At 45.4% G+C, this 254,057-nt stretch overlaps 2 protein-coding genes across 2 annotated transcripts; both read right to left on the bottom strand.

The window, feature by feature from the left end:
• Nucleotides 1–42,324: 42,324 nt before the first annotated feature.
• Nucleotides 42,325–71,398, bottom strand: LOC138670893 (thiol S-methyltransferase TMT1A-like). Its single transcript, XM_069758648.1, has 2 exons — nucleotides 70,822–71,398; nucleotides 42,325–42,962 (listed from the first exon to the last, which is right to left on the bottom strand). The coding sequence occupies exons 1-2, from the start codon at nucleotides 71,317–71,319 to the stop codon at nucleotides 42,723–42,725; spliced, it is 738 nt and encodes a 245-aa protein (XP_069614749.1). The 5' UTR covers nucleotides 71,320–71,398; the 3' UTR covers nucleotides 42,325–42,722.
• A 55,629-nt stretch (nucleotides 71,399–127,027) lies between these two features.
• Nucleotides 127,028–253,436, bottom strand: LOC138670892 (thiol S-methyltransferase TMT1A-like). Its single transcript, XM_069758646.1, has 2 exons — nucleotides 252,867–253,436; nucleotides 127,028–127,286 (listed from the first exon to the last, which is right to left on the bottom strand). Exons 1-2 carry the CDS (start codon nucleotides 253,362–253,364, stop codon nucleotides 127,047–127,049), a joined length of 738 nt encoding a protein of 245 aa, XP_069614747.1. The 5' UTR covers nucleotides 253,365–253,436; the 3' UTR covers nucleotides 127,028–127,046.
• Nucleotides 253,437–254,057: the final 621 nt, after the last annotated feature.

Genomic DNA, 254,057 nt, shown 5'->3' with positions numbered 1-254,057 from the left:
AGACACCTCAGGTGGTGCTTTATCCTTGTAAAGGCTCATTGACACATCAGTATTTGATATCAGTGTTTGTATGCCAAAACCAGGAGTGGAATTTAGGCAACATTCACACATTGTGTATTTGGTGGGCTTTTTACCTCAGAATTTGAAAGCCAAAACCAGGAGTGCAACAGTCAGAGGAAAAGTAGAATAGAAACACGTCACCACTATTTTTTTTTTTACCACTCCCGGCTTTGGCTTACAAATACTGAGGTAAAAAGAGACATCAAATACTTAACGTGTGAACATGGCCTTGAGCTTCTCCTACCCATTACAATATTAATCACCTACAGTATAGGGATCGTACACTGATGCATCCATGTGGTGTCTCGGATTTTCACTGTCCCATTGACTTGTATGAGTGATTTTGATCTGTCACTCAGGTCAATCATGTAGTATAGCGTGGCACAGCTGTGGTGGTGCTCAATTAGGTTCCCAAACCAGTGATATAGTGAACAATAGAAATTGGCACTCAACTCGTATGGATGAAGGAAGAAAACGTAAATTTATTGCGGTCCAACATAATCGTTTCGGTTAAAACATGATCTTCCCCAGTATACTGCATAACATAGTATAAGAACAAAAAAAAACAATACAATCGTGATCACAATGAAGATAATATAACAATATAGCTCATAGTATTGTGATTAGTGAGGAGGAAGGAACAAAGGAAAGGGAAGAGTACGTACCAGACTGCTTAAATATACAGTAGTCAGTAACAGGCAAAAATGCCTGAAGGAGTAGAAAAAGAGTGAAAGTTAGTTGTCTAGCGATGATATAATGAAAATAATGTAACTGTGGGCAAACTAGGTCTAAACTTACTAGTGATGCGACATCATTTAACAACCATGGGGTAATCCAGCCCCTGTTGTGGAGTAAGTACCTATGTGCCATAAACATAGGTGGAGTAGATTAGATAAATAATGAAGGGGAGAATAAAACCTTTTAGGTGTCATATTGTTGCCAAAAACTAAAGGTACCGTCACACTAAGCGACGCTGCAGCGATACCGACAACGATCCGGATCGCTGCAGCGTCGCTGTTTGGTCGCTGGAGAGCTGTCACACAGACAGCTCTCCAGCGACCAACGATGCCGGTAACCAGGGTAAACATCGGGTTACTAAGCGCAGGGCCGCGCTTAGTAACCCGATGTTTACCCTGGTTACCATCGTTAAAGTAAAAAAAACAACCATTACATACTTACCTACCGCTGTCTGTCCTCGGCGCTCTGCTTCTCTGCTCTGGCTGTGAGCACAGCAGCCGGAAAGCACAGCGGTGACGTCACCGCTCTGCTTTCCGGCCACTGTGCTCACAGCCAGAGCAGAGAAGCACAGCGCCGGGGACAGACAGCGGAAGGTAAGTATGCAGTGTTTGTTTTTTTTTACTTTAACGATGGTAACCAGGGTAAACATCGGGTTACTAAGCGCGACCCTGCGCTTAGTAACCCGATGTTTACCCTGGTTACCAGCGAAGACATCTGCAAAGACTTTGAAGAGTTGGGGAAGAAAGTAAAGGAACTGGATGCACAGGTAGTTTTTTCTTCTATCCTTCCAGTAGACGGGCATGGCACCAGGAGATGGAACAGGATCCTTGATGCAAACAACTGGCTAAGACGATGGTGCAGACAACAAGGATTCGGATTCCTGGACCACGGTGTGAATTACTGGTACGATGGACTCCTCGCCAGAGATGGACTACACCTCAACAAACCTGGGAAACACACATTTGCCAGAAGACTCGCTACACTCATCAGGAGGGCGTTAAACTAGAAGAAGAGGGGACGGGAAGAAAAACATTAGACTTGAACAAAGTAGACCCAGGAAAACATACTCAGATGGGAGGTAAGAACATTTCTAAAGCAATCCACAGCGAGGAGATTGGAACAAAACAAAATCCTCTAAACTGCATGCTCGCAAACGCCAGAAGCCTGACAAACAAGATGGAAGAACTAGAAGCAGAAATATCTACAGGTAACTTTGACATACTGGGAATAACCGAGACATGGTTAGATGAAAGCTATGACTGGGCAGTTAACTTACAGGGTTACAGTCTGTTTAGAAAGGATCGTAAAAATCGGAGAGGAGGAGGGGTTTGTCTCTATGTAAAGTCTTGTCTAAAGTCCACTTTAAGGGAGGATATTAGCGAAGGAAATGAGGATGTCGAGTCCATATGGGTCGAAATTCATGGAGGGAAAAATGGTAACAAAATTCTCATTGGGGTCTGTTACAAACCCCCAAATATAACAGAAACCATGGAAAGTCTACTTCTAAAGCAGATAGATGAAGCTGCAACCCATAATGAGGTCCTGGTTATGGGGGACTTTAACTACCCGGATATTAACTGGGAAACAGAAACCTGTGAAACCCATAAAGGCAACAGGTTTCTGCTAATAACCAAGAAAAATTATCTTTCACAATTGGTGCAGAATCCAACCAGAGGAGCAGCACTTTTAGACCTAATACTATCTAATAGACCTGACAGAATAACAAATCTGCAGGTGGTTGGGCATCTAGGAAATGGCGACCACAATATTGTACAGTTTCACCTGTCTTTCACTAGGGGGACTTGTCAGGGAGTCACAAAAACACTGAACTTTAGGAAGGCAAAGTTTGACCAGCTTAGAGATGCCCTTAATCTGGTAGACTGGGACAATATCCTCAGAAATAAGAATACAGATAATAAATGGGAAATGTTTAAGAACATCCTAAATAGGCAGTGTAAGCGGTTTATACCTTGTGGGAATAAAAGGACTAGAAATAGGAAAAACCCAATGTGGCTAAACAAAGAAGTAAGACAGGCAATTAACAGTAAAAAGAAAGCATTTGCACTACTAAAGCAGGATGGCACCATTGAAGCTCTAAAAAACTATAGGGAGAAAAATACTTTATCTAAAAAACTAATTAAAGCTGCCAAAAAGGAAACAGAGAAGCACATTGCTAAGGAGAGTAAAACTAATCCCAAACTGTTCTTCAACTATATCAATAGTAAAAGAATAAAAACTGAAAATGTAGGCCCCTTAAAAAATAGTGAGGAAAGAATGGTTGTAGATGACGAGGAAAAAGCTAACATATTAAACACCTTCTTCTCCACGGTATTCACGGTGGAAAATGAAATGCTAGGTGAAATCCCAAGAAACAATGAAAACCCTATATTAAGGGTCCCCAATCTAACCCAAGAAGAGGTGCGAAATCAGCTAAATAAGATTAAAATAGATAAATCTCCGGGTCCGGATGGCATACACCCACGAGTACTAAGGGAACTAAGTAATGTAATAGATAAACCATTATTTCTTATTTTTAGGGACTCTATAGCGACAGGATCTGTTCCGCAGGACTGGCGCATAGCAAATGTGGTGCCAATATTCAAAAAGGGCTCTAAAAGTGAACCTGGAAATTATAGGCCAGTAAGTCTAACCTCTATTGTTGGTAAAATATTTGAAGGGTTTCTGAGGGATGTTATTCTGGATTATCTCAATGAGAATAACTGTTTAACTCCATATCAGCATGGGTTTATGAGAAATCGCTCCTGTCAAACCAATCTAATCAGTTTTTATGAAGAGGTAAGCTATAGGCTGGACCACGGTGAGTCATTGGACGCGGTATATCTCGATTTTTCCAAAGCGTTTGATACCGTGCCGCACAAGAGGTTGGTACACAAAATGAGAATGCTTGGTCTGGGGGAAAATGTGTGTAAATGGGTTAGTAACTGGCTTAGTGATAGAAAGCAGAGGGTGGTTATAAATGGTATAGTCTCTAACTGGGTCGCTGTGACCAGTGGGGTACCGCAGGGGTCAGTATTGGGACCTGTTCTCTTCAACATATTCATTAATGATCTGGTAGAAGGTTTACACAGTAAAATATCGATATTTGCAGATGATACAAAAATATGTAAAGCAGTTAATACAAGAGAAGATAGTATTCTGCTACAGATGGATCTGGATAAGTTGGAAACTTGGGCTGAAAGGTGGCAGATGAAGTTTAACAATGATAAATGTAATGTTATACACATGGGAAGAAGGAATCAATATCACCATTACACACTGAATGGGAAACCACTGGGTAAATCTGACAGGGAGAAGGACTTGGGGATCCTAGTTAATGATAAACTTACCTGGAGCAGCCAGTGCCAGGCAGCAGCTGCCAAGGCAAACAGGATCATGGGGTGCATTAAAAGAGGTCTGGATACACATGATGAGAGCATTATACTGCCTCTGTACAAATCCCTAGTTAGACCGCACATGGAGTACTGTGTCCAGTTTTGGGCACCGGTGCTCAGGAAGGATATAATGGAACTAGAGAGAGTACAAAGGAGGGCAACAAAATTAATAAAGGGGATGGGAGAACTACAATACCCAGATAGATTAGCGAAATTAGGATTATTTAGTCTAGAAAAAAGACGACTGAGGGGCGATCTAATAACCATGTATAAGTATATAAGGGGACAATACAAATATCTCGCTGAGGATCTGTTTATACCAAGGAAGGTGACAGGCACAAGGGGGCATTCTTTGCGTCTGGAGGAGAGAAGGTTTTTCCACCAACATAGAAGAGGATTCTTTACTGTTAGGGCAGTGAGTGAGAATCTGGAATTGCTTGCCTGAGGAGGTGGTGATGGCGAACTCAGTCGAGGGGTTCAAGAGAGGCCTGGATGTCTTCCTGGAGCAGAACAATATTGTATCATACAATTATTAGGTTCTGTAGAAGGACGTAGATCTGGGGATTTATTATGATGGAATATAGGCTGAACTGGATGGACAAATGTCTTTTTTCGGCCTTACTAACTATGTTACTATGTTACTATGAATCGGCATCACACACGCCGATTCAGCGATGTCAGCGGGAGATCCAGCGATGAAACAGAGTTCTGGACTTTCTTCCCCGACCAGCGACATCACAGCAGGGGCCTGATCGCTGCTGCCTGTCACACTGGACGATATCGCTAGCCAGGACGCTGCAACGTCACGGATCGCTAGCGATATCGTCTAGTGTGACGGTACCTTAACCTGTGTCACTGATAATAGAGGTATGCGACTTATAGTCCGGTTCAGCTGGATCCAGTGGTCTGTAAATAAGTGATATCATATGAAGGCCACAAATTCAATAAAGTGATTATGCATACTGGTAGAGAATGTCTTACCAGTGATTTGCATATTAATATGTAGGGCTCTGTATGTTCCTATCTGCAACACACCATAGTATAAGTCAGTATGCTTGAATTAGGGATAAAAGATAAACATCCCGTATAGACGGTGGCTTACCGGTGATGGATAGTGGCGTTAAGGCAGCTCATCTAACGCGGTGTCCGCCGCTGGTTAGATAGAGACAATCACCCCCGTGTGTCTGGTTATAAGTGGGGGGCGGGACTAATCGCTGTGCCGTGACTGGAAGTGCGCAACAGGAAATGTGTGCTCCACCGGTAACAGTGCATGAGTTCCCCCGCTATGGAAACTAAGGGATCCTGTTACCTGGTCTGTGGTGTATGTAGTTAGGCAAGGATGTGCGGCGGTGCAGTGTACTACTGAGGGAGCTGTGGTACGAGATAGAAAAAATCACTAGTGAGTGCAGTTGGACAGGAGGGACAGGAGGAATTAGGAGAGTCCAAGGGGGAGGGAGATCAGAGGCAGTGACTTGCAGTGGTGGTCAATATAGACGGCTCTCTAAAGAGAGATCAATATATTAACGTACTGTCTGGAATCACAGATTTGTTACACATCAAGTGGATATAAATATATAGACATATACTAATGGCACAATTAAACCCTAAGTACAAACACAAGATACATAGCATGAAAAAGTTATATTAAGAAAAAATGACTTAAAACCATGTACAATGTCATCTGAGACTGCCGTCTAGGGGGAGATAAGTGTTAGATAAATGACAAAAGTTCATATTCTCTTTTTAAGCCTTTTGGTGTTAAGGTCTGTAGTTCATCTATCCAATAGGATTCTATTCTTTTGAGAATATGAATGTGATCACCTCCCTGTCTAGGTGTGGGACTGTGCTCTATGACTTGGAATTTAAGTTGGGCTATGTTATGTCCCTGAGATATGAAGTGATATGGAAGTGGTAGTAACATATTCCTACATCTAATAGTGGACTTACGTTTAGAAATGCGATCTTTGATGGATTGAGTTGTTTCTCCAATATAGAGGAGACCACAAGGACACTTGATAAGATAGACGACAAAAGAGGTGTTGCAGGCAGTGAAATCCTTAATTTTATACTTCTTGCCCGAATGTGGGTGAAAAAATGTATCCCCTTTAAGAACATTATTGCATTGATTACAATGTAGACAGGGATAAGTACCAGTTTTAGGTTTCTGCAGAAACTTTTGAATGGTGCCACGGTTCATGGGGCCTAAGTCTGCTTTAATCAAAGAATCTCGTAAATTAGGGAGACGTTTATACTATGGTAGAAAATGCTGTCTGAACTCAGGTATATCTGGATGTGCTGTCTGTAAAAGATTCCAATGTCGTCTGATGGTACGATGTAAAATATGTACATAGGGGTGGTACGTATGTACAAAAGGTATTCTCATCAATTGGTTGACGTGGTCATGTGGATGAGTTGGTGGCGTCCGCCAACACACTCGGGGGATAACAGCGTTCTCTGAATTTCTTGTATACTTCATCTGTTCTAGTTTTACTACGAACGGGGTCAGTAACGATCCTTTGAACTCTTTTGAATTGTGACCTGGGGATCGACCTCTTGGTGGACATGGGATGTAAACTCTGGCAGTGAAGAGGGCTATTTTTGTCAGTCGGTTTTGTATTTTTAGTCAGTGCTTAAGGCCTCAGCTTTGTATTTAATGACTATTGTGTCTAAAAAGTTCACCTGTTATTGGCTACTAGTTAAGGTAAAGGTGAGGCCTGGCCATGCTGTATTGAGATTGTTGAAAAAAAGGCCAAGGGTCTGTTATGTACCGGTCCAAACACAGAACACGTCATCGATATAGCGTTTCCATATAGGACAGTATGATTGAAAGAAGGGGTCTGGGGGGCGTGGCCTAGGACTGCTACGGAGGAGACGTGCGGCTCCTGAGCTCCTGTGGGAATCCACATTCATCTCCCCAAAAAACGTTCCCATTACTTAGCTCTAGGCAGCTTTCTATCCGAGACCCCATCAGGATCAGTTTGATCCCAAAATTGACCCACTTTTGGGCCCCGGACTACAAAACTTGCCCCCTGAAGATTTGGGCCCACAGGCCGCATGGCGGAGGCCTTCCCGCCTTTACATTACAGCCCTGAAGGCTAACCGTCGCAGCCTTCTCTGCAGGCCCTTGGACTACCCCAACTCAGGCTGAGGCACACCTCGAACCCGGAGCCGGACTCACCTCTGCCGGAGGAGCGACACCGGGGACCATCAAAAGCCAGGAGTCTTCCCTGAACACTGAGCAGCAGGGGGCACGATCGCCAGAGGTCTGCGCTGAGGAGCGAGACGCCCGCCCAGCGATCCTTCCCCTGCCTGGGTCGTGGGAGTCTGGCTGCAGCGTCGGAGCCGCCTGGCTCTCTGCAGAGGACCCTGCTTCGGCGCACCGCTGCACCGCCGCGGAGAGGACCGGGGGTCGGCGGTGACCGCCTCGGTGCCCTCTCTGTGCCACTACCGGGGCCACCGCTGTGGCTGGCGGTGGCGACGCCTGGAGCAGCGGCTGAGGAGGCGGCGCACCTGGAAGCGGCGGAGCCGGTGCTTATCCTGCACATGGTCCCACCGGCTGGAGGGACCCCAGGGCGGAGGAGCACTGATCGGCGCCCACAGTTACCAGAAAATGAGACGCTGCTGCCGCCTCGCTGCGGGTCCCTGGAGGAGGTCAGAGCACAGAGGAGATCGGGCCCACACCTCAGGTACCGGGACGCGAGGCAGGGAGGGAGACCGCGGCACAGCACAGTAGGCCCGGGTGTTTGTGGGAGTGTCGGGGGCGCGGGAGGTAGACGCTGACTACGGCGGTGCCCATCCTGCTGCCGTCAGCCACCAGCTCTAGGCACAGTCTGCCCTCTGGTCACCCCTGCTGCCCGTCTCTACCGTGCCCTCGCGATTCCACTGTCTCACTGGACTGGAGTGGAGGGCTTAGAGTGGGGCCATTTCAGGACTTGGGTGGCTTCCACCTCCCCCCATTATTGGCACCAAACACAGGGTCCACATAAGAGATTAGCCTCCTAACCACAATCAGGTCTCTCTTCACTGACCCGCTCACAGGCCACAACACCTCAGGCCTAACCCCCCATTGAACTCAGGATTGCTATAGGGGAGAGGAACCTGCTGTTGAGAGGTCTGCCTGTCTAATGTAGTCACACATGCCCTCCAGATCCCCCCGCAACCACCTATTAGCAATTAAAAGCTTGCGGGTGCGTATGGGCAAGACCAAAAAGCGTACTGGACTGCCTCCAGAATATGACCCTCTCCCTGACAACATGGATCGTTTTCTTAATACAAATGGCCAACACAGGAACACAAGATCCAAATCCTCCACCAAGTCCTCAGGGGATAGCTCTAACACACATGACCCAAAAGCCCACCAGGGCTCCCCCGACAGAATGACCAATGAAGGGGATGATAATAACGAACTCCCAGATGATGTGTCTGTTAACGAGCTTAGCAAATTCATCAGATCTCTCCCTACTAAATCAGACTTGGAGGCTTTCGCCTGCCGTATTGAAAACTCATACAAAAAAGAGCTACACGCTCTCAAATCAGAATTCACAACTCGGGTGGAAGAGGTTGAGAAGTCCCAGGACATTATTCTACAAGAATTACAAACCCACAGGGAGGTTATAGCTAGCCACGCTCAAAGACTGGAGGAGTTTGCGACAGGAATGGAAGACTTAGAAAAGCGCAACAGACGTAATAATATTAGAATCCGTGGCCTTCCTGAATCAGTAAACCTCCTGACGTAGACTCTACTGTTCAAAAAAATTTTTCTTGACCTTCTAGATGGTGAGGAAGGCGGTTCAATCAAGTTCGACCGTATACACAGATCCCTGGGACCCAAACCGACATCAGAATCGAGACCTAGGGACGTCATCTGTAGAGTTCATTACTATAGAACCAAGGAGGCCATCATGCTAGCTGCCAGACGGAGGGGCACCATAGACTACTGTGGAACTCAAATTCTACTACTGTCCGATCTATCTAGGCGCATGCTACAGCTTAGGAGAGCATTACGCCCCTTACTGTCTCTCCTCAAGGACAGAGACATTACTTATAGATGGGGATTCCCATTCCAGCTGATTGTCTTCAAGGGTGGGAAGACGGCCATTTTCCGCAACCTGGGTGACCTGGCCAACTTGCTAGGAACCTTTGAGCTACCAATGACTGACCTCCCTGACTGGCCGCGCTCGCCCCAACTTCCAGACATTCCCCCAAGATGGCTAAAAGCACAGCATTCTAAGCAGCGTAAGAAGACTAGTCCCCCCCCGGACCCAACTTGAGAGGAGCCTTCGCCAAACGCTGTCTTCTCCTGTGATGTTCTCTTTTACACCTTAATAGTTTGTTATAAGTTCCACTGATTTATGCACCGATTTGGTTTTGACCTGTACGCACCTCGTCGTGCACAACTTCTTAATAGTTCATAGACCTAGCTACTGGAATCTGAGATAGTGTTAGTGAATTGTTGGTTTATCTATTAATCTTCCCCCCTTTTTCTTCCCACCCTCCCCTCCCCTCCTCCTCCCCTCCCTCCCCCCCTTCTTTTCCCCCTCCCCCCTTCCCCTTCCTCTACCCCCTCCCTCCTCCACCCCCCCTCTACCCCTTCCCCCTCCCCCCCTCCACCCCCTTCCACCTCCACCCCCCCTCTGACCACGCACCCATATACTTCTCAATATGGCTGGATCCATCCACAAGATCTAGCTTTTCCTGGCGACTAAACGAAGGTCTACTACAGGACCCGATCTGTGTGTCGGCGGTGAAGGGTGCAATCACAGATTTTGTGGCAAACCATACAGGGGATTCAACGTCCCCCTCAATGCAATGGGAGGCCCTTAAGAGTGTCCTGCGGTGTACACTCATCTCTCAGGGAGCCCGTCTTATAAAAGAACGCCTGGCCAACATAGCTGACCTCTCCTCACAGATCCACAAACTAGAGATGCAACACAAGCAGGACCTGTCCCCGCTTACTCTGACGAGTCTGTCCACAGCTAGACAGAAACTACTAACAATCCTGGACCAGAGGTCACGTTGTTTTAGAGAACGAATTAGAAGTAGATTCTACCTTCTGGGTAACAAGAGCGGTAAATACTTAGCGAGAGCTTTACATCCACGGGGCCCACAAACATATATACCACACATTAAAGACGCCAAGGGTAAAACAGTCCACAGCCCCAAAGAAATCCTTTCTAGCTTTTCTGATTACTACAGCTCTCTATATAACATAAAGGGCCGTTTCAAAGACCTTCCCACCCACTCATTCCAAGAGAAAATTAATACATACATCAAACTCAACAAATTACCCACAATTCCTATAGAGTGACTGGATGATCTGGAAAGAGATTTTTGTGGTTCTGGCTGAGCACCTGCACACGGGTCTGGGGTAATAGAGGGGGCAGCATGACCTCCAGTTAGGTGCAGTCAGGGGAGGGCTGGTGAGGCAGCTGAAGAGAGGGGTCTCATTTTTATCATTACTATATGGCTACATTTCCTTCCCAGTGTCACCCCGGACTGTGCCTGTCGCCTCGCTTTCACACATTGCCAGGACAGGATCTGAGGAGTGGAATGGGGTCTTTGCATGCAAAGTCTGGATCAGATCAGGCCATCAATCCGCAGAAATGTTTCCTGGATTTCTGTGGAGCAGACAAGCAGTCGGCCCATCCATGTGTATAAAAGACAGCGCTCTATGTACAAACCCTGGCTGCCAGTGGCGTAACTACAAAGTGAGGGGCCCCGATGCGAACTTTCAAATGGGGCCCCCCGCGCCAAAATATTTCCCACCGAAATTCACATTTTCCCTATTCATTTCGCACACTATAGTTGTGTTGCAATGTTGTATAGTCTGACCTAATACTGCCCTGTACTCGCTGAGAAAAATGATTTTATAACTAACATGTCCCTACAGTAATATGTCCTCCCTCGCTCTAATTCCAAGCGCACTCCCGGCGTTTGAAATCTGTGTGCTGTTCAGAGGCGTAGCTAGAGCTTTTGCCGCCCGGGGCTGTTCCCGAGTTTGGCGCCCTCCCCCCTCCCCCGGCTCAATACACACAAAGGTTACCAAAAATGGTTTTCCTGTTTTGTAGAACTTAAACTGGGCCTAATGGTGTCACCCCCACATGCCAAACCTGTGACGTAATACCACCACACCATGACCAGACCACATAGTGACCGAATAATACTACATACAAGGGACAAATACCACAACACCATTTCCAGACCACATATTACCACCACATAGTGACTGAATACTACAATACTGATCAGTAATAAAAAAAAAAAAACACAATACTATCACCATAAGTGCCAGTATTCACAGGAGATCTGTACTTAGTATGCAGTGTCTGTGTAGAGGTAATACAGAGATCACTGGTGATATTATACACAGGAGCTCTGTATATAATGTATAGATAATACAGTGATCACTGGTGACATTGTACACAGGACCTCTGTATATAGTATACAGTGTATAGTGTCAGTGTATAGGTAACACTGACTCACCAGTGACGTCTCTAGGTGAAGTCCTTCATCTTTCATCCAGCATAGACCGCCATCATTCCTTCCAGCCAGGACTCGTTTCTGCAGGAAATAACACAGTTATCTCGAGCTCCGCTTGCAGAACACATTACTTAACTTTTCACAACTTCTACATTACATCACATGAAGAAAAAAAGGCGATATAGTGTCATTCTGCATAGTAACAGGACCGCCCCCCCATTTAAAACAGTATACTCAAAAAATAAAATAAATACATCACTGCAGTAATAATATCCCTTAATTAGCCCCTATGGTAATAATATTCCCCACCCTGGCCCCGTGTGTCTCATTCCTGGCTCCAGCCATATGTTCTCGCATCCTGCCCTCATGAGTATCCATTCTACCCCATATGATCTCCACATCCTGCCCCATATGTCTCCATCGTATCCATCCTGCCCCATGATCCAATCCTGCCCCGTGTCTCCAATCATGCCCCGTATCTACATTCTGCCCATGCCTCAAGTCCTGCCCCCAGTGTGTCCAGCAATCTGCCCCAGTGTGTCCAGCATATTACCCCCAGTGTGTCCAGCAATCTGCCCCAGTATGTCCAGCACTGCCCCCAGTGTGTCCAGCAATCTGCCCCAGTGTTCAGCATTGCCCCAGTGTGTCCAGCAGTCTGCCCCAGTGTGTCCAGCATATTACCCCCAGTGTGTCCAGCATATTACCCCCAGTGTCCAGCATTGCCCCAGTGTGTCCAGCATATTACCCCCAGTGTCCAGCATTGCCCCAGTGTGTCCAGCAGTCTGCCCCAGTGTGTCCAGCATATTACCCCCAGTGTGTCCAGCATATTACCCCCAGTGTCCAGCATTGCCCCAGTGTGTCCAGCATATTACCCCCAGTGTGTCCAGCATATTACCCCCAGTGTCCCCAGCATATTACCCCCAGTGTCCCCAGCATATTACCCCCAGTGTCCAGCATTGCCCCAGTGTGTCCAGCATATTACCCCCAGTGTGTCCAGCAATCTGCCCCAGTGTCCAGCATTGCCCCAGTGTGTCCAGAAATCTGCCCCAGGGTCTCCAGCATTGCCTCAATGTGTCCAAAAATCTGCCCCAGTGTCCAGCATTGCCCCAGTGTGTCCAGAAGTCTGCCCCAGGGTCTCCAGCATTGCCCCAGTATGTCCAGAAATCTGCCCCAGTGTGTCCAGAAATCTGCCCCAGGGTCTCCAGTATTGCCCCAGTGTCCAGCAATCTGCCCCATGGTCAAAGGTATTGCCCCAGTGTGTCCAGCATTCTGCCCCATGGTCTCCAGTATTGCCCCAGTGTGTCCAGCAATCTGCCCCATGGTCTCCAGCATTGCCCCCAGACAGAGTCAGAGATAAAGAAAAAAAAAAAAAGTAAAATCCTCACCTCTCCCGTTCCTAGCGCAGGTCCGGAGGGAAGGTCCAGGGAAGGAGCAGGTAGTGCCAGGGAAGGTGCAGGGAAGGTGCCAGGGAAGGAGCAGGGAAGGTGCCAGGGAAGGAGCAGGGAAGGTGCCAGGGAAGGAGCAGGTAGTGCCAGGGAAGGAACAGGGAAGGTCCCAGGGAAGAAGCAGGGAAGGTGCCAGGGAAGAAGCAGGGAAGGTCCCAGGGAAGGTGCAGGGAAGGTGCCAGGGAAGGTGAAGGGAAGAAGCAGGGAACGTGCCAGGGAAGGTCACAGGGAAGGTGCCAGGGAGGGTGCAGGGAAGAAGCAGGGAAGGTGCAGGGAAGGTGCCAGGGAAGGTGAAGGGAAGGTGCCATGGAGGGTGCAGGGAAGGTGCCAGGCTGTAATGCCAGCACATATAGTGGCAGCACCAGGAATACGGGGTATTAACTCTGTCAGCACCAGAGGGAGGCAGGAACCTCCACCAGCTCCAGAACATGGCAGGTGCCAGGCTGAAGCCAACACTTTACATGAGCGGCACCAACAATAAGGATGAACCTGGGAATTCCCGGGACTCTGCACTCAGAGGGCAGTGATGGAGGAAGGAAATCCACCGACTCCAGAGGTCCCTGCTCCCTACAGAGGAGAGGATTGCCAGCATGGAGCTGAGCTTTGTAGTTCCACAGCCGCAGGAGATCTGTAGCAGCCGCCAGCCCTGGAGGCCTCTGCAGCAGGGAATATGGGACATGTAGCAGAGCCGGCTGTGTGCTTTATCATCTCACAGCTCTGCTATTCTGCGTCTGCGAATAAACCTCAGCTCTGCTGATCCGCTACATCATACACACTCAGCTCTGCTACATTTCTCTGCATAAGTCAGGCTCTGCTGTGCCACGTCTAAGAAAACACAGAACTATTTTAGCTCTGCTACATCTCCACAAACTCAGCTACATCTGGACAAAGTCATCCGGACACGTGTGGATAAAACACTGCAGCCCTGCTACAAATAACAAACATGGCACTGCTACATCTTACACTGCTGCTGACCACTCTCTACACCATGACAACTCCCTGCAAACACCGAGCCCCTCAGCACTGCTACATCTGACCGACTCACTCCCAAACATGGAGACAATCTCAGCTCGGTTCCATATCTGCCAGCACAGCAGAGCTGATGAGAACAGGAACTTTTCCGATTGTAATGAAGTTCTGCAGCGGCTGCCACTTACAGGGGAGATGAGGCTGAGGAGCAGGGAGAGCAGCAGGCAGGGGGCCAGTCCTGACTCCTTTCCTTTGGTGCGACTCACTGAAGGACCTGTGTGGACACGCCTCTCCAGGTCACATGGTTGGATCATGTGACTGCATTGACTCCATCCATCTTCCCCCATGTAATTGGAGGACCTGCGGTGACGGCTCCCTGCTGCGGGTCACTCACAAATGGTTTGGTCGGTGAGTCATTCATTCTCCTTCGCTATTGTCCATGGACGGAAGGGCGGGGGCGGGTCCGGGCCCTTAGGAAGTCCGGGCCCCGTCGCAATTGCGACCTCTGCGACCGCTATAGTTACGCCCCTGCTGGCTGCTTCGCACACCAAACAGGGTGCCCCCCATAGACCAGCACACTGCTCTCCTGAAATACTCTGTGCCGCTGTCACCCTGCTCCCTCCATCATATATCTCCCAGAATCCTTGCTGCCTGCCATCCTCGGTGACTGTCTACTTGTCAGTATCACTTTGCAGTCACTAACAAAATGGCTGCTCACTGTGTTCCTGAATCCTCTCATCCCTTAGCAAACACCCAGAAGGGGAGGAGAGGAGACATCACACAGGTCAGCAGACTCCGCCCATAATTACTGCAGTGCAGTAATGTGAGCTAGTTGTACACTAGGTTTTTGTCAAATTTCAGTAGCTGCTCCCCCTAGTGTTTAAAAGTGGAAATGCCAAATCTTTTAATATTATTTTTCATATTTTACTAAATTATAAACAAATGATAATATTTTTTAAGAAAATTTAAACATTAATTCTTTACATTTTTTCAATCGCTGTAAAAAAAATTTTTTTGATGGCACCTTCCCTTTACTCCTCTTCCTGCTCTCAATAGCTCGGCTATGTTGGTCAGTAACCGTCTTTATTCTTGCTTTCAAAGAGTCTACTTCCTCTGAAGTGCCCGTTGAGGCTAGTTGTGTCTCGATATTCTTAATAGTATCTTTAGAAGAGGAAATGGCTCCTTGCAAGTGTTCAACTGTCAAAGTCATTAACAAAACAATAATCATAAAGCATACCATAAAACCAGGGCCGAGAGTTAACAATTGTCACCCCCCAATTTTACTGCCTGAATTTATTGGACTAACAGGACAACTCCAAAGAGCACAACAAACAAGAAAACGGAGTAAAGCAGTCCCACAAAGCATAATAATATTTAGAAAAGATTAATATTTTATTAATGCATTAATAGCCAGTAAATCAATTCAATAACGTGCTATCATAGCACAAACAGAAAGGAAATACGGAGGAGACATACAGGTACACTGGGTGTGTATGGGAGAAACGAATACATCCAGAGTAAGCTGCATAGGGACGGAAATCAGATATAACGAGATACATGAGAATAATTATCCATATATTAATCCTGGTCAGAACGTATTTCCCACATGCTTACCCATATGTGAGTGGATGGTTCCCCAAAACACCCCGCGGCCCCTGGGTTTGTTGTCAAAGTCATTAAGTCGAAAGAGCATTTATTTCAAATCTGTTCATATTTCTGGCAAAACTCTTCACTGAATAGTGTGGGGCGTAATGGAACCTCTATTATCAGTGACACAGGTTAGTTTTTGGCAACAATATGACACCTAAAAGGTTTTATTCTCCCCTTCATTATTTATCTAATCTACTCCACCTATGTTTATAGCACATAGGTACTTACTCCACAACAGGGGCTGGATTACCCCATGGTTGTTAAATGATGTCTCATCACTAGTAAGTTTAGACCTAGTTTGCCCACCGTTACATTATTTTCATTATATCATCGCTAGACATTTAAATTTCACTCTTTTTCTACTCCTTCAGGCATTTTTGCCTGTTACAGACTACATTTAAGTAGTCGGGTAGGTGCTATTCCGTATCCTCTGTTCCTACCTCCTCACTATTCACAATACTATGAGCTATATTGTTATATTATCTTCATTGTGATCACAATTGTAATTAATTTTTTTTTTTTTTTGTTCTTATACTATGTTATGCAGTATTCTTCATTCATCCATACGAGTTGTTCTGTCCAGCCATATAATTGCTGTCTAGAAAGTTTAGTCATTTTTTTATGCCTCCGTTATTACAGACATTGTATTTTTGTGTGTAGTAATTCTTCCTATATTTCATATTCCAAGGTAACAGCACCACCTGCTGGCCGTTTAATGCATAGATTCTAGTTTAATTTGCAATGTCTTGTGGGAAGTTCCTAGGGCATTGTGGGATTGTTCTTGTTGCATTATGGTCTTATTATGACACTGTGAAGGGAATAGCAGCCATTATTCCTCCATGCGTCTTAGGCTACTTTCACACTGGCGTTTTTTGCCAGACGTCGCAATGCGTCGTTTATTGCAAAAAACGCATCCTGCAAAGTTGTTTGCAGGATGCGTTTTTTGCCCCATAGATTAACATTGGCGACGCATTGCGACACGTCGCAACCGTCGTGCGACGGTTGCGCCGTGTTGTGGCGGACCGCCAGGAGCAAAAAACGTTAAATGTAACATTTTTTGCTCCTGACGGACCGCTTTTTCCGACCGCGCATGCGCGGCCGGAACTCCGCCCCCACCTCCTCGCACCTCACAATGGGGCAGCGGATGCGCCGGAGAAATGCATCCGCTGCACCCGTTGTGCAGTGCGTCAAACGCTAGCGTCGGAATCTCTGCCCGACGCATTGCGACGGGGAGATTCCGACGCTAGTGTGAAAGTAGCCTTAGGAGAAACTGCACCATTCGTGTTCTTCATGCTCCTTAAACAGCCTGCTCTAAGCATAGTTGGTAAGCACTATCTATGTGTTATCATCCAGTGTTTATCAATACATTTGCTGTACTAAGTAGGTAATCATCAGTTTTTGTTACCTGTGTATTACCTCGTGTTACCTGTGCATTGCAGTGTTATATATTCTGAAATGCTCCTGTTATTGCATCCTATAGTTTCACCCTTTCCTGTCACATCTGCAATCAATAAAAGGTTACAATTTTACAGCCTCTTTTCTTAACCCCTCTGTGACCTTAGACGTACTATCCCGTCGAGGTGCCCTGGGCCTATCTGACCCTGGACGGGATAGTACGTCATAGCGATCGGCAGCGCTCACGGGGGGAGCGCCGCCGATCGCGGCCGGGTGTCAGCTGCTTATCGCAGCTGACATCCGGCACTATGTGCCAGGAGCGGTCACGGACCGCTCCCGGCACATTAACCCCCGGCACACCGCGATCAAACATGATCGCGGTGTGCCGGCGGTGCAGGGAAGCACCGCGCAGGGAGGGGGCTCCTTGCGGGCTTCCCTGAGCCCCCAGCAGCAACGCGATGTGATCGCGTTGCTGCGAGGGTCTTACCTCCCTCCCTCCCTGCTCCAGGCCCGGATCCAAGATGGCCGCGGATCCGGGTCCTGCAGGGAGGTAGGTGGCTTCACAGAGCCTGCTCAGAGCAGGCACTGTGAAGCCTGCACTGCTCTAAGTGAGATCAGTGATCTGACAGAGTGCTGTGCAAACTGTCAGATCACTGATCTGTGATGTCCCCCCCTGGGACAAAGTAAAAAAGTTTAAAAAAAATTTCCAAATGTGTAAAAAAAAATAAAAAAAAATATTCCTAAATAATGAAAAAAAAAAAATTATTATTCCCATAAATACATTTCTTCATCTAAATAAAAAAAACAAAACAATAAAAGTACACATATTTAGTATCGCCGCGTCCGTAACGACCCGACCTATAAAACTGGCCCACTAGTTAACCCCTTCAGTAAACACCGTAAGAAAAAAAAAAAAAAAACGAGGCAAAAAACAACGCTTTATTATCATACCGCCGAGCAAAAAGTGGAATAACACGCGATCAAAAAGACAGATATAAATAACCATGGTACAGCTGAAAACGTCATCTTGTCCCGCAAAAAACGAACTGCCATACAGCATCATCAGCAAAAAAATTTAAAAGTTATAGTCCTGAGAATAAAGCGATGCAAAAATAATTATTTTTTCTGTAAAATAGTTTTTATCGTGTAAAAGCGCCAAAACATAAAAAAATGATATAAATGAGGTGTCGCTGTAATCGTACTGACCCGAAGAATAAAACTGCTTCATCAATTTTACCAAACGCAGAACGGTATAAACGCCTCCCCCAAAAGAAATTCATGAATAGCTGGTTTTTGGTCATTCTTCCTCACAAAAATCGGAATAAAAAGCGATCAAAAAATGTCACGTGCCCGAAAATGTTACCAATAAAAACGTCAACTCGTCCCGCAAAAAACAAGACCTCACTCTGTGGACCAAAATATGGAAAAATTATAGCTCTCAAAATTTGGTAACGCAAAAAATATTTTTTGCAATAAAAAGCGTCTTTCAGTGTGTGACGACTGCCAATCATAAAAATCCGCTAAAAAACTCGTTATAAAAGTAAATCAAACCCCCCTTCATCACCCCCTTAGTTAGAGAAAAATAAAAAAAATGTATTTATTTCCATTTTCCCGTTAGGGCTAGGGTTAGGATTAGGGTTAGGATTAGGGCTAGGGTTAGGGCTAGGGTTAGGGCTAGGATTAGGGCTAGGGTTAGGGCTAGGGTTAGGGCTAGGATTAGGGCTAGGGTTAGGGCTAGGGTTAGGGCTAGGGTTAGGTAGGGCTAGGGTTAGGATTAGGGTTAGGGTTAGGATTAGGGCTAGGGTTAGGGCTAGGGTTAGGGCTAGGGTTAGGATTAGGGCTAGGGTTAGGGCTAGGGTTAGGGCTAGGGTTAGGGCTAGAGTTAGGGCTAGGATTAGGGTTAGGGCTAGGGTTAGGGCTAGGGTTAGGGCTAGGGTTAGGGTTAGGGCTAGGGTTAGGGTTGGGGCTACAGTTAGGGTTGGGGCTAAAGTTAGGGTTAGGGTTTAGATTACATTTACAGTTGGGAATAGGGTTGGGATTAGGGTTAGGGGTGTGTCAGGGTTAGAGGTGTGGTTAGGGTTACCGTTGGGATTAGGGTTAGGGGTGTGTTTGGATTAGGGTTTCAGTGATAATTGGGGGTTTTCCACTGTTTAGGCACATCAGGGGCTCTCCAAACACGACATGGCGTCCGATCTCAATTCCAGCCAATTCTGCATTGAAAAAGTAAAACAGTGCTCCTTCCCTTCCGAGCTCTCCTGTGTGCCCAAACAGGGGTTTACCCCAACGGTAGCAGCGTACTCAGGACAAATAGGACAACAACTTTTGGGGTCCAATTTCTCCTGTTACCCTTGGGAAAATACAAAACTGGGGGCTAAAAAATAATTTTTGTGGGAAAACAAAAAGATTTTTTATTTTCACGGCTCTGCGTTATAAACTGTAGTGAAACACTTGGGGGTTCAAAGTTCTCACAACACATCTAGATAAGTTCATTGAGGGGTCTAGTTTCCAATATGGGGTCACTTGTGGGGGGTTTCTACTGTTTAGGTGCATTAGGGGCTCTGCAAACGCAATGTGACGCCTGCAGACCAATCCATCTAAGTCTGCATTCCAAATGATGCTCCTTCCCTTCCGAGCCCTCCCATGCGCCCAAACGGTGGTTCCCCCCACATATCGGGTATCAGCGTACTCAGGACAAATTGGACAACCACATTTAGGGTCCAATTTCTCCTGCTACCCTTGGAAAAATACAAAACTGGGGGCTAAAATATAATTTTTGTAGAAAAAAAATATTTTTTATTTGCACGGCTCTGCGTTATAAACTGTAGTGAAATACTTGGGGGTTCAAAGCTCTCACAACACATCTAGATGAGTTCCTTAGGGGGTCTACTTTCCAAAATGGTGTCACTTGTGGGGGGTTTCTACTGTTTAGGTACATTAGGGGCTCTGCAAACGCAATGTGACGCCTGCAGACCATTCCATCTAAGTCTGCATTCCAAATGGCGCTCTTTCCCTTCCGAGCCCTCCCATGCGCCCAAACGGTGGTTCCCCCCCACATATGGGGTATCAGCGTACTCAGGACAAATTGGACAACAACTTTTGGGGTCCAATTTCTCCTGTTACCCTAGGGAAAATACAAAACTGGGGGCTAAAAAATAATTTTTGTGGGAAAAAAATTTTGTTTTATTTTTATGGCTCTGCATTATAAACTTCTGTGAAGCCCTTGGTGGGTCAAAGTGCTCACCACACATCCAGATAAGTTCCTTAGGGGGTCTACTTTCCAAAATGGTGTCACTTGTGCGGGGTTTCAATATTTAGGCACATCAGTGGCTCCCCAAATGCAACATGGCGTCCCATCTCAATTCCTGTCAATTTTGGCATGAAAAGTCAAACGGTGCTCCTTCCCTTCCGAGCTCTACCATGTGCCCAAACAGTGGTTTACCCCCACATATGGGGTATCAACGTACTCAGGACAAATTGTACAACAACTTTTAAGGTCCAATTTCTTCTCTTAACCTTGGAAAAATAAAAAATTGGAGGCAAAAATATAATTTTTGTGAAAAAATATGATTTTTTATTTTTACGGTTCTGCATTATAAACTTCTGTGAAGCACTTGGTGGGTCAAAGTGCTCACCACACCTCTAGATAAGTTCCTTATGGGGTCTACTTTCCAAAATGGTGTCACTTGTGGGGGGTTTCAATGTTTAGGCACATCAGTGGCTCTCCAAACGCAACATGGCGTCCCATCTCAATTCCTGTCAATTTTGCATTGAAAAGTCAAATTGCCCTCCTTTGCTTCCAAGCTCTGTCATGCGCCCAAACAGTGGTTTACCCCCACATATGGGGTATCGGCGTACTCAGCACAAATTGTACAACAACTTTTAGGGTCCATTTTCTCCTGTTACCCTTGGTAAAATAAAACAAATTGGAGCTGAAGTAAATTTTTTGTGAAAAAAAGTTAAATGTTCATTTTTATTTAAACATTCCAAAAATTCCAATTAAACACCTGAAGGGTTAATAAACTTCTTGAATGTGGTTTTGAGCACCTTGAGGCGTTCAGTTTTTAGAATGGTGTCACACTTGGGTATTTTCTATCATATAGACCCCTCAAAATGACTTCAAATGAGATGTGGTCCCTAAAATAAAATGGTGTTGTAAAAATGAGAAATTGCTGGTCAACTTTTAACCCTTATAACTCCCTAACAAAAAAAAATTTTGGTTCCAAAATTATGCTAATGTAAAGTAGACATGTGGGAAATGTTACTTATTAAGTATTTTGTGTGACATATCTCTGTGATTTAATTGCATAAAAATTTAAAGTTTGAAAATTGCGAAATTTTCAAAATTTTCGCCAAATTTCCGTTTTTTTCACAAATAAACGCAGGTACTATCAAAGAAATTTTACCACTATCATGAAGTACAATATGTCACGAGAAAACAATGTCAGAATCACCAGGATCCGTTGAAGCGTTCCAGAGTTATAACCTCATAAAGGGACAGTGGTCAGAATTGTAAAAAGTGGCCCGGTCATTAACGTGCAAACCACCCTTGGGGGTAAAGGGGTTAAAGAAGACAAAGGTTTAGCTACATGTCTCATTGCACACCCTGCTAACGTGTATGAGGACAGCATGCGAGTTGAGTGGCAATTTCTATCTTTCACTCAGGTCAAACAAAGATATGTCTTCATGATTGTTTTGCAGGCTAAAAAACATGTATGTGAACAGTAATACAGACTATAACGGTTTCGTGTTCTTTCTGTGAAAAACATGGCCATTTTTCACGTACGTGTTTTACCATCTGAAGGAGGCCTTAACCCCTTAATGACCAATGATGGATATATCTGACAACGGAAACCTCCCCCTGTTTGGTGCGGGCTTCACCTCTGATCAGCTGTCATGTGTCCCTAACAGCCGCAGGTAGAATTGCAATCCACCTGCGGCTGTTAACGTGTTAAATGCCGCTGTCAAACTCTGACTGCGACATTTAACATGCAAGCACAGGAAGCGCATTATTAACCCTGTCACATGACCATGGGTTGCCATGACAACCCAGGGTCTGCAGGAGACCCCTGTGGTTGTCATTGCCGGATCGCTATGAGCGCAACCCAGCGGTTGACACTCATAGCACGTGAGAATTTCTGCTACATAAAGCAGGGCTGTAGCACAAGCGATCGGATGGTCGCAGCTTCTAGTCTCCCATAGAGACTATTGGAAGCAAGTAAAAAAAAATATTTTTGAAAATATAAAAAAATATAAAAGTTCAAATCACCTCCCATTCGCCCCATTCATTATAAAACAATTTTAAAAAAAATACACGTTTGGTATCGCTGCATTTGAAATCACCCGATCAATCAATATAAAAAAAAAAGAATTAATCCGATCGGTAAACGTTGTAGCGAGAACAAAAATCAAAACGCCAGGATGATGTTTTTTTGGTCGCTGCAACATTGCAATAAAATGCAATAACAGGCGATCAAAAGATCATATCTGCACAAAACTTGTATCAATAAAAGCGTCAGATTGGTGCGCAAAAAATAAGCCCTCTCCCAGCCCCAGATTCCAAAAAATGGAGACACTGCGGGTATCGGAAAATGGCGAAATTTGTTTGTTTGTTTTTTTACAAACTTTAGAATTTTTTTTCACCACTTAAATAAAAAAGAACCTATACATGTCTGGTATCTACAAACTCGTAATGACCTGGAGAATCATAATAGCAGATCAGTTTTAGCATTCATTGAACATTCTAAAAAAAAAAGAAAAACAATTGTGGGATTGCACTTTTTTTTCCAATTTCACTGCACTTTTAATATTTTTGCCCATTTTCCAGTACACGATATGGTAAAATCAATGGTGCTGTTCACAAGTACAACTCGTCCCACATAAAACCAACCCTCGCATGGTCATATTGATGGCAAAATAGGAAAATTATGACTCTGGGAAGAAGGGGAGCAAAAAATGGAAACACAAAAATAGAAATACCCCTGGTCTTTAAGGGGTTAAAGAGATTTAAGGAATGTTACAACATGAACACTGCATGTGAAAAAACCTAAAGAACTGCAAAAACTTGGAAAAAGAAAGTTCTATACTGACTGGGAAAATGTAAAGTCATGGTGAGAGGGGGATTTGGAACATGTGACGTTTAATCTTCCTGCCAAGTGCAGCTGCTCTGTTACATCACTATAGTGCTGACATTGACATTCTGAAGGGTTTTTAAGCATGAAAAGACTGATAAGATTTTTCACAAAGTGTATTAGAAAATGCTTGGAGCACAATTTGCAAAAAAAAGAAAACCTTTGTACAGACCGTTTTTATTTATGTATTTATTTTCTTAACGAAAGAAGTTGCAGTTTTAGTGCAAGTTTTTCTTTCAAAATGGAACTAATGCTGACAAAAGAAATATTAAATGCAATGCAAGATATTGCTTATTTTGCAGCTTTTTTTGCTTCTGAATGTGGTTTCACTTTTAGTGATTGTGTTTTTTTGTATCAAAATCTCAGCAGGCTATTTAATTCTTGAAAAAAACTCATGGCTTATTATAACGAACTAGAAGGTGGCCCGATTCTAACGCATCGGGTATTCTAGAATATGTATGTATGTATGTATGTATGTACGTCGCGCTCTGAGTGGGGGTTAAATTCCGCACCAATACCGCTGATTGGTCGCGCCCGACTGGCCGATCAGCGAAGCGTGGTTCAAATCTGGCGCCAATTCGCCTGTTGCTGATTGGTCGCGGCCAGCCGGGCACGACCAATTACCGAAGCGGTGTTTAAATACCATGCCAATATCACTGGTTGCGGCCGGCCGTGAGCTACCAATCACTGAAGCGGTGTTTAAATCCTGTGCCAATATCGCTGATTGGTCGCACCCGGCCAGCCGCGACCAATCAGCGAAGTGTGGTTTATATCCCGCGTCAAATCGCGGCTGGACTGCGTATGTCACTGGTCGCAGGATGTCAGGGGTTCGGGGTGCAGGATGTAGTACAGCCACGTAGTATATAGCACAGCCACGTAGTATATATAGCAGCCACATAGTATATAGCAGTCATATAGGATATAGCACAGCCACGTAGTATATAGCACAGCCACGTAGTATATAGCACAGCCACGTAGTATATAGCACAGCCATGTAGTATGTAGCAGCCACATAGTATATAGCACAGCCACGTGGTATATAGCAGCCACGTAGTATATAGCACCGACATAGTGACACAGCCCACGCAGTAAATAACACTGCCCACGTAGTATATATCAGTCACGCAGTATATAACGTAGCCTACGTAGTATACAGCAGTGTGGGCACCATATCTCCGTTAAAAAAAAAAAAAAAAAAAAATAGTTATATACTCACTCTCCAGCGTCCACCGATGCGCGCGAGCCGCGAGGCTGCCGCCAGCTTCCTTCCCAGAGATGCATTGTGAAATTACCCAGATGACTTGGCGGTCTCGCGAGACCGCTAAGTCATCTGGGTAATTTCACAATGCATCTCTGGGAACGGAAGCTGGCGGCAGCCTCGCCGCTCGCGCGCATCGGTAGACGCCGAAGGGTGAGAATAGCACCATTTTTTTTTTATTATTATTTTTAACATATCTTTTTACTATTGATGCTGCATAGGCAGCATCAATAGTAAAAAGTTTGTCACACAGTGTTAATGGCAGCGTTAACAGACTGCGTTACACCGCGTTATGCAACGGTGTAACGCAGTCTGTTTAACAGACTGCGAAAACACTATGTGGGCGGCGGGCGCTGACTGGAAGGGGAAGAAGGAGCGGGCACTGACTGCAGGGGAGTAGGGAACGGCCATTTCGCGGCTGGACTGTGCCCGTCGCTAATTGGTCGCGGCCGCTGGCCGCAACCAATCAGCGACTTGGGATTTCCGTGACAGACAGACAGACAAACAGACGGAAGTACCCCTTAGACGATTATATATATAAATGTGGTAATTCAGGTCTTATTACCATCCCCAGTATTGGTTGACCAATAAAGATCACTTCAAGAAGAAGATGTATAATAGTTATATGTTCACAAAGGAACTCAAGAAACCCTTTAAGGCCATGTTCACACAGTGCGTTTTTTACTGCGGAACCGCCGCGATTTTGCCGCTGCGGCTCCGCAGCTGTTTTCCATGCAGGGTACAGTACACTGTACCCTACGGAAAACAGGAACCACTGTGCACATGATGCGGGAATTAACTAAAAAAGCCGCGCTGAATAGCTGCGGTAAAAAAGAAGTACCATGTCACTTCTTTTTGCGGAACTGCAGCGGTTCTGCACCCATAGACCTCCATTGTGAGGTCAAACCCGCAGTAAAACCCGTAGATGAAAAAAATATCTGCGGGTTTTCTGCGGTTTGTGGCGCAGAACCGCTGCAGTGTGGCTGCCCCCCCGTGCCCCAATCCCACCCCCCATGCGCCGATGCCACCCCCCCATGCTCCGACGCCCCCCCGTGCCCTCATCTCCCCCCCTTATACTTACCCGGCCTCCCGGTGTCCGTCCGTCCGTCTTCTACCTGGGCGCCGCCATCTTCCAAAATGGCGGGCGCATGCGCAGTGCGCCCGCCGAATCTGCTGGCCGACAGATTCGTTCCAAAGTGCATTTTGAGCACTGAGATATAACCTATCTCAGTGATCAAAATAAAAAAAATAGTAAATGACCCCCCCCCCCTTTGTCACCCCCATAGGTAGGGACAATAAAAAAATAAAGAAATTTTTTTTTTCAACTAAGGTTAGAATAGGGGTAGGGTTAGGGGTAGGGTTAGGGGTAGGATTAGGGTTAGGGTTAGGGGTAGGGTTAGGGGTAGGGTTAGGGGTAGGGGTAGGGTTAGGGGAGGGGTAGGGTTAGGGGTAGGGTTAGGGTATTTTCAGCCATTTTAACCCTAAAAAACTTCCTAGAAAACACACAGACTCTGCATAGAAAACTGCATTAAAAAACGCACTAAAAAACGCATCAAAAAACGCACCAAAAAGCACCAAAAAAAGGACCTGCGTTTTCTGCCAAGAGCTGCGGTTTTTCTTTGGGGATTTTCTCTGAGGCAAGATAGCTTTCCTGTTTCTATCTTTAGGGGTAGTTAGTTCTCAGGCTGTGACGAGGTGTCTAGGGAGTGACAGGAACATCCCATGGCTGCTTCTAGTGTGGTGTTGAGCTTAGGAACTGCGGTCAGTACAGGTACCACCTCCTTCAGAGCTTGTCCCATGTTGCTCCTAAACCACCAGTTCATAACAGTACAAGTGGCCAAAAATGAATTAAATGCATCTCAAAAGAAGGAAAAAGAAATTCTGAGCCATTTTTTTTTTGCACTCTGTTTTGTCTTTTTTTTCCTCTTGATTTCTGGGTGGTTCAGGATTTTGGCGCTGGCATGGATGTTCAGGGTTTGTTTTCTCGTGTGGATCAACTTGCTGCAAGAGTACAGAGTATCCAAGATTATGTTGTCCAGACTCCGGCTTTGGAGCCTAGAATTCCTACTCCTGATTTGTTTTTTGGGGACAGATCCAAGTTTTTGAACTTTAAAAATAACTACAAATTGTTTTTTGCTTTGAAACCCCGTTCTTCTGGTGATCCCATTCAGCAAGTTAAAATCATCATATCCTTGCTGCGTGGTGACCCTCAGGACTGGGCATTTTCCCTTGAATCAGGGGATCCGGCATTGCTGAATGTAGACGCATTTTTTCAAGCACTCGGATTATTGTATGACGAACCTAATTCTGTGGATCATGCAGAAAATACCCTGTTGGCCCTGTGTCAAGGTCAGGAAGCGGCAGAATTATACTGCCAGAAATTTAGAAAATGGTCTGTGCTCACTAAATGGAATGAAGATGCTCTGGCTGCAATTTTCAGAAAAGGTCTTTCTGAAGCCCTTAAAGATGTTATGGTGGGCTTCCCTACGCATGCTGGTTTGAGCGAATCTATGTCTCTAGCCATTCAGATTGATCGGCGTCTGCGCGAGCGCAAAGCTGTGCACCATATGGCAGTGTCCTCTGAGCAGAGTCCTGAGCCTATGCAATGTGATAGGATTTTGACTAGAACGGAACGGCAGGAATTCAGACGTTAGAATAGGCTGTGTTTTTACTGTGGTGATTCTGCTCATGTTATTTCTGATTGCCTTAAGCGTACTAAGAGGGTCGATAGGTCTGTTACCATCAGTACTGTACAGCCTAAATTTCTCTTATCTGTGACCCTGATTTGCTCATTATCGTCCTTTTCTGTCATGGCATTTGTGGATTCAGGCGCTGCCCTGAACTTAATGGACTTAGAATTCGCCAGGCGCTGTGGCTTTTCCTTGCAGCCTTTGCAGAGCCCTATTCCTTTGAGGGGCATTGATGCTACACCATTGGCCAAGAATAAACCTCAGTACTGGACGCAGATGACCATGTACATGGCTCCAGCACATCAGGAAGATTGCCGTTTTCTGGTGTTGCATAACCTGCATGATGTTGTTGTACTGGGTTTTCCGTGGTTACAGGAACATAATCCGGTGATGGATTGGAAAACTATGTCTGTGACTAGTTGGGGTTGTCAAGGGGTGCATAGTGACGTTCCTTTGATGTCAATTTCCTCTTCCCCCTCTTCTGAGGTCCCTGAGTTTTTGTCGGATTTCCAGGATGTATTTGATGAGCCTAAGTCCAGTTCCCTTCCACCGCACAGGGACTGTGATTGTGCTATTGACTTGATTCCTGGCTGCAAGTTCCCTAAGGGCCGACTTTTCAATCTGTCTGTGCCAGAGCATGCCGCCATGCGGAGTTATGTTAAGGAGTCTTTGGAGAAGGGGCATATTTGGCCCTCTTCGTCACCATTGGGAGCGGGTTTCTTTTTTGTTGCTAAGAAGGATGGCTCCTTGAGACCCTGTATAGATTATCGTCTTCTTAATAAGATCACTGTCAAATTCCAATACCCCTTGCCTTTGCTTTCTGATTTGTTTGCTCGGATTAAGGGGGCTAGTTGGTTTACTAATATTGACCTTTGAGGGGCATATAATCTTGTTCGTATTAAATAGGTTGACGAATGGAAAACTGCATTTAATACGCCCGAAGGTCATTTTGAATACCTTGTGATGCCATTCGGGCTCTCTAATGCTCCATCTGTGTTCCAATCCTTCATGCATGATATTTTCCGCAATTATCTTGATAAATTCATGGTTGTATATTTGGATGATATTTTGATTTTTTCCGATGATTGGGAGTCTCATGTGAAGCAGGTCAGGATGGTATTCCAGATCCTTCGTGATAATGCTTTGTTTGTGAAGGGGTCTAAATGCCTATTCGGAGTTCAGAAGGTCTCTTTTTTGGGTTTTATTTTTTCCCCCTCGTCTATGGAAATGGATCCTGTTAAGGTCCAAGCCATTCATGACTGGATTCAACCCACATCTGTGAAGAGCCTTCAGAAATTTTTGGGCTTTGCTAATTTCTATCGCCGTTTCATTGCCAACTTTTCCAGTGTGGTTAAGCCCCTTACTGATTTGACGAAGAAAGGCGCTGATGTGACGAATTGGTCCTCTGCGGCTGTTGAGGCCTTTCAGGAGCTTAAACACCGATTTACTTCTGCCCCTGTGTTGCGTCAGCCGGATGTTTCTCTTCCTTTTCAGGTTGAGGTTGCCGCTTCTGAGATTGGGGCAGGGGCCGTTTTGTCTCAGAGGAATTCTGATGGTTCTTTGATGAAACCGTGTGCTTTTTTTTCCAGAAAGTTTTCGCCTGCGGAGCGCAATTATGACGTCGGCAATCGTGAGTTGTTGGCTATGAAGTGGGCATTTGAGGAGTGGCGACATTGGCTTGAGGGAGCCAAGCACCGCGTTGTGGTCTTGACTGATCATAAGAATCTGATTTACCTCGAGTCGGCCAAGCGGCTGAACCCTAGACAGGCTCGATGGTTCCTGTTTTTCTCCCGTTTTGATTTTGTGGTCTCGTATCTTCCGGGATCTAAGAATGTTAAGGCTGATGCCCTCTCTAGGAGTTTTTTGCCTGACTCTCCTGGAGTCCTTGAGCCGGTTGGCATTCTTAAGGAAGGGGTGATTCTTTCTGCCATCTCCCCTGATTTGCGGCGGGTGCTTCAGGAATTTCAGGCTGATAAACCTGACGCTGTCCTGTGGGGAAGCTGTTTGTTCCTGGATGGACAAGTAAGGTAATTTCTGAGGTTCATTGTTCAGTGTTGGCCGGTCATCCTGGGATTTTTGGTACCAGAGATTTGGTTGCTAGGTCCTTTTGGTGGCCTTCCTTGTCACGGGATGTGCGTACTTTTGTGCAGTCCTGTGGGACTTGCGCCCGGGCCAAGCCTTGCTGTTCCCGCACTAGTGGGTTGCTTTTGCCTTTGCCGGTCCCTGAGAGGCCCTGGACGCATATTTCCATGGATTTTATTTCGGATCTTCCTGTTTCCCAGAAGATGTCTGTTATCTGGGTGGTTTGTGACCGGTTCTCTAAAATGGTCCATCTGGTACCTTTGCCCAAGTTGCCTTCCTCCTCAGATTTGGTTCCATTGTTTTTTCAGCATTGTAAGACTCATGCTGGTGTGGTAGATGGAGGCAGGTATATCTCGCCCAGGTGTTTGTCCTATGTGAATTAGGCCACTCAGTATCTTCAGGGTGCTAATGGGTTAATGATTGCAGGAATAAAAGATGACCAGCTGGGTGTTTCCAGTGTCTGCCTGGGGCACACAGATTGCCTGCCTGTGTGAGACAAACGTGAGTGAAGAGCTCTGCTCAAGATCTGTATGATGTTAGCTGGGTGGGGGAAGCCCCCCCAGTTGTTGAGATAGCAACGTATTTGTTTAGTTAGTGCCGGACAGGCTAGGGTTTATTTTTATGATTTGTTTTTTGTGTTGCTTTCACGTTAATAAATCTGACCTGAGGTCAGCCTGCTCAGAAACCTGCTGTACGCCTCAGATTCAATGCACAAACCACGTGTCCTTTGACCCCAGCAAAGGCGATCCCAGAGTGTTTTGTCACATTGTGGTGGAGAACGCGGGCATACCGTGGCACAGGCGACAGCATGGAAGACGTGGTGAAAGCCTTAGTACAGTCCACTGCTGTACAGCAGCAGGCCACTGCCGCACAGCACGAAGCTAATCGCTTGATGGCCGCACAGCTGAAGGAGTTACTGGACATGACAGTTGCAGACCGCCAACTTCTCCAACAGGTGGCGCAGCGCCTGGTGAGCATGCCTGACGCTGACCCGGAAGCAGAGTCCAGAAGGATCCATGTGAGTCGATACTGGCAAAAGCTGACTGCAGAAGATGACGTCGAGGCATATCTGACAACTTTTGAGCGGACGGCATTGAGAGAGAAGTGGCCGAAGGCACGATGGGCCGATTTGATTGCCCCGTTTCTCTCCGGCGAGGCCCAAAAAGCTTACCATGATTTGGACCCGGAGGTCGCTCAGGACTTTGAGAAGCTGAAAGCTGAGATCCTGGCCCGGCTGGGTGTGACGACGGCTGTCCGTGCACAGAGGGTACATCAGTGGACATACCAGCAAGATAAACCAGCGCGGTCTCAGATGTTCGACCTAATCTACTTGACAAAGAAATGGCTGCAACCCGAGGTACTGACAATACCCGAAATAATCCAGCGGGTTGTCCTGGACAAGTACCTGAGAGTACTACCCCCAGCGCTGAAAAGGTGGGTAAGCCAAGGAAATCCCACGACAGCGGATCAACTTGTGGAGTTGGTCGAGCGTTATTCCGTGGCAGAAGGACTTCCTGACGACACCGCCAAACCCCGGACTGTGCCTCCTCCTCGTGGAACCGGTAAGACTGTTCCAGGGACCACGGGTGAAGGAAAATCGCTTAAAACTGTGGGGGAGGAGTCCGGGACTGCTCGCACTCCGAGACCAAGAGTATTGGACGGTGGTCTCAGTAGGGGACCTGTTAGGTGTTTCCGCTGCCATGAGAAGGGTCATGTTTCTGCGAACTGTCCTGTTACCGCTGAACCCATGCAGTGCGACGTTATAGACTCTAGAAAACGCATGTCTTTGGTTACACAGCTAGTGAGTGTAAATGCGGGTCAAAATGATACAGTGAAACACCTGTGTGAATTATCTGTTGATGGGAAAAATGTTGTGGCATTACTAGACTCTGGAAGTGTGGTGACTCTGGTGAAAGCTAGTCTGGTGGCACTTCCGTCTGGTCCGTCTGACAAGTTTTCTGTGACGTGTGTGCATGGTGACACCCGCTCGTACTTAACAGCGGTCATATGGATTTCTACTCCCTATGGGTCAGTGCAGCACAAAGTGGGACTCGTTCCCGCATTGTTACATGATGTAATCCTGGGCAGGGATTTTCCCTATTTCTGGCAGTTGTGGGAGAATCAGTTACTCCTTCACGGTAGCTGTACCCGTGAATCTTCTCCCATGCCATCTGGAGGTCCCGAGTCCCTAGAGGAGACCCCACAGGAAGATGTTGCTGGGGTGGTTAGTGAATCTAACCTTCAGTACCCCTTCTCCGTCATGGCGGGGGAAACAGAGGAAACTGAGGAACCTCAGCGAGAGGCGGAGGCAGACAGCCATCCGGCACCCTGCCTGCCAGATTTGGGAGTCCAGGTGGATGACTTCCACAGCGAGCAAATGAAAGATCCTACCCTGACTCCGGCTAGGAAAAATGTAAAAATGATAGATGGGGTACCCGTAGAACCTGACACTAGGCTAGCGTACCCGTATATGGTTCTTGAAAATGATTTGCTCTACCAGGTAGAAAAAAAAGGGGAAGACACAGTGCAACGGTTAGTGGTACCCAAACCTTATCGGCGGAAGGTACTGGATTTGGCCCACGGACATATAATGGGGGGACATCTGGGGGTACAGAAAACCACAGAAAGGATATTGCATTGTTTTGTGTGGCCTGGAATACATTGTGATGTGCGTAACTATTGTGAGTCCTGTCCAGAGTGCCAAATCGCGGCCCCTAAATCTCAGTTCCGTAGCCCTTTGGTACCCCTTCCTATCATCGGGGTCCCTTTTGAGAGAATTGGGATGGATTTGGTTGGGCCCCTTCCCCGATCCGCACGTGGGCACCAACATATCCTCGTCATCGTGGACTATGCCACTCGTTACCCGGAAGCCGTCCCTTTGCGTAACACAGCTACCAAGACGATCGCCAAGGAATTGGTACAAGTGTTTAGTCGGGTGGGAATTCCAAAACAGATACTCACCGACCAGGGGACTCCCTTTATGTCGAGGGTAATGAAGGAGCTCTGCAGGCTCTTACAAATAGACCCGTTGCGTACATCTGTCTATCACCCTCAAACAGATGGCCTGGTTGAGCGCTTCAACAAAACCTTAAAACAGATGCTCCGGAAGGCGATAGACAAAGATGGGAAGAACTGGGATTACTTGTTACCCTATTTGCTGTTTGCCATTAGGGAAGTTCCCCAGTCTTCCACAGGATTTTCGCCTTTCGAACTGTTGTACGCCCGTCGTCCCCGGGGACTGCTGGACGTCGCAAAAGAAACCTGGGAAGGTCAAGTCACTCCCTTTAAAACGGTGATCGACCATGTAACACAAATGCAGGATCGTATTGCCGCTGTCATGCCCATTGTTAGGGACCATATGTTACAGGCCCAGGGAGCCCAGAGGCAAAGTTATGATAGAGGCGCTAAGGTCCGTACATTTGCACCCGGCGATAGGGTGTTGGTCCTAATCCCTACGGTGGATAGTAAATTCCTGGCGAAATGGCAGGGCCCATTTGAGGTCCGAGAAAGAGTTGGTGAAGTGAACTATAAAGTGTACCAGCCGGGTAAGAGAAAACCGGAACAGATTTATCATGTGAATCTGATAAAATCCTGGAAAGACCGCTCTGCCCTAACGGCGGATCTGCCCCGTCCGGTTTGTTCACCTACTGTACCAGAGGTGCAGGTTGCTGAGACTCTCTCAGAACGACAAAAATCTGAGGTTAAGCAATTTTTGTTACAGAACCGACAGTTTTTCTCCGAAAAACCTGGCCGGACGAAGTTGGTGAAACATGAGATTGTCACAGAGCCTGGCGTCACTGTTCATGTGAAGCCCTACCGGATTCCGGAAGCCCGCCGTGAAGCCGTCTCCCGGGAAGTGATGGCAATGTTGGACTTAGGAGTCATTGAGGAGTCACACAGCGCCTGGTCCAGTCCAATTGTGTTGATACCTAAACCGGATGGCTCCATCCGGTTTTGTAATGACTTTAGGAAACTGAATGCAGTTTCTAAATTTGATGCGTACCCTATGCCCCGGGTCGATGAGTTGATCGACCGGCTTGGTAAAGCCCGATACATTACGACCCTGGATTTAACAAAGGGGTACTGGCAGATTCCTCTGGCCGAGGCGGCCAGAGAGAAGACGGCATTTGCTACACCGGAAGGTCTGTTCCAGTATGTCTATATGCCGTTTGGACTTCACGGAGCTCCCGCAACGTTCCAGAGATTGATGGATCGAGTCTTGAGGCCTCACAGACAGTACGCTTCTGCCTACCTGGATGACATCGTAATTTACAGCATGGACTGGGAAACTCATCTCCAGAAGGTACAAGCCGTGATTGATGACCTGCGAGATGCAGGTTTAACGGCAAACCCCAAGAAATGCCACATCGGGCTTGAAGAAGCCCGATACTTGGGCTACGTGATTGGCCGAGGAGTGGTTAAACCCCAGATCGACAAAATACAGGCAATTCAGGGCTGGCCACAACCAGTGAACAAGAAACAAGTGCAGGCTTTCCTGGGGATTGCCGGCTATTATCGCCGGTTCATACCCAATTTTGCAGCCATGGCTACTCCCTTGACGGATCTTACCAAGGGGAAGGGTTCCGTCATGGTAAAATGGACCTCAGCTGCTGAAGAGGCCTTCCACAGCCTGAAACGGGCTTTGTGCTCTCAGCCCGTACTAGTGACTCCTGATTTCAGCAGCGAGTTTGTGGTACAAACTGATGCCTCTGATACTGGTGTCGGAGCTGTACTTTCCCAGGTGAGGGACGGAGTCGAACACCCGGTCCTCTATCTCAGTCGGAAACTGAATGTACATGAGCAGAGGTATGCCGTGGTTAAAAAAGAGTGCCTAGCCATTAAATGGGCTCTCGACTCCCTCAAGTATTACCTGGCTGGTAGGAAGTTTAGGCTGGTCACAGACCATGCCCCTCTCAAGTGGATGCACCTCCACAAGGACCGTAATAGTCGGGTAACCAGGTGGTTCCTTGCCCTGCAGGCTTACTCTTTTATGGTGGAGCACCGACCTGGGGTGCAGATGGGGAACGCCGATGCCCTATCCCGAGTGCACTGTTTCAAAAGTGTTCTTGCTCGACCGGAGTGGTCTGAGCAAGGGGGGGGGATATGTAAGACTCATGCTGGTGTGGTAGATGGAGGCAGGTATATCTCGCCCAGGTGTTTGTCCTATGTAAATTAGGCCACTCAGTATCTTCAGGGTGCTAATGGGTTAATGATTGCAGGAATAAAAGATGACCAGCTGGGTGTTTCCAGTGTCTGCCTGGGGCACACAGATTGCCTGCCTGTGTGAGACAAACGTGAGTGAAGAGCTCTGCTCAAGATCTGTATGATGTTAGCTGGGTGGGGGAAGCCCCCCCAGTTGTTGAGATAGAAACGTATTTGTTTAGTTAGTGCCGGACAGGCTAGGGTTTATTTTTATGTTTTGTTTTTTGTGTTGCTTTCACGTTAATAAATCTGACCTGAGGTCAGCCTGCTCAGAAACCTGCTGTACGCCTCAGATTCAATGCACAAACCACGTGTCCTTTGACCCCAGCAAAGGCGATCCCAGAGTGTTTTGTCACAGCATGTAGTTCGTTTGCATGGCATTCCGGAGAATATTGTGTCTGACAGAGGTTCTCAGTTTGTTTCTAGGTTTTGGCGGGCCTTTTGTGCTAGGATGGGCATTGATTTGTCTTTTTCTTCGGCGTTTCATCCTCAGACTAATGGCCAAACTGAGCGAACTAATCAGACCGTGGAAACCTATTTGAGATGCTTTGTGTCTGCTGATCAGGATGATTGGGTGGCTTTCTTGCCGTTGGCCGAGTTTGCCCTTAATAATAGGGCTAGTTCGGCTACTTTGGTTTCACCTTTCTTTTGTAATTTTGGTTTTCATCCTCGTTTTTCTTCGGGGCAGGTTGAGCCTTCTGATTGTCCTGGTGTGGATTCTGTGGTTGACAGGCTGCAGCAGATTTGGACTCATGTGGTGGACAATTTGACGTTGTCTCAGGAAAAGGCTCAACGTTTTGCTAACCGCCGTCGGTGTGTTGGTCCCTGGCTTCGTGTGGGGGATTTGGTTTGGTTGTCTTCTCGTCTCGTCATGTTCCTATGAAGGTTTCTTCCCCTAAGTTTAAGCCTCGGTTTATTGGTCCTTATAAGATTTCTGAAATTATCAATCCGGTGTCTTCGTTTGGCTCTTCCAGCCTCTTTTGCCATTCATAATGTTTTCCATAGATCTTTGTTATGGAGATATGTGGTGCCCGTTGTTCCCTCGGTTGATCCTCCTGCCCCAGTGTTGGTTGAGGGAGAGTTGGAATATGAGGTTGAGAAAATTTTGGATTCTCGTTTTTCGAGGCGGAGGCTTCAGTATCTTGTCAAGTGGAAGGGTTATGGCCAGGAGGATAATTCTTGGGTTGTTGCCTCCGATGTCCATGCCGCCGATTTGGTTTGTGCTTTTCACTTGGCTCGTCCTGATCGGCCTGGGGGCTCTGGTGAGGGTTCGGTGACCCCTCCTCAAGGGGGGGTACTGTTGTGAATTCCGCTCTTGGGCTCCCTCTGGTGGTTTTAAGTGGAATGGCTGCTCCTTGGATTTAGCAGTCAGCAGCTGCTTCCACTAATTGTTTATTCTGCTCGGCTATTTAGCCTGGCTCTTCCCTTCAGCTTGTGCCACTTGTCAATGGTTCCTGGTTGGATTCACATCTCTGCTTGGATTTCCCTGATATCCTGACCAGTTCAGCAAAGATAAGTCCTTGCTTTGCTCTTTTCTGTCCACATGTTGTGGACTTCATTGTTCGGTACATTCTATGTTTTTGTCCAGCTTGTCAGTATGGATTAAGGAAGCTCTGGGAAGCAGATTTACCCTCCACACCTTTAGTCAGGTGTGGAGATTTTTGTAAACTCTGTGGTGGATTTTTCTAGTTTTTCATACTGACCGCACAGTATTCCGTCCTGTCCTATCTATCTAGCTAGACTGGCCTCCTGTGCTACATCCTGGTTTCATTCTATGTATGTCTTTTCCCTCTCCACTCACAGTCATTATTTGTGGGGGGCTATCTATTCTTTGGGGATTTTCTCTGAGGCAAGATAGCTTTCCTGTTTCTATCTTTAGGGGTAGTTAGTTCTCAGGCTGTGACGAGGTGTCTAGGGAGTGACAGGAACATCCCACGGCTGCTTCTAGTGTGGTGTTGAGCTTAGGAACTGCGGTCAGTACAGGTACCACCTCCTTCAGAGCTTGTCCCATGTTGCTCCTAAACCACCAGTTCATAACAGTTCCCACTGCCTGTGTGTTATGCTCTGCTTGCACCTCGCTAATACTGGTTTGTTTCCTCAGACTATCTACTGAGCTTTCCCACGCCTTCCGGACCTACGCCTGCTCCACCTGCCTTTCTCCGTGCCAGCTGTCATCTGCTACCTGCTTGGGCCGCTTATCTCCTTTCTGGTTCTCCGCTTCTCGCAGTACTTGCCTGCCTGCCAGTCCGGCTGACTCAGCTACCACGTTCCCAGGGTCTAATTGGAGCTAGCACCTTGCATCCCCCGAACTTCCATTCCAGCCCTGTTTGAGGGGTCTTACTAAGGGGATCCGGGGTTCGCTTATTCATACCTAGGGTTGAGCGACCTTTACTTTTATAGGATCGGGTCGGGTTTCACGAAACCCGACTTTTTCAAAAGTCGGGTCGAGTGAAATCGGCCGATCCTATAAAAAAGTCGGGGTCGGCCGAAACTCGAAACCCAATGCAATGCATTGGGTTTCCATGGTTCCCAGGGTCTGAAGGAGCGGAAACTCTCCTTCAGGCCCTGCGATCCATATTTTAGTGTAAAATAAAGAATTAAAATAAAAAATATCGCAATACTTACCCTCTGACGCGCCCTGGTGCTAACCGGGAACCTTCCTTCCTTAGAATCAGCCTTCGAGGACCTTGCGGTATTAGGTATATACTCACCCTCGGACGCGCCCTGCTTCTTTCCGGCAGCCTTCCTTCCTAAGAATCAGTCCCTTCCAGGACCTTCGGTGACGTCGCGGTGACGTCGCGGCTTGTGATTGGTCGCGCGAGCGGTCACATGGGCGGCCGCGCGGCCAATCACAAGCCACGACGTCACCGCGACGTCACCGCAAGGTCCTGGAAGGCTGATTCTAAGGAAGGAAGGTTCCCGGTTAGTACCAGGGCGCGTCAGAGGGTAAGTATTGCGATATTTTTTATTTTAATTCTTTATTTTACACTTAAATCTGAATTCCAATACCAATTCCCGATATAAACATATCGGGAATCGGTATCGGAATTCCGATTCTAGATTCAAAAGATCGCCGACTTCATGGCCGACCCCACACAGGGGTCGGGTCGGGTTTCATGACACCCGACCTTGCCAAAAGTCGGCGACTTTTGAAAAATTTCGACCCGTTTCGCTCAACCCTATTCACACCCCCCTCAGAGCCCCCTGGGCAATGGTCTGGTGGTTTCACGAAAATTTCAATAAACGGATGTGCACTTCACCATCTGTGCCTCCGTTTCCATTTTTTACACTCCTTATCCCAATCCTTTAATGCATGGCTCCTCATCCCTATTCTTGTATGCATGGCTCTTCATCCCTATCCTTGTATGCATGGCTCCTCATCCCTATCCTTGTATGATTGGCCCCCATAAAAAAAAAACCATCCTACTTACCTTCCCTGCACTCCCTCCCAGCGTCTTGTTCCGGTGCCAGCAGCTGCTTTATGCTTGTAAGCAGCACATGGCAGGGAAGTCATGTGCTGCTTACAAGCAGAGTACAGCTGTCGGAATACTCACCGCTCCCCACTCCGGGACTATGCACGTGGAGGGCAGTGAGTATTCATTGCTATTAAGTAGCGCGCATAGTGTCAGCCGCCAGGCGGTCCTGTATGCCCGCTACTTAAGAGAAATGAATATCCACTTCTCTCCACTACCATGGGAGTGGAGAGAGGTGAATATTCATTTCTAAGTAGCGGAACACATGATCGCCCGATCGCTGCAGGAAGCCAGCGGCTGCAGCTGATGCTGTGTGCGCTATTACAGACCTGCTGCTCTGCTGCTGCTGCTCCCCCTCCATGATCTGGAACCTCATTCAAGCATACGCCAAGGGGGTGTTTTCAGCACAAAAAATATAATTGAGTATATACAGTAAATTCTTCTCTTACATTAGCTAATGTTTATAGTGTAAAGTGCTGCAGAGTGGTTGTCGCAACCGAGCTGCTGTCCGATTTTGCTTTGGCACTTTACAGACAATGGCTGTCCCAGTGTGCTGTAGTGCGTGGGGTGCATCACACTTACTTGTAGGCGACAAGTCTCTGCTGCCTCCAGGCTTTCATCCTCAGAAGCTGCCGCACACAATGCATGGGACACCAGGTTCTTTGCAACAGTCAAACTTTTACTTAACAGTCCAAGTTCATCAGGTGGGGTAGGGAACAGCAATTCAGACTTCCTTCCTCTTTAGTAGAGCTCCTCTTCTGTTCTGCCACACCTTCATTCTGGAATACCTACAAGCCTGCTAATACCATCAGCCTCAGGAATTCATTGTCCACTTCGGCAGTGCACCAGGGACCAGCCACTTGCCCTCCAAGAAACTCCATGACCACTGACTTTGTGATGTCGGAAGACCAGACCCACTTTATGGTTCCTGGCCCAAGCCCTACGCACCAGACATTGTTGGTATGTCCATTAGAAAACTTAATTTGGCCACCCACTGCCCTGAATGTTTGGCCCATTTTTCTCTTAGCAAATCACCCCACCTGAACTGATCTATCCTCCACACTTCACTGATACTGAACTACTGTTAACCAAGACATGCCCCCTTCCTTATCAGCACTAGTGCCCCACCACTGGGCTAACCCTAATCTGAACCATTTCCTACCTTACCTATTTTCCTAATGCTAGATAATATGCTGTAACATCTGTAATATTATTATTATTATTATTATTATTATTATTATTATCGTAAGACGATAAAGACGACTGAGGGGCGATCTAATAACCATGTATAAGTATATAAGGGGACAATACAAATATCTCACTGAGGATCTGTTTATACCAAGGAAGGTGACGGGCACAAGGGGGCATTCTTTGCGTCTGGAGGAGAGAAGGTTTTTCCACCAACATAGAAGAGGATTCTTTACTGTTAGGGCAGTGAGAATCTGGAATTGCTTGCCTGAGGAGGTGGTGATGGTGAACTCAGTCGAGGGGTTCAAGAGAGGCCTGGATGTCTTCCTGGAGCAGAACAATATTGTATCATACAATTATTAGGTTCTGTAGAAGGATGTAGATCTGGGGATTTATTATGATGGAATATAGGCTGAACTGGATGGACAAATGTCTTTTTTCGGCCTTACTAACTATGTTACTATGTTACTATGTTACTATGTAAGCTTATCCTTATGCTGTACATCCCCATAATACATTGCATTGCATTACATTAGACGCACGTTACTTTCACATATAAAACCGCACAGCAGTATTCACATAGTGTGCCTGTTATCTTCAGGGGCAGGAACAGAGTAACACAGTCCCTATCCTAACAAAAGGGTGGTCCAATACTTATAATCTATCTTTATGCCATAACCACTTTTGTTTGTTGCATTATAAAATTCCCTGCCATTCTCATATGTTTTTTTTCTTATTTCCTTTGATGTTTCGTTTGAGAGAAGTTTCAAACTGGATATCACAGGAAGAAAGCCCTGCAGTCCCTTCCCTCAGCTTCTATCACCCCCCTGAAGCAAGACATCATCCAAGGGCGGCACTGCCATCAGTTACCACAAGTTCTGGCACTGCCGTCTTCTGATGATGTTCTGCTTCAAGGAGGAGCGATGGAAGCGCAACAAATGCCTTAGTGGCCACACTTCTTCCCTGCCTGCATCTTCAGTGGCCACCGCCACAGTCTTTGCTTCTATCAGAAATAGAAGTAGGGTGAGTGACAGCAACTCTGCCCTATAGCTTCTATAATTGCCCTCAAGTTGTCATCAGTAGGCAATGCTGGTGTAATTCACCTTGCTTCTATCACCACCCTAATGACTATTTGTTTGCGGGCAGTCACAAAAGATGTAGGGCGGTGCTGGTGTCACTCACCCTGCTTCTATCACCGTTCCCTGATGATGCCTCATTTCAGGGAAAGGGATGGCAGTGATATGAACAGCGACTGTGGTGGCCATTGAGGAAGCGGGTGGCAGAGACAGAAATATGGCGCTCACTGAACATGCGAGTGGCGGACACAGGTGAAGTGTGGCAGCGGCCTTTGAAGATATGGTGACTTCTCTATATTCCTCCCAGGAACAAAACATCATTGTGAAAGAGGTATTGTAAGTGACTGCAGCAGCACCCTCTGCTTACATCCTGTTTCATGGGAGGATGATTACATCTGTAGAGGAGTAACTTCCCTCAAATGAAACGTCATAAAAAGTATAGAAAAGAAGCACATTAAAGAAATAGCTATATATGGGGAATGGTATGGAATTTTATAATAAAGCTAATTATCAAAGTAGTTAGGTCTTAAATATTGATATTTATAAAGGGCATTATAGGTATCCAACCATCTTTATAATGCTCATGTGTCTCAATCAGGAGGACACACTGGTCTCCAAAAAGATCATTGCAGCCTAGTTGAAATTTTGTGCACCTATCCACACTGTGGGCTCATACTGGAGGTCTGCTAGGTTGTGTGTCGTTAACTAAGCACACATTAGGACGGCTCCCTACCTTCGGCTGGCTCTTTCTCCAATTACTCCGGTTGTTCTTCTCAATCTACCCTCATTTGGATTCGATTACCTACATTTACAGTATTTCCTATGATATAATTGTTTATAAAACAATATAAAGAGGTACCTCTGCAGGTGTGATGCCACCCCCAGAAGAAGGTTACTTGCCATAACTGTAAGGTAATTTTGGCATTGTCCATAGAAAAGTAGCTAACAAGCATATATGCGCATGCACTTTATTAATCTTCTAGGATATCCATAATACAATTCCACCTATATCATGCTTTATACTTGCCAGTGTCCTATACCATTGATACACACAGTTCTTGGCAATTTTTATTCAATGATCTAGGCATCATGCTCTTTCAAATTACTTTCATGCACATATACACTGTATTAATTTTCTAATCTCTGTGGATAATTTCATATGATTACATAGTGTTATCTACCTATCACTTGATATTGACTTTATAATCATATTTTGCATACCTTTGGTGACCTATAATTTAAATGATATATTGCTTTTACCATTATTGTGTATATACTTTTCAGCATTTGTGATTGTCTCTTGGGTCTGCGTTCTCTCTTTCACTTGGTTGTTTTTCCCACTTGTACCAAATTTTATCCTTTTTTCGTGATCAATAAAATTATATTGTTTATTCATTATGACCTCTTATACTCATTTTTTTTTTTCCTTTTTTTGAATACTGATACTTTTACCAATGAGCCTTCACTCATTGTCCTATGTACACGTGGTGGTGATCGCAAAATTTCTTGCACCCGTAATCACCTCATTGTTGATTATTACTTATTTTCTGCATGTGTCTTTTCACTTTTGAGGCTCTCTATTACTCATTTTTGTGTAAAGATCCTGATATAATTATTATTATAATTCTTTTCTACCAGCTGTGTTGCCTTATTTAGTTAGAGATCATGAAATCATCACCATACTTGCCTCCTGCCAACTATAGTTGTGGTGCAATCCACTGGCCTCCCACTTGTTTTTTTATCATTTAATAACGTGTATGTTGTAATGTTCTAGTAAAGATGATAAATTAGATTTATCTTTTTTTACCATGGTTCGTCCAGTACATAATTTTATCTTGGATTCTATAAAAGAGTGGAGTAGCATTTCTGGGGAAAAAACAGTAATTCTTGCAGAATTTGATGGGTGGTCATAGTCACGTCCCATGCCAGGTCCTTTCTAACTCCACCCATTTAGGTGGAACTGCTTCAAACTGGCATAAAAATGCCAAGAGTTGCAAAATGTTTGTGCAAAAATTTTTACATTTTTCAAAACATTTTATAACTGTTTTCTGCAGTTAAAGCTTTGATGAATCACCGCCGAAATGTATTACTTGTAAGAAAAACCTTAAACTGCTTTATTTGAGCACAAATGTATTTGTTATAATAAATTTGCACCCTATCTGTAATACTTATGCTTTATTACATCAGTATACAAAATGTTATAAAAATTCAGTAAGTGCCAAAGATTACAATAGAAGCAAAAGATAGAAAATAAAACCATTCACCTTCCAAAAAATATCAATCATTACTAATCATAATCAATATAGCAATTATTTGGGTTAAAATAATCAATAGAACAATACTATAATATTTAGAATACAATAAAATCTGTCAATCATAACATTTAATGAAGCACAAGACATGCAATGAATTACACTAATTTATTTGTAACAACGGTGTCAATGGAAAAATTGTGGAAATGAATAAAAGCTTATCCAGAGTAATCTTATTCATGTATTTATTTCACAGCATAGCCAATAATATGAGGCTTAACAAGAGTCAGAGATACGGGGGCTGTTATGTGACGCAGGTTCAACTCTGAGAATTTAGCATTCTCCAGGTCTTTCCATGTGGTCTTTCTTACGCTACATCCATCAAAAATCAATTTCCAGGATGGATTCAACACTTTCTGAAAAAAACTAATCCAAGTGGATTCATCTATGTCGGCCACGTGCTCAATGAAGTAGAAAACTCCACCCTACAATGTAAGAAAAAAAAGAAGTATATTTTTATTTATATGAGTTTATATGACATTAAAACAAAAACCCACCATACTTGTATAGACATATAATGATATCATTTGTGTGGAAACAGGACTGAGCTCCTTTTAAAACCATTATAGACTGTAATTTCATCATACACCATTTTTTTTTTTACCATCTATGGATATAATTATCTCCACCAATCATTAAAACCTATTAGATGAGTCAATATAATCTAAGACTGAGTGTTGATAGGATGTCTATCTAAACAGGCTGGCAATCACCAGATGAACAAGTAAAACACTCGTTCATCAGGTGGATGACTTTTAAGCAGGCATACAAATCACCGTTATCGGCAGCACCTCTTCCTGTGTAAACAGGTGATGTTTTGTCATTGACTGGTATTCTATAGACACAGATTGATCATATTAAATGGATTGGCTGGTCTTAAGTTATGTGACTCTATGTGACTGCTGACTTGGGAATTAATATATCACATGAACTGGAGTCTCTGGTGCCGGGAGCAGGCACAAATGTGATTTGCATACTTCTGGCCACATTCTGACTAGACTATCCAGCCTTGCTCATGACACTTGCACTGAGAAAGTTTGTGCCCATCTAGTCGGTATTTAACTCCCGGCACCAGAGAATTCTCAAAGCACGTGGGGTACGTGATGTGAGAATTCATAAGCCTGCAGTCACATAGAGTGAACATCTACCTTAAAAAGAGTGATATTGTATAAAGACTATGAATATTACATAACAGGCCTGTTTAGAATTCTTGGGGAGTCCTACACTTTAACACCAGCCAAAATCATTGCATACAACTCACCTCTGAAACATCAACTTACAAGTGTCACTTTTTACCATGTTTCACAATTGTATACATTCCAAAAAGACAATTTAACTATTTTTAAAAAAAATGTGCAATTATATTGAGGATTGGTTTTTTTTTTACAACAAAAGTAATAATATAATAAAATGTGGAAATGATGCACAAGGACAATCAGGCCAAAACATAGACCTAATAAAATAGAAAAGTAGTAAACTGCTTAAACAGTGCAAAAGGATTACGCGGCGAGCAGCAAAGTAGTAGCTGAAGCAATTTATTAGTACAGATTTACTTCCAAGGTGACTTGCAATTAATGCTAAGCTTACCTACCCATCACTCAATAAAAGGAAATCCATGGGGGAAAGAAAGCAAGGTAGTATGAAGACAACTTACAAGATCAGGTAACAACAGCTCAAAGCTGTGGCATAAGAAGAGAATTTTCTTGTTTGACTTTCTGGCTGTCTAATAAAGAACTTCATAGGAAAAAGGAACGAAAAAGGAAATTAAAGAAAGTGAAGGGGATACAAGAGAAAGGAGAGACAGGGAGCCCATCAGCTCTAAACCTGAATAGTCAACCTATCAAAGTAACAACTGTTCTCAGAATGAAGACAGAAAGTATGCCAGGTGTGGCATATCGACTGGTCATGTAGTTAAAGGGCGGTATGTATCTCAGAGGTGGGTGGCCCTGTGATGGAAGCCTAGGTATCTTTAGCTCAGCAGATCTACTGCTGAGTGATTTATTTTACATTGGGAAGGCTTCCAGGTGATTGGAGAGATGGGTGGGTACAAAATACAGCGCAAGTGGAAATAAAACGTAACTTTTACTAGAACAAGATAAAAGTACAAAAAAAGTCACCTGATATAAAAACACATGGGGTAAGGTCTCAACAAAGAGACACAGCAAAAAGACCCTTAAAAGGATTCAAAAGACTCCGCCTGCAGAGGCACTTGCGGATGAAAAGCAGACCAACATATGATTCACGCACTAGCTACCAGAAACAAATACATATGAATCATAAAGCAATATTTCATATAGTTGGTTGCATGTAAATAAACAATTATCGCGGAATGGCAAAAAACATGGCACCTATACCACGGAAAACCTCTTGTTCAAGGAACGATCCGGAATTTGATGAAGGGAACTGACAATGCCCTGTCATTCCCTATGGGGCTAACAGTAGTCTATCCCCAAAACTCCTGCCCTTACAAGGGCAGTCCACAGTTACCCCTGCACAAACATGCCCTGCACTCTCCCTGTGGTCAGTCCCAACGTGTTTCCTCCAAGCTAATCATCAGAGGACCTGCTTGATTAAAGAGATAAGTGCTCAAAAGGGAGACATAAGTTGCTGCCACCCCCTATGCTATCCTGCAGAGGGTGGACAAAGTGTGGGGCTAGTTCTTAAATAGGAAGTGGCCAAAAAAAAAAAAGTAATTAACCATTTAGTGTGGGACAAATGAGTAACCTGTGTGATTGTTGGGGGTGACTAGTAATGTGCCTGTTAATTGGCTTATACAAAACGCCAACCAAAACACCAGTATAGTCATCTGGTGCGCAAGACACAGTCAGCGTAATAGGCGGTGACAGTTAGACTAACCTCTGTGATGGCGTCACATGCCATGAACCACGAGGGAACCAGACGCCAGAGTGAGTGCGGTACAGGTCGGCAGCAGCCGACATGCGCAGAAAGAACCGGAAGCTCACCGGCTCACAAGGCGGCGACTATTGACATGCGCACAGCGTACGTGTGGTCACCAAGCAATGAGGACGCCGAAGTAAGTGCAGAAGGAACCAGCGACCGTCGACATGCGCAGAAGGAGCCGGAAGTTATGGCTCCCCAGCGCGTCAGACGGCGATCGCTGCCACACGTATACAAAGCGGGCAGGTGTGGTTGCCAAGCGCCCACAGACGCGCACCTGCCCGCAACATATGAACCCTCAGCGCCTGAATGAATAAAAAGGGGGGGCCCCATGCTAACATACGCCGGACCCTCCAATAATAAACAGCTGAAAACTCAACACTCCACAGTACTGTGACTAAAACACACAAGAGGAGGGGTACATGCCGCACAGATAGCCTGTAGAATAAACCCCACATATGGCACCACTATGGAAATATGTCACGCATATATTATCACAAAGACCGAAAAAAAGGTCTACAATACAGCGCGTGTCAGCGCAAAATACCATAAATAGATCACTCATTGTGCGATACACATAGGGTAATGAAGAGAAAGGAGGGTGATGTTAACCCTCCAACGACCTAAGAGTTACCAAGCACTAAAACAAAAACCAAAAACAACCACACAGACGACAGTCCCATGTTATATAGATGACAATATGCAATCTACATGCAAATCCCAAAAAGGATGGGTGACCAAAAATGATTTAGGCAAAAACAGATATTAAATGACTGCGTAATGGTCAAAAAAGGCTACAAAAAGAAGAGCATAAGAGATAAATTCAAATAAAACAACTGTAATTGATTTGGTCATTAAGACCATTGGGGGTCACGGTATTGAGATAAAAGATCCATTTGGCCTCTCTCTGAAGAAGCAACCGATCCCAGTCGCCTCCTCGTATGGGTTTAGTGACCTTCTCAATGGCCACAAATTTAAGGTTTTTGGGTTGACCGTCATGCATCTGATTCATGTGATGGGAAATGGGGGTGTCTCTCCCGTGTTCCACATCACCCAGATGTTCACCAATTCTTTTCTTAAACTCCCTAATAGTTTTACCGATGTACTCAATACTGCAAGAGCATGATGCCCTATAGATGACTCCTTTAGTACTACAATTCATGAATTGCTTGATCTCATATTTCCTACCGGTAACATTACTCACAAAGCTGTTACCCACATTGACATATTGGCAGAACGTACAGTGTCCACATTCGTGACAGCCCGTAATGTTACTTCTAAGCCAGGTCTCATTTGAAGGGCCCGAGAAGTGGCTATGGACCAATCTGTCATTAAGTGAACGTGCTTTCCTGTACGTAATAGCCGGGGTGTCACCCAAATACCGAGAGATGTCCGAATCCATCTGTAAAATGGACCAATATTTTTTAAAAATGTCCCTTACAGGGGTGGCACCATTGTCAAATGTGGTAATAAAACGCACCGCTTCATCATTCTGTGTACCACGAGTAGAGTTCAATAAGGTAGTTCTATCTCTACTTTTAGCATCGTGATACGCTTTTTTGAGGACTCTAGATGGATAGCCCCTATCCTGAAAGTTCCTTCTCAATTCCTTGGCTTGGGATTCAAAGGTATCCTCATTAGAGCAATTTCTCCGGATTCTAAGGTATTGCCCCTTAGGAATCCCTCTTTTGAGATGCTCAGGGTGGTGGCTACCCCAATGGAGAAGGGCGTTGGTAGCTGTGGGTTTTTTAAAATTAGATGTAACCAACTCGCTATCCGAACCTTTGGAGATGAGGATATCTAAGAAGGGTAATGACGTAAACTCAATTACAGATGTAAAGAACAACCCAATGGAGTTGTTATTGAGCCTGTCCACAAAGTCCTCAAAATCATCTCTAGAGCCCGTCCAAATCAAAAAAACATCATCTATGTAACGTGTCCACATTTCTGTGACACGATACATAGAACACTCCCCTTCTTCAGGATCACCATTCCAAACCACAGTCTCCTCCCACCAGCCAAGGGAGAGGTTGGCATAGGCCGGGGCACAGGGACTGCCCATGGCCGTCCCCCTCAGCTGTGGTAGACGTGGCGGTTAAATGTGAAGTAGTTGTGAGTTAGACAGAAACGGAGGAGTTTGAGAATAAAGTGGTTATGTTCTTGCAAATGCTGTCCTCTCGTTTGGAGAAAAAATGATACGGCCTCCAAACCCTTTTCATGGGGAATCGAGGAATAAAGGGCCTCCACATCAATACTTGCAAGATATGCCTCAGGACCAACAGTAAGGCCATCAAGCCGACGAAGCAAGTCAGGAGTGTCCTTTACAAACGATTGCAGAGAGGATACAAATGGGGACAAAACACGGTCAAGGTAGATACCTGCATTCTGGCACAAACTACCTACCCCAGATACAATGGGCCTGCCTTTGAGAGGGTTCAGGCCCTTATGTACCTTGGGGAAGCAGTAAAAGGTAGCTGTTACAGGGTGCCGAGGGAAGATGAAGTCAAATTCTGTTTTATCAATAACACCTCCCTCCAAGCCTTCCTGTAGAATCTGTCCCAACTCCTCACAGTATTCCTTGGTCGGATTACATGCCAGGATTTCATAGGAGTCTCTATCGGCGAGTATGGAATCTCAAATCTGCTGATACTGCATGACGTCAAGGATGACAACATTGCCGCCCTTTTCCGAGGACTTGATTACAATGGTGTCATCACGTTCTAGGCGATTGATTGCCTCTATCTCCTTCCTAGAACAATTATATTTGCATGGTATGCGGGAGTGAGACAACTCAATGAGTTCAGACGTCACCAGATTAGAAAAAATGTCTATAGCTGACAGATCACCAGTAGGTGGTGGCATTCTATGACTTTTTTCTTTCAGTTGCGTGAAAGGACCCCTACCTCGTTGATTGGGATCCGTCTCCCCAATGCTGTGTAACAGTCTAACGTCAGGCAACATGTCTACTGGGATACCCAGATCAGCACATGTACGAGAATCCTGTTTGTAAAAAAACTTTTTCCATCTGATTTTACGCAGGAAGAGGTTAAGATCTTTCACAGTTCTGAAGAGGTCAAAGTCACCATTAGGGACGAAGGAGAGACCCTTTTTCAATACGGACATTTCGTCACAGTCAATATTCCTAGCGGAGAGATTAATAATTTGAATGCTTTGTTCAGTTACAGACTCAGGGGAATGATTGGGTAGTCCCTCTCTCGAGCATTCCTCTCCTATCACTTCCTCGCTGGTAACGGTCTGTTGCGCAAAGCGTATACCTGGTCCAAAAAACCCCTCCCTGAACCATGATCTGGTCTTTCAGAGGGTCCCCGTGCAACTTTCCCCCTTCCTCTGCCTCGGTTACGCCCCCTAGAGGGTCGGGCTCTATTCTCAGATTCTGAAAAGTCAGTATCAGTTGAAGATAACTCTGTATCCCTATCTAGAGGGGTAGGTCTAGGAGTAAGTACCAGGTAGGCTTTATTGTCCTTAAAATCCTGTATATCACGCATATACTGACGATGTTTCCTTTCCTTTAGATGGTACTGGAAACATTCAATATGTGTCTGCAACAAATTCTGTTTCAGCAGAGAATTTTTTTGTAATTTCAATTTGTTCCCTCAACTTATCATTCAAAATGGCCAGGGAGGCTCTTTCCTCCTCAAGCAATAACTGCATGAAGCGGAGAGAACTCTCCGTCGCCTCCCTCTCCCACTTTTGTATGAAAGTTGGGTTCCTATGTCTGTTACCTGCCGTCAGATTTATTCTCAAACCTCGTGGGACTATTTTAGCCTTCAGATAATTCTCAAGGCTTTGAACCTCCCACCAGGAGGTAATCTGATCACGGTAAACCTGTTGGAGCTCCTTAAAGGCCACATTAAAAGTAGGGAGATATTTCTTTTGAGTAAATGTCTGATCCGAAAAAACCTCCTTAGCCTTGGAGGAAACGCGTCGGGACTGACCACAGGGAGAGTGCAGGGCATGTTTGTGCAAGGGTAGCTGTGGACTGCCCTTGTAAGGGCAGGAGTTTTGGGGATAGACTACTGTTAGCCCCATAGGGAATGACAGGGCATTGTCAGTTCCCTTCATCAAATTCCGGATCGTTCCTTGAACAAGAGGTTTTCCGGTTCTCCTGCCTATTCATCCTGGAGTTGGTGAGAATGTTCCATTTTTTACTCTGACTCTTATTAGTGACACCGTGGTATAGGTGCCATGTTTTTTGCCATTCCGCGATAATTGTTTATTTACATGCAACCAACTATATGAAATATTGCTTTATGATTCATATGTATTTGTTTCTGGTAGCTAGTGCGTGAATCATATGTTGGTCTGCTTTTCATCCGCAAGTGCCTCTGCAGGCGGAGTCTTTTGAATCCTTTTAGGGGTCTTTTTGCTGTGTCTCTTTGTTGAGACCTTACCCCATGTGTTTTTATATCACTTTTGGGTGACTTTTTTTGCACTTTTATCTTGTTCTAGTAAAAGTTGCGTTTTATTTCCACTTGCACTGTATTTAGTATTTATTTTTCTAGTGGGGACATCTGTGTAGTTCACTTACATACAGATTTTTGCTATTTTTGAGAGATGGGTGGTTCCAGTCACCTACAAACCCACCCAAAGGGATGTGTCTGAATACCCAAGATGAAGCCTGTTTATGATTGGGTGTTTGAGGACCTGTGGTGATGTCATGATCACCTGACTAGCCATGTGATACATAGCTGGGTGTGGTTACACCTATGTAATGGAGGTGTGTTTGGCACATGGGAGCGAGTGCTGGCTAGTCTGAGCTAGAGCAAGGAGGCCTATGAGATACCTCCATAGTGGACGGTCTGATAACTGTGAGTGATACTGACCAGGGTCAGTGAGAGACGTCTGTGGGATACCTCTGAGGATAAGAGGTATCCGGGAACCTGTGTGACACCAACAGGTAACAGAAAGGGATCTGTGTTATACTGACCGGGGTCAGAGACAGACTGTGTTTACTCTATGGGATACCTCTGAGGATAAGAGGCATCCGGGAACCTGTGTGATGGTCGCTAACAGGTAACGGACTGTAATCCGTGTTATGCTGACCGGGGTCAGTGAGGGACTGTGGTTCCACTGTAAAGGTGAATATGTACAGACGGTGTTCAGGCTGTTGCAAACTACCAAGTTCCTGAGGTTGCAGTTTATGCTGATGTGGAAATAAACCTAAGATACTGTTTTTGTAAGAAAATCGTGCCTGTGTGCGTTTATCCCATTGCCAAGCGAGTGTTCCCCAAGACACGCAGTAAGCGTTATCTTACACAGGTTAAAGAAGTATTTCTACTATGGTTGGACCAAGGGGACCAAATTGACTGGGACCTATCCAACGTATCAAAATATAGCAGTCAATTAATTGATCATATAGCAAGACATCATTTTGGAGACATTAAGAGACATTTTGTTTTTCCACGTTGCTGCAATGATCTGTTTTGTGAATAGGAAGACAAAGGAAGTGAGTGCATGGGAACAGTTGGAAATGTTTGTAATTTTTTGTTAAGGTGACTCCTTCAAGTGTTTTTTATTAGATTGTGACCAGTGTGACAACCACAGGGTTCATGGTCATATACCTGGGCACCTGACACACTCATAAAAGAGTAAAGTATTCAGCAATCTGTATTCTTGTACCTCTTAAAATAGTAAAATATCATGACGACCCGAACCTTGATTGCAAGCATCAATGTGCTTAGCAGCCCTCCAATACTGCTAGACCTTTTTTGTACCGCTCAGCTTCTGATAATTCCCAGCCTCCCATTCATGGACATATGCATTTGACTGCTGGGTTAGACTTGGGGGAAAAACAGTAACCAAAAGGACGGGGCAAATATTATGAGCTCCACCATATAAAAACTACAAAAACCCAAAAGAAAAAGGATACTAGAGCAAGTAAAATATAAGGAAATTTTATTGAAATATTCAAAATTATTCAAACTACAATGACAATTAAATAATTAATTACATTAGGACGCAATTAAAAAAGGAATGGATGACAACATAGTGCCACATACAGGCCAGAAAAAAGGTTGCAGGATTTCATAAATAAATTACCGTATATAGTCGAGTATAAGCCGACCCGAGTATAAGCCGACCCCCCTAATTTTGCCACAAAAAAATGGGAAAACTTATTGACTCGAGTATAAGCCTAGGGTAGGAAATGCAGCAGCTACAGGTGAATTTCAAAAATAAAAATAGATACCAATAAAAGTAAAATTATATATAATGCTCTGCACCGTTCATTATTGCCCCATAGATAGCTGTGCCCCATATTGAATGCTCTGCACCGTTCATTATTGCCCCATAGATGTGCCATAGAAAGCTGTGCCCCATATACAATGCTCTGCAGCGTTCATTTTTGTCCCATAGCTGTGCCATATAGTGCTCTGCACCGTTCATTATTTCCCCATAGCTGTGCCATATAGTGCTCTGCACCGTTCATTCTTGCCCCATAGCTGTGCTATATAGTGCTCTGCACCGTTCATTCTTGCCCCATAGCTGTGCCATATAGTGCTCTGCACCGTTCATTATTTCCCCATAGCTGTGCCATATAGTGCTCTGCACTGTTCATTATTTCCCCATAGCTGTGCCATATAGTGCTCTGCACCGTTCATTATTTCCCCATAGCTGTGCCATATAGTGCTCTGCACCGTTCATTATTTCCCCATAGATGCTCCACATAAATCTGTGCCATTGCTGCTGCTGCTGCAATAAAAAAAAAAAAAACACATACTCACCTCTCTTGCTTGCAGCTCACAGCGTCCGGTCCCGGCTTCTCTCCGCACTGACTGATCAGGCAGAGGGCGCCACGCACACTATATGCGTCATCGCGCCCTCTGACCTGCACAGTCAGTGCAGATAGACGCCGGGAAGATGGAGCCGCGCCCGGCGGCTGGAACGCGGACAGGTGAATATGCGATACTTACCTGGTCCTGGCGTCCGGCTCCTTCTCCCGCACAGCTGGTCTTCGGTGCCGCAGCTTCTTCCTCTATCAGCGGTTACCGTTACCGCTGATTAGAGAAATGAATATGTGGCTCCACCCCTATGGGAGGTGGAGCCGCATATTCATTTCTCTAATCAGCGGTCCCACGTGACCGCTGAACAGGGGAAGAACTGCAGCACCGAAGACCGTGGAACGGCAGGGGGAGCACCAGGATCGCCGGAAGCATGTAAGTATGCCTCAGCGCCCTCTCCCCCTCACCCGCCGACCCTGCCACCCACCTTGACTCGAGTATAAGCCGAGAGGGGCACTTTCAGCCCAAAAATTTGGGCTGAAAATCTAGGCTTATACTCGAGTATATACGGTACTACGTATATATCATGTAGGCTGCACACATTAATCAATTGATAATCTCAATCTCTCAATGGTGTGAACATAGATAACAATAATTGCATAGAGTCAAATAATTCAAAATAGTACAGTGGTTCAACATCAAATAAGTAGATATCACAATAAAGTGCCAATAGTGCAAAATACAAAATAAGCATCACACTAACAGCCATACATATTAAAGTGCCAATAGTGCACCGCATAAATCCATCGTGGGTATAGTAGTAATTACAAGAAACCAAATGGTTAAGAATAATTAAACAGATCTATATTCTACATCAAATAGTTCAGACAAGTGTGGAAAGTGCCAATAGTGCAATATATACAGTAAGCACCAAACTAGCAGCTACAAATAATAAAGTGCTAATAGTGCACTACAAAACCCCACAATAGGTGTCACAAAGCCAGCTGGATTAGATCAATACCTCACTTAAGGCACATGTTAAAAATTATATATTCTGTATACTGATTTAAAATAATAGATCCTATTGCTGTAATTGTCCTCCTCTAATAGTTAACAATAGATCCAAATACCTCAATATGAAATATATAACCCGGGTTGTGAGGTATAAGGAGGCCACAATGGAAAAAATTACGACCAAGCATAAAGGGAGAAGGACCAAGCAATGGAGAAGAACCGATGTAGATAATAGGACCGACGTGCTCCTGGATGTGGCGTGAAAGTCTTACCAGGCACTGGTATGGGTCATGACAGAGAAATTTGCCGAATACCTATCCGTGTCTGAGGTTCTGGTGCGCACTGACAACAACCCACTGGCTCACCTGGAGAACGCGAAGTTAGGGGCCATGGAACAGTGCTGTGTGGCTAGAATGGTCAAATACCGGTACAAAATAGTCTACAAACGGGGGGCTGAAAATACTCATGCAGATGCATTATCCAGGGTTCCACATAAGTAGCCCGTCCCTAACCGAGATGAAGAGCTGGAGGCTGATGAAGTTCCTAAGTTCTAAGGATCTGACAGGACATTGGCAGATGTGTGGGAACAGGCTCAGACAGAACCTCAGGAAGGTATGCTGGGGCAGCCCTGTGATGAGTGGGTACGGATTCAAGAAGATGGAGAGCTCACCCGAATTCGGCAGTGGGTGGCCCTCAAACAACTGCCCAGCCGGGAGGAGAGAGAGACCCTGTCCCCCGGGATGAAACAAATTCTACGTCAATGGGAGAGGCTCCACATGAGAGATGGATTGCTGTATAGAAAGGTCCAGCTGAAACGGGCCCTGTCTGTTACTTGGCAAGTAGTGATTCCTGAGATGCTGTTACATCAAGTGACCACAGAGCCACATAAAAAAGGGGCCCACTTCGGTCAGGAAAAGACCTTTCAGTGGTTGCAGAAACCCTGTCCCCCGGGACAAAAGAAATTCTACATCAATGGGAGAGGCTCGACCTGAGAGATGGATTGCTGTATAGAAAGGTGCAGCTGCAATGGGCCCTGTCTGTTACTTGGCAAGTAGTGATTCCTGAGATGCTGTTACATCAAGTGACCACAGAGGCACATAAAAAAGGGGCCCACTTTGGTCAGGAAAAGACCTTTCAGTGGTTGCAGAAACCCTGTCCCCCGGGACGAAAGAAATTCTACATCAATGGGAGAGGCTCGACCTGAGAGATGGATTGCTGTATAGAAAGGTGCAGCTGCAATGGGCCCTGTCTGTTACTTGGCAAGTAGCGATTCCTGAGATGCTGTTACATCAAGTGACCACAGAGGCACATGAAAAAGGGGCCCACTTTGGTCAGGAAAAGACCTTTCAGTGGTTGCAGGGACTGGTGTACCATCCATTGCTAAAAACGGTGGTGGAAGAAGTGTGTCAGCTCTGTAGGAACTGCAAGCTGTCCAAATCTCCAGAACAGAGGGCCCCCAGACAAACTATCGCGACCTCTGCCCCACTAGAAGTATTGATGATTGACTTTCTGACAATAGGCCCAGCCTATCAAGGGTTCGAACATTGTTTAGTCATGGTGGATCACTTCACTAAATTCGCTGTCGTGACCCCAACTCAGGACCAAACTGCTGAATCTCATGCTATCTGTAAAAATTTCATCCAGGTGTATGGTTGCTCGAAGAGAATTCACTCAGACCAAGGTACCTGCTTCTTGGGACGAGTCATAGAAGAGCTACACCGTTTGTATGTAATTGAGAAATCTCGTACGACGCCTTACCACCCTCAGGGTAATGGAGCATGTGAACAATTCAATTGAACCCTTATCCAAATGTTGAGGACATTGGAAGAGGACCATAAGGCACGTTGGCCGGAATTTGTAACAGAGCTGGTGTGGGTGTACAACAATCGGGTACATTGAACCACAGGATACACTCCTTATAGTCTACTTTTCGGCAGGCCAGGAAAAGAGATTACTGAGCTGAACCCAGAGGAGGACTACCTACAGACGGGGGTGTCCACCTGGGTCCGAGAGCACCGTCATCGGTTTCAGACACTACATCGTCTGGTGCAGACCCGGTTCCAAGAGTGGGAGCATCCAGAGACTGCTCCTCTACAAGGGACAGCTCTACAGGCTGGAGACCGGGTATTGGTCAGAGAGAAAAGTCCTTGAGACAAGTTAGATCATTGATGGGAAAAAACACCGTATCGTGTGTGGCGATGAGTCAATTCTGAAGGGCCCATCTATGAAGTTCAGCCCGAAGGGGTCGAAGATGCTCCCACTCGTGTTGTGCACCGAAATATGTTACACCCCTGTGTGTCTAGAGACCCTGCTCGAACTGAGAAAGAAGAACACGATGCCCCTGAGCATCTTCCATCAGTCACTAGTGATAGTGAAGAGGAGGAATGCCCTGAACCACCACAGGCAGGACCAGAAGAACAGAAACCCGAGGCCCTGGGACTCCTGCAACTACTGAAATGGCTGTTTTTCCAGAGTTGAGCATGTCTCCGCCTTCGTTGATCCAGCCTGATTCAACTACTCAAGTAGAACCAACTGATATTCCCAGTTTACGACGTTCTGAACGTTCGACAGCAGCAAAAAACCCCAACCGATTTGATCAGGATCGTTTTGTTTGGCAGCAAGTTGTTCTAAACTTAGAAGAATGTCAGCGCATACTACAAGAACTCTCACCCGTGCAATGGTGAGCACAAAGAGAGGGGGAATGTAAGGAGAAGAGCGCAGCTAGGTGTGCTTCCTCTGTGACGGGTCCGGAACCGTTGGGGCTGTCACCTATGTTGCAGAGGGGAAAGCTTAAGGCCCTGGACTGTTCCTGGCAGTTGAGAAAAGGGGGCGTGTCTAAGCTGAGGGAATTGCAGTGTACGAGTAATCTTACAGTTACGGCGGGTACGTGCAGTGCGCAAGAGGTCAGTGTAGGTGCTCCTAACGCAGAGTATTGTGAGAGAGCAGGCCAAAGACTTGAAGGCCAGAGGGTCGATAAACAGAGACTGTCGTCAGAGCCATGTACTGATATCGCTCACACTGCTGACACCGTGACTTTGGATTCAGGGAGTTTCCAAGGGAGTAATTACTGAATTGCTGTCTGTGTGTTATTGATACTTTGCATTTATTTTTTATTTAACGTTTCTGTGTGGTGCAATCCCCATTAGGAAATGTGCTCCACTATTGCTAATGCCATCCAGTGCACATCTTGCCACATGTATGCAGTCCTTGATCAGCCGGTCGAGGGTGCATACTGCTGTGCGAGATGTGAGCACATTGTGCACTTGGAAACCCAGATTCTGAATCTAGATGTGCAGCTGGCAACACTGAGATCCATTGACAATATGGAAATGAGTCTTCTGCTCACTGAACAGACGCTCAATGGGATAGATGAGGCGGGGGATGGTAGGATGGAGCTGCAGGACAGTGAAGCAGCAAGCTGGGTGACAGTTAGAAGGCCGGGTAGAGGGAAGAGTGCCAGGGAGGCTAGTCCTGATCTGGAACACCCCAATAAGTTTGCTAAGTTGGCAGATGAGGGTGGTGCCAGTACAGGGGTAGCACTGCTGCAGCCAGGCATGTCCTCTGAAAGCCGGAGGAGTGACTGCTACAGTAAGGAGGGAAATAGGAGAGCAGGGCAGGCCAGACAGGTGCTGGTAGTGGGGGACTCAATTATTAGGGGAACAGATATGGCAATCTGTCACAATGTCAGGGATCGTCGAACGGTGTGCTGCCTACCTGGCACTCATGTCCGACACATCGCTGATCGGGTGGACAGATTACTGGGAGGGGCTGGTGAAGACCCAGCGGTCATGGTGCACATTGGCACAAATGACAAAGTTAGAGGTAGGTGGAAGGTCCTTAAAAACGATTTCAAGGAATAAGGCTGCAAGCTGAAAGCAAGGACCTCTAACGTGGTATTTTCCGAAATACTGCCTGTACCATGTGCCATGCCAGAGAGGCAATGGGAGATTGAGGAGGTTAATAAGTGGCTCAAGAATTGGTGTAGGAAGGAGAGGTTTGGGTTAAGCAGAACTGGGCCGACTTCTCAGTTGGCTACAGGTTCTACACTAGGGACGGGCTGCACCTCAATGGGGAAGGCGCAGCTGTGCTGGGGAAGAAAATGGCTAGAAGGTTGGAGGAGTGTTTAAACTAGGGAATGGGGGGAGGGTATTCAATTTATAGGCGGGGAAGATAGTGCAGATAGAGACCTGGGCACAAATAAGGAAGTTGGGGGTGGCGGTGGCATGGGGGATGGAGTTAGATCAATTAATAATTTAAGAAAGAATAGAGGTGCAGAGAGATACATAAAATGTATGTATACTAATGCCAGAAGACTTGCCAACAAAATGGACGAATTAGAATTAATGGTGTTGGAGCATAATTATGACATGGTGGGGATATCTGAAACATGGCTGGATGAGAGCCATGAGTGGGCTGTTAACTTGCAGGGTTATAGTCTGTTCAGAAATGACCGAATGGATAAGCGAGGAGGTGTGTGTCTATATGTAAAATCATCCTTAAAACCCATCCTGCGTGATAATATAGGTGAATCTAATGAAAATGTAGAGTCCCTGTGGGTGGAGATAAGAGGAGGGGGAAAAAATAATAAATTACTGATAGGGGTTTGTTATAAGTCTCCAAAAATAATGGAAGCAACGGAGACTATCCTCATAAAGCAAATACATGAAGCTGCGACTCAAGGAGAAGTCATTATTATGGGGGACTTCAACTACCCTGAAATAGATTGGGGAACGGAAATCTGCAGTTCCAGCAAAGGTAATCAGTTTTTGACAACTATGAGAGACAATTACCTTTCACAATTGGTTCACGACCCAACAAGAAAGGGGGCACTGCTAGACCTAATATTAACCAACAGGCCAGACCGCATATCAAATATAAGGGTTGGGGGTCACTTGGGGAATAGTGATCACAAAATAATAAGTTTTGATGCATCCTTTAATAAGATGTGTAGTAGAGGGGTTACAAGGACACTAAACTTCATGAGGGCAAATTTCCAATGGATGAGAGATGATCTTAGTGCAATTAACTGGGACGATATCCTGAGACATAAAAATACACAAAGAAAATGGGAGACGTTTATTAGCATCCTGGATAGGACCTATGCACAGTATATATAACGTATGGGAATAAACATACTAGAAATAGGAGGAAACCAATATAGCTAAATAGAGCTGTAAGGGGCGCAATAAGTGACCAAAAGAAAGCATTTACAGAATTAAAGGAAGTAGGTAGTGATGAGGCATTAAATAAATATAGAAAATTAAATAAATTCTGTAAAAAGCAAATCAAGGCAGCAAAGATTGAGACAGAGAGAGTAAAAATAATCCCAAAATATTCTTTAACTACGTAAATAGTAAGAAACTAAAAAAAGATAGTGTTGGCCCACTCAAAAATAGTCTGGGTGAAATGGTGGATGAGGATGAGGAAAAGGCTAATATGCTAAATGACTTTTTTTTATCAGTATTTACACAAGAAAATTCTATGGCAGACAATATGATCAGTGATAACAAAAATTCCCCATGGACCAATGGAACCCAGTGGACGTAGTGTACATGGACTTTTCAAAAGCTTTTGATACGGTGCCAAACAAAAGGTTGATACATAAAATGAGAATAATGGGGATAGGGCAAAACATGTGTAAGTGGGTTAAGAGCTGGCTCAGGGATAGGAAAGAAAGGGTGGTTATTAATGGAGCACACTCGGACTGGGTCGCGGTTAGCAGTGGGGTACCACATGGGTCAGTATTGGGTCCTCTTCTGTTTAACATATTTATTAATGATCTTGTAGGGGGCATTCAGAGCAGAATTTCAATATTTGCAGATGACACTAAACTCTGCAGGGTAATCAATACAGAGGAAGACCATTTTATATTACAGGATGATTTATGTAAACTAGATGCTTGGGCTGATAAATGGCAAATGAGCTTTAATGGGGATAAATGTAAGGTCATACACTTGGGTAGAAGTAATAAGATGTATAACTATTTGCTTAATTCTAAAACTCTGGGCAAAACCATCAATGAAAAAGACCTGGGAGTATGGGTGGATGACAAACTCACATTTAGTGGCCAATGTCAGGCAGCTGCTACAAAGGCAAATAAAATAATGGTATGCATTAAAAGAGGCATAGATGCTCATGAGGAGAACATAATTTTACCTCTATAAAAGTCACTAGTTCGTCCACACTTAGAATACTGTGTACAGTTCTGGTCTCTGGTGTATAAGAAAGACATAGCTGAACTGCAGCGGGTGCAAAGAAGAGCGACCAAGGTTATTAGAGGACTGGGGGGTCTGCAATACCAAGATACGTTTATTACACTTGGGGCTATTTAGTCTGGAAAAATGAAGGCTAAGGGATGATCTTATGTTAATGTATAAATATATGAGGGGACAGTACAAAGACCTTTCTGATGATCTTTTTAATCATAAACCTGAGACAGGGACAAGGGGGCATCCTCTACGTCTAGAGGAAAGAAGGTTTAAGCATAATAACAGACGCGGATTCTTTACTGTAAGAGCAGTGAGACTATGGAACTCTCTGCCGTATGATGTTGTAATGAGTGATTCATTACTTAAATTTAAGAGGGGACTGGATGCCTTTCTTGAAAAGTATAATGTTACAGGGAATATATACTAGATTCCTTGTTAGGGTGTTGATCCAGGGAACTAGTCTGATTGCCGTATGTGGAGTCGGGAAGGAATTTTTTTCCCCAATGTGGAGCTTACTCTTTGCCACATGTTTTTTTTTGCCTTCCTCTGGATCAACATGTTAGGGCATGTTAGGTTAGGCTATGGGTTGTACTTAAAGTCTTCCTTCAACATTAAAAACTATGTTACTATGTTACTATGACACCGCTGACAGTGAGACAAAGGGCCCTTGTATGGGACATAGCCTCGCGCCCATGCAGACCGTTGAGTCGTACCACCCATTGTGAACTTTATCCTGTTAAGCTTCTATACAGACCCCACATAGGGGAAACAGCTGTGCAGGACAGAGACATTGCCTTGTGTATTCCTTCTCCTTCCGGAGCCAAAGCCGGCATCAGGACCACAAGGAAACATCACCCACAACAAGACCCAAGACGCCATCCTCTCCAGGACAATGCCGAATTTCCACAGCGCCATTGTCTTAGCGCCACCATTTGCACCCAGGGAATACACTGAGGACTGCATGGGATTGAGAAGTCTATTTCCTCTGAACGTATTGTCTCAGTTACTTGTTTTACTACCGTGTTCCAAGTTGCAGTAATTTGTATTCAGAAAATTTCCCTCTACTTCTCCCTGCCTGGAGTATTCACTGTAGAATTAAATCCCCTGATAACCTTTGCTCTCACTACGTTCCGTTACTGCATCCTACGTGTCTGCTGTCTCCTTACAGCCACAAGATCTCAATGTAAGTCTATGAGAGTCAGTACAAGGCTGCCATAGACTTACATTGGAAACACTGGAGCAATCCGACTGGTCACAACCTGCTGAAGACCAACCATAGCAGTGCGGATAGAAGGTGAATATGATGGCGGTTAAGTATATGACTAGGCTCAGGGAATTCAGATTAGAGGCACCACTCCAGTGCTGCAATAGAAAAAAAAACATGGAGTGGTGCTTTAACCCCTTCATGACCTTGGGATTTTTTGTTTTTCCGTGTTCGTTTTTCGCTCCCCTCCTTCCCAGAGCCATAACTTTTTTATTTTTCCGTCAATTTGGCCATGTGAGGGCTTATTTTTTGCGGGACGAATTGTACTTTTGAACGACATCATTGGTTTTAGCATGTCTTGTACTAGAAAACGGGAAAAAAATTCCAAGTGCGGTGAAATTGCAAAAAAAGTGCACTCCCACACTTGTTTTTTGTTTGACTTTTTTGCTAGGTTCACTAAATGCTAAAATTGACCTGACATTATGATTCTCCAGGTCAGTACGAGTTCATAGACACCTAACATCACTAGGTTATTTTTTATCTAAGTGGTGAAAAAAAATTCCAAACTTTGCAAAAAAAAAAAAAAAAAAATTGCGCCATTTTCCGATACTCGTAGCGTCTCCATTTTTCATGATCTGGAGTCGGTTGAGGGCTTATTTTTTGCGTGCCAAGATGACGTTTTTAATGCAGATACGTTCTTTTGATCGCCCGTTATTGCATTTTAATGCAATGTCGCTGCGACCAAAAAAATGTAATTCTGGCATTTCGAATTTTTTTCCCGCTACGCTGTTTAGCGATCAGATTAATGCTTTTTTTTTAATTGATAGATTGGGCGATTCTGAGCGCGGCGATACCAAATATATGTAGATTTGATATTTTTTTATGGATTTATTTTGATTGGGGCGAAAGGGGGGTGATTTAAACTTTTATATTTTTATTTTTTTTAACATTTTTTTCAATTTTTTTTTTTTACTTTTGCCATGCTTCAATAGCCTCCATGGGAGGCTAGAAGCAGGCACAACTTGATCGCCTCTGCTACATAGCAGTGATCTGCTGTTCGCTGCTATGTAGCAGAAATGCAGGTGTGCTGTGAGCGCCGACCACAGGGTGGCGCTCACAGCCACCAGCGATCAGTAACCATAGAGGTCTCAAGGACCTCTATGGTTACAATGGAGACGCATCGCCGACCCCCGATCATGTGACGGGGGTCGGCGATGATGTCATTTCCGGCCGCCCGGCCGGAAGCGCTAGTAAATGCCGCTGTCTGCGTTTGACAGCGGCATTTAACTAGTTAATAGGTGCGGGCAGATCGCGATTCTGCCCGCGCCTATTACGGGCACATGTCAGCTGTTCAAAACAGCTGACATGTCCCGGCTTTGATGCAGGCTCACCGCGGAGCCCTGCATCAAAGCAGGGGATCTGACCTCGGACGTACTATCCCGTCCGAGGTCAGAAAGGGGTTAAAAGATTATAGAAACTATACACTCAATCCTCTCTTGTCCACAGCAGTGACTATAGTACTTCAGTTTCCATGACATATTGTTATAGTCAGTGATGCCTGTGATAACAGACCGTAAAAGACAAAATCATACTTAGTTCTTTTAAAATGCATAACATTGTTTTAAGTGACCTAAAAAATGAAATCGATACCAAAAATATATCTTCCTTTACCTGGGAAAGTGACTTCATTAATTACTTAAGAGTTGTTTTAGGCAAATCGCACAAAGACACAATTGACCATAACATTAAAAATCTTACTTGGACTGTTCAAGACGATTTTAAAATAATTTTCAAAAATTGAATTTTCCTGGTTGGGTAAGCTTACCATTTTTAAAATGTGTGTTCTCCCTAAAGTACTATATATTTTTAGGCCAATTTCTTTGCTCTTCTCATTAAAACATATTCAAAACCTCCAGGATTTATTGAACAAGTTCATCTGGAATAGTAAAGCAAGAGTTTCAAAAACAACCTTAATGAAAGCATATTCTCAGGGGGTTTGGACTCCCTAATTTTTCCCTAATTTGACACGTCTGTGTCTCGCATGTGAAAACCAAGCTCTGGCGCCGACACTTGGGAGCAGAGCGTGCAGCTCCATGTCTTGCTATGCAGCCGCATGCTCCGCTCCCAAGTGACGGCGCCAGAGCTTGGTTTTCACATGCGAGACACGGACGTTTATCTCGCAAGTGGAAAGGAGCCCTAATCTTGTGAAACAAAGTCAGGCCAGGTTTAAAAAAGACTGCTCTTCCACCTAGGTAGATAACAAATCTTCGTTAAGTGAAAAGTCTCTACTTCATTCCACATCTGTACTGGACTCTGAAACTATTTTTGCCTCCTTCTCAGCTTGGAATAAGTTTGCTATCCCAAATGTTGTGAATTCTGTTGTCGAACTCCCTCCTGTGGTTGTGAATGGTACGTCGGCGAGTTCTGTCTATGGGCTCCCTCTGGTGGCTATGAGTGAAGCTGCTGCTTCTGAGGTTCCTTACACAGGTGACGTGGTTTATCCTTTGGTTGGCTGCTCTATTTAACTCCTCTCTGATCGTTACTCCATGCCAGCTGTCAATGTTTTTGCATTGGTTCTGTTCGCTCCTGGATCTCTCTAGTGACCTGCCTTCTCCTGCAGAAGCTAAGTTCCTGATAGTCATTATTTGTTCACTGTTTTCTTGTCCAGCTGGTTATCATGATTTTGTCTTGCTAGCTGGAAGCTCTGGGATGCAGAGTGGCCCCTCCGCACCGTGAGTCGGTACGGAGGTCTTTTTTGCACACTCTGCGTGGTCTTTTGTAGGTTTTTGTGCTGATCGCAAAGTTACCTTTCCTATCCTCTGTCTATTTACTAAGTCTGGCCTCCCTTTGCTGAAACCTGTTTCATCTCTGCGTTTGTGACTTCCATCTTTACTCACAGTTAATATATGTGGGGGGCTTCCTTTACCTTTGGGGAATTTCTCTGAGGCAAGGTAGGCTTTGTTTTCTATCTCTAGGGCTAGATAGTTCTTAGGCTGTGACGAGGCGCCTAGGTCTGGTCAGGAGAGCTCCACGGCTATTTTTAGTGTGTGTGATAGGATTAGGGCTTGCGGTCAGCAGAGCTCCCACATCCCAGAGCTCGTCCTGTATGAGGTTTAACTATCAGGTCATTCCGGGTGCTCCTAACCACCAGGTCATAACACCCAACAACGACACTTTGTGGAAAACCAAAAAGATCTATAGAAATCATTTTCTATTGAAAGCTGGAAAAAAGCTATTTCCTTGTCATACTCATCTAATCTCTGTGCCTCAATCATGAAACATTTTTTAACCCCTTCATGACCCGGGGTATTTTCATTTTCATTTTTTGCTCCCTTCCTTCCCAGAGCCATAACTTTTTTATTTTTCCATCAATATGGCCATGTGAGGGCTTATTTTTTTGCGGGACGAGTTGTACTTTTGAAAGACATCATTGGTTTTAGCATGTCATGCACTAGAAAACTGGAAAAAAATTCCAAGTGCGATGACTTGGGATCCTAATTGGGCCCACGTGTGTATAATCTAAAAGTGTGTATGCAATTTCTGTATGCCTGAGCACACTGTTCCTAAGTAAACATTGTCAGGTACATGCAGTATCTTACCCTGACTTTTATCATCAGAAAAATCTATAACTACAGTAAAGACTGTCAGGTCTAATTTGGTATCCTACCCTGACCTCACCATCAGACTAATCTCACTCTAGAAATTCATAACCAATAGAACATCACATGCCAATCTGGCCTTCTGTTTCTACTCTTGCGTCCTGATAGGGGCAGAATAGGAGCTTAGGGAGAGCCATTGGACAAGCGGGGGGCGCTATTTCTCGTTATCTTAGGCTACTTTCACACTAGCGTTAACTGCATTCCGTCACAATGCGTCATTTTGCAGAAAAAACGCATCCTGCAAAAGTGCTTGCAGGATGCGTTTTTTCCCCATAGACTTGTCTTGACGACGTATTGCGACGGATTGCCACACGTCGCATCCGTCGTGCGACGGATGCGTCGTGCTTTGGCGGACCGTCGGGAGCAAAAAACGCTACATGTAACGTTTTTTGCTCCTGATGGACCGCTTTTTCCGACCGCGCATGCGTGGCCGGAACTCCGCCCCCACCTCCCCGCACCTTACAATGGGGCAGCGGATGCGCCGGAGAAATGCATCCGCTGCCTCCGTTGTGCAGTGCGTTAAACGCTAGCATCGGAATCTCTGCCCGACGCATTGCGACGGGGAGATTCCGACGCTAGTGTGAAAGTAGCCTTAGGGTGCCAACCTCCGCAAACAGGTAGGATACCAGATACATACCTAAATAGGGACAATGCACCTATAATGCACCTATATTAGCACTTCGTGTGTTTGTGCGTGGAATATGTTTGAGCACAATCACTTTACACAGGCATATAGTTACGCTATCAGTTTAGATTAATCAAATTTACTGATAAATGCCATTCTCTTAGAGACTGTGCAAATATTAAATTGAAGGAGTGGTTGCTATAGGACTCTTGATTAGTCCATATTGGGGCTTTATATTACCTGAAGTGAGTTATTATTGATCTTAGGGATTGAACAGTGTAAACAGAGCAGTGTATTCGCTTCCCACTGTTTTGATATATACCGCTCAGGTCTCTCTAACTTTTACATGCATAAATGCACCTTCACTGGTGGTAGGGTATTTTACCCATAAATAAAAGTTAAATTTTAAAGGTTTTTTAGTTAGCCAGTTTGAATTCACCCTTTTTTCATTTATTTATTTTTGTAAGACTAAGTGTGGTGAAATTGCAAAAAAGTGAAATCCCACACTGGTTTTTTGTTTGGCTTTTTTGCTAGGTTCACTAAATGCTAAAACTGACCTGCTATTTTAATTCTCCAGGTCATTATGAGTTTCATATACAATAAACATGAATAGGTTCTTTTAACCACTTAAGCCCCGAGGGTGGTTTGCACGTTAATGACCTGTCCAATTTTTACAATTCTGACCACTGTCCCTTTATGAGGTTATAACTCTGGAACGCTTCAACGGATCTTGGCGATTCTGACAATGTTTTCTCGTGACATATTGCACTTCATGATAGTGGTAAAATTTCTTCGATATAACTTGCGTTTATTTGTGAAAAAAATGGAAATTTGGGCGAAAATTTTGAAAATTTAGCAATTTTCCAACTTTGAATTTGTATGCCCTTAAATCACAGAGATATATCATGTAAAATAATTAATAAGTTACATTTCCCACATGTCTACTTTACATCAGCACAATTTTGGAACCCCCAATTTTTTTTGTTAGTGAGATATAAGGGTTAAAATTTGACCAGCAATTTCTCATTTTTACAACACCAATAATTTTTAGGGACCACATCACATTTGAAGTCATTTTGAGGGGTCTATGTGATAGAAAATAACCAAGTGTGACACCATTCTAAAAACTGCACCCCTCAAGGTGCTCAAAATCACATTCAAGAAGTTTATTAACCCTTCAGGTGTTTTACAGTAATTTTTTGAATGTAAAAAATTAACATTTAACTTTTTTTCACAAAAAATTTAGTTCAGCTCCAATTTGTTTTATTTTCCCAACGGTAAGAGAAGAAATTGGACCCCAAAAGTTGTTGTGCCATTTGTTCTGAGTACGCCGATACACCACTGTTTGGGCGCATGGCAGAGCTCGGAAGGGAAGGAGCGCCGTTTGACTTTTCAATGCAAAATTGACTGGAATTGAGATGGGACGCCATGTTGCGTTTGGAGAGCCCCTGATGTGCCTAAACATTGAAACCCCCCACAAGTGACACCATTTTGGAACGTAGACCCCCTAAGGAACTTATCTAGATGTGCAGTGAGCACTTTAACCCACCAAGTGCTTCACAGAAGTTTATAATGCAGAGCTGTAAAAATAAAAAAAAACATATTTTTTCACAAATATGATCTTTTCACCCCCAATTTTTTATTTTCCCAAGGCTAAGAGAAGAAATTGGACCCAAAATTTGTTGTGCCCTTTGTTCTGAGTACGCTGATACTCCACATGTTGGGGTAAACCACTGTTTGGGTGCATAGCAGAGCTCAGAAGAGAAGGATCGCTGTTTGACTTTTCAATGCAAAATTGACTGGAATTGAGATGGGACACCATGTCACGTTTGGAGAGCCCCTGATGGGCCTAAACATTGAAACCCCCCACAAGTGACACCATTTTGGAAAGTAGAGCCCCTAAGGAACTTATCTAGCTGTGTTCTGACAGCTTTCATCCCCCAAGTGTTTCACTACAGTTTATAATGCAGAGCTGTGAAAATAAAAATTATTTTTTTTTCACAAAAATTATTTTTTTAGCCCCCAGTTTTGTATTTTCCCAAGGGTAACAGGAGAAATTCGACCCCAAAAGTGGTTATCCAATTTGTCCTGAGTACGCTGATACCCCATATGTGGGGGGCACCACCGTATGTGCGCATGGCAGAGCTCGGAATGGAAGGAGCGCCATTTGGAATGCAGACTTAGATGGATTGGTCTGCAGGCGTCACATTGCATTTGCAGAGCCCCTGATGCACCTAAACAGTAGAAACCCCCCACAAGTGACACCATTTTGAAAACTAGACCCCCTAAGGAACTTATCTAGATGTGTTTTGACAGCTTTGAACCCCCAAGTGTTTCACTACAGTTTATAACGCAGTCGTGAAAATAAAAATTAATTTTTTTCCCACAAAAATGTTTTTTTAGCCCCCCAAATTTTTATTTTCTCAAGGGTAAACAAAGAAATTGGACCCCAATAGTTGTTGTCCAATTTGTCCTGAGTATGCTGATACCCCATATGCTGGGGTAAACCCCTGTTTGGGCACACGGGAGAGCTCGGAAGGGAAGAAGCACTGTTTTACTTTTTCAGCGCAGAATTGGCTGGAATTGAGATCGGACGCCATGTGGCGTTTGGAGAGCCCTGATGTGCCTAAACAGTGGAAACCCCCAATTCTAACTGAAACCCTATCCCAAACACACCCCTAACCCTAATCCCAACCATAGCCCTAACCACACCCCTAACCCTGACACACCCCTAACCCTAATCCCAACCGTAAATGTAATCGAAACCCTAACCCTAACTTTAGCCTCAACCCTAACTTTAGTCCCAACCCTAACTTTAGCTCCAATCCTAACTTTAACTTTAGCCTCAACCCTAACTTTAGCCCCAACCCTAACTTTAGCCCCAACCCTAACTCTAACTTTAGCCCCAACCCTAACCATAACTTTAGCCCCAACCCTAACCCTAGCCTCAACCCTAACCCTAGCCCCAACCCAAGCCATAACCCTAGCCCCAACCTTAGCACCAACCCTAGGCCTAACCCCAACCCTAGCCCCAACCCTAGCCCCAACCCTAACCCTAGCCCTAACCCTAGCCCTATCCCTAGCCCTAACCCTAGCCCTAACCCTAGCCCTAACCCTAACCCTTGCCCTAACCCTAATAGGAAAATGGAAATAAATACATTTAAAAAAAAATAAATTTATGTTTCCCTAACTAAGGCGGTGATGAAGGGAGGTTTCATTTACTTTTATAGCGGGTTTTCTAGCGGATTTTTATGATTGGCAGCCGTCACACACTAAAAGACGCTTTTTATTGCAAAAAATATTTTTTGCATTACCACATTTCGAGACCTATAATTTTTCCATATTTTAGTCCACAGAGTCATGTGAGGTCTTGTTTTTTGGGGGACGAGCTGCTGTTTTTATTGGTAACATTTTCGGGCACGTGACATTTTTTTTATCACTTTTTATTCCGATTTTTGTGAGGCAGAATGACCAAAGACCAGCTATTCATGAATTTCTTTGGGGGGGGGGGGGTTTATACTGTTCCGCATTTGGTAAAATTGATAAAGCAGTTTTATTCTTTGGGTCAGTATGATTACAGCGATACCTCATTTATATCTTTTTTTATGTTTTGGCGCTTTTTATACGATAAAAACTATTTTATAGAAAAAATAATTATTTTTGCATCGCTTTATTCTGAGGACTGTAACTTTTTTATTTTTTCGCTGATGATGCTGTATTGCAGCTCGTTTTTTGCGGGACAAGATGACGTTTTCAGCGGTACCATGGTTACTTATATCCTTCTTTTTGATCGCGTGTTATTCCACTTTTTGTTCGGCAGTATGATAATAAAGCGTTGTTTTTTGCCTCGTTTTTTTTTTTCACTAAAGGGGTTAACTAGTGGGACAGTTTTATAGGTGGGGTCGTTACGGACGTGGTGATACTAAATATGTGTACTTTTATTGTTTTTTTTATTTAGATAAAGAAATGTATTTACGGGAACAATATATATTTTTTTCTTCATTTAGTATTTTTTTTTTTTACACATCTAAAAAATTTTTTTTTTACTTTGTCCCAGGGGGGACATCACTGTATAGTGACAGATCACTGATCTGACACTTTGCAGAGCACTGTGTCAGATCAGCGATCTGGCATGCCCTGCTCCTTGGTTACCAGTGCCTGCTCTGGACCCGGAAGTAGTCCCTGCAGGACCCGGAAGTAGCCCTGTGGCCATTTTGGATCCGGGGCCTGCAGGGAGAAGATGCTCGGTACAAGGTGAGCACATCGCCTTGTACCGATCGGCTTCCCTATGCCCCCGAAACACTGCGATCATGTTTGATCGCGGTGTGCCGGGGGTTAATGTGTCGGTAGCGGTCCGTGACCGCTCCTGGCACATAGTGCCGGATGTCAGCTGCGATAGTCAGCTGACACCCGGCAGCGATCGGCTGCGCTCCCCCCGTGAGCGCGGCCGATCGCATATGACGTACTATCCCGTCACTGGGAATTAAGTCCCAGGTCACCTTGACGGGACAGTACGTCATATGGGATTAAGGGGTTAACATAAGTGGCAAAAAAAAATTCCGAACTTTGCTAAAAAAAAAAAAAAATTGTGTAATTTTCCGATACCCATAGCGTCTCCATTTTTCGTGATCTCGGGTCGGTTGGGGCTTATATTTTGCGTGCCGAGCTGATTCCACCTGCCGCTATTGCGGGCACATGTCAACTGTACAAAACAGCTGGCATGCTCCGGTTTTGATGCGGGCTCACCGCCCACATCAAAGCAGGAGATCTGACCTCGGACGTACTATCCCGTCCGAGGTTAGAAAGGGGTTAAGGTGTTTCCAATGTGGTATTTAACCCCCAATAGGTTGGCTAAAGCCTTTATGAATCTTACCCCTCTTTGCTGGAGAGGATGCGGAAATAAAGGAGACTTGATCCATATTTTCAAGTATTGCTCTAAAATCCAGAGTTTTTGGAGTGACATTTCCACTTTAATAAAAAAAGTTACTGTTAGCAACATTATAATTACCCCACAATTAGCTCTTCTTTCTCTAGAAATAGAGCATATCAACTCAGAGTATAGATTTATTTGAATACACATTTTCTCAGTGGCTAAAAATGCTATAGCTTTAAATTGGAAAAGAGCTACCATTCCTACACTTCAAGATATAATAGAGACGAGCATAGATTAGCAATTGTTAATAACACTTGGGAAAAATACTTATTTAAATGGAAACCATGGCTTACCTTTTTGGAAAAATTCTCGGGCTAACAACTTACTAGTCCAGCTTTTTTCTGTGTTCTGCAGTTTTTGCAGTGCCGATGTTGCTGTAAGTTATTTCATAACAACTGTATCTTCTTTTTTTCTTTAAGATTTTATTTACCTTTTTCCTTTGTCCCTCCTTTTCTCCCCTTTCCTTTCTTTACTTTTCCCTCCCCAGTATCCTTAAGGATATCAAGATCTGTACATTAATAGTAATCCCTGACTTACCCTAATTTCTCCTTTTTGTAAATATTAAAATTTGTTAATAAAAATGTATTTTTAAAAAATATATGAAAGTGATGAAATTGTCCATTCTGGTGGACTTGTCTTCAAAGTATTGCCAGCAGTAGACACGGGAGCTCTGGGTGGCCAGGGTTCGGAGATGTTTGTTCCTAGACTGTAATATGGAAATCTATGTACGTTTTTAGTACATTTTAGATTTTTCTTTTAATAGAGTCCTATAGATTTAGAACTACGTGGTGGCTTCTGATTTGCACAAGTTCCTAAACATTTATATGGTTGAAGCATTGCTGATGGGATGTGTTTTAGATGTAAGATCTGTATCTCACTGCTATTAACACTTACGCTGCCAAAACTTAGGTTTCTGTGCAGAAGTAAAAATTCTAATAAATAAATCACATTTCTGTAGCAACTTTAGAAGACAAATACCATGATAAATATTACACAACTCACCGTCCTGAGAACCCTCTTGACCTCTTTCACTACGGCTGGAATATTTGGCACGGAACAAGCCAGCAAGGTGCACACAACGACATCCATAGAACCATCTACAATAGACGTCATGTTGTCAGCAGAAGCTACCACAAAGCGCTCATATATAAGATGGTCATTTTTTGCTTGGTTTTTGCTTAGGAACTTTTCGAAATTTGGGTTGATATCCAGACAGGTCACTTTGCAGCCGCTGGGATAATACTTGAAGTTGGCACCTGAGCCACAACCAACCTCTAGGAGCCGGAGCTCTTTGGAGGGACCCGAAAAGTCGGAGATATTGCTAAAAAGTTTTCTTTTCTGATCATCCATCGTTCTGTTGTATGATTCGCAGAACCTACTTATAAAATGAGGAAAGTATTTCTTCATAACCGAGTCCCAAATGCCAAGATAATTAAGGATGTGCAGAGGCAGCATGATGACAGCCGCTATAAACTGCAATACAAGTATGATCACAGACATGTTGGAGGGAAATCCTGCATGCAGCCAGCAGAGACTGAAATTCCGAGTGAGGCCCTCTTGTATTTCTAGATATTTGCCATTCCTAGATCCTCCCTAAAAGTGGGAGGAGGGCTGCACAATACTGGGTCTGTGGAAAGTTCAACCGAGCACAGCGTGCACTATTCACCACCTAGGTACACATTCTATGGACTTTTTATTAACTAGCAGTGACACTATAGACATACTCAGATGTGATAAGAGCAGGAATCAAGAGAATGTGGGTTATTTTCAGCTTTGATAACAGACACAATTAAGAAATACTCTGATACCAACATTAGAGATGGTTTTAATTCAACTATTTAAACCAAAATAATAATAAACAAAGACATCTTAAAAAAATTCTCAATGGAATAGTGTCACTTTAGTTATATCAGGAAAGAAAAAAGTTGTATACCAGATGTACATGATGGAGGAAATGTAAAGTCATGGTGAATGGAGGATTTGATTAAGTGCCTTTCTAACCTACATGGTAACATGATACCGCAGCTTTGTATCGTGTTACATTACTTCAGTGCTGACATTAATATTTTGCAGGATTTTATGCATGGAAACACTGATATAATTTTTTCTCATATATATATTCTCAAGTATGTTAAAAAAAATCTTCCTAAAGCTATATTCCCTAGATGTGCAAAGTTCTAGCAAAGTGAATTGGATTTATAGAAATATCGGTGGTATGACTCGAGTATATGCCAAGAGGGGTACTTTCAGCTTAAAAAAATACTCGAGTATGTACGGTAGATATATAGATGTCTGTGATAAATACGATTAGTACAGTGTCTGTGCAGCTTACTGTACATGTATTTAATTAATAAAAGATTATTTTTCTGAAAAAAATGGCGTGGGCTCCCTTTCAATTTTCGTAACCAGCAGAGGAGAAAGCCGAAGGCTGGGGGCCCACGCCATTTTTTTCCAAAAATCTTTTATTAATATATACATGTACAGTAAGCTGCACGCACACTGCACTAATTGTATTTGTCACAGACATCCATAAACAGTGGGTATGGAAAGTATTCAGACCCCTTTAAATTTTTCACTCTTTGTTTCATTGCAGCCACTTAGTAAATTCACAAAAGTTAATTTTTTTCTCATTAATGTACACACTGAACCCCATCTTGACTGAAAAAAATAACAAAAATGTAGAAATTTTTGCAAATTTATTAAGAAAGAGAAACTGAAAGAGCACATGGTCATAAGTATTCAGACCCTTTGCTCAGTATTGAGTAGAAGCACCTTTTTGAGCTAGAACAGCCATGAGTCTTCTTGGGAATGATGCAACAAGTTTTTCACACCTGGATTTGGGGATCCTCTGCCATTCTTCCTTGCAGATCATCTCCAGTTCTGTCAGGTTGGATGGTGAATAGTGATGAGCTAATATAATCGTTACTCGAGATTTCTCAAGTACGCTCGGGGGTCCTCCAAGTATTCTTTAGTGCTCGGAGTTTTAGTTTTTCTTGCCGCAGCTGAATGATTTACATCTCTTAGCCAGCTTAAGTACATCTGGGGATTCCCTAGCAACCAGGCAACCCCACATGTACTTATGCTGGCTATCAGATGTAAATCATTCAGCTGCGGCAAGAAAAACTAAAACTCCGAGCACTAAAAAATACTCGGAGGACCCCCAAGCATGCTCTAGAAATCTCGAGTAACTAGTATATTAGCTCATCACTATTCACCATCCAACCTGACAGAACTGGAGACGATCTGCAATTTTGTGGATTAACCAGGATTTGTAATCACATCTTTCATGCGTCTTGGCATGCTTTCCACCAGTCTTTCACATTGCTTTTGGAGCAAAATGTAAGCAGTTCTTCTTTGTTTGATGGCTTGTGACTATCCATCATCCTCTTGATTACATGCCAGAGGTTCTCAATGGGGTTCAGGTCTGGAGATTGGGCTGCCCATGACAGGGTTTTGATGTGGTGGTCTCTTCATTTTTGCCAGAGCTGTACGTATTCTATGTGTATATATAATCTATTCTACTCTAACCTGTCACGCTGTGATTATACTGTATGCGACACATGAATTACTTGTGTCTATCTATCTATGCAATATAAATACATACAGTATATATATATATATATATGTGTGTGTGTCACTGACATCTCTATATATGTGTTTGTGTGTATCTATCTATCCTATCTATTCTATTCTAACCTGTCAGTGTGCATCACAGAAGCAAAGCGTCACGAAGATAAGTGTCGTGATACAGCAGTTATTCCATGGCACAGAACTAAAATCCATCTTCTCTCTTCACACAGGTAAAAATTCCCTCTGCTTGCTGTCTCCTGCAATATATTCAAATGGTACAACTTCCCACCTCTGATTGCTGTCTCATCTCCTGCAATAGACTCTTATGGTAAAAATTCCCTCTGCTTGCTGTCTCCTGCAATATATTCAAATGGTACAACTTCCCACCTCGGCTTGCTGTCTCATCTGCTGCAATAGACTCTTATGGTATAACTTCCCACCTCTGCTTGCTGTCTGCTCTGTCATCTGCTGCTTTACCATCTAGAAACATATTTTAATGTGTCTGCTAATTCATTGTTATAAATCATTTGGTGCATTGTACTTAAAACTCACTGTTGCATATCCATGACTGGGATCAGTGTAGATCTTATCTGGTGGAGGTGTTAAAATAGATGTTGCCAGGCTGAATGTCTTTGATCATCTAAAAAAAAAAACCCCAGGTGTGCTTACCCCAGCTGCCAAATTATCCTCAACCAGTTCCCACAATCCAGATCTTCTGACACAGCAGTCTGGACTATAAATTTAGAACCATCCTTAGGGGTGCACGCATGTGGGGGTGCACGCATCACAGAAACAAAGCGTCGTGATACAGCAGTTACTCCATGGCAGATAGTCAGGGCAGGAGTCAGGTAACCCACACTCTGCACTCCATTCTATCCATGTGCTTTATTCCTATCCTCCTATGCTCTCTTGCAATCCACTTTCACCGACCAATCCCCCCTCCATCACGACTCATATACATCAGCTCCTCTCTCTTTCCTTCTCCCACGTACAGCTCCCATGCACTTCTCACCTTCTTGAAGCCCATCTTGCCCAAACACACTGCACAAAAAATCTTCATACAATTCCAAAAACTACTTGCTTTTTATCTTCCTACTCCTACTGATTTCAGGGGACATCTCCCCCAACCCCGGTCCACCATAACCCAACCTCAACCCCTACCCAACCTCACATCAAAACCTTAATAATCTTACTAATATTATTTGCACTCCTTCATCTCCTTCTTTTAAATGTGCCCTTTGGAATCCACGGTCTGTATGCAACAAGCTTCCTTTCCTACACAATTACTGTCTGAAAAACTCTCTGAATCTGTTGGCCCTCATGGAAACCTGTATTCAGGATTCTGACACTGTCTCTCCTGCTGCCATCTCCCATGGTGTCTTACAATTCTCCCATTCCCCGAGACCGACAAACAGACCTGGTGGTGGATTCGGCATACTCCTGTCCCCACAATGCACTTTCCAGGTCATCCCCCCAGTTCCATCACTCTCATTCCCTTCTTTTGAAGTCCACACCATCAGGCTCTTTTGTCCCCTCTCCCTCAGAGTAGCGGTCATATACCAGCCCCCAGGCTCACCCACCCACTTCCTGGACCATTTCTCTGCCTGGCTGCCGCACTTCATGTCCTCAGAACTACCAACCCTTATCCTGGGAGACTTCAACATCCCGATTAACAGCCCCCCTTCCACATCTGCATCCCAGCTTCTATCACTAACCACTTCTCTAGGCCTCTCACAGCTCTCAACCTCTGAAACACACAAAGACAGTAACATCCTGGACCTGGTTTTCGTCCGGCTCTGCTCAATCTCCTACCTAGATAACTCACTGCTTCCCCTCTCTGACCACAACATTCTCTCCTTCACACTCACAATTTCTCGCCCACCCCAGCACCCTCCTACCTACCATTCAGTCAGAAATCTACAGTCCATAAACCCTCATACACTTTCAGACTCCCTACACTCATCATTGTCCCCAATCTCTTCTTTTTCCTGTCCTAATCTGGCTGTACATCACTTCAATGACACTCTTAGAAGCACCCTTGACAGAGTGAAACAGCCCTGGCTCACATCGCAAACCCGATTTCTCCAGTGATGCTCTTGACGTGCTGAACGCTTATGGAGGAAAACACGCACACCAGAAGACTTCATACACTTCAAATTTATGTTAAGGACCTATAACTCTGCCTTTCACCTCGCCAAACAGACCTACTTCACCACCCTGATCTCCTCACTATCCAACAACCCCAAGAAACTTTTTGACACCTTTCACTCCCTCCTCAGGCCAAAAGCACAAGCTCCTATCACAGACATTTGTGCTGATGACCTGGCCTCCTACTTTATAGAGAAATTAGACAGTATCCGTCAGGAAATCCGCTCCCAATCACCAAGTTCAGTGACTCCCATCCCTCCCTGCATTTCTCCTGACTCACTCTCCACATTCGATCCCATCACAGAAGAAAAATTCTCCAGGTTCCTCTCCTCTTCTCGTCCGACTACATGCACCACCGACCCCATTCCCTCACATCTCCTCCAGTCACTCTCTCCAGTTGTCACAACTCACCTAACTACAATCTTTAATCTCTCTCTCTCCTCTGGCATTTTTCCCTCCTCCTTCAAACACTCTATCATTACTCCATTACTAAAGAAACCCACCCTCGACCCATCCTGCACAAACAACTACAGACCAGTCTCCAATCTCCCCTTCATCTCTAAACTCTTGGAGTGCCTGATATACTCCCTCTTTACCCGTTACCTCTCCACTCACTCCCTCCTAGACCCTTCACAGTCCGGTTTCCGCCCCCTACATTTGACAGAAACTGCACTCATCAAAGTGACCTTCTGACAGCAAAACCAGTCTCTGCTCATTCTTCTCGACCTTTCGACACTGTTGACCACCCTCTCCTACTCTCTAGGCTCCAGTCACTTAGCATTAAGGACACTGCTCTCTCCTGGTTCTCCTATCTTTCTGACCGCTCCTTCAGTGTTCTGTTCTCTGGCTCCACTTCATCTCCTCTTCCTCTCACTGTCGGGGTACCTCAGGGCTCAGTCCTTGGCCCCCTTCTCTTCTCTCTCTACACGGCCCCAATTAGACAGACCATCAGCAGATTTGGCTTTCAGTACCATCTTTATGCTGATGACACACACAACTATACACATCATCCCCTGACCTTACCCCCGCTGTACTACAAAACGCCACTGACCGTCTGTCTGCAGTCTCCAACATCATGTCTGCTCTCTATCTGAAACTCAAACTCTCCAAAACTGAACTTCTTCTGCTCCCGCCATCTACTAACCTCCCTAAATCTGACATTTCCCTCTCCGTGGGGAGCACCATAATAACACCCCAACAGCAGTCGCGCTGTCTAGGTGTTATGTTTGACTCCGATCTCTCTTTCACATCCCATATACAATCTCTTGCCCGCTTGTGCCGCTTACACCTAAAAAACATCTCTAGAATCCGCCCTTTTCTCACCATGGAAACAACAAAAACCCTCACTGTCGCCCTGATCCACTCCCGCCTGGACTACTGTAACGCTCTATTAATTGGCCTCCCCCTCACTCGACTTTCCCCTCTCCAGTCTATCCTTAATGCAGCAGCCAGGGTTGTCCATCTGGCTAATCGTTACTCGGACACGTCCGCTCTTCGCCAGTCGTTACACTGGCTGCCCATTCATTACAGGATACAATTCAAAGTACTTGTTCTCACCCACAAAGCTTTCCACAGTGCAGCACTCCCATACATCTCCTCCCTCATTTCTGTCTATCGGCCTAACCGACCGCAGCGGCCTAACCGACCGCAGCTCTGCAAATGACTTTCGACTAACCTCTACCCTGATCCGTACCTCCCACTCCCGACTCCAAGACTTCTCCAATGCTGCGCCAATCCTCTGGATTGCTCTACCCCAAGATATTCGGACCATTCACAATTTGCATAGTTTTAGGCGCTCGCTCAAAACACATTTGTTCAGAGCGGCCTATCACATTCAGTAATCAAAGTGATTTTATGTTTGTGTGTGTGTAGCCCATTCACTATCTCCATCTATCCCCCACCCCCTGAAGATGGCTGGACCATCATTGTAAATACATCATTGTAAATACAAACCTGTGCTTTATATCTCCCCCACCTCATTTTAGATTGTAAGCTCTCACGAGCAGGGTCGTCTTATTTCGCTGTAATTATTGTATTGTTAACGTTGTTACTTATGACTGTTGTGTTTGAAACTGTTCAACTTTAAAGTGCTGCGGAATATGTTGGCGCTATATAAATAAAGATTATTATTATTATTATATTATTATGTACCCGCATATGAATTGCCGGCTTTTCAAATGCGATCTGTGTGTAAGAATTGGACAGCATTCGCATGGTCCAAGTGCTGTGTGATTTTTTTTTCTTGCACCCATTGACTTCTATTGCGGGATGCGATCCAATTTCCTATTACAATCGCAGCATGCTGCAAGTTTTTTCCAATCCGATCGTGATCCGATCCGAGCTGGAAAAAAACGCAGATGGACACACGATCATAGAATAACATTGGTCCGAATTCAATCAGATTTTTTATCGGATTGCATTTGTCCAATTTCATCAAAAGTGGGAATGAGCCCAAAGACTTATATTAGAGGAAGAATATCCACAGCAAAAAAAAACCACATACGTTTTTTAGTGTGTTTCCGCCTCAAAAACGCATGTAATCTGCACCTAAGTATAGCAATAAAGTTTTATCAAACAAAAAAAAAGGAAGTATAAAAAACAAAGCTTTATTTAAAGAATAACACACCAAACAGAGGCAAAAAAACGCACCAATAAAAAAAATGTTAAAAAACGCACAGAAAAACTCAAGGAATAATTGCATTCCCTCAATTAACTTTTATTGTGGTTTTTAACATTGTGTTCTCCCTGCTTAAAAAATGCAGCGTCTTACAGTTCCAGCAAAGTGGATGGGATTTCTAGAAATCTCCTTCCCACTGTGCTTCTTGTTTATGCTGCGTAAGCTGACCTGGTGTTTTTTTAAAAATCTGCAGCATGTCAATTTCTTTTGCGAGCACGCTGAGTTTTCTGTGCAGATTTTCCCCATAGACTTACATTGGATGCTGAAAATCCCCAGGTAAAATACGCACATGCGTTTTTAATGAATTTCGATGGCGGAAACGCATCAAAAACATTGGTAATCCACACCTAAGTATGCCAATAAAGTTCAGTGAAATGAAAATGCCAGAAAGTTTCAAAAACAAGGCAGCTTTTTTAAGGAATGACACACCAGAGACAATAGCGGCCAAAGAACTTCAGGATTGGACACAAGACTAATAGAGGTGCTGAACCTGTCAATCTGGAAAGGCCAGTTAATTAGAACAGCTACTGTCAAAAGTAGAGAAACAAGTCAGGAGCAGCTATTGTTTTGTAGCAGGAGAAGAATGAGAGAACCGACCAAGGACTGGACTCGTCCCTACCTCAAGGCACCATGCATGGACATTTTGTAAGAGAAGTAGTTCTGTGTGACGGAAAGGAGCCTGACTAAACGTTATGAATCATTATGATCAATCTCTGACAGGATCACTGTATATTGCTGCGTGCTTGAAAATGGTTACATCACGTAACGGGGCAAGATGCTTGTTAATGGAAGCCATGATTGAAATCCCTTAACCCCTTTACCCCCAAGGGTGGTTTGCACGTTATGGACCGGGCCAATTTTTACAATTCTGACCACTGTCCCTTTATGAGGTTATAACTCTCGAACGCTTCAACAGATCCCGGTGATTCTGACATTGTTTTCTTGTGACATATTGTACTTCATGATAGTGGTAAAATTTCTTTGATATTACCTGCGTTTATTTGTGAAACAAACGGAAATATGGCGAAAATTTTGAAAATTTTGCAATTTTCCAACTTTGAATTTTTATGCAATTAAATCACAGAGATATGTCACACAAAATACTTAATAAGTAACATTTCCCACATGTCTACTTTACATCAGCACAATTTTGGAACCAAAATTTTTTTTTGTTAGGGAGTTATAAGGGTTAAAAGTTGACCAGCAATTTCTCATTTTTACAACACCATTTTATTTTAGGGACCACATCTCATTTCAAGTCATTTTGAGGGGTCTATATGATAGAAAATACCCAAGTGTGACACCATTCTAAAAACTGCACCCCTCAAGGTTCTCAAAACCACATTCAAGAAGTTTATTAACCCTTCAGGTGTTTCACAGGAATTTTTGGAATGTTTAAATAAAAATTAACATTTAACTTTTTTTCACAAAAAATTTACTTCAGCTCCAATTTCTTTTATTTTACCAAGGGTTACAGGAGACAATGGACCCCAAACCTTGTTGTACAATTTGTCCTGAGTACGCCGATACCCAATAAGTGGAGGTAAACCACTGTTTGGGCGCATGACAGAGCTTGGAAGCGAAGGAGCGCCATTTGACTTCTCAATGCAAAATTGACTAGAATTGAGATGGGACGCCATGTTGCGTTTGGAGAGCCACTGATGTGCCTAAACATTGAATCCCCCCCACAAGTGACACTATTTTGGAAAGTAGACCCCCTAAGGAACTTATCTAGAGGTGTGGTGAGCACTTTGACCCACCAAGTGCTTCACAGAAGTTTATAATGCAGAACCGTAAAAATAAAAAATAATTTTTTTTTCACAAAAATTATCTTTTCGCCCCCAATTTTTTATTTTCCCCATGGTAAGAGAAGAAATTGGAACCAAAAAGTTGTTGCACAATTTGTCCTGAGTACTCTGATACCCCATATGTGGGGGTAAACCACTGTTTGGGCGCATGGGAGAGCTCGGAAGGGAAGGAGCGCCGTTTGACCTTTCAATGCAAAATTGACAGGAATTGAGATGAGACGCCATGTTGCGTTTGAAGAGCCACTGATGTGCCTAAACATTGAAACCCCCCAAGTGACACCATTTTGGAAAGTAGACCCCCTAAGGAACTTATCTAGAGGTGTGGTGAGCACTTTGACCCACCAAGTGCTTCACAGAAGTATATAATGCAGAACCGTAAAAATAAAAAATCATTTTTTTTCACAAAAATTTTCTTTTCGCCCCCAATTTTTTAATTTCTCAATGGTAAGAGAAGAAATTGGAACCAAAAATTGTTGTACAATTTGTCCTGAGTACGCTGATACCCCATATGTGGGGGTAAACCACTGTTTGGGCGCATGGGAGAGCTCGGAAGGGAAGGAGCGCCGTTTGACTTTTCAATGCAAAATTCACAGGAATTGAGATGAGACGCCATGTTGCGTTTGGAGAGCCACTGATGTGCCTAAACATTGAAACCCCCCACAAGTGACACCATTTTGGAAAGTAGACCCCCTAAAGAACTTATCTAGATGTGTGGTGAGCACTTTGACCCACCAAGAGCTTCACAGAAGTTTATAATGCAGAGCCGTAAAAATAAAACAAAAATTTTTTCCCACAAAAATTATTTTTTAGTCCCCAGTTTTGTATTTTCCCGAGGGTAACAGGAGAAATTGGACCCCAAAAGTTGTTATGCAATTTGTCCTGAGTGCGCTGATACCCCATATGTGGGGGGGAACCACCTTTTGGGCGCATGGGAGGGCTCGGAAGGGAAGGAGCGCCATTTGGAATACAGACTTAGATGGAATGGTCTGCAGGCGTCACATTGCGTTTGCAGAGCCCCTAATGTACCTAAACAGTAGAAACCCCCCACAAGTGACCCCATATTGGAAACTAGACCCCCCAAGGAACTTATCTAGATGTGTTGTGAGAACTTTGAGCCCCCAAATGTTTCACTACAGTTTCTAACGCAGAGTCGTGAAAATAAAAATAAAAATTCCCCCAAAAATTATTTTTTAGCCCCCAGTTTTGTATTTTCTCGAGGGTAACAGGAAAAATTGGACCCCAAAAGTTGTTGTCCAATTTGTCCTGAGTACGCTGATGCCCCATATGTGGGGGGGAACCACCGTTTGGGCGCATGGGAGGGCTCGGAAGGGAAGGAGCGCCATTTGGAATGCAGACTTAGATGGAATGGTCTGCAGGCGTCACATTGCGTTTGCAGAGCCCCTAATGTACCTAAACAGTAGAAACCCCCCACAAGTGACCCCATATTGGAAACTAGACCCCCCCACGAACTTATCTGGATGTGTTGTGAGAACTTTGAGCCCCCAAGTGTTTCACTACAGTTTATAACGCAGAGCCGTGAAAATAAAAAATCTTTTTTTTTCCCACAAAAATTATTTTTTAGCCCCCAGTTTTGTATTTTCCCAAAGGTAACAGGAGAAATTGGACCCCAATAGTTGTTGTCCAATTTGTCCTGAGTACGCTGATATCCCATATGTTGGGGTAAACTCCTGTTTGGACAGACGGGAGAGCTCGGAAGGCAAGGAGCACTGTTTTACTTTTTCAACGCAGAATTGGCTGGAATTGAGATCGGACGCCATGTCGCGTTTGGAGAGCCCCTGATGTGTCTAAACAGTGGAAACCCCCCAATTATAACTGAAACCCTAATCCAAACACACCCCTAACCCTAATCCAAATGGTAACCCTCTCAATACCTCTAACCCAGACACACCCCTAACCCTAATCCCAACCCTATTCCCAACCACAAATGTAATCCAAACCCTACCCCTAACTTTAGCCCCAACCCTAACTGTAGCCTTAACCCTAGCCCTAACCCTAACCATAGCCCTAACCCTAGCCCTAACCCTAGCCCTAACCCTAACCCTAGCCCTAGCCCTAACCCTAACCCTAGCCCTCACCCTAACCCTAGCCCTAACCCTAACCCTAGCCCTAACCCTAGCCCTAACCCTAACCCTAGCCCTAACCCTAGCCCTAACCCTAGCCCTAACCCTAGCCCTAACCCTAACCCTAACCCTAACCCTAGCCCTAATCCTAGCCCTAACCCTAGCCCTAACCCTAACCCTAGCCCTAACCCTAATGGGAAAATGGAAATAAATACATTTTTTTAATTTTTTTTATTTTTCTCTAACTAAGGGGGTGATGAAGGGGGGTTTGATTTACTTTTATAGCGGGTTTTTTAGCGGATTTTTATGATTGGCAGCCGTCACACACTGAAAGACGCTTTTTATTGCAAAAAATATTTTTTGCGTTACCACATTTTGAGAGCTATAATTTTTCCATATTTGAGTCCACAGAGTCATGTGAGGTCTTGTTTTTTGCGGGACGAGTTGACGTTTTTACTGGTAACATTTTCGGGCACGTGACATTTTTTGATCGCTTTTTATTCCGATTTTTGTGAGGCAGAATGACCAAAAACCAGCTATTCATGAATTTCTTTTGGGGAAGGCGTTTATACCGTTCCGCGTTTGGTAAAATTGATAAAGCAGTTTTATTCTTCGGGTCAGTACGATTACAGCGATACCTCATTTATATCATTTTTTTTATGTTTTGGCGCTTTTATACGATAAAAACTATTTTATAGAAAATAAAATAATTATTTTTGCATCGCTTTATTCTGAGGACTATAACTTTCTTATTTTTTTGCTGACGTTGCTGTATGGCAGCTCATTTTTTGCGGGACAAGATGATGTTTTCAGCGGTACTATGGTTATTTATATCCGTCTTTTTGATCGCGTGTTATTGCACTTTTTGTTCGGCGGTATGATAATAAAGCGTTGATTTTTGTCTCGTTTTTTTTTTTTTTTTCTTACGGTGTTTACTGAAGGGGTTAACTAGTGGGACAGCTTTATAGGTCGGGTCGTTACGGACGCGGCGATACTAAATATGTGTACTTTTTTTTTTTTTTTTTTTATTTAGATAAAGAAATGTATTTATGGGAATAATATTTTTTTTTTTTTTCATTATTTAGGATTTTTTTTTTTATTTTTTTTTTTTACACATTTGTAAAAAATTTTTTTTAACTTTTTTACTTTATCCCAGGGGGGACAATACAGATCGGTGATCTGCCAGTTTGCACAGCACTCTGACAGATCACCGATCTGTCTCAGAGCGCTGCAGCGTTACCAAGTGCCTGCTCTGAGCAGGCACTTGGTAAGCCACCTCCCTCCCTGCAGGACCCGGATCCGCGGCCATTTTGGATCCGGGACTTGCTGCAGGAAGGAGGTAGGAGACCCCCGGAGCAACGCGAGCACATCGCGTTGCTGCGGGGGTCTCAGGGAAGCCCGCAGGGAGCACCCTCCCTGCGCGATGCTTCCCTGCACCGTCGGCACTTCGCGATCATGTTTGATCGCGGTGTGCCGGGGGTTAATGTGCCGGGGGCGGTCCGTGACCGCTCCTGGCACATAGTGCCGGATGTCAGCTGCGATAAGCAGCTGACACCCGGCCGCGATCGGCCGCGCTCCCCCCGTGAGCGCGGCCGATCGCCTATGACGTACTATTCCGTCCTTGGGAAGTAAAGCCCACCCCACATGGACGGAATAGTACGTCTAATGGCAGAAAGGGGTTAAAGATTCCGAAGAACTCATGTTTACTTTGCCCTGCCTCCCTACAGTGAACAGCGGACATAACAACAAGATACACTGCAATGCTGTAAGATGGTAAACTGTAAATGGTCCTTTAAAAGATTAATAGCTGCTAAGTGGATGACATGGAAGACAAGTGAGAAAAAAAATTGTCCCACTCTCCTGGATGAGAATGCGACCAATTTTTTTGTACGTTCATGTGACCCCAGCTTTTGAGTCTTGCTGGCATACCCGGAGCAATTACATTCACCGCTCACAGCACTGAGAGAGGCAGCTGTAAGCTTCGCTCCATCACTGACTGACCGCTCACTCTGTACTGATGCACTGCAGAGCCGACTGTCAATCGGTGTCAATCAGTGCTAGGGTTGCATCGGTACGCCTGTATGAGCGAAAGCTGGTGGTTTCTGGGAGAAATAGAGTGGATTTTTTCCTTCTTTCTGTAGAGCGGCCAGGCACCTTTATAACACTATTAACCCCTTAGCGACCGTCGATACGCCTTTTAACGGCGGCCGCTAAGGGTACTTAAACCACAGCGCCGTTAATTAACGGCGCTGTGGAAAAAGTAAATAGCGCCCCCCAGAGTCGGATTTTCTCCGGGGTCTCAGCTCCCGAGGGTAGCCGAGACCCCAGAGAACATGATTCGGGGTTTTTTTTAACCCACCCCGCATTTGCGATCGCCGGTAATTAACCGTTTACCGGCGATCGCAAAAAAAACAAACCGCGATCTCTTTTTAATTTCTCTGTCCTCCGATGTTATCGCACATCGGAGGACAGAGAAAAGGGGTCCCAGGTGGCCCCCCAATACTCACCTATCTCCCCCGATGCTCCTCGTGTCTCCCGGTGGGCGCCACCATCTTCAAAATGGCGGGCGCATGCGCAGTGCGCCCGCCGGCCCCGCGAGAATCTTTGGGGTCTCGGCTGCCGGGGGTAGCCGAGACCCCAAAGAGCATGATCGGGGTCGGTTTTAGCGACCCCTGTTTTGCGATCGCCGGTAATTAACTGTTTACCGGCGACCGCAAAAAAAAAAATTCAAAGTGTAATTCTCTGTCCTCTGATGTGATCGCACATCAGAGGACAGAGAAATATGGGGATTCGGGGACCCTGCCATACTCACCTGTGTCCCTGGGTCCTCCTGCTGCTCCTCCTGGCCGCCGGCTTCTTCCTCCGGTAAGAAAATGGCGGGCCCATGCGCAGTGCGCCCGCCATCTGTCTCCATCTGCCGGCCGGCAGGAGGAGAGCAGTTGGGGCTAAAATTAGGGTTAGGGTTAGGGCTAGGGGTAGGGTTAGGGTTAGGGCTAGGGGTAGGGTTAGGGGTAGGGGTTAGGGGTAGGGTTAGGGTTAGGGGTAGGGTTAGGGGTAGGGTTAGGGTTAGGGTTAGGGCTAGGGTTAGGGGTAGGGTTAGGGGTAGGGTTAGGGTTAGGGGTAGGGTTAGGGGTAGGGTTGGGGTTAGGGGTAGGGTTAGGGCTAGGGGTAGGGTTAGGGCTAGGGGTAGGGTTAGGGCTAGGGGTAGGGCTAGGGGTAGGGTTAGGGCTAGGGTTAGGGCTAGGGGTAAGGTTAGGGCTAGGATTAGGGTTAGGGTTAGGGCTAAATTTAGGGTTAGGGTTGGGGCTAAATTTAGAGTTAGGGTTGGCGCTAAATTTAGGGTTAGGCTTCTTTCACACTTACGTCAGTACGGGGCCGTCGCAATGCATCGGCCCGACATACCGATGCACGTTGTGAAAATTGTGCACAACGTGGGCAGCGGATGAAGTTTTTCAACGCATCCGCTGCCCAATCTATGTCCTGGGGAGGAGGGGGCGGAGTTACAGCCACGCATGTGTGGTCAGAAATGGCGGATGCGACGTACAAAAAAACGTTACATTGAACGTTTTTTTGTGCTGACGGTCCGCCAAAACACTGATCCAGTGCACGACGGACGCGACGTGTGGCCATCTGTCACGATCCGTCGGCATTACAAGTCTATGGGCAAAAAACGCATCCTGCGGGCACATTTGCAGGATCCGTTTCTTGTCAAAAACGACGGATTGCAACAGATGCCAAACAACGCAAGTGTGAAAGTAGCCTTAGGGCTAGGGTTAGGGTTGGGGCTAAAGTTAGGGCTAGGGTTGGGGCTAAAGTTAGGGTTAGAGTTGGGATTAGGGTTAGGGTTTGGATTAGGGTTGGTATTAGGGTTAGGGTTGGCATTAGGGTTACGCTTGGGATTAGGGTTAGGTTTGGGATTAGGGTTAAGTTAGGGTTGTGATTAGGGGTGTATTGGGATTAGGGTTAGGTTTGAGGTTAGGGTTGAGATTAGGATTAGGGGTGTGTTGGATTTAGGGTTTTGATTAGGGTTATGGTTAGGGTTGACATTAGGGTTGTTTTGGGGTAAGGGTTGTGATTATGGTTAGGGTTAGTGATTAGGATTATGGATCAGGTTGGGATTAGGGTTAGGGGTGTGTTGGGGTTAGGGTTGGAGCTAGAATTGGGGGATTTCCACTGTTTACGTACATCAGGTGGTCTCAAAACACGACAGCCAATTTTGCGCTCAAAAAGTCAAATGGTGCTCCCTCCCTTCTGAGCTCTGCCGTGCGCCCAAACAGTGGGTTACCCCCACATATGGGGCATCAGCATACTCGGGATAAATTGGACAACAACTTCTGGGGTCCAATTTCTCTTGTTACTCTTGTGAAAATAAAAACTTGGGGGCTACAAAATCCTTTTTGTGGAAAAATATATATATATATATATTTTTTTATGACTCTGCATTATAAACTTCTGTGAAGCACTTGGGCATTCAAAGTTCTCACCACACATCTATATAAGTTCCTTGGTGGGTCTAGTTTCCAAAACGGGGTCACTTCTGGGGGGTTACTACTGTTTAGGTACATCAGGGGCTCTGCAAACGCAACATAACACCCACAGACCATTCTATCTAAGTCTGCATTCCAAAACGGCGCTCCTTCCCTTCCGAGCTCTGCCGTGCGCCCAATAAGTGGTTTACCCCCACATATGGTGCATCAGCGTACTCGGGATAAATTGGACAACTATTGCAGTCCAATTTCTCCTGTTACCCTTGTGAAAATAAAAATTTGGGGGCTACAATATCTTTTTTGTGGAAAAAAAAATATTTTTTATTTTCACGACTCTGCATTCTAAACTTCTGTGAAGCACTTGGGCATTCAAAGTTCTCACAACACATCTAGATAAGTTCCTTGGGGGGTCTAGTTTCCAAAATGGGGTCACTCGTGGAGGGTTTCTACTGGTTAGGTACATCAGGGGCTCTGCAAACGCAACATAATGCCCGCAGACCATTCTATCAAAGTCTGCATTCCAAAACGGCGCTCCTTCCTTCCGAGCTCTGCTGGGCGCCCAAACAGTGGTTTACCCCCACATATGGGGTACCAGCATACTCAGGACAAATTGGACAACAACTTTTGGGGTCCAATTTCTCTTGTTACCCTTGTGAAAATAAAAACTTGGGGGCTAAAAAATCTCTTTTGTGGAAAAAAAAAATATTTTTTATTTTCACGACTCTGCATTATAAACTTCTGTGAAGCACTTGGGCATTCAAAGTTCTCACCACACATCATTTTTGTAGAAAAAATGCGATTTTTTTTTTCACGGCTCTACGTTATAATCTTCTGTGAAGCACATGGGGGTTCAAAGTGCTCACCACACATCTAGATAAGTTCCTTAAGGGGTCTAGTTTCCAATATGGTGTCACTTGTGGGGGGTTTCCACTGTTAAGGCACATCAGGGGCTCTCCAAACGCGACATGGCGTCCAATCTCAATTCCAGCCAATTCTACATTGAAAAAGTAAAACGGCACTCCTTCTCTTCCAAGCTCTGCGGTGCGCCCTAATAGTGGTTTACCCCCACATATTGGGTATCGACGTACTCAGGAGAAATTGCACAACAACTTTTGTGGTCTAATTTCTCCTGTTACCCTTGTGAAAATAAAAATTTGTGGGCAAAAAGATCATTTTTGTAGAAAAAAAGCGATTTTTTTTTTTCACAGCTCTACATTATCAACTTCTGTGAAGCACATGGGGGTTCAAAGTGCTCACCACAAATCTAGATAAGTTCCTTAAGGGGTCTAGTTTCCAAAATGGGGTCATTTGTGGGGGGTTTCTACTGTTTAGGCACATCAGGGTCTCTCCAAACGCGACATGGCGTCCAATCTCAATTCCAGCCAATTCTACATTGAAAAAGTAAAACGGCGCTCCTTCACTTCCAAGCTCTGCGGTGCGCCCAAACAGTGGTTTACCCTCACATATGGGGTATCAACGTATTCAGGAGAAATCGCAGAACAACTTTTGTGGTCTAATTTCTCCTGTTACCCTTGTGAAAATAAGAATTTGTGGGCGAAAAGATCATTTTTGTGTAAACAAAAGCGATTTTTTATTTTCACGGCTCTACGTTATAAACTTCTGTGAAGCACTTGGGGGTTCAAAGTGCTCACCACACATCTAGATAAGTTCCTTAAGGGGTCTAGTTTCCAAAATGGTGTCACTTGTGGGGAGTTTCCACTGTTTAGGCACATCAGGGGCTCTCTAAACGTGACATGGCGTCCAATCTCAATTCCAGCCAATTCTGCATTGAAAAAGTCAAACGGCGCTCCTTCACTTCTAAGTTCTGCCGTGCGCCCAAAAAGTGGTTTACCCCCACATATGGGGTATTGGCGTATTCAGGGGAAATTGCATAACAAAATTTATGGTTACATTTCTGTTTTTACACTTGTGAAAATAAAAAAAAAAGGTTCTGAATTAGGATGTTTGCAAAAAAAAGTTAAATGTTCATTTTTTCCTTCCACATTGTTTCAGTTCCTGTGAAGCACGTAAAGGGTTAATAAATTTCTTGAATGTGGTTTTGAGAACCTTGAGGGGTGTAGTTTTTAGAATGGTGTCACACTTCATTATTTTCTATCATATAGACCCCTCAAAATGACTTCAAATGTGATGTGGTCCCTAAAAAAAATGGTGTTGTAAAAATGAGAAATTGCTGGTCAACTTTTAACCCTTATAACTCCCTAACAAAAAAAAATTTTGTTTCCAAAATTGTGCTGATGTAAAGTAGACATGTGGGAAATGTTATTTATTAACTATTTTTCATGACATGTCTCTCTGATTTAAGGGCATAAAAATACAAATTTTGAAAATTGCAAAATTTTAAAAATTTTCGCCATATTTCCGTTTTTTTCATAAATAATCGCAAGTAATATCGAAGAAATGTTACCACTAACATGAAGTACAATATGTCACGAAAAAACAATCTCAGAATCAGCGGGATCCGTTGAAGCATTCCAGAGTTATAACCTCATAAAGTGACAGTGGTCAGAAATGCAAAAATTGGCTCGGTCATTAAGTACCAAATTGGCTCTGTCACTAAGGGGTTAATCTGCAGCTTAACCCCATGTCTGCAAGGTAATAGTGTTATCAGACCTCACAGGTCCCGTTTAACATACAGCATTTCTTTTCTGTTTTGGATTTGTTTTAATCTGTTTAGTGGAGTTTTTGCTATGAGGTAAAAAAGGAAATGATGTTGTCTAAAGAGACATATTAAACAAAATACATACACTGTTTACATTTTGGTTTCTTTCCCTTTCTTTTTGTGATTGTGTGAAATATGATGCATTCTGAAGTATTAGACACAATCAGACATAATTTTTACTACTTCACTATCCAAAATTTTATTAAACCTCAGAAGATAGAAAAGATTACAATAGTAGTGAAAAATAGTAAGACATAAATTTTACTACTTCACTATCCCAAATGTTATTATACCAAAGTAGATAGAAAAGATTGCAATAGTAGTGAAAAATAGGAGCTAAAAGAAAAGTAAAAACAAACATTACTAACTAATATAGCAAATGTACAGCTTACAATAATCAATAGAAAAATACTGTAATCTTCCTTATCTTACGTATCTAATTCATCAAGTGATGTCAATTTTATGTTTATAGTGTTTTACAAACAACATAATAAATTATGCCAACTATATCTAAAAGCACACGAGACATACATTGAATAACACAAATTTATTTGTAACAACAATGTCAATGGGAAAATGTTGTAAATGAATAAAAGCGTAACCAAAGTGACGTTATAAATATATGTTTATTTCACAGCATATCCAACAATATGAGGCTTAGCAAGATTCATAGATATGGGGGCAATTATGTGACGCAGGTTTAACTCTGAGAATTTAGCATTCTCCAGGTCTTTCCATGTGGTCTTTCTTATGCTACATCCATCAAACATCAATTTCCAGGACGGATTCAGCACTTTCTGAAAAAAACTAATCCAGCTGGATTCATCTATGTCGGCCACGTGCTCAATGAAGTAAAAAGCTCCACCCTACAATTAAGGAAAATATGAAAACATTTATTATAGGCCTTTATGGCATTAAATCTAAAACCTAATATAGCTGTCTGGTGACAATTATGATAATGTATGGTAATAGTCTGTATTTTCATCCTACATTCAATGGTTATGACGACTAGTTAACTGTTGAGGTTTGAAAAGGTTATAAATACTTTAAAAAAAAATAAAGATTTTACCTGCCAGCTATGATTATAATTTTACTTATCTCCACCAATCCTAAAGACCCATTAAAGATGAGATGATAAACAAGGAATGAGAGTTTCTAGGATGCCCATCTAAACAGGCCGGCGATCGACACCCGAACAAGCAAAATTAGGATTTAGTCCTACCGGTAATTGTATTTCCCAGAGTCCATCATAACAGCACATCAGGAGTTAGTCCTAATAATCCTCTAGGGACAGGAAACACTCAAGCGGTAACTTAAAAGCCTTCCCCCCTCCACCTCACCCTCAGTGTCTTTACCAATCACCACACCAGGATGGATGCAACTCTATTTTATTGAATTCTTACATAAAAATAATAACTTCACATAGGTTCTAAGAATAAGAAATCATGGGAGGGAATGTAATGCTACTGTCATGATGGACTCCTGGAAATACAGTTACTGATAGGACTAATTCCTAATTTCCCAGGATGTTCCTCATGACAGATTGTCAGCAGAAATACCAAATCAATGGCATCTCAGGGTGGGACTACTGCCTGAAGGACTTTTCGTCTGTAAGTTAGCTGTTGACCTGATATTATATCTAGCTTGTCGTGTCTACAAAATGTTATGTTAGACCAGGTTGTGGCCCTGGAAATTTGGTCTATGGAAGCTCCTGCTCTCTCAACCCAGGATGCTGAAATTGCTCTTGTAGAGTGTGCCTTAATGTTAATTGGGGTTTCTTTCTTTTCGGATTCATAAGCCTGAGAAATGGTTGAAGTAATCCATCTGGCTAGGGTTACCTTTGAGGCTTTCTTGCCTTTATTCTTCCCTGCATGCTGTACAAACAGGTTTGAGTCTGTTCTCCAAGCATTTGTAGCTTCCACGTAATGCATTACTGATCTTATGTCCAGTGTATGGAAAAGTCTTTCCTTGTCATTACTTGGATGTTGACAAGGATAGCAGGACAATCTCCTGGTTCAAGTTTGCCTTTGATACTACTTTTACCCAGAAAGAAGAGTGAAGCCTAAAGCTTTAGGCACACTAAACGACTTACCAACGATCACGACCAGCGATACGACCTGGCCGTGATCGTTGGTAAGTCATTCTGTGGTCACTGGGGAGCTGTCACACAGACAGCTCTCTCCAGCGACCAACGATCAGGGGAACGACTTCGGCATCGTTGAAACTGTCTTCAACGATGCCGAAGTCCCCCTGCAGCACTCGGGTAACCAGGGTAAACATCGGGTTACTAAGTGCAGGGCCGCGCTTAGTAACCCGATATTTACCCTGGTTACCATTGTAAAAGTAAAAAAAAAAAACACTACATACTCACATTCTGATGTCTGTCACGTCCCCCGCCGGCGTCCACAGGGTTAAAACTGCTTTCGGCAAGAACGCTGCTTATGCACGCGCTGCTGCCGAGAGCTTCCCTGCACTGACTGTGTCAGCGCCGGTAGTAACAGCGTGTGCTCTGCTTTACGGCCGGCGCTGACAGAGTCAGTGCAGGGAAGCTCTCGGCCAGAGCGCGTGCATTAGCAGCGCTCCTGCCGAAAGCAGTTTTAACCCTGTGGACGCCGAGGGACGTGACAGACATCAGAATGTGAGTATGTAGTGTTTTTTTTCTTTAAGTTTTACAATTGTAACCAGGGTAAATATCGGGTTACTAAGTGCGGCCCTGCGCTTAGTAACACGATATTTACCCTGTTTACAAGTGAACACATCGCTGGATCGGCGTCACACACGCCGATCCAGCGATGACAGCGGGTGATCAGCGACCAAAAAATGGTCCTGATCATTCCCCAACGACCAACGATCTCCCAGCAGGGGCCTGATCGTTGGTCGCTGTCACACATAACGAGATCGTTAGCGGGATCGTTGCTACATCAACAAAAGCGTGACATTGCAACGATATCATTATGTGTGACGGTACCTTAAATATTAGTTGGTCCTCCGGGATCTGCAGATAAGAATCACTTACTGATAATGCTTGGATCTCCCCTTACCGCTTCGCAGAGGTGACTGCCACCAAGAACACAGTGTTCATGGACAGAAAGCAAAAGTTAGCATTTTCCTGGGTTTCAAAGGGTGATTTACATAAGACACCCAGCAATAGATTCAGGTCTCATGGTGGAACAGTTTTCCTGATTGTGAGTCTTAACCTGGTAACGGCTCTAATAAATCTGGTAACCCATGGGTGGTCTGTTAGAGAGAAGTGTAGGAATGAGCTAAAGGACAAGATCTGAACCTTTAACATCCTGGGTTTTAATCCCATCTCAAATCCTATCTGAAGGAACTCTAGGATCTTCGGAATATTTGGACGGGAAGATTCTGTAATGGATTCCCCCATATACAAGCAGAGTTTCTTCCATATTTTGGAATAGATGGCCAAAGTTACCGATTTTCTGCTTGCTTGCATAGTTGCTATTACCTTGTCTGATAGTCCTTTGGAACTTAGGATCTGCCTCTCAGGATCCAGCCTGCTAGGTGTAGGAAGCGTACATCCTGATGTGGAAGGGGTCCCTGAGTCAGCAGGTCATATCTGACCGGAAGGGGAACTGGATCTTCCAGGGCCATGTGACATAACATCGGGACCCAACTTCTCTTGGACCAGAAGGGGACCACCAATATCAACGTGGCTTGGTATTCTTGGATTTTTCTCAGGACTTTTGGTATAAGAGGAATTGGGGCATCTACCCCTTCTGGATTTTCTCTTGGGTCCATGGAAAAAGATCTTGCTAATTTCACATTTTTCATGTTATAAATAGTATATATATAATATGTGTGGAACCCCCCATGTCTGGGTTAGCTGGTGAAACACCTCCTGATTTAGCTCCCATTCGGAGGACCAGAGTTTTTCCCTCCTGAGAAACTCTGCCACTTTGTTATCAGAGCCCTTGAGATAAACTGCTGAGATGGAAAGAGCACTCCTGTCTGCCCACTGAAATATCTGACTTGCCAAGGGCTGTAGAAGTTGGCCTTTCGGGCCACACTGGCATCGCAGGAAGGAAACCGTCATGAAATTGTCTGAAAAGATCTTCACATGACTATTTCTGACAGTGTCCTGGCATTGTTGCAGAGCTTCCCATACTGCCTTTAACTCCTTGCAATAGGACGATCTTTCTTGATCTTCCGAGAACCATGTACCCTGAAGTTACTGACCTTCCATTTCAGCTCCCCAGCCTGTCTGTCTGGCGTTGGTGGTAATACTAATGAAGGTTAACAGTATCCATGGCACTCCTTCTTGAAGTCTTCTCCGTCATGTCCACTATGACAGGAAATCCTTCAGGTTTGCCAGATCTTTATCATTCTATTTAAAAGATATCATATCATTTTATTATATCATAGAAAAGGATTTGCACCTCTTTTCCCATAAATTGATCCTGAGAAAACTTCACAGCAAAAAATGGACATCAGAGACCATGAGTGAGGTGGAAATGAACACCCTTCGTGATCTGGAGGATCTTCTCGGGGAACAAGACAGTCCATGTGTAAGTAGGTTTCCCCCGTCCATCATGCCTGGGTCCACTAGGTTCCCCCCCTTGTCTCTGAGTTCAAATTTTTACAAAATTGGTTAGTGACGATTTTAAGAAACTTTCGTCAAGGCGCAGATTTGACAACCTAACATTCAAGCAGTGTCAAGCTATTACAGAACTACAATCTTTTAAGGATGTTGTTTTCAAGCCAGCAGAAAAGGGGGGAACATAGTTGTTTGGCCTTGTGAGAATTATGAGCGAGAGGCCTTTTGACAGTTAAGAGATTCTACAACATATTGTAAATTGTCGTTTAACCCTATGACCTCCTATGCTCGTGAACCCCAGGCAATTTTGGTTAAAGCCCTTGAGACTAATATCACTAAAAGAGTGTTTGATGGGTTAATGGCTAGGCCTCCAAAGGTACCCACGTTCTATTTGTTACCCAAAATCCACAAGGATGCCCTCGACCCCCCGCGGCGTCCTATCGTGTCCGGAATAGGGGGCATTTGTGACTTTGTATGTCAGTTCATAGATTTTTACCTGATACCCCTTGTGGAATTATTGCCCTCCTATATCCGCGACACGACGGACGCCCTGAAGCGGGTTGATAGCATCCTTGTGGATAATAGTACCCTCCTCATCACTATTGACATCGAGAGTTTATATACTTGCATTGACCATACCCAGGGCCTGGAGGCTGTTCATCTCTTCCTGGGGACCTCTAGTTAAGTAAATAAGGCAGCACACTGCAGCGCTAGAACATACAAACTTGAAAAACGAAATTTGAACTGCATTACTGCACTAGAAATATGAAAAATGAGAGCGTTTAGCGCATAAAAATGGCCAATTTTATGTGTACCTGGTAGCCCCTTTACGGCATCTCTCTTATACCAGGTCCTACACTTGCCTTACCTGGCTGAGAATAAACGTCTCCATCTGAATGGGTACTTGTGAAACCTCTTCCTAGACCAAAATTCTCTCTCTCTTTGGAGGGGTACTGGACCTGCTGTAATTAAAACACCTGTGGCTAGGAGGCGGAGTGCATGATCAGAAGGCTAGAGAATACATTTCAAAAACCTGACCGGCACATCCAAACATAGACTCAGTGTGAACAGGTGCTGAACCTAGAGTCGCCAACTCATATATAGTTAAGTAAATAAGGCAGCACACTGCAGCGCTAGAACATACAAACTTGAAAAACGAAATTTGAACTGCATTACTGCACTAGAAATATGAAGAATGAGAGCGTTTAGCGCATAAAAATGGCCAATTTTATGTGTACCTGGTAGCCCCTTTACGGCATCTCTCTTATACCAGGTCCTACACTTGCCTTACCTGTTGTGAATTCTGTGGCAGAGCTCCCTCCTGTGGTCACGGGTGGTACTTCGGCTGATTCTGTCTGTGAGCTTCCGTTGGTGGAGGAGAGTGGTACTGCGGCTTCTGAGTTTCCCTCCTCAGGTGATGTGGTGAAGTCGTTAGGTGCTTCTCTATTTAACTCCACCTAGTGCTTTGATCCTGGCCTCCAGTCAATGTTCTAGTATAGGACTTGCTTCCTCCTGGATCGTTCCTGTGGCCTGCTGCTCTGCATAGCTAAGTTCCACTTTTGTTATTTTGTTTGCTGTTTTTTCCTGTCCAGCTTGCGTATTTGTTTTTTCTTGCTTGCTGGTAGCTCTGGGACGCAGAGGGTGTACCTCTGTGCCGTTAGTTCGGTACGGAGGGTCTTTTTGCCCCTTTGCGTGGTTGTTTGTAGGGTTTTGTGTTGACCGCAAAGTTACCTTTCCTATCCTCGTTCTGTTCAGAAAGTCGGGCCTCACTTTGCTAAATCTATTTCATCTCTACGTTTGTATTTTCATCTTACTCACAGTCATTATATGTGGGGGCTGCCTTTTCCTTTGGGGTATTTCCTTGAGGCAAGGTAGGCTTATTTTCTATCTTCAGGCTAGCTAGTTTCTCAGGCTGTGCCGAGTTGCATAGGGAGCGTTAGGCGCAATCCACGGCTGCCTCTAGTGTGTGTTTGTGAGGATTAGGGATTGCGGTCAGCAGAGTTTCCACGTCTCAGAGCTCGTTCTATGTTTTTGGGTTGTTGTCGGGTCACTGTGTGTGCTCTGGCTTCTATGTCCATTGTGGTACTGAATTGCCTTTCATAACAGTACTGGAGGCCCAAAGTACTAATGATTCTCAATAGAGGGAAAAAAGAAGTTCTGAGACCATTTTTTTTTCTCTGCACTGTGTTTTGCCTTTTTTTTCCCCTAGACATTTGGGTGGTTCAGGACACAGGTGTAGCGATGGACATTAAAGGTCTGTCTACATGTGTGGATCAGCTCACGGCAAGAGTACAAAATATTCAAGACTTTGTGGTTCAGAATTCTATGTTGGAACCAAGAATTCCTATTCCTGATTTGTTTTTTGGAGATAGAACTAAGTTTGTGAATTTCAAAAATAATTGTAAACTATTTCTGGCTTTGAAACCTCGCTCCTCTGGTGACCCAGTTCAACAAGTGAGAATTATTATTTCTTTTTTGCGTGGCGACCCTCAAGACTGGGCATTTTCCCATGCGCCAGGAGATCCTGCATTAAGTAATATTGATGCGTTTTTCCTGGCAGTCGGATTGATGTACGATTAACCTAATTCGGTGGATCAGGCAGAGAAAAATTTGCTGGCTCTGTGTCAGGGTCAGGATGAGATAGAGGTATATTGTCAGAAATTTAGAAAGTGGTCCGTGCTCACTCAATGGAATGAAGGTGCGCTCGCAGCTATTTTCAGAAAAGGTCTCTCTGAAGCCCTTAAGGATGTCATGGTGGGATTTCCTATGCCTGCGGGCCTAAATGAGTCTATGTCTCTGGCCATTCAGATCGGTCGACGCTTGCGTGAGCGTAAATCTGTGCACCATTTGGCAGTATTATCTGAGCATAAACCTGAGCCTATGCAGTGCGATAGGACTTTAACCAGAGCTGAACGGCAAGAACACAGACGTCAGAATGGGCTGTGTTTCTACTGTGGTGATTCCACTCATGCTATCTCTGATTGTCCTAAGCGCACTAAGCGGTTCGCTTGGTCTGCCACCATTGGTACGGTACAGTCTAAATTTCTTTTGTCCGTTACTTTGATCTGCTCTTTGTCATCCTATTCTGTCATGGCATTTGTGGATTCAGGCGCTGCCCTGAATTTGATGGACTTGGAGTATGCCAGGCGTTGTGGGTTTTTCTTGGAGCCCTTGCAGTGTCCTATTCCACTGAGAGGAATTGATGCTACGCCTTTGGCCAAGAATAAGCCTCAGTATTGGACCCAGCTGACCATGTTCATGGCTCCTGCACATCAGGAGGATATTCGCTTTCTGGTGTTGCATAATCTGCATGATGTGGTCGTGTTGGGGTTGCCATGGCTACAGGTCCATAATCCAGTATTAGATTGGAAATCCATGTCTGTGTCCAGCTGGGGTTGTCAGGGGGTACATGGTGATGTTCCATTCCTGTCTATTTCATCATCCACCCCTTCTGAGGTCCCAGAGTTCTTGTCTGATTACCGGGATGTATTTGATGAGCCCAAGTCCGATGCCCTACCTCCGCATAGGGATTGTGATTGTGCTATCGATTTGATTCCTGGTAGTAAATTTCCAAAAGGGCGACTGTTTAATTTACCTGTACCTGAGCACGCCGCTATGCGGAGTTACGTGAAGGAGTCCTTGGAGAAGGGGCACATTCGCCCGTCATCGTCACCATTGGGAGCGGGGTTCTTTTTTGTGGCCAAGAAGGATGGTTCGCTAAGACCTTGTATTGATTACCGCCTTCTAAATAAGATCACGGTCAAATTTCAGTACCCCTTGCCGCTATTATCTGATTTGTTTGCTCGGATTAAGGGGGCTAGTTGGTTCACCAAGATAGATCTTCGTGGTGCATATAATCTTGTGCGTATAAAGCGAGGCGATGAATGGAAAACTGCATTTAATACGCCCGAGGGCCATTTTGAATACCTAGTTATGCCATTCGGACTTGCCAATGCTCCATCAGTGTTTCAGTCCTTTATGCATGACATCTTCCGAGAGTACCTGGATAAATTCCTGATTGTGTACTTGGATGATATTTTGGTCTTCTCGGATGGTTGGGAGTCTCATGTGAAGCAGGTCAGAACGGTGTTTCAGGTCCTGCGTGCTAATTCTTTGTTCGTGAAGGGATCAAAGTGTCTCTTTGGTGTTCAGAAGGTTTCATTTTTGGGGTTCATTTTTTCCCCTTCTACTATCGAGATGGATCCTGTTAAGGTCCAGGCCATCCATGATTGGACTCAGCCGACTTCTCTGAAGAGTCTGCAAAAGTTCCTGGGCTTTGCTAATTTTTATCGTCGCTTCATCTGCAATTTTTCTAGTATTGCTAAACCATTGACCGATTTGACCAAGAAGGGTGCTGATGTGGTCAATTAGTCTTCTGCTGCTGTGGAAGCTTTTCAAGAGTTGAAGCGTCGTTTTTCTTCTGCCCCTGTGTTATGTCAGCCAGATGTTTCGCTTCCGTTCCAGGTCGAGGTTGATGCTTCTGAAATTGGAGCGGGGGCTGTTTTGTCGCAGAGAAGTTCTGATTGCTCGGTGATGAAACCATGCGCCTTCTTTTCCAGGAAGTTTTCGCCTGCTGAGCGAAATTATGATGTTGGCAATCGAGAGTTGCTGGCCATGAAGTGGGCATTCGAGGAGTGGCGTCATTGGCTTGAAGGAGCTAAGCATCGCGTGGTGGTCTTGACTGATCATAAGAACTTGACATATCTCGAGTCTGCCAAACGGTTGAATCCTAGACAGGCTCGCTGGTCGCTGTTTTTCTCCCGTTTCGACTTTGTGGTTTCGTACCTACCGGGCTCTAAAAATGTGAAGGCGGATGCCCTGTCTAGGAGTTTTGTGCCCGACTCTCCGGGTTTATCTGAGCCGGCAGGTATTCTAAAAGAGGGAGTAATTGTGTCTGCCATCTCCCCTGATTTGCGGCGGGTGCTGCAAAAATTTCAGGCTAATAAACCTGATCGTTGCCCAGCGGAGAAACTGTTTGTCCCTGATAGGTGGACGAATAGAGTTATCTCTGAGGTCCATTGTTCGGTGTTGGCTGGTCATCCTGGAATCTTTGGTACCAGAGAGTTAGTGGCTAGATCCTTTTGGTGGCCATCTCTGTCACGGGATGTGCATTCTTTTGTGCAGTCCTGTGGGATTTGTGCTCGGGCTAAGCCCTGCTGTTCTCGTGCCAGTGGGTTGCTTTTGCCCTTGCCGGTCCCGAAGAGGCCTTGGACACATATCTCTATGGATTTTATTTCAGATCTTCCCGTCTCTCAAAAAATGTCAGTCATTTGGGTGGTTTGTGATCGTTTCTCTAAGATGGTCCATTTGGTACCCTTGTCTAAATTACCTTCCTCCTCTGATTTGGTGCCATTGTTCTTCCAGCATGTGGTTCGTTTACATGGCATTCCGGAGAATATCGTTTCTGACAGAGGTTCCCAGTTTGTTTCAAGGTTTTGGCGAGCTTTTTGTGCTAGGATGGGCATTGACTTGTCTTTTTCCTCAGCGTTCCATCCTCAGACTAATGGCCAGACCGAATGAACCAATCAGACTTTGGAAACATATCTGAGATGCTTTGTTTCTGCTGATCAGGATGACTGGGTGTCCTTTTTGCCTTTGGCTGAGTTTGCCCTTAATAATTGGGCTAGCTCGGCTACCTTGGTTTCGCCGTTTTTCTGCAACTCTGGGTTCCATCCTCGTTTCTCTTCAGGGCAGGTTGAGTCTTCGGACTGTCCTGGTGTGGATACTGTGGTGGACAGGTTGCAGCAGATCTGGACTCATGTAGTGGACAATTTGACCTTGTCCCAGGAGAAGGCTCAACGTTTTGCTAATCGCAGACGCTGTGTGGGTCCCCGACTTCGTGTTGGGGATTTGGTTTGGTTATCTTCTCGTCATATTCCTATGAAGGTTTCCTCTCCTAATTTTAAGCCTCGTTTCATTGGTCCGTATAGGATTTCTGAGGTTCTTAATCCTGTGTCTTTTCGTTTGACCCTTCCAGACTCTTTTTCCATCCATAACGTTTTCCATAGGTCATTGTTGCGGAGATACGTGGCACCTATGGTTCCATCTGTTGATCCTCCTGCCCCGGTTTTGGTGGAGGGGGAGTTGGAGTATATTGTGGAGAAGATTTTGGATTCTCGTGTTTCGAGACGGAAACTCCAGTATCTGGTTAAGTGGAAGGGTTATGCTCAGGAAGATAATTCCTGGGTCTTTGCCTCTGATGTCCATGCTCCCGATATTGTTCGTGCCTTTCATATGGCTCATCCTGGTCGTCCTGGGGGCTCTGGTGAGGGTTCGGTGACCCCTCCTCAAGGGGGGGTACTGTTGTGAATTCTGTGGCAGAGCTCCCTCCTGTGGTCACGGGTGGTACTTCGGCTGATTCTGTCTGTGAGCTTCCGTTGGTGGAGGAGAGTGGTACTGCGGCTTCTGAGTTTCCCTCCTCAGGTGATGTGGTGAAGTCGTTAGGTGCTTCTCTATTTAACTCCACCTAGTGCTTTGATCCTGGCCTCCAGTCAATGTTCTAGTATAGGACTTGCTTCCTCCTGGATCGTTCCTGTGGCCTGCTGCTCTGCATAGCTAAGTTCCACTTTTGTTATTTTGTTTGCTGTTTTTTCCTGTCCAGCTTGCGTATTTGTTTTTTCTTGCTTGCTGGTAGCTCTGGGACGCAGAGGGTGTACCTCCGTGCCATTAGTTCGGTACAGAGGGTCTTTTTGCCCCCTTTGCGTGGTTGTTTGTAGGGTTTTGTGTTGACCGCAAAGTTACCTTTCCTATCCTCGCTCTGTTCAGAAAGTCGGGCCTCACTTTGCTAAATCTATTTCATCTCTACGTTTGTATTTTCATCTTACTCACAGTCATTATATGTGGGGGCTGCCTTTTCCTTTGGGGTATTTCCTTGAGGCAAGGTAGGCTTATTTTCTATCTTCAGGCTAGCTAGTTTCTCAGGCTGTGCCGAGTTGCATAGGGAGCGTTAGGCGCAATCCACGGCTGCCTCTAGTGTGTGTTTGTGAGGATTAGGGATTGCGGTCAGCAGAGTTTCCACGTCTCAGAGCTCGTTCTATGTTTTTGGGTTGTTGTCGGGTCACTGTGTGTGCTCTGGCTTCTATGTCCATTGTGGTACTGAATTGCCTTTCATAACACTTACCTCACTGAGAATAAACGTCTCCATCTGAATGGGTACATGTGAAACCTCTTCCTAGACCAAAATTCTCTCTCTCTGTGGAGGGGTACTGGACCTGCTGTAATTAAAACACCTGTGGCTAGGAGGCGGAGTGCACAATCAGAAGGCTAGAGAATACATTTCAAAAACCTGACCGGCACATCCAAACATAGACTCAGTGTGAACAGGTGCTGAACCTAGAGTCACCAACTATTATATAATTAAGTAAATAAGGCAGCACACTGCAGCGCTAGAACATACAAACTTGAAAAACGAAATTTGAACTGCATTACTGCAATAGAAATATGAAAAATGAGAGCGTTTAGCGCATAAAAATGGCCAATTTTATGTGTACCTGGTAGCCCCTTTACGGCATCTCTCTTATACCAGGTCCTACACTTGCCTTACCTAGCTGAGAATAAATGTCTCCATCTGAATGGGTACATGTGAAACCTCTTCCTAGACCAAAATTCTCTCTCTCTGTGGAGGGGTACTGGACCTGCTGTAATTAAAACACCTGTGGCTAGGAGGCGGAGTGCAGGTACACATAAAATTGTCCATTTTTATGCGCTAAACGCTCTCATTTTTCATATTTCTAGTGCAGTAATGCAGTTCAAATTTCGTTTTTCAAGTTTGTATGTTCTAGCGCTGCAGTGTGCTGCCTTATTTACTTAACTATATACGAGTTGGCGACTCTAGGTTCAGCACCTGTTCACACTGAGTCTATGTTTGGATGTGCCGGTCAGGTTTTTGAAATGTATTCTCTAGCCTTCTGATCGTGCACTCCGCCTCCTAGCCACAGGTGTTTTAATTACAGCAGGTCCAGTACCCCTCCACAGAGAGAGAGAATTTTGGTCTAGGAAGAGGTTTCACATGTACCCATTCAGATGGAGACGCTTATTCTCAGCGAGGTAAGGCAAGTGTAGGACCTGGTATAAGAGAGATGCCGTAAAGGGGCTACCAGGTACACATAAAATTGGCCATTTTTATGCGCTAAACGCTCTCATTTTTCATATTTCTAGTGCAGTAATGCAGTTCAAATTTCGTTTTTCAAGTTTGTATGTTCTAGCGCTGCAGTGTGCTGCCTTATTTACTTAACTATATACGAGTTGGCGACTCTAGGTTCAGCACCTGTTCACACTGAGTCTATGTTTGGATGTGCCGGTCAGGTTTTTGAAATGTATTCTCTAGCCTTCTGATCGTGCACTCCGCCTCCTAGCCACAGGTGTTTTAATTACAGCAGGTCCAGTACCCCTCCATAGAGAGAGAGAATTTTGGTCTAGGAAGAGGTTTCACATGTACCCATTCAGATGGAGACGTTTATTCTCAGCCAGGTAAGGCAAGTGTAGGACCTGGTATAAGAGAGATGCCGTAAAGGGGCTACCAGGTACACATAAAATTGGCCATTTTTATGCGCTAAACGCTCTCATTTTTTATATTTCTAGTGCAGTAATGCAGTTCAAATTTCGTTTTTCAAGTTTGTATGTTCTAGCGCTGCAGTGTGCTGCCTTATTTACTTAACTATATACGAGTTGGCGACTCTAGGTTCAGCACCAGTTCACACTGAGTCTATGTTTGGATGTGCCGGTCAGGTTTTTGAAATGTATTCTCTAGCCTTCTGATCGTGCACTCCGCCTCCTAGCCACAGGTGTTTTAATTACAGCAGGTCCAGTACCCCTCCACAGAGAGAGAGAATTTTGGTCTAGGAAGAGGTTTCACATGTACCCATTCAGATGGAGACGTTTATTCTCAGCCAGGTAAGGCAAGTGTAGGACCTGGTATAAGAGAGATGCCGTAAAGGGGCTACCAGGTACACATAAAATTGGCCATTTTTATGCGCTAAACGCTCTCATTTTTCATATTTCTAGTGCAGTAATGCAGTTCAAATTTCGTTTTTCAAGTTTGTATGTTCTAGCGCTGCAGTGTGCTGCCTTATTTACTTAACTATATACGAGTTGGCGACTCTAGGTTCAGCACCTGTTCACACTGAGTCTATGTTTGGATGTGCCGGTCAGGTTTTTGAAATGTATTCTCTAGCCTTCTGATCGTGCACTCCATCTCCTAGCCACAGGTGTTTTAATTACAGCAGGTCCAGTACCCCTCCACAGAGAGAGAGAATTTTGGTCTAGGAAGAGGTTTCACATGTACCCATTCAGATGGAGACGTTTATTCTCAGCCAGGTAAGGCAAGTGTAGGACCTGGTATAAGAGAGATGCCGTAAAGGGGCTACCAGGTACACATAAAATTGGCCATTTTTATGCGCTAAACGCTCTCATTTTTCATATTTCTAGTGCAGTAATGCAGTTCAAATTTCGTTTTTCAAGTTTGTATGTTCTAGCGCTGCAGTGTGCTGCCTTATTTACTTAACTATATACGAGTTGGCGACTCTAGGTTCAGCACCTGTTCACACTGAGTCTATGTTTGGATGTGCCGGTCAGGTTTTTGAAATGTATTCCTGGGGACCTCTGACCTGGACAGCTCTCTATGTGGTTTAATCCCCGAGCTACTGGGCTATGTCCTATCCCACAACTTTTTTGTCTTTAAAGACAATTTCTATTTACAGAAGCGGGGCACAGCCATGGGGGCGGCCTGTGCGCCCTCGTATGGAAAGCTCTTCCTGGGCGCCTGGGAGAGATGCATATTTGGCGACGGGGGCCCACCGGCCGCCTTCCATGTGCTGTGCTGGTACCGCTATATTGATGACATCATCATGTTGTGGGATGGGTTGGCCTGCCAGCTCAAGGATTTTATGAGGATATTGAATGACAACATCTTCAATATTCGACTTACATATGTCTTTGATGAGAGGAGGGTTGACTTCCTGGACGTCCGCCTTGAGGTCGATAGTGAGAGGTGCATCCAGATGGACGTATTCAGGAAGCCTACCTCTGTCAATTCTCTATTACATGTGCCTTCAGCTCATCATTCGTCCACTGTTAGAGCCGTCCCTGTCGGACAGTTCCTTAGGATGCGGCGAATCTGCTCTACTGACTCTAAATTTGAGGCACAGGCTTCAGACCTTAAACAACGCTTTTTAGCTCGAGGCTATAGCCGTAGATGTATCAAAACTGGGTATGATTGTGCAAGGAAACCTCACATACTAGTTTGCTACATCCAGTGAAGAGATGCAAAAGTGTAGGTAGGGATGGACCTATTCGGTTTATCTCTACCTACAATCACGAATGGCACAATATGCGTGCCATTCTAAACAAACATTGGCCCGTTTTGGGAGGGCCTCCCTGGGTTCCTTTCCTTTGAGGACCCCTAAAAAATCCAAACATCTCGTGACTTGCTGGTTAGGAGCCATTATGTTCCGGCTCCCAGCAATCCCTTTGGAACTAGTGGTCCTCAGTTTGGATCCATCTCATGCGGGCACTGTCTTGCCTGCGCCAATGTCCTACGCTGTTCTACCTTTGCCTCATCAGATGGGTCAAGGGAATTTAAAATCAGACAACGTATCTCTTGTGGCACTTCTAATGTTATATACTATGCCACCTGTTCATGCCCCAAAATATATGTGGCCCTTACCACAAGAGAATTAAGAATACGGGTACGTGAACATGTGCGGGGCATTGGCGCAGCCAATACAGTGTCCGATACTTCGGAATTGGATACTATTCCTCATCATTTCAAGTAACATCACAATGGTGACGCCAGTATTTTGAAAGTGAGGGGGATTGATGCCCTCCATCTTGGTATAAGAGGGGGCGACAATTAAAAACTTCTTGCACAAATCGAGACAAGGTGGATCGTCCAATTAGATACCATGATACCGAAAAGCCTCAACGAATATTTAAGCTTTGCCTCTTTTTTGTAGTCCTCCTGATATTTGGTTTCCTAGACTCCTGTTCCCACATGCCCCCATGTTTATCAAGCCCGTGGATGTGTTTTTAACTTTTTTAATTTTATTTTTATTTAGTGTTTGTGACACTGCTGATTTATTGCACCTCCGTATTTTCTCCTACTGGGCCCCCTTTTGGACTGAAAATAACCCCGGACTTCATCTCATTACATGGGAAAATTACAGCCATCTCAGCGACTTTGGATGATTTCAACTTTTGTAATTTGTAATTTGTATACGCATTTTGTGATGTTATAGTTATATGCAGCTATGTTTTTTTTTTCATCCAGTCAATTGTTCTCATACATGCTCTCATGGCTGTGCGCATTGCACTGCGACCTATTGTTTGATGTCTGCGGGTGGGCGTCTTTACGGTGTGTGCACCGCTTGGTGGGCTCTCCCCTGGTGTGTGTGCACTTTCCGTGACGCCCTATCTGCAGTTCAGGACCTGACGGCCGCAGTGCACATGTGCCGACTCTAGCCATTCTGATTGACCGTTTCAGACCATGTGACTAAGTTCATGAGGTTATTAGAAGGTCCTGCAGGGACCTGAGACACACTCCCTTGAGAAAGCGGCCTCTAGCTGCCGCGAAACGCGCGTCAAAAAGGGACCCTCCATCCACCCCCCTCCTTGTTTCCACTCATCTGTTGGTAAGCGCTACATTTCTTGCTATGCACTATTGCACTTTAGATGTTAGATAGACGGGTGTAACTTTATTCCCGATCATCTGGTTCATGCATGCTGCTTTCCTGACGTCCATGTTTGGACGCACTGTCTTTTCCTTGAGTTACGGTCTTTGGTCTTTGGAAAAACGCAGATGGACACACGATCATCGAATAACATTGGTCCGAATTAAATCAGATTTTTTATCGGATTGCATTTGTCCAATTTCATCAAAAGTGGGAATGAGCCCAAAGACTTATATTAGAGGCAGAATATCCACAGCAAAAAAAACACATACGTTTTTTAGTGTGTTTCCACTTCAAAAACACATGTAATCTGCACCTAAGTGTAGCAATAAAGTTTTATCAAACAAAAAAAAAGAAGTATAAAAAACAAAGCTTTATTTAAAGAATAACACACCAAACAGAGGCAAAAAAACGCAGCAATAAAAAAAATGTTAAAAAACGCACAGAAAAACTCAAGGAATAATTGCATTCCCTCAATTAACTTTTATTTTGGTTTTTAACATTGTTTTCCCTGCTTAAAAAAATGCAGCGTTTCACAGTTCCAGCAAAGTGGATGGGATTTCTAGAAATCTCCTTCCCACTGTGCTTCTTGTTTATGCTGCGTAAGCTGACCTGGTGTTTTTTTAAAAATCTGCAGCATGTCAATTTCTTTTGCGAGCACGCTGAGTTTTCTGTGCAGATTTTCCCCATAGACTTACATTAGATGCTGAAAATCCCCAGGTAAAATACGCACATGCGTTTTTAATGAATTTCGATGGCGGAAACGCATCAAAAACATTGGTAATCCACACCTAAGTATGCCAATAAAGTTCAGTGAAATGAAAATGCCAGAAAGTTTCAAAAACAAGGCAGCTTTTTTAAGGAATGACACACCAGAGACAATAGCGGCCAAAGAACTTCAGGACTGGACACAAGACTAATAGAGGTGCTGAACCTGTCAAGCTGGAAAGGCCAGTTAATTAGAACAGCTACTGTCAAAAGTAGAGAAACAAGTCAGGAGCAGCTATTGTTTTGTAGCAGGAGAAGAATGAGAGAACCGACCAAGGACTGGACTCGCCCCTACCTCAAGGCACCATGCATGGACATTTTGTAAGAGAAGTAGTTCTGTGTGACGGAAAGGAGCCTGACTAAACGTTATGAATCATTATGATCAATCTCTGACAGGATCACTGTATATTGCTGCGTGCTTGAAAACGGTTACATCACGTAACGGGGCAAGATGCTTGTTAATGGAAGCCATGATTGAAATCCCTTAAAGATTCCGAAGAACTCATGTTTACTTTGCCCTGCCTCCCTACAGTGAACGGCGGACATAACAACAAGATACACTGCAATGCTGTAAGATGGGAAACTGTAAATGGTCCTTTAAAAGATAAATAGCTGCTAAGTGGATGACATGGAAGACAAGTGAGAAAAAAAATTGTCCCACTCTCCTGGATGAGAATGCAACCAATTTTTTTGTACGTTCATGTGACCCCAGCCTTTGAGTCTTTCTGGCATACCCGGAGCAATTACATTCACCGCTCACAGCACTGAGAGAGGCAGCTGTAAGCTTCGCTCCAGCACTGACTGACAGCTCACTCTGTACTGATGCACCGCAGAGCCGGCTGTCAGTCGGTGTCAATCAGTGCTGGGGTTGCATCGGTACGCCTGCATGAGCGAAAGCTGGTGGTTTCCGGGAGAAATAGAGCAGATTTTTTTCTTCTTTCTGTAGAGCGGCCAGGCACCTTTATAACACTATTAATCTGCAGCTTAACCCCATGTCTGCAAGGTAATAGTGTTATCAGACCTCACAGGTCCCGTTTAACATACAGCATTTCTTTTCTGTTTTGGATTTGTTTTAATCTGTTTAGTGGAGTTTTTGTTATGAGGCCAAAAAGGAAATGATGTTGTCTAAAGAGACATATTAAACAAAATACATACACTGTTTACATTTTGGTTTCTTTCCCTTTCTTTTTGTGATTGTGTGAAATATGATGCATTCTGAAGTATTAGAAACAATCAGACATAATTTTTACTACTTCACTATCCCAAATGTTATTATACCAAAGTAGGTAGAAAAGATTACAATAGTAGTGAAAAATAGGAGCTAAAAGAAAAGTACAAACAAACATTACTAACTAATATAGCAAATGTACAGCTTACAATAATCAATAGAAAAATACTGTAATCTTCCTTATCTTACGTATCTAATTCATCAAGTGATGTCAATTTTATGTTTATAGTGTTTTACAAACAGAACATAATAAATTATGCCAACTATATCTAAAGCACACAAGACATACATTGAATAACACAAATTTATTTGTAACAACAATGTCAATGGGAAAATGTTGTAAATGAATAAAAGCGTAACCAAAGTGACGTTATAAATATATGTTTATTTCACAGCATATCCAACAATATGAGGCTTAGCAAGAGTCATAGATATGGGGGCAATTATGTGACGCAGGTTTAACTCTGAGAATTTAGCATTCTCCAGGTCTTTCCATGTGGTCTTTCTTATGCTACATCCATCAAACATCAATTTCCAGGACGGATTCAGCGTTTTCTGAAAAAAACTAATCCAGCTGGATTCATCTATGTCGGCCACGTGCTCAATGAAGTAAAAAGCTCCACCTTACAATTAAGGAAAATATGAAAACATTTATTATAGGCCTTTATGGCATTAAATCCCAAACCTAATATAGCTGTCTGGCGACAATTATGATAATGTATGGTAATAGTCTGTATTTTCATCCTACATTCAATGGTTATGACGACTAGTTAACTGTTGAGGTTTGAAAAGGTTATAAAAAATTAAAAAAAATAAAGATTTTACCTGCCAGCTATGATTATAATTTTACTGATCTCCACCAATCCTAAAGACCCATTAAAGATGAGATGATAAACAAGGAATGAGAGTTTCTAGGATGCCCATCTAAACAGGCCGGCGATCGACACCCGAACAAGCAAAATTAGGATTTAGTCCTACCGGTAATTGTATTTCCCAGAGTCCATCATAACAGCACATCAGGAGTTAGTCCTAATCATCCTCTAGGGACCTGAAACACTCAAGCGGTAACTTAAAAGCCTTCCCCCCTCCACCTCACCCTCATTGTCTTTACCAATCACCACACCAGGATGGATGCAACTCTATTTTATTGAATTCTTACACAAAAATAATAACTTCACATAGGTTCTAAGAATAAGAAATCATGGGAGGGAATGCAATGCTACTGTCATGATGGACTCCTGGAAATACAGTTACTGATAGGACTAATTCCTAATTTCCCAGGATGTTCCTCATGACAGATTGTCAGCAGAAATACCAAATCAATGGCATCTCAGGGTGGGACTACTGCCTGAAGGACTTTTCGTCTGTAAGTTAGCTGTTGACCTGATATTATATCTAGCTTGTCGTGTCTACAAAATGTTATGTTAGACCAGGTTGTGGCCACGGAAATTTGGTCTATGGAAGCTCCTGCACTCTCAACCCAGGATGCTGAAATTGCTCTTGTAGAGTGTGCCTTAATGTTAATTGGGGTTTCTTTCTTTTCGGATTCATAAGCCTGAGAAATGGTTGAAGTAATCCATCTGGCTAGGGTTACCTTTGAGGCTTTCTTGCCTTTATTCTTCCCTGCATGCTGTACAAACAGGTTTGAGTCTGTTCTCCAAGCATTTGTAGCTTCCACGTAATGCATTACTGATCTTATGTCCAGTGTATGGAAAAGTCTTTCCTTGTCATTACTTGGATGTTGACAAGGATAGCAGGACAATCTTCTGGTTCAAGTTTGCCTTTGATACTACTTTTGCCCAGAAAGAAGAGTGAAGCCTAAAGCTTTAGTCACACTAAACGACTTACCAACGATCACGACCAGCGATACGACCTGGCCGTGATCGTTGGTAAGTCGTTGTGTGGTCGCTGGGGAGCTGTCAGACAGCTCTCTCCAGCGACCAACGATCAGGGGAACAACTTCGGCATCGTTGAAACTGTCTTCAACGATGCCGAAGTCCCCCTGCAGCACTCGGGTAACCAGGGTAAACATCGGGTTACTAAGTGCAGGGCCACGCTTAGTAACCCGATATTTACCCCGGTTACCATTGTAAAAGTAAAAAAAAAAAACAAACCACTACATACTCACATTCTGATGTCTGTCACGTCCCCCGTCAGCGTCCACAGGGTTAAAACTGCTTTCGGCAAGAGCGCTGCTAATGCACGCGCTGCTGTCGAGAGCTTCCCTGCACTGACTGTGTCAGCGCCGGTAGTAACAGCGTGTGCTCTGCTTTATGGCCGGCGCTGACACAGTCAGTGCAGGGAAGCTCTCGGCCGGAGCGCATGCATTAGCAGCGCTCCTGCCGAAAGCAGTTTTAACCCTGTGGACGCCGAGGGACGTGACAGACATCAGAATGTGAGTATGCAGTGTTTTTTTTTCTTTAACTTTTACAATGGTAACCAGGGTAAATATCGGGTTACTAAGTGCGGCCCTGCGCTTAGTAACACGATATTTACCCTGGTTACAAGTGAACACATCGCTGGATCGGCGTCACACACGCCGATCCAGCGATGACAGCGGGTAATCAGCGACCAAAAAATGGTCCTGATCATTCCCCAACGACCAACGATCTCCCAGCAGGGGCCTGATCGTTGGTCGCTGTCACACATAACGAGATCGTTAGCGGGATCGTTGCTACATCACCAAAAGCGTGACGTTGCAACGATATCGTTATGTGTGATGGTACCTTAAATATTAGTTGGTCCTCCAGGATCTGCAGATAAGTATCACTTACTGATAATGCTTAGATCTCCCCTAACCGCTTCGCAGAGGTGACTGCCACCAAGAACACAGTGTTCATGGACAGAAAGCAAAAGTTAGCATTTTCCTGGGTTTCAAAGGGTGATTTACATAAGACACCCAGCAATAGATTCAGGTCTCATGATGGAACAGTTTTCCTAATTGTGAGTGTTAACCTGGTAACGGCTATAATAAATCTGGTAACCTATGGGTGGTCTGTTAGAGAGAAGTCTAGGAATGAACTAAAGGACAAGATCTGAACATTTAACATCCTGGGTTTTAATCCCATCTCAAATCCTATCTGAAGGAAATCTAGGATCTTGGGAATATTTGGACGGGAAGATTCTGTAATGGATTCCCCCATATACAAGCAGAGTTTCTTCCATATTTTGGAATAGATGGCCAAAGTTACCAATTTTCTGCTTGCTTGCATAGTTGCTATTACCTTGTCTGATAGTCCTTTGGAACTTAGGATCTGCCTCTCAGGATCCAGCCTGCTAGGTGTAGGAAGCGTACATCCTGATGTGGAAGGGGTCCCTGAGTCAGCAGGTCATATCTGACCGGAAGGGGAACTGGATCTTCCAAGGCCATGTGACATAACATCGGGAACCAACTTCTCTTGGACCAGAAGGGGACCACCAATAGCAACGTGGCTTGGTATTCTTGGATTTTTCTCAGGACTCTTGGTATAAGAGGAATTGGGGCATCTACCCCTTCTGGATTTTCTCTTGGGTCCATGGAAAAAGATCTTGCTAATTTCACATTTTTCATGTTATAAATAGTATATATATAATATGTGTGGAACCCCCCATGTCTGGGTTAGCTGGTGAAACACCTCCTGATTTAGCTCCCATTCGGAGGACCAGAGTTTTTCCCTCCTGAGAAACTCTGCCACTTTGTTATCAGAGCCCTTGAGATAAACTGCTGAGACGGAAAGAGCACTCCTGTCTGCCCACTGAAATATCTGACTTGCCAAGGGCTGTAGGAGTTGGCCTTTCGGGCCACACTGGCATCGCAGGGAGGAAACCGTCATGAAATTGTCTGAAAAGATCTTCACATGACTATTTCTGACAGTGTCCTGGCGCTGTTGCAGCGCTTCCCATACTGCCTTTAACTCCTTGCAATAGGACGATCTTTCTTGATCTTCCGAGAACCATGTGTTAGGACTGGCGGAACGCACCAAGAGAGATGATATAGATGCGTTCGCAGTCCGGGGTCCACCGTGCAGGTGAAACCTGCTGCTAGGAAATGACAGACAATATGGCGGTATTCAAAAGTATACACGCGTGGGTTAAACCTCACCCAGCGTGAAGAAAGCGATCCTGTTGCATCACAGGACCGCGGTACCGCACATAGAGCGCGAGCAAGTGGTCAGCGAACTAAACCCCAACAAGGATTGTAGTCCGATTAGACCCTTGCTGGCACTACACCACAACTGGGTGTGAAAGGAATTATATAATTTAGGCACCGAAGTGCGAACTGTGCCGTGCTGGCAGGCACCACTAAGCACCCAGACGTGGGTCAGGAAGCGTACACTGGCGCGTTGCACCGCACTGGCGGTCACAGCAGTAGACGCTGACACGTGTGTGACACGTTGAGTGATAAGTCGGGCGCTAGATAGCAGCCATACTCCATACGCGAACAATCATACAATAGGGTAGGGGTATTTAAAGAACGACTTGCACTCACAACAAACACACGTATTAAATTGTACACTAGCGCATGGCCGTGCGGTCATGCGCAGTTTATATAGTTGCAGGACAGGAAGCGGCCACAGAAACTTTGCCCTTCCAAGACCTGCCAAGAGGACCAATAGAATGCGCTGCAGAGTCTGAGCACATGACCCTCGATCTCCAACGGGAGATCTTGCCCTGGGCATGCTCAGTGTGCGCAGACAAGGACTTAGTCCCAGAGAAGTCCACTCGCTGCTGACCAGTATAGGCTTTACAGGCAGAAGCTGGAGAAGCAGCAGTAACTCTTCTCACAGAGTCAGACTGAGCGAGACGCTGGGATCGACGTCCCTGCTGAGCAGGCTCCACTGCGGCTGGAGGAGAATAGGAGACCGCAGCGGAGATGGATCGAGATTCCCCCTGTGCAGCAGAGGAAACTCGACTCCTAACATTACCCCCCTCCTAGGGCCCCCCCCTCCTTGGGCCTCGCTACGCTCGAAGGCAGCAATGAGCTGTGGGGCCCGAATGTTTTCAGCAGGCTCCCATGACCTGTTCTCTGGACCATAACCCTTCCAATCCACCAGATAGAACTTTTTGCCGCGTACCACCTAACACCCCAAAATAGCGTTCACCTCGTAATCGTCCGTAGACGAACCCGATGTCCCGGCAGATGACTCGGAAAACCGGGACATGTATACGGGTTTCAAGAGGGACACATGAAAGTTGTCGGTGATACCCAAGCGTGGAGGAAGAGCCAGGCGGTAGACCACAGGATTAACCTGTTCGAGAACCTTGAAGGGACCCAAGTAGCGAGGCGCAAACTTAGTGGACTCAACTCGCAGCCTGATGTTACGGGCGGAGAGCCACACCAAGTCGCCAGGAGCAAAGGTCGGAGCGGGGCGCCGATGAACATCGGCGGAGGACCTCATTCTCTCCTTGGAAGCCCGAATGGCATCCTGAGTGCGATCCCAAATGTCCCGTGCCTCCACAGCCCAGTCTGCCACCCTGGAATCGGCGGAAGACACGGGCATGGGCACAGGTACCCGCGGATGCTGACCATAGTTAAGGAGAAATGGGGTCTGTCCAGTGGAGTCAGCTACAGCATTGTTAAGAGCAAACTCCGCCCACGGTAGCAAAGATGCCCAGTCATCTTGTTTAGCAGAGACAAAATGTCGCAGATATGTGACCAAGGTCTGGTTAGCTCTCTCCACCAACCCATTCGTCTCGGGATGATATGCCGAAGAGAGATTCAACTCGATACTGAGAAGGCGACAAAGCTCTCTCCAGAACCGAGACGCAAACTGGGGACCCCGGTCACTGACAATTTTGTCTGGCATACCATGAAGACGGAAGATGTGTTTAACAAACAATGCTGCCAAGGCCCGTGCAGAAGGTAGCCGGGGAAGCGGCACCAAATGCACCATTTTAGAAAAATGGTCGGTGATAACCCAAATGACAGTACAGCCACGTGACTTGGGCAAACCCACCACAAAGTCCATCCCGACCATCTCCCAGGGCCTGTCTGCCACCGGCAGAGGGTATAACAACCCAGCTGGCCGTTGACGAAGAGACTTATTTTTGGCACAAGAGACACATGCCCGAACGTAGTCTCCAACGTCACGAACCATATGTGGCCACCAATACATTCTCGCCAACAACTCAGATGTCCTCTTTGCCCCAAAGTGTCCACCCACCCTAGACGAATGAGCCCACGAGAGAACCTCCGGACGCAAATTGATGGGGACAAAAGTCTTGCCCGGAGGCACAGACTCAAGTGAAACCGGAGCTACGGTTCTCAGACTCTCTGAAGGGACAATGAGCCGAGGCTCGTCCTCCTCCTCCACAGTTGACACCAGGGAGCGAGAGAGAGCGTCAGCACGAATGTTCTTCTCCCCGGCGAGATAATGTAGAGTGAAGTGGAACCGGGAGAAAAACAAGGACCATCTGGCCTGACGAGAATTCAGCCGCTGGGCTGTCTGTAAATAGACCAAATTCTTGTGGTCCGTGTAGACTTGGAATGGGAACCGAGCACCCTCCAAGAGATGTCTCCATTCCGAAAAGGCCAACTTCATTGCCAGCAACTCCCTATCCCCGATGGAGTAATTTCTCTCCGCTGGTGAGAAGGTTTTTGAGAAGAAGAAGCATGGATGCTTCCGACCTTGAGCATCCTTTTGATAGAGGACTGCTCCTGCACCAACGGAAGAGGCATCCACCTCCATTAGGAATGGCTTATCCACCTCGGGACGATGTAAGATGGGAGCGCTAGCAAAGTGGGACTTAATAGAAGTGAAGGCCTTGGAGACCTCTTCGGACCACGATTTAGGATTCGCTCCCTTCTTGGTGAGGGATACCAAGGGAGCTACCAGGGTTGAGAAGTGGGGGATGAACTGACGATAGTAATTTATGAACCCCATAAAGCGCTGCACCGCTTTCAGAGAATGGGGTTCCTGCCAGTCCATCACTGCCTGTAGTTTGGCAGGATCCATAGCCAATCCCTGGGCCGAGATGATGTAGCCCAGGAAAGGTAAAGACTCCTGCTCAAACATACACTTCTCCAATTTGGCATAGAGGGAGTTTGCCCGTAGGAGGTCGAAGACTTTGCAAACATCTCTCCGGTGGGAGTCAATATCTGGAGAGTAGATAAGAATATCATCCAGATAGACTACGACCGAGGTGGAAAGCATATCCCGGAAGATATCGTTCACAAAGTCCTGGAAAACGGCTGGGGCATTACAGAGCCCGAAGGGCATCACCAGATACTCATAGTGCCCATCCCTGGTGTTAAAGGCCGTCTTCCATTCGTCCCCCTCACGGATGCGAATCAGGTTGTAAGCACCCCGCAAATCTAATTTAGTAAATACCCTTGCTCCCCGAAGTCTATCGAATAACTCAGATATCAAGGGCAAAGGATACTTATTCTTAACGGTGATGGCGTTAAGACCCCTGTAGTCTATGCATGGGCGCAATTCCCCATTCTTCTTCTGCACGAAGAAGAACCCTGCCCCAGCAGGTGACACTGACTTCCTAATGAATCCTCTTGCCAGATTTTCCTGGATGTACTGTGACATTGCCTCCGTCTCCGGGAGAGATAGCGGATAAACTCGACCCCGGGGAGGCTCAGCACCAGGCAAGAGATCAATAGGACAGTCATAGGGGCGATGAGGCGGAAGGACCTCCGCCGCCTTTTTGGAGAACACGTCTGCATAAGACCAATACTGCTTGGGGAGAGAGGATAGATCTGCGGGTACCTCTGTAGTAGCAACCTGAACGCACTCCCTCTGACACCTACCCCCACAAGATTCACCCCAACCCAGAATTCTGCCTGAGGACCACTCGATATGAGGAGAGTGGTACCGTAGCCAAGGTATTCCCAACAGGACCTCATCAATTCCTTCCGGAATGACGAGCAGAGAAATTATCTCCTGATGAGATGGCGACATGGACAGAGTAAAAGGGATGGTCTGGTGTGTTATCTGTGAGGGCAATGTCGACCCATTCACCACTCGCACCGTTACTGGTTGAGGAAGCATAACCAGGGGTATTGCGTGACGTTGGGCAAAGGCAGAAGACATAAAATTGCCCTCCGCCCCAGAATCCACGCAGAGCTCTACCGAGTGGGAGAATGAGCCAATAGTAATTGTCCCCTTAAAGGACAACTTAGAGGCAAACGTCGCCGTGTCTAGTGTACCTCCACCTACTACCACTAGACGCTGACGTTTCCTCAACCGCTGAGGACATCTGGAGGCTAGATGTCCTGACTGCTGGCAAACATGACAGACCCTGAGTGCACAAGCGGTCCGGGACTTAGATCCTGCTTGTGACACTTCCCTGGCCTCATGTGACTCAGGAACCAGGACCGGAAATTCCAGAGGTTTGGCGAAAGTAGGAGCCAGCCGAAACCTCTGCCTACACTGGGCTCGCTCTAACCTCCGCTCGTTAAAACGGAGGTCAATTCGAGTGGAGACAGTTATTAACTCCTCCAGTGTGGCAGGAATCTCCCTAGTGGCCAGAGCGTCCTTTACGTGGTCAGCCAAGCCCCTCCAAAATATGGGGATAAGAGCTTTATCCGACCAATCCAGCTCAGATGCTAAGGTGCGGAATTGGATGGCAAAATGACTGACCAAGGACTCACCCTGAGTTAATGCCAGCAATTGGAGCGCAGTATCATGGGTGACTTGAGGTCCTAAAAAGACCTGTTTCAGAGCGCTCAGAAACAGCGGAGCACTCTGCACCACATGATCGCCACGCTCCCACAGCGGCGTGGCCCATTCCAACGCCCTGTCCGACAATAGAGACAGAATAAATCCCACCTTAGCCCGCTCTGTGGGAAAACGTGTAGCCAGGAGCTCGAGGTGAATAGAGCACTGACTCACAAATCCCCTACAAAACTTGCTATCACCAGAAAATTTTTCTGGCAGCGGGAGGCGAGATAATGTCGGAACAGGGGTGGCAATGGACATAGTAGCTGCAGCCACGCTGGCAGCCTGTACAGCTACTGCAGTAACATCCACAGCTGAGGTCGCGCTCTCGAGAGCCGCCAATCTACACTCCAGCTGCTGGATATGCCGCAGAGATTGCTGTTTGTCTGTCATCACTAGCCAGACCCTGGCGCTAGTGTAATGTTAGGACTGGCGGAACGCACCAAGAGAGATGATATAGATGCGTTCGCAGTCCGGGGTCCATCGTGCATGTGAAACCTGCTGCTAGGAAATGACAGACAATATGGCGGTATTCAAAAGTATACACGCGTGGGTTAAACCTCACCCAGCGTGAAGAATGCGATCCTGTTGCGTCACAGGACCGCGGTACCGCACATAGAGCGCGAGCAAGTGGTCAGCGAACTAAACCCCAACAAGGATTGTAGTCCGATTAGATTCTTGCTGGCACTACACCGCAACTGGGTGTGAAAGGAATTATATAATTTAGGCACCGAAGTGCGAACTGTGCCGTGCTGGCAGGCACCACTAAGCACCCAGACGTGGGTCAGGAAGCGCACACTGGCGCGTGGCACCGCACTGGCGGTCACAGCAGTAGACGCTGACACGTGTGTGACACGTTGAGTGATAAGTCGGGCGCTAGATAGCAGCCATACTCCATACGCGAACAATCATACAATAGGGTAGGGGTATTTAAAGAACGACTTGCACTCACAACAAACACACGTATTAAATTGTACACTAGCGCATGGCCGTGCGGTCATGCGCAGTTTATATAGTTGCAGGACAGGAAGCGGCCACAGAAACTTTGCCCTTCCAAGACCTGCCAAGAGGACCAATAGAATGCGCTGCAGAGTCTGAGCACATGACCCTCGATCTCCAACGGGAGATCTTGCCCTGGGCATGCTCAGTGTGCGCAGACAAGGACTTAGTCCCAGAGAAGTCCACTCGCTGCTGACCAGTATAGGCTTTACAGGCAGAAGCTGGAGAAGCAGCAGTAACTCTTCTCACAGAGTCAGACTGAGCGAGACGCTGGGATCGACGTCCCTGCTGAGCAGGCTCCACTGCGGCTGGAGGAGAATGGGAGACCGCAGCGGAGACGGATCGAGATTCCCCCTGTGCAGCAGAGGAAACTCGACTCCTAACACCATGTACCCTGAAGTTACTGACCTTCCATTTCAGCTCCCCAGCCTGTCTGGCGTTGGTGGTAATACTAATGAAGGTTAACAGTATCCATGGCACTCCTTCTTGAAGTCTTCTCCGTGATGTCCACTATGACAGGAAATCCTTCAGGTTTGCCAGATCTTTATCATTCTATCTAAAAGATATCATATCATTTTATTATATCAGAAAAGGTAAAATGTCACAACAATATATAGAACACCAAAAACAACGCAGACTGTTATGAACCCCACCCACACCTATCCCCACCCCATATACACACTTCAATCCCTGGAAAAATAAATAAATAAAGGTCCAAAGACCATAACTCAGGGAAAAGACAGTGCGTCCAAACATGGACGTCAGGGAAGCAGCATGCATGAACCAGATGATCGGGAATAAAGTTACACCCGTCTATCTAACATCTAAAGTGCAATAGTGCATAGCAAGAAATGCAGCGCTTACCAACAGATGAGTGGAAACAAGGAGGGGGGTGGATGGAGGGATACACAATCTGGTGGTACCTTGACTAATGAGCCAACTAATCAAAGGATTGCTACCAGACAATTCACCAAAACCAAAAACTCTGGGGGCAGGGCGCCCCAGGCTGGCCCTCAGGGTGGCCTACAGGTATTGAACCTTTCATCTCATTCACTGACTGTGGCACAACTAGAGGTTTTAAGTAAGGGCCTAACCTTCTCTCCCACTAATCCTTTCAATTACTTTGTAGCGTTAAAGGATTTGCACCTCTTTTCCCATAAATTGATCCTGAGAAAACTTCACAGCAAAAAATGGACATCAGAGACCATGAGTGAGGTGGAAATGAACACCCTTCGTGATCTGGAGGATCTTCTCGGGGAACAAGACAGTCCATGTGCAAGTAGGTTTCCCCGGTCCATCATGCCTGGGTCCACTAGGTTCCCCCCCATGTCTCTGAGTTCAAATGTTCAAATTTTTACAAAATTGGTTAGTGACGATTTTAAGAAACTTTCGTCAAGGCGCAGATTTGACAACCTAACATTCAAGCACAAGAGGTTGGTACACAAAATGAGAATGCTTGGTCTGGGGGAAATTGTGTGTAAATGGGTTAGTAACTGGCTTAGTGATAGAAAGCAGAGGGTGGTTATAAATGGTATAGTCTCTAACTGGGTCGCTGTGACCAGTGGGGTACCGCAGAGGTCAGTATTGGGACCTGTTCTCTTCAACATATTCATTAATGATCTGGTAGAAGGTTTACACAGTAAAATATCGATATTTGCAGATGATACAAAACTATGTAAAGCAGTTAATACAAGAGAAGATAGTATTCTGCTACAGATGGATCTGGATAAGTTGGAAACTTGGGCTGAAAGGTGGCAGATGAGGTTTAACAATGATAAATGTAAGGTTATACACATGGGAAGAAGGAATCAATGTCACCATTACACACTGAACGGGAAACCACTGGGTAAATCTGACAGGGAGAAGGACTTGGGGATCCTAGTTAATGATAAACTTACCTGGAGCAGCCAGTGCCAGGCAGCAGCTGCCAAGGCAAACAGGATCATGGGGTGCATTAAAAGAGGTCTGGATACACATGATGAGAGCATTATACTGCCTCTGTACAAATCCCTAGTTAGACCGCACATGGAGTACTGTGTCCAGTTTTGGGCACCGGTGCTCAGGAAGGATATAATGGAACTAGAGAGAGTACAAAGGAGGGCAACAAAATTAATAAAGGGGATGGGAGAACTACAATACCCAGATAGATTAGCGAAATTAGGATTATTTAGTCTAGAAAAAAGACGACTGAGGGGCGATCTAATAACCATGTATAAGTATATAAGGGGACAATACAAATATCTCGCTGAGGATCTGTTTATACCAAGGAAGGTGACGGGCACAAGGGGGCATTCTTTGCGTCTGGAGGAGAGAAGGTTTTTCCACCAACATAGAAGAGGATTCTTTACTGTTAGGGCAGTGAGAATCTGGAATTGCTTGCCTGAGGAGGTGGTGATGGCGAACTCAGTCGAGGGGTTCAAGAGAGGCCTGGATGTCTTCCTGGAGCAGAACAATATTGTATCATACAATTAGGTTCTGTAGAAGGACGTAGATCTGGGGATTTATTATGATGGAATATAGGCTGAACTGGATGGACAAATGTCTTTTTTCGGCCTTACTAACTATGTTACTATGTAGTTGTTTAGCCTTGTGAGAAGTATGAGCAAGAGGCCTTTCGACAGTTAAGAGATTCTACAACATATTGTAAATTGTCGTTTAACCCTATGACCTCCTATGCTCGTGAACTCCAGGCAATTTTGGTTAAAGCCCTTGAGACTAATATTATCACTAAAAGAGTGTTTGATGGGTTAATGGCTAGGCCGCCAAAGGTACCCACGTTCTATTTGTTACCCAAAATCCACAAGGATGCCCTCGACCCCCCGGGGCATCCTATCGTGTCCGGAATAGGGGGCATTTGTGACTTTGTATGTCAGTTCATAGATTTTTACCTGATACCCCTTGTGGAATTATTGCCCTCCTATATCCGCGACACGACGGACGCCCTGAAGCGGGTTGACGGCATCCTTGTGGATAATAGTACCCTCCTCGTCACTATTGACATCGAGAGTTTATATACTTGCATTGACCATACCCAGGGCCTGGAGGCTGTTCGTCTCTTCCTGGGGACCTCTGACCTGGACAGCTCTCTATGTGGTTTAATCCCCGAGCTACTGGGCTATGTCCTATCCCACAACTTTTTTGTCTTTAAAGACAATTTCTATTTACAGAAGCGGGGCACAGCCATGGGGGCGGCCTGTGTGCCCTCGTATGGAAAACTCTTCCTGGGCGCCTGGGAGAGATGCATATTTGGCGACGGGGGCCCACCGGCCGCCTTCCATGTGCTGTGCTGGTACCGCTATATTGATGACATCATCATGTTGTGGGATGGGTTGGCCTGCCAGCTCAAGGATTTTATGAGGATATTGAATGACAACATCTTCAATATTCGACTTACATATGTCTTTGATGAGAGGAGGGTTGACTTCCTGGACGTCCGCCTTGAGGTCAATAGTGAGAGGTGCATCCAGATGGACGTATTCAGGAAGCCTACCTCTGTCAATTCTCTATTACATGCATCTTCAGCTCATCATTCGTCCACTGTTAGAGCCGTCCCTGTCGGACAGTTCCTTAGGATGCGGCAAATCTGCTCTACTGACTCTAAATTTGAGGCACAGGCCTCAGACCTTAAACAACGCTTTTTAGCTCGAGGCTATAGCCGTAGATGTATCAAAACTGGGTATGATCGTGCAAGGAAACCTCACGTACTAGTTTGCGACATCCAGTGAAGAGATGCAAAACTCGGTTTATCTCTACCTACAATCACGAATGGCACAATATGCGTGCCATTCTAAACAAACATTGGCCCGTTTTGGGAGTTGATCCCGCCCTGAGGGCCTCCCTGGGTACCTTTCCTTTGAGGACCCCTAAAAAATCCAAAAATCTCGTGACTTGCTGGTTAGGAGCCATTATGTTCCGGCTCTCAGCAATCCCTTTGGAACTAGTGGTCCTCAGTTTGGATCCTTCTCATGCGGGCACTGTCTTGCCTGCGCCAATGTCCTACGCTGTTCTACCTTTGCCTCATCAGATGGGTCAAGGGAATTTAAAATCAGACAACGTATCTCTTGTGGCACTTCTAATGTTATATACTATGCCACCTGTTCATGCCCCAAAATATATGTGGCCCTTACCACAAGAGAATTAAGAATACGGGTACGTGAATATGTGCGGGGCATTGGCGCAGCCAAGACAGTGTCCAATACTTCGGAATTGGATACTATTCCTCGTCATTTCAAATTACATCACAATTGTGACGCCAGTATTTTGAAAGTGAGGGGGATTGATGCCCTCCATCTTGGTATAAGAGGGGGCGACAATAAAATACTTCTTGCACAAATCAAGACAAGGTGGATCGTCCAATTAGATACCATGATACCGAAAAGCCTCAACGAATATTTAAGCTTTGCCCCTTTTTTGTAGTCCTCCTGATATTTGGTTTCCTAGACTCCTGTTCCCACATGCCCCCATGTTTATCAAGCCCGTGGATGTGTTTTTAACTTTTTTAATTTTATTTTTATTTAGTGTTTGTGACTCTGCTGATTTATTGCGCCTCCGTATTTTCTCCTACTGGGCCCCCTTTCGGACTGAAAATGACCCCGGACTTCATCTCATTACATGGGAATATTACAGCCATCTCAGCGACTTTGGATGATTTCAACTTTTGTAATTTGTAATTTGTATACGCATTTTGTGATGTTATAGTTATATGCAGCTATGTTTTTTTTTTCATCCAGTCAATTGTCCTCATACATGCTCTCATGGCTGTGCGCATTGCACTGCGATCTATTGTTTCATGTCTGCGGGTGGGCGTCTTAACGGTGTGTGCTGTTGTGAATTCCGCTCTTGGGCTCCCTCCGGTGGTTGTAAGTGGCACTTTTGTGAGTTCTGCTCTTGGGCTCCCTCTTGTGGTTTCAATTGGTATGGCTGCTCCTTGGAGTTAGCTGTCTTCAGCTGCTTCCACTGATCGTCTTTTCTGCTCGGCTATTTATGCCTGCTCTGTCCTTCAGCCAGTGCCACTTGTAAATGGTTCCTGGTTGGATTCACATCTCTTTGGATTTCCCTGTTATCCTGACCAGTTCAGCAAAGCTAAGTTTTTGCTTGCTCTTTTCTGTTCACAGATTGTGGACTTATCCGTTCTGTGCATTCTATGTTTGTCCAGTGTTATCAGTATGAATTAATTCTGTCTTGCTGGAAGCTCTGGGAAGCAGATTTACCCTCCACACCTTTAGTCAGGTGTGGAGATTTTTAGTAAACTCTGCGTGGATTTTTGTAGTGTTTTATACTGACCGCACAGTGTTATGATCTGGTGATTAAGGAGCGACATGCGTCTAGCTCTGAGCAGGTGGCAACTTTACTGACCGCAGTCCCTAAGCTCAACACAACACTAGAAGCAGCCGTGGAATGCTCCTAACTCTACCTAGGCATCTTGTCACAGCCTAAGAGCTAACTACCCCTAAAGATAGAAGCAGGAAAACTATCTTGCCTCAGAGAAAATCCCCAAAGGATAGATTAGCCCCCCACAAATAATGACTGTGAGAGGAGAAGGAAATGACATACGTAGTATGAAACAAGATTAGCACAGGAGGCCACTTCTAGCTAGATAGAAAATAGTACAGGACAGAACGCTGTGCGGTCAGTAATAAAAACTAGAAAAAGTCCACCGCAGCGAAATGCAAAAATCTCCACACCTGACTAAAGGTGTGGAGGGTAAACTCTGCTGCCCAGAGCTTCCAGCTTAGCTGAATAGATCCATACTGAAAAGCTGGACAAATGAACAAAAACAAAGAAAGTGCTGAACAACAAGTCCACAACAAGAGAACTGCAAAAGGACAAGCAAGGACTTAGCTTTGATGAACTGGTCAGAGTGTTAGGAAAGTCCTAAGAGTAATGACTCCAGGCAGGAACAATTGACAACTGGCATTGAATGAGGGATAAGGCCAGACTAATATAGACGATCAGTGAAAACAGCTGCTGAAGCTAAATCCAAGAAGCAGCCATACCACTCAAAACCACAGGAGGGAGCCAAAGAGCAGAACTCACAAAAATGCCACTAACAACCACCGGAGGGAGCCCAAGAGCGGAATTCACAACAGCACAGTATTCCATCCTGTCCTTTCTATCAAGTTAGACTGGCCTCCTGTGCTCATCCTGGTTTCATTCTGTGTATGTCTTTTCCCTCTCCACTCACAGTCATTATTTGTGGGGGGCTAATCTATCCTTTGGGGATTTTCTCTGAGGCAAGATAGTTTTTCTGCTTCTATCTTTAGGGGTAGTTAGCTCTTAGGCGGTGACGAGGTGCCTAGGGAGAGTTAGGAGCATCCCACGGCTACTTCTAGTGTTGTGTTGAGCTTAGGGACTGCGGTCCGTACAGTTACCACTTCCTTCAGAGCTCGTTCCATGTTGCTCCTAAACCACCGCATCATAACAGTGTGCACCGCTTGGTGGGCTCTCCCCTGGTGTGTGTGCACTTTCCGTGATGCCCTATCTGCAGTTCAGGACCTGACGGCCGCAGTGCACATGTGCCGACTCTAGCTGTTCTGATTGACCGTTTCAGGCCATGTGACTAAGTTCATGGGGTTATTAGAAGGTCCTGCAGGGACCTGAGACACACTCCCTTGAGAAAGCGGCCTCTAACTGCCGCGAAACGCGCGTCAAAAAGGGACCCTCCATCCACCCCCTCCTTGTTTCCACTCATCTGTTGGTAAGCGCTGCATTTCTTGCTATGCACTATTGCACTTTAGATGTTAGATAGACGGGTGTAACTTTATTCCCGATCATCTGGTTCATGCATGCTGCTTCCCTGACGTCCATGTTTGGACGCACTGTCTTTTCCCTGAGTTTGGAAAAACACAGGTGGACACACGATCATAGAATAACATTGCTCCGAATTCAATCAGATTTTTTATCGGATTGCATTTGTCCAATTTCATCAAAAGTGGGAATGAGCCCAAAGACTTGTATTAGAGGCAGAATATCCACAGCAAAAAAAAACACATACTTTTTTTTAGTGTGTTTCCGCCTCAAAAACACATGTAATCTGCACCTAAGTATAGCAATAAAGTTTTATCAAACAATAAAAAAAGAAGTATAAAAAACAAAGCTTTATTTAAAGAATAACACACCAAACAGAGGCAAAAAAACGCAGCAATAAAAAAAATGTTAAAAAACGCACAGAAAAACCCAAGGAATAATTGCATTCCCTCAATTAACTTTTATTGTGGTTTTTAACATTGTGTTTTCACTGCTTAAAAAATGCAGCGTCTTACAGTTCCAGCAAAGTGGATAGGATTTCTAGAAATCTCCTTCCCACTGTGCTTCTTGTTTATGCTGCGTAAGCTGACCTGGTGTCTTTTAAAAAATCTGCAGCATGTCAATTTCTTTTGCGAGCACGCTGAGTTTTCTGTGCAGATTTCCCCATAGACTTAGATTACATGCTGAAAATCCCCAGGTAAAATATGCACATGCGTTTTTAAAGACTTTCGATGGCGGAAACGCATCAAAAACATTGGTAATCCACACCTAAGTATGCCAATAAAGTTCAGTGAAATGAAAATGCCAGAAAGTTTCAAAAACAAGGCAGCTTTTTTAAGGAATGACACACCAGAGACAATAGCGGCCAAAGAACTTCAGGACTGGACACAAGACTAATAGAGGTGCTGAACCTGTCAATCTGGAAAGGCCAGTTAATTAGAACAGCTACTGTCAAAAGTAGAGAAACAAGTCAGGAGCAGCTATTGTTTTGTAGCAGGAGAAGAATGAGAGAACCGACCAAGGACTGGACTCGCCCCTTCCTCAAGGCACCATGCATGGACATTTTGTAAGAGAAGTAGTTCTGTGTGACGGAAAGGAGCCTGACTAAACGTTATGAATCATTATGATCAATCTCTGACACGATCACTGTATATTGCTGCGTGCTTGAAAATGGTTACATCACGTAACGGGGCAAGATGCTTGTTAATGGAAGCCATGATTGAAATCCCTTAAAGATTCCGAAGAACTCATGTTTACTTTGCCCTGCCTCCCTACAGTGAACGGCGGACATAACAACAAGATACACTGCAATGCTGTAAGATGGGAAACTGTAAATGGTCCTTTAAAAGATTAATAGCTGCTAAGTGGATGACATGGAAGACAAGTGAGAAAAAAATTGTCCCACTCTCCTGGATGAGAATGCGACCAATTTTTTTGTACTTTCATGTGACCCCAGCCTTTGAGTCTTTCTGGCATACCCGGAGCAATTACATTCACCGCTCACAGCACTGAGAGAGGCAGCTGTAAAGGTACCTTCACACAAAACGATATCGCTAGCGATCCGTGACGTTGCAGCGTCCTGGCTAGCGATATCGTTCAGTTTAACACGCAGCAGCGATCAGAATCCTGCTGTGATATCGTTGGTCGGGGCTAGAAGGCCAGAACTTTATTTGGTCGCTGGCTCTCCCACTGACATCGCTGAATCGGCGTGTGTGACACCGATTCAGCGATGTCTTCGCTGGTAACCAGGGTAAACATCGGGTTACTAAGCGCAGGGCCGCGCTTAGTAACCCGATGTTTACCCTGGTTATCAGCGTAAAAGTTAAAAAAAACAAACACTACATACTTACCTTCGCTGTCTGTCCCCGGCGCTCTGCTTCTCTGCACTGACTGTGAGCGCCGGCCAGCCAGCCGGAAAGCACAGCAGTGACGTCACCGCTCTGCTTTCCGGCCTCTGTGCTCACAGCCAGTACAGAGAAGCACAGCGCCGGGGACAGACAGCGGAAGGTAAGTATGAAGCGTTTGTTTTTTTTTACTTTTAGGATGGTAACCAGGGTAAACATCCGGTTACTAAGCGCGGCCCTGCGCTTAGTAACCCGATGTTTACCCTGGTTACCGGGGACCTCGGGATCGTTGGTCGCTGGAGAGCTGTCTGTGTGACAGCTCTCCAGCGACCAAACAGCGATGCTGCAGCGATCCGGATCGTTGTCTGGATCACTGCAGCGTCGTTTAGTGTGAAGGTACCTTAAACTTCGCTCCAGCACTGACTGACAGCTCACTCTGTACTGATGCACTGCAGAGCCGACTGTCAATCGGTGTCAATCAGTGCTGGGGTTGCATCGGTACGCCTGTATGAGCGAAAGCGGGTGGTTTCCGGGAGAAATAGAATAGATTTTTTCCTTCTTTCTGTAGAGCGGCGAGGCACCTTTATAACACTATTAATCTGCAGCTTAACCCCATGTCTGCAAGGTAATAGTGTTATCAGACCTCACAGGTCCCGTTTAACATACAGCATTTCTTTTCTGTTTTAGATTTGTTTTAATCTGTTTAGTGGAGTTTTTGTTATGAGGCCAAAAAGGAAATGATGTTGTCTAAAGAGACATATTAAACAAAATACATACACTGTTTCCATTTTGGTTTCTTTCTCTTTCTTTTTGTGATTGTGTGAAATATGATGCATTCTGAAGTATTAGAAACAATCAGACATAATTTTTACTACTTCACTATCCAAAATTTTATTAAACCTCAGAAGATAGAAAAGATTACAATAAGTAGTGAAAAATAGTAAGACATAATTTTTACTACTTCACTATCCCATATTTTATTATACCAAAGTAGATAGAAAAGATTACAATAGTAGTGAAAAATAGGAGCTAAAAGAAAAGTACAAACAAACATTACTAACTAATATAGCAAATGTACAGCTTACAATAATCAATAGAAAAATACTGTAATCTTCCTTTTCTTACGTATCTAACTCATCAAGTGATGTCAATTTTATGTTTATAGTGTTTTACAAACAGAACATAATAAATTATGCCAACTATATCTAAAAGCACACAAGACATACATTGAATAACACAAATTTATTTGTAACAACAATGTCAATGGGAAAATGTTGTAAATGAATAAAAGCGTAACCAAAGTGACGTTATAAATATATGTTTATTTCACAGCATATCCAACAATATGAGGCTTAGCAAGAGTCATAGATATGGGGGCAATTATGTGACGCAGGTTTAACTCTGAGAATTTAGCATTCTCCAGGTCTTTCCATGTGGTCTTTCTTATGCTACATCCATCAAACATCAATTTCCAGGACGGATTCAGCGCTTTCTGAAAAAAACTAATCCAGCTGGATTCATCTATGTCGGCCACGTGCTCAATGAAGTAAAAAGCTCCACCCTACAATAAAGGAAAATATGAAAACATTTATTATAGGCCTTTATGGCATTAAATCCAAAACCTAATATAGCTGTCTGGTGACAATTATGATAATGTATGGTAATAGTCTGTATTTTCATCCTACATTCAATGGTTATGACGACTAGTTAACTGTTGAGGTTTGAAAAGGTTATAAATACTTTAAAAAAATAAAGATTTTACCTGCAAGCTATGATTATAATTTTACTTATCTCCACCTATCCTAAAGACCCATTAAAGATGAGATGATAAACAAGGAATGAGAGTTTCTAGGATGCCCATCTAAACAGGCCGGCGATCGACACCTGAACAAGCAAAATTAGGATTTAGTCCTACCGGTAATTGTATTTCCCAGAGTCCATCATAACAGCACATCAGGAGTTAGTCCTAATCATCCTCTAGGGACAGGAAACTGTTGTGACCTGGTGGTAAGGACAATAATGGACCTGGTGGTTAAGAGCACACGGAATGACCTGATAGTTACAAATAATATAGGACGAGCTCTGAGACGTGGGAACTCTGCTGACCGCAATCCCTAATCCTATCACACACACTAGAAATAGCCGTGGATTGCTCCTAACGCTCCCTATGCAACTCGACACAGCCTAAGGAACTAGCTAGCCCTGAAGATAGAAAAATAAGCCTACCTTGCCTCAGAGAAATTCCCCAAAGGAAAAGGCAGCCCCCCACATATAATGACTGTGAGTAAAGATGAAAATGCAAACACAGAGATGAAATAGATTTAGCAAAGTGAGGCCCGACTTACTGAACAGACTGAGGATAGGAAAGGTAACTTTGCGGTCAGCACAAAAAACTACAAAAAGACCACGCAGAGGGCGCAAAAGACCCTCCGCACCGACTCACGGTGCGGAGGCGCTCCCTCTGCGTCCCAGAGCTTCCAGCAAGCAAGACAAAAATCAAAATAGCAAGCTGGACAGAAGAATAGCAAACTAAAGAAAAACAAGCAGGAACTTAGCTTCTGCTGGGAAGACAGGTCACAAGAACGATCCAGGAGTGAACTAGACCAATACTGGAACATTAACAGGTGGCATGGAGCAGTGATCTAAGTGGAGTTAAATAGAGCAGCCAGCTAACGAATTAACCTCGTCACCTGTGGAAGGAACCTCAGAAGCAGCAGCTTCACTCACAACCAACAGAGGCAGCCCATGGACAGAACCAGCCGAAGTACCATTCATGACCACAGGAGGGAGCTTGACAACAGAATTCACAACAGTACCCCCCTTTGAGGAGGGGTCACCGAACCCTCACCAGAGCCCCCAGGCTGACCAGGACGAGCCAAATGAAAGGCACGAACCAGATCGGCAGCATGAACATCGGAGGCAAAGACCCAGGAATTATCTTCCTGACCATAACCATATTCCAGGTGCCTTCTGGGAAAAGCAAGGAGTCTCCCTAAGCTAGAAGATCGTTGGGTACAGCCGGGACCAGCTGCTTGGAAAGCATCACCAAACCAGGGATTCAAACTTGAGGAGGCTAATTTGCATATTCCAGGTGCCTTCTGGGAAAAGCAAGGAGTCTCCCTAAGCTAGAAGATCGTTGGGTACAGCCGGGACCAGCTGCTTGGAAAGCATCACCAAACCAGGGATTCAAGCTTGAGGAGGCTAATTTGCATATACCAGGTGCCTTCTGGGAAAAGCAAGGAGTCTCCCTAAGCTAGAAGATCGTTGGGTACAGCCGGGACCAGCTGCTTGGAAAGCATCACCAAACCAGGGATTCAAACTTGAGGAGGCTAATTTGCATATTCCAGGTGCCTTCTGGGAAAAGCAAGGAGTCTCCCTAAGCTAGAAGATCGTTGGGTACAGCCGGGACCAGCTGCTTGGAAAGCATCACCAAACCAGGGATTCAAACTTGAGGAGGCTAATTTGCATATTCCAGGTGCCTTCTGGGAAAAGCAAGGAGTCTCCCTAAGCTAGAAGATCGTTGGGTACAGCCGGGACCAGCTGCTTGGAAAGCATCACCAAACCAGGGATTCAAACTTGAGGAGGCTAATTTGCATATTCCAGGTGCCTTCTGGGAAAAGCAAGGAGTCTCCCTAAGCTAGAAGATCGTTGGGTACAGCCGGGACCAGCTGCTTGGAAAGCATCACCAAACCAGGGATTCAAACTTGAGGAGGCTAATTTGCATATTCCAGGTGCCTTCTGGGAAAAGCAAGGAGTCTCCCTAAGCTAGAAGATCGTTGGGTACAGCCGGGACCAGCTGCTTGGAAAGCATCACCAAACCAGGGATTCAAGCTTGAGGAGGCTAATTTGCATATACCAGGTGCCTTCTGGGAAAAGCAAGGAGTCTCCCTAAGCTAGAAGATCGTTGGGTACAGCCGGGACCAGCTGCTTGGAAAGCATCACCAAACCAGGGATTCAAACTTGAGGAGGCTAATTTGCATATTCCAGGTGCCTTCTGGGAAAAGCAAGGAGTCTCCCTAAGCTAGAAGATCGTTGGGTACAGCCGGGACCAGCTGCTTGGAAAGCATCACCAAACCAGGGATTCAAGCTTGAGGAAGCTAATCTGCATATACCAGGTGCCTTCTGGGAAAAGCAAGGAGTCTCCCTAAGCTAGAAGATCGTTGGGTACAGCCGGGACCAGCTGCTTGGAAAGCATCACCAAACCAGGGATTCAAACTTGAGGATGCTAATTTGCATATTCCAGGTGCCTTCTGGGAAAAGCAAGGAGTCTCCCTAAGCTAGAAGATCGTTGGGTACAGCCGGGACCAGCTGCTTGGAAAGCATCACCAAACCACGGATTCAAGCTTGAGGAGGCTAATTTGCATATACCAGGTGCCTTCTGGGAAAAGCAAGGAGTCTCCCTAAGCTAGAATATCGTTGGGTACAGCCGGGACCAGCTGCTTGGAAAGCATCACCAAACTAGGGATTCAAGCTTCAGGAGGCTAATTTGCATATTCCAGGTGCCTTCTGGGAAAAGCAAGGAGTCTCCCTAAGCTAGAAGATCGTTGGGTACAGCCGGGACCAGCTGCTTGGAAAGCATCACCAAACCAGGGATTCAAGCTTGAGGAGGCTAATTTGCATATACCAGGTGCCTTCTGGGAAAAGCAAGGAGTCTCCCTAAGCTAGAAGATCGTTGGGTACAGCCGGGACCAGCTGCTTGGAAAGCATGACCAAACCAGGGATTCAAACTTGAGGAGGCTAATTTGCATATTCCAGGTGCCTTCTGGGAAAAGCAAGGAGTCTCCCTAAGCTAGAAGATCGTTGGGTACAGCCGGGACCAGCTGCTTGGAAAGCATCACCAAACCAGGGATTCAAACTTGAGGAGGCTAATTTGCATATTCCAGGTGCCTTCTGGGAAAAGCAAGGAGTCTCCCTAAGCTAGAAGATCGTTGGGTACAGCCGGGACCAGCTGCTTGGAAAGCATCACCAAACCAGGGATTCAAGCTTGAGGAGGCTAATTTGCATATACCAGGTGCCTTCTGGGAAAAGCAAGGAGTCTCCCTAAGCTAGAAGATCGTTGGGTACAGCCTGGAATTTTTGCCTGTAGGACATTTTTGCAAGAGAGCTTGGCTGAGTAGATTACACAAGAAGGAAAGCACACAGCAAGTCACCAGGATCTAGGAGCAACATGGCAGATGTGACAACCTACATGGTCAGCTGCAGCATGTGCTACATGTTCACAGATCGACCAGAAGAAGAATCAAATTTCACCTGTCAGAAGTGTAGTCTAGTGGCCCTTTTAGAAGAAAAGGTGCGGGGTCTGGAAGAAAGAATAGCAACTTTGAAACTCATCAAAGAGAATGAAGACTTTCTAGACAGAACAGAAGCATCTCTACTGGTCACAGAAGGTGAAAAAAGTGTCAGAGAACCACCAAAAGCAGATGAGTGGAAGCATGTGACCAAAAGAAGCAAGAAGACCATGGAGAAATTACCAACCACACAACTGAAGAACCGATATCAAATCTTTGTAGAGGATGAAGATGGCACACCTAAGGATGAAGCAATACCAGCAAGCAAAAAAGAAAAGGGCACACAGCAACATGTGACAGCAAAAAGTACAGCCAAGAAGCAACGAAGAGTGGTGGTGGTGGGAGACTCACTACTGAGAGGCACAGAAGCAGCCATCTGCAGACCGGACATAACTGCAAGAGAAGTATGCTGCCTTCCAGGTGCGATGATCAAGGATGTGACCGATAGGATACCAAAGCTCTTCAGCTCCAAGGACGTCCACCCATTTCTTCTGATACATGTTGGCACCAATGACACGGCAAGGAAGGACCTACCGACAATCTGCAAGGACTTTGAAGAGTTGGGGAAGAAAGTAAAGGAACTGGATGCACAGGTAGTTTTTTCTTCTATCCTTCCAGTAGACGGACATGGCACCAGGAGATGGAACAGGATCCTTGATGCGAACAACTGGCTAAGACGATGGTGCAGACAACAAGGATTCGGATTCCTGGACCATGGTGTGAATTACTTGTACGATGGACTCCTCGCCAGAGACGGACTACACCTCAACAAACCTGGGAAGCACACATTCGCCAGAAGACTCGCTACACTCATCAGGAGGGAGTTAAACTAGAAGAAGAGGGGACGGGAAGAAAAACATTAGACTTGAACAAAGAAGACCCAGGAAAACATACTCAGATGGGAGGTAAGAACATTTCTAAAACAATCCACAGCGAGGAGATTGGAACAAAACAAAATCCTCTAAACTGCATGCTCGCAAACGCCAGAAGCCTGACAAACAAGATGGAAGAACTAGAAGCAGAAATATCTACAGGTAACTTTGACATACTGGGAATAACCGAGACATGGTTAGATGAAAGCTATGACTGGGCAGTTAACTTACAGGGTTACAGTCTGTTTAGAAAGGATCGTAAAAATCGGAGAGGAGGAGGGGTTTGTCTCTATGTAAAGTCTTGTCTAAAGTCCACTTCAAGGGAGGATATTAGCGAAGGGAATGAGGATGTCGAGTCCATATGGGTCGAAATTCATGGAGGGAAAAATGGTAACAAAATTCTCATTGGGGTCTGTTACAAACCCCCAAATATAACAGAAACCATGGAAAGTCTACTTCTAAAGCAGATAGATGAAGCTGCAACCCATAATGAGGTCCTGGTTATGGGGGACTTTAACTACCCAGATATTAACTGGGAAACAGAAACCTGTGAAACCCATAAAGGCAACAGGTTTCTGCTAATAATCAAGAAAAATTATCTTTCACAATTGGTGCAGAATCCAACCAGAGGAGCAGCACTTTTAGACCTAATACTATCTAATAGACCTGACAGAATAACAAATCTGCAGGTGGTTGGGCATCTAGGAAATAGCGACCACAATATTGTACAGTTTCACCTGTCTTTCACTAGGGGGACTTGTCAGGGAGCCACAAAAACACTGAACTTTAGGAAGGCAATGTTTGACCAGCTTAGAGATGCCCTTAATCTGGTAGACTGGGACAATATCCTCAGAAATAAGAATACAGATAATAAATGGGAAATGTTTAAGAACATCCTAAATAGGCACTGTAAGCGGTTTATACCTTGTGGGAATAAAAGGACTAGAAATAGGAAAAACCCAATGTGGCTAAACAAAGAAGTAAGACAGGCAATTAACAGTAAAAAGAAAGCATTTGCACTACTAAAGCAGGATGGCACCACTGAAGCTCTAAAAAACTATAGGGAGAAAAATACTTTATCTAAAAAACTAATTAAAGCTGCCAAAAAGGAAACAGAGAAGCACATTGCTAAGGAGAGTAAAACTAATCCCAAACTGTTCTTCAACTATATCAATAGTAAAAGAATAAAAACTGAAAATGTAGGCCCCTTAAAAAATAGTGAGGAAAGAATGGTTGTAGATGACGAGGAAAAAGCTAACATATTAAACACCTTCTTCTCCACGGTATTCACGGTGGAAAATGAAATGCTAGGTGAAATCCCAAGAAACAATGAAAACCCTATATTAAGGGTCACCAATCTAACCCAAGAAGAGGTGCGGAACCAGCTAAATAAGATTAAAATAGATAAATCTCCGGGTCCGGATGGCATACACCCACGAGTACTAAGAGAACTAAGTAATGTAATAGATAAACCATTATTTCTTATTTTTAGGGACTCTATAGCGACAGGGTCTGTTCCGAAGGACTGGCGCATAGCAAATGTGGTGCCAATATTTAAAAAGGGCTCTAAAAGTCAACCTGGAAATTATAGGCCAGTAAGTCTAACCTCTATTGTTGGTAAAATATTTGAAGGGTTTCTGAGGGATGTTATTCTGGATTATCTCAATGAGAATAACTGTTTAACTCCATATCAGCATGGGTTTATGAGAATTTGCTCCTGTCAAACCAATCTAATCAGTTTTTATGAAGAGGTAAGCTATAGGCTGGACCACGGTGAGTCATTGGACGTGGTATATCTCGATTTTTCCAAAGCGTTTGATACCGTGCCGCACAAGAGGTTGGTACACAAAATGAGAATGCTTGGTCTGGGGGAAAATGTGTGTAAATGGGTTAGTAACTGGCTTAGTGATAGAAAGCAGAGGGTGGTTATAAATGGTATAGTCTCTAACTGGGTCGCTGTCACCAGTGGGGTACCGCAGGGGTCAGTATTGGGACCTGTTCTCTTCAACATATTCATTAATGATCTGGTAGAAGGTTTACACAGTAAAATATCGATATTTGCAGATGATACAAAACTATGTAAAGCAGTTAATACAAGAGAAGATAGTATTCTGCTACAGATGGATCTGGATAAGTTGGAAACTTGGGCTGAAAGGTGGCAGATGAGGTTTAACAATGATAAATGTAAGGTTATACACATGGGAAGAAGGAATCAATATCACCATTACACACTGAATGGGAAACCACTGGGTAAATCTGACAGGGAGAAGGACTTGGGGATCCTAGTTAATGATAAACTTACCTGGAGCAGCCAGTGCCAGGCAGCAGCTGCCAAGGCAAACAGGATCATGGGGTGCATTAAAAGAGGTCTGGATACACATGATGAGAGCATTATACTGCCTCTGTACAAATCCCTAGTTAGACCGCACATGGAGTACTGTGTCCAGTTTTGGGCACCGGTGCTCAGGAAGGATATAATGGAACTAGAGAGAGTACAAAGGAGGGCAACAAAATTAATAAAGGGGATGGGAGGGCTACAATACCCAGATAGATTAGCGAAATTACGATTATTTAGTCTAGATAAAAGACGACTGAGGGGCGATCTAATAACCATGTATAAGTATATAAGGGGACGATACAAATATCTCACTGAGGATCTGTTTATACCAAGGAAGGTGACGGGCACAAGGGGGCATTCTTTGCGTCTGGAGGAGAGAAGGTTTTTCCACCAACATAGAAGAGGATTCTTTACTGTTAGGGCAGTGAGAATCTGGAATTGCTTGCCTGAGGAGGTGGTGATGGCGAACTCAGTCGAGGGGTTCAAGAGAGGCCTGGATGTCTTCCTGGAGCAGAACAATATTGTATCATACAATTATTAGGTTCTGTAGAAGGACGTAGATCTGGGGATTTATTATGATGGAATATAGGCTGAAATGGATGGACAAATGTCTTTTTTCGGCCTTACTAACTATGTTACTATGTTACTATGTAACCCTTCCACTTGACCAGGTACTGGAGTTTCCGTCTCGAAATACGAGAATCCAAAATCTTCACCACATACTCCAACTCCCCCTCAACCAACACTGGGGCAGGAGGATCAACGGATGGAACCACAGGCGACACGTATCTCCGCAACAACGACCTATGGAATACATTATGGATTACAAAAGAAGTTGGAGGGGTCAAACGAAATGACACAGGATTGAAAACCTCAGAAATCTTATACGGACCAATGAAACGAGGCTTAAACTTAGGAGAGGAAACCTTCATAGGAACATAACGAGACGACAACCAAAGCAAATCCCCAACACGAAGTCGGGGACCCACACAGCGCCGGTTAGCGAAACGTTGAGCCTTCTCCTGGGACAATGTTAAATTGTCCACCACATGAGTCCAAATCTGCAGCAACCTATCCACCACAGTATCCACACCAGGACAGTCCGAAGACTCAACCTGCCCTGAAGAGAAACGAGAATGGAAACCAGAATTGCAGAAAAACGGCGAAACCAAAGTAGCCGAGCTGGCCCGATTATTAACCCCTTTACCCCCAAGGGTGGTTTGCACGTTAATGACCAGGCCAATTTTTACAATTCTGACCACTGTCCCTTTATGAGGTTATAACTCCGAAACGCTTCAACGGATCCTGGTGATTCTGACATTGTTTTCTCGTGACATATTGTACTTCATGATAGTGGTAAAATTTCTTTGATAGTACCTGCGTTTATTTGTGAAAAAAACGGAAATTTGGCGAAAATTTTGAAAATTTCGCAATTTTCAAACTTTGAATTTTTATGCAATTAAATCACAGAGATATGTCACACAAAATACTTAATAAGTAACATTTCCCACATGTCTCCTTTACATCAGCATAATTTTGGAACCAATTTTTTTTTTTGTTAGGGAGTTATAAGGGTTAAAAGTTGACCAGCAATTTCTCATTTTTACAACACCATTTTTTTTTAGGGACCACGTCTCATTTGAAGTCATTTTGAGGGGTCTATATGATAGAAAATGCCCAAGTGTGACACCATTCTAAAAACTGCACCCCTCAAGGTGCTCAAAACCACATTCAAGAAGTTTATTAACCCTTCAGGTGTTTAATAGGAATTTTTGGAATGTTTAAATAAAAATGAACATTTAACTTTTCTACACAAAAAATTTACTTCAGCTCCAATTTGTTTTATTTTACCAAGGGTAACAGGAGAAATTGGACCCAAAAAGTTGTTGTCCAATTTGTCCTGAGTACGCTGATACCCCATATGTGGCAGTAAACCACTGTTTGGGCGCATGGGAGAGCTCGGAAGGGAAGGAGCGCTATTTGACTTTTCAATGCAAAATTGACAGGAATTGAGATGGGACGCCATGTTGCGTTTGGAGAGCCACTGATGTGCCTAAACATTGAAACCCCCCACAAGTGACACCATTGTGGAAAGTAGACCCCCTAAGGAACTTATCTAGAGGTGTGGTGAGCACTTTGACCCACCAAGTGCTTCACAGAAGTTTATAATGCAGAACCGTAAAAATAAAAAATCATATTTTTTCACAAAAATAATATTTTTGCCCCCAATTTTTTATTTTTTCAAGGGTAAGAGAAGAAATTGGACCTCAAATGTTGTTGTCCAATTTGTCCCGAGTACGCTGATACCCCATATGTGGCAGTAAACCACTGTTTGGGCGCATGGGAGAGCTCGGAAGGGAAGGAGCGCCGTTTGACTTTTCAATGCAAAATTGACAGGAATTGAGATGGGACGCCATGTTGCGTTTGGAGAGCCACTGATGTGCCTAAACATTGAAACCCCCCACAAGTGACACCATTTTGGAAAGTAGACCCCCTAAGGAACTTATCTGGATGTGTGGTGAGCACTTTGACCCACCAAGGGCTTCACAGAAGTTTATAATGCAGAGCCATAAAAATAAAACAAAATTTTTTTCCCACAAAAATTATTTTTTAGCCCCCAGTTTTGTATTTTCCCTAGGGTAACAGGAGAAATTGGACCCCAAAAGTTGTTGTCCAATTTGTCCTGAGTACGCTGATACCCCATATGTGGGGGGGAACCACCGTTTGGGCGCATGGGAGGGTTCGGAAGGGAAGGAGCGCCATTTGGAATGCAGACTTAGATGGAATGGTCTGCAGGCGTCACATTGCGTTTGCAGAGCCCCTAATGTACCTAAACAGTAGAAACCCCCCACAAGTGACACCATTTTGGAAAGTAGACCCCCTAAGGAACTCATCTTGATGTGTTGTGAGAGCTTTGAACCCCCAAGTATTTCACTACAGTTTATAACGCAGAGCCATGCAAATAAAAAATATTTTTGTTTTCCCACAAAAATTATATTTTAGCCCCCAGTTTTGTATTTTTCCAAGGTTAGCAGGAGAAATTGGACCCTAAATGTTGTTGTCCAATTTGTCCTGAGTACGCTGATACCCGATATGTGGGGGGGAACCACCGTTTGGGCGCATGGGAGGGCTCGGAAGGGAAGGAGCATCATTTGGAATGCAGACTTAGATGGAATGGTCTGCAGGCGTCACATTGCGTTTGCAGAGCCCCTAATGTACCTAAACAGTAGAAACCCCCCACAAGTGACACCATTTTGGAAAGTAGACCCCCTAAGGAACTCATCTTGATGTGTTGTGAGAGCTTTGAACCCCCAAGTATTTCACTACAGTTTATAACGCAGAGCCATGCAAATAAAAAATATTTTTTTTTCCACAAAAATTATATTTTAGCCCCCAGTTTTGTATTTTTCCAAGGTTAGCAGGAGAAATTGGACCCTAAATGTTGTTGTCCAATTTGTCCTGAGTACGCTGATACCCGATATGTGGGGGGGAACCACCGTTTGGGCGCATGGGAGGGCTCGGAAGGGAAGGAGCATCATTTGGAATGCAGACTTAGATGGATTGGTCTGCAGGCGTCACATTGCGTTTGCAGAGCCCCTAATGTACCTAAACAGTAGAAACCCCCCACAAGTGACCCCATATTGGAAACTAGACCCCTCAATGAACTTATCTAGATGTGTTGTGAGAACTTTGAACCCCCAAGTGTTTCACTACAGTTTATAACGCAGAGCCGTGAAAATAAAAAATCTTTTTGTTTTCCCACAAAAATTATTTTTTAGCCCCCAGTTTTGTATTTTCCCAAGGGTAACAGGAGAAATTGGTCCACAAAAGTTGTTGTCCAATTTGTCCTGAGTACGCTGATACCCCATATGTTGGGGTAAACCCCTGTTTGGGCACACAGGAGAGCTCGGAAGGGAAGGAGCACTGTTTTACTTTTTCAACGCAGAATTGGCTGGAATTGAGATCGGACGCCATGTCGTGTTTGGAGAGCCCCTGATGTGCCGAAACAGTGGAAACCCCCCAATTATAACTGAAACCCTAATCTAAACACACCCCTAACCCTAATTCCAACGGTAACCCTAACCACACTTCTAACCCTGACACACCACTAACCCTAATCCCAACCCTATTCCCAACTGTAAATGTAATCTAAACCCTAACCCTAACTTTAGCCCCAACCCTAACTGTAGCCCCAACCCTAATCCTAACCCTAGCCCTAGCCCTAACCCTAGCCCTAACCCTAACCCTAGCCCTAACCCTAGCCCTAACCCTAGCCCTAACCCTAGCCCTAGCCCTAACCCTAGCCCTAACCCTAGCCCTAACCCTAGCCCTAACCCTAGCCCTAACCCTAACCCTAACCCTAATCCTAGCCCTAACCCTAGCCCTAATGGGAAAATGGAAATAAATACATTTTTTTTTATTTTTCCCTAACTAAGGGGGTGATGAAGGGGGGTTTGATTTACTTTTATAGCGGGTTTTTTAGCGGATTTTTATGATTGGCAGCCGTCACACACTGAAAGACCCTTTTTATTGCAAAAAATATTTTTTGCAATACCACATTTTGAGAGCTATAATTTTTCCATATTTTGGTCCACAGAGTCATGTGAGGTCTTGTTTTTTGCGGGACGAGTTGACGTTTTTATTGAAAACATTTTTGGGCACGTGACATTTTTTTATCGCTTTTTATTCCGATTTTTGTGAGGAAGAATGACCAAAAGCCAGCTATTCATGAATTTCTATTGGGGGAGGCGTTTATACCGTTCCGCGTTTGGTAAAATTGATAAATCAGTTTTATTCTTCGGGTCAGTACGATTACAGCGATACCTCATTTATATCATTTTTTTATGGTTTGGTGCTTTTATACGATAAAAACTATTTTACAGAAAAAATAATTATTTTTGCATCGCTTTATTCTCAGGACTATAACTTTTTTATTTTTTTGCTGATGATGCTGTATGGCGGCTCTTTTTTTGCTGGACAATATGACGCTTTCAGCGGTACCATGGTTATTTATATCTGTCCTTTTGATCGCGTGCTATTCCACTTTTTGTTCGGCGGTATGATAATAAAGCGTTGTTTTTTGCCTCGTTTTTTTTTTTTTTTTCTTACGGTGTTTACTGAAGGGGTTAACTAGTGGGACAGTTTTATAGGTCGGGTCGTTACGGACGCGGCGATACTAAATATGTGTACTTTTATTGTTTTGTTTTTTTTATTTAGATGAAGAAATGTATTTATGGGAATAATATTTTTTTTTTTTTTCATTATTTTGGAATATTTTTTTTTATTTTTTTTACACATTTGGAAATTTTTTTTTTTACTTTTTTACTTTGTCCCAGGGGGGGACATCACAGATCAGTGATCTGACAGTTTGCACAGCACTCTGTCAGATCACTGATCTGATAGGAGTGCAGGCTGCTTCACAGTGCCTGCTCTGAGCAGGCTTCTGTGAAGACACCTCCCTCCCTGCAGGACCCGGATCCGCGGCCATCTTGGATCCGGGGCTCGAGCAGGGAGGGAGGTGAGGAGACCCTCGCAGCAACGCGATCACATCGCGTTGCTGCGGGGGGCTCAGGGAAGCCCGCAGGGAGCCCCCTCCCTGCGCGGTGCTTCCCTGCACCGCCGGCACATCGCGATCATCTTTGATTGCGGTGTGCCAGGGGTTAATGTGCCGGGGGCGGTCCGTGACCGCTCCTGGCACATAGTGCCGGATGTCAGCTGCGATAAGCAGCTGACACCCGGCCGCGATCGGCGGCGCTCCCCCCGTGAGCGCTGCCGATCGCTATGACGTACTATCCCGTCCAGGGTCAGATAAGCCCAGGGCACCTCGACGGGATAGTACGTCTAAGGTCACAGAGGGGTTAAGGGCGAACTCAGCCAAAGGCAAAAAGGACACCCAATCATCCTGATCAGCAGAAACAAAGCATCTCAGATATGTTTCCAAAGTATGATTAGTTCGTTCGGTTTGGCCATTTGTCTGAGGATGGAAAGCCGAGGAAAAAGACAAATCAATGCCCATCCTAGCACAAAAGGCTCGCCAAAACTTCGAAACAAACTGGGAACCTCTGTCCGAAACGATGTTCTCCGGAATGCCATGTAAACGAACCACATGCTGAAAAAACAATGGCACCAAATCAGAGGAGGAAGGCAATTTAGACAAGGGTACCAAATGGACCATCTTAGAGAAGCGATCACAAACCACCCAAATGACCGACATCTTTTGAGAGACAGGGAGATCCGAAATAAAATCCATAGAGATATGCGCCCAGGGCCTCTTCGGGACCGGCAAGGGCAAAAGCAACCCACTGGCACGAGAACAGCAGGGCTTAGCCCGAGCACAAGTCCCACAGGACTGCACAAAAGAACGCACATCCCGCGACAAAGACGGCCACCAAAAGGATCTAGCCACCAAATCTCTGGTACCAAAGATTCCAGGATGACCAGCCAACACCGAACAATGAACCTCAGAGATAACTCTACTAGTCCATTTATCAGGGACAAACAGTTTCTCCGCTGGGCAACGGTCAGGTCTATCAGCCTGAAATTTTTGCAGCACCCGCCGCAAATCAGGGGAGATGGCAGACAAAATGACCCCCTCTTTGAGAATACCCGCCGGCTCAGGAACACCCGGAGAGTCGGGCACAAAACTCCTTGACAGGGCATCAGCCTTCACAATCTTAGAGCCTGGAAGGTACGAAACCACAAAATCAAAGCGGGAGAAAAATAGCGACCAACGAGCCTGTCTAGGATTCAACCGTTTGGCAGCCTCGAGATAAGTCAAATTCTTGTGATCCGTCAAGACCACCACGCGATGCTTGGCTCCTTCAAGCCAATGACGCCACTCCTCGAATGCCCACTTCATGGCCAACAACTCTCGATTTCCAACATCATAATTGCGCTCAGCAGGCGAAAACTTCCTAGAAAAGAAGGCACATGGTTTCATCACCGAGCCATCAGAACTTCTTTGCGACAAAACAGCCCCTGCTCCAATCTCAGAAGCATCAACCTCGACCTGAAACAGGAGCGAAACATCTGGCTGGCACAACACAGGGGCAGAAGAAAAACGACGCTTTAACTCCTGAAAAGCTTGCACAGCCGCAGAAGACCAATTGACCACATCAGCACCCTTCTTGGTCAAATCAGTCAACGGTTTAGCAACACTAGAAAAATTACTGATGAAGCGACGATAAAAATTAGCAAAGCCCAGGAACTTTTGCAGACTCTTCACAGATGTCGGCTGAGTCCAATCATAAATGGCCTGGACTTTAACAGGGTCCATCTCGATAGTAGAAGGGGAAAAAATGAAACCCAAAAATGAAACCTTCTGAGCTCCAAAGAGACACTTTGACCCCTTCACAAACAAAGAATTCGCACGAAGGACCTGGAACACCATTCTGACCTGCTTCACGTGAGACTTCCAATCATCCGAAAAGACCAAAATATCATCCAAATATACAATCAGGAATTTATCCAGGTACTCTCGGAAGATGTCATGCATAAAGGACTGAAATACTGATGGAGCATTGGAAAGCCCGAATGGCATAACCAGGTACTCAAAATGGCCCTCGGGCGTATTAAATGCTGTTTTCCATTCATCGCCCTGTTTAATACGCACAAGATTATACGCACCGCGAAGATCTATCTTGGTGAACCAACAAGCCCCCTTAATCCGAGCAAACAAATCAGACAGCAACAGCAAAGGATACTGAAATTTGACTGTGATCTTATTAAGAAGGCGGTAATCAATACAAGGTCTCAAAGAACCATCCTTCTTGGCCACAAAAAAGAACCCTGCTCCCAATGGTGACGACGACGGGCGAATATGACCCTCCTCCAAGGATTCCTTTGCATAACTCCGCATAGCGGCGTGCTCTGGCACAGATAAATTGAACAGTCGGCCCTTAGGAAACTTACTACCAGGAATCAAATTGATAGCACAATCGCAATCCCTATGAGGAGGTAGGGCACTGAATTTTGGCTCATCAAATACATCCCGGTAATCCGACAAAAACTCCGGGACTTCAGAAGGGGTGGATGACGAAATAGACAAAAATGGAACATCACCATGTACCCCCTGACAACCCCAGCTGGACACAGACATTGATTTCCAATCCAATACTGGATTATGGACCTGTAGCCATGGCAACCCCAAAACGACCACATCATGCAGATTATGCAACACCAAAAAGCAAATATCCTCCTGATGTGCAGGAGCCATGCACATGGTCAATTGGGTCCAGTACTGAGGCTTATTCTTGGCCAAAGGCGTAGCATCAATTCCTCTCAATGGAATAGGATACTGCAAGGGCTCCAAGAAAAAACCACAGAGCCTAGCAAACTCCAAGTCCATCAAATTCAGGGCAGCGCCTGAATCCACAAATGCCATAACAGAATAGGATGACAAAGAGCAAATCAGAGTAACGGACAAAAGAAATTTCGACTGTACCATACCAATGGTGGCAGACCTAGCGAAACGCTTAGTGCGCTTAGGACAATCGGAGATAGCATGAGTGGAATCACCACAGTAAAAACACAGCCCATTCCGACGTCTGTGTTCTTGCCGTTCAGCTCTGGTCAAAGTCCTATCACATTGCATAGGCTCAGGTCTATGCTCAGATAATACCGCCAAATGGTACACAGCTTTACGCTCACGCAAGCGTCGATCGATCTGAATGGCCAAAGACATAGACTCATTCAGACCAGCAGGCATGAGAAATCCCACCATGACATCCTTAAGGGCTTCAGAGAGACCCTTTCTGAAAATTGCTGCCAGGGCACATTCATTCCACTGAGTGAGTACAGACCACTTCCTAAACTTCTGACAATATATCTCTACCTCATCCTGACCCTGACACAGAGCCAGCAAGATTTTCTCTGCCTGATCCACTGAATCTGGTTCATCATAAAGCAATCCGAGCGCCAGAAAAAACGCATCAACATCACGCAATGCCGGATCTCCTGGCGCAAGGGAAAATGCCCAGTCTTGAGGGTCGCCACGTAACAAAGAAATAATGATTTTCACTTGTTGAACAGGGTCACCTGAGGAGCGAGGTTTCAAAGCAAGAAACAATTTACAATTATTTTTGAAATTCAGAAACTTAGATCTATCCCCAAAAAACAAATCAGGAATTGGAATCCTAGGCTCTAACATCGGATTCTGAACCACAAAATCTTGAATGTTTTGTACCCTTGCAGTGAGATTATTCATACAAGAGGACAGACCTTGAATGTTCATATCTACACCTGTATCCTGAACCACCCAGAGGTAAAGGGGAAAAGAGAGACAAAACACACTGCAAAAAAAAAAAAATGGTCTCAGAACTTCTCTTATCCCTCTATTGAGATGCATTAATACTTTGGGCCACCTGTACTGTTTTGACCTGGTGGTAAGGACAATAATGGACCTGGTGGTTAAGAGCACACGGAATGACCTGATAGTTACAAATAATATAGGACGAGCTCTGAGATGTGGGAACTCTGCTGACCGCAATCCCTAATTCTATCACACACACTAGAAATAGCTGTGGATTGCTCCTAACGCTCCCTATGCAACTCGACACAGCCTAAGGAACTAGCTAGCCCTGAAGATAGAAAAATAAGCCTACCTTGCCTCAGAGAAATTCCCCAAAGGAAAAGGCAGCCCCCCACATATAATGACTGTGAGTAAAGATGAAAATACAAACCTAGAGATGAAATAGATTTAGCAAAGTGAGGCCCGACTTACTGAACAGACTGAGGATAGGAAAGGTAACTTTGCGGTCAGCACAAAAAACTACAAAAAGACCACGCAGAGGGCGCAAAAGACCCTCCGCACCGACTCACGGTGCGGAGGCGCTCCCTCTGCGTCCCAGAGCTTCCAGCAAGCAAGACAAAAATCAAAATAGCAAGCTGGACAGAAGAATAGCAAACTAAAGAAAAACAAGCAGGAACTTAGCTTCTGCTGGGAAGACAGGTCACAAGAACGATCCAGGAGTGAACTAGACCAATACTGGAACATTGACAGGTGGCATGGAGCAATGATCTAAGTGGAGTTAAATAGAGCAGCCAGCTAACGAATTAACCTCGTCACCTGTGGAAGGAACCTCAGAAGCAGCAGCTTCACTCACAACCAACAGAGGCAGCCCATGGACAGAACCAGCCGAAGTACCATTCATGACCACAGGAGGGAGCTTGACAACAGAATTCACAACAGGAAACACTCAAATGGTAACTTAAAAGCCTTCCCCCCTCCACCTCACCCTCAGTGTCTTTACCAATCACCACACCAGGATGGATGCAACTCTATTTTATTGAATTCTTACACAAAAATAATAACTTCACATAGGTTCTAAGAATAAGAAATCATGGGAAGGAATATAATGCTACTGTCATGATGGACTCCTGGAAATACAGTTACTGATAGGACTAATTCCTAATTTCCCAGGATGTTCCTCATGACAGATTGTCAGCAGAAATACCAAATCAATGGCATCTCAGGGTGGGACTACTGCCTGAAGGACTTTTCATCTGTAAGTTAGCTGTTGACCTGATATTATATCTAGCTTTTTTGGAAGTGCATTTGAACAGCAAGGTTGATTGCTGTTGAGGGGAACTAGAAAAAAAAAAATCTATAAATCTTCAGCAGAGCGAGTGTGAGCGAGCTGAGTGTGTCCTGAGCGTAAGTGTGGACGGCGGTAAGTGTGACTTGTGATTCAGTGAAGAGGTATTTGGAAAGCCTTTAACAAATACCTGTGTGAATTGGTGTGAGTTGCTGAATTGGGGGTAGGTATATTCATAAGGGTTAACTTAGGGTGGGGGCTCATAGTCAAGGGTTTATAAGGGGCAGCTGTTTGGGGCTCAAGTCCTTTTTGGAAGTGCATTTGAACAGCAAGGTTGATTGCTGTTGAGGGGAACTAGAAAAAAAAAAATCTATAAATCTTCAGCAGAGCGAGTGTGAGCGAGCTGAGTGTGTCCTGAGCGTAAGTGTGGACGGCGGTAAGTGTGACTTGTGATTCAGTGAAGAGGTATTTGGAAAGCCTTTAACAAATACCTGTGTGAATTGGTGTGAGTTGCTGAATTGGGGGTAGGTATATTCATAAGGGTTAACTTAGGGTGGGGGCTCATAGTCAAGGGTTTATAAGGGGCAGCTGTTTGGGGCTCAAGTCCTTTTTGGAAGTGCATTTGAACAGCAAGGTTGATTGCTGTTGAGGGGAACTAGAAAAAAAAAATCTATAAATCTTCAGCAGAGCGAGTGTGAGCGAGCTGAGTGTGTCCTGAGCGTAAGTGTGGACGGCGGTAAGTGTGACTTGTGATTCAGTGAAGAGGTATTTGGAAAGCCTTTAACAAATACCTGTGTGAATTGGTGTGAGTTGCTGAATTGGGGGTAGGTATATTCATAAGGGTTAACTTAGGGTGGGGGCTCATAGTCAAGGGTTTATAAGGGGCAGCTGTTTGGGGCTCAAGTCCTTTTTGGAAGTGCATTTGAACAGCAAGGTTGATTGCTGTTGAGGGGAACTAGAAAAAAAAAATCTATAAATCTTCAGCAGAGCGAGTGTGAGCGAGCTGAGTGTGTCCTGAGCGTAAGTGTGGACGGCGGTAAGTGTGACTTGTGATTCAGTGAAGAGGTATTTGGAAAGCCTTTAACAAATACCTGTGTGAATTGGTGTGAGTTGCTGAATTGGGGGTAGGTATATTCATAAGGGTTAACTTAGGGTGGGGGCTCATAGTCAAGGGTTTATAAGGGGCAGCTGTTTGGGGCTCAAGTCCTTTTTGGAAGTGCATTTGAACAGCAAGGTTGATTGCTGTTGAGGGGAACTAGAAAAAAAAAATCTATAAATCTTCAGCAGAGCGAGTGTGAGCGAGCTGAGTGTGTCCTGAGCGTAAGTGTGGACGGCGGTAAGTGTGACTTGTGATTCAGTGAAGAGGTATTTGGAAAGCCTTTAACAAATACCTGTGTGAATTGGTGTGAGTTGCTGAATTGGGGGTAGGTATATTCATAAGGGTTAACTTAGGGTGGGGGCTCATAGTCAAGGGTTTATAAGGGGCAGCTGTTTGGGGCTCAAGTCCTTTTTGGAAGTGCATTTGAACAGCAAGGTTGATTGCTGTTGAGGGGAACTAGAAAAAAAAAATCTATAAATCTTCAGCAGAGCGAGTGTGAGCGAGCTGAGTGTGTCCTGAGCGTAAGTGTGGACGGCGGTAAGTGTGACTTGTGATTCAGTGAAGAGGTATTTGGAAAGCCTTTAACAAATACCTGTGTGAATTGGTGTGAGTTGCTGAATTGGGGGTAGGTATATTCATAAGGGTTAACTTAGGGTGGGGGCTCATAGTCAAGGGTTTATAAGGGGCAGCTGTTTGGGGCTCAAGTCCTTTTTGGAAGTGCATTTGAACAGCAAGGTTGATTGCTGTTGAGGGGAACTAGAAAAAAAAAATCTATAAATCTTCAGCAGAGCGAGTGTGAGCGAGCTGAGTGTGTCCTGAGCGTAAGTGTGGACGGCGGTAAGTGTGACTTGTGATTCAGTGACTTTGGGTTCAGGGAGTTTCCAGGGGAGGAATTGCTGTCTGATTTTTATTAATACTTTGTATTTATTTTTTTTTTTTTTTTAATTGAACTGTTCTGTCTGGTGCAATCCCCATTAGGAAATGTGCTCCACGATTGTTAATGCCATCCAGTGCACATCTTGCCACATGTATGCAGTCCTTGAGCAGCCGATCGAGGGTGCATACTGCTGTGCGAGATGTGAGCACGTTGTGCATTTGGAAACCCAGATTCTGACTCTAAATGTGCAGCTGGCAACACTGAGATCCATAGACAATATGGAGAGGAGTCTTCTGCTCACGGAGCAGACGCTCAATGGGACAGATGAGGGGGGTGATGGTGGGATGGAGCTGCAGGACAATGAAGTAGCAAGCTGGGTGACAGTTAGGAAGCGGGGTAGAGGGAAGAGTGCCAGGGAGGCTAGTCCTGATCTGGAACACCCCAATAAGTTTGCTAAGTTGGCAGATGAGGGGGGTGCCAGTACAGGGGTAGCACTGCTGCAGCCAGGCATGTCCTCTGAAAGCCGGAGGAGTGACTGCTCCAGTAAGGAGGGAAATAGGAGAGCAGGGCAGGCCAGACAGGTGCTGGTAGTGGGGGACTCAATTATTAGGGGAACAGATAGGGCAATCTGTCACAAAGACAGGGATCGTCGAACGGTGTGCTGCCTACCTGGCGCTCGAGTCCGACACATCGCTGATCGGGTGGACAGATTATTGGGAGGGGCTGGTGAGGACCCAGCGGTCATGGTGCACATTGGCACTAATGACAAAGTTAGAGGTAGGTGGAAGGTCCTTAAAGATGATTTCAGGGAATTAGGCTGCAAGCTGAAAGCAAGGACCTCCAACGTGGTATTTTCCGAAATACTGCCGGTACCACGTGCCACGCCAGAGAGGCAACGGGAGATTAGGGAGGTTAATAAGTGGCTCAAGAATTGGTGTAGGAAAGAGGGGTTTGGGTTCCTGCAGAACTGGGCCGACTTCTCAGTTGGCTACAGGCTCTACGCTAGGGACGGGCTGCACCTCAATGGGGAGGGTGCAGCTGTGCTGGGGGAGAGAATGGCTAGAAGGTTGGAGGAGTGTTTAAACTAGGAATTGGGGGGGAGGGTATTCATTTTATAGGAGGGGAAGATAGTGCAGACAGAGACCTGGGCACAAATAAGGAAGTTGGGGGTGGCGGTGGCATGGGGGTTGGGGTCAGAACAGTTAATAATTTAAGAAATAGAAGAACAGAGAGGAACATAAAGTGCATGTATACTAATGCCAGAAGCCTCGCCAACAAAATGGACGAATTAGAACTAATGTTGTTGGAGCATAATTATGACATGGTGGGGATATCTGAAACGTGGCTGGATGAGAGCCATGACTGGGCTGTTAACTTGCAGGGCTACAGCCTGTTCAGAAATGACCGTACAGATAAGCGAGGGGGAGGGGTGTGTCTATATGTAAAATCATTCTTAAAACCCATCTGCGCGATAATATAGGTGAATTTAATGAAAATGTAGAATCCCTGTGGGTGGAGATAAGGGGAGGGGGAAAAAATAATAAATTACTGATAGGGGTTTGTTATAAATCTCCAAAAATAATGGAAGCAATGGAGAATATCCTCGTAAAGCAAATAGATGAAGCTGCGACTCAAGGAGAAGTCATTATTATGGGGGACTTCAACTACCCTGAAATAGATTGGGGAATAGAAACCTGCAGTTCCAGCAAAGGTAATCAGTTTTTGACAATTATGAGAGACAATTACCTTTCACAACTGGTTCAGGACCCAACAAGAAGGGGGGCACTGCTAGACCTAATATTAACCAACAGGCCAGACCGCATATCAAATATAAGGGTTGGGGGTCACTTGGGAAATAGCGATCACAAAATAATAAGTTTTCAAGTATCCTTTAAAAAGATGTGTAGTAGAGGGGTTACAAGGACACTAAACTTCAGGAGGGCAAATTTCCAACGGATGAGAGAGGATCTTGGTGCAATTAACTGGGACGATATCCTGAGACACAAAAATACACAAAGAAAATGGGAGACGTTTATTAGCATCCTGGATAGGACCTGTGCACAGTATATACCGTATGGGAATAAACATACTAGAAATAGGAGGAAACCAATATGGCTAAATAGAGCTGTAAGGGGCGCAATAAGTGACAAAAAGAAAGCATTTAGAGAATTAAAGGAAGTAGGTAGTGAGGAGGCATTAAATAAATACAGAAAATTAAATAAATTCTGTAAAAAGCAAATCAAGGCAGCAAAGATTGAGACAGAGAGACTCATTGCCAGAGAGAGTAAAAATAATCCTAAAATATTCTTTAACTACATAAATAGTAAGAAACTAAAAAATGATAGTGTTGGCCCCCTTAAAAATAGTCTGGGTGAGATGGTGGATGAGGATGAGGAAAAAGCCAATATGCTAAATGACTTTTTTTCATCAGTATTTACACAAGAAAATCCCATGGCAGACAAAATGTCTAGTGATAAAAATTCCCAATTAAATGTCACCTGCTTAACCCAGCAGGAAGTGCGGCGGCGTCTAAAAATCACTAAAATTGACAAATCTCCGGGCCCGGATGGGATACATCCTCGAGTACTGCAGGAATTAAGTACAGTCATTGATAGACCATTATTTTTAATCTTTAAAGACTCCATAATAACAGGGTCTGTGCCACAGGACTTGCGTATAGCAAATGTGGTGCCAATATTCAAAAAGGGGACAAAAACTGAACTCGGAAATTATAGGCCAGTAAGCTTAACCTCTACTGTGGGTAAAATACTGGAGGGCATTCTAAGGGATGCTATACTGGAGTATCTGAAGAGGAATAACCTCATGACCCAGTATCAGCACGGGTTTACTAGGGACCGTTCATGTCAGACTAATTTGATCAGTTTCTATGAAGAGGTAAGTTCCAGATTGGACCAAGGGAACCCAGTGGATGTAGTGTATATGGACTTTTCAAAAGCTTTTGATACGGTGCCACACAAAAGGTTGATACATAAAATGAGAATAATGGGGATAGGGGAAAATATGTGCAAGTGGGTTGAGAGCTGGCTCAGGGATAGGAAACAAAGGGTGGTTATTAATGGAGCACACTCGGACTGGGTAGCGGTTAGCAGTGGGGTACCACAGGGGTCAGTATTGGGCCCTCTTCTTTTTAACATATTTATTAATGACCTTGTAGGGGGCATTCAGAGTAGAATTTCAATATTTGCAGATGACACTAAACTCTGCAGGGTAATCAATACAGAGGAGGACAATTTTATATTACAGGATGATTTATGTAAACTAGAAGCTTGGGCTGATAAATGGCAAATGAGCTTTAATGGGGATAAATGTAAGGTCATGCACTTGGGTAGAAGTAATAAGATGTATAATTATGTGCTTAATTCTAAAACTCTGGGCAAAACCGTCAATGAAAAAGACCTGGGTGTATGGGTGGATGACAAACTTAAATTCAGTGGCCAGTGTCAGGCAGCTGCTACAAAGGCAAATAAAATAATGGGATGCATTAAAAGAGGAATAGATGCTCATGAGGAGAACATAATTTTACCTCTATACAAGTCACTAGTTCGACCACACTTAGAATACTGTGCACAGTTCTGGTCTCCGGTGTTTAAGAAAGACATAGCTGAACTGGAGCGGGTGCAGAGAAGAGCGACCAAGGTTATTAGAGGACTGGGGGGTCTGCAATACCAAGATAGGTTATTACACTTGGGGCTATTTAGTTTGGAAAAACGAAGACTAAGGGGTGATCTTATTTTAATGTATAAATATATGAGGGGACAGTACAAAGACCTTTCTGATGATCTTTTTAATCATAGACCTGAAACAGGGACAAGGGGGCATCCTCTGCGGTTGGAGGAAAAAAGGTTTAAGCATAATAACAGACGCGGATTCTTTACTGTAAGAGCAGTGAGACTATGGAACTCTCTGCCGTATGATGTTGTAATGAGTGATTCATTACTTAAATTTAAGAGGGGACTGGATACCTTTCTGGAAAAGTATAATGTTACAGGGTATATACACTAGATTCCTTGATAGGGCGTTGATCCAGGGAACTAGTCTGATTGCCGTATGTGGAGTCGGGAAGGAATTTTTTTCCCCAATGTGGAGCTTACTCTTTGCACATGGTTTTTTTTTGCCTTCCTCTGGATCAACATGTTAGGTTAGGCTATGGGTTGAACTAGATGGACATATAGTCTTCCTTCAACCTTAATAACTATGTAACTATGTAACTATGTAACTATGTGTCTACAAAATGTTATGTTAGACCAGGTTGTGGCCCTGGAAATTTGGTCTATGGAAGCTCCTGCTCTCTCAACCCAGGATGCTGAAATTGCTCTTGTAGAGTGTGCCTTAATGTTAATTGGGGTTTCTTTCTTTTCGGATTCATAAACCTGAGAAATGGTTGAAGTAATCCATCTGGCTAGGGTTGCCTTTGAGGCTTTCTTGCCTTTATTCTTCCCTGCATGCTGTACAAACAGGTTTGAGTCTGTTCTCCAAGCATTTGTAGCTTCCACGTAATGCACTACTGATCTTATGTCCAGTGTATGGAAAAGTCTTTCCTTGTCATTACTTGGATGTTGACAAGGATAGCAGGACAATTTCCTGGTTTAAGTTTGCCTTTGATACTACTTTTGCCCAGAAAGAAGAGTGAAGCCTAAAGCTTTAGTCACACTAAATGACTTACCAACGATCATGACCAGCGATACGACCTGGCCGTGATCGTTGGTAAGTCGTTGTGTGGTCGCTGGGGAGCTGTCACACAGACAGCTCTCTCCAGCGACCAACGATCAGGGGAACGACTTCGGCATCGTTGAAACTGTCTTCAACGATGCCGAAGTCCCCCTGCAGCACTCGGGTAACCAGGGTAAACATCGGGTTACTAAGTGCAGGGCCGCGCTTAGTAACCCGATATTTACCCTGATTACCATTGTAACAGTAAAAAAAAAAAAAACACTACATACTCACATTCTGATGTCTGTCACGTCCCCCGCCGGCGTCCACAGGGTTAAAACTGCTTTCGGCAAGAGCGCTGCTAATGCACGCGCTGCTGCCGAGAGCTTCCCTGCACTGACTGTGTCAGCGCCGGTAGTAACAGCATGTGCTCTGCTTTACGGCCGCTGCTGACACAGTCAGTGCAGGGAAGCTCTTGGCCGGAGCGCGTGCATTAGCAGCGCTCTTGCCGAAAGCAGTTTTAACCCTGTGGACGCCGAGGGACATGACAGACATCAAAATGTGAGTATGTAGTGTTTTTTTTTCTTTAACTTTTACAACGGTAACCAGGGTAAATATCAGGTTACTAAGTGCGGCCCTGCGCTTAGTAACACGATATTTACCCTGGTTACAAGTGAACACATCGCTGGATCGGCGTCACACACGCCGATCCAGCGATGACAGCGGGTGATCAGCGACCAAAAAATGGTCCTGATCATTCCCCAACGACCAACGATCTCCCAGCAGGGGCCTGATCGTTGGTTGCTGTCACACATAATGAGATCGTTAGCGGGATCGTTGCTACATCACCAAAAGCGTGACATTGCAACGATATCGTTATGTGTGACGGTACCTTAAATATTAGTTGGTCCTCCAGGATCTGCAGATAAGAGTCACTTACTGATAATGCTTGGATCTGCCCTAACTGCTTCGCAGAGGTGACTGCCACCAAGAACACAGTGTTCATGGACAGAAAGCAAAAGTTAGCATTTTCCAGGGTTTCAAAGGGTGATTTACATAAGACACCCAGCAATAGATTCAGGTCTCATGGTGGAACAGTTTTCCTGATTGTGAGTCTTAACCTGGTAACGGCTCTAATAAATCTGGTAACCCATGGGTGGTCTGTTAGAGAGAAGTCTAGGAATGAGCTAAAGGACAAGATCTGAACCTTTAACATCCTGGGTTTTAATCCCATCTCAAATCCTATCTGAAGGAACTCTAGGATCTTGGGAATATTTGGACGGGAAGATTCTGTAATGGATTCCCCCATATACAAGCAGAGTTTCTTCCATATTTTGGAATAGATGGCCAAAGTTACCGATTTTCTGCTTGCTTGCATAGTTGCTATTACCTTGTCTGATAGTCCTTTGGAACTTAGGATCTGCCTCTCAGGATCCAGCCTGCTAGGTGTAGGAAGCGTACATCCTGATGTGGAAGGGGTCCCTGAGTCAGCAGGTCATATCTGACCGGAAGGGGAACTAGATCTTCCAAGGCCATGTGACATAACATCGGGAACCAACTTCTCTTGGACCAGAAGGGGACCACCAATATCAACGTGGCTTGGTATTCTTGGATTTTTTTCAGGACTCTTGGTATAAGAGGAATTGGGGCATCTACCCCTTCTGGATTTTCTCTTGAGTCCATGGAAAAAGATCTTGCTAATTTCACATTTTTCATGTTATAAATATTATATATATATATGTGTGGAACCCCCCATGTCTGGGTTAGCTGGTGAAACACCTCCTGATTTAGCTCCCATTCGGAGGACAAGAGTTTTTCCCTCCTGAGAAACTCTGCCACTTTGTTATCAGAGCCCTTGAGATAAACTGCTAAGACGGAAAGAGCACTCCTGTCTGCCCACTGAAATATCTGACTTGCCAAGGGCTGTAGGAGTTGGCCTTTCGGGCCATACTGGCATCGCAGGAAGGAAACCGTCATGAAATTGTCTGAAAAGATCTTCACATGACTATTTCTGACAGTGTCCTGGCATTGTTGCAGAGCTTCCCATACTGCCTTTAACTCCTTGCAATAGGACGATCTTTCTTGATCTTCCGGGAACCATGTACCCTGAAGTTACTGACCTTCCATTTCAGCTCCCCAGCCTGTCTGTCTGGCGTTGGTGGTAATACTAATGAAGGTTAACAGTATCCATGGCACTCCTTCTTGAAGTCTTCTCCGTGATGTCCACTATGACAGGAAATCCTTCAGGTTTGCCAGATCTTTATCATTCTATCTAAAAGATATCATATCATTTTATTATATCATAGAAAAGGTAAAATGTCACAACAATATATAGAACACCAAAAACAATGCAGACTGTTATGAACCCCACCCACACCTATCCCCACCCCACATATACACTTCAATCCCTGGAAAAATAAATAAATAAATAAAGGTCCAAAGACCGTAACTCAGGGAAAAGACAGTGCATCCAAACATGGACGTCAGGGAAGCAGCATGCATGAACCAGATGATCGGGAATAAAGTTACACCCGTCTATCTAACATCTAAAGTGCAATAGTGCATAGCAAGAAATGCAGCTCTTACCAACAGATGAGTGGAAACAAGGAGGGGGGTGGATGGAGGGATACACAATCTGGTGGTACCTTGACTACTGAGCCAACTAATCAAAGGATTGCTACCAGACAATTCACCAAAACCAAAAACTCTGGGGGCAGGGCGCCCCAGGCTGGCCCTCAGAGTGGCCTACAGGTATTGAACCTTTCATCTCATTCACTGACTGTGGCACAACTAGAGGTTTTAAGTAAGGGCCTAACCTTCTCTCCCACTAATCCTTTCAATTACTTTGTAGCGTTAAAGGATTTGCACCTCTTTTCCTATAAATTGATCCTGAGAAAACTTCACAGCAAAAAATGGACATCAGAGACCATGAGTGAGGTGGAAATGAACACCCTTCGTGATCTGGAGGATATTCTCGGGGAACAAGACAGTCCATGTGCAAGTAGGTTTCCCCCGTCCATCATGCCTGGGTCCACTAGGTTTTCCCCCTTGTCTCTGAGTTCAAATGTTCAAATTTTTACAAAATTGGCTAGTGACGATTTTAAGAAACTTTCGTCAAGGCGCAGATTTGACAACCTAACATTCAAGCAGCGTCAAGCTATTACAGAACTACAATCTTTTAAGGATGTTGTTTTCAAGCCAGCAGACAAGGGGGGAACATAGTTGTTTGGCCTTGTGAGAAATATGAGCGAGAGACCTTTCGACAGTTAAGAGATTTTACAACATATTGTAAACTGTCGTTTAACCCTATGACCTCCTATGCTCGTGAACTCCGGGCAATTTTGGTTAAAGCCCTTGAGGCTAATATTATCACTAAAAGAGTGTTTGATGGGTTAATGGCTAGGCCTCCAAAGGTACCCACGTTCTATTTGTTACCCAATATCCACAAGGATGCCCTCGACCCCCCGGGGCGTCCTATCGTGTCCGGAATAGGGGGCATTTGTGACTTTGTATGTCAGTTCATAGATTTTTACCTGATACCTCTTGTGGAATTATTGCCCTCCTATATCCGCGACACGACGGATGCCCTGAAGCGGGTTGATGGCATCCTTGTGGATAATAGTACCCTCCTCGTCACTATTGACATCAAGAGTTTATATACTTGCATTGACCATACCCAGGGCCTGGAGGCTGTTCGTCTCTTCCTGGGGACCTCTGACCTGGACAGCTCTCTATGTGGTTTAATCCCCGAGCTACTGGGCTATGTCCTATCCCACAACTTTTTTGTCTTTAAAGACAATTTCTATCTACAGAAGCGGGGCACAGCCATGGGGGCAGCTTGTGCACCCTCGTATGGAAAGCTCTTCCTGAGTGCCTGGGAGAGATGCATATTTGGCGACGGGGGCCCACCGGCCGCCTTCCATGTGCTGTGTTGGTACCGCTATATTGATGACATCATCATGTCATCATGTTGTGGGATGGGTTGGCCTGCCAGCTCAAGGATTTTATGAGGATATTGAATGATAACATCTTCAATATTCGACTTACATATGTCTTTGATGAGAGGAGGGTTGACTTCCTGGACGTCCGCCTTGAGGTCGATAGTGAGAGGTGCATCCAGATGGACGTATTCAGGAAGCCTACCTCTGTCAATTCTCTATTACATGCGTCTTCAGCTCATCATTCGTCCACTGTTAGAGTCGTCCCTGTCAGACAGTTCCTTAGGATGCGGCGAATCTGCTCTACTGACTCTAAATTTGAGGCACAGGCCTCAGACCTTAAACAACGCTTTTTAGCTCGAGGCTATTGCCGTATATGTATCAAAACTGGGTATGATCGTGCAAGGAAACCTCACGTACTAGTTTGCTACATCCAGTAAAGAGATGCAAAAGTGTAGGTAGGGATGGACCTTTTCAGTTTATCTCTACCTACAATCACGAATGGCACAATATGCGTGCCATTCTAAACAAACAATGGCCCGTTTTGGGAGTTGATCCCGCCCTGAGGGCCTCCCTGGGTACCTTTCCTTTGAGGACCCCTAAAAAACCTAAAAAATCCAAAAATCTCGTGACTTGCTGGTTAGGAGCCATTATGTTCCTGCTCCCAGCAATCCCTTTGGAACTAGTGGTCCTCAGTTTGGATCCTTCTCATGCGGGCACTGTCTTGCCTGCGCCAATGTCCTACGCTGTTCTACCTTTGCCTCATCAGATAGGTCAAGGGAATTTAAAATCAGACAACGCATCTCTTGTGGCACTTCTAATGTTATATACTATGCCACCTGTTCATGCCCCAAAATATATGTGGCCCTTACCACAAGAGAATTAAGAATACGGGTACGTGAACATGTGCGGGGCATTGGCGCAGCCAAGACAGTGTTCGATACTTCGGAATTGGATACTATTCCTCGTCATTTCAAGTTACATCACAATTGTGACGCCAGTATTTTGAAAGTGAGGGGGATTGATGCCAAAAAGAGAAATGATCCATCTGGAGGTGGAGATTGATGCTCTCCATCTTGGTATAAGAGGGGGTGACAATAAAAAACTTCTTGCACAAATCGAGACAAGGTGGATCGTCCAATTAGATACCATGATACCGAAAAGCCTCAATGAATATTTAAGCTTTGCCCCTTTTTTGTAGTCCTCCTGATATTTGGTTTCCTAGACTCCTGTTCCCACATGCCCCCATGTTTATCAAGCCCGTGGATGTGTTTTTAACTTTTTTAATTTTATTTTTATTTAGTGTTTGTGACTCTGCTGATTTATTGCGCCTCCGTATTTTCTCCTACTGGGCCCCCTTTCGGACTGAAAATGACCCCGGACTTCATCTCATTACATGGGAAAATTACAGCCATCTCAGCGACTTTGGATGATTTCAACTTTTGTAATTTGTAATTTGTATACGCATTTTGTGATGTTACAGGTATATGCAGCTATGTTTTTTTTTTCATCCAGTCAATTGTCCTCATACATGCTCTCATGGCTGTGCGCATTGCACTGCGACCTATTGTTTCATGTCTGCGGGTGGGCGTCTTTACGGTGTGTGCACCTCTTGGTGGGCTCTTCCCTGGTGTGTGTGCACTTTCCGTGACGCCCTATCTGCAGTTCAGGACCTGACGGCCGCAGTGCACATGTGCCGACTCTAGCCGTTCTGATTGACCGTTTCAGGCCATGTGACTAAGTTCATGGGGTTATTAGAAGGTCCTGCAGGGACCTGAGACACACTCCCTTGAGAAAGCGGCCTCTAGCTGCCGTGAAACGCGCGTCAAAAAGGGACCCTCCATCCACCCCCCTCCTTGTTTCCACTCATCTGTTGGTAAGCGCTGCATTTCTTGCTATGCACTATTGCACTTTAGATGTTAGATAGACAGGTGTAACTTTATTCTCGATCATCTGGTTCATGCATGCTGCTTCCCTGACGTCCATGTTTCGACGCACTGTCTTTTCCCTGAGTTACGGTCTTTGGACCTTTATTAATTTATTTTTCCAGGGATTGAAGTGTATATGTGGGGTGGGGATAGGTGTGGGTGGGGTTCATAACAGTCTGCATTCTTTTTGGTGTTCTATAGATTGTTGTGACATTTTACCTTTTCTATGATATAATAAAATGATATGATATCTTTTAGATATAATCAGTTTGCTCTTTTTGTCCTCCTGTTGTTATCTGATACTGTTTGGAGCTGATTTTTGATTTGGGTCTGCAGACAGATATTCTCGGCCACCCTGGTCTCTAAGTATGCACATGGGATTTTGGTTGCTTTCTTTATCATTCTGTCTAGCCCGGAACTATGTTTATTCCAAACTGACAGGATTGTTTTCTGTAGCTGCCTTCAATAGGCCTGACTCCAGCATATGCTCAGAATACAGTCATCAGGCCTAAAATTCCCAGTTTCCATCAGGTACGCTATATATTCTTTTTATGGAAGGTCCAGATCCTGTTCTCGATTTCCACTTGCTTTAAGAAGAGTAGGGAAGACATCCTGCAATGTGAATCACGGATGACTCATAGAAACATATTTTGAGTATCTGGTCGTAACACGGACTTCTAGCAGTTGATGCGCCATCTTAGGTCTTCTAGTGTGCCGATAGTCTGTGCAAGCTGCTGCCTGAGAATTATTGAGTCTGGTACTAAAAGTATGCTGTTCCTCAGGAATGCTGCCACCTCTGTCATTATTTTCGTAAAGATATGTGGTGCTGAGGAAAGGCTGAATTGTAGACAACTGAACTAAAAATGGTGAATTGACCCCTGATATTCCAGTGCAAACCTCATGAATTGTTGGTGGTTGGGGTGGATGGGTACATGGTAATATATGTTTCTTAAATCTAGTGTGCACATGGCGGAATCTTTTCCTATTGGTGGAATACATGATTTTACTGTCTCCATTTTGAAATTCTTGTACGTGTCCCATTGATTTAGGGGTTTCAGATTTATAATGGTACGGTATTTGCCCGAAGGCTTTTTTATGGAGAAAAGGGTAGAATAGTGACCCTGGTCTATTTCTGAAACAGTTACTGGACTGACTGATCTTAGGAGGTCCCCAACATCCCCCTAGAGTCTATTTGATGCAGAAAGGGATTGGGGTCTGGTGATGCGATATTGTTGAGGGGGGAGATGGGGAAAAATCCATTATGTATCCTTCCCCTATGGTTCACAGGATCCACTGGTTGCCTGTGATGGCCAGCCATTGTGTCAGAAAAAACTGCTGTTTCACCCCTACCTTTCTGGTGTCAGGGTCTTCCTGATGGTCTAGAAGAAAACTTGGTGGATCTACCTCTATCTCCCTTGGGATAACTCCACCTTCCAGTCTTCCCCTTCACCTTGTGGTCCTATTTATGGAATTGACTGAGTCTACGAAAGGAAAGGTACTTTTTTATCTCTCTTCCGGGAACCCTTTTTTGTCATCAGAGGCCCTCTCTAAGAGGTCATCTAATACTGGACCAAAGACATGTGTGCACCATTTTTAACCCCTTAAGCCCCGAGGGTGGTTTGCACGTTAATGACCGGGCCAATTTTTACAATTCTGACCACTGTCCCTTTATGAGGTTATAACTCTGGAACGCTTTAACGGATCTTGGCGATTCTGACATTGTTTTCTCGTGACATATTGTACTTCATGGTAGTGGTAAAATTTATTCGATATAACTTGCGTTTATTTGTGAAAAAAACGGAAATTTGGCGAAAATTTTGAAAATTTCGCAATTTTCCAAATTTAAATTTTTATGCCCTTAAATCACAGAGATATGTGTTAGGAGTCGAGTTTCCTCTGCTGCACAGGGGGAATCTCGATCCGTCTCCGCTGCGGTCTCCCATTCTCCTCGAGCCGCAGTGGAGCCTGCTCAGCAGGGACGTCGATCCCAGCGTCTCGCTCAGTCTGACTCTGTGAGAAGAGTTACTGCTGCTTCTCCAGCTTCTGCCTGTAAAGCCTATACTGGTCAGCAGCGAGTGGACTTCTCTGGGACTAAGTCCTTGTCTGCGCACACTGAGCATGCCCAGGGCAAGATCTCCCGTTGGAGATCGAGGGTCATGTGCTCAGACTCTGCAGCGCATTCTATTGGTCCTCTTGGCAGGTCTTGGAAGGGCAAAGTTTCTGTGGCCGCTTCCTGTCCTGCAACTATATGAACTGCGCATGACCGCACGGCCATGCGCTAGTGTACAATTTAATACGTGTGTTTGTTGTGAGTGCAAGTCGTTCTTTAAATACCCCTACCCTATTGTATGATTGTTCGCGTATGGAGTATGGCTGCTATCTAGCGCCCGACTTATTTCTCAACGTGTCACACACGTGTCAGCGTCTACTGCTGTGACCGCCAGTGCGGTGCCACGCACCAGTGTGCGCTTCCTGACCCACGTCTGGGTGCTTAGTGGTGCCTGCCAGCACGGCACAGTTCGCACTTCGGTGCCTTAATTATATAATTCCTTTCACACCCAGTAGCGGTGTAGTGCCAGCAAGGGTCTAATCAGACTACAATCCCTGTTGGGGTTTAGTTCGCTGACCACTTGCTCGCGCTCTATGTGCGGTACCGCGGTCCTGTGACGCAACAGGATCACTTTCTTCACGCTGGGTGAGGTTTAACCCACGCGTGTATACTTTTGAATACCGCCATATTGTCTGTCATTTCCTAGCAGCAGGTTTCACCTGCACGGTGGACAACGGACTGCGAACGCATCTATATCATCTCTCTTGGTGCGTTCCGCCAGTCCTAACATTACACTAGCGCCAGGGTCTGGCTAGTGATGACAGACAAACAGCAATCTCTGCGGCATATCCAGCAGCTGGAGGGTAGTTTGGCGGCTCTCGAGAGCGCGACCTCAGCTGTGGATGTTACTGCAGTAGCTGTACAGGCTGCCAGCGTGGCTGCAGCTACTATGTCCATTGCCACCCCTGTTCCGACATTATCTCGCCTCCCGCTGCCAGAAAAATTTTCTGGTGATAGCAAGTTTTGTAGGGGATTTGTGAGTCAGTGCTCTATTCACCTCGAGCTCCTGGCTACACGTTTTCCCACAGAGCGGGCTAAGGTGGGATTTATTCTGTCTCTATTGTCGGACAGGGCGTTGGAATGGGCTACGCCGCTGTGGGAGCGTGGCGATCATGTGGTGCAGAGTGCTCCGCTGTTTCTCAGCACTCTGAAACAGGTCTTTTTAGGACCTCAAGTCACCCATGATACTGCGCTCCAATTGCTGGCATTAACTCAGGGTGAGTCCTTGGTCAGTCATTTTGACGTCCAATTCCGCACCTTAGCATCTGAGCTGGATTGGTCGGATAAAGCTCTTATCCCCATATTTTGGAGGGGCTTGGCTGACCACGTAAAGGACGCTAGGGAGATTCCTGCCACACTGGAGGAGTTAATAACTGTCTCCACTCGAATTGACCTCCGTTTTAACGAGCGGAGGTTAGAGCGAGCCCAGTGTAGGCAGAGGTTTCGGCTGGCTCCTACTTTCGCCAAACCTCTGGAATTTCCGGTCCTGGTTCCTGAGTCACATGAGGCCAGGGAAGTGTCACAAGCAGGATCTAAGTCCCGGACCGCTTGTGCACTCAGGGTCTGTCATGTTTGCCAGCAGTCAGGACATCTAGCCACCAGATGTCCTCAGCGGTCGAGGAAACGTCAGCGTCTAGTGGTAGTAGGTGGAGGTACACTAGACACGGCGACGTTTGCCTCTAAGTTGTCCTTTAAGGGGACAATTACTATTGGCTCATTCTCCCACTCGGTAGAGCTCTGCGTGGATTCTGGGGCGGAGGGCAATTTTATGTCTTCTGCCTTTGCCCAACGTCACGCAATGCCCCTGGTTATGCTTGCTCAACCAGTAACGGTGCGAGTGGTGAATGGGTCGACATTGCCCTCACAGATAACACACCAGACCATCCCTTTTACTCTGTCCATGTCGCCATCTCATCAGGAGATAATTTCTCTGCTCGTCATTCCGGAAGGAATTGATGAGGTCCTGTTGGGAATACCTTGGCTACGGTACCACTCTCCTCATATCGAGTGGTCCTCAGGCAGAATTCTGGGTTGGGGTGAATCTTGTGGGGGTAGGTGTCAGAGGGAGTGCGTTCAGGTTGCTACTACTGAGGTACCCGCAGATCTATCCTCTCTCCCCAAGCAGTATTGGTCTTATGCAGACGTGTTCTCCAAAAAGGTGGCGGAGGTCCTTCCGCCTCATCGCCCCTATGACTGTCCTATTGATCTCTTGCCTGGTGCTGAGCCTCCCCGGGGTCGAGTTTATCCGCTATCTCTCCCGGAGACGGAGGCAATGTCACAGTACATCCAGGAAAATCTGGCAAGAGGATTCATTAGGAAGTCAGTGTCACCTGCTGGGGCAGGGTTCTTCTTCGTGCAGAAGAAGAATGGGGAATTGCGCCCATGTATAGACTACAGGGGTCTTAACGCCATCACCGTTAAGAATAAGTATCCTTTGCCCTTGATATCTGAGTTATTCGATAGACTTCGGGGAGCAAGGGTATTTACTAAATTAGATTTGCGGGGTGCTTACAACCTGATTCGCATCCGTGAGGGGGACGAATGGAAGACGGCCTTTAACACCAGGGATGGGCACTATGAATATCTGGTGATGCCCTTCGGGCTCTGTAATGCCCCAGCTGTTTTCCAAGACTTTGTGAACGATATCTTCCGGGATATGCTTTCCACCTCGGTCGTAGTCTATCTGGATGATATTCTTATCTACTCTCCAGATATTGACTCCCACCAGAGAGATGTTTGCAAAGTCTTCGACCTCCTACGGGCAAACTTCCTCTATGCCAAATTGGAGAAGTGTATGTTTGAGCAGGAGTCTTTACCTTTCCTGGGCTACATCATCTCGGCCCAGGGATTGGCTATGGATCCTGCCAAACTACAGGCAGTGATGGACTGGCAGGAACCCCATTCTCTGAAAGCGGTGCAGCGCTTTATGGGGTTCATAAATTACTATCGTCAGTTCATCCCCCACTTCTCAACCCTGGTAGCTCCCTTGGTATCCCTCACCAAGAAGGGAGCGAATCCTAAATCGTGGTCCAAAGAGGTCTCCAAGGCCTTCACTTCTATTAAGTCCCACTTTGCTAGCGCTCCCATCTTACATCGTCCCGATGTGGATAAGCCATTCCTAATGGAGGTGGATGCCTCTTCCGTTGGTGCAGGAGCAGTCCTCTATCAAAAGGATGCTCAAGGTCGGAAGCATCCATGCTTCTTCTTCTCAAAAACCTTCTCACCAGCGGAGAGAAATTACTCCATCGGGGATAGGGAGTTGCTGGCAATGAAGTTGGCCTTTTCGGAATGGAGACATCTCTTGGAGGGTGCTCGGTTCCCATTCCAAGTCTTCACGGACCACAAGAATTTGGTCTATTTACAGACAGCCCAGCGGCTGAATTCTCGTCAGGCCAGATGGTCCTTGTTTTTCTCCCGGTTCCTCTTCACTCTACATTATCTCGCCGGGGAGAAGAACATTCGTGCTGACGCTCTCTCTCGCTCCCTGGTGTCAACTGTGGAGGAGGAGGACGAGCCTCGGCTCATTGTCCCTTCAGAGAGTCTGAGAACCGTAGCTCCGGTTTCGCTTGAGTCTGTGCCTCCGGGCAAGACTTTTGTCCCCATCAATTTGCGTCCGGAGGTTCTCTCGTGGGCTCACTCGTCCAGAGTGGGTGGACACTTTGGGGCAAAGAGGACATCTGAGTTGTTGGCGAGAATGTATTGGTGGCCACATATGGTTCGTGACGTTGGAGACTACGTTCGGGCATGTGTCTCTTGTGCCAAAAATAAGTCTCTCCGTCAACGGCCAGCTGGGTTGTTATACCCTCTGCCGGTGGCAGACAGGCCCTGGGAGATGGTCGGGATGGACTTTGTGGTGGGTTTGCCCAAGTCACGTGGCTGTACTGTCATTTGGGTTATCACCGACCATTTTTCTAAAATGGTGCATTTGGTGCCGCTTCCTCGGCTACCTTCTGCACCGGCCTTGGCAGCATTGTTTGTTAAACACATCTTCCGTCTTCACGGTATGCCAGACAAAATTGTCAGTGACCGGGGTCCCCAGTTTGCGTCTCGGTTCTGGAGAGAGCTTTGTCGCCTTCTCAGTATCGAGTTGAATCTCTCTTCGGCATATCATCCCGAGACGAATGGGTTGGTGGAGAGAGCCAACCAGACCTTGGTCACATATCTGCGACATTTTGTCTCTGCTAAACAAGATGACTGGGCATCTTTGCTACCGTGGGCAGAGTTTGCTCTTAACAATGCTGTAGCTGACTCCACTGGACAGACCCCATTCCTCCTTAACTATGGTCAGCATCCGCGGGTACCTGTGCCCATGCCCGTGTTTTCCGCCGATTCCAGGGTGGCAGACTGGGCTGTGGAGGCACGGGACATTTGGGATCGCACTCAGGATGCCATTCGGGCTTCCAAGGAGAGAATGAGGTCCTCCGCCGATGTTCATCGGCGCCCCGCTCCGACCTTTGCTCCTGGCGACTTGGTGTGGCTCTCCGCCCGTAACATCAGGCTGCGAGTTGAGTCCACTAAGTTTGCGCCTCGCTACTTGGGTCCCTTCAAGGTTCTCGAACAGGTTAATCCTGTGGTCTACCGCCTGGCTCTTCCTCCACGCTTGGGTATCACCGACACCTTTCATGTGTCCCTCTTGAAACCCGTATACATGTCCCGGTTTTCCGAGTCATCTGCCGGGACATCGGGTTCGTCTACAGACGATTACGAAGTGAACGCTATTTTGGGGTGTAAGGTGGTACGCGGCAAAAAGTTCTATCTGGTGGATTGGAAGGGTTATGGTCCAGAGAACAGGTCATGGGAGCCTGCTGAAAACATTCGGGCCCCACAGCTCATTGCTGCCTTCGAACATAGCGAGGCCCAAGGAGGGGGGGCCCTAGGAGGGGGGGTAATGTTAGGAGTCGAGTTTCCTCTGCTGCACAGGGGGAATCTCGATCCGTCTCCGCTGCGGTCTCCCATTCTCCTCCAGCCGCAGTGGAGCCTGCTCAGCAGGGACGTCGATCCCAGCGTCTCGCTCAGTCTGACTCTGTGAGAAGAGTTACTGCTGCTTCTCCAGCTTCTGCCTGTAAAGCCTATACTGGTCAGCAGCGAGTGGACTTCTCTGGGATTAAGTCCTTGTCTGCGCACACTGAGCATGCCCAGGGCAAGATCTCCCGTTGGAGATCGAGGGTCATGTGCTCAGACTCTGCAGCGCATTCTATTGGTCCTCTTGGCAGGTCTTGGAAGGGCAAAGTTTCTGTGGCCGCTTCCTGTCCTGCAACTATATAAACTGCGCATGACCGCACGGCCATGCGCTAGTGTACAATTTAATACGTGTGTTTGTTGTGAGTGCAAGTCGTTCTTTAAATACCCCTACCCTATTGTATGATTGTTCGCGTATGGAGTATGGCTGCTATCTAGCGCCCGACTTATCACTCAACGTGTCACACACGTGTCAGCGTCTACTGCTGTGACCGCCAGTGCGGTGCCACGTGCCAGTGTGCGCTTCCTGACCCACGTCTGGGTGCTTAGTGGTGCCTGCCAGCACGGCACAGTTCGCACTTCGGTGCCTAAATTATATAATTCCTTTCACACCCAGTAGCGGTGTAGTGCCGGCAAGGGTCTAATCGGACTACAATCCCTGTTGGGGTTTAGTTCGCTGACCACTTGCTCGCGCTCTATGTGCGGTACCGCGGTCCTGTGACGCAACAGGATCGCTTTCTTCACGCTGGGTGAGGTTTAACCCACGCGTGTATACTTTTGAATACCGCCATATTGTCTGTCATTTCCTAGCAGCAGGTTTCACCTGCACGGTGGACCCCGGACTGCGAACGCATCTATATCATCTCTCTTGGTGCGTTCCGCCAGTCCTAACAATATGTCTCGCAAAATACTTAATAAGTAACATTTCCCATATGTCTACTTTACATCAGCACAATTTTGGAACCAAATTTTTTTTTGTTAGGGAGTTATAAGGGTTAAAAGTTTACCAGCAATTTCTCATTTTTACAACACCATTTTTTTTTAGGGACCACATCTCATTTGAAGTCATTTTGAGGGGTCTATATGATAGAAAATACCCAAGTGTGACACCATTCTAAAAACTGCACCCCTCAAGGTGCTCAAAACCACATTCAAGAAGTTTATTAACCCTTCAGGGGTTTCACAGGAATTTTTGGAATGTTTAAATAAAAATGAATATTTAACTTTTTTTCACACAAAAAATTTATTTCAGCTCCAATTTGTTTTATTTTACCAAGGGTAACAGGATAAAATGGATGCCAAAAGTTGTTGTACAATCTGTCTTGAGTACGCTGATACCCCATATGTGGGGGTAAACCACTGTTTGGGCGCATGGCAGAGCTCGGAAGGAAAGGAGCGCCATTTGACTTTTCAATGCAAAATTGACAGGAATTGAGATGGGACGCCATGTTGCGTTTGGAGAGCACCTCATGTGCCTAAACATTGAAACCCCCCACAAGTGACACCATTTTGGAAAGTAGACACCCTAAGGAACTTATCTAGATGTGTGGTGACCACTTTGACCCACCAAGTGCTTCACAGAAGTTTATAATGCAGAGCCGTAAAAATAAAAAATCATATTTTTTCACAAAAATGATCTTTTCGCCCCCAATTTTTTATTTTCCCAAGGGTAAGAGAAGAAATTGGACCTCAAAAATTGTTGTCCAATTTGTCCTGAGTACGCTGATACCCCATATATGGGTGTAAACCATTGTTTGGGCGTATGGCAGAGCTCGGAAGGGAAGGAGCGCCATTTTACTTTTCAATGCAAAATTAACTGGAATTGAGATGGGATGCCATGTTGCGTTTGGAGAGCCCCTGATGTGCCTAAACATTGGAACCCCCACAAGTGACACCATTTTGGAAAGTAGACCCCTTAAGGAACTTATGTAGATGTGTGGTGAGCACTTTGACCCAACAAGTGCTTCACAGAAGTTTATAATGCAGAGCCGTAAAAATAAAAAATCATATTTTTTCACAAAAATGATCTTTTCGCCCCCAATTTTTTATTTTCCCAAGGGTAAGAGAAGAAATTGGACCTCAAAAATTGTTGTCCAATTTGTCCTGAGTACGCTGATACCCCATATGTGGGGGTAAACCACTGTTTGGGCGCATGGCAGAGCTCGGAAGGAAAGGTGCGCCATTTGACTTTTCAATGCAAAATTGACTGGAATTGAGATGGGACGCCATGTTGCGTTTGGAGAGCCCCTGATGTGCCTAAATATTGCAACCCCTCACAAGTGACACCATTTTGGAAAGTAGACCCCTTAAGAAACTTATCTAGATGTGTGGTGAGCACTTTGACCCAACAAGTGCTTCACAGTGCCGTAAAATGCAGAGCCGTAAAAATAAAAAAAATCATATTTTTTCACAAAAATGATCTTTTCGCCCCCAATTTTTTATTTTCCCAAGGGTAAGAGAAGAAAATAGACCACAAAATTTGTTGCGCAATTTGTCCTGAGTGCGGCGATACCCCATATGTGGGGGTAAACCACTTTTTGGGCGCATAGCAGAGCTCGGAAGGGAGGGAAGGAGCGCCATTTGACTTTTCAATGCAAAATTGACTGGAATTAAGATGGGACGCCATGTTGGTTTGGAGAGCCCCTGATGTGCCTAAACATTAATACCCCCCACCAGTGACACCATTTTGGAAACTAGACCCCCTAAGAAACTTATCTAGATGTGTTTTGAGAGCTTTGAACCCCCAAGTGTTTCACTACAGTTTATAATGCAGAGCCGTGAAAATAATTTTTTATTTTCGCAAAAATTATTTTTTAGCCCCCAGTTTTGTATTTTCTCAAGGGTAACAGAATAAATTGGACCCCAAAAGTTGTTGTCCAATTTGTCCTGAGTACACTGATACCCAATATGTGGGGGGGAACCACTGTTTGGGCGCATGGCAGAGCTCGGAAGGGAAGGAGCGCCATTTGGAATGCAGACTTAAATGGATTGGTCTGCAGGCGTCACGTTGCATTTGCAGAGCCCCTGATGTACCCAAACAGTACAAACCCCCACAAGTGACCCAATATTAGAAACTAGACCTCCCAAGTAACTAATCTAGATGTGTTGTGAGAACTTTGAACCCCCTAAGTGTTTCACTACAGTTTATAACGCAGAGCCGTGAAAATAAAAATTATTATTTTTTTCACAAAAATGATTTTTTAGCCCCCAGCTTTGTATTTTTACAAGGGTAACAGAATAATTTGGACCCCAAATGTTGTTGTCCAATTTGTCCTGAGTACGCTGATATCCCATATGTGGGGGGGAACCACTGTTTCGGCGCATGGCAGAGCTCGGAAGGGAAGGAGCGCCATTTGGAATGCAGACTTAGATGGATTGGTCTGCAGGCGTCACGTTGCATTTGCAGAGCCCCTGATGTACCCAAACAGTACAAACCCCCCACAAGTGACCCCATATTGGAAACCAGACCTCCCAAGGAACTTATCTAGATGTGTTGTGAAAACTTTGAACCCCCAAGTGTTTCACTACAGTTTACAACGCAGAGCCGTGAAAATAAAAATATCCTTTTTTTTCCCACAAAAATGATTTTTAGCCCCCCAAATTTTAATTTTCCCTAGGATAACAAGAGAACTTGGACCCAAAAAGTTGTTGTCCAATTTGTCTCGAGTACGCTGATACCCCATATGTTGGGGTAAACCCCTGTTTGGGCGCACGGGAGAGCTCGGAAGTGAAGGAGCACTGTTTTACTTTTTCAATGCAGAATTGGCTGGAATTGAGATCGGACACCATGTCGCATTTGGAGAGCCCCTGATGTGCCTGAACAGTGGAAACTCCCCAATTCTACCTGAAACCCTAATCCAAACACACCCCTAATCCTAATCCCAACAGTAACCCTAACCACACACCTAACCCTGACACACCCCTAATTCTAATCCCAACCGTAAATGTAATCCAAACCCTAACCCTAGCCCTAACCCTAGCCCTAACCCTAGCCCTAACCCTAGCCCTAACCCTAACCCTAGCCCTAACCCTAATGGGAAAATGGAAATAAATACATTTTTTTTAATTTTATTATTTTTCCCTAGGGCTAGGTTCACATTGCGTTAGGGCAATCCGTTTAGCGCTAGCGGATTGCGCTAACGCAATGTCTTTTTAGGTGTCGCGTTTAGTGGTCGCGTTAACGTCCCCGCTCTGGAAGATCGGGGATCGGACCTCGGGCGCGCCGCGGACGCTGCAAGCAGCGTCCGAGGCGCGCCACAAAAGAACGGCACCTTGCTAGCGCGAGCCGAAAATGGCACGCTCTAGCGATGCACTACACCCGAAAATCACATTGCTGTCAATGGGTGCGCTAACGGACCCGTTGCACGGCGATAATTGTGACATATTCGCTGTGCAACGCTGTCCGTTAGCGTTAACCCATTAACGCAATGTGAACCTAGCCTAACTAAGGGGGTGATGAAGGGGGGTTTGATTTACTTTTATAGCGTTTTTTATATCGGATTTTTATGATTGGCAGCTGTCACACACTAAAAGACGCTTTTTATAGCAAAAAAGTTTTTGCGTCTCCACATTTTGAGACCTATAATTTTTCCATATTTTGGTCCACAGAGTCATGTGATGTCTTGTTTTTTGCGGGAAGAGTTGACGTTTTTATTGGTAACATTTTCGGACACGTGACAGTTTTTGATCGCTTTTTATTCCGATTTTTTGTGAGGCAGAATGACCAAAAACCAGCAATTCATGAATTTCTTTTGGGGGAGGCGTTTATACCGTTCTACGTTTGGTAAAATTGATAAAGCAGTTTTATTCTTCGGGTCAGTACGATTACAGCGATATCTCATTTATATCATTTTTTTATGTTTTGGCGCTTTTATACGATAAAAGCTATTTTATAGAAAAAATTATTATTTTGGCATTGCTTTATTCTGAGGACTATAACTTTTTTATTTTTTTGGTTATTATGCTATATGGCGGCTCGTTTTTTGTGGGACAAGATGACGTTTTCAGCGGTACCATGGTTATTTATATCCGTCGTTTTGATCGCGTGTTATTCCACTTTTTTTCGGCGGTATGATAATAAAGCGTTGTTTTTTGGCTCGTTTTTTTTTTTTTAATCTTACGGTGTTCACTGAAGGGGTTAACTAGTGGGACAGTTTTATAGGTTGGGTCGTTACGGATGCGGCGATACTAAATATGTGTACTTTTATTGTTTTTTTTTTATAAAGAAATGTATTTATGGGAATAATATTTTTTTTTCTTCTTTATTTAGGAATTTTTTTTTTTTTTACACGTGTGGAAATTTTTTTTTTTACTCTTTCACTTTGTCCCAGGGGGGGGACATCACAGATCACTGATCTGACAGTGTGCACAGCACTCTGTCAGATCGGTGATCTGACAAACAGCCGGGCAGGATTAGAGCTGCAGCTGCAGCCTGCTCCTGACCCGGAAGTGCTCCCTGCAGGACCCGGATGCAGCCCCGCGGCCATTTTGGATCCAGGGACTGCAGGGAGAAGACGCTCGGTACACGGTGAGTACAGTTAGGTCCATATATATTTGGACAGACACAACATTTTTCTATTTTTGGTTATAGAAATTACCACAATGAATTTTAAACAAAACAATTCAGATGCAGTTGAAGTTCAGACTTTCAGCTTTCATTTGAGGGTATCCACATTAAAATTGGATGAAGGGTTTAGGAGTTTCAGCTCCTTAACATGTGCCACCCTGTTTTTAAAGGGACCAAAAGTAATTGGACAATTGACTCCAAGGCTATTTCATGGGCAGGTGTGGGCAATCCCTTCGTTATGTCATTCTCAATTAAGCAGATAAAAGGCCTGGAGTTGATTTGAGGTATGGGGCTTGCATTTGGAAGGTTTTGCTGTGAAGTAAACATGCGGTCAAAAGAGCTCTCCATGCAGGTGAAACAAGCCATCCTTAAGCTGCGAAAACAGAAAAAACCCATCCGAAAAATTGCTACAATATTAGGAGTGGCAAAATCTACAGTTTGGTACATCCTGAGAAAGAAAGAAAGCACTGGTGAACTCATCAATGCAAAAAGACCTGGGCGCCCACGGAAGACAACAGTGGTGGATGATCACAGAATAATCTCCATGGTGAAAAGAAACCCCTTCACAACAGCCAACAAAGTGAACAACACTCTCCAGGAGGTAGGCGAATCAATATCCAAATTTATCATAAAGAGAAGACAGCATGAAAGTAAATACAGAGAGTTCACTGCACGGTGCAAGCCACTCATAAGCATCAGGAATAAAAAGGCTAGACTGGACTTTGCTAAAAAACATCTAAAAAAGCCAGCACAGTTCTGGAAGAACATTCTTTGGAGAGATGAAACCAAGATCAACCTCTACCAGAATGATAGAAAGAGAAAAGTATGGCGAAGGCATGGTACAGCTCATGATCCAAAGCATACCACATCATCTGTAAAACACGGCGGAGGCAGTGTAATGGCTTGGGCATGCATGGCTGCCAGTGGCACTGGGTCACTAGTGTTTATTGATGATGTGACACAGGACAGAAGCAGCCGAATGAATTCTGAGGTATTCAGAGACATAGTGTGTGCTCAGATCCAGCCAAATGCAGCCAAACTGATTGGTCGTCGTTTCATACTACAGATGGACAATGACCCAAAACATAAAGCCAAAGCAACCCAGGAGTTTATTAAAGCAAAGAAGTGGAATATTCTTGAATGGCCAAGTCAGTCACCTGATCTCAACCCAATTGAGCATGCATTTCACTTGTTAAAGTCTAAACTTCAGACAGACAGGCCCACAAACAAACAGCAACTGAAAACCACAGAAGTGAAGGCCTGGCAGAGCATCAAAAAGGAGGAAACACAGCGTCTGGTGATGTCCATGAGTTCAAGACTTCAGGCAGTCATTGCCTACAAAGGGTTTTCAACCAAGTACTAAAAATGAACATTTTATTTAAAATTATTGAACCTGTCCAATTACTTTTGGTCCCTTTAAAAACAGGGTGGCACATGTTAAGGAGCTGAAACTCCCAAACCCTTCATCCAATTTTAATGTGGATACCCTCAAATGAAAGCTGAAAGTCTGAACTTCAACTGCATCTGAATTGTTTTGTTTAAAATTCATTGTGGTAATGTCTATAACCAAAATTAGAAAAATGTTTTGTCTGTCCAAATATATATGGACCTAACTGTACATCACCATGTACCGATCGTCTCAGGGAAGCACGCAGGTGTGCCGGGGGTTAATGTGCCACTCCTGGCACATTGTGCCGGATGTCAGCTGCGATAGGCAGCTGACACCCGGCCGCGCTCCCCCCGTGAGCATGGCCGATCGCTATGACGTATTATCCCGTCGGTGGGAATTAAGGCCCACCCCACCTTGACGGGATAGTACGTCATATGGGATTAAGGGGTTAACATAGGGAGTGAGCCATGACCTCTCTAGGAGTGTTAGTTTTTAACTGGTTTGTCAGCTCATCGATCCATATGCACATAGACCTGGCTACTGAAGTTGTGGCTATATTAGCTTTAATAATGGCCGCTGAGGATTCCCAACTTCTTTTAAGTAGCCCCTGTGCATTCCTGTCTATAGCATCTCAAAGGCAGGAGAAATCCTCAAAAGGCATTGATGTTTTTTTTGCCACTTTGGCAATGGGAATAGCCACTTTTGTAATTCCCTCTCAAATCTTGGCCTTCTCCGGATCAAATGGAAGACTGGCCTTAAAACCTCTGGGGATGACTAGACATTTCTCCGTGTCTTCCCACTCCTCCAGGTTTGTTGACCGGGAACACTCTCCAATCCTCTGTGTTCTCAGCCCTCCAAACATCTTGTGCTGTATTGTATGAGGCACCTGAATTTCCTTGACCTTCATGATTGACCGTACAGCTCTTAAAAGGTCAAGTTCCCAGGCTCGAGTTCATATGAGGACATCCAGCAGAGGGTGCATCACCGCGACTCAAGGTAACTACAGGTCATTCCCCTGCATTCCATTCATTCGCCGGGTTTTTACAGGCAGGGGCGGTATCAGGAGAAACCACCAGGTGGCACTCCCCAGTGGTTTATGCTGCCCTGAGAGTGAGAACCCAGAGTCTCAGACAGCCTGTGACAGCTATACTCACAGCGCCCGAGAGCTGGGCAAGAAAACACCGTAACAGCTGAGCTGGAGTGAGCAGAACGCCAGGTAGTGAATGTACTGAAAGGACCTGTGGTCACGTGACAACAGGGGGCGGGGCTTAGTAGCAGGAGAATGCAGGATACTACAGGAACAAAAGGTACAGGAGAAGGGAAAGGGAGTCGCTGGACACCAGGGAAAGGATGAGGCAGAGGGAGGCGCAATCCAAGACAAGCCGAGGTCAATAAACGGGAGCGGAAACACAGTACACAAGGAGCAAGGAAATAAAGAATAGTCAGGGACGTGGCAGGAGTCAGAAAACCAGAGAAGCAGATACACAGTACAGAATCGAAAGGTAAAATCACACCAGGGAACAAAACCGAGTCAGAACCATACAAGCAAACTAGAATACTGGCATAAGGCACAAGCAAACAGAGGTCAACACACTCAGCCAATAGCAAAAGTATACCTGACAGATATTGGAGCTTCCCAGGGCTATAAGAAGCTCACCCCGAACCAAAGAGAGGCCAATAATAAGCCCCAGGTGTGCAGGTCAGAGCCTGCACTGATCAACACATTAACCCCTGGCGTGCAGGTGAAATCCTGCACTGGGATCATGACAGTCGGCTGCATTAGCAGGCTTCTGCTTGTAAAATTAGTTAACCCTTTCAGATGGATTTACAGCGTGGGACGAGACTGATCGTCAGAAGGTATGGAATATTGATGTTTGTTTTGTTTACATTTGTTTCAGGTGACAAGTGTCTTCAGGTGGATTACCAGTATAATAAAATATTACAACAACCTGTGTATTTATTTCATTAAAATACTTTGTAATAATGTGTGTGTGATTTTTTAACCATTTCATACTATTGGATTAATAGTGGATAGGTGTCATAATTGATGCCTCTCCATTATTAATCTGGCTTAATGTCACCTTACAATAGCAAGGTGACATTAACTCTTCACTACCCCATATCCCACAGCTACACGGGAATGGGAATAGAGTGGCCAAGTGCCAGAATAGGTGCATCTTCCAGATGTGCCTTTTCTGGGGTGGCTGGGGGCAGATGTTTTTAGCCGGGGTAGGGGGGTCAATAACCATGGACCCTCTCCAGGCTATTAATATCTGCCCTCTGTCACTGGCTTTAGAATTCTGGCGGATAAAATTGCGTGGGAGCCCACGCCAATTTTTTCCGCGATGTAACCCTTTAATTTAATAGCTAGAGCGCCCAAATTTTGCCTTGCAATTTATTTTTTTCATACGTGAAAATCACTGATGAAATACGGATGGTAAAATGACCGAAGACCAAACACTGATGAAACCCAGATCTGAAATTCTGATTTATGTTTTTCAGTACAGGAAAAATCACAAATATCTGAATGAGACCTTAGTGAAAGTTTTTGTAATGCATTGAGAACTTTTTCTAACTATAATTAATTCAGTGGGTAAATTGTTTGAAACACCCAAAGAATTAAAATATTGTTTTTTTCAAATTAAAGAACTTGAACCAACCTCCATCCCATGCACTGCATGAGTGTTTTCCATTCATGTAAAAAAAGCTTATATAAATGTTTCAAACTTTCTTATGTACTGTAAATTATGGAGCAGGACCTGTTCCAAAAATCCTTTTATATTCCAGAGAATAGGGTTGCTTTTGCCGCAAGCCCATGGATTTCTACATGTTCTCATCTAGGTGAAATTTAAACAAAATCTGCAAAGTGTGAATCCAATCCAACCTAATGAACCATTTTCATAAATCATTGTATTGACACCTTGGCAAGCCTACAACCGGAATGTATGGGAACATTTTTTTATTGCAAAGTAATTTGCAAGAAATCTGTATAAATTTAATTGAGCAATTCGATACTCATTTCTCTTTAACACATATTCCCACCATTTCTTTTCCCATGCCTTGATTTTATCTGAACTGAACTTTGACTCACTCAGGTGTCAGTTCTTCACCGATAGAACTCATACCTATTATAGTCTGTGTGTTTCTACAAAAAACCATGGTGACTTGTCTAATTTTGAGCCAAGTTACAAATAACTCGCCAATTCAAGTCTATGGGTCCAAGAAAATAATCGTACATAACTGTAATTCCATCTGTGTGCCATCCATGTGCTATCTGTTCTTCATGGACTGATTGATAGGAGAAGATTGAAGAACCTCTATTTGTTTTTTCCTACATAAAAAACTGTTTAGTGTGTCAACTTTTACTTCAAAATTTACATCAAACACTGCTGATAATCTAATAACATTGATGAAACTCAGACTGTTTTTTTGAGCACAAGAAGAATCACTCAAGCCTGAATGAGTCCCTAGGCCTACCTGCTAGACAAATTGGCTTGTTGAGGTTTTAAAAAAATGCTGGAATTTGCTGGAATTGTAAGACATTGCTTTTATTGTGCTGTGAAAATGAATGTGAACATGCACAGTGGTTAATGTCCCATGAGGGATAGTTGGCATCAGCACCTTGTGTTCCAATAAGGACCTTAGATTAATTGAGTTCTTCTTGCTCAGTTAGTGGATATATAAAACCCTGGATGGTGATTATCATCCTAATGAGGATGGTTTAAGTTAGCACACTCATAAGGAGATTTGATCATCTCGCTCTCTGAGGATACTATAGACCCTATGTTCTCATTGGGACTATGAATCTACTTGATAACACCTCAATAGATGGACTACATCGAGCTTCGACCGTAGTTAACCTAGGGTGTCCTCCTTAAGACCATAACCACCGTCCAGGGTTCCATATACTGTATCCCATCAATTAGGGGGGCCCTGGATAAATCTAAGGTGGCAAATGCCCCATTGTTACCGAAAAAGAACCAGCATTAGGAAAAGCACATTGTGGGTGGAAGGCCTGTTAAAAGTTAGTGACCAGGAGCTTCTAGTTATTTCTCTGCTAAAAAATATCTAAGATGGGTTTTTAAAATGGCCTGAAATCTGTATTTTCTGGCAAAGATAACACTCCGACCTATGTAAAAAATGTTATCTGACAATAGGTATTGTCATACATGGTTATAATATGTAATGTACAAAAGCAGATAAAGCTGCCAGATAAATCAAATTCATAATAGGGAATAAGACAATCATTAGGTGACCCTTAGATCTAACAACTTATTTGCTGATCGTCAGCTGTTAAATAGACTACTTTCACAGGCAGACCAAACTCCCAATGCACATTGAACAATCTGTGTTAGATCATTCCATGCCCATAGGCTGCCACTGTTCTGGACAGTGTGAGTCTTGATCACACAGCACAGTGTGCTGCCAAGAACAATTCATTATCTTTTTTTTGCAGCGTAAAAGATAATTTCACCCGACGAACGACCATTTTGCTTGTTCATTAAGTGATCGGCAATTTATTTCCACTGCAAGATTATTATGAAACAAGTGAAAATCTTTCATGGTTACATATGTTGAAAAAAGACCTAGGTCCATCAAGTTCAACCTTTCTCCACCAATTGTGCATTTTATCACTAATTTAACTATAAACCACCAATGCTATGTGTTTCTAGGCAATCATCCAGCTCTTTTGTAAAAACTGTCATAGTGTATGCCATTACTACCTCTTGTGGTCGGCATTCCACAATATGACTGCTCTAACTGTAAAGAACCCTTTCCTATTTAGCTGCCGGATTCACCTTTCTTCCGCCCGTAATGAGTGCCCCCTTAGTATGGTCTTTGGAAGGAATAAGTCATGTGCCAGTATTTTGTACTGGCCACACATATATTCATACAGGTAAATGAGATCTCCTCTGAGGAGTCTTTTTTTCTAAGCTAAATTCAGTCATCTTATCTAGATTATTTTGCAATATTGCAATTTCAAGGTCAGATTTTAATATCCTACATAATTTGATGTCGTCAGCAAAGACTGACAGTTTACTCTCATTCCCATCAACTAGGTTATTGTTACGCCGCCTCATACTTACCTGTCCGGCCGGCATGCTCCCGATCCTCCTTCTCGCTATCCTGCCTCTGGGTTCTTGGGCACCCGTCCTTTCTGCGGTCCGTGCATGCGCAGATGCGCTCCTTTTGCCGCTGTGGCTTCTGGGAGGTCGTGACCCGATTGCTTCGCCTCCAATATGGTGGTGCCCGTCGGGTGCTTCTTCCCTGCATCTCTCCATGTAAAACGCCTTTGCGTCTGTTGTGTTCGCTTGCTTCTTGCTGGCGTTTCTTTAGATTCTTTGGCTCCAGCCTCTGCTCTTCACGCTTTGACTCTAACTTGACTCTTTGCTGTTTGCCGTCCCTGCCAGTCCTGTGTTCCTGCTGTCCCTGCCAGTCCTGTGTTCCTGCCGTCCCTGCCAGTCCTGCGTTCCTGCCGTCTCTGCCAATCCTGTGATCCTGCCATCTCTGCCAGTCCTGTGTTCCTGCCGTATCTGCCAGTCCTGTGTTCCTGCCGTCCCTGCCAGTCCTGTGTTCCTATCGTTCCCCGCCAATCATGTGTCTTCGCCATACCGGTCAGTACTTCGTCTTTGCAGCCCTGCCCTTCTTGTGTCTCCGCCGGTCTGGTCACCTCTGTGGTCCCGTCTCTCTCCCATCTTCTATTCTTCTCTGGTCCAGCCCTCAGTCGTCCCTTTGGCTCCGGCAGTTGCGGCTTCACCCTCCTTGGGCCTGTCCCAAACACTGCCTGTACAGGGGGTGGCACTATCTGGTCCGCTCGTCCTTGGGGGCTCTGAAGCCGCGACCCAGAGGGTCCACTACTCAAGTTCTTATAGTTATTAATAAAGAGGTTAAAAAGAATTGGTCCTTTCAATGTAACTGGACTTAAAGAAGCACTTCCATCAACGTTTTTGACTTTTTAATATATTGCAACCATTATATTATATTTCCAAGACTGTGGAGTTGGTAAGCCAAAACTCGACTCAATTTCCCCAACTCCACGACACTGACTTCACAGCACTGCCTCACTTTTGAGCATGTACAAACATGAAGCACAGCACAGATTCATCTCAACTAAAAGCCGAGATCCTTATTTTCCCAAATCCTTATGAAAAAACTTACAGCACATACTGCATTGAACTAGTGTACCCAATGTATTAGATATTTTAGGAATCGGAGTGGGGGCATTTTTATACCGACTCCACCAAAATGGACACCGAATCCACGACTCCGACTCCACAGCCTGTATTTAACACTATGTACTTACAATTGCTCATTTTGCTTTTCAACCCAGATAATTCTTCTCTCTTCTATGCTCTATGTATTAACAGGAAGTATCTTGTTCCTGCATTTATCATTCCCATCTTCAACTCTGGAACCAGTTGCTCCCTCCTCTCCCCTGCCAGGGACTTTTGCAGTGACTCATGACTCATACAGGGAAAATTGACCTCCTGTTTCTACATAGAGCTTAGACGGATTCAGATATTCTGTGTTTAATCACGTGATGTCATAGACTAGTGATGGGCAGTCCGGCTCTTTTTGGTGATCCAGCTCTTACGGCTCCGCTCACCAAAAAGAGCCTGCTCTTTTTGGATCCTAAATGGATCCTTATTGAATACCTGATCAGGCATCCGAAACTCCACCCACCTACCACAGAAACTCCACCCACTTGCCAGGAACCAATTAAATTGAAGTGTTGGTGGAGTTTTACTCAGGTGGGCGGAGTTACACCTGCTGAAGTCCTGGATTTTACACCTAGTGAGAGCAATTCATGGATTTTAGTGGCTCTCACTGGGGTTCCGGCTCACATAGTTGACAGCAGGAATCAGGCTCTTTGTGTCAGATCATTCACGAATGACACATCACTATCATAGACCTAATGAAATAGAGAAGAATTAGCTGGGTAGAAGGGCAAAATTAGAAATTGTAAGTACACAGTGCTATATAATATATATTATATTAAGAGGACAAAAATTTTAATGGGAGTGCTTCTTTAAAGACAGGAATTTTAGATTTTGTTGAGTTTCATGAATGTGAGTCACTTAAATGTTGTTAGCCTGCAGGCAGATTTCTAAGATACACTGAAAGTTTTTCTATTGTGTGTGCTCACTGACCTATATCACCTATTCAGGCATGAAATGTAACAGAAACTTCAGTAAAAAAGGAGCAATCGAAAAATATAACTCCAGTCAGACAAATAGTCTAAAATGGAAATTCCCATGAATATAAACTAGTAAACAATAGGTAGAAAACCAATATATTCCATAAAGAAATGTACCTTATTAGTGATGGGTCTCTTAGTGCAGGAGATGTTGGAAAGCACTGGGAAATGTCAGTGGGTAATAACTCTCATGCTTTAAAATCTATTTCTTGTCACTGTCCGTCCGTGTCATAACAATAGATTTAAAGCAAGAAACAGCAGATTTACTATTAACATGTATCAGTTAAACAGCAAAAAAGACAAGGAATGTGACAATTATAGTGCAGCAATTGGCATGATAGACGGTCCTTTTTTAATTATTTTTTTTGGTGTTACATTTAAGCCTCAATCAGACGTCTTGTTTTTTGGTGAATGAAAAAAACATTGATTTTGATCACTATTTTTTATCTAATTTTCAGTCTTCCCTTTGGTATGTGTCTCCTATGTTCTTATCAGTGTTGGCTTTGTTTTTCTCAACTGCAAATGAAAACACACTGTCCATTTTTTTAAATAATGCTTATTATTGTATATATTGTAAGAACTATTACTTACTACTGTTTAATAGTGCATAAGTTGCTGTCTCCAGCAATAGTGTTATATCGCTAACAGTACATTGTGGGGGAAAAAAGAACCAGGAAGTTCCTGCTCACTGTGTACAGCTGAAGCACATTTTACTTTGTAAACTGATAGGCAATATGCTAAGATACTAAGCTATAAGAAATACCAGTTGTAAGCGGTTATCTTTGTTCCTGAATAAATATATACTCACTGTTGAACGGCTGGACAGTATAGAGATTAATCCGCTGCCAACAAGTTATGGGTCCAAAGACCCAGAAACCCAAAGACCCAGAGAACAACAGCTCATAGGGGAGAGAACAATAGTGTACTGCTTAGAAGAAAAAGTAAAGATGGCTGCCAGGAGCAACTCTGATGTTCACAGTGCCAAATTTGACTAACCAGAACTACCAGTCCTGGAAATTCAAGGTAAAGATGCTGCTGATAAGAGAGGTACTAAGACAATGAGTCACTTCTTACGGACAAGCCGTGAGTCGGAATAGTCAAGGAGTCGGATGTCAAAAGTCAGGAGGGTACGTCATAAACAGAGGGGCGAGACAAAGGTGTAGTCAGGTAACGATCCATGGTCAAAATGCCAGGAAGATAGCAGATCAGAACAAAAAGGTTTAAACAGGTGAATGGTCATAACGAGGTCCAAGGTCAGGCAACGAAAGATCAACAAGCAGAACACAAGGCACAGAGAGACAAACCACACAGAGCAGAATGTACGACTGGCAGTGATCTGAAACTAACAGGCCAGCTAAGTAGCAGGGCAATCACCTGGGACAATGAACACCTAGAGACAGCCAGCATCTCCCAGTCTCTGATTGGATGGCCAAGCTGTCAATCAAAACACTGACAGCTCAGCATGCCCCTGTACAAGACTGGATGATGGACGATGAGCTGTCAATAACTGCATCCTAGACACATTAAGGGTTGGAAACATGACAGTACTCTCTCTTCTAGGGGAGACCACTGGACCCCAGGAAATTTTTGATTGAAGGCTAACCGCTCAGCCTTCACATCCTGAACTGGGACCCAGGGTGTCTCCTCTGGTGCATATAACCTCCAGTGGATGAGACATTAGAGGAAATTTTGGAACCTACAAGAATCCACAATCCTTTCAACCTAATACTCCAAGCTACAGTGGACAGAAACCGGAGGAGTAAATGAAGGAAACGTTGCCGAAGGAACAAACTCTTTTAATAGGGCTTTATGGAATGCATTAAGGATGCGAAAGGATGGAGAAAGCTATGATCTGAATGCCACCAGATTAATCACCTTGAGAATCTCATATGGACCTGTAAGGAGATAGACCGGATCGCGGGTACCTGCATGCTGGGTCCGGAACTGAAGGGGCTACATCCTCTGTCTCTGGGGGGAAGCCTTAGAGAGGCGGACTTTCCCCTGCTGCCGAAGGGAAGGATGAGTGAGACGGAGCTTCCTGCTGACAGGAGGCGGCAGGGAGAGCCAAGAAAGGGCACGCAACAGCAAAGGGATAAAAGGAAAAAGCACGCGCAGGAGGGGAGTTTGGTGCCAGGGCACGATGAGCAGCGCGCACTGCTCGGGTGAGCAGCGCGCGCCTCTCCCCATCCTGAGACAGAGGTCTGGGACATCGTTCTGCAGAGAGAGCGGCGCAGAGTGGAGCAGAGCCGTACAGAGCAAAGCCGTGCACACAGAGCGGAGCCGAGCATCACAGCAGCCACAGAGAGGAGTGCTCTGGCAGGGAGCATTAGCGCCAAGCAGTTCAGTGTCACCTGCCGCCAACAGTGGGGACCGAGAGAGCGGGACGTGCGATATGTGTCAAGTGACTGCCAGAGAGAACCAGGTGCCATACGCTACATGACCATGAGTACTGCACATGCACTGCCAAGAGAGACCACATACAGAACTGACACTTGCACCCTGACGTGGACACAGAATTGTTGTCCTGACCCTTGTAATTCGGCCACACCAATTAAGACAGTTAAGGAGCTACGTTGGGCTCATACAGGTCTGTGGCCCAAACCTCTATTAGCCACATCAGTATATGGACAAGGGTCAGTGGAAGGTACCAGAGACCGACCACTGCCACCAGAAGATGGACTATCGTTCCACAGTGTTTTCCTAGAAAGGACACTGTGCCAGCCATTGCCGGCGTTATTGAGTTTGCAGAAGGAGCTGCAGTTTAAGGACTTCCTGACACAAGTGCTAACGAACTACCTTTATCTGAAAGGTTATTCTTCACCTCACCATATCCTTTGCCACTTATACTGTTTTATCCACTGTTTGGCCCTACACCTCCCTGCGTGGAGTATTCCCCTGTAAATACACCTGTTAACTCTTGCTCTGCCTGTGTCCCGTCACTGCATCCCACGTTCCTGCTAGAACCTTACAGACCAATAAACTTTGGAACCAACTTCACCAATGGCACTTTAAGTTTAATATTCCTAGATGACAATCAAACCTTATTTCCAACCTTAAAAACACGATCCACCAAACATCTTCTATCGGCCTTCCACTTTTGCTAAATTTGAGCCTCCCTCCAGACATCCCCAATCTCAGCATGGCGACCTCCACCCCAGGACATTCAGAACTAATCTTAGAAAATTCACCTAAATGGGGATGAAAACTATAATTACAGAAAAATGGTGTAGTTCCAGTAGATTGATTTAATCCTGAAAAGGAACAAAATGAGCTTGTTTGATGAATCGGTCAACTACCACCCACATAGCAGTTTTTCCACCAGCAGAGGCAAACACATGAAGAAATGCATAGACAAATGAGTCCATTGCCTTTCTAGAATTGGCAATAAAGCCAAATTTACCAGCCAGCCGGTTATGATAGACTTAAGCGATTCTGCAGACTTCAAAAGTGTATTCAAAATCGTTAATATTATCCATGGACCGCCACCAAAAATGTCTAGCAATGGCTTTCCATCTGGCAGTAACCCCAGGATGACCACTCAAGAAGGAATCATGAAACACCTGTAATGTCTCCTTTAGGTACAATCTTAGGTACACAGGCAAAAATAATTTGGACTCTGGAGTAATGAAAGGAGACAACGACTGTGCTTTACGCATCTCTTCTTCCAATAAATGAGTATAGAGGAGAAAGTGACTACAAGGTAATGTGTCAGCTTTCACGCTCTTAGACCAGTGCCTGAATGTGATGGAAATTAAACCTAGATAAAAACAAGGACCATATGGCATGTCTAGGAATTAGCCGTTTAGCGGATTCAATGTAAGCTAGATTCTTGTGATCAGTAGCCATAGTAACTGGATGAACCACCCCCTCCAAAAATTCCTCCATTTCTCAAAGGCCAATTTTAACAGCAAGTACCGTATTTTTCGGACTATAAGACGCACCGGACTATAAAGCGCACCCAGGTTTTAGAGGTGGAAAATAGGGGAAAAAATATTTGAAGCAAAAAAATGTGGCAAAATATCTAATAACATAAATAACATACTATTATATGTGGTGTTATTATATATAATAGTATGTTATTATGTTGGAAGCTGCAAGACCAGTATGGTGTCTGTGAAGTACTATATGAAGATACTGGAGGTTGAGTATAAGAATGGGGCACAGGGCTTGAAAGCACCACTCCAGCACTGCAAAATAACACTGGAGTGCTGCTTTAAAATCCCACACATGGAAGCAGGTTAGTCAGAGTTTTGAGTCCCTGCAGTAAAACCTCTCCTACTCTGACCTCTGAGGCATCCACCTCTACAATAAATGGTTCTTGGAGATCAGGTTAGATAAGAATGGGAGCAGACATGAAACACTCTTAATTTTTAGAAGCCCTGATAGCACCCATCAACCAAACCTTGAGATTCACCCCCTTATGTGTAAGGTCAGTAAGAGATTTAACAAACACACAGAGCTGAAAGCACGTCTGGCAGAAGTCTGGGACTAGCAGCTAAAGCTAAGCAGCAGGGCGATCATCTGGGACAATTAACTCCTAGAGACAGCCAGCACCTCCCAGTCTCAGATTGGATGGCAGAGTTGTCAGTGACTGCATCCCAGACACACTGAGGTGTGAAATTGTCCAGGTGTGTGGAAATACACACAGGAGTCTAGACCTGTCTTTCCAGTCTTCACTACCAGAAGACTGGATAGAGAAGGATCAAAAAGCACAAAGAACTATCTCCGTCAATATTATGATCAGATTATGCATGCACAGCATGCAAATGTGAAACTGCAAAATAAATGTGGGAACAGCTGCAGAAAGTGCATGAAAGGATAAATCTCTGCAATAAGCTCAATTTAATGAGAAAACTGCACCAGTCTAAGCTAAATAAGAGCCAAGATATGCAGGATTATATAAGAAATACCCTGGAAATTGTGAAGCACCTGCGAGGCATTGGTAAAGATATAAAGGACTTCCAGGTTGCTGCACTACTACTAAGCAGTGTATCAGAAAAGCTATGACACACTTGTAACTGCATTAGATGTGCCCCCAGATTATGAGCTTACATTGGGGTATAAAAAATAAACAAAAAAGTTGCACTGTGTAGTGCTAAAGTATGTCAATGTGAAATATATGAAATATGAATAGCAATACTGCTTCTGGATACTAGGAAAAAATGACATGCTTAGCACATAATGTAGCCAATTCATGTACGCCCATCAACCAACGACAAGGTGGTCTCAAAAGACTGAAGTCTGAATTCCTTGGTAGATGTGTTGCAGCAGGGTCCTGCCTATCCATAAAATCAGACATTGAAAGAGAGGTTTTCACATCTACCCAGGAATTCAGACATCAGTCTTAGAAAGGTATTCACATTAGATACGTTAGGACTCATCAGTTTTGAGACCACCTTGTGGTTGGTTGATGGGCATGCATGAATGCCAAAATATGTGCTAAGTGTCTCATTTTTTCCTAGTATCCAGAAGCAGTATTGTTGGTCATATTTCATATATTTCACATTGACATGCTTTAGCACTACAGAGTGCAACTTTTTTGTTTATTACATATGGAGGTAGCTACTCCTAGTTGGCACCTGTTCACATTACTTTAGAAGCGACAGTCAGTCTTTTTGTCACTGGATATTAGCTTACTGACCGAGCACTCTGCCCTTCTGCATGTTGTTCATTTTAATTGCAGCATGGTCCTGCCTACCCATAAAATCAGACTTGGAAGAGAGGTTTTCACATCTACCCAGGAATTCAGAGTCCAGTCTTTGAGAGGTATCACATTAAATAGGTTAGGACCCAACAGTTTTGAGACCACCTTGTCCTTGGTGAATGGGCATGCATGAATTGGCCAAATTATGTGCTAAGTGTCTAATTTTTTCCTAGTATCCAGAAGCAGTATTGCTATTCATATTTCATATATTTCACATTGTCATGCTCAGGGCTGCCATCAGGGCATTACAGCCATGACTGGCATATGGGGCCCGGTGGGCAGAGGGGGCCCGCATCGGGCCCCGTCTCATCTGCTCACCGGGCCCCCACTGCAGGCGCTGCAGCACACTATTGACGTGCGGGCCCGTGCCCGCACGTCAGTAGTTAACAGCCGCCGCCAGCCAGTCGGAGGCTGGCAGCTCACTTCCTCCACGCAGTGTGCAGTCACACTTTGCCGGCGTCTGACGTCATTGTCAGCCGCCGGCGAGTGCGTCCTTCACCTGCGTGGAGGAAGTGACCTTCGCCCGCCGCAGGAGCACAGCCAGGTAAGAAATCTTTTTTTTTTTTGAGAGCGGCGATCCGGGGTGGGGGGCCCGGCCAAGGGCAGAATGCTGGACACAGGGGCAGAAAGCTGGAAAGGGGAATTATGCTGGACATGCTGGGGCAGAGATGCTGGACACAGGGGAATTATGCTGGACATGCTGGGGCAGAGATACTGGACACAGGGGCAGAATGATGGACAAAGGGGAAGAAATCTGGACACAGGGGCATTATGCTGGAAACGCTGGGGCAGAGATGCTGGACACAGGGGCAGAGATGCTGGACACAGGGGCAGAATGCTGGACAAAGGGGCAGAAATCTTGACAGAGGCATTATGCTGGAAACGCTGGGGCAGAGATGCTGGACACAGGGGCAGAATGCTGGACAAAGGGGCAGAAAGATGAACACAGGGGTATTATGCTGGACAGAGGGGCATTATGCTGGACACAGGGGCATTATGTTGGACACAGGGGGATTATGCTGGACACAGGGGCATTATGCTGGACACAGGGGCATTATGTTGGACACAGGGGGATTATGCTGGACACAGGGGCAGAGATGCTGGACACAGGGGCATTATGCTGGACACAGGGGCATTATGCTGGACAAAGGGGCATTATGCTGGACACAGGGGCAGAATGCTGGACACAGGGGCAGAATGCTGGACACGGGCAGAATGCTGGACACAGGGGCAGAGATGCTGGACACAGGGGCAGAATGCTGGACAAAGGGGCATTATGCTGGACACAGGGGCATTATGCTGGACACAGGGGCAGAATGCTGAACACCGGCAGAATGCTGGACACAGGGGCAGAATGCTGGACACAGGGGCAGTATGCTGGACACAGGGGCAGTATGCTGGACACGGGCAGAATGCTGGACACAGGGGCAGAATGCTGAACAAAGGGGTAGAAAGCTGGACACAGGGGCATTATGCTGGACACGCTGGGGCAGAGATGCTGGACACAGGGGCAGAATGCTGGACAAAGGGGCAGAAAGCTGGACAAAGGGGCATTATACTAGACACAGGGGCAGAGATGCTGGACACAGGGGCAGAATGCTGGCGAAAGAGGCATTATGCTGGAAACGCTGGGGCAGAATGCTGGACACAGGGGCAGAATGCTGGACAAAGGGGCAGAAATCTTGACACGGGCATTATGCTGGAAACGCTGGGGCAGAGATGCTGGACACAGGGGCAGAATGCTGGACAAAGGGGCAGAAAGATGAACACAGGGGTATTATGCTGGACACAGGGGCATTATGCTGGACACAGGGGCATTATGTTGGACACAGGGGCATTATGCTGGACACAGGGGCAGAGATGCTGGACACAGGGGCAGAGATGCTGGACACAGGGGCATTATGCTGGACAAAGGGGCATTATGCTGGACACAGGGGAAGAATGCTGGACACAGGGGCAGAATGCTGGACACGGGCAGAATGCTGGACACAGGGTCAGAATGCTGGACACAAGGGCAGAGATGCTGGACACAGGGGCAGAATGCTGGACAAAGGGGCATTATGCTGGACACAGGGGCATTATGCTGGACACAGGGGCAGAATGCTGAACACCGGCAGAATGCTGGACAAAGGGGCATTATGCTGGACACAGGGGCAGTATGCTGGACACAGGGGCAGAATGCTGGACACAGGGGCAGTATGCTGGACACAGGGGCAGTATGCTGGACACAGGGGCAGTATGATGGACACGGGCAGAATGCTGGACACAGGGGCAGAATGCTGAATAAAGGGGTAGAAAGCTGGACACAGGGGCATTATGCTGGACACGCTGCGGCAGAGATGCTGGACACAGGGGCAGAATGCTGGACAAAGGGGCAGAAAGCTGGACAAAGGGGCATTATGCTGGACACAGGGGCAGAGATGCTGGACACAGGGGAAGAATGCTGGCGAAAGGGGCATTATGCTGGACACGCTGGGGCAGAATGCTGGACACAGGGGCAGAATGCTGGACAAAGGGGCAGAAATCTTGACACGGGCATTATGCTGGAAACGCTGGGGCAGAGATGCTGGACACAGGGGCAGAATGCTGGACAAAGGGGCAGAAAGATGAACACAGGGGTATTATGCTGGACACAGGGGCATTATGCTGGACACAGGGGCAGAATGCTGAACAAAGGGGTAGAAAGCTGGACACAGGGGCATTATGCTGGACACGCTGGGGCAGAGATGCTGGACACAGGGGCAGAATGCTGGACAAAGGGGCAGAAAGCTGGACAAAGGGGCATTATGCTGGACACAGGGGCAGAGATGCTGGACACAGGGGCAGAATGCTGGCGAAAGGGGCATTATGCTGGACACGCTGGGGCAGAATGCTGGACACGGGCAGAATGCTGGACAAAGGGGCAGAAATCTTGACACGGGCATTATGCTGGAAACGCTGGGGCAGAGATGCTGGACACAGGGGCAGAATGCTGGACAAAGGGGCAGAAAGATGAACACAGGGGTATTATGCTGGACACAGGGGCATTATGCTGGACACAGGGGCATTATGTTGGACACAGGGGCATTATGCTGGACACAGGGGCAGAGATGCTGGACACAGGGGCAGAGATGCTGGACACAGGGGCATTATGCTGGACAAAGGGGCATTATGCTGGACACAGGGGAAGAATGCTGGACACAGGGGCAGAATGCTGGACACGGGCAGAATGCTGGACACAGGGGCAGAATGCTGGACACAGGGGCAGAGATGCTGGACACAGGGGCAGAATGCTGGACAAAGGGGCATTATGCTGGACACAGGGGCATTATGCTGGACACATGGGCAGAATGCTGAACACCGGCAGAATGCTGGACACAGGGGCAGAATGCTGGACACAGGGGCAGAATGCTGGACACAGGGGCAGTATGCTGGACACAGGGGCAGTATGCTGGACACGGGCAGAATGCTGGACACAGGGGCAGAATGCTGAACAAAGGGGTAGAAAGCTGGACACAGGGGCATTATGCTGGACACGCTGGGGCAGAGATGCTGGACACAGGGGCAGAATGCTGGACAAAGGGGCAGAAAGCTGGACAAAGGGGCATTATGCTGGACACAGGGGCAGAGATGCTGGACACAGGGGCAGATTGCTGGCGAAAGGGGCATTATGCTGGACACGCTGGGGCAGAATGCTGGACACAGGGGCAGAATGCTGGACACAGGGGCAGAGATGCTGGACACAGGGGCAGAGATGCTGGACACAGGGGCAGAAAGTTGGACACAGAAGCATTATGCTGGACACAGGGGCATTATGCTGGAAAAAGGGGCAGAGATGCTGGACAAAGGGGTAGAATGCTGGACACAGGGGCAGAATGCTGGACACAGGGGCAGTATGCTGGACACAGGGGCAATATGCTGGACACGGGCAGTATGCTGGACACAGGGGCAGTATGCTGGACACAGGGGCAGTATGCTGGACACAGGGGCAGAATGCTGGACACAGAGGCAGTATGCTGGACACAGGGGCAGAATGCTGGACACAGGGGCAGAATGCTGGACAAAGGGGCAGAAAGCTGGACAAAGGGGCATTATGCTAGACACAGGGGCAGAGATGCTGGACACAGGGGCAGAATGCTGGCGAAAGAGGCATTATGCTGGACACGCTGGGGCAGAATGCTGGACACAGGGGCAGAATGCTGGACAAAGGGGCAGAAATCTTGACACGGGCATTATGCTGGAAACGCTGGGGCAGAGATGCTGGACACAGGGGCAGAATGCTGGACAAAGGGGCAGAAAGATGAACACAGGGGTATTATGCTGGACACAGGGGCATTATGCTGGACACAGGGGCATTATGTTGGACACAGGGGCATTATGCTGGACACAGGGGCAGAGATGCTGGACACAGGGGCAGAGATGCTGGACACAGGGGCATTATGCTGGACAAAGGGGCATTATGCTGGACACAGGGGAAGAATGCTGGACACAGGGGCAGAATGCTGGACACGGGCAGAATGCTGGACACAGGGTCAGAATGCTGGACACAGGGGCAGAGATGCTGGACACAAGGGCAGAATGCTGGACAAAGGGGCAATATGCTGGACACAGGGGCATTATGCTGGACACAGGGGCAGAATGCTGAACACCGGCAGAATGCTGGACAAAGGGGCATTATGCTGGACACAGGGGCATTATGCTGGACACAGGGGCAGAATGCTGAACACCGGCAGTATGCTGGACACAGGGGCAGTATGCTGGACACAGGGGCAGTATGCTGGACACAGGGGCAGTATGCTGGACACAGGGGCAGTATGCTGGACACGGGCAGAATGCTGGACACAGGGGCAGAATGCTGAATAAAGGGGTAGAAAGCTGGACACAGGGGCATTATGCTGGACACGCTGGGGCAGAGATGCTGGACACAGGGGCAGAATGCTGGACAAAGGGGCAGAAAGCTGGACAAAGGGGCATTATGCTGGACACAGGGGCAGAGATGCTGGACACAGGGGCAGAATGCTGGCGAAAGGGGCATTATGCTGGACACGCTGGGGCAGAATGCTGGACACAGGGGCAGAATGCTGGACAAAGGGGCAGAAATCTTGACACGGGCATTATGCTGGAAACGCTGGGGCAGAGATGCTGGACACAGGGGCAGAATGCTGGACACAGGGGCAGTATGCTGGACACAGGGGCAGTATGCTGAACACAGGGGTATTATGCTGGACACAGGGGCATTATGCTGGACACAGGGGCATTATGTTGGACACAGGGGCATTATGCTGGACACAGGGGCAGAGATGCTGGACACAGGGGCAGAGATGCTGGACACAGGGGCATTATGCTGGACAAAGGGGCATTATGCTGGACACAGGGGAAGAATGCTGGACACGGGCAGAATGCTGGACACAGGGGCAGAATGCTGGACACAGGGGCAGAATGCTGGACACAGGGGCAGAGATGCTGGACACAGGGGCAGAATGCTGGACAAAGGGGCATTATGCTGGACACAGGGGCATTATGCTGGACACAGGGGCAGAATGCTGGACACAAGGGCAGAATGCTGGACACGGGCAGAATGCTGGACACAGGGGCAGAATGCTGGACACAGGGGCAGAATGCTGGACACAGGGGCAGAGATGCTGGACACAGGGGCAGAATGCTGGCGAAAGGGGCATTATGCTGGACACGCTGGGGCAGAATGCTGGACACAGGGGCAGAATGCTGGACAAAGGGGCAGAAATCTTGACACGGGCATTATGCTGGAAACGCTGGGGCAGAATGCTGGACAAAGGGGCAGAAAGATGAACACAGGGGTATTATGCTGGACACAGGGGCATTATGCTGGACACAGGGGCATTATGTTGGACACAGGGGCATTATGCTGGACACAGGGGCAGAGATGCTGGACACAGGGGCAGAGATGCTGGACACAAGGGCATTATGCTGGACAAAGGGGCATTATGCTGGACACAGGGGCAGAGATGCTGGACACAGGGGCAGAGATGCTGGACACAGGGGCATTATGCTGGACAAAGGGGCATTATGCTGGACACAAGGGAAGAATGCTGGACACAGGGGCAGAATGCTGGACACGGGCAGAATGCTGGACACAGGGGCAGAATGCTGGACACAGGGGCAGAGATGCTGGACACAGGGGCAGAATGCTGGACAAAGGGGCATTATGCTGGACACAGGGGCATTATGCTGGACACAGGGGCAGAATGCTGAACACCGGCAGAATGCTGGACACAGGGGCAGAATGCTGGACACAGGGGCAGAATGCTGGACAAAGGGGCATTATGCTGGACACAGGGGCAGAATGCTGGACACAGGGGCAGAATGCTGGACACAGGGGCAGAATGCTGGACACAGGGGCAGAATGCTGGACACAGGGGCAGTATGCTGGACACAGGGGCAGAATGCTGAACAAAGGGGTAGAAAGCTGGACACAGGGGCATTATGCTGGACACGCTGGGGCAGAGATGCTGGACACAGGGGCAGAATGCTGGACAAAGGGGCAGAAAGCAGGACAAAGGGGCATTATGCTGGACACAGGGGCAGAGATGCTGGACACAGGGGCAGAATACTGGCGAAAGGGGCATTATGCTGGACACGCTGGGGCAGAATGCTGGACACAGGGGCAGAATGCTGGACAAAGGGGCAGAAATCTTGACACGGGCATTATGCTGGAAACGCTGGGGCAGAGATGCTGGACACGGGCAGAATGCTGGACAAAGGGGCAGAAAGATGAACACAGGGGTATTATGCTGGACACAGGGGCATTATGCTGGACACAGGGGCATTATGTTGGACACAGGGGCATTATGCTGGACACAGGGGCAGAGATGCTGGACACAGGGGCAGAGATGCTGGACACAGGGGCATTATGCTGGACAAAGGGGCATTATGCTGGACACAGGGGAAGAATGCTGGACACAGGGGCAGAATGCTGGACAAGGGCAGAATGCTGGACACAGGGGCAGAATGCTGGACACAGGGGCAGAGATGCTGGACACAGGGGCAGAATGCTGGACAAAGGGGCATTATGCTGGACACAGGGGCATTATGCTGGACACAGGGGCAGAATGCTGAACACCGGCAGAATGCTGGACACAGGGGCAGAATGCTGGACACAGGGGCAGAATGCTGGACAAAGGGGCATTATGCTGGACACAGGGGCAGAATGCTGGACACAGGGGCAGAATGCTGGACACAGGGGCAGAATGCTGGACACAGGGGCAGAATGCTGGACACAGGGGCAGTATGCTGGACACAGGGGCAGAATGCTGAACAAAGGGGTAGAAAGCTGGACACAGGGGCATTATGCTGGACACGCTGGGGCAGAGATGCTGGACACAGGGGCAGAATGCTGGACAAAGGGGCAGAAAGCAGGACAAAGGGGCATTATGCTGGACACAGGGGCAGAGATGCTGGACACAGGGGCAGAATACTGGCGAAAGGGGCATTATGCTGGACACGCTGGGGCAGAATGCTGGACACAGGGGCAGAATGCTGGACAAAGAAGCAGAAATCTTGACACGGGCATTATGCTGGAAACACTGGGGCAGAGATGCTGGACACAGGGGCAGAATGCTGGACAAAGGGGCAGAAAGATGAACACAGGGGTATTATGCTGGACACAGGGGCATTATGCTGGACACAGGGGCATTATGTTGGACACAGGGGCATTATGCTGGACACAGGGGCAGAGATGCTGGACACAGGGGCAGAGATGCTGGACACAGGGGCATTATGCTGGACAAAGGGGCATTATGCTGGACACAGGGGAAGAATGCTGGACACAGGGGCAGAATGCTGGACACGGGCAGAATGCTGGACACAGGGGCAGAATGCTGGACACAGGGGCAGAGATGCTGGACACAGGGGCAGAATGCTGGACAAAGGGGCATTATGCTGGACACAGGGGCATTATGCTGGACACAGGGGCAGAATGCTGAACACCGGCAGAATGCTGGACACAGGGGCAGAATGCTGGACACAGGGGCAGAATGCTGGACACAGGGGCAGTATCCTGGACACAGGGGCAGTATGCTGGACACGGGCAGAATGCTGGACACAGGGGCAGAATGCTGAACAAAGGGGTAGAAAGCTGGACACAGGGGCATTATGCTGGAAACGCTGGGGCAGAGATGCTGGTCACAGGGGCAGAATGCTGGACAAAGGGGCAGAAAGATGAACACAGGGGTATTATGCTGGACACAGGGGCATTATGCTGGACACAGGGGCATTATGCTGGACACAGGGGCGGAGATGCTGGACACAGGGGCAGAGATGCTGGACACAGGGGCATTATGCTGGACAAAGGGGCATTATGCTGGACACAGGGGAAGAATGCTGGACACGGGCAGAATGCTGGACACAGGGGCAGAATGCTGGACACAGGGGCAGAAAGATGAACACAGGGGTATTATGCTGGACACAGGGGCATTATGCTGGACACAGGGGCATTATGTTGGACACAGGGGCATTATGCTGGACACAGGGGCAGAGATGCTGGACACAGGGGCAGAGATGCTGGACACAGGGGCATTATGCTGGACAAAGGGGCATTATGCTGGACACAGGGGAAGAATGCTGGACACAGGGGCAGAATGCTGGACACGGGCAGAATGCTGGACACAGGGTCAGAATGCTGGACACAGGGGTAGAGATGCTGGAACCTAGGGCAGAATGCTGGACAAAGGGGCATTATGCTGGACACAGGGGCATTATGCTGGACACAGGGGCAGAATGCTGAACACCGGCAGAATGCTGGACAAAGGGGCATTATGCTGGACACAGGGGCATTATGCTGGACACAGGGGCAGAATGCTGAACACCGGCAGTATGCTGGACACAGGGGCAGTATGCTGGACACAGGGGCAGTATGCTGGACACAGGGGCAGTATGCTGGACACGGGCAGAATGCTGGACACAGGGGCAGAATGCTGAATAAAGGGGTAGAAAGCTGGACACAGGGGCATTATGCTGGACACGCCGGGGCAGAGATGCTGGACACAGAGGCAGAATGCTGGACAAAGGGGCAGAAAGCTGGACAAAGGGGCATTATGCTGGACACAGGGGCAGAGATGATGGACACAGGGGCAGAATGCTGGCGAAAGGGGCATTATGCTGGACACGCTGGGGCAGAATGCTGGACACAGGGGCAGAATGCTGGACAAAGGGGCAGAAATCTTGACACGGGCATTATGCTGGAAACGCTGGGGCAGAGATGCTGGACACAGGGGCAGAATGCTGGACAAAGGGGCAGAAAGATGAACACAGGGGTATTATGCTGGACACAGGGGCATTATGCTGGACACAGGGGCATTATGTTGGACACAGGGGCATTATGCTGGACACTGGGGCAGAGATGCTGGACACAGGGGCAGAGATGCTGGACACAGGGGCATTATGCTGGACAAAGGGGCATTATGCTGGACACAGGGGAAGAATGCTGGACACGGGCAGAATGCTGGACACAGGGGCAGAATGCTGGACACAGGGGCAGAATGCTGGACACAGGGGCAGAGATGCTGGACACAGGGGCAGAGATGCTGGACACAGGGGCAGAATGCTGGACACAGGGGCATTATGCTGGACACAGGGGCATTATGCTGGACACAGGGGCAGAATGCTGAACACCGGCAGAATGCTGGACACAGGGGCAGAATGCTGGACACAGGGGCAGAATGCTGGACACAGGGGCAGAATGCTGGACACAGGGGCAGTATGCTGGACACGGGCAGAATGCTGGACACAGGGGCAGAATGCTGAACAAAGGGGTAGAAAGCTGGACACAGGGGCATTATGCTGGAAACGCTGGGGCAGAGATGCTGGTCACAGGGGCAGAATGCTGGACAAAGGGGCAGAAAGATGAACACAGGGGTATTATGCTGGACACAGGGGCATTATGCTGGACACAGGGGCATTATGCTGGACACAGGGGCAGAGATGCTGGACACAGGGGCAGAGATGCTGGACACAGGGGCATTATGCTGGACAAAGGGGCATTATGCTGGACACAGGGGAAGAATGCTGGACACGGGCAGAATGCTGGACACAGGGGCAGAATGCTGGACACAGGGGCAGAAAGATGAACACAGGGGTATTATGCTGGACACAGGGGCATTATGCTGGACACAGGGGCATTATGTTGGACACAGGGGCATTATGCTGGACACAGGGGCAGAGATGCTGGACACAGGGGCAGAGATGCTGGACACAGGGGCATTATGCTGGACAAAGGGGCATTATGCTGGACACAGGGGAAGAATGCTGGACACAGGGGCAGAATGCTGGACACGGGCAGAATGCTGGACACAGGGTCAGAATGCTGGACACAGGGGCAGAGATGCTGGAACCTAGGGCAGAATGCTGGACAAAGGGGCATTATGCTGGACACAGGGGCATTATGCTGGACACAGGGGCAGAATGCTGAACACCGGCAGTATGCTGGACACAGGGGCAGTATGCTGGACACAGGGGCAGTATGCTGGACACAGGGGCAGTATGCTGGACACGGGCAGAATGCTGGACACAGGGGCAGAATGCTGAATAAAGGGGTAGAAAGCTGGACACAGGGGCATTATGCTGGACACGCTGGGGCAGAGATGCTGGACACAGAGGCAGAATGCTGGACAAAGGGGCAGAAAGCTGGACAAAGGGGCATTATGCTGGACACAGGGGCAGAGATGATGGACACAGGGGCAGAATGCTGGCGAAAGGGGCATTATGCTGGACACGCTGGGGCAGAATGCTGGACACAGGGGCAGAATGCTGGACAAAGGGGCAGAAATCTTGACACGGGCATTATGCTGGAAACGCTGGGGCAGAGATGCTGGACACAGGGGCAGAATGCTGGACAAAGGGGCAGAAAGATGAACACAGGGGTATTATGCTGGACACAGGGGCATTATGCTGGACACAGGGGCATTATGTTGGACACAGGGGCATTATGCTGGACACAGGGGCAGAGATGCTGGACACAGGGGCAGAGATGCTGGACACAGGGGCATTATGCTGGACAAAGGGGCATTATGCTGGACACAGGGGAAGAATGCTGGACACAGGGGCAGAATGCTGGACACAGGGGCAGAATGCTGGACACAGGGGCAGAATGCTGGACACAGGGGCAGAGATGCTGGACACAGGGGCAGAATGCTGGACAAAGGGGCATTATGCTGGACACAGGGGCATTATGCTGGACACAGGGGCAGAATGCTGAACACCGGCAGAATGCTGGACACAGGGGCAGAATGCTGGACACAGGGGCATTATGCTGGACACGCTGGGGCAGAGATGCTGGACACAGGGGCAGAATGCTGGACAAAGGGGCAGAAAGCTGGACAAAGGGGCATTATGCTGGACACAGGGGCAGAGATGCTGGACACAGGGGCAGAATGCTTGCGAAAGGGGCATTATGCTGGACACGCTGGGGCAGAATGCTGGACACAGGGGCAGAATGCTGGACAAAGGGGCAGAAATCTTGACACGGGCATTATGCTGGAAACGCTGGGGCAGAGATGCTGGACACAGGGGCAGAATGCTGGACAAAGGGGCAGAAAGATGAACACAGGGGTATTATTCTGGACACAGGGGCATTATGCTGGACACAGGGGCATTATGTTGGACACAGGGGCATTATGCTGGACACAGGGGCAGAGATGCTGGACACAGGGGCAGAGATGCTGGACACAGGGGCATTATGCTGGACAAGGGGGCATTATGCTGGACACAGGGGAAGAATGCTGGACACAGGGGCAGAATGCTGGACACAGGGGCAGAATGCTGGACACAGGGGCAGAATGCTGGACACAGGGGCAGAGATGCTGGACACAGGGGCAGAATGCTGGACAAAGGGGCATTATGCTGGACACAGGGGCATTATGCTGGACACAGGGGCAGAATGCTGAACACCGGCAGAATGCTGGACACAGGGGCAGAATGCTGGACACAGGGGCAGTATCCTGGACACAGGGGCAGTATGCTGGACACGGGCAGAATGCTGGACACAGGGGCAGAATGCTGAACAAAGGGGTAGAAAGCTGGACACAGGGGCATTATGCTGGAAACGCTGGGGCAGAGATGCTGGACACAGGGGCAGAATGCTGGACAAAGGGGCAGAAAGATGAACACAGGGGTATTATGCAGGACACAGGGGCATTATGCTGGACACAGGGGCATTATGTTGGACACAGGGGCATTATGCTGGACACAGGGGCAGAGATGCTGGACACAGGGGCAGAGATGCTGGACACAGGGGCATTATGCTGGACAAAGGGGCATTATGCTGGACACAGGGGAAGAATGCTGGACACGGGCAGAATGCTGGACACAGGGGCAGAATGCTGGACACAGGGGCAGAAAGATGAACACAGGGGTATTATGCTGGACACAGGGGCATTATGCTGGACACAGGGGCATTATGTTGGACACAGGGGCATTATGCTGGACACAGGGGCAGAGATGCTGTACACAGGGGCAGAGATGCTGGACACAGGGGCATTATGCTGGACAAAGGGGCATTATGCTGGACACAGGGGAAGAATGCTGGACACAGGGGCAGAATGCTGGACACGGGCAGAATGCTGGACACAGGGTCAGAATGCTGGACACAGGGGCAGAGATGCTGGACACAGGGCAGAATGCTGGACAAAGGGGCATTATGCTGGACACAGGAGCATTATGCTGGACACAGGGGCAGAATGCTGAACACCGGCAGATTGCTGGACAAAGGGGCATTATGCTGGACACAGGGGCATTATGCTGGACACAGGGGCAGAATGCTGAACACCGGCAGAATGCTGGACACAGGGGCAGTATGCTGGACACAGGGGCAGAATGCTGGACACAGGGGCAGTATGCTGGACACAGGGGCAGTATGCTGGACACAGGGGCAGTATGCTGGACACGGGCAGAATGCTGGACACAGGGGCAGAATGCTGAATAAAGGGGTAGAAAGCTGGACACAGGGGCATTATGCTGGACACGCTGGGGCAGAGATGCTGGACAGAGGGGCAGAATGCTGGACAAAGGGGCAGAAAGCTGGACAAAGGGGCATTATGCTGGACACAGGGGCAGAGATGCTGGACACAGGGGCAGAATGCTGGCGAAAGGGGCATTATGCTGGACACGCTGGGGCAGAATGCTGGACACAGGGGCAGAATGCTGGACAAAGGGGCAGAAATCTTGACACGGGCATTATGCTGGAAACGCTGGGGCAGAGATGCTGGACACAGGGGCAGAATGCTGGACAAAGGGGCAGAAAGATGAACACAGGGGTATTATTCTGGACACAGGGGCATTATGCTGGACACAGGGGCATTATGTTGGACACAGGGGCATTATGCTGGACACAGGGGCAGAGATGCTGGACACAGGGGCAGAGATGCTGGACACAGGGGCATTATGCTGGACAAGGGGGCATTATGCTGGACACAGGGGAAGAATGCTGGACACAGGGGCAGAATGCTGGACACAGGGGCAGAATGCTGGACACAGGGGCAGAATGCTGGACACAGGGGCAGAGATGCTGGACACAGGGGCAGAATGCTGGACAAAGGGGCATTATGCTGGACACAGGGGCATTATGCTGGACACAGGGGCAGAATGCTGAACACCGGCAGAATGCTGGACACAGGGGCAGAATGCTGGACACAGGGGCAGTATCCTGGACACAGGGGCAGTATGCTGGACACGGGCAGAATGCTGGACACAGGGGCAGAATGCTGAACAAAGGGGTAGAAAGCTGGACACAGGGGCATTATGCTGGAAACGCTGGGGCAGAGATGCTGGACACAGGGGCAGAATGCTGGACAAAGGGGCAGAAAGATGAACACAGGGGTATTATGCAGGACACAGGGGCATTATGCTGGACACAGGGGCATTATGTTGGACACAGGGGCATTATGCTGGACACAGGGGCAGAGATGCTGGACACAGGGGCAGAGATGCTGGACACAGGGGCATTATGCTGGACAAAGGGGCATTATGCTGGACACAGGGGAAGAATGCTGGACACGGGCAGAATGCTGGACACAGGGGCAGAATGCTGGACACAGGGGCAGAAAGATGAACACAGGGGTATTATGCTGGACACAGGGGCATTATGCTGGACACAGGGGCATTATGTTGGACACAGGGGCATTATGCTGGACACAGGGGCAGAGATGCTGTACACAGGGGCAGAGATGCTGGACACAGGGGCATTATGCTGGACAAAGGGGCATTATGCTGGACACAGGGGAAGAATGCTGGACACAGGGGCAGAATGCTGGACACGGGCAGAATGCTGGACACAGGGTCAGAATGCTGGACACAGGGGCAGAGATGCTGGACACAGGGCAGAATGCTGGACAAAGGGGCATTATGCTGGACACAGGAGCATTATGCTGGACACAGGGGCAGAATGCTGAACACCGGCAGATTGCTGGACAAAGGGGCATTATGCTGGACACAGGGGCATTATGCTGGACACAGGGGCAGAATGCTGAACACCGGCAGAATGCTGGACACAGGGGCAGTATGCTGGACACAGGGGCAGAATGCTGGACACAGGGGCAGTATGCTGGACACAGGGGCAGTATGCTGGACACAGGGGCAGTATGCTGGACACGGGCAGAATGCTGGACACAGGGGCAGAATGCTGAATAAAGGGGTAGAAAGCTGGACACAGGGGCATTATGCTGGACACGCTGGGGCAGAGATGCTGGACAGAGGGGCAGAATGCTGGACAAAGGGGCAGAAAGCTGGACAAAGGGGCATTATGCTGGACACAGGGGCAGAGATGCTGGACACAGGGGCAGAATGCTGGCGAAAGGGGCATTATGCTGGACACGCTGGGGCAGAATGCTGGACACAGGGGCAGAATGCTGGACAAAGGGGCAGAAATCTTGACACGGGTATTATGCTGGAAACGCTGGGGCAGAGATGCTGGACACAGGGGCAGAATGCTGGACAAAGGGGCAGAAAGATGAACACAGGGGTATTATGCTGGACACAGGGGCATTATGCTGGACACAGGGGCATTATGTTGGACACAGGGGCATTATGCTGGACACAGGGGCAGAGATGCTGGACACAGGGGCAGAGATGCTGGACACAGGGGCATTATGCTGGACAAAGGGGCATTATGCTGGACACAGGGGAAGAATGCTGGACACGGGCAGAATGCTGGACACAGGGGCAGAATGCTGGACACAGGGGCAGAATGCTGGACACAGGGGCAGAGATGCTGGACACAGGGGCAGAATGCTGGACAAAGGGGCATTATACTGGACACAGGGGCATTATGCTGGACACAGGGGCAGAATGCTGAACACCGGCAGAATGCTGGACACAGGGGCAGAATGCTGGACACAGGGGCAGTATGCTGGACACGGGCAGAATGCTGGACACAGGGGCAGAATGCTGAACAAAGGGGTAGAAAGCTGGACACAGGGGCATTATGCTGGACACGCTGGGGCAGAGATGCTGGACACAGGGGCAGAATGCTGGACAAAGGGGCAGAAAGCTGGACAAAGGGGCATTATGCTGGACACAGGGGCAGAGATGCTGGACACAGGGGCAGAATGCTGGCGAAAGGGGCATTATGCTGGACACGCTGGGGCAGAATGTTGGACACAGGGGCAGAATGCTGGACAAAGGGGCAGAAATCTTGACACGGGCATTATGCTGGAAACGCTGGGGCAGAGATGCTGGACACAGGGGCAGAATGCTGGACAAAGGGGCAGAAAGATGAACACAGGAGTATTATGCTGGACACAGGGGCATTATGCTGGACACAGGGGCATTATGTTGGACACAGGGGCATTATGCTGGACACAGGGGCAGAGATGCTGGACACAGGGGCAGAGATGCTGGACACAGGGGCATTATGCTGGACAAAGGGGCATTATGCTGGACACAGGGGAAGAATGCTGGACACAGGGGCAGAATGCTGGACACGGGCAGAATGCTGGACACAGGGGCAGAATGCTGGACACAGGGGCAGAGATGCTGGACACAGGGGCAGAATGCTGGACAAAAGGGCATTATGCTGGACACAGGGGCATTATGCTGGACACAGGGGCAGAATGCTGAACACCGGCAGAATGCTGGACACAGGGGCAGAATGCTGGACACAGGGGCAGAATGCTGGACACAGGGGCAGTATCCTGGACACAGGGGCAGTATGCTGGACACGGGCAGAATGCTGGACACAGGGGCAGAATGCTGAACAAAGGGGTAGAAAGCTGGACACAGGGGCATTATGCTGGAAACGCTGGGGCAGAGATGCTGGACACAGGGGCAGAATGCTGGACAAAGGGGCAGAAAGATGAACACAGGGGTATTATGCTGGACACAGGGGCATTATGCTGGACACAGGGGCATTATGTTGGACACAGGGGCATTATGCTGGACACAGGAGCAGAGATGCTGGACACAGGGGCAGAGATGCTGGACACAGGGGCATTATGCTGGACAAAGGGGCATTATGCTGGACACAGGGGAAGAATGCTGGACACGGGCAGAATGCTGGACACAGGGGCAGAATGCTGGACACAGGGGCAGAATGCTGGACACAGGGGCAGAGATGGTGGACACAGGGGCAGAATGCTGGACAAAGGGGCATTATGCTGGACACAGGGGCATTATGCTGGACACAGGGGCAGAATGCTGAACACCGGCAGAATGCTGGACACAGGGGCAGAATGCTGGACACAGGGGCAGAATGCTGGACACAGGGGCAGTATGCTGGACACAGGGGCAGTATGCTGGACACAGGGGCAGTATGCTGGACACGGGCAGAATGCTGGACACAGGGGCAGAATGCTGAACAAAGGGGTAGAAAGCTGGACACCGGGGCATTATGCTGGACACGCTGGGGCAGAGATGCTGGACACAGGGGCAGAATGCTGGACAAAGGGGCAGAAAGCTGGACAAAGGGGCATTATGCTGGACACAGGGGCAGAGATGCTGGACACAGGGGCAGAATGCTGGCGAAAGGGGCATTATGCTGGACACGCTGGGGCAGAATGCTGGACACAGGGGCAGAATGCTGGACAAAGGGGCAGAAATCTTGACACGGGCATTATGCTGGAAACGCTGGGGCAGAGATGCTGGACACAGGGGCAGAATGCTGGACAAAGGGGCAGAAAGATGAACACAGGGGTATTATGCTGGAAACGCTGGGGCAGAGATGCTGGACACAGGGGCAGAATGCTGGACAAAGGGGCAGAAAGATGAACACAGGGGTATTATGCTGGACACAGGGGCATTATGCTGGACACAGGGGCATTATGTTGGACACAGGGGCATTATGCTGGACACAGGGGCAGAGATGCTGGACACAGGGGCAGAGATGCTGGACACAGGGGCATTATGCTGGACAAAGGGGCATTATGCTGGACACAGGGGAAGAATGCTGGACACAGGGGCAGAATGCTGGACACGGGCAGAATGCTGGACACAGGGGCAGAATGCTGGACACAGGGGCAGAGATGCTGGACACAGGGGCAGAATGCTGGACAAAGGGGCATTATGCTGGACACAGGGGCATTATGCTGGACACAGGGGCAGAATGCTGAACACCGGCAGAATGCTGGACACAGGGGCAGAATGCTGGACACAGGGGCAGAATGCTGGACACAGGGGCAGTATGCTGGACACAGGGGCAGTATGCTGGACACGGGCAGAATGCTGGACACAGGGGCAGAATGCTGAACAAAGGGGTAGAAAGCTGGACACAGGGGCATTATGCTGGACACGCTGGGGCAGAGATGCTGGACACAGGGGCAGAATGCTGGACAAAGGGGCAGAAAGCTGGACAAAGGGGCATTATGCTGGACACAGGGGCAGAGATGCTGGACACAGGGGCAGATTGCTGGCGAAAGGGGCATTATGCTGGACACGCTGGGGCAGAATGCTGGACACAGGGACAGAATGCTGGACACAGGGGCAGAGATGCTGGACACAGGGGCAGAGATGCTGGACACAGGGGCAGAAAGTTGGACACAGGAGCATTATGCTGGACACAGGGGCATTATGCTGGAAAAAGGGGCAGAGATGCTGGACAAAGGGGTAGAATGCTGGACACAGGGGCAGAATGCTGGACACAGGGGCAGTATGCTGGACACAGGGGCAATATGCTGGACACAGGGGCAGTATGCTGGACACAGGGGCAGTATGCTGGACACAGGGGCAGTATGCTGGACACAGGGGCAGAATGCTGGACACAGAGGCAGTATGCTGGACACAGGGGCAGAATGCTGGACACAGGGGTAGAAAGCTGGACACAGGGGCATTATGCTGGACACGCTGGGGCAGAGATGCTGGACACAGGGGCAGAATGCTGGACAAAGGGGCAGAAAGCTGGACAAAGGGGCATTATGCTAGACACAGGGGCAGAGATGCTGGACACAGGGGCAGAATGCTGGCGAAAGAGGCATTATGCTGGACACGCTGGGGCAGAATGCTGGACACAGGGGCAGAATGCTGGACAAAGGGGCAGAAATCTTGACACGGGCATTATGCTGGAAACGCTGGGGCAGAGATGCTGGACACAGGGGCAGAATGCTGGACAAAAGGGCAGAAAGATGAACACAGGGGTATTATGCTGGACACAGGGGCATTATGCTGGACACAGGGGCATTATGTTGGACACAGGGGCATTATGCTGGACACAGGGGCAGAGATGCTGGACACAGGGGCAGAGATGCTGGACACAGGGGCATTATGCTGGACAAAGGGGCATTATGCTGGACACAGGGGAAGAATGCTGGACACAGGGGCAGAATGCTGGACACGGGCAGAATGCTGGACACAGGGTCAGAATGCTGGACACAGGGGCAGAGATGCTGGACACAGGGGCAGAATGCTGGACAAAGGGGCATTATGCTGGACACAGGGGCATTATGCTGGACACAGGGGCAGAATGCTGAACACCGGCAGAATGCTGGACACAGGGGCAGTATGCTGGACACAGGGGCAGTATGCTGGACACAGGGGCAGTATGCTGGACACAGGGGCAGTATGCTGGACACGGGCAGAATGCTGGACACAGGGGCAGAATGCTGAATAAAGGGGTAGAAAGCTGGACACAGGGGCATTATGCTGGACACGCTGGGGCAGAGATGCTGGACACAGGGGCAGAATGCTGGACAAAGGGGCAGAATGCTGGCGAAAGGGGCATTATGCTGGACACGCTGGGGCAGAATGCTGGACACAGGGGCAGAATGCTGGACAAAGGGGCAGAAATCTTGACACGGGCATTATGCTGGAAACGCTGGGGCAGAGATGCTGGACACAGGGGCAGAATGCTGGACAAAGGGGCAGAAAGATGAACACAGGGGTATTATGCTGGACACAGGGGCATTATGCTGGACACAGGGGCATTATGTTGGACACAGGGGCATTATGCTGGACACAGGGGCAGAGATGCTGGACACAGGGGCAGAGATGCTGGACACAGGGGCATTATGCTGGACAAAGGAGCATTATGCTGGACACAGGGGAAGAATGCTGGACACGGGCAGAATTCTGGACACAGGGGCAGAATGCTGGACACAGGTGCAGAATGCTGGACACAGGGGCAGAGATGCTGGACACAGGGGCAGAATGCTGGACAAAGGGGCATTATGCTGGACACAGGGGCATTATGCTGGACACAGGGGCAGAATGCTGAACACCGGCAGAATGCTGGACACAGGGGCAGAATGCTGGACACAGGGGCAGAATGCTGGACACAGGGGCAGTATGCTGGACACAGGGGCAGTATGCTGGACACGGGCAGAATGCTGGACACAGGGGCAGAATGCTGAACAAAGGGGTAGAAAGCTGGACACAGGGGCATTATGCTGGACACGCTGGGGCAGAGATGCTGGACACAGGGGCAGAATGCTGGACAAAGGGGCAGAAAGCTGGACAAAGGGGCATTATGCTGGACACAGGGGCAGAGATGCTGGACACAGGGGCAGAATGCTGGCGAAAGGGGCATTATGCTGGACACGCTGGGGCAGAATGCTGGGCACAGGGGCAGAATGCTGGACAAAGGGGCAGAAATCTTGACACGGGCATTATGCTGGAAACGCTGGGGCAGAGATGCTGGACACAGGAGCAGAATGCTGGACAAAGGGGCAGAAAGATGAACACAGGGGTATTATGCTGGACACAGGGGCATTATGCTGGACACAGGGGCATTATGTTGGACACAGGGGCATTATGCTGGACACAGGGGCAGAGATGCTGGACACAGGGGCAGAGATGCTGGACACAGGGGCATTATGCTGGACAAAGGGGCATTATGCTGGACACAGGGGAAGAATGCTGGACACAGGGGCAGAATGCTGGACACGGGCAGAATGCTGGACACAGGGGCAGAGATGCTGGACACAGGGGCAGAATGCTGGACAAAGGGGCATTATGCTGGACACAGGGGCATTATGCTGGACACAGGGGCAGAATGCTGAACACCGGCAGAATGCTGGACACAGGGGCAGAATGCTGGACACAGGGGCAGAATGCTGGACACAGGGGCAGTATGCTGGACACAGGGGCAGTATGCTGGACACGGGCAGAATGCTGGACACAGGGGCAGAATGCTGAACAAAGGGGTAGAAAGCTGGACACGGGCATTATGCTGGACACGCTGGGGCAGAGATGCTGGACACAGGGGCAGAATGCTGGACAAAGGGGCAGAAAGCTGGACAAAGGGGCATTATGCTGGACACAGGGGCAGAGATGCTGGACACAGGGGCAGATTGCTGGCGAAAGGGGCATTATGCTGGACACGCTGGGGCAGAATGCTGGACACAGGGGCAGAATGCTGGACACAGGGGCAGAGATGCTGGACACAGGGGCAGAGATGCTGGACACAGGGGCAGAAAGTTGGACACAGGAGCATTATGCTGGACACAGGGGCATTATGCTGGAAAAAGGGGCAGAGATGCTGGACAAAGGGGTAGAATGCTGGACACAGGGGCAGAATGCTGGACACAGGGGCAGTATGCTGGACACAGGGGCAATATGCTGGACACGGGCAGTATGCTGGACACAAGGGCAGTATGCTGGACACAGGGGCAGTATGCTGGACACAGGGGCAGAATGCTGGACACAGAGGCAGTATGCTGGACACAGGGGCAGAATGCTGAACACAGGGGCAGAATGCTGGACACGGCCAGAATGCTGGACACAGGGGCAGAATGCTGGACACAGGGGCAGAGATGCTGGACACAGGGGCAGAATGCTGGACAAAGGGACATTATGCTGGACACAGGGGCATTATGCTGGACACAGGGGCAGAATGCTGAACACCGGCAGAATGCTGGACACAGGGGCAGAATGCTGGACACAGGGGCAGAATGCTGGACACAGGGGCAGTATGCTGGACACAGGGGCAGAATGCTGGACACAGGGGCAGTATGCTGGACACAGGGGCAGAATGCTGGACACAGGGGCAGAATGCTGGACACGGGCAGAATGCTGCACACAGGGGCAGAATGCTGGACACAGGGGGAGAGATGTTGGACACAGGGTCAGAATGCTGGACAAAGGGGCATTATGCTGGACACAGGGGCATTATGCTGGACACAGGGGCAGTATGCTGGACACAGGGACAATATGCTGGACAAGGGCAGTATGCTGGACACAGGGGCAGTATGCTGGACACAGGGGCAGAATGCTGGACACAGGGGCAGTATGCTGGACACAGGGGCAGTATGCTGGACACAGGGGCAGAATGCTGGACACAGGGGCAGAATGCTGGACACGGGCAGAATGCTGGACACAGGGGCAGTATGCTGGACACAGGGGCAGAATGCTGGACACGGGCAGAATGCTGGACACGGGCAGAATGCTGAACAAAGGGGCAGAAAGCTGGACACAGGGGCATTATGCTGGACACGCTGTGGCAGAGATGCTGGACACAGGGGCAGAATGCTGGACAAAGGGGCAGAAAGCTGGACAAAGGGGCATCATGCTGGACACAGGGGCAGAGATGCTGGACACAGGGGCAGAATGCTGGTCAAAGGGGCATTATGCTGGACACGCTGGGGCAGAATGCTGGGCACAGGGGCAGAATGCTAGACACAGTGGCAGAGATGCTGGACACAGGGGCAGAGATGCTGGACACAGGGGCAGAGATGCTGGACACAGGGGCAGAAAGCTGGACACGGGCATTATGCTGGACACAGGGGCATTATGCTGGACACAGGGGCAGAGATGCTGGACAAAGGGGCAGAATGCTGGACACAGGGGCATAATGCTGGACAAAGGGGCATTATGCTGGACACAGGGGCAGAGATGCTGGACACAGGGGCAGAATGCTGGTCAAAGGGGCATTATGCTGGACACGCTGGGGCAGAATGCTGGACACAGGGGCAGAATGCTGGACACAGGGGCAGAGATGCTGGACACAGGGGCAGAAAGTTGGACACAGGGGCATTATGCTGGACACAGGGGCATAATGCTGGACACAGGGGCAGAGATGCTAGACAAAGGGGCAGAATGCTGGACACAGTGGCAGAATGCTGGACACAGGGGCAGTATGCTGGACACAGGGGTAGTATGCTGGACACAGGGGCAGTATGCTGGACACAGGGGCAATATGCTGGACACGGGCAGTATGCTGGACACAGGGGCAGTATGCTGGACACTGTTATGAATAGGTAATTCAGAACCACAATGGACCTTGAAGTTCAGAGCACACAAAGTGACCTGACAATAACCAAAAAACATAGGACGAGCTCTGAGACGTGGGAACTCTGCTGACCGCAATCCCTAATCCTATCCAACCACACTAGAGGCAGCCGTGGAGCGCTCCTGACAAGACCTATGCGCCTCGAGCACAGCCTGAGAAACTAGCTAGCCCTAAGATAGAAAAATAAGCCTACCTTGCCTCAGAGAAATACCCCAAAGGAAAAGGCAGCCCCCCACATATAATGACTGTGAGTTGAGATGAAAATACAGACGCAGAGATGAAATAGATTTAACAAAGTGAGGCCCAACTTACTGAACAGACCGAAGATAGGAAAGATTGCTTTGCGGTCAACACAAAACCCTACAAACAACCACGCAGAGGGGGCAAAAAGACCCTCTGCACCGACTAACGGTACGGAGGTGCTCCCTCTGCGTCCCAGAGCTTCTAGCAAGCAAGAAAAACCAATATAGCAAGCTGGACAGAAAAAATAGCAAACAAAAACAACACAAGCAAAACTTAGCTTATGCAGAATAGACAGGCCACAGGAACGATCCAGGAGGAAGCAAGACCAATACTAGAACATAGACTGGAGGCCAGGATCAAAGCACTAGGTGGAGTTAAATAGAGCAGCACCTAACGACTTAACCTCATCACCTGAGGAAGGAAACTCAGAAGACGCAGTACCACTCACATCCACCAACGGAAGCCCATAGACAGAATCAGCCGAAGTACCACTTGTGACCACAGGAGGGAGCTCGACCACAGAATTCACAACAGGACACAGAGGCAGCATGCTGGACACAGGGGCAGAATGCTGGACACAGGGGCATTATGCTGGACACGCTGGGGCAGAGATGCTGGACACAGGGGCAGAATGCTGGACACAGGGGCAGTATGCTGGACACAGGGGCAGTATGCTGGACACGGGCAGAATGCTGGACACAGGGGCAGAATGCTGAACAAAGGGGCAGAAAGCTGGACACAGGGGCATTATGCTGGACACGCTGGGGCAGAGATGCTGGACACAGGGGCAGAATGCTGGACAAAGGGGCAGAAAGCTGGACAAAGGGGCATTATGCTGGACACAGGGGCAGAGATGCTGGACACAGGGGCAGAATGCTGGTCAAAGGGGCATTATGCTGGACACGCTGGGGCAGAATGCTGGGCACAGGGGCAGAATGCTGGACACAGGGGCAGAGATGCTGGACACAGGGGCAGAATGCTGGACACAGGGGCAGAATGCTGGACACGGGCAGAATGCTGGACACAGGGGCAGAATGCTTGACACAGGGGCAGAGATGCTGGACACAGGGGCAGAATGCTGGACAAAGGGGCATTATGCTGGACACAGGGGCATTATGCTGGACACAGGGGCAGAATGCTGAACACCGGCAGAATGCTGGACACAGGGGCAGAATGCGGGACACAGGGGCAGTATGCTGGACACGGGCAGAATGCTGGACACAGGGGCAGAATGCTGGACACAGGGGCAGAATACTGGACACAGGGGCAGTATGCTGGACACAGGGGCAGTATGCTGGACACAGGGGCAGAATGCTGAACACCGGCAGAATGCTGGACACAGGGGCAGAATGCTGGACACAGGGGCAGAATGCTGGACACAGGGGCAGTATGCTGGACACGGGCAGAATGCTGGACACAGGGGCAGAATGCTGAACAAAGGGGCAGAAAGCTGGACACAGGGGCATTATGCTGGACACGCTGGGGCAGAGATGCTGGACACAGGGGCAGAATGCTGGACAAAGGGGCAGAAAGCTGGACAAAGGGGCATTATGCTTGACACAGGGGCAGAGATGCTGGACACGGGCAGAATGCTGGTCAAAGGGGCATTATGCTGGACACGCTGGGGCAGAATGCTGGGCACAGGGGCAGAATGCTGGACACAGGGGCAGAGATGCTGGACACAGGGGCAGAGATGCTGGACACAGGGGCAGAAGGCTGGACACAGGGGCATTATGCTGGACACAGGGGCATTATGCTGGACACAGGGGCATTATGCTGGACACAGGGGCAGAGATGCTGGACAAAGGGGCAGAATGCTGGACACAGGGGCATAATGCTGGACACAGGGGCAGTATGCTGGACACAGGGGCAGTATGCTGGACGCAGGGGCAGTATGCTGGACGCAGGGGCAGTATGCTGGACATGGGCAGAATGCTGGACACAGGGGCAGAATGCTGGACACAGGGGCAGAGATGCTGGACACAGGGGCAGAATGCTGGACAAAGGGGCATTATGCTGGACAAAGGGGCATTATGCTGGACACAGGGGAAGAATGCTGGACACAGGGGCAGAATGCTGGACACGGGCAGAATGCTGGACACAGGGGCAGAATGCTGGACACAGGGGCAGAGATGCTGGACACAGGGGCAATATGCTGGACACGGGCAATATGCTGGACACAGGGGCAGTTTGCTGGACACAGGGGCGGTATGCTGGACACAGGGGCAGAATACTGGACACAGGGGCAGTATGCTGGACACAGGGGCAGTATGCTGGACACAGGGGCAGAATGCTGAACACCGGCAGAATGCTGGACACAGGGGCAGAATGCTGGACACAGGGGCAGAATGCTGGACACAGGGGCAGTATGCTGGACACAGGGGCAGTATGCTGGACACAGGGGCAGAATGCTGGACACAGGGGCAGAATGCTGAACAAAGGGGCAGAAAGCTGGACACAGGGGCATTATGCTGGACACGCTGGGGCAGAGATGCTGGACACAGGGGCAGAATGCTGGACAAAGGGGCAGAAAGCTGGACAAAGGGGCATTATGCTTGACACAGGGGCAGAGATGCTGGACACGGGCAGAATGCTGGTCAAAGGGGCATTATGCTGGACACGCTGGGGCAGAATGCTGGGCACAGGGGCAGAATGCTGGACACAGGGGCAGAGATGCTGGACACAGGGGCAGAGATGCTGGACACAGGGGCAGAAGGCTGGACACAGGGGCATTATGCTGGACACAGGGGCATTATGCTGGACACAGGGGCATTATGCTGGACACAGGGGCAGAGATGCTGGACAAAGGGGCAGAATGCTGGACACAGGGGCATAATGCTGGACACAGGGGCAGTATGCTGGACACAGGGGCAGTATGCTGGACGCAGGGGCAGTAGGCTGGACACGGGCAGAATGCTGGACACAGGGGCAGAATGCTGGACACAGGGGCAGAGATGCTGGACACAGGGGCAGAATGCTGGACAAAGGGGCATTATGCTGGACAAAGGGGCATTATGCTGGACACAGGGGAAGAATGCTGGACACAGGGGCAGAATGCTGGACACGGGCAGAATGCTGGACACAGGGGCAGAATGCTGGACACAGGGGCAGAGATGCTGGACACAGGGGCAGAGATGCTGGACACAGGGGCAATATGCTGGACACGGGCAATATGCTGGACACAGGGGCAGTTTGCTGGACACAGGGGCGGTATGCTGGACACAGGGGCAGAATACTGGACACAGGGGCAGTATGCTGGACACAGGGGCAGTATGCTGGACACAGGGGCAGAATGCTGAACACCGGCAGAATGCTGGACACAGGGGCAGAATGCTGGACACAGGGGCAGAATGCTGGACACAGGGGCAGTATGCTGGACACAGGGGCAGTATGCTGGACACGGGCAGAATGCTGGACACAGGGGCAGAATGCTGAACAAAGGGGCAGAAAGCTGGACACAGGGGCATTATGCTGGACACGCTGGGGCAGAGATGCTGGACACGGGCAGAATGCTGGACAAAGGGGCAGAAAGCTGGACAAAGGGGCATTATGCTTGACACAGGGGCAGAGATGCTGGACACGGGCAGAATGCTGGTCAAAGGGGCATTATGCTGGACACGCTGGGGCAGAATGCTGGGCACAGGGGCATAATGCTGGACACAGGGGCAGAGATGCTGGACACAGGGGCAGAAGGCTGGACACAGGGGCATTATGCTGGACACAGGGGCATTATGCTGGACATAGGGGCATTATGCTGGACACAGGGGCAGAGATGCTGGACAAAGGGGCAGAATGCTGGACACAGGGGCATAATGCTGGACACAGGGGCAGTATGCTGGACACAGGGGCAGTATGCTGGACGCAGGAGCAGTATTCTGGACACAGGGGAAATATGCTGGACACGGGCAGTATGCTGGACACAGGGGCAGTATGCTGGACACAGGGGCAGTATGCTGGACACAGGGGCAGAATGCTGGACACAGGGGCAGTATGCTGGACACAGGGGCAGTATGCTGGACACAGGGGCAGAATGCTGGACACAGGGGCAGTATGCTGAACACAGGGGCAGTATGCTGGACACAGGGGCAGAATGCTGGACACAGGGGCAGTATGCTGGACACAGGGGCAGAATGCAGGACACAGGGGCAGAATTCTGGACACAGTGGCAGAATGCAGATACGGGGTATGATTGGAGACACGGGGCAGGATGAAAGACATGGGGGCATGACTAGAGACATATGGGGCAGAATGGAGACACAGGAGGCATGATTGGAGACAAGTGGCAGGATTGCAGACATTGGGGCATGATTGGAGACACTGGGGGCAGAATTGGAGACAGATCGTGCAGGATCATGGGGCAGGATGGATATGATGGAGACAGATGGGCCAGGATAGGGAGATCATATGGGGCAGAATGGATACTCATGAGGGCAGGATGGGAGAACATATGGCTGACGCCAGGAATGAGACACACGGTGGCCAGGATGGGGAATATTATTACCATAGGGACTAATTTAGGGATATTATTACTGCCGTGACGTATTTATTTTATTTTTTGAGGATACTGTTTTAAATGAGGGGGCGGTCCTGTTACTGTGCAGAGTGATACTATGTCGCCTCTTTTTCTTCATGTGGTGTAATGTAGAAGTTGGGAAAAATTAAGTAATGTGTTCTACAAGCGGAGCTCGAGATAACTGTGTTATTTCCTGCAGAGACGAGTCCTGGCTGGATGAAGTGATGGCGGTCTGTGCTGGATGAAAGATGAAGGACTTCACCTAGAGACGTCACTGGTGAGTCAGTGTTACATATACACTGACACTATACACTGTTTACTATATACAGAGCTCCTGTATATAATGTCACCAGTGATCACTGTATAATCTGTACACAGACACTGCATACTAAGTACAGATCTCCTGTGAATACTGGCACTTATGGTGATAGTATGGTGCTTTTTTTTTTATTACTGACCAGAATTGTAGTATTCAGTCACTGTGTGGTGGTAATATGTGGTCTGGTCATGGTGCGGTGGTAATATGTGGTCTGGTCATGGTGCGGTGGTATTTGTTCCTTGTATGTGATATTATTCGGTCACTGGTGGTAATGTGTGGTCTGGACATGGTGTTGCGGTATTTGTTCCTTGTATGTGATATTATTGGTCATTTTAAAAATTGAAAAATAAATAAATAAATCTTTATTTTTATATAGCGCTAACATATTCCGCAGCGCTTTACAGGTTTGCACACATAATCATAAATAAAAATATACCTAAACTGTATTGCATATTTTAACAAATATTTAATAGGTTACAGTAGAGTAGGGCCCGGCCAAAAGTGTCTACCGTGTTATGGTGGCGGCTTAAAAAATCTTTTGGCCAAAACAAAAGCTGCTGGCTATATGTGTGATCTGGTGATGGGAACTGTTAATGTGTGATAGGTGAGAAGTGGAGTTTTTCCAAGAGAGAGCAGTGGGACTGTGGACAGTTTGAGGGGTGGAGCGTGGAGGCGGGGCTGGGGTGGAGCCTGGGCGGAGTCTCAAGGGGGCCCTGAAAATTTTGCCAGTATGGGGCCCCAAAATTTCTAGTGGCAGTCCTGGTCATGCTTTAGCACTACAGAGTGCAACTTTTTTTTTATTTTATATGAAGATAGCTACTCCTAGTTGAAACCTCTTCTTCACATTAGTTTGGATGTGCCAGTCAGTCTTTTTGTCACCTTACATTGGGATATGTCAGATGAAAGTTTGTAAATAAGTATAAGCAAAAGACAAAAAGTGTAAACAGCAGAGGGTTATCCGAGGCAGAATCCGCTTTAAAAATCCAAGATCTACTCAAAAATTAAAGTCATTTGAAGAAAATGCGAGTGTTTTGTCTGCAAGAAATCAGGGCATCTAAAGGCTGGCTGCAAAATCTGGAAAACTAGAATGAATGAGCTAAAATATAAAATAATCATCACTGAAGAATACTGAAGAATATGACACTTCACGTACTGAAGCTGCATTTACTGATAATGCAAGTACATCAAAGCATGCAGGGTGTATAGACTCTGGGGCGGCAACTACAGTAGTCATAAGACTATTGACAGAAGCTTCTTCTCTAACCTTGATCAAAGTGAGAGATAGTGATCTTGGCTAATGGTCAGTATATGAATTCAGAGGAAATAAGAGATGGTTACACTAATTATTAAGTCTTCCCAACACAAAGCAGAAATATCCCAGTAAAGGACATGCTCTATGTCCCTAGTCTTGAAAACAATATGTTATCTATTAAGAAACCCACAAGACAAGGAAATAAAGTTATATTTAAAGATGACGGCTGTATCATTTCGAAAGAAGGTCACACACTAGCAGAAGGAAAAATAAAAAATGAATTGTACCTGTCACGATTCACGCCGTGACCGTCACCCCTACGTCACAGATCGGGTTGATTTAGGCCAACAGACGGCTATCACATGTGCAGGGGGCTCATCTTAGTTATCCCTCCACTGCTACAATGTGATGAAAAAACACACCAGGCTATTGACCTCTTTTATTACAGCAGGGGCTTATTTTAGGTATCCCACTGCTCTTCAATATACCACTTGAAACGTGCAGCTCTCTGGCACCCCCCTCACCCTCAGGTCAGACTAGGTACTGCACCTAGGGTAATTAGTCGTCAGAAAGGCTGCCTACTATGTACTGGCTATTGGGCATGCTGCAGCGAGGCGATTTAACTACTCCCGCTCAGGCAGAAACAATAATTATCAACGCCGCAGTCGCTACAACGACACCCAAAGGCCCTGCACATGATATGCTGCCACCAGCTCTGATTAAACGGGTCCAAAGCTAACCCAAAACAGTAGCGTAATTCCCTTCAGAAGACTTAGGGTACATTTTAGAGCAGGAAGAACGAAAACTAGTAATTTATATATTTTACTCCGAAAGAAGGCAGTGTTTGTAAAAAGGCATATAAAGATGTTACAAAAGAGACAATTGAAATATGTAGAAGGTAATTATAAAATAAAGGAATTAAATGAGAAAATCAACACTTACATGTTCTCAGTTCATGTCCGGCAAAACCATGCTGCAGGCAGACCCCAAATGTCCCAATGCATAGTACAGCTCCAGTCCTCAGGCAAAAAAAACTCAGACTGCTGGCTGGGTAAAGTGTGGGGGCTTATATACTCCAGCCTCGGAACATCACTAAAGGGCTGGTTAATGATATTCAATGAGGTCAGAGATCTTTACGTTTTCAGACCCTGGAGACAAAGAAATTCCTGACTGAGAAGGGAGGGACCACAGGTGGCTTTGCAGGATTGGTCACCTGCAGTTTAAAGCCACACCCTGCTCGCACACTAGCTTCAAATTACCCAGTGTCTGCCATAGGGCTGGTGTGTTGTATTCAGGAGGGGAGGGGGGGGAAAGAGAGGGGGGGTTTTACAGCTGCCATGCTTTTGGAACCATGGTCAAAAGTGCAAAAATCCCTCAGCTATGGTTTTTACATTATCATGACATACATTTTCCTCACAGTACCCATTAAAATGCAAGCAAAGTGTATACACTACTAAACATGAACAGCACAAGAATTATATTCATGTATGGCACAGGCGTCTTGCACACAGAGACCCAGAAGCAATAAGAAAAGAATGATAGTTAAAAAACAACTACTGATGGTATTACAGTCAACCTGCGTAATCAGACAATGAAATGTATAGTCCGGTGCGTCTTATAGTCCGAAAAATACGGTATTTGTGTTCCAATGAGTATTCAAGATCCTGGAAACAAAGAGATATTTTCTGTCATTTATTGATGATTATTCAAGATATACTTGATATATCTGCTTCACAGCAAAGACAAAGTTCAAGAGAAACTTGAAATATATCTTGCTGAAGTATATAATACATTTGGGAGATTGCCAAAAATTCTATATGCAGGTAATGGAACTGAATATACAGTAATGTAAAGTAATGAGACACAACACGTTTAAAGGAAAAATGGAATTGTATTTCAGATCAATGTACCAAGCAACCCCGGACAAAATAGGGCAGCGGAAAGAAGGAATGGACACTTTGTGAAAGTGGAAGAAGTATGCTATTTGATGCAGATTTGCCAACAACATATTGGGGCAAAGCAATCATGACAGCTTGCTATCTTCAAAACAGACTAACAGGTAAAACTACTGAGAAAACTCAATTTGAGCAATGGAACAGCAAGAAGCCTGAACTACAACACATAAGAATATTTGGTAGCAAAGTATTTTTACATATTCCCCCTCCCCCCCCCCCAAAAAAAAAAGTACCAAGTGGGAATCTCATGCAAAAGATGGTATCCTTTTGGGCTGCATTAAAACTCAGAAAAGATATAGAATCCTGCACCCAGAAATAAACAAGGTCACAATGAGCAGAGATATAATGAATGATGAGAACTTTGTGTCGCTCAAATTCCGGACATGATACCAACAGTCCAGCTGAAGCATCAACAATTTAAAAATAACAAGAAGGATGTAGAAGTTTGGTTATGTTATTCAACCACTGAAGAAGCAACAGAAAAGTCAAGTAAACCTAAAATCATGACACCGTCAAATCAAACAAGGGCATAGCAGCTAAGTGTCTATCCTACTTTGTCAAAACACTACCTGAGTTAGAGCCGCAGTCATGGGATGAGATGCAACAGCTACTTGTTGAATAAAAACTGAAGTTGATTAATGCTGCTAATGAGGAACTGAAGTCCCTTCATCAACAACTTCAAACTTAGAAACTCACCCAACTACCACAAAGCAAGAAAGCAATCCATTATAAATGGGTTTTTAAGACCAAGTATGACTCTAAAGGCAAGCTTCACAGATTTAAAGCAAGATTTGCTGCAAAAGGATTATGACTGAGGCCACATTTCCTCCAGTTGCTGAGCAGACCACATTCAGAACTGTAATGGATATAACTGCCGTACAAAATATGTTTGTGAGACATTTTGACATCAAAACTGCCTTTTTAAATGGTGACATTGAAGAGGACTCGTACATGAATCAACCGGAGGGTTATATCAAAGATGGTGAAGAAAATCTCGTTTGAAAACTACAAAAATCTCTCTATGGTCTTAAGCAATCGGCAAGAGCACTTGACACTGAAATGAACAAAGTCTTATTGGAAGGATTTAAAAGAGGTCAAGCAGATCCGTGTATATAAACAAAATGTACAGATGGAAAATGGATGTTTATTCTCTTATATGTAGACGATGTGATTATGGTTCATCGATAGGAAACAGAAATTGCAAAGATGACAAAAGCTCTGAATCGGCATTTTGAAACTGAAGACCTTGGAAATGTGACATTATCTAGGAACCCAAGTCCAAAGAGAAGAAGATGGAAGCTTTCTTTTTAACAAAAGTGCAAAAATCAACTCAATTCTGAATCAGTTTAGAATCTCAGAAGCCAAAGGTATATCACGCCCAATGGAACCATCCTACTTATAGTTGGAAGGAGAAGATAATCTGTTACCTAACAATGAGAAATACAGACAGGCAGTGGTAGCACTGCGATTCATAGCAACTGTGACTCAACCGAATATCACAGCAACAACTGGAACTCTCTGCAGATATGTTAGATAGGGGTGCGAGTTATCAAGACTCAGCGGCATTTAAAGGTATATCCCCCCCAATTCCTCTGATGGCGTTTTCAAGCACAATGCACTTGGCACTTTAAAATTTATTTCACCTTGCTAATTTTTACACTTGTGCACCTTAGTTTTTGAGGTTTTTAAATATTGTTCTTGATATTTATATTTGATATTTGAATGCTACATATTTTACTTTGGTCACTGACATACTTTTTACATATGTGCACTGCTTATTCATTTATCTTATTGTTTAATTTTTGTTAAGTATTATTGTTTTGAGCCCACATGTGAGACCCACATGTGAGGCCCCTATTTGCCTGAGCTGTGTATTTATTATATGCACGATTTTTTCTTGGTGCCTATTTGTAGGTTACATATACATTTTTTTAGGGGTAATACTTTTTTCATTTTTACAATTACACCTTTAACCGCTATATGTAAAATTGTTTATTTATATAAAAATTATTTTTTACAATATTGTTCATTTGTTTTAACATTCCTTTGTATATCTTGATAAGTACACATCCATAGTGTGCCTTTCTATTGTTGTTTTTTAATATTTTTATTTAAATAAAGATATACCTTTTTATGATATATTCCCTGTCTTGGTGGTTCTTGGTTTTACCATGTTTAGAGTAAATTTCTGCAGATATGTTGAAAAACTGTGCCAAAAACTGGAACGCCGTTAAGAGAGTTCTTTTATATTCTATAGGATATCTGCAACAGGAGATCTAAAACTGACAGGCTATCTGGATGTAGACTGGGCTGGTGACTTAAGTGATTGTAAATCGACAAGCGGCTATTTGTTCAAGCTTAGAGAAAGTTCAATTTCTTGATCAGGCAGAAAACAGGTGTCAGACACCTTGTCATCTATATTAGCAGAGCATGTGTCTGCAGCCCATGCAAGTAAAGAGGTCATTTGGTTAAACCAATTATTAGGTGATCTTGGTAAGCCATCAACTCAACTGACGGTGATTTATGAAGACAACCAAGGATGCATTAAAATTGAATGCAGTGAGAAGAACAATGCGAGAACCAAACACATTGATGTTAATAATCACCACCTGCGTGATTTGACATCAATGACATGGCATAAATGAGTTTATTTATTGCAAGACTCACCAGATGATAGCAGATATTACGACAAAGCCACTTCCAAGAGCCAAATTTTAAAATTTCAGAACCACTGTGGGACTAACCGCATAAGTAGTTGTTGAGTGGGGGTGTTGGAATAATGATTATTGTATATAAATTGCAACAGCTACTATTTACTACTATTTAATAGTACATGAGTTTGTCTCCAAGAATAGTGTTATAATGCAAATTATGATTTTTTTGAGAAAAAAAGGAAGTTCCTGTACACTATGTGTACAGCTGGATCACATTTTGCTTTCACTTTACAATCTGGCAGACAAGAAGCTAAGATCCTACGCTATAAGAAATACCAGTTGTAAGCTGTGTTATCTTTATTACAGAATAAAAATATATTCACTGTTAGGACCGGACAGTACAGAGATTAATCCGCTGCTACACACTCCCAGAGGCATGAATGTGAGATTTTGATCAGCACATCTAATTGAAAGCGGAGATGTCTCATTTTTTATTTTTATGGACACCGAGTCAAACAAAAAACATGAGCCAGGTTGGGATTGCATATAGTTGTGTGGCCTCAGGCAGAGACTAAGTGTTAGGGTTTGCGGATAGCACTAAATATAAATTATGACGAAGTGCGATCGCAACCCGGGGTTCACTGTGCAGTGATGTAAAGCTGCAGCTAGTGAACAATGTCGGAGAACGCAGTGAGTGATTGCTAGCTTGCACTGATGTGCTGGCCGGTACCCCTTAAACCAAGAGGGTTGAATAGTGAAGTAGACCTATTTGCATTTCACTTATTAATTAACTAATACCTGAGAAGCATTAACATAAGTATTGAAAGTGGCCATGCTAAGAGCAGGACCATCTCTAATGAAGGAAACCGCTTGTTTTCCGAAACGTGTTGGAATTTTGGTCGCCTTAGTGCTCTGTACAGGTCTAAGCCACTTGCGTATCACGTGACGTCATGAAGGTCCTGCTTCTACATGAACATCGGCTTTACGACGATTGGATCTGCGGTGCTTACATGCCTGCGTAGTACCGGAAGCGCAGCACGGAGCGTTTGTCACCGTAAGGGACAGCGCCCCGACTCCACCGACCCGACCCTGACTCACCAGCTGTCTCCAATCAACACTTGGATGAAACGAAAGGTACTGGGAGAGCAGATGGACATTTAAAGTATACCACTGCCTAACATCACCATGAGGCATATGAGGTTACTCTCTGTTTATATATCATCTATTAGTATCATTTGGATAAAATTTTCTGTGACCATTTGTTTTACTGACTACAGCGGCATTTAACAAGCACTTACGGCAATTGGTCCGGAAATACGCGTACCGCTGACTCCCGTCACGTGATCGGGGGTCAGCGGGGCATCGGCATGACAACCAGAGGTCTCCTTGAGACCTCCATGGTTGTTGATACCGGATTGCTATGATATCATAGCAATGCAGTGATTCTACTACATAGAGGCGATCTGAGCAGTTGTGGCAGCTTCTAGCCTCCAAAGGACAAAAGTTAAAAAAAATGTTTTTTTAAAAATAAAAAAGATATAAAAGTTCAAATCACCCCGCTTTAGCCCCATTCAAATAAAACAATGAAAAAAAATCAAACCTACCCATATTTGGTATCGCCACATTCAAAATCGCTCAAACTATCAATAAAAATAAAGGATTAACCTGATTGCTAAATGGCGTAGCGATAAAAAAGTCAAAACGCCAGAATTACGCTTTTTTGGTCGCTGCAACATTGCATTAAAATGCAATAACGGGCGATCAAATGAATGCATCTGCTCCAAGATGGTATCATTAAAAACGTCAGCTGGGAACGCAAAAATAAGCCCTCACCCAACCCCCGATCACGAAAAATGGAGACGCTATGGGTATTGGAAAATTGTTCAATTTTTTTTTTTTTTTTAAGCAAAGTTTGGAATTTTTTTCACCACTTAGATAAAAAAGAACCTAGATATGTTTGGTGTCTATGAACTCATAGTGACGTGGATAATTATAATAGTAGTTCATTTTTAGCATTTAGTGAACCTAACAAAAAAGCCAAACAAAAATCAAGTGTGGGAATGCACTTTTTTTGCAATTTCACCACACTTGGAATTTTTCTCCCGTTTTCTAGCACATGACACGGTAAAACCAATGGTGTTGTTAAAAAGTACAACTCGTCCCGCAAAAAAACAAGCCCTCACATGGCCATTTTGATGGAAAAATAAAAAAGTTATGGCTCTGGGAAGGAGGGAAGAGAACACCGAAAGCGCAAAACCGAAAAAAGCTTCAGGGGTTAATGGGTTAAACAAGAGACATCACTAACCAAACACCAGGAAAACCAAGGAAATCTCCAAACAAGTCAGGGACAAAGTTTTTCAGAGGAATAAGTCAGGGTTGTGTTATAAAAAAATATGGACGGAAAAATGGAAATTCAGCTCACCCGTGTGAAGTGTTCCAGTAATCCATAGGAAAAGTCCGAGCACGGAAAGGCGTCTCTGCTTAATGCTGAATGCTTGTGCAGGAAGACAAAAGGAATCTAGCTTCGGAGATAAAATCAAAAAGTCTTTATTTAAACCATTTTAAAATTGTGAAGTTGCTTGACATTAACTGGTATTTACCGAAGGAAGAATGCCATGAACAACTGAATGCGTTTCGAACACGTGTAGTATTCTTAGTCCTCAGTAACTAAGAAGACTAAGAACACTACACGTGTCTGAAACACGTTCAGTGGTTCATGGCATTCTTCCTTCGGTAAATACCGGTTAATGTCAAGCAGCTTCACAATTTAAAAATTGTTGAAATAAAGACTTTTTGATTTTATCTTCTGAGATGGATTCCTTTTGTCTTCCTGTATAAAAAATATTCCAATCTCTGGTGATCTCCCAGAGCACCATCATATCCATTATCATCAAATGGAAAGAACATGGTGCCACAATAAACCAGCCAAGAGAGGGCTGCCCACCAAAACTCTCAGCCCAGGAAAAGAGGGCATTAATCAGAGAGGCAGCACAGTAAACCTGAAGGAGCTGCAGAATTCCCAAGCAGAAACTGGAGTATCTGTCCATACGACCAGAATAAGGTGTACACTTCATAGAGGTGGCTTTTATGGAAGAGAGGACTGAAAAACCTTTTATTTACAAACAAAAATTGTAAGGCTCCTTTTGAGTTTGCCAAAAGACATGTGGGAGACTCCCCAAATGTATAGAGGAAGGTGCGCTGTTCAGATGACACCAAAATTTAACTTTTTGGCCACCAAGGTAAACACTATGTCTGGAGCTAACAGGGCTAGCATTAGGGGCAGGCAGCTGCCTAGGGCCCCAGCTCCCACCGGGGCCCCCAGCTAGCAGCACATCACACAGCCGCTATGGGGCCCTGTGAGGCAGGGGGGCCCATCTGCCACCAGCGCTGACTCCACCGCTGCCGCATTGAACTATACCGGTGTCTGCCGGTACAGTTCAAAGCAATGATGGAGGAGAGAGCGCTGAGACAGGAGCAGGGAGCAGCGCGGGCACGAGGAGAGGTGAGGAGTGTGGTTTTTTTTTTACTATAACAGTATTGGACTGTGGGGCCATTCTCGGGGGAGATGTGGGCTGTGCTATAGCAGGCTGTGTTATATACTATGCAGGCTGTGCTATATACTATGCGGGCTGTGCTATATATTATGCGGGCTGTGTTATATACTATACGGGCTGTGCTATATACTATGCGGCTGTGTTATATACTATGGGGGTATATTCTATTCTATGGGGGGCTGTGTTATATACTATTGGGGGTATATTATATTGTTATATACTGTGGGGGGTATATTATATTATATGGGGGAGGCTGTGTTATATACTATGTGGCTGTGTTATATACAATGGGGGTACATTATATTCTATGGGGAAGGCTGTGTTATATACCATGGGGGTGCGTTACATACTATGGGGCTACATTATATACTATGGGAAAGTGTGCTGTACTATATTCTATTTGGGGCTACATTATATTCTATGGGGGCTGTATTATATTTATATTCTATGAGGGGTGACTGCATCATACTCTATGAGGGGCCTACATTATACTATATGAGGGGGGCTGCATTATGCTCTAAGGGGTGGCTGCATTATACTATATGTGGGCTGCATTATACTGTATCGACGACTATGGGGAATATATGGTACTATATGAAGAACTATGAGGTGCATTATGCTATGGGAAGTGAATTGTACTACATGGATGACTATGGTGGTGCATTATACTATATGGAGCACTATGAGGAGTGTATTATACTATGTGGAGGACTGAGCAGTGTATTGTAATTCATGGAGGACTATGATGAGTGTATTATACTATATGGAGGACTATGGGAAGTGTATAATACTATATGGAGGACTGAGGAGTGTATTATACTACAGTGCCTTGCGAAAATATTCGGCTCCCTGGAACTTTTCAACCTTTTGCCACATATCATGCTTCAAACATAAAGATACCAAATGTAAATTTTTGGTGAAGTATCAACATCAAGTGAAACACAATTCTGAAGTTGAACGAAATGTATTGGTTATTTTACATTTACATGCAATATTATTCGTCCCCTTTAACTTAATACTTTGTTGCGCCATCTTTTGCTGTGATTACAGCTGCAAGTCGCTTGGGGTATGTCTCTATCAGTTTTGTACATGGAGAGACTGAAATTCTTGCCCATTCTTCCTTGGCAAACAGCTCGAGCTCAGTGAGGTTTGATGGAGATCGTTTGTGAACAGCAGTTTTCACCTCTTTCCACAGATTCTCGATTGGATTGAGGTCTGGACTTTGACTTGGCCATTCTAACACCTGGATACGTTTATTTGTGAACCATTCCATTGTAGATTTTGCTTTATGTTTGAGATCATTGTCTTGTTGGAAGACAAATCTCCGTCCCAGTCTCAGGTCTTTTGCAGACTCCAACAGGTTTTCTTCAAGAATGGTCCTGTATTTGGCTCCATCCATCTTCTGATCAATTTTAACCATGTTCCCTGTCCCTGCTGAAGAAAAGCAGGCCCAAACCATGATGCTGCCACCACCATGTTTGACAGTGGGGATGGTGTGTTCAGGGTGATGAGCTGTGTTGCCTTTACGCCAAACATATCATTTGGCATTGTTGCCAAAAAGTTTGATTTTGGTTTCATCTGACCAGAGCACCTTCTTCCACATGTTTGGTGTGTCTTCCAGGTGGCTTGTTGCAAACTTTAAATTACACTTTTTATGAATATCTTTGAGAAATGACTTTCTTCTTGCCACTCTTCCATAAAGGCCAGATTTGTGCAGCGTATGACTGGTTGTTGTCCTATGGACAGACTGTCCCACCTCAGCTGTAGATCTCTGCAGTTCATCCAGAGTGATCATGGGCCTCTTGGCTGCATCTCTATTATTATTATTATGCATTTTTATAGCGCCATTTATTCCATGGCGCTTTACATGTGAATACGGGGCAAATATAGACAAATACATTAAACATGAGCAGATAACAAGGCACACGAGTACATAAGGAGGGAGGACCCTGCCCGCAAGGGCTCACAGTCTGCAGGGGATGGGTGAGGATACACTAGGAGAGGGAAGAGCTGGCTATTCAGTCTTCTCCTTGTTTAAGATGAAAGTTTAGAGGGACAGCCAGGTCTTGGTAGATTTGCAGTGGTATGATACTCCTTCCATTTCAATATGATCGCTTGCACAGTGCTCCTTGGGATGTTTAAAGCTTTGGAAATCATTTTGTATCCAAATCCAGCTTTAAACTTCTCCACAACAGTATCATGGACCTGCCTGTTATGTTCCTTGGTCTTCCTGATGCTCTCTGTGCTTCAAACAGAACCCTGAGACTATCACAGAGCAGTTGGATTTATACGGAGACTTGATTACACACAGGTGGATTATATTTATCATCATTAGGCATTTAGGACAACATTGGATCATTCAGAGATCCACAATGAACTTCTAGAGTGAGTTTGCTGCACTGAAAGTAAAGGGGCCGAATAATAATGCACGCCCCACTTTTCAGTTTTTGAGTTTCTACAAAAATTTAAAATAACCAATAAATTTAATTCAACTTCACAATTGTGTTCCACTTGTTGTTGATTCTTCACCAAAAATTTACATTTGGTATCTTTATGTTTGAAGCATGATATGTGGGAAAAGGTTGAAAAGTTCCAGGGAGCCAAATACTTTCGCAAGGCACTGTATATGGAGGACTATTGGTCATTTTATATTATATGGAGGACTATGGGGTGTGCATTTTACAGTATGGAGGACTGTGGTGCACATTAAAATATATGGAGGACTATGGGGTGTGCATTTTACAGTATGGAGGACTGTGGTGCACATTAAAATATATGGAGGACTATGGGGTGTGCATTTTACAGTATGGAGGACTGTGGTGCACATTAAAATATATGGAGGACTGTAAGGTGTATTATACTAAACAAGCAAAATGCTGCATATTCGTCGAGTGATTGGATTGTTTATGGCGGAACAAAAATCATTGTTCTCAGCAGATCTGAACGTCATCAGCATAGAATTGATACTGTAAGTCAGAATTTAAAAAAATTGGCCTGGTCAGGAAGGTGAAAACAGGCTTCAGGGTGAAGGGGTTAAACAACTCCCTACATGCTGCAGTGTTCATAAATATCTTTTTCAACGTCTCTATGATTAAAAAATTGCTCTTGTAAAGTGGAAGAAATGAAATTTATAAAACAGTTATATGAATACATTCCTCTCTCACTTTTTATCTGGGTGGTGCGGCGTGGTGACCAGTCTTTGTACGTTGTGAGTAAGCTCAGTGAAGTCAGCGCTGTGTGTGGTAGGATGGACTTTTCTGGTTCACACAATATAATTTTTTTTATTGTACATCAGAGTACAACTTTAAGTTACATTAGTTAATTAAAGGGGAGAGTCACACAGCTGTATAAGGCTACGTTCACATTTGCGTTGCGTCGGGCGCAGGTTCGGCGACGCACAGCGACGCATGCGTTATGCGCCCCTATATTTAACATGGGGGCGCATGGACATGCGTTGTCTTGCATTTTGTGACGCATGCATCATTTTTGGCGCAAGCGTCAGGCCGCAGAGGACGCAGCAAGTTGCATTTTTTTTGCGCCCAGAATCAAGCCAAAAAATGGACGCATGCGTCACAAAACAATGCGTTTTTGCATGCGTTGTGCATGCGTTGTGCGTTGCGTCGCCGACGAAACACACAACAACGCAAATGTGAACGTACCCTAACTCAGACAAGGATTGTAAAACAAGGCTTGGACTGGCTGTCGGCTCTCCCAACCCAAGCATGACAACAACACAGAAATACATGCTGCCACACTTCTGCCAGGAAAATAGACAGCCAGTCCGAGCATTGCGTTGCGATCCTCGTCCGAATTATATGGCCGTCTGACTCTGTCCAAAGGCAGGAAATCAAGTGTCAGTAACAGATATTCACTCTCATTTCAATGTCTGGAACTAAAGACATTTTAGTGGAGCTGTGGTCACTTGTCCTTTAGTTTGTTATGCACAGATATCATCCAACATATATAATTATCGTTAGGCCGGCGTCACCCCAGCGAGTTTTACGGACGTATGAGAGGCGCAGAAAATACGGATTGCACACGGTACAATGATTCTCTATGGCCCAGCTCCTATCTGCCGTATTTAACGTATCCGTATTATACGGTCTTGTACGGCCGTAGAAAATTGCAGCATGCTGCATTTGACAGCGTATTGCGCAAAAAATCCACCAATGAAAGTCAATGGGGGCGAGAAAAATACGGATTACACACGGACCAACAGTGTGACTTGCGAGAAATACGCATCGGTGTTCTATAAAAAAGCTGGTAATTCAGTGCGGTGTACAGTAAAATCACACTGGCCCACGCCAGTTTTTTCCACGATTTAACCCTTTATTTTAACAGCTAGAGTCCCCAAATTTTACACACATACACTTCTAACATTAGTAGTGATGAATATGTAAAAAAAAATACGGGATATGAGATGGTTTACTGTATGTAAACCATGTCTCATATCATGTCGGGTTTGAGAAGGAGATAGGAAAAGCCGGCAATTGAATTAACGGCTTTTCTGCTATCTAGCGCTGAATTAAATATAATATATATATGTGTCTCACTGACATATATGTATATATATATAGACTGTATATATGTTTTTAAGAATATTTGAGCCGATGGATCCATGATATGTCCATTTTGCAAGCCTGCGAGAAAAAAATCACCGTTCGGAAGCCATACGGATGCCATACGGATGACACACGGATAAATTTGTGCGTAAAATTCGCATCCTCGCATTGAATACAGAACAGTGTTTTGGGACAATTACTGCGTATTACGGCCGTAAAAAACGGACCGTATTTACTTACACCTAGTGTGACGCCGGCTTTAAACTTTCACAAAAGTTCTGAGTTTAATTTAATTATTAGAAATTTGGATAAAATAAACCAAGTTTCCAATATGTACTAATTTTTCTTTTTATAAGAAAGATTCCGATATGCATTATTGGCGGTATATGTAATTAATCATAGAAGTTACATACGAAGGCCCAAATAGCCAAATACCCATGTACCACCCATGCACGGACAAAAGGATAACTGCCGATATACTGTACATCAAATAGAAAAGAGCACCACAGAAGAGCAGTCATAGAATCCAAACCTGAAAAATACTTTATTGACTATAAGTACAGATAAAAGCAAAGGGAGGGAGACGGAGCAAAGACTGGAGGGGATCAATTATTGTTTATTACCACATTTCATCCACAGGCGGATAAAGTCAAATTGGCACTCACTAAGGCTTGGCCTATCCTACAAACCGATCCCATCATTAGCAAATTTCTTCCTATTGACTTCCTATTGAAAGCCACTATTGACTTTCAGACGGGCTAAAAACTTGAGAGAACTCTTGACTAAAAGCCACTACGTAGGACAAGGCCCAAGGACATTCCTGGATGAGATACCGGTCGTGGGGGGATGTACCCTATGCGGCCGGTGTGTCACATGCCCAAATGTGGACAGATGTGATGTGTTCACCAATTCAAGTGGCACAAGGAATTATACCATCAGGAAACGCATCACTTGCACTTCCAGATATATCATCTATTATGCCACGTGTCCTTGTGGACTGATCTACGTCGGAATGACCACTAGACAATTAAAAGTGAGAATCAGGGAGCATGTCTTGGGGATTGAGGCGGCTGCCACCCAAAGAGATGTGTCTCTTCTCAAAACAATTCCGAGACACTTTAAGACCAAGCATCACAGTGATAGTTCTCTGTTTAGGGTGCGTGGTATAGACATGCTCAATGTCAATATCCGTGGTGGGAATCTGTCTAAACGTCTGGGTCAATTAGAAACACGGTGAATCTGGTCCCTCAACACCGTACATCCTTTAGGCCTGAATGAGAACATCAGTTATGCCCCTTTTCTGTAGTCGCCACGCTGTTGTACATGGTTTGCCCTTTTGCATCATGTGTACATGCTTTTGTGTTTTTTATTATTGTTTTTAATCCACTTCTCTGTTATTTTGGATTTCCATATTGCTATATTAAACTGAATGTCGTGTATTTGGAATTTGACAGGATTACGCAACATGAAAATTGAAGCTTATGGACTGCCGTTGTTTCTGTCGTTGTTCATCCCATCTTATTATGTGGTGCTAAAAAATTTTGTTTGGGGTATTTCCCATTGGTGTTTAGGGGATATATATGTATATACTGTTACACTTAATGAGTTGTTATAATCAGCGTTTATGGGCCTTATGGGACTGCATTATATTGTACAGGGTGGAGCGCGGTAATTTGCTTTTTTGCACTGCATGCTGTGGCGGCACTGTCGGTCGAAGAGAGGGGAGAGTGGGTGTGGCTTACAGTGGTTGATGGGAGATTTGTATTCCTCTGCCTTTCAGTTGCCATCATGCAGTGGACACGCGTGAGGAGAGGTCATTTTGTGTTGAAGCGTATTTTTCAAATGCCCACTCGATCATTGCAGTGCAGCGTGCTTTTCGTTTACAATTCGCTGTTCCTCCACGCGGACGTGTTCCTGGACGGCAATCAATTGTAAATTGGGTGAATGCATTCAGAACAGCAGGGAATGTGTCATGTGTACGAAGGGGACCTGAGAGAAGGATTACAACACCACAAAACATCGAGAGAGTTAGAGCAGCAGTACTGCAATCTCCGAAACGCTCTGCTCGGAAGCAATCATTTGCTCTTGGCATTTCAAGACGTTCTCTCCACCGGATTCTTCATGATGAACTGAATTTTCACCCGTATAAAATGTGCGTGGTCCAACATTTGTCAGCATGGGACTATTTGACACGGCAGACCTCTTGTGAAGACATGTTAGCAACGATACATGATTCCAACAGGATGGTTCCACTGCACACACAGCGAGGGTTACCATGAATTGTTTGAGGCAAATGTTTCCTGGACGGCTTATCTCTTTGAGGGGAGATGTGAACTGGCCAGCACGCTCACCAGATTTAGCCCCATGCGATTTTTTCCTTTGGGGTTACCTGAAGTCTAAGGTGTATATCAACTGTCCCAACACCTTGGAAGACCTAAGGAACAATATTGAAGCTGAAATTGGCAGAATACCAGTGGACATGCTTGTTAGAGTTCATGAAAACTTCAGAAAACGTATGCAGCAGTGTGTGGATAGCGAAGGTCGACATTTGCCAGATACACTATTTAAAACCATGTAATTTAAAAATTCCATTACTGTTCAGTATAATTAAAATATAAAATAAATTTTTCTAATGATCATAATTTTTTTATTTCATTCCCAAATCAGCAAATTACCGCGCTCCACCCTGTACTTTACATACGGTTCTTACATGTACAGATTATTACCACTAGGTCTATGATGTTTCTTGTTGCAGTCTCTTTATGGCCTGTACCATCACTCATGTATGTAATTTATTTATGCATGTATGATCTTCTGATGCTCGCATGTTACATTGGTAGATCCTGTTCTGTTATGCTTCTAGACTCTTTGGTATGTTGCTTTCCCCTTTTTCTGTTTTTTTAAAGTAATATTATGCCATATATACCACTTTTCTTGTTGCCTCCCCTGTTGCCCTTAGTTTAGATGCTTTCTATACACCAACTCTTTACTGCGCATGCGCCATTTTGCTGTTACTTCGTCCTTCCCTAAGCAGCCGCGCACGTACTTCCGGATCACGTGGGGCCCCGCGTGTTTCCGGTCGTCAGTGCCCGGCGTGCTGGTTCGGGCGGAAGCAGTATTATGCGGTGGTGCGCTGTATCCATTATGGATCCTATTTATACACCCTTCCTGCCCATTCTGTTCACGCGCCCCCTGAGGAAGGTATCCGAACCGAAACGCGCGTCGGGGTGGATTGGGGTGCCCACACTACGGACTACTACTACGGAATACCACAATCAGGTGATGTGTATGAGTTTACATATGCTTATATACATACAGCCACCATCTTGTGCATTTGCCTATATGTGACCCTGAAGGGACTATTGTTACTAATGGGTGGTCTGTTTTACTGTTATGTATTGTAGTATTTATTATAAGCTGCACTCTTGATTTCACCTAGTGTTTCATGATTCTCTGTATTTGGGGACTGCCGTACCTTGGGCTTTTTTACATTTCACGTGTTGTTGGTGGCATTCAGTGTCATCTTTTAGCCCTGCCTAACATTAATTGTCTGGTTGTTTTATCTGTACTTATAGTTAATAAAGTATTTTTCAGGTTTGGATTCTATGACTGCGTGGTGCTCTTTTCTATTTAATTTTTCTTTTTGTAGTAAAAGTAGGGATTTGAACTCAGGCATATCCAGCGCTGCAACTGTTGATGGCGGTTTATTCACATTTTGGTGGCGAATTTCCTTTAATGTTTAACTTATAAAACTCTTACACTTTGACCTTTACAGCTTTATAGCCTACGACAGAGATTACAGTACTTCAGCTTTGCTGACACATTGTTATGGTCAATGAGGCCTGTGATAACAGACAGAAAATGACAAAACCATATTTAGTTCTTATGAAATCTATACCAGCTATGGGCCGACAAATTTGTGCTATTTTTTTTATTTACCATATTATCAGCTGATGACGGATTGAAGAAAATCATAAATGACTGATTTTTTTTTTTTTTTTGCAAACAGCAACCATTCACTGGCGATCTCAAACAACTGTTTTTCGGCCTTGCTAACTATGTTAGGCCGATTTCACACGTCAGTGTCTCCGGTACGTGAGGTGACAGTTTCCTCACGTACCGGAGACACTGACACACGTAGACACATAAAAATCACTGCATCTGTTCAGATGTCAGTGATTTTTTGCGGACCGGGTCTCCGTGTGCCAAACACGGAGAGATGTCAGTGTTCGTGGGAGCGCACGTATTACACGGACCCATTAAAGCCAATGGGTCCGTGTAAAACACGTACTGCACATGGACGTTGTCCGTGTGCAGTCCGTGTGCCGTGCAGGGGACAGCGCTACATTAAGCGCTGTCCACCCCACTGGTGCTGAATCCGCGATTCATATCTTCCCTGCAGCAGCGTTTGATCTTTATTTTAAACACTATTATTCCTATCTTCTATGCAGCAAACGCTGCTGCACAGAATATATGAATCGCGGATTCAGCATGATGCAGGGGACAGCGCTAAACTTTAGCGCTGTCTCCTGCTTGGTGCGTGTGGTACCCAGTGGGCACACGGGCGGCACACGTGTGCCGCACGTGTGCCACACTGATGTGCCACGTGAGCACACAGACACACGGACACGGATAACTCCAGGACCGATTTTATACGGTACTGGAAATATCTGGACATGTGAAACCGGCCTTACTATGGTTCTTTAGAAGGACGTAGATCTGGGGATTTATTCTGATAGAATATAGGCTGAACTGGATGGACAAATGTCTTTTTTCGGCCTTGCTAGCTATGTAACTGTTCTTGTTCAATGTTAACCCCTTAAAGTCCAAAATATGTAAAAAAGTAAAAAAAGCACACAAAAATAGTGCAGAAAACACGATTTGCCACTAAAAACACAGCTTTTGTGTTAAAACAAAAATTAACAAGAAAATGTACACATAATAATTAGTATTGCTGTGTCCTTAATGATATGAACTATAAAATTGCCATGTTATTTATGCCATATGGCAACCACACAAAAAAAATAATAAACCTGCTGAAAATGTACCTTTTTCATCATACTGACACAAAAAATTCATCAAAAAGTCACATGTAAAAAAAATGGAATAAATGAAAACGCTAAATTGTCCCACCAAAATCAAGCCATAATATGGCTCATTCGGAAAAAAAATAAGAAAAAAGTTACAGCTTTCAGAATCTGGTGTTTCAAAAACAAATTCATTTTTGTAAAATATTATTTTTAGTGTGTAAAAGCAGCAAAACATATAAACAATATAAATCTGGTATCACTGTGATTATCAGTCTTATCACTTTTATTGCACAGCGAACTGCGCATAAAAAATGAAAACAGCAACTGAATTGCTGTTTTTTTTATTAATTCTGCATTTGAAAAATCTGAATAAAAAATTATGAAAACATATTATGTACCCCAAAATGGTACAAAAAAATCTTCAATTTGTCTAGAAAAAACAAACTAAGCCCTTATACAGCTCTGTTTAAGAAAAAGAACAAGGAGCCGCACTAACAGCTGGTTTTTATCACCTGCACACACTCTTTCTATGTCCTCATAATGCGTAAATGCCCATGCAGATATCGGGTGCTCACAATGAAAAAAAAATCAAAGCATGAAGTGCAACAGTCTTATAGAAAATGCGAGCACTCACCATCCGCTAAAATCCACTTCTTTATTGTGACATGTAGTCAAAAGGCAGGAAAAGTCAGGGAAAAAATGTTATTCCACAAGACGACGGCCGTTTCACGCTGCCGCGCTTCCACGGGACTTGATGAAGACCCGTGGAAGCGCGGCAGCGCGAAACGGCCGTTGTCTTGTGGAATCACGTTTTTTCCCTGACTTTTCCTGCCTTTTGACTACATGTCACAATAAAGAAGTGGATTTTAGCGGATGGTGAGTACTCGCATTTTCTATAAGACTGTTGCACCTTATACAGCTCTGTTTGCCAAAGCATAAAAAGTAACAGCTCTAAGAATATAGCAACAAAAAAACTCTTTTTGATAAAAAAAAGCATTATTACTGTGTGATAGCAGCAAAACATAAAACAAAAACTGTGTAAATCTGGTATTGCTATAATTGTACTGACCTGAAGAATAAAAAAGTCTTGTCACCTACATGGCAGGAAAAATAGTGTAAAAATAAGAAAACTAATCTTGTACTGCTATTTATTTGTTCATTCTACCTCTCAAAGATCAGAATAAGGCTCGGGTCACATTTATCCTGTGCTCTCCACTGAGCGATTGCGTTGGGGTTTCTGTGTAAGTCCCAAAAACCACGAAACAAGTTTAAAACAAAACTCCAGATGGAATCACTCACTGTAAAGAGGCAGATGGTGTCACTTTGGACTACATCTGGTCTCTGTTCTGGAGGTGTCCCATCATTTTAGGCATCTTTTTAGCGCCACCCGGGGCCACAATTCCCGCTGGTGTAAGATGTACATGACACCCTGCAGTATCGTCCGGCTCTGAAGCCGATCCCGGCTAATTAACTCTTTAAATATCACGTGTGCAATGGTTACCATGGTACCCTGAGGTCATATGATGACCCCAGAGTACAGTGACCTATGAGATCCAGCTATAAGCTGGATTTCACAGGCAGAGTCAGTGACTCAATGACTTCTCTCATGCACTGCAGTACACCAATACTGCAGTGTATGAAAAATGCAATCAAAATAAAAATTATACATGTCCCACAATGGAAGTAAGTGAAAAAAGTGAAACAAAATATGTAATAAAGATTTTAGAAAATACAAAAAAGAGCACAAACATCACAAGAAGCCTTTTGGCCACTCAAAGCGCAGCGTTGGTGATAAAATCAACAAAAAGTGTACACATAATTGATATTGCCGCATCCATAAAAAAAATTAAAAACATGCCAAAAATGTTGCTTTTTCATCATAAAGACTCACAAAAATGTGAATAAAAAGCGATCAAAAACTAATACAAAAAATGCTATAAGTGAAAACGCCAAACTGTCCCACATAAAACAATCCCTAATATCGTTCATTCGGAAAAAAATAAAAAAAGTTACAGCTCTCAGAATATGATAATGCAAAAACAAATCCATTTTTGTAAAATATTGTTTTTAGCGTGTAAAAACAGCAAAGCTTAAAAAAACATAAATCTTGTATCGCGGCAATGTAGTGACCCGACAGACAAATTGGTCTTATCACCTTTACCGCACGGTGAACAGTGCAAAGAATACAAATTAAAAATCGTAACTGAATAGATGGTTTCTGTTCATCCTGTGTCTGAAAAATCTGAGCCAACAACTGATAAAAAAAAGTTATATACCCCAAAATGATACCAAAAGGATCCACAACTCGTCCCACAAAAAATACCGTAAGCCCTTTTACAGCAGTTTGCCAAAAAATAAAAAAGTTCTTAGAATATGGCGACAAAATTTTTTTTTACAAAAAAGCATCCTTAATCACTTTACTCTCGAAGGTGGTTTGCACGTTAATGACAGGGCCAATTTTTACAATTCTTACAACTGTCACTTTATGAGGTCATAACTCTGGAACGCTGTTATATACTATGTCACTGTGCAATATAGTACGTAGCCTGTGTTGTATACTACCTACATATTCTAGAATACCCGATACGTTAGAATCGGGCCACCATCTAGTGTATATATAATAGATTAAACAACAACCACAAGAGTCATCAACCAAGGTTTCATTTGAATCAGTATGAGGGTATGTGCACACGTCAGGATTTTTTCCTGACAAAATCCTGAGAATTCTGCCAAAAATCCGCGTGCTTTTTTTGTGTGGATTTCTCGCGGAATTTGCGCGTTTTTTGCGCTGATTTTTTGCGGATTTTTAGCGGTTTTTTTTCTTCCGGAATGACCTTTTTAATAGGAAATCCACAAAAATCCGGAAAAAGATAGAGGATGTCCAGATTTTTTGCGGTATGCGTTTTTTTTGCGTAATGTTAGCGTTTTTTGACTGGATTTATAGCGTTTTTTATAGCGAAATTCCGCAAAAAAGCGCTAAAAATCCTGACGTGTGCACATACCCTCACAGTGTTGACCTGACACTGTGTGTAGGTTACTGTGCACAATCCTGCTGACAGGTTCCCTTTAATGAGCAGTAATACCTAAAAAAAAGCTATACAAATCTGGTATCGCTGTAATCTCACTGACCCGAAGAATATATCTGCCTTATCACTTATACTGCACGGTGAACTTCGTAAAAATAAAAATAAGAGCTATTCTTGTACTGCTGTCTATTTGTTCATTCTACCTCTCAAAAATCGGAATAAGGCTAGGCTCACATTTATCCTGCGCTCTCCGACGAATGCTTACGTCAGAGTTTCCATGTAAATTTCCCGGAAACCACCAAAGCAGATGCCAAACAGAGCACGCAATGTCTCCATCTGCCTTATTATGAAGGGTGGTTACTTTGGGGGGTTTCATCTGAATAGCATTTTTGTGGGATTTTCACGTACGTGTTCAGCATTGAACACAAGATTGTGATCCCAGTCTTATTTTGGAAGTGATCGAAAAATATTATGTACCCCGAAATGTTACCAATAACCCCCTAATTTTTCCTGCACAAAACTAGCCCCCCACTCAGGTTTGTCATCTGTCACTGGAACTATAGGGGGTCCACGTCACTGGGCTGCCTGGCCAGGAATCGTCGTGCCCCACAACGTTAAAGAAAGGGGCCCAGCAAAGAACAGCTGGCACTAACAGTTCCTCTAGGAGGAAGAAGTGCAGCAGCGCTGCGGATGCAGCTGATAGAAGTCTTTCCCTACAAAGAGAGAAGTCTGATCAGCACGTGCAGTACACACGAGATGTGGCAGATCTTTGCCTGGGTGACAGTTCTTAGAACCAGGGCAAAACGGTGTAGGAACCCCCATATGAGGTGAGAATTCCGGATGGAACAGAATCTGCGGGACCGAGTCCAACTCGGGGCTGAGCATAGAGAAGGAAAGGACAGAAAAGGGACAGAAAGGAAAATACCAACTGTGATACCTGAAGTGCAAGCTGTGCTGAGTAAAGGAGTTGACATTGAAGTTAAGCCAGAGTGTGTCTCCTTTATTACGGAACTGTCTGTGAGGAATACATCCCAGTACCGGGCAAGGGCAGATGGCACAGAGAGTCAGTTACAAGGTACTGCCGCAGAGATGTGATCTTTTGTGGGGAGGGGACCAGAGAGTGATACAGGGATTGCTGTCGGCCAAGGCTACCTCCCTGGCTCCCCCTTCCTACAAATATATGAGGTATTGGTCAATATTTTGGCCAAAACTGGCATATTTGCAATTCTCCAGGAAAAAAACCCTGGCATGTATCTTACAAAATATTCACTGCAGCCATAGATTAATTCATTGAGCGGTGCAATTTCTACAATGGGGTAACTTTTGGGATTTTTCTGTTGTTCTGGCACCTTTGGGGCTCCGCAAATGTTGCCCGTAAACTATTCTACCAAAATCTGTGCTCCAGAAGCCAAATAGTGCTCATTCCTTCTCAGCTCTGCTGTGTGGCCTAAGGGCTCCTTTCCACTTGCGAGATAAACGTCCGTGTCTCGCATGTGAAAACCAAGCTCTGGCGCCGACACTTGGGAGTGGAGTGTGTGGCTCCATGTATTGCTATGCAGCCGCACGCTCCGCTCTGGAGTGCCGGCGCCAGAGCTTGGTTTTCACATGCGAGACATGGACGTTTATCTCGCAAGTGGAAAGGAGCCCTAACAGTTATTTCTGAATGCATACTATAGTTTCTGATGGCATATGGGAGAAATTGCACAATAAAGTATGGGGACCAGTTTCACTTATTAACCGTGGTGCACCTGATAAATTTGCAGCAAATGCAAAAATTACATTTTTATCACTGAAATGTCATTATTCCACTTCTCAATTTTATAAAATTCTATGAGGTACCTATGGGTTCAAAATACTCACTACAACCCCAGATGAGTTCCTTTGGCAGTAAAGTTTCCGGCATGGGGTTTTGCTGTTCTGACACCTCAGGAGCTCAGCTAATGGAGCCACAATCTATTTAAACCAGTGTTTCCCAAACTGCAGTCCTCATGGACCCCACGGGTCATGTTTTCAGGATTTCCTTAGTATTGCGCAAGTAGTGGAAGCATCATCAAGGCATCAGGAATTGTCTCACCTGTGCAACACTATGGAAATCCTGAAAACATGACCCGTGGGGTCCGTGAGGACTGGAGTTTGGGAAATACTGATTTAAACTGAGTCTTCAATCTAAAAGCCAAGGAGCACTGTTTTCCATCCTTGCTTTGGGGCTAAAGTAAAATTTTTGTGAAAAAAGTAAAATGTTCATTTTTCCTTCCTCATTGCTTTAGTTCCTGTAAAGCACTTGAAGGGTTAATAAACTTCTTGAATGTGGTTTTGAGGACTGAGGGGTGCAGTTTTTAGAATGGTGTTATTTTCAGTATTTTCTGTCATACAGGGCCCTCAAAATCACTTCAAATATGATGTGGTCACTGAAATAATGGTTTTGTTGGAAAAATGAGAATTTACTGATCAACTTTTTAAATCCTTCTAACTTCCTAACAAAAAAATATGCTTCAAAAGTGATGCAGATGTAAAGTATATATGTGGGAAATGTTATTGATTAACTATTTTATGTGACATGACTCTCTGGTTTAAGGGCATAAGAATAAAATATTTGGAAATTGCAAAATTTTCTAAATTTTCGCCAAATTTCTGATATTTTTACAAACCAACAGAAGAAATTTTACTACAATGATGAATGATAATATTTCATGAAAGAACATTCTCAGAATCACTGGGGTACTTTGAGATTTGTTACTATGTAAACTGACACTAGTCAGACTTAAACAATTTGGCCTGGTCATTAAGGTTAAAATTGGCTCCACTGATTGTATTTTTGTTTGTTTGTTTTTCTATACTTTTACTCTTTCTGGAAAATATTTACCCTTTTTTCCTTTCCTGTTATACTATTGAAATTTTCTAAATAAAGAATATATATATATATATATATACATATATATATGTATATATATATATATATATATATATATAGTAGAAAAAAGGAACAGCACAACGCTTCACTTATCTCTGGGTGCAAAGCCTCCAGGAAGCCCGTCCACCGGCTATCCTCAGTCCATAGATTCAGGCAAAAAACAGGCAGCACTCCATTGTATCTTGATCAACTGTGCAGAGTTTAATCAGACCCACATGTCTTTACCACGACGTTTCGGCTCCAAATGAGCCTTTCTCAAGCAGTAGGTAAACCATTCATGTGCATATATATGCATTTTGAGCCATAATCAGCCTTAATTAGCCATTAGTGAAACAGTACATGTGTTTATAATTTACATATTAAAAATACTCATTAGTATCATAAGGTGCTAGAGTGCATCATACAGTACCTCCTGTGTTAGTGCTACTATGTGTCATGATCTTTATCGCATATTTCACATTTCTTACCCATGGAGCTGTTTACTGGCAATGGAGGACATCTTCATATTATTCGGCGTTCTCTAAGCGCAACTGCGCATGTCCGCTACGTCACATCACTGTGCTAGACCGCGGACCAATCAACGGCATCAGCGCATGCGCATTAGCGCTCTATATTGCCATCTTAGTAGTGGCATCTTACATCAGAAGGTCAATTCTTTGCTTTAAGGACGGCGCCTGCGCATACTGCGCTAGACGGCACCTGGCACCACCCTTTGCTTGCCAGCACTAATTCTGGCCTCTACGTAACTGTGGTAATCTTTTTTAATACAGTACTTTTATCATAACGCACAATATATCCTCATTTCGCAGAGCTTACTGCTATCTCTTTGTATTCGTGCCATATAGACCTTTTCAGCGCATATAATCGCCCTGACACTCCGGACTCAACCTAATAACAGCCATAGCCCGGAGGTCATACAGTCACATACCTAGCAGCGAGCTAACCCTCTCAGGTCAGCTCGCCCCAAGCTTAGGCTGTAAAAAGCGATAGCGCCTATGTCCCGGCATACAAGCTCTACTGAGGTAAAGATTAAAGAAGAACTAGTATATAATATTTTAACTGCTTTTATTAACCCCTTCCCGACCTTTGACGCCACGTAGGCGTCATGAAAGTCGGTGCCAATCCGACCCATGACGCCTATGCGGCGTCATGGAAAGATCGCGTCCCTGCAGATCGGGTGAAAGGGTTAACTCCCATTTCACCCGATCTGCAGGGACAGGGGGAGTGGTAGTTTAGCCCAGGGGGGGTGGCTTCACCCCCTCGTGGCTACGATCGCTCTGATTGGCTGTTGAAAGTGAAACTGCCAATCAGAGCGATTTGTAATATTTCACCCATTATAACGGGTGAAATATTACAATCCAGCCATGGCCGATGCTGAAATATCATCGGCCATGGCTGGAAATACTAGTGTGCCCCCACCCCACCCCTCCGATCGCCCCCCCACCCCCCCCGATCTGGCCGGTACACTGCTCCGGCTCCCCTCCGCCCTGTGCTCCGCTCCCCCCCGTACTCGTGTCCGCTCCCCCCGTGCTCCAATCACCCCCCCGTGCTCCAATCACCCCCCCTGCACTCCGATCCACCCCCCCCCCGTGCTCCGTTCCACCCCCCCGTGCTCCGTTCCAGCCCCCCCGTGCTCCGTTCCACGCCCCCCGCGCTCCGTTCCACCCCTCCCGCGCTCCGATTCCCCCCCCCGTGCTCCGATCCCCCCCCCCCGTGGTCCCCCCCCACCCTATCATACTTACCGATCCAGCCGTGGTCCCGTCCGTCTTCTCCCGGGCGCCGCCATCTTCCAAAATGGCGGGCGCATGTGCAGTGCGCCCGCCGAATCTGCCGGCCGGCAGATTCGTTCCAAAGTGCATTTTGATCACTGAGATATAATCTATCTCAGTGATCAAAATAAAAAAAATAATAAATGACCCCCCCCCTTTGTCACCCCCATAGGTAGGGACAATAAAAAAATAAAGAAATTTTTTTTTTTCCACTAATGTTAGAATAGGGTTAGGGGTAGGGTTAGGGGTAGGGTTAGGGTTAGGGGTAGGGTTAGGGGTAGGGTTAGGGGTAGGGTTAGGGGTAGGGGTAGGGGTAGGGTTAGGGTTAGGGGTAGGGGTAGGGTTAGGGTTAGGGGTAGGGTTAGGGGTAGGGTTAGGGCTAGGGTTAGGGCTAGGGTTAGGGTTAGGAATGTGCACACGTATTCTGGTCCTCTGCGGATTTTTCCGCTGCGGATTTGATAAATCCGCAGTGCTAAACCGCTGCGGATTTATGGCGGATTTACCGCGTTTTTTTCTGCGCATTTCACTGCGGTTTTACAATTGCGATTTTCTATTGGAGCAGTTGTAAAACCGCTGCGGAATCCGCACAAAGAAGTGACATGCTGCGGAATGTAAACCGCTGCATTTCCGTGCAGTTTTTCCGCAGCATGTGTACAGCGATTTTTGTTTCCCATAGGTTTACATTGAACTGTACACTCATGGGAAACTGCTGCGGATCCGCAGCGTTTTCCGCAGCGTGTGCACATACCTTTAGAATTAGGCTATGTGCACACGGTGCGGATTTGGCTGCGGATTCGCAGCAGTGTTCCATCAGGTTTACAGTACCATGTAAACATATGAAAAACCAAATCCGCTGTGCCCGTGATGCGGAAAATACCGCGCGGGAACGCTGCGTTGTATTTTCCGCAGCATGTGAATTCTTTGTGCGGATTCCGCAGCGTTTTACACCTGTTCCTCAATAGGAATCCGCAGGTGAAATCCGCACAAAAAACACTGGAAATCCGCGGAAAATCCGCAGGTAAAACACAGTGCCTTTTACCCGCAGATTTTTCAAAAATGGTGCGGAAATATCTCACACGAATCCGCAACGTGGGCACATAGCCTTAGGGTTAGGGTTGGAATTAGTGTTGTGGTTAGGGGTGTGTTGGGGTTAGGGTTGTGATTAGGATTATGGCTACAGTTGGGATTAGGGTTAGGGGTGTGTTGGGGTTAGTGTTGGAGTTAGAATTGAGGGGTTACCACTGTTTAGGCACATCAGGGGTCTCCAAACGCAACATGGCGCCACCATTGATTCCAGCCAATCTCGTATTCAAAAATTCAAATGGTGCTCCCTCACTTCCGAGCCCCGACGTGCGCCCAAACAGTGGTTTACCCCCACATATGGGGTACCAGCATACTCAGGACAAACTGCGCAACAATTACTGGGGTCCAATTTCTCCTGTTACCCTTGTGAATCTAAAAAAATGCTTGCTAAAACATAATTTTTGAGGAAAGAAAAATGATTTTTTATTTTCACGGCTCTGTGTTGTAAACGTCTGTGAAGCACTTGGGGGTTCAAAGTGCTCACCACATATCTAGATAAGTTCCTTGGGGGGTCTAGTTTCCAAAATGGGGTCACTTGTGGGGGGTTTCTACTGTTTAGGCACACCAGGGGCTCTGCAAACACAACGTGACGCCCGCAGACCATTCCATCAAAGTCTGCATTTCAAAAGTCACTACTTCCCTTCTGAGCCCCGACGTGTGCCCAAACAGTGGTTTACCCCCACATATGGGGTATCAGCGTACTCAGGAGAAACTGGACAACAACTTTTGGGGTCCAATTTCTCCTGTAACCCTTGGGAAAATAAAAAATTCTGGGCTAAATAATTATTTTTGAGGAAAGAAAACGTATTTATTATTTTCACGGCTCTGCATTATAAACTTCTATGAAGCACTTGGGGGTTCAAAGTGCTCACCACACATCTAGATAAGTTCCTTTCAGGGTCTAGTTTCCAAAATGGGGTCACTTGTGGGGGGTTTCTACTGTTTAGGCACATCAGGGGCTCTGCAAACGCAACGTGACGCCCGCAGAGCATTCCATCAAAGTCTGCATTTCAAAACGTCACTACTTCAATTCCAAGCCCCGGCATGTGCCCAAACAGTAGTTTACCCCCACATATGGGGTATCACCGTACTCAGGAGAAACTGGACAACAAATATTGGGGTCAAATTTCTCCTGTTACCCTTGGGAAAATTAAAAAACTCTGGGCTAAATAATTATTTTTGAGGAAAGAAAACGTATTTATTATTTTCACGGCTCTGCATTATAAACTTCTATGAAGCACTTGGGGGTTCAAAGTGCTCACCACACATCTAGATAAGTTCCTTTGGGGGTCTAGTTTCCAAAATGGGGTCACTTGTGGGGGGTTTCTACTGTTAAGCCACATCAGGGGCTCTGCAAACGCAACGTGACGCCCACAGAGCATTCCATCAAAGTCTGCATTTCAAAACGTCACTACTTCACTTCCGAGCCCCGGCATGTGCCCAAACAGTGATTTACCCCCACATATGGGGTATCCGCGTACTCAGGAGAAACTGGACAACAACTTTTGGGGTCAAATTTCTCCTGTTACCCTTGGGAAAATAAAAAATTGCAGGCTAAAAGATCATTTTTGAGAAAATAATTTTTTTTTTTTTTTTCATGGCTCTGCGTTATAAACTTCTGTGAAGCACTTGGGGGTTCAAAGTCCTCACCACACATCTAGATTAGTTCCTTTGGGGGTCTAGTTTCTAAAATGGTGTCATTTCTGGGGGATCTCCAATGTTTAGGCACACAGGGGCTCTCCAAACGTGACATGGTGTCCGCTAATGATTGGAGCTAATTTTCCATTTAAAAAGCCAAATGGCGTGCCATCCCTTCCGAGCCCTGCCGTGCGCCCAAACAGTGGTTTACCCCCACATATGGGGTATCAGCGTACTCAGGACAAACTGGACAACAATATTTGGGGTCCAATTTCTCCTATTATCCTTGGCAAAATAGGAAATTCCAGGCTAAAAAATCATTTTTGAGGAAAGAAAAATTATTTTATATTTTCATGGCTCTGCGTTATAAACTTCTGTGAAGCACCTGGGGGTTTAAAGTGCTCAATATGCATCTAGATAAGTTCCTTGGGGGGTCTAGTTTCCAAAATGGGGTCACTTGTGCGGGAGCTCCAATGTTTAGGCACACAGGGGCTCTCCAAACGCGACATGGTGTCCGCTAACAATTGGAGCTAATTTTCCATTCAAAAAGTCAAATGGCGCGCCTTCTCTTCCGAGCCCTGCCGAGTGCCCAAACAGTGGTTTACCCCCACATATGAGGTATCGGCGTACTCAGGAGAAATTGCCCAACAAATTTTATGATCCATTTTATCCTACTGCCCATGTGAAAATGAAAAAATTGAGGCGAAAAGAATTTTTTTGTGAAAAAAAAGTACTTTTTCATTTTTACAGATCAATTTGTGAAGCACCTGAGGGTTTAAAGTGCTCACTAGGCATCTAAATTAGTTCCTTGGGGGGTCTAGTTTCCAAAATGGGGTCACTTGTGGGGGAGCGCCAATATTTAGGCACACAGGAGCTATCCAAACGCGACATGGTGTCCGCTAACGATGGAAATAATTTTTCATTCAAAAAGTCAAATGGCGCTCCTTCCCTTCCGAGCCTTACCATGTGCCCAAACAGTGGTTTACCTCCACATGTGAGGTATTGGTGTACTCAGGAGAAATTGCCCAACACATTTTAGGATCCATTTTATCCTGTTGCCCATGTGAAAATGAAAAAATTGAGGCTAAAAGAATTTTTTTGTGAAAAAAAAGTACTTTTTCATTTTTACGGATCAATTTGTGAAGCACCTGGGGGTTCAAAGTGCTCACTATGCATCTAGATAAGTTCCTTGGGGCGTCTAGTTTCCAAAATGGGGTCACTTGTGGGGGAGCTCCAATTTTTAGGCACACGGGGGCTCTCCAAACGTGACATGGTGTCCGCTAAAGAGTGGAGCCAATTTTTGATTCAAAAAGTCAAATGGCGCTCCTTCCCTTCCAAGCCCTGCCGTGCGCCAAAACAGTGGTTTACCCCCACATATGAGGTATCAGCGTACTCAGGACAAATTGGACAACAACTTTCGTGGTTCAGTTTCTCCTTTTACCATTGGGAAAATAAAAAAATTGTTGCTAAAAGATAATTTTTGTGACTAAAAAGTTAAATGTTCATTTTTTCCTTCCATGTTGCTTCTGCTGCTGTGAAGCACCTGAAGGGTTAATAAACTTCTTGAATGTGGTTTTGAGTACCTTGAGGGGTGCAGTTTTTAGAATGGTGTCACTTTTGGGTATTTTCAGCCATATAGACCCCTCAAACTGACTTCAAATGTGAGGTGGTCCCTAAAAAAAATGGTTTTGTAAATTTCGTTGTAAAAATGACAAATCGCTGGTCGAATTTTAACCCTTATAACTTCCTAACAAAAAAAAATTTTGTTTCCAAAATTGTGCTGATGTAAAGTAAACATGTGGGAAATGTTATTTATTAACTATTTTGTGTCACATATCTCTCTGGTTTAACAGAATAAAAATTCAAAATGTGAAAATTGCGAAATTTTCAAAATTTTCGCCAAATTTCCGTGTTTATCACAAATAAATGCAGAATTTATTGACCTAAATTTACCACTAACATGAAGCCCAATATGTCACGAAAAAACAATCTCAGAACCGCTAGGATCCGTTGAAGCGTTCCTGAGTTATTACCTCATAAAGGGACACTGGTCAGAATTGCAAAAAACGGCAAGGTCTTTAAGGTCAAAATAGGCTGGGTCTTGAAGGGGTTAATGAATCCACGGTCCAACACAGTAAAGAACCAAAAAAGGTATATATATATAACAATCTTCAAAGTCAAATATTTGTCTTTGTGTCCTCCATGTCCGTAAACTCTTCTCCGGCAGTATTTTGCTCTTATCAGAGCATCAGATGGAATCTAAATAAAATTAGAAAAATACATTCTTGTGAGTTGCACAGTATTTTCTAATATTAAAAACAAGTAATCACATTACTGAATCATTGGGACCTAAAATATTATACATCAGGATTCATGGATATTATTAGATAATCCCTATCACCTCCTCTTCTCTGTATTGGAACAGCATCTATGCTTTTACATTTTAGATCCTTCTCAGTGTGCTTACAGTCAGCGAAGTGCTTAGGGACAGGAAGGTCCACTCTATTTTTTCTTATACTGTATCTTTAGCAAAATGGGTATATTCCTAGACAAAATACTGAACCCTATTACAAGAAAATGTAAATCCTATATAAAAGATACTACAGATTTTCTGAAAAAAATGGAGTCAATACAATTGAAGAATAGAGTGTTACTAGCATCATTCGATGTAGTCTCACTCTACACCTCCATTAATCACGATAGAGGCTTGAAAGCAATTGATAAAATGTTGGATGCTATGCAATATACACCTGAGGGCAAGAGTTTTCTGTTGAAGATGTTAGAGATAATATTGAGACGCAATTATTTTATGTTTGGAGACGCGTTTTACACGCAAACACAGGGAACGGCTATGGGGGCCAATATGGCCCCCTCATACGCTAACCTGGTTATGGAAGTCCTGGAGGAGGACCTCGTCTATGTGTCCCACCACTTCCGGTATGTGCTGGAGAGGTGGAGGTACATAGACGATGTCTTCCTCCTGTGGACAGGTACAGAAACAGAACTGGACGAATTCCACACATATCTCAATACAGTAGATCAAACAATTAAATTTACTCTGGTTAAATCTTGGACTGAAATCCAATTTTTAGATGTACTAGTGGAGCAAAAAAATGGTCAACTTATCAAGACACTTTATGTAAAAGATACTGATAGGAACAATTTGCTCCTATATGACAGTCAACACCCTTGCTCAATGAAAAGATCTATTCCCCTTAGCCAACTACTCAGAGTTAGGCGTATAGTTAGAGAAGATGATACAGCTGATATAACAATAGATCAGTTAATCAAGAAATTTCTGAATAGAGGATACCCAAAGAGACTATTAGAACAAAGAGTAAGGTGATGGAAAAAGATAGACTACAATTAATTTGTAGAGAATCGTATGGTAGACACAAGAAAACTCAGAACAGGGTTCCTTTTGTCTCTACATACACTGAAGAGAGTAGGGAAATATCTAACATCATCAAAAAACACTGGACTATGCTAGGGAGATGTTTACCAAACATACCAGAATTCAAAATGCCACCATTATACTCCTACAAGAGAAGTAGGAACATTAAAGATATGATAATACGATCTGATATTGGTCCCAAAAGAAAAGGCACCCAGAGATATCTTACAGGCAGTAAAAGAAATGGATGCTTTCCCTGTTTAAATTGCATTAATTGCACGTATATGGTCAAGGGACCTACATTTGTACATCCAAAAACGGGAAAGGTATATGATATAAAACAGTTCCTTACTTGTAGCTCGGACCATGTTATATATGTGCTCATGTGCCCATGTAATCTTTGGTACGTCGGAGAAACAACTTGCGAGTTCAAAACGAGAATGAACCAGCATAGATACAGTATAAGAAAAAATAGAGTGGGCCTTCCTGTCCCTAAGCACTTCGCTGACTGTAAGCACACTGAGAAGGATCTAAAATGTAAAATCATAGATGCTGTTCCAATACAGAGAAGAGGAGGTGATAGGGAGTTGATACTTAAGAAAAAAGAACTAATGTGGATTTATGAACTTAATACCCTGAGACCGGGAGGACTTAACGCTGATTTTAAAATGCATACAATTATCTAATAATATCCATGAATCCTGATGTATAATATTTTAGGTCCCAATGATTCAGTAATGTGATTACTTGTTTTTAATATTAGAAAATACTGTGTAACTCACAAGAATGTATTTTTCTAATTTTATTTAGATTCCATCTGATGCTCTGATAAGAGCAAAATACTGCCGGAGAAGAGTTTACGGACATGGAGGACACAAAGACAAATATTTGACTTTGAAGATTGTTATATATATACCTTTTTTGGTTCTTTACTGTGTTGGACCGTGGATTGATTAATAAAAGCAGTTAAAATATTATATACTAGTTCTTCTTTAATCTTTACCTCAGTAGAGCTTGTATGCCGGGACATAGGCGCTATCGCTTTTTACAGCCTAAGCTTGGGGCGAGCTGACCTGAGAGGGTTAGCTCGCTGCTAGGTATGTGACTGTATGACCTTTGGGCTATGGCTTTTATTAGGTTGAGTCCGGATTGTCAGGGCGATTATATGCGCTGAAAAGGTCTATATGGCACGAATACAAAGAGATAGCAGTAAGCTCTGCGAAATGAGGATATATTGTGCGTTATGATAAAAGTACTGTATTAAAAAAGATTACCACGGTTACATAGAGGCCAGAATTAGTGCTGGCAAGCAAAGGGTGGTGCCAGGTGTCATCTACCGCAGTATGCGCAGGTGCCGTCCCTAAAGCAAAGAATTGATCTTCTGATGTAAGATGCCACTACTAAGATGGCGATATAGAGCGCTAATGCGCATGCGCTGATGCCGTTGATTGGTCCGCGGTCTAGCACAGTGATGTGACGTAGCGGACATGCGCAGTTGCGCTTAGAGAACGCCGAATAATATGAAGATGTCCTCCATTGCCAGTAAACAGCTCCATGGGTAAGAAATGTGAAATATGCGATAAAGATCATGACACATAGTAGCACTAACACAGGAGGTACTGTATGATGCACTCTAGCACCTTATGATACTAATGAGTAATTTTAATATGTAAATTATAAATACATGTACTGTTTCACTAATGGCTAATTAAGGCTGGTTATGGCTCAAAATGTATATATATGCACATGAATGGTTTACCCACTGCTTGAGAAAGGCTCATTTGGAGCCGAAACGTCGTGGTAAAGACATGTGGGTCTGATTAAGCTCTGCACAGTTGATCAAGATACAATGGAGTGCTGCCTGTTTTTTGCCTGAATATATATACATATATATATATATATATATATATATATATATATATATATATATATATATATATATATATATATATATATATATATATATATATATAAAATTGGCTCCATCACTATGGGGTTAATGCTGTTGCAGCCTCTGTGACCTTTCAGAAAAAGTAAAGTGTAAATACTGACAGACCGTGTGACACATTTCTTTTGTTACCCCTTCTGTGAATTAAAACTTTGAGGCTAAAGTAGTGGAAAAAAACTAAGTTTTTTGTTTTCTCGGCCCAATCTTATAATATTCTGTGATATACAGCTCTGGCAAAAATTAAGAGACCACCACATCAAAACCCTGTCATGGCCAGCCCAATCTCCATTCCTGAACCCCATCAAAAACTTCTGGAATGTAATCAAGAGGATGATGGATAGTCACAGGCCATCAAACAAAGAAGAACTGCTTACATTTTTGCGCCAGAAGCAGTGTGAAAGACTGGTGGAAAGCATGTCAAGACGCATGAAAGCTGTGATTAAAAATCATGGTTATTCCACAAAAGATTGATTTCTGAACTCTTCCTGAGTTAAAACATTAGTATTGTTGTTTCTAAATGATTATGAACTTGTTTTCTTTGCATTATTTGAGGCCTAAAAGCACTGGATATTTTTTATTTTGACCATTTTTCTTTGTCAGAAAAAAATACAAAATGTATTGCTTGGAAATTCGGAGACATCTTGTCAGAAGTTTATAGAATAAAAGAACAATTTACATTTTACTCAAAAATATACCTATAAAGAGAAAAATCAGACAAACTGAACATTTTGCCGTGGTCTCTTAATTTTTACCAGAGCTGTGTATTGATAACTACGTTGCAAAAGTTCCTAGCAGTCTACATGGTTTTCTATATCAAGAAACATTGCTAAAGGGATGAATTTTGGATATAAGATCTGTATATCACTGCTGTTAAGGCCGGCTTCACACTTGCGAGTTTTACGGACGTAAGAGCGCAGAAACTACGTCCGTAAAACTCGCAAAACATACGGCACAATTATTCTCTATGCCCCTGCTCCTATCTGCCGTATTAAACTGATCAGTATTATATGGCTTTCTACGGCCGTAGAAAATCGCAGCATGCTGCGTTTGTCACCGTATTGCGCAAATAAAACGTCAATGAAAGTCTATGGAAGCCCCAAAAATACGGATCACACACGGACCAGCAGTGTGACTTGCAAGAAATACGCAGCGCTGTTAGCGAGAAAAGCCGGTAATTCATTGCGGTGTACAGTAAAATCACACTGACAGCTTCCAGTAGAATAGGTAGAATAAATGTGTACACATAGAATAGGTATATATATATACATATATGTCAGTGAGACACATATATATATATATATATATATATATATATATATATTAATATTTCTTCCAGCGCTAGACAGCTTTAAAGCCGGTAATTCAATTACCGGCTTTTGCTTTCTCCTTCCTAAAACCCGACATGATATGAGACGTGGTTAACATACAGTAAACCATCTCATATCACCATTTTTTTGCATATTCCACACTACTAATGTTAGTAGTGTGTATATGCAAAATTTGGCCATTCTAGCTAGTAAATTAAGGGGTTAAATGGCGGAAAAAATTGGCGTGGGCTCCCGCACAATTTTCTCCGCCAGAGTAGTAAAGCCAGTGACTGAGGGCAGATATTAATAGCCTGGAGAGGGTCCACGGTTATTGGCCCCCCCCTGGCTAAAAATATCTGCCCCCAGCCACCCCTGAAAAGGCACATCTGGAAGATGCTCCTATTCTGGCACTTGGCCACTCTCTTCCCATTCCCGTGTAGCGGTGGGATATGGGGTAATGAAGGGTTAATGACACCTTGCTATTGTAAGGTGACATTAAGCCAAATTAATAATGGAGAGGCGTCAATTATGACACCTATCCATTATTAATCCAATACTAGGAAAGTGTTAAAAAAAAAAACACACACATTTTTAAAAATTAATTTCATGAAAAAATCACAAAGGTTGTTGTATTAATTTATTCTACTCTCAATCCACTCACTGAAGACCCTCGATCTGTAAATAAAAAAAAAAAAATAAACCAAGAATATACATACCTTCCGAGGATCTGTAAGGTCCAACGATGTAAATCCATCTGAAGGGGTTAAAATATTTTGCAGGCAGGAGTTCTGCTAATGCAGTGCTACTCCTGCCTGCAAAACCCCAGCGAATGAAGGTAAAGTAGGTCAATGACCTATATTTAGCTTCAGTTGCGGTGAGGCGCCCTCTGCTGGCTGTTCCTAGATCGTGGGAACTTTCCTAGAAAGCTCCCTGGCTCGAGTTCATATGAGGACAACCAGCAGAGGGCGCCCTCTTATGATCTCGAGCCTGGGAGCTTTCTAGGAAAGTTCCCACGATCTAGGAACAGCCAGCAGAGGGCGCCTCACCGCAAATGAAGCTAAATATAGGTCATTGACCTAATTTACCTTCATTCGCTGGGGTTTTGCAGGCAGGAGTAGCACTGCATTAGCAGAACTCCTGCCTGCAAAATATTTTAACCCCTTCAGATGGATTTACATCGTTGGACCTTACAGATCCTCGGAAGGTATGTATATTCTTGGTTTATTATTTTTTTTTTGATTTACAGATCGAGGGTCTTCAGTGAGTGGATTGAGAGTAGAATAAATTAATACAACAACCTTTGTGATTTTTTCATTAAATTAATTTTTAATAATGTGTGTGTGTTTTTTTTTTTAACCCTTTCCTAGTATTGGATTAATAATGGATAGGTGACATAATTGACGCCTCTCCATTATTAATTTGGCTTAATGTCCCCTTACAATAGCAAGGTGGCATTAACCCTTCATTACCCCATATCCCACCGCTACACGGGAATGGGAAGAGAGTGGCCAAGTGCCAGAATAGGTGCATCTTCCAGATGTGCCTTTTCTGGGGTGGCTGGGGGCAGGTGTTTTTAGCCAGGGGGGGGCCAATAACCGTGGACCCTCTCCAGGCTATTAATATCTGCCCTCAGTCACTGGCTTTACTACTCTGGCGGAGAAAATTGTGCGGGAGCCCACGCCAATTTTTTCCGCCATTTAACCCTTTAATTTACTAGCTAGAATGGCCAAATTTTGCATAGACACACTACTGACATTAGTAGTGTGAAATATGCAAAAAAAATGGTGACATGAGATGGTTTACTGTATGTAAACCAGGTCTCATATCATGTCGGGTTTAGGAAGGAGAAAGCAAAAGCCGGTAATTGAATTGCCGGCTTTCTGCTATATCGCGCTGGATGAAATATTAATATATATACATATATGTGTCTACTGACATATACAGTTAGGTCCATATATATTTGGACAGAGACAACATTTTTCTAATTTTGGTTATAGACATTACCACAATGAATTTTAAACAAAACAATTCAGATGCAGTTGAAGTTCTGACTTTCAGCTTTCATTTGAGGGTATCCACATTAAAATTGGATGAAGAGTTTAAGAGTTTCAGCTCCTTCACATGTGCCCCCCTGTTTTTAAAGGGACCAAAATTAATTGGACAGATTCAATAATTTTAAATAAAATGTTCATTTTTAGTAGTTGGTTGAAAACCATTTGTTGGCAATGACTGCCTGAAGTCTTGAACTCATGGACATCACCAGACGCTGTGTTTCCTCCTTTTTGATACTCTGCCAGGCCTTCACTGCGGTGGTTTTCAGTTGCTGTTTGTTTGTGGGCCTTTCTGTCTGAAGTTTAGTCTTTAACAAGTGAAATGCATGCTCAATTGGGTTGAGATCAGGTGACTGACTTGGCCATTCAAGAATATTCCACTTCTTTGCTTTAATAAACTCCTGGGTTGCTTTGGCTTTATGTTTTGGGTCATTGTCCATCTGTAGTATGAAATGGCAACCAATCAGTTTGGCTGCATTTCGCTGGATCTGAGCACACAGTATGGCTCTGAATACCTTAGAATTAATTCGGCTGTTTCTGTCCTATGTCACATCATTAATAAACACTAGTGACCCAGTGCCACTGGCAGCCATGCATGCCCAAGCCATCACACTGCCTCTGTTGTGTTTTACAGATGATGTGGTATGCTTTCTACCATGAGCTGTACCACGCCTTCGCCATACTTTTCACTTTCCATCATTCTGGCAGAGGTTGATCTTGGTTTCATCTGTCCAAAGAATGTTCTTCCAGAACTGTGCTGGCTTTTTTAGATGTTTTTTAGCAAAGTCCAGTCTAGCCTTTTTATTCTTGATGCTTATGAGTGGCTTGCACCGTGCAGTGAACCCTCTGTATTTACTTTCATGCAGTCTTCTCTTTATGGTAGATTTGGATATTGATACGCCGACCTCCTGGAGAGTGTTGTTCACTTGGTTGGCTGTTGTGAAGGGGTTTCCTTTCACCATGGAGATTATTCTGCGATCATCCACCACTGTTGTCTTCCGTGGGCGCCCAGGTCTTTTTGCATTGATGAGTTCACCAGTGCTTTCTTTCTTTCTCAGGATGTACCAAACTGTAGATTTTGCCACTCCTAATATTGTAGCAATTTCTCAGATTTTTTTTTAATGTTTTTGCAGCTTCAGGATGGCTTGTTTCACCTGGATGAAGAGCTCCTTTGACCGCATGTTTACTTCACAGCAAAACCTTCCAAATGCAAGCACTACACCTCAAATCAACTCCATGCCTTTTATCTGCTTAATTGAGAATGACATAACGAAGGGATTGCCCACACCTGTCCATGAAATAGCCTTGGAGTCAATTGTCCAATTACTTTTGGTCCCTTTAAAAACAGGGTGGCACAAGTTAAGGAGCTGAAACTCCTAAACCCTTCATCCAATTTTAATATGGATACCCTCAAATGAAAGCTGAAAGTCTGAACTTCAACTGCATCTGAATTGTTTTGTTGAAAATTCATTGTGGTAATGTCTATAACCAAAATTAGAAAAATGTTGTCTCTGTCCAAATATATATGGACCTAACTGTATATATATATATATATATATATAGACAGTATATATGTTTGTTTGTTTTTTAACACATGGATCCCTTGTATAGCCGTATGTCGGTTTTGCAAGCCTGCGATAAAAAGACGCAGTACGGATGACAAACGGATTACATACGGAGGATGCCATGCGCAAAAAACGCTGAAACACCCTGTATACGGAGGAGCTACGGACCACTATTTTGGGGACTTTTCAGCGTATTACGGCCGTAAAAAACGGACCATATTTTCATACGCTGAGTGTGAAGCCGGCCTAACACCTACGCTGCCAACAATTCAGGTTTTCATGCAGAGTTGAAAATTCTAATACATGATTCACATTTCTGTAGGAGGTTTAGAAGAATATAGCAACCATAGGCTAATACAGCCACCAAAAGAGTCAGAAAAATTCAAATTAAGTAAAGCAAATAACCCTTAATTTTCTACGATGATATAGATAAAACATCAAGTTTATTATGTTCAATTAAAACCATGACACAACTACAACCAGATATACACAAAAATAACACACAGCTGTGCGCTCTAGATTGCCCTGTTATTAGCACCTATATACAAATCCTGCCTATCAGCGGAGGTTGGCACCCTACACATACAAACGAGATTGGCGCCCCCGTTCACCGTCGGCTGACCCTGTGACCAGGCAGGTGCACAGCAGTAGGAGTCAGAGGTAGTGAGTTGAGGTTTTTAGTTTTTAGCACGAGCACTGTTTTGTCTACACTATTGTTTGAGTCCGTGTGTCTCACCCTGGCACACACCAAAGGCTAAGATATATGTGTATCTATATATATATAAATATATATATATATATATATATATATATATATACACATAATAACTAGCCTTTTTGTTATCCTGCCTACCTTTTTTCCGGTGGAATATATGACGAGGCATCTGTGACACCTTTTAACAGGGGATATAGTAGGAGTCACAGGGTCAGCCGACGGTGAGAGGGGGCGCCAATCTCGTTTGTATGTGTAGGGTGCCAACCTCCGCTGATAGGCAGGATTTGTATATAGGTGCTAATAACAGGGCAATCTAGAGCGCACGGTTGTGTGTTATTTTTGTGTATATCTGGTTGTAGTTGTGTCATGGTTTTAATTGAACGTACTAAACTTGATGTTTTATCTATATCATCGTAGAAAATTAAGGGTTATTTGCTTTACTACGGGTTTAGAAGAAGTCAAATACTTTGCTCACACTATAAATACAGATAATGGGATTACAAATATTACACAACTCACCATCCTGAGAACCCTCTTGACCTCTTTCACTACGGCTGGAATATTTGGCACGGAACAAACCAGCAAGGTGCACACAACGACATCCATAGAGCCATCTACAATAGACGTCATGTTGTCAGCAGAAGCTACCACAAAGTGCTCATATATAAGATGGTCATTTTTTGCTTGGTTTTTGCTCAGGAACTTTTCAAAATTTGGGTTGATATCCAGACAGGTCACTTTGCAGCCGCTGGGATAATACTTGAAGTTGGCACCTGAGCCACAACCAACCTCTAGGAGCCGGAGCTCTTTGGAGGGACCCGAAAAGTCAGCGATATTGCTAAAGAGTTTTCTTTTTTGATCATCCATCAATCTGTTGTATGTTTCACAGAATCTGCTAATGAAATGAGGAAAGTATTTCTTCATAACTGAGTCCCAAATGCCAAGATAATTAAGGATGTGCAGAGGCAGCATGATGACAGCCGCTATAAATTGCAAAACAAATATGATCACAGACATGTTGGAGGGAAATCCTGCATGCAGCCAGCAGAGACTGTAAATTCAGAGCGAGGCCCTCCTGTCTTTCTAGGCATATGAGTGTTTACCATTCCTAGATCCTCCCTCAAAAGGGGAGGAGGGCTGCACAATTCTGGGTCTGTGGACAGTTCTACCGAGCACAGCGTGCACTATTCACCACCCATGCACACATTCTATGGACTTATGATTAGCTAACAGTGACACTATAGACATAGACATATAATGTCAGAAGAGCAGGAACCAAGAGAATGTGTGTTATTTTCAGCTTTTACAACAGACACTATTAAGAAATACTCTGACATTCAAATTAGAGATAGCTTTACTTCAGCTATTTATAAAAAAATAAATAACAAAATCCTTTCGATGAAATGGTTACACTTTTAAGCTGAGTTATAGGAATAGGCGTACATACACATTATGAAGCCCCCATAGTAAAAGTACTAATTGGGTCCCGAACCACCCTGGTGGGGTTACAGCCCATAGGCTCTGTCACGGAAAGGCATACATCCCAACTTTTAAAGGCAGAGAGAAGGTTTATCAGAGTACACAGTAATTTGAAAGACTCCGGGCATCTACACAGTAATTATGGTGAAACTCCATAATTTGCACCATCTTGGGTATTTGCTGGGACTGTTCTATATGTTATTGTCTGTTGGTGGTTCAATAATTTATTGC

This window comes from Ranitomeya imitator, chromosome 3, assembly GCF_032444005.1.
Source record: "Ranitomeya imitator isolate aRanImi1 chromosome 3, aRanImi1.pri, whole genome shotgun sequence".
Classification (NCBI taxonomy): Eukaryota; Metazoa; Chordata; class Amphibia; order Anura; family Dendrobatidae; genus Ranitomeya; species Ranitomeya imitator.
This window is presented reverse-complemented; position numbering and strand designations above follow the sequence as displayed.

What these genes read in the sequence shown, in the direction of transcription:
- LOC138670892 (XM_069758646.1), bottom strand. Translation starts at nt 253,364, where the DNA reads ATGTCTGTGATCATATTTGTTTTGCAATTTATAGCGGCTGTCATCATG. An exon ending in TCAAGAGGGTTCTCAGGATG is followed by an intron (nt 127,287 to 252,866) that starts GTGAGTTGTGTA and finishes CCTTTATTGTAG; the next exon opens with GGTGGAGCTTTTTACTTCAT.
- LOC138670893 (XM_069758648.1), bottom strand. Translation starts at nt 71,319, where the DNA reads ATGTCTGTGATCATACTTGTATTGCAGTTTATAGCGGCTGTCATCATG. An exon ending in TCAAGAGGGTTCTCAGGACG is followed by an intron (nt 42,963 to 70,821) that starts GTGAGTTGTGTA and finishes CTTACATTGTAG; the next exon opens with GGTGGAGTTTTCTACTTCAT.